Source organism: Chironomus tepperi, unplaced genomic scaffold (assembly GCF_022539635.2).
Source record: "Chironomus tepperi strain 1889 unplaced genomic scaffold, CSIRO-AGI_Ctep_v1 contig_451, whole genome shotgun sequence".
Lineage (NCBI taxonomy): Eukaryota > Metazoa > Arthropoda > Insecta > Diptera > Chironomidae > Chironomus > Chironomus tepperi.
This window is the reverse complement of record NW_027226573.1, coordinates 540717-829074: the sequence shown is the minus strand read 5'-3', so window position 1 is coordinate 829074 and position 288358 is coordinate 540717. Positions and strand designations below refer to the sequence as shown.

At 32.9% G+C, this 288358-nt stretch overlaps 14 protein-coding genes, 1 long non-coding RNA gene, 1 other non-coding gene and 1 pseudogene across 20 annotated transcripts in view; 6 read left to right on the top strand and 11 right to left on the bottom strand.

The window, feature by feature from the left end:
• The window catches only part of LOC139098701 (fork head domain transcription factor slp2-like), a 1657-nt gene extending 546 nt beyond the window's left edge, over positions 1–1111 (bottom strand). The window contains exons 1-2 of the mRNA XM_070650965.1: positions 410–1111; positions 1–291 (exon numbers count right to left, since the gene is read on the bottom strand). The exon at positions 1–291 is cut by the window's left edge and continues 546 nt beyond it. Coding sequence (XP_070507066.1) covers positions 1–291; positions 410–929 — 811 coding nt within the window. The 5' untranslated portion in view covers positions 930–1111. The remainder of the gene's footprint in view (positions 292–409) is intronic.
• A 6854-nt stretch (positions 1112–7965) lies between these two features.
• Positions 7966–9666, top strand: LOC139098699 (fork head domain transcription factor slp2-like). The gene is made up of 2 exons (XM_070650963.1): positions 7966–8673; positions 8794–9666. Exons 1-2 carry the CDS (start codon positions 8154–8156, stop codon positions 9450–9452), a joined length of 1179 nt encoding a protein of 392 aa, XP_070507064.1. The 5' UTR covers positions 7966–8153; the 3' UTR covers positions 9453–9666.
• A 66202-nt stretch (positions 9667–75868) lies between these two features.
• LOC139098720 (phosphatidylinositol phosphatase PTPRQ-like) lies at positions 75869–80855 on the top strand. Its single transcript, XM_070650985.1, has 4 exons — positions 75869–76032; positions 76544–78220; positions 79829–80122; positions 80182–80855. The coding sequence occupies exons 1-4, from the start codon at positions 75933–75935 to the stop codon at positions 80853–80855; spliced, it is 2745 nt and encodes a 914-aa protein (XP_070507086.1). The 5' UTR covers positions 75869–75932.
• A 3531-nt stretch (positions 80856–84386) lies between these two features.
• On the bottom strand, positions 84387–84458 carry TRNAG-UCC (transfer RNA glycine (anticodon UCC)). The gene has a single exon. It is a non-coding gene; the product is annotated as a tRNA-Gly (tRNA).
• A 5789-nt stretch (positions 84459–90247) lies between these two features.
• Reph (Regulator of eph expression) lies at positions 90248–146948 on the bottom strand. 2 transcript variants are annotated; one of them, XM_070650990.1, is made up of 6 exons: positions 146781–146948; positions 120960–121038; positions 95292–95581; positions 93226–93425; positions 92335–92596; positions 90248–91120 (listed from the first exon to the last, which is right to left on the bottom strand). In XM_070650990.1, the coding sequence occupies exons 2-6, from the start codon at positions 120967–120969 to the stop codon at positions 91067–91069; spliced, it is 816 nt and encodes a 271-aa protein (XP_070507091.1). In that variant the 5' UTR covers positions 120970–121038; positions 146781–146948; the 3' UTR covers positions 90248–91066. The 2 variants fall into 2 exon arrangements, with proteins under 2 accessions (XP_070507091.1, XP_070507089.1); XM_070650988.1 differs by lacking the exon at positions 146781–146948 and adding an exon at positions 143029–143202.
• LOC139098723 (uncharacterized) lies at positions 138529–146693 on the top strand. Its single transcript, XR_011545224.1, has 4 exons — positions 138529–138653; positions 144807–144877; positions 145810–146187; positions 146247–146693. It is a non-coding gene; the product is annotated as an uncharacterized lncRNA (long non-coding RNA).
• A 688-nt stretch (positions 146949–147636) lies between the features above and the next one.
• Positions 147637–151875, bottom strand: LOC139098719 (uncharacterized; annotated as a pseudogene).
• A 791-nt stretch (positions 151876–152666) lies between these two features.
• LOC139098718 (uncharacterized) lies at positions 152667–159457 on the bottom strand. The gene is made up of 9 exons (XM_070650984.1): positions 159113–159457; positions 157583–157896; positions 157295–157465; positions 157013–157237; positions 155408–155582; positions 154171–154616; positions 153806–154102; positions 153502–153726; positions 152667–152924 (listed from the first exon to the last, which is right to left on the bottom strand). The coding sequence occupies exons 1-9, from the start codon at positions 159414–159416 to the stop codon at positions 152766–152768; spliced, it is 2316 nt and encodes a 771-aa protein (XP_070507085.1). The 5' UTR covers positions 159417–159457; the 3' UTR covers positions 152667–152765.
• Positions 159458–161254: 1797 nt separating this feature from the next.
• LOC139098717 (uncharacterized) lies at positions 161255–167624 on the bottom strand. The gene is made up of 7 exons (XM_070650983.1): positions 166856–167624; positions 166626–166796; positions 166185–166293; positions 165155–165288; positions 164952–165096; positions 162757–163742; positions 161255–161642 (listed from the first exon to the last, which is right to left on the bottom strand). The coding sequence occupies exons 1-7, from the start codon at positions 167483–167485 to the stop codon at positions 161487–161489; spliced, it is 2331 nt and encodes a 776-aa protein (XP_070507084.1). The 5' UTR covers positions 167486–167624; the 3' UTR covers positions 161255–161486.
• A 360-nt stretch (positions 167625–167984) lies between these two features.
• On the bottom strand, positions 167985–169857 carry LOC139098716 (lipase 3-like). The gene is made up of 5 exons (XM_070650981.1): positions 169227–169857; positions 169190–169196; positions 168963–169142; positions 168489–168716; positions 167985–168428 (listed from the first exon to the last, which is right to left on the bottom strand). The coding sequence occupies exons 1-5, from the start codon at positions 169853–169855 to the stop codon at positions 168267–168269; spliced, it is 1206 nt and encodes a 401-aa protein (XP_070507082.1). The 5' UTR covers positions 169856–169857; the 3' UTR covers positions 167985–168266.
• Positions 169858–169934: 77 nt separating this feature from the next.
• LOC139098715 (uncharacterized) lies at positions 169935–176629 on the bottom strand. Its single transcript, XM_070650980.1, has 8 exons — positions 175988–176629; positions 175738–175917; positions 175317–175544; positions 174811–174996; positions 171586–172194; positions 171344–171526; positions 170635–170862; positions 169935–170575 (listed from the first exon to the last, which is right to left on the bottom strand). Exons 1-8 carry the CDS (start codon positions 176603–176605, stop codon positions 170399–170401), a joined length of 2409 nt encoding a protein of 802 aa, XP_070507081.1. The 5' UTR covers positions 176606–176629; the 3' UTR covers positions 169935–170398.
• A 1377-nt stretch (positions 176630–178006) lies between these two features.
• LOC139098714 (uncharacterized) lies at positions 178007–186068 on the bottom strand. Its single transcript, XM_070650979.1, has 11 exons — positions 185963–186068; positions 184985–185890; positions 184224–184404; positions 183154–183272; positions 182659–182857; positions 181983–182590; positions 181503–181646; positions 180831–180972; positions 179872–180515; positions 178531–178698; positions 178007–178417 (listed from the first exon to the last, which is right to left on the bottom strand). Exons 1-11 carry the CDS (start codon positions 186044–186046, stop codon positions 178052–178054), a joined length of 3561 nt encoding a protein of 1186 aa, XP_070507080.1. The 5' UTR covers positions 186047–186068; the 3' UTR covers positions 178007–178051.
• A 1573-nt stretch (positions 186069–187641) lies between these two features.
• Positions 187642–222737, bottom strand: bark (protein bark beetle). 2 transcript variants are annotated; one of them, XM_070650967.1, is made up of 12 exons: positions 222541–222737; positions 213809–214455; positions 198799–198977; positions 193475–198662; positions 192094–193138; positions 191514–191928; positions 191179–191457; positions 190387–190410; positions 190226–190323; positions 189816–190062; positions 189310–189658; positions 187642–189250 (listed from the first exon to the last, which is right to left on the bottom strand). In XM_070650967.1, exons 2-12 carry the CDS (start codon positions 214319–214321, stop codon positions 188285–188287), a joined length of 9303 nt encoding a protein of 3100 aa, XP_070507068.1. In that variant the 5' UTR covers positions 214322–214455; positions 222541–222737; the 3' UTR covers positions 187642–188284. The 2 variants fall into 2 exon arrangements, with proteins under 2 accessions (XP_070507068.1, XP_070507069.1); XM_070650968.1 differs by lacking the exon at positions 222541–222737 and adding an exon at positions 220519–220669.
• A 2418-nt stretch (positions 222738–225155) lies between these two features.
• LOC139098712 (uncharacterized) lies at positions 225156–226121 on the bottom strand. The gene has a single exon (XM_070650978.1). The coding sequence runs from the start codon at positions 226071–226073 to the stop codon at positions 225165–225167; it is 909 nt and encodes a 302-aa protein (XP_070507079.1). The 5' UTR covers positions 226074–226121; the 3' UTR covers positions 225156–225164.
• A 1977-nt stretch (positions 226122–228098) lies between these two features.
• On the top strand, positions 228099–232098 carry Rsf1 (Repressor splicing factor 1). Its single transcript, XM_070650969.1, has 2 exons — positions 228099–228235; positions 230733–232098. Exon 2 carries the CDS (start codon positions 230880–230882, stop codon positions 231456–231458), a length of 579 nt encoding a protein of 192 aa, XP_070507070.1. The 5' UTR covers positions 228099–228235; positions 230733–230879; the 3' UTR covers positions 231459–232098.
• Positions 232099–237920: 5822 nt separating this feature from the next.
• AstCC (Allatostatin double C) lies at positions 237921–245820 on the top strand. Of its 3 annotated transcripts, none has more exons than XM_070650976.1 (4): positions 237921–238212; positions 244097–244277; positions 245340–245428; positions 245493–245820. In XM_070650976.1, exons 1-4 carry the CDS (start codon positions 238039–238041, stop codon positions 245580–245582), a joined length of 534 nt encoding a protein of 177 aa, XP_070507077.1. In that variant the 5' UTR covers positions 237921–238038; the 3' UTR covers positions 245583–245820. The 3 variants fall into 3 exon arrangements, with proteins under 3 accessions (XP_070507077.1, XP_070507076.1, XP_070507075.1); XM_070650975.1 differs by having other exon boundaries at positions 244097–244331; positions 245352–245428; XM_070650974.1 differs by having other exon boundaries at positions 244097–244331.
• An 11562-nt stretch (positions 245821–257382) lies between these two features.
• AstC (Allatostatin C) lies at positions 257383–281575 on the top strand. The gene is made up of 4 exons (XM_070650971.1): positions 257383–257536; positions 278842–278961; positions 279073–279218; positions 280626–281575. Exons 2-4 carry the CDS (start codon positions 278860–278862, stop codon positions 280735–280737), a joined length of 360 nt encoding a protein of 119 aa, XP_070507072.1. The 5' UTR covers positions 257383–257536; positions 278842–278859; the 3' UTR covers positions 280738–281575.
• Positions 281576–288358: the final 6783 nt, after the last annotated feature.

Below are 288358 nucleotides of genomic sequence, written 5' to 3'. Positions count from 1 at the left end.
CATATCGGTACATTTGAGCGAGTGCAGCTGCTGGTGATGGATATAAAAATGGTGAGTAACCGAGTGATGGGAACATTGGACCGACAAGTGATCGTTTGAATGCTGCCAATCGTGATCTTGATGCAGCTGTTGAACGACGTCTTAATTTGCCTGTTGATCCACCAATAAATACATCTTCAGCTGATGGATCCAACATCCAATAATTTCCTTTGCCTGGATCATCATAATGTCTTGGTACTTTTACAAAGCATTTATTCAGACTCAGATTGTGACGAATTGAGTTTTGCCAGCCTAATTTGGACATAGAAAATATTTTATTAGTCAACTTGTAAAAATTATTTTAATTTTTTGGAAGTGCTTAAAAATTGCACAAAAAATTAAGGAAAAGTAATAAGGAAGTGCTACACACCTTGTTTGTTATTGCGGTAGTAAGGAAAGTTCTTCATGATATACTCGTAAATTCCATTAAGAGTCAGTCTTTTCTCAGGACTTTGTCGGATAGCAAGCATGATGAGTGCATTATATGAATAGCTTGGCTTCTCATTTGATTTCTTCTCGCCATCCTTCTTCTCTCCTTCATTGGTGCTACTAGTTTCACAGTCTTCTAATGATTTATCCTTATTGCTACATGTCTCGATACTATCATTTGTATTATTTCCACAACAATCATTCTCTTGTGGTGGCGGTGTTCCTGTCACATCTAAATCTGATTCTGTATCTGTAAGATCATCAGGTTCTGATCCAAGTGGTGTATGACATGGTGATGGTGATTGTGATGGAGATGTCTTCATTGTCTCCGGTAAAATGGAACTAATTGAGAAACTCGATTTGAGTGGAGTGCGAGCCGTAAGGGCAAACATTGTTTCACTATTTAAATTCATCATGTTCATATTTAATGTCGGATAATCAGCTTTAACCATATTTTTCATCCAAATTTCTTTTTTTTTATTTTTTCTTATTTTTCACTTTTCATTTATTTTTTTTAATCTTCTTATTTTTTTTATCACAAATTCACAAAAAGTTCTTTTTTTTCAAATAATTTTTTTAACTTTTTTTAATTTTATTTCCAAATAAATAAGGCAAGAGCAGTTCTTGTAGAGCGTGCAATCGTTTCGAAATCTAACTCACAACTGGTTTTCTCAATTCCCTCACACATTCGTTATAAGTAAAATATGAAGAACTCATTCATGCTACCTGCTTACTTGCCTGCCTCTCACATACAACAGACCAATCGTCGATTTGTTTATGTTTGCACCAATACATGAAATGTGTTTACTCACAAAACAATAAATAAACAAGAGTTGAGCTGTTGAGCATCGATGTTTACATTAAACACCACCACTTTGTAGCTCATTCCTCTTCTTCCTGTGTCGTTCTACTCGTTCTGCTCATTTGCGCAATTCACAAAACTTTTTCCACATTTTCACATCGCAAATTAAAATTTTTCCTCATTTTTCCTCAATTATTAAATGAAAATTGCATCACATTTATGAATTAATAGCACCAAGAGTAAGAGCAAGAGAGAGTGAGAGAGAATAAGACATGGAATATAAGCACCGCCTTCTTATGAGAATGTATAAGTATAAATGCTGTACTCACAACACAAAAAAGGCACGAAAAGAGAAGAAAAAAAAAGTTTTGTTGGTAAAATAAGATCGACGAAGTTTGTAAATGTTGATGAGGCAAGCGGAATGTTGATATACAATATTTTCATCCATAGTTGGAAACTTGGCAAAATAAATATTTTGTTGACAAATCCATTATCGATGTGATGTGTGCATGTCTGCGTATGTGACATTCTCAATCAAATCAGTCTTTTTTGATAATGAAATTCAATTCAATTCTCAATTAATATGAGATGCATATTCAGGTACAGCATCTTGTGGACATTCTCATTCTCGTTATTTATTTGTTAATCAATTTTCCTAGAAAGACATCCTTAACTCATCTCGATTGAGAAAAAATAAAATATGAATTTTAGTACCTAATTTAATTTTATTATCAGCAATAAAATAAAGTCACACGACGAAACAGGAGAAAAGTCAAAAACCATCGTCTATTGATTTATTTTTTTCACTCTTCAGGTAGGATGACTTTCCAAGAATTAATCGATTTTTTTGCATCGACTCCAAAATTATAGGATGCAATTAAACCACCCAAGAATTGATTCTTGTTTTCGTCCGAAGACGTCCTTTTTTGCTCTTTTTCTCCAAAACATCTACATTATTGATTTTTGGAGTTAAAATTGATTTTTTTGGTTAAAAAAAGAAGAAGAAATCGAATAGAAAATAATCATCATTCATTACCGTGAAAATCGCAATTTTCAACACGACTGAGACCTCCTAGAACGCTCGGCATACAAATGGAGACATGCTAAAAAGGATATCTTCTTTCAGAAATAGAAAAAAAAGAAATTGAAAGTCTTTTTCAGGTCCATGATTGAAGAAAGGGAGCGTAGAAAATTTCTTGTGAAGAAAAATTTGCTTTGAATCAATTTTTTGCTGTGGCATTTTGAATATTGCTACCTAAAACACAAAGAACTAAATATGTTGTGAATGGCAAATGAGCATGCATGCATGTGTTTACTGAGAAATTCAGTCAACTAAAACAAAAGACAATGATGAAGTCAACGAGGATTGGGATTGAGGGCGCATTTTTGGATATTAAGTTGATTGAGATTTAAGGCTCAATATTGAGTGTCTTGTTGCTGCTGTAGTTATCGAATCTAGTGTAAATTGCCAATTTCATAGCTTAATCTGTCTAAATTAAGTCAATGCAGTCAAATTTCATGAAATTAAGCAATAAAATCAAAATTATAAATTCTAGAACTTTTGCATTTTAAGACACAACCAATCAGCTATATCCAGAAGCACAAAGAGTCATCCAGACAAAGCAACTCCATCAAATACTCAACGTACACCAAAAAATTCAAGAAAATATTCTCAGAAATAAAAACATGAAGGAATTTATTTTTCAGTAGCACAATCACGTTAAAGCGTGCTGCATTTTATAGTCTTGAATCGTCTCAATTATGAAGTTTAAAACAGCATGAGAGCGAAAGGGTTAAGCTAGGAGCAAAATATCGGTTAGGCTCTCATTAATAGACCTGAGTAAGAATTTTTGCTATAAGAACAATAAAATATTTTGATTTTATTACAGGGATTATGATGGTCATAACTTTAAGGATATATCCACAATGAATGCTAATCCGTTCTCCACCCATCATCGCATCTACAGAAATATTTATCCTTTTAAGATCATTTTAGTTAAATTTGCTTTGGTTTTCATGGAAAATATTTGTCACTAATTGCATTTGCATTAACCCAATTTTAGCATTGATTCTGCCTTGTTTCTTTTTGTTTTTAATACATTATATGGGCATTTGTCGTTTTCGCCCCTTATAACATGATTGTTTCGCTTAAGGAATAAAGCAAAAGAATATTCCGAAATGTTAAGCCGATTGCCACAAATGTCCAAAATGAAATTATGAATGTTGAGCTTGATTTCCGAGAATGTTTTTACACACAGTAAATACATTGAAGAATAAAAGCCGATTAGAAGCTGTAAGGTGCGTGATAAATTCTATATTTAAAAGGATCAACGAATCTCGTCTCTCAAAACTGATGGAAATGGTCTTAAAAAGGTGCAAATCTTTATCATTTTACTGTTTGTCATTGTGCCTAAAATATCAATGTCATAAAGTTTATTTTTTGGTTAAATTTACACAATAGTCGACAAATAATAGCAAATGTATAATTTTCAATAGCTTTAAAGTCCCTGAGAATGAATTTATGAGACTTTTTCTTTTTTTTGGTCGATGGTTTCGCAATTTTCAGGTCAGAATTTTGAGTCCACTTAATGCATGCATACTTTAGAGATAATTTATGGATGAATATTTTAGTGGTCCATAACATGAACATTTGACCGAAAGATTTAAAAGAATTTCTTTGGTTTTTCCGAAATTCTCAGAAGTGAAGCTTCAATTTGTCTCAATTGAGATATTTAAATGAATTGAATTGAATGTCGTTTAAGTGATTGAAGATAATGTATTCAAAATTAGAATCATTTGTATTATTTTATAACAAATTTAACAAGTTTGTTCAATATTTCTATTGAAGCTACAAGCTGTATTATGTTTTATTTCCGGAAATTTCATTTTTTGTCATAAAATGATCCACAAACTGTCGTCAAGGATGACTTATGACCCGAATAGAACAAATAATTCCGAATAGATAATCGATTGGAAATTCGGCTCAGGTTGGTGCAACTCAATCTAACTAAATTCGATTTAAATACGGCACGATGTTAAATTAAAGCAGGAGCTGAATTTAGGATCGATTAGCCAACTTGTGCTATTTGGGTAACTTGCCGTCAATACGGTGATGCAACGGGACACTAGTTAATGACTGAATTGTGCTTCTCGGAATTATCGAAATATTGAATCGATATTGAAGTGTTTTTAGTAAAATTTTGTTCATTTGATTCATTATTTTAACTGCTTAATGTACAATATCAAGTCATAATTGGAACTTTGGGCAACGTTGAATTAATGAATAAGTCAGGAAATTGAAGTATAACACGAAAAATCGGAACAAGAGCTACAAAATTATCCTAAGAATGGAATATTGTCAGAACTGATCTAAATGTAGTTAATAAAAAGATTGAAATGAGGGACTATATTTATTCAAAATCTAGATCTAGAAAATTCTATGCTTGATTCTACATAAATATTGATTTATATGAATTCATATGTAAAATGTGAATTTTTATCGGATAGAATGCCGTCATTAAATGCAGCAAATTGCAATAAGTGTATAAAATTATGCACAATTTATCCAAATAGACAATGCGCGCCTAAATTAGCGTGCTGCTGAGTTTACTCAATCAATATAATGAAGCATGCTCAATTTTATGACCAACTCATAAACAAGCTTCTAGTTTGTTCCAGTTACAATTTATTAAAACTGTAAAAACTCCACATTTTCACCAAAAACCTAAATTTCAATTTCCATATGTCAAAAAATCTCCCAAAATCACATCTAAGGGAAATAAACACAAAACTTCAAAAAGCTAATAATAATAAATAGTCTTGCAAAAAATTAAAAACGATGCAATCGTCAACAACAAACAAAAAATTGAGAAGCTGCTTTCTATTTATTATAATAAGAAGCATAAAAGCAAAGAAAAAAAAATTTCATTTTCGGCTCTTTTAAAACGCAAAAAAAAAAAAATGTTAAGTAAACAACAACAATAAGATTTTGAGGATAAAAAAAAAATAAAGTCATCATCGATTCCTTTTCAACAGCATAGAAATTGTTTTCTCAAATAAATTGATTTTTTGTTGCCATTCTTCTTTGTTTTCTTTTCTTTCGGTTTCCATTGCTAAAAAAAAACTAAAAAGTCATTTTCGGAAATTTATTTATTTTTAAAAGAAATTAAAGAAATTTTTATTTCTAAATGCGGTAATCGTTTGATCAGTAAAAAGGGACGTTGTTGTGGCTGTTGACAGAAATTAACTTCATTTTATATGATGAGTATCCATTTATTATAAGTCAATCGATATCCATTTTGATAGAATATTTGATATAAATACATCATGTCTTGATAGACAGTTTCAGAAGCAATATTTGAATTTAGGACACAGCATGATACATGTTAAGTCAATTTACAAGACAAGCCAGGTGCAAATAAACTCAACGATTGATAAACAATAGCTCGTTATTTGTTAATATATCACTTTTTTTTTGGAAATTTACAGCATAAGCCAAAAGCTGAGGCTCCTAATGAATACATCAACAGTCTTCTGTGTCTGCTGCTATATGCTGCTTTTTTTCTGTTGAAAAGTCTTTTGTTATATCTTTGACTTAGCAGGAGGTGTGACTTTTATCAAATAGTACCGATATATGCATGCACATTTCCTCTTTATAAATAACAATGCCAAAAAAAAGAGTCTGTTGGACAATAGTTAATGTGACTAAATAGAAGGCAATTCTTGTCATCAGCTTCATGCAATTCTTGCTCTTTTTTTTGTTACTGCTAATTCCTATTTTTGCAAAAGTCAAAAGAGATGAATTTTTATTTTTGGATTATTTTCATCTTTTTGTATAATATATGTGTCAATTTGTGACTATTCACTGAGGTGTGCCTTTAAAAATCATCTAAATAAATTAGTATTTTTGAATATTTAAGATTTGCTTTCTTTAAAGCAGCTTGCTGGCTATTCTGTATTATTATGTGACTAAATCTATTAAATCTATTAGTTATTAAGGTATATCATAGAATTCATCTAGTCACAAATTGAGTTTGAAGGATATAGAAAGTCTATCTAGTGCCTAACCTTATTTTATGAAATATTGTTGGAATTCAGCTATTAAAGTTGCTATTAAATGATGAAATTAAGGCATCTTCTTGAGTGATTTTACTAAATAATACCAAAATTGAGACTTTACTTACTTTTGAGCATCAAAATCCCTTACTCTGTCTTGAGATCCTCTCCTATCATTTGGTATTGGTAATTGGCAGACGGAAACCGTCGATAGAACCAGTTATAGGCGACATCTGCGAGAGGCCATGGACCACAGTTGATCTGTACGGTCAGCGACATAAGTAAGTCTTGAGATCCTACCCGACATCCCCTGAATCACAACCTTTTAAAAGACTAGCTCAAAAAACATGCAAGCTACTGCCAATTTCAATAAATATATTCAAAATATTATAATTTTATCAACAATTGATACTTTACTAACTAGGAAATAAAGCTTCCAATAATACCAATTAATATTAATATAGACAATCATCATATAAATCTACTAATTGCACAAACCAAACAACCAGCATATATTTATTCATACAAATTCAAATAAACACTCAAGAATACAAATTTTCAGGCACAAAATCATCATCAAAATATTTGCTATCAATTTTCAACCCTTTCTTAAATTTTATTACCTCAGTTGCCAAAAAAATCGATTAATTCTTGGAAAGTCATCCTACCTGAGGAGTGAAAAAAATAAATCAATAGACGATGGTTTTTGACTTTTCTCCTGTTTCGTCGTGTGACTTTATTTTATTGCTGATAATAAAATTAAATTAGGTACTAAAATTCATATTTTATTTTTTCTCAATCGAGATGAGTTAAGGATGTCTTTCTAGGAAAATTGATTAACAAATAAATAACGAGAATGAGAATGTCCACAAGATGCTGTACCTGAATATGCATCTCATATTAATTGAGAATTGAATTGAATTTTCATTATCAAAAAAAGGACTGATTTGATTGAGAATGTCACATACGCAGACATGCACACATCACATCGATAATGGATTTGTCAACAAAATATTTATTTTGCCAAGTTTCCAACTATGGATGAAAATATTGTATATCAACATTCCGCTTGCCTCATCAACGTTTACAAACTTCGTCGATCTTATTTTACCAACAAAACTTTTTTTTCTTCTCTTTTCGTGCCTTTTTTGTGTTGTGAGTACAGCATGTATACTTATACATTCTCATAAAAAGGCGGTGCTTATAATCCATGTCTTATTCTCTCTCACTCTCTCTCGTGCTCTTACTCTTGGTGCTATTAATTCATAAATGTGATGCAATTTTCATTTAATAATTGAGGAAAAATGAGGAAAAATTTTAATTTGCGATGTGAAAATGTGGAAAAAGTTTTGTGAATTGCGCAAATGAGCAGAACGAGTAGAACGATACAGGAAGAAGAGGAATGAGCTACAAAGTGGTGGTGTTTAATGTAAACATCGATGCTCAACAGCTCAACTCTTGTTTATTTATTGTTTTGTGAGTAAACACATTTCATGTATTGGTGCAAACATAAACAAATCGACGATTGGTCTGTTGTATGTGAGAGGCAGGCAAGTAAGCAGGTAGCATGAATGAGTTCTTCATATTTTACTTATAACGAATGTGTGAGGGAATTGAGAAAACCAGTTGTGAGTTAGATTTCGAAACGATTGCACGCTCTACAAGAACTGCTCTTGCCTTATTTTTTTGGAAATAAAATTAAAAAAAGTTAAAAAATTATTTGAACTAAAAAAAAGAACTTTTTGTGAATTTGTGATAAAAAAATAAGAAGATTAAAAAAAATAAATGAAAAGTGAAAAATAAGAAAATAAAAAAAAAAGAAATTTGGATGAAAAATATGGTTAAAGCTGATTATCCGACATTAAATATGAACATGATGAATTTAAATAGTGAAACAATGTTTGCCCTTACGGCTCGCACTCCACTCAAATCGAGTTTCTCAATTAGTTCCATTTTACCGGAGACAATGAAGACATCTCCATCACAATCACCATCACCATGTCATACACCACTTGGATCAGAACCTGATGATCTTACAGATACAGAATCAGATTTAGATGTGACAGGAACACCGCCACCACAAGAGAATGATTGTTGTGGAAATAATACAAATGATAGTATCGAGACATGTAGCAATAAGGATAAATCATTAGAAGACTGTGAAACTAGTAGCACCAATGAAGGAGAGAAGAAGGATGGCGAGAAGAAATCAAATGAGAAGCCAAGCTATTCATATAATGCACTCATCATGCTTGCTATCCGACAAAGTCCTGAGAAAAGACTGACTCTTAATGGAATTTACGAGTATATCATGAAGAACTTTCCTTACTACCGCAATAACAAACAAGGTGTGTAGCACTTCCTAATTCCTATTCCTTAATTTTTTGTGCAATTTTTAAGCACTTCCAAAAAAAATTAAAATAATTTTTACAAGTTGACTAATAAAATATTTTCTATGTCCAAATTAGGCTGGCAAAACTCAATTCGTCACAATCTGAGTCTGAATAAATGCTTTGTAAAAGTACCAAGACATTATGATGATCCAGGCAAAGGAAATTATTGGATGTTGGATCCATCAGCTGAAGATGTATTTATTGGTGGATCAACAGGCAAATTAAGACGTCGTTCAACAGCTGCATCAAGATCACGATTGGCAGCATTCAAACGATCACTTGTCGGTCCAATGTTCCCATCACTCGGTTACTCACCATTTTTATATCCATCACCAGCAGCTGCACTCGCTCAAATGTACCGATATGGTCCATATGCACCACAAATGGCACCAAAACCTACTGCCTTACCACTAGGCCTTCCACTTGCTTCCGGCTTTGGAATGGAACGATTCCTTGGAGCATCAACAAACACACCAAATCCATCTGCCGAACTTTACCAAAGATTGCAATATCAACAAATTCTTCAACATCATGCAGCTGCCGTTCAACAACAACAACAACAAGTAGCTGCACATTTACATCACCAGCAACAACAACAGCAACATCAACAGCAGCAACAACGACTTAGTCCAAATCACGAAACCTCATCACCTCACCTTTCGCCTTCCGCACAACATTCACCAATCACGCCGACGGTATTCAAACCAATAACCGTTGTTTCACGACACAGTTAGTGTAAGCAGATGATGCTTATTTATGAACAATGTGAGGCTCTATTTAATACATCCAGTGACATTTTTGGGCGTAAACGTTCGATGAGAGAAAAAAAAATGTGTTTTGTTAAAATATTTTTTGTGATAATTTTATTGTCTTTGGTGCAACATTAATTTAAAATTCATTTACTAAATGAATCGACCCATCTGTATATGTAGATAACCTAAATGTATAGTTAATGAATGAAAATTCTTAGAATGTTTAATTTTTATTCAAAAAAAAATGCTTAAATTTTTATCAAATTTAATAAAAAATAAAAATAAATTTTATTTAAAATGAAAGTTAAAAAAATTTGAATTTTTTGATGGTTTTTGATGACTTTTCAGGCATTCCGTCCAGATAATTTGCGACATAAAACAAGAGTAAATATTTTTCAGTAATTTGTATGCCTTTATTGCTGACATAAACAACAAGAATGTCTAATCTTGATTATAAAAATTTATATATATTTTTTGGGAGTTCTAGTCACTGAATTATAGTCATAGTATATGAAGCTTGACACTATTTACAACAAATTTTTCTTACGTTAATCAAGCAAATTTATTTATACGCGTTGTAGGAAAATTATTCAATTGAAAATCGTCTTTCGTTCCTCAAAAAAATAATATTAAATTTGTGCTGACTGAGATGAAGTTTGGAACGGAGGGGAAAAGAAATGAACATTTTTGTGTACTGAGTAATATTTAATGCCTTTTTATGAGTGTGTCATTTTTAAGATGTAGTTAAGTTGGGTGTTTGAATTGGATGACTGGATGTCTGACTGAGTGGAAAATATGTTTTGAGTGATTATTATCATCGATGATTAAATGTGAAATTGGAGATATTTTGTAATTATTTACATCAATTTGTAGAATTGTTTCAAATGGACCAAACTTTAACAAGTAAAGAGACCGCTTTTAAGTTCCGTAGTTGTATTTTTGTACTTAGACGCTATTTGTCTGTTAGTTAGAATAACACAAATTGGTTAAACGGTTACAGGTCCAACCCCTGATCCAACCCCATCTGAAACTGGATACCAAAGTCTTACTTATTTCGAGAAGTACTCTAGCCGTACAGATCAATTCTCATCCATGATGTCTCATAGATTTCGACTAAAGCTAGCTCTATCGCTGACTATCGCTAGCTAATTCCCAATTCCAAGTGTAATATCCCTATCTACAGCTTCTTTTAATGAGTTCTTTCGATACCCACGTGATCTCTTCACAAGCTAATTTCTGGATCGATTAGCTGACTTGTGCTTTTCGGTTAAGTGGAAGAGTATGTTGTAAGCTATACTTACTATCCCGAATGGACAGAAATACGTTGTAAATAGTTGATGACAAGTTAATGTCCCTATTGATGATTAGTTGTAACGTATTTTTGTCCACTTGAGTATGCAATGGTTCTTAGTTGAATGAAATGGTCAACAGAATAAGGTACTAAGATAGGAACATGGTATTGTGAAATATCATGTTAAGCTAAATACACACTAACTTTACTTTGTGTAAAAGTGTGAAACACATTAGGTGCTTATATCAAAATACTGTACAGCAGCGCTTAAAAACTTCAAAGAATTTTGTATTAATTCGAGTCGACTTGAGCCAACTTTTCAATACAAAAGTTTGAGTTAACTTCAAACTCTCCAATTTAAAGACTTTAAGACCAAGACTCCATTCCGACCGAAAGGCATGACCATTCCGATCAAAGCCACAACTATTTTCAGACCAACAAATCAAATGTTCAGCATAAAATTACAAACCCATTTTTCTAAAATTTACAAATCATCAGCGACACAACATCCAATTTTAATAAAATTTAACACTTAATATTACAAAATTTTCACCAAACCCCTTCCTTTAAACTGCGCTACACCCATCATCAAATCATCAAAACTTCACACCAATAATAATTCCAAACCCTAAAAGAAACTTTCCACATCCAATTTTTTTTATGACATAAAAATTTATGTCACGACAATCATTATTATCATTTCATCCATATGTGGTACTTAAGACGATGTCAAATTTGAGACATATTACGTCTGACGATTCATAAACTTATGCTGAAAATCGCACATAAATCGCATTCAATTATATCCAACAATACAGGCCCTATACGGACTCACAATATCTCATATGATATATACTTTATTTCAATTCAATTTAATACGATGATGTATTATGATATTAAAAGAAATGTTTTTGTACACAATATAGTTCTCATCAATTGGATAATCGTTTGATTACATATCAACAGAATCAGCATAAAGTCATAAAAAAATAAAGTTTTTGAGATAAATTCCTTTTATATAATGATTTTAGCTTATTTTTTTAAGCAAATGTAAAGGAGATTGAATGTTGATGTTTTGTCTCTTTTGAGATCGAGATTGAAAATGATTTTAGAAGTCGAGTTAGAGTCGAGCCGAGCTTGTGTTAGCTGATGTCCTTTTCCTGCACGTAGATCTATATGTTGATCAATCAATTAGTTTGGTTGTCTTTAAATTTGTAAGTCTGTTGAGCTGTCCGTTTCCTGTGTGAATTACTTTCTTCCATTTGCTACTCAGTGCGCTGCAGTTTGTTTATCCACGAGTTCCTTAATTTGCCAATTCATCCAATTATCCATATTTCTCTGTGATGATCTGTATGTTTTGTGATTCCAATAGGACATTACAGTCTAGTTAATATTGAACCTATTTTGACTTGTTACATCTTTTCTGGAACTTGTAGGGTAAAATGTTAGATATTGACAGTCTGTCCATTCATATGACAACATATTCGTATTATATCAGTCTGTCTATTAATGCCTTTCTATTCGATTATCTATCTTCATGTTACATGTCAGTTTGCTCTTAGACCAACATATCTGTTTATTCGGCTGTCTAAAATTGCTTCTTTGTCTTAACATCATTTTGTCAGTCTGTCAGATTGTCCTGCTGTCAGCGAGTCCTTGAATCTGCCAATTCATCTCTCCGCTTATTCTTCTGTGCGTTTAGTTATTTATACTTACTTACTTACTTCACTGGCCATGCTGATCGATTGTGATCCATTTTGTCCATCTATTTGAATGATCATACTATGTTTGCCTTACTGCCTTTACATCCAACCAGAGCTCAAAATCGACTCAAATTTTTATTGAAAAATCGACTTTAGACTCTGAATTCAATTATATTTCATCGTCCTCTACTCAAGCTAATACAACATCTATAACAAATGCAAAAGTAGGGTTAGGTTCCTAAAAATACGCTCCAACCACACCCAAATGACCACGTCCTTACAACTATATTTTTTCGTGGAGTTTACAGGCGAAAAAGAAAAAAAAACTGTCAACGAATTTGCGTCTTGAATGCGATGATTTATCTCTTTAATGATAATTGACATGCTAGATGTGACACTTTGTTAGTCTTGAAAAATGAAAATAGATTGAAATGTAGAAGTCTTTAAATTTAAATTGTTTTCACTCTTTATCTCACTTCTCGTATTCAGTTCAGGTCTATATATAAATAAATATTCTTATTTCACTTCTACTTAGAGCTTCTTTTAACGAGTAATGAGATTAAATTAATGGAGTATTATGTGTCGCAAACATGTTAAAATTGTATGAAGTCATCGTCGAATGAAGTCTGTGCTTGCAATTTTCTTTTCACAAAAACTATTCACTTTAATCGTGTTTATGATAAATTTTTTTTATATTATGTATGCATTATTATGATGATGAAATTGATAAATGAGTGACTTAATTGAGAAAAATTTACTGTTTAAATAAGAAGAACGAATGTGATTTAAGTGGGAAAAAATGTGTGATAATAATGAGTTAGGAAATAGAATAGATGAATAAAGTTCATATTGGAGGCAGAATTAAGAGGCAAGGAAGTGTTCAGGAAAGGATGAGTTTGAAGGTCAACCCACTTTTTTGGTAAAAATTCTTAAATTTTGAAGACTTTCGTGAAAAATATACAAAACTTCCATGGACTGGTGATCCAGTTAATTAGCCGTCAAACCAAGTACTGCTACAAAGAGCTGGTCAGGAAGACATTAATCGGGAAGTCCTCAAACAAAAGTATGGCTGGTTAGGAAAATGTCGTAAATGGGATGGAAACACAATCTTGTTTCACCGCGCTTGGATGGAAGTCACAAGGTAAAAGACGCTCTTGTGCTGCAAAAGCAACTTTGCGTAGAACAGTAATGCGGAAATGCCAATTAGATGTAAATTCAAAGACTTGAGAACTTGTACATCTTGTAGCTTTGTGATACAGTCAGCAACAGAGTCATATGGTAGAGACTTTTGGTTTTTTGCAATCGATCCGTGAAATGGCAGTAACAGCATTTTGAATCAACCTAGAGCTGATTAGATTTTGCTCCAAGCATTGTATGAAAATTACGAAAAATATTTAAAGCGGAGCATGGTTCCAAGCTTGGCCTACCCGTAAGCTATCTCTCAAACATTTGCCAAGCGAAGCCTACCCGCTGGAGCTTGGTCCCTCAAATATTTGCCAAGCGTAGCTTGGCCTACCCGAGCCTGATTCCTCAAACATTTGCCAAGCGAAGCTACCCGGAGCTTGATCTCTCAAACATTTGCCAAGCGACACAGGCCATGACCATCACTGGGCTAGTTGATAATATGTCTTATGAGCATAGCCAGAACAAGCCCAAATCTATGCTATAATTAACGACATTTCTTAAACAACCCTCATAAAATCGATTATAAAAATTTTCCACAATACTTTTTTCACATCAATATTTCTGCAAACTTAACAGAAAATATTTTGCACAAAACTCTACAGTCAACATCATACCCAGCATGCGCAACATCACAAGTATCCTGAGAAATCGTTTTAAAAAATATTTATTTAAATCAATAAAAAAAGAAAAAAAGAGAGAGGAACTCAATTGGATTGAGCTGAAAACCCAATTATGGGTTAAAATAGGTAGTTTATAAATTGCACGTTCAATTACATGTGCAATTGTGAGAAGCTGACAAGGAATAAATAAATTTTTTGTGTGTTAAATCATGTGGAAGATAAATTTATCCCATGCCCTGTTCTAATTTGAAGGAGATTGTAAAGTACTCAAAGATTACTTCTGTCAATTGACAGACATTTGACTTCAAAATATTTTTTTTTATATTCCTCTTCTTTAAATTTAAATGCTGTTTATTCAAACACTCAAAAAATGTTTCAATTCCCATGTAAATCTCTTAATATTTTTTGTTGGATATATTGAATGGAAATGGAAATAAGATTTGTGCAAAATCGTGTAGTATTCTTAACAAATTTAAAGAAGATGTAATTTTTATTTCCAGTGGAACAATCGTGATTCAATAAGGCGTAAAAATGGATATTCAATTGATTCTTGATTTCAATTGTCAATATCGAGCATCATTTTCTTAATGTTCGATCAAGAGAACCAAAGCTATATTGTTCAATTTCCCATAATACAATTAATATGTTTAAGAAGAATATCCCACAAGATGAGATTGTGAGTTGGGGAGTTTTTGCAGTTGGAGAGCGGTTTGAGGCGCATTTTTTTGGGATTTTTGGGTCAATGGAATTTGTGGATTGGGAATTTTTGTTTAAGATTTAAGAGTTTTTTTGGATTTTTTAGAAATTTTTTAATATTTTTGAGAAATTTAGTTAAAAAATTAAAGTTTTGACAATTTCTCAACCAAAAAAATTCAGATTATTAAAAATTTGAAAATTCAAATCTTTTCAAATTTCAAATTTTATAAAATCAAGAATTTGAAAATTTCAAATTTTCCAAAATTGAAAATTTGAGAAATTTAGAATTTAAAAACTTAAAAATTTAAAGTTTTTAACAGTTGAAAATTTTAAAATTTTAAAAAATTAAAAGATGTAGAATTTTAAAATTGAAAAATTTAGGATTTAAAATTGAAGAATTTTGATTTTAAAAATTTAGAATTTAGATTTAAAATTGAAAAATTTAGAATTTAAAAATTTAAAATTTAGAACCTTAAAATTTGAAAAATTTAGAATTTAAAAATAGTAAAAATTTAGAATTTAAAAATTTAAAATTTAGAATTTAAAAATTGAAAAATTTAGAATTTAAAAATTGAAAAATTTAGAATTTCAAAAATTGAAAAGTTTAAAATTTAAGAACTTTTTGAGCAAATTGAACTTCAATTTCAAATTGTTTTAATTTTTTGTTTTTGATTTCAAATTTCAACTTTAAAGTTTTAAAAACTAATCAAATTTCAATTAAAATTTTATTTTTTTAATATAAATTCTTGATTCAATTTCAAACTAAAGAGAATTTTTTAATAAAAAATTCGAATTAGAAAATTTGAATTTAAATTTTCATTTATAAAATTTAGTTTTTAAGTTTTTCAACTTTTCACAATTTGAAATTCTTTTAATTTCTAAAAACCTAAATCTAAATAACATCTTCAAAACAGAAATCACTTGACGATCCTTAAATGTCAACATAAAATCAGAATTGAATCAGAAATAATCAAATCTCCCAAAAAACATCCACAACCAAATTCAGACCACCCGTCAAACCACGACCATCATCACCCAGAATCTAAATCATTTCACATCCCATAACACTAAGCTCATACATCTTCTCAAGTACATTATAAAATTCCACAAGAATCTTCTTTTTTAACCCCAGATTTTCATTCTTATTCTCAACTTATTCTAGATTAGATAGATTCCGGTATACGGAAAAGAGAGTCGAAAGAATTAAAAAATAAAAACTTTTCACCCAACACAGCTAATCTGTTAACAATAAATTTAATTCCATTTAAGACTCTTCCCATTATTTATTTTAATTTTTTTTTCTTTCTTTTCATAGTTCCAAAAAATTGTGTGTGCTGAGAAGATGAAAGCAAGAGAAGTTTATGAAACAGATTATGTGGATTGAGGAGCATATACATTCATTATACAATGTTATGTGACCGTGTGTAGCAAAAAAAAGGCAGAAGCAATAATTGAGTAGGGCGGCCATCTGCTGTATTTTTGCCGGGACGCTGCTGTACCCCGAAAAAGCCTCAAAATGTCCCGAAAACTCCATACAAATTTTGGAATTTTGGGTAAATTTTTAACATTTTCGTTTTGAAGGTCCGGGTTCAAGCCCAGGACTGAAAATATTTTTTTCGAAATTTCAATTATTTTTTGCACTTTTTTGCAAGTTTTTAACCTAATTTAAATAGTTATTCGAATATTAAGACTTAAAATGGTCCAAATGAACCCCAATAGTGCCAAACTTAGAAGTGTCCCGAAAATCCTCTGGCCACCCTATAATTGAGGCGTATAAATGTACTGTACAGTATAAAGAATGGGAGCAAATATGAGAGAGGTAATAACTTATGCTGTATCATACATCTTACCATACCTTCCACATATACATACATACATACATAAATAATTCCCTATAAGCTCTGGTAAGTGATACTTCTAGGGGTAAAAAGAATTCCAACAAAATCTCACTCAATTTAATTGTCTAATGCTGGCATGAAGCTACTTGTGACCCACTAAATGTGATAATTTAATTGTAATATGGTGAAAATTGTTACAATTCTTTATATCCTTTATATCCAGTTTATGTTGAAGTTTCTTCCTCGTATAAAGCCACTTGAAAATAATAATTTTTACTTCTTATTCTTACATACTGTCAACAGCAGGAGGCAATTAAGATCTCTCACTATTTTATGATTTCGTTTCTTGCTGTTTAATCGAAAATTTATATGCTTGGAGGGTCAGAGTTGGCATTATTGTGAGATTATGTTGATGTTTGAGGATTTTTTGTGGATTTAACGCTTAAATCCAATTTAAATCATTACAGTCAATTACGTTTTAGTCGACTATTTAAGGTAGTCTTGCTCAACTTGAGGTTCTGGCTTAGATCTAGTCATATTATGTGTTTATGACAGTACTAGTCGACTTAAATGTCTGAAGCAGTCTCAACCTACATAAACTCAACTTTTTGCACCATAAAAGTATGTTCCGGATAGGGTTAGATCCCATAAAGACCCTTGATATCAACTCTGTCCCATACAACTATAATGATGAAGCAAGCGAATCGATTATAAGGGTGCTGAATAAGTTCTTAACCGATATAATGAGATTATGAGAGGAACATTGCCTATGCTATACATATATTCTTGATTTCTTCCTCATTTATGAATGAAATCGCATGCAGTTAGTCGAGTGGACGATTTTAGTTAGTAACAATGCGAACGAAAAAATCTCATTTCGTGGCGGATTTATTGAATGTACTGCGTGTGTGAGAACAAAACAATTTAAATCTTCTCAGAAAGACATAAAAACACATTCAATTGAACTTTTTAGTGGCCTCCAAGTCAGCTCAAGTCTTTTTCGTCGACAAAATTCTTTTTTTTACTTCACTAAAAAGAGAAAGAAACAATTTTAAAGAAAAGAATTGAATTAAGAACTTCCCAATTGATCGCGACTGAAAACTTCCGCTTTCTACCCACAGTCAATTGACTTCAATCACACAAAAAAATCACTTATTGTTGTGTAGATATTTAGATGTTTTCATAATACATTAATTTAGCTTTGTATGAATTTATATATAATGTTTAAGATATAAGACACAGCTAATGATTGAAGTACTTGTGCGCATTTATATCATGTAAATGAACAGATTTTTGTATTTTAATGAATTTTTTAAATAATTTTGGCTTTTCTGGCTCAAATTATCGCTAAAAATTACCATGGAGTTTCCAGGAAGTGCTTTGGATGTTGGACTAAAATTCTATAAGGCGCCTTCGCTGTCATGCCTCCACAATGGAGTCCTAGTAACTTTGGTTACTTATTAAAAAGCCACTTAGCAAGCCTATAATCAATACAGTAAGGCAGCCATCTCATCATTCACAGAATCAGTTACTAAATTAGTAGATCATCTAACTAGTTGCCAAGCAGACTTGTCAGAAATCCAGTAACTTAGTCAACTTACCATCAAACTAGTCAGTTTGTCGGTTAGTCATCTTATCATCCCGGCAGTCATTCAAATTTACTGAATTTTGGTCAATAATTTATTTAGATCAATTGAGATCTTTAGCGATTTAAAAGAAATGCATACCAACTAGTACTAGACTATTGGTTAATAAATGAAATAGTCAGCTAAGTAAAGACTAAAAATGCCCTTTTTAGAACAGATATTGATAATAGATATGACTGACAATCCGGCCTCAAACCAGTTTTACTGCAGTCTAAAATCAGATTCGATGAAATTCGGCCTCAGGCCAGAGTTAAGTCAGCCTTGTTCCAAATTTTCAGCTCCTTCTGCTCCGTATGCATTTATCTCTTCAGGATCAGACATTAAGTTAGGTCTTCTAATTTCGACCCTACAGATCAGCCTTAATCTGTGGCTTCTCTCAGATGACGTCTAAAACTGGCTCTATCGTTGCTTGCCTTTTGTCAATTGCCAATACCAAGACAGCAACTCAGAAGGTCTTATTCGAACCTAATGATTTAATAACCCCAGAAGTTAACCAGATTGTAAATTAGTCTGTAATGTAACTACCCGTATAGTAGACCATCCAATCAGTCAACCAGATTCAGCCAAACTGCTAAATTGAAGCTCCAACTTTATTCAAAAACCACGTTAAATAATCTTTTTTTGAGGTGACACATAAAGAAAGTACAATTTTTTTTTTCATCATATTTATATGTATTTCAATGTCAAATTTATCTAATGATTTCATAATTGAAATTGAAGTGTTGCTATGGCATATATTATAATGGCTTTGATGCACTTAATATATTTAAATTATCTTTCTTTTTTCTGCCTTACAGCTTTCAATCACAATTTTTCTTACATTTAAGTCTTATTTGATGTGCGTAAAAATGTGTTATTTTTATTGGAATCGCTTAATCGACAAAAGAATCAAAGTTAAAGGTGAAATGTTTTCTTAAAAAATTGATTTGAAGTCGATTTGAAAGCATTTTTTGGAGATTTATTTTGCATCGTTAATAAATGTTGTTTAGATTTGTGTGTAATTTATTGATATGCTGGGTAATTTATTAATTTAATTTTCTTGTTTTCTGTATACAAATGCAAGGTTAGTCATTAATGAAATTAAGTGTGATGAGAAAGGAATTGCTCATTACTGGCTGCATTTTAGGGGGATAATGATAAATATCTTATTACCCACATAATACATTAGTTAGTGATAATATGATGAAATCTTCAAAATAAGCATACAATCTAGTATTTTTGGGTGTACTAAGGAATATGGCTAGAATTAAGAGTAAGACCCTGGGTAAGACAGTATCAGAAAAATTGCCTAAATTGCAAGAATTTTAAAAGTTTTTTAAAGTCTCAAATTTGACTATTATTTTGACTAATTGAGTCATATTCATCGTTGTTAGTTCCGTCTACTGATTGTTTGGATCCTTGCTTAGACATTACACTCTAAATATTAATCACGCACTCGGTGTTTGAGTCCATAACAAAATGAGTCTAGTACATGTCGGACGTCACGTCACGTCACGACAAAGTCACGTTGCTCGTTCAATTTCTCAAGGAGACCAATTTGATTTTTTACCCATTTATGTCCTATAGTGACTTGATAGACCGACCCCAGTTAGGTATCCGATCTAAAATACCATAGGTCGGTTAATCGATCTAAAATCTGACGCCAGGTCGGTGTGACTCTCATATGATGTCGTATTTTAATCTGATTTAAATTGGTACTGGCACGAATTTAGAGTCACGCCGAGTCCGACCTAGGGTATGTATTTTTTGAACGATTAACCGATTTGTGCTATTCAGTGATGATAAACCTAGTCATAAATTTAATAACACTAAAAAACTTTTTTTTTCTCTTAAAAACCAACAAGATTGTTAAGGAATTTCTCATTTATAAAAAAATAATATTTATGCCATAAAATTTTTATGATCAATCTTTTTTCTCGCTAATATTCAATTTTGACGAAATATTTCTTTTATGAAGACATTAGCGTTGATGAAACATTTTTTAAGCACATGTAATAATTTTTTTGGGCTGTTGTTTAATAATATTTATGCCATTTATTTTAAATGAGATTTGAAGAGATTTTTTTACGATATTTTAATTTGACAGGAGTTTTGAAATGATTTAGTTAAGGATTGAAGTGTAAAGGAAGAGAATGGAGGATGACTTGAGTTTGTTTAAAGGTATTTACAGGGTCGTACTCTAGGAAACTTTACTCCAGACCAGAGATCGAAGTCGACTTGAGTCGATATTTTCTGGTCGATTCGAGCTCTGCTCTAGACTATGCCTAAGGATAAGAAGATTTGATCAGAATTCAAGCTTACCCAAGAGGAATAAAATATGTTGAAACTAGTTGATGGCCAGTTAATGTCAAGTTAATGAATAATTCTAACGTATTTTTATCCTCTTTGGTTAGTTAATATCTTAAAAATACTCAATGAAGTCTTTCTAGATTATCATTAAGCTTTCAACCTGAAGGAGTGGATAACAAAATATATGAAATAAATGGAAGAATACTAGTAATGACAGTACTATCCTGAATAGCGCAAGATGGGTTAATTGATCCAAAATCTGGCATCAGGCCTGCGTGATTCATGGCAAAATGAATCTACATCACAATTTCAGCATCAAGTCAGATTAACGCCGTTCTAGGGTCGGATTTTTGATCAATTAATCGTTTTGTGCTATTCCCTTTATGCCATGTAACGTAGCTAGACATTGTGGATGAAGAGTTGGATATCGAATATTCAGCCACTTACACTGTAAAATACTTAATAGCAAAGCTAACAGTCGACTCGGATTTGTAAAGAAAAATCAACTCAAGCCGACTTCAAGTTCTGCTGAATAGGAATGCCTTCAAAAATTCGTTATTTCATTGACATTACTTATAATTTACCCCTATACACTGCCCTACTCTCCCAAAATTTTGCTAATCAACAGTCATGACTCATTCATGGCACTCGTGACTCACTCCAGTTGAAATTTTTGATGAATTGCTACTCATTTCTACATTATAATTTATAATGAATGGTCAATAATTTGAATTTTCTATTGCATATTTAACCAACCAATCATCTCAATTTCAAACGATTTATAAATTTCGCAACTATTCAGCAAAAAAAAAAAAAAAAACTTTAATTAATGAATTTGAAATAAAATTATTAAAAAAATTTCAACAAAACAACTCATCATAAATTTTCATCAAAAAGTCGTAGCTTAACTTTCCAAACTTGTCTCTATAAATTTTTTAATCCCCTTTAATATTGCAGAAATCTACAAGAAATAATAATTTAAATAAATTTTTTAAAGACTCTATAATATTAGCCATCATCATAGGCTATTGATAGACATAAATGTGATTGAGAACAATCAATTAATTCACAAATACATGAATGTAAATTTAAATCTATTAAAATTAATTTGAAGTCAATGAATACTTGGATATCTTTATTCAAATCAGTGATCAATAAAGGCCCAAAAAAGCCGCTCTATTACCTCTTAATTCAATTGGAAAACATATTCATCTATATCAAAAATCTTTGGTTTTTTTTTTGCTGTTGCTGACATAAAAGCACTGTATACATTGTTGTCGATTTAAACAAGTTCGTAGTCGGACCGCTTTGTGGATTAATAAAGAATCTTGAGGGTCTTGAGGATCTTGAGGGTCTTGAGGGTTTTGAGGGTCTTGAGGGTCTTGAGGGTCTTGAGGGTCTTGAGGGTCTTGAATATCTTGAGTATCTTAAATTAGGCTCAGGTTGAGCTGGATCAGGAGCTGGATTCAATGAGAATTCTTGGAATTACGGTAAATATACAAATTTTCAATCGGCAGTTGAATATGGATACACTCATCCTAACAGAATTAAGCTAGATTGATGTTCAATCGTACCTAGTATGATATAATAACGCTTAGCCGAACCATGCAAATATTTAGCTATACGAAGTTGGGTTTAAAAATGCTCAGCAGTACTGAAATTAATCCCGAAAAGCTCACGATGTAAAAATACCCGAAAATCCGAATCCAGACTAATTTTACTCTGGTCTACAGTCGGATTTCATTGAATCTTGCCTGAAGCTAGAATCACGCTATCCTGAAGCGGAATTTTCGGTTATTTATGCGACATGTGCATCCTGGTACTGTAATAACGCTCAATCGTTGTTAGTTTGGCATACTGACTTTGTAGTGACACTCAGCTACAATAAGCTGAATACAATACCATTCAGCTTTGCTGAACCGTACTAGATTGATGCTCTAGCTACTAGGCTCGTTAGATCAACACCGATAGAACTAAACTACACTAAAATAAAGTTTAGTTAAGATAAATCCAACCATATTAACGCTTAACCATTCCAATTTGTACAAAGTAGTCCGAGTGGATAAAACTACGTTATAACTAGTTAATGGCAAGTTAATGTCCAGTTGATGACTAGTTCATAGCGTTCGCATGTTTGTCCACTCGGGTAATACTCAATTTAGCCCAATTTCCAAAGAATACAACATATTACGTAGGGCACCGTAAGTCACTGTATTGACGGCAAGATATCAAGTTGCCTTAACGGCACTTTGTTGACTGATTTTGGCAAAAAAAATTGCGTTTGTTTGTTCCCAATTTTGTCCCAAATTTGTCTCATTTTGCCTCTCAGAATTGAAGATAAAATTGAAATCATCAGTGAAAAACTAACCTACAGAGGTGCGACTACACCTGCAAATCATCAACCTTCACCAGAAAAAAATTCTTCTTTATTTTTGTTGCTCCTTTAATTCTCTCGAATTAATTAATTATCTCCTCTGTTTGTTTTAGATTGAATCTCTTCATGCGTGTTCGTATTCAAATATTATTTCTATATTTAAAAGATTGACTAAGAATGAGGAGGAAGAGATGAATCAAGAAAGAAAAAAAAAATTCCTGCAGTCGGCTGGAATGAATAAATCTGATCATGATGAAAGATCTTTTTCATGATTTAATCGAAATCACACGTATTAGAAAAGGAGATTATGTCATATTGAATCTATGAACTGACTGTTTATTATTCACATTTACTTCTTTTTAAATAACTTAAGGCAAACATATCAAAATATTTTTCGACGATTGACACAAAAAATTGTCATTAATATGGTTTTATGGAACTGGTTTGCTGATAAAGAAATAAAAAAAATTTTTAATTTTTTTGTTTCTTCGAATTTTTTTTATTTAAATCAAAAGTAACATTTTAATCCAATTATACTCAGAAGTCTTGTGATATGTGATGATGTGACTTATATAGCGATGAAACCTGAACGTATATATCTTATAAAATGATAATAAATTTACTACTTAAAATTCGAGAAATTAATTTAAAAATTTTTCTTCTTTTCATAATTTTACATCCAAATTCTTTTACCTAAATTGGAAGAATTATCTGGCTGAATAAGTCCACAATATGTTACGTATATTATGATTTACACAGCTTTTAGGCAAATGTCAAATGAAATTTTTTTAAATCCTTTCAAATGAAGTGGAAAAACTTGATATAAGCATTTTAAATATTTTGATTTCCTTCAACCTAAAATAAGATAGTTTTGACGCTTTTTTTTGGCATTGCAGATGGTGATGGGAATTTGGAAGTGAGCAGTTTGGATGGCTGAGTGGTTTAGTGAGTCTGTTTTTAATGAAAATTAGTAGATAGCCCTAACAGACAATGAAAATATTCAACTTAATGAGCGTATTCATGAGTATACTCAATCAATATAGTTCAGAATGCTCAATTTTGAGAGCATACTTATGACCATGCTCATTGTTGGTCCGGGATAATGTCATTATATGCACGTCTTTCAATTATGGCAAGAAATGGCCAAAAATCTTGCTTCAGACAACCTAAACTCTAGCTTGAAACCGGAATTCATCGAATTTAAGCTGAATTTAGAGTCACGCTGGTCTAAGACAGGATTTTTGGTCTATATTATGTCGTGTTAGTAGTTTCCCGCGTAGATTATAACAGAATTGATGAAAAAAGTCCAAGAGTCTATCGAGAGGGACCAAAGTCATGTTGTACAAGACGCTTATCCGGGTCATTGCGCTATATGGTTCAGAAACCTGGAATTCAACACAAGCGGTTGAGGACGCATTAGGTGTCTAATAATGAAATTTATCTGTTATACCAGGATGCAGATATAGTGACAGTACTACGATATAGTTGCAAAATTTCATTTTTAGCCGATAAAATGGACCAAAATCTGTCGTCACCTAGCTGTGTAGGCACTCTAGAGTCTTGCTTTAATCTCAATGATTTCTAGGCACCTCAACGACTAAATTGGGGTTAGGTTCCTGAGGTGTCGGTTTTGGTGAATTACAGAGATCGAGATAGTTCTTAAGACGGATTCCGAGGTCGGTTTTAGGATCGGGATCAAGACTTAAATGGAATTCATCAAAGTCTGGGTCGCGAGAATCTTCAATTTTGCTGAGCTGTATATGGAGTATATATTGAAGTTCTAAGATTCTTTACATACCTTAGTATCTTAGGTACACTAGAGTATGAAGAAGTCAGAAAGTGAAGAAATCTATTGATCCGTCACGACAACTTTGCATCGAGAACTCGTGGTTAGCTCTGATTCAAATCGACTCAATGCTATACGAAATTCGAGTCGATTTTGAACTCTGTTTACGTCTATATCCGTCAATATCTTAACAAACTAACATGAAATTATCCTGACAACTTCATTATTCAGATTACAGATCAGAATTCACACAATAAAATATAAATCAAACTTAATTCATCCATGCGCTCCATCCATCAATCCCCAATATCCACTAATCTCTAACTCAACTTACCTCATTAATTCTGCCAGAAAACATTGTCATTCAATCAAAGAGATCAATGCCGCTGATTAAGTTTCTTTTATTATTTCATTTTGGCAAGGGATGCTACCGTATTTGTGTATAATGCGTAGGATATTAAAAACATGAAATTACATTTAAAATGTGTCCAAATGCGCATATTAAAGCCACAATCAAATATTATGGTGCGACATTCAAAATAAGAAAAAAATAATAAAAACAGTAAGACAGTCCCACAGCATCACAATAATAAGATAGTGGAGCCGAACATCACAATGGCCGTGTATCTTAACTAGCCACTCAGTCAGAGGCCTTTTTGTTGTTGTTGGAAATAAAAAATATTGTGTGACGTGCATTTGAATATTTTGAATATACTCAATTTAATGGATTCCATCCCACGCATCAATAAAGCGACTTGAGACACAATTTTACTTGCTCTGAAAACAAAACAGCAACAAAAAAAGTAGACAACAAGTAAATGAACAATTTCATCATATTACTTTTAATCAAATGTAATCATTTTGAGGTCAAAATATTTAATCATCAACGTGACCCACAGTTTTATTTTATTTCTTTGTAGCGCGCATGTCGAGTCGAGAAAAAAATGAATGAAAATAATTTAAGATCGCGTAGTAATTGATTTAATTAAGTGCCGACCGAATGACAGAATTAGTGTAGATTTATTGAGGTGGAGAAAGTATGGGAGCGCATTTTTATTTTCTCATTGAATCGGTTTTGTAATGAGATTGGCTGTGGTGTAGTTTAGTAGTCAGGAATGTCTGATTTATGGGAGAATATGGGAATTGTTCGTAAATGATGTCTGACTAGCTATTTGATTATACAACTCCTAGATATATAGTTAATGATGATTCAAAATAGTGATTTAGTGCAATGCAGTGTTGCAATCTGCCAGTTTTTCTGCAGAAGACAATTTCTTTATAAAGATTTTATCTGCGGAAGAAAGTTGTCTTCTTGCAGATAAATAAAATTGTCTTTCGGAAGATTGTGTCTTCCGGTAGATTTAATGACAACTGTCTTCCAGTAGACAAAAAAAAATCTACAGGAAGACAGAATCTGCAATTTATTCTGCCGCAGAAAAATCTACCAAAAATTTCATTTTTTGCAAAATCTTTATTTAGCAATATATTACCTATTAATTATGTGCTATTTATGTTCGAAAACATCAATATTAATGTTTCCAAGCTTTTAATATCAACTTACATGGAATTTTCATGCAAAATTGTGCGAAAACAAATGTAAACAAAGAATAACGGCATTTTGAAAATCAAAAGTTGTTTTTCTCGATTTACATGTGTTTTAATATGATCTACAATATTTTTAAAGCATTGAAACATTAATATTTATGTTTTCGAACACAAATATCACATAATTAATAGGTAATATATTGCTAAATAAAGGATTTTGTAAAAAAATGAAATTTTTGGTAGATTTTTCTGCGGCAGAATAAATCTACATGCAGATTCTGTCTTCCTGTAGACATTTTTTTTGTCTACTGGAAGACAGTTGTCTGCGGAAGATTAAATCTACCGGAAGACACAATCTTCCGAAAGACAATTTTATTTATCTGCAAGAAGACAACTTTCTTCCGCAGATAAAATCTTTTGAAAGACAAATTCTGTGGAAGAATCTGCTGTCTTTGTCTTCGGCAGACATCTTCCATTGCAACACTAGTGCAATGGAAGTAGCGTCAAGAAATTCAATTTTAATAACTTAGTATAAATTTATGCTTAAGTTTCGATATTCAATTGGAATATCGTGATTATTTTATGCCAGTTCTATCAATATTTTATACATAAGGTAATCTTCTCAAGCTTCACAAATTGATAAATCATATTTTTTGCCGCTTTACTTACTTACTTACTTCGCTGGACGTACAGATCAAGTGTGATCCATGGCCTCCCTCAGTCGGTTCCTGAAGCAGGCTCTATCGCTGGCTACCGCTTGCCAATTCCAAGTGTGACACTATCTCTATCGACAACTTCCTTCCATGAGTTCTTTGGCCTGCTACGCGATCTCTTTCCATCGAAAAAGTTGGATTTAAATACCTTTACCAATGGAGCATCCACTTTTGCCGCTTTAGTAGATAGAAATCAGTCGTAACGGTGACATTAGAGCAACTTGGTCCCTAGGGTGACGTAGCGGTGCCTTAGTGAATATTTTGTGCTGTTCGGATTAGATGTTGTCATTTCTGACCCGTTTAGTAATCCTCACGTATAGCACTAGTTGATTAATTTATCAAAAATCTAGTTCCAGGCTCACGTGACTATGCCATGATGAATGATTTAAACCAGAGTTGTCACCTATTGATTTGTAATGAACCTATCACAGACATAACCTTTCGAAAGACATAGCTAACTTATTGTAAGCTCGCCTAGCCATTGACAATACCTATGCAAAGGCAATGCCTACCCAAAGTTAATAGTTTTTGCATATTTAGTGCCTTTGCCTAGGTATTGTCTTTAGCTAGACAATCCTGCAAGAAGGCAGATTTGATGGCATTTCCATAGGTAATGCCTAGACAAAGTCAAAAGCTACCATGATACAGCTAGGCACTTATCTACAAGCATCTATTTGACAACTCTGATTTAAACTGAATTTGACACACTCACATATAAATCATGATTAGTACTATAAGAAGAACATATGCTTAGGAACTTTATTGGCATGAAAACAAAGTGACAGAGGCAAGTAGGACATTATATGTGCAGCAGTTCAAACTTTTTGAGAAGGACTCTATTGCTGTTTGGACAGTCTTATTTGGATATATGTCGAAAAATGCTGGAATATTTTTGGGATTTTCGGAAGTATCCACACCTTGATATATCATACGTATTAGTAAACTCTTTAGACAAACTGCCAAAACCCCAAAAAGCCACAACCCTAGAAAAGTCAGCACCAAACAAATAATTGCAATAGTACTAATTTAATTGTAACAGAAAATATTTAGCTCCGAATTCATTTTCACCAAGTATATAAAATTAACTTATTTTTTGTCGGCATCATCAACAGTCAACCAGTCAGTCAGTAGCATTAAGACAGTAAAATGATGATGACGATCATCATATAATTATCGTACATTTATTGTCAATGCGCTAAAACGTTTTGTTGATGACTTCAATCATCGTTTATTGCACTTTTTACCTCGTTTTTCTTAACTTGCTTTCTTATCTGTCTGTCTTTCTGTCTTTCTGTCTTTCTGTCTTTCTGTCTTTCTGTCTTGGTCAAATCTTGCGATTGAATTTTCGACCACTTCTACTACTCCAATCGAGCTGAAATTTTTCATGCATGTGTGTTCTCGATGACAATGCAATATTAAAGCATTAGTTAATCACAATATAGCTTAGTTATGCTATAATTAATTAATTTTTAAAACAAGCTTACGTTTTACGTACGTAATTTTTACGTAATCCTTAAAAAAGAAAATTTTTATAAAATTCCAAGCCTGTCAAGGGTTCAAGTCTCAAATTTTCCAACTTTTTTTGTCATACTTTTTTTTCAATTCTTTTTCATACTTTTTTGATAATTTATAATGTTTTAAAGAAGAATTTTCCATTTTCACACCTATCTAAGCTATTTTCCAATGTTTTCTTGGAGTTTAATATTTTTCATCACGCATTTTCACATAAAATTCTACGTTTTTGTCCTCATGATGGAAAGTATCGAAAAAAACTATTTCTTTATTATCAGAAATCAAATTTAAATTAAAGCTAATATATAAATTTCTTGATAATTATAATTATAATAATAATTTCAAACAAATAATTTTTATTAATATTACGAATTTAACCACTTGTTAAACATAAATAATATGTCGTGGTGGCGTAATGGTTAGAGTACAGGTTCTAATAAACATGAGGTCATGAGTTCAAGCCTAGGCATGAGCAAACTTTCTTTTTGGCGTTTTCTTCTTTTTTTGATAATTTTGTGTTCTTTCATAAAATTCAATGTTTTGATACTGTACAAGATTCTGTGCAGCCTATCGGTATAGATTAATCCTCCAAACTTATGCCAAGCGAAGCTTGGCCTATCGGTCTAGCTTAGTTCTTCAAACTTATGCCAAGCGAAGCTTGGCCTATCGGTCTAGCTTAGTTCTCCATACTTATGCCAAGCGAAGCTTGGCCTATCGGTCTAGCTTAGTTCTTCAAACTTATGCCAAGCGAAGCTTGGCCTATCGGTCTAGCTTAGTTCTTCAAACTTATGCCAAGCGAAGCTTGGCCTATCGGTCTAGCTTAGTTCTCCAAACTTATGCCAAGCGAAGCTTGGCCTATCGGTCTAGCTTAGTTCTTCAAACTTATGCCAAGCGAAGCTTGGCCTATCGGTCTAGCTTAGTTCTTCAAACTTATGCCAAGCGAAGCTTGGCCTATCGGTCTAGCTTAGTTCTTCAAACTTATGCCAAGCGAAGCTTGGCCTATCGGTCTAGCTTAGTTCTTCAAACTTATGCCAAGCGAAGCTTGGCCTATCGGTCTAGCTTAGTTCTTCAAACTTATGCCAAGCGAAGCTTGGCCTATCGGTCTAGCTTAGTTCTTCAAACTTATGCCAAGCGAAGCTTGGCCTATCGGTCTAGCTTAGTTCTCCAAACTTATGCCAAGCGAAACTTGGCCTATCGGTCTAGCTTAGTTCTTCAAACTTATGCCAAGCGAAGCTTGGCCTATCGGTCTAGCTTAGTTCTCCAAACTTATGCCAAGCGAAACTTGGCCTATCGGTCTAGCTTAGTTCTTCAAACTTATGCCAAGCGAAGCTTGGCCTATCGGTCTAGCTTAGTTCTCCAAACTTATGCCAAGCGAAGCTTGGCCTATCGGTCTAGCTTAGTTCTTCAAACTTATGCCAAGCGAAGCTTGGCCTATCGGTCTAGCTTAGTTCTTCAAACTTATGCCAAGCGAAGCTTGGCCTATCGGTCTAGCTTAGTTCTCCAAACTTATGCCAAGCGAAGCTTGGCCTATCGGTCTAGCTTAGTTCTTCAAACTTATGCCAAGCGAAGCTTGACCTATCGGTCTAGCTTAGTTCTTCAAACTTATGCCAAGCGAAGCTTGGCCTATCGGTCTAGCTTAGTTCTCCAAACTTATGCCAAGCGAAGCTTGGCCTATCGGTCTAGCTTAGTTCTTCAAACTTATGCCAAGCGAAGCTTGGCCTATCGGTCTAGCTTAGTTCTTCAAACTTATGCCAAGCGAAGCTTGGCCTATCGGTCTAGCTTAGTTCTTCAAACTTATGCCAAGCGAAGCTTGGCCTATCGGTCTAGCTTAGTTCTTCAAACTTATGCCAAGCGAAGCTTGGCCTATCGGTCTAGCTTAGTTCTTCAAACTTATGCCAAGCGAAGCTTGGCCTATCGGTCTAGCTTAGTTCTCCAAACTTATGCCAAGCGAAGCTTGGCCTATCGGTCTAGCTTAGTTCTTCAAACTTATGCCAAGCGAAGCTTGGCCTATCGGTCTAGCTTAGTTCTCCAAACTTATGCCAAGCGAAGCTTGGCCTATCGGTCTAGCTTAGTTCTTCAAACTTATGCCAAGCGAAGCTTGGCCTATCGGTCTAGCTTAGTTCTCCAAACTTATGCCAAGCGAAGCTTGGCCTATCGGTCTAGCTTAGTTCTTCAAACTTATGCCAAGCGAAGTTTGGCCTATCGGTCTAGCTTAGTTCTTCAAACTTATGCCAAGCGAAGCTTGGCCTATCGGTCTAGCTTAGTTCTTCAAACTTATGCCAAGCGAAGCTTGGCCTATCGGTCTAGCTTAGTTCTTCAAACTTATGCCAAGCGAAGCTTGACCTATCGGTCTAGCTTAGTTCTTCAAACTTATGCCAAGCGAAGCTTGGCCTATCGGTCTAGCTTAGTTCTCCAAACTTATGCCAAGCGAAGCTTGGCCTATCGGTCTAGCTTAGTTCTTCAAACTTATGCCAAGCGAAGCTTGGCCTATCGGTCTAGCTTAGTTCTCCAAACTTATGCCAAGCGAAGCTTGGCCTATCGGTCTAGCTTAGTTCTCCAAACTTATGCCAAGCGAAGCTTGGCCTATCGGTCTAGCTTAGTTCTTCAAACTTATGCCAAGCGAAGCTTGGCCTATCGGTCTAGCTTAGTTCTTCAAACTTATGCCAAGCGAAGCTTGGCCTATCGGTCTAGCTTAGTTCTTCAAACTTATGCCAAGCGAAGCTTGGCCTATCGGTCTAGCTTAGTTCTCCAAACTTATGCCAAGCGAAGCTTGGCCTATCGGTCTAGCTTAGTTCTTCAAACTTATGCCAAGCGAAGCTTGGCCTATCGGTCTAGCTTAGTTCTTCAAACTTATGCCAAGCGAAGCTTGGCCTATCGGTCTAGCTTAGTTCTTCAAACTTATGCCAAGCGAAGCTTGGCCTATCGGTCTAGCTTAGTTCTCCAAACTTATGCCAAGCGAAGCTTGGCCTATCGGTCTAGCTTAGTTCTTCAAACTTATGCCAAGCGAAGCTTGGCCTATCGGTCTAGCTTAGTTCTTCAAACTTATGCCAAGCGAAGCCTGGCCTATCGGTCTAGCTTAGTTCTTCAAACTTATGCCAAGCGAAGCTTGGCCTATCGGTCTAGCTTAGTTCTTCAAACTTATGCCAAGCGAAGCTTGGCCTATCGGTCTAGCTTAGTTCTTCAAACTTATGCCAAGCGAAGCTTGGCCTATCGGTCTAGCTTAGTTCTTCAAACTTATGCCAAGCGAAGCTTGGCCTATCGGTCTAGCTTAGTTCTTCAAACTTATGCCAAGCGAAGCTTGGCCTATCGGTCTAGCTTAGTTCTTCAAACTTATGCCAAGCGAAGCTTGGCCTATCGGTCTAGCTTAGTTCTTCAAACTTATGCCAAGCGAAGCTTGGCCTATCGGTCTAGCTTAGTTCTTCAAACTTATGCCAAGCGAAGCTTGGCCTATCGGTCTAGCTTAGTTCTCCAAACTTATGCCAAGCGAAGCTTGGCCTATCGGTCTAGCTTAGTTCTTCAAACTTATGCCAAGCGAAGCTTGGCCTATCGGTCTAGCTTAGTTCTTCAAACTTATGCCAAGCGAAGCTTGGCCTATCGGTCTAGCTTAGTTCTTCAAACTTATGCCAAGCGAAGCTTGGCCTATCGGTCTAGCTTAGTTCTTCAAACTTATGCCAAGCGAAGCTTGGCCTATCGGTCTAGCTTAGTTCTCCAAACTTATGCCAAGCGAAGCTTGGCCTATCGGTCTAGCTTAGTTCTTCAAACTTATGCCAAGCGAAGCTTGGCCTATCGGTCTAGCTTAGTTCTTCAAACTTATGCCAAGCGAAGCCTGGCCTATCGGTCTAGCTTAGTTCTTCAAACTTATGCCAAGCGAAGCTTGGCCTATCGGTCTAGCTTAGTTCTTCAAACTTATGCCAAGCGAAGCTTGGCCTATCGGGCTAGCTTAGTTCTCCAAACTTATGCCAAGCGAAGCTTGGCCTATCGGTCTAGCTTAGTTCTTCAAACTTATGCCAAGCGAAGCTTGGCCTATCGGTCTAGCTTAGTTCTTCAAACTTATGCCAAGCGAAGCTTGGCCTATCGGTCTAGCTTAGTTCTTCAAACTTATGCCAAGCGAAGCTTGGCCTATCGGTCTAGCTTAGTTCTTCAAACTTATGCCAAGCGAAGCTTGGCCTATCGGTCTAGCTTAGTTCTTCAAACTTATGCCAAGCGAAGCTTGGCCTATCGGTCTAGCTTAGTTCTCCAAACTTATGCCAAGCGAAGCTTGGCCTATCGGTCTAGCTTAGTTCTTCAAACTTATGCCAAGCGAAGCTTGGCCTATCGGTCTAGCTTAGTTCTCCAAACTTATGCCAAGCGAAGCTTGGCCTATCGGTCTAGCTTAGTTCTTCAAACTTATGCCAAGCGAAGCTTGGCCTATCGGTCTAGCTTAGTTCTCCAAACTTATGCCAAGCGAAGCTTGGCCTATCGGTCTAGCTTAGTTCTTCAAACGTATGCCAAGCGAAGCTTGGCCTATCGGTCTAGCTTAGTTCTTCAAACTTATGCCAAGCGAAGCCTGGCCTATCGGTCTAGCTTAGTTCTTCAAACTTATGCCAAGCGAAGCTTGGCCTATCGGTCTAGCTTAGTTCTCCAAACTTATGCCAAGCGAAGCTTGGCCTATCGGTCTAGCTTAGTTCTTCAAACTTATGCCAAGCGAAGCTTGGCCTATCGGTCTAGCTTAGTTCTTCAAACTTGATAAATTATATAATCTTTTGACTAAAAAGTTGAAAATAAAATACTTTATAAAAAAAAAACTTTTTAAAAAAACCTCGTTTTTCGCGTGGACTAAAAAGGAGAAAATAAATTTTATTTTGTATTTTAGAGAAATTGGTTTGAAAGTTGAGACGACACATGAATTACAAACATGCACCTTGACCTTATCGTAAAGTTCTACAACTTAAAACGAGGGCGCTTGTTAACAGAACTTCATCAAAGCTTTGCGCCCTCGTTTTAAGTTGTAGAACTTTACGATAAGGTCAAGGTGCATGTTTGTAATTCATGTGTCGTCTCAACTTTCAAACCAATTTCTCTAAAATACAAAATAAAATTTATTTTCTCCTTTTTAGTCCACGCGAAAAACGAGGTTTTTTTAAAAAGTTTTTTTTTTATAAAGTATTTTTTTATCTACTTATGCCACTGCAACTGTCCGTAACGGGACAATAAATTCTGATTTTTTATTACTTTATGCATCGCTTTTTTTCGGGAGGATATTGTATGTTTCACTGATTAACTGACTGGTTCTCTCTCTCTTTACGCTTTTTTTTTTTTGCCTTCATGCTCCTTCGTACGTTCCAATAAAAAAAAGGTATAAATATATACGATAATTAAGTTGTCTGTTGTGCAAATTTTTTACGCTTTTAATTTTTTGAGCTTATGTTGTCCAGTGTGTCGGGTATAAGGTGAAGATCTTGATGATATTAACAGAATTCAATTCCTTTATATTATTAATTGTATATTAACTGTGTATGTGTGTCGGTTTATTGCCAAAGCTTTCCCACGAAGAGAGACTGTCTCCTATTTATTGTTTAAGTTTTTGATAACAATAAGATAAAGTTATAAAAGATTTGGACCCGAAAAAAGGAATCGACATTTTTTTTTTTTTTTCGTCCTTTTTCTTGTACATTTTTGTTTAATGATTTTCTCATTTCACGCCGACAAAGATTGTTTATTTGCTCAATTCGGTAGCTCCTAGAATTGAAGTGTTTATTTTTTCTAAAATTTTTGTTTTTTTTTTTGCTGTCTTTTTTTGAAGTTACAGAATTTTGTGAAGTTTTTCTGCCTCGTAAATATTTTTTTTTTGGGATTTTTTGTGCTGTTTTTTGAGGGTTTAGGGGTTGTGGATGGTAGAAGTGATGAAAGGTTTTGAAAAAATTGTATTTGTTAAAGTTTGAAGCATTTCCGCATTCTGATTAATTTACTAAAAAAATGTCAGTAAATAATACAATTGACAATATTCCCTAACAAACAATGAGCATACTCACCTAAATTACTGTTGAGCGTTCTTAATACTTAAGTATACTTAATCAATATAATTGAGTATGCTCAATTTTGTGAGCTCATTTTTGTGAACATACTCTAAAACTTGCTCTATATCTGTTGGGAATTGACTGCAAGATACATTCTGAATTGGGAATTTCCAGAGATCGAAGCCGCTGACTTTTTAGTCGGCGGCGGCTAAAAATCGGCTTAGCTAAGCGAAAAGTTTAGCCGGCTAAAAAAATCGCTAAGCCGATTTTTAGTCGCCGACTTAAGTGACTTCGATCTCTGGGAAGTTCGATGGTCCTTCTTCAAGTCACATAGACAGGAAGTTAAGCTCACAATATCGTTTTTTAGGCTACAAAAAGTAATATCTTGAAACGGGTAGTTAGAATTCCACTATAAATTGCAGGTCGGAGGTTGAGTAAAAAGTATGATGAATCCTAACTTGCTTAACGAGTTCTATGTGCCTTGGCACAGTGGTGTGATGTGAAAATACTGAATTGTGTCTTAAAAATTATTCAAAAAATTCAAAAAAATCCTCCTAAACATTGAAAATAAAAGCTAAAATGTCAAGTTAAGATTTACTTTTTTGAGATTTTTGTAACTAAATGTTAGAGCTTTAGCTCACCAAATGTAATATTAGATAGGTTTATTACACTGGCTTCTCTGGGTGTGCCTTGGCACAAAAAAGGTTCTCTTCCTCTATATTAAACTTTTATTAGCAACGATTCACCTTTGGATCTTTATAATATGGACGATTCAAACCTTGCTTAGTTTGTTCCAATTTGTCCAGTAACTTAAAAAAATTCCAGAGTTACTGAATAAAATCCTTATTTTGTTCCTAGAAATATTTTCGGCTTTACTGAAGTCGGTCGATTTTATTTTGACTTTTCAACATATTTCTCTACAAAATCCAAACTCATAAACACCAGTAGCTGTAAAAAGCATTCCCGAATTCCTAATGCCCTACTCAACAAAAACAATAAATTAACAATTCCATTCCATTATCTATTTCACAAGATTCCTATTGCAATATTTTCGTTACAAAGTCATAAAAGTCGACCCGAACAGATGAATAGAACTAACCCGAAAATGCACCATGCACATGAGATATTTCTTCTTGTTCTTTTTTTTGCTGTAATATGGTCAATATTTTCTTCAAAAAATATAAAAAAAGGCATCTATTGACTCCCATTTCCAGTGAATTTTGTGTCGCATCATTTTTGTGTTGTTTCTTTATTTTTCTTTACTGATGACAGATTCATTAGTAAATATCTTTTAAGTCTTGCCGACATTTCTCGAGATAATTTATTACAATATGTTATTTTGCTTGTAACTTTACTCGAATGAGTGCATTCAACAGTGGCGAATTGGGTATATTACTGACTCTTTTTTTTGGCAATTTTTAACATTTATTTGTGTTGTTAAAAGAACAACGAAGTTGGTATGGATGTGGATATTTAGGGGATGGTGAAGGCGCATTTTGGTTTGTAACGTATATATTCAGGGTGTCCCGTAGAACTCGAAGTTGACTCACTGAATTTTGTGTGGAAAAGTCAACTCGAACTACAGCTGGAGTCTCGGTTTTGAAGAAATCTTGAGACCGCGACTTGGAAGTCATAATATGGGATCGAAAACCTTAAATAAAATTGCAACATTTTTGATACAATTAGGACTTTTGTGAGTAGACAAACAAAAATATCGATCATGGGAAACTAGCCTGAGTAGATAAAAATATGTTAGAACTGATCATCAGCAGTCTTTAGACATTACCTACGCGAGGCAAAGGCCCCTCGTGCTCCCCAGACAAGGAAGTAAGTAAGTAAGTCATCAGCTGGAGATTAACTAGCCATCAACTAGTTAAAACGTATTTTTGTCCACTAGGGTTGTATTGGGCATACTTGACAACAGGAATCCGAATCAATTAGTATTCATAAATAACCAACAAATCCAAATGATTCACGGTGAAATAAAGGCCTGACTTGTGACGTTGTCATGCAGACTTGGTACCAGTTGCAAGCCTGAGCCTTGCTTTATACTGATCTAACGTTGCTTTGGTACTGGATATATTGCATTTGTGCTATAAATTTGAGTTGGTTTAAATCTCAGTTCTTAATTATTGAAGTTTAGGGTTTAGTATAGTCAAATGTGCAGATATACCGATTGACAAGCTTGTTGAGACCTCAAATCGTCACGTGAATGTAAATCAATGATCAGATAGACAAATTTCTGAAGAGACAGATAAAAAGACCAGTTCTGAAAGATGGACAAGACTTCACTACAAACCCTAATGGACAAAAATTTAGTGTAGCTAGTTTATGGCTAGTTTATGATCAGTTGATGACTATCTCTGAAGTAATTTTGTCTACTTGGTAGAGAATCTATCAAATTCTAGATATAGTTGTTGTTTCAGGGGTTCTTGGTAAGCAAAAAGACCTACAAGTCTAGAAACAGATAGGGAAATATACGAAAGTATAAACAGATTGATTTACAAACAAAATTACAAACCTCCAAATCAACAAACAGACAATCAAGCTGATTTGCATACAATAAGACATTTAGACAGTCATACAAACAAATAACTCACACATCCCATGTCAAAACTTGCCATAAACAGCACAAATGTAAAAAAAAGTCAAAAATTGAGTCATCTCATCAGCACCCAACAGGGTCTTAAAAATAAGAATTAATGGTGACACAATGGGTTCCTTTACAACGCTCACCGAAAATTTGTCGGCAAATTTTCCTTTAACAGCAAAGCAAAGAATCGTTTTATAGAAAAATAGTCTTTTTGTAACTAAATAGATGTCTTCATCATGAGATTCTTTTTTGGTGTTGAATGCGACACAAAACACATCTTAAACATGCGGTCTTTTGGACGGCAGAAGTGAAAGAAGGAGACACACAAAAGAGAAGTCGCATTTGGTAATAATCAATAATACTGTTTGACTAATTGGTAAAATATTTTCATAAAAACAAGACGACAGCGATGCATGAACTGACAATAAGCTGCTTAAATGAAAACATTCAGTTATTATAACTTATATACTGGTATTGTACATGTTCGATATTTCCTACAAACATCCTGCCTTTTGTGTCCAAACGACAATTATTACGCTGATGCCAACAAAATTTTGTATTGTTTGTGGTTTTTTTTCAGATGTGCATCCCTAATAAATATCAAATCACTATGTTTCAATATCAATATTATTCAATCGAAGTAGATCTCATCAAAGAGGCAAAAATATGTTTGAGATGCTCTACGTGACTAATGACCAAATTTTATATCCATATCCTTGAATTTCTTGTATCCACTTTATTTCAATCGTCAGCAAACTGAAGAATTTTATGTATATTGCATAGATGAGATGAGTGAGGGGTGCTTGCAGTTACATCAAAAATCATCTACAATGTCTTGTTTATGCAACAATAGATGAATGTGGTAGGGAAGGCATTAATACGGAGTTATGTGGGTGAATAAAGTGCATGTTTTTTGGATGAGATTAGGGTTGGGTAAGATTAAGGTTGGATCCCGCAAAAAAAATGCTCGGAACACTATAGAAGAAAAATTAAAATCGTGGAACACAATTCTTAATTATTTGGATTTGAACCCACTCAACATAGCTAATAAATATTTTTAAAATCTTTTAATCAATTCTGTATACTGATCTCAATTCCAAATTTAGCAAATTTCCAATATAAATTGTTGCATCGTGGCTGACCCTAATCCTGTGGTGGGCAACCTTATATTTTTTGCAATCCACCTTGATGTTAAGTCTCGACCAAAACAGCATACGGTTCATTACATTTTCAAAATTTTTTGGCGGTGCAGAGATTGCCCACCACTACTATAATCACCTATTTTACTTCTAAAACATTCATTATCCAGAGACATAAAAATAGCTAGAGGTTCCCAGAAGGTCCAGACTTCCTTAAGATATAAAATACATTTAAGCTTTAAGCTTAGACTGTAAATTGGAGTCTAGAACAGACGATCTTTACTAGTTTGACTTATTTCTATGTAGTTGCACCAGAAATATATTGATTATCGCAGCAACTGATTAGTTTTTGGAGTCATATGATGATTATAAACTTATAAACTGTTAATTTTTTGCAAAATTATAGCCGATTATTGCAAAATAAGTGTCAAAAAGCGTGACTGGCTTCTAGATAGTTATTTCTTAATTCCTTGACAAAGGCGCATGTTGGCTAATCGCAGCACTGGGAGAGCCTTTAAAGTCGACTACATCCTTTGAAAAGTTCTGATTGTTGTTGATGATATGACCTCTGAATCCTTTTCTATTCATTTTAAGGTTTGTAATGACATGAAGCATGTTCATGAGCTAGGGTCAGATGGATGAGACACTCAATAATAATACATACCCTTTATTTATTGAATGAAATAATTCAGAACAGAAATGAGACAGAAACTCAAGCAATTACAGTAAGTACAGCAAGTCCAGTATTGCACTTTTAGAGTGTCTGACCCTTTTTCATGAGTATGCTCACAAATTTGAGGATGATCCATTAGATTGATTCAGTTTCCTCGTGAGAACGCTCAGTAAAGTGAGTATGCATGTCCATCATAGTCAACTGAATGTCTAGCTCCAAAAATGACAAATTGCAGACAAGACAACATTACCACTAGTTAAATTAAAAGCTGCATATTCGATACAGTCACCAAACCCGCATCAACAACTCAATTCCTCGCAGAAAAAAATCACAATCTTCATGCAACAATAGCAAAATATATAAAAAAAGAAAGATCTCGTTCACAACATTGTTAAGTGCTGAAGCGTGTCATCGATTTCCGAATTGAAACATCTCTGTTACTCAATGTTATTGTTATTTTTATGGAATCGCGCTGATGAAAGAGTTAAAAAATATAAATAAATTTTTATAATATGAGACATATAACATAAGAAAAATGCGAGGGTTTAGTGAGATGAATGATTTTTTTTTTCGGGTATTTAATACCCTTTTTTAAATACAAATAACAATAACATCAGCAGCAGCATGAAGGAGATGAAAAAAAAGTGAAAAATTGAATTTTAAAATAGCTTTTGATTTATGATTTTTAAATAGAAGTTTTGACGGAACCCAATTTTCAGTTATAGGAATGTTCTTTTTTGAGTTATTATGTGATATTAATGTAGATTAAAGATTATTTCATAAAAATTCCTTTTATATGAGTGACTCTATGGGAAATTTAATCCAAAGAAAAGAATTATTATTTTATTGACTTCTTATGTCTTGATAATGGCTAGACTAATTTGAAGTATTATGTAGATTTATTTTATGTTTTTTGAACGTTACTTGGTCGTTAGAATTAATGATTTTTCGTGACTGGGACATTTTTTGAGAGAAGTGAAATTTTTTGGGATTTTTTATAAAAATTATGATTATTATGTGGTTGGCATGGGAGATAACTGCAAGACAAATGTCAGTCTGTATCGTGAAAATTATCAAAATGACATTTTTACAATTTTTATGGATTCAAAAATCGTTAAAAATTGCAATTTTGAAAGAAAAAATTGTAAAGTCTTAAATAATCACAAGTGATCAGAAATTGTCTGTTAACAATCCTCAAGCTATTCAAGTCATTAAGATCCAGAACTGCGTTAGGGCGTTTTGTAGTTAAAGATTGTTTAACTAGTGATCCAGACACTTGCATAAGTGGACCTACAGTTTATAGTGGAATCAGAACAACTCCTTTGATGACGCTAATGATGTCTGATACTGATTCCAGAAACAAGGGGCTCTAGAGGGCTCAACTTACTTACTTACTTCCATGGCTGGGACGCACCGTCCACAAAATCTGCAAAGGTTACTCTATATACTTGAGCATCCTGTGGTCGTCTGTTCACATGACCTGCACACCTCAAGCGATTCATACGAAGAAAAGTGACACTATATATACTGATAAAGTTCAAAATTATGCTTATATCTGTATACTTCAACTTATTTTTCAGGTCAATCAATCGCTCGCAATATTCGTCTTTTAAAAACACCAAGTGCTTCTTCACCTGCTTGTGTAGAGTTAGAGGGCTCAAAAGTAACCAAACGATTCTAATTGCTTGAATAAAATATTGGCATTTATTATAATTTAAATATTTGTAAAGTAGTTAAAAATCTTAATTCTAATACAAGTTTCAATATTGAAGGAAGTTCTGAATATTTTCGACTCTGTGGACATGTTAATGTAAGATTACTGTCATTTTACAGAAAAGGTTGACTCAAGTCAACTCAACTTCAAATAAAATTTTAGTTGACTTCCCCGAATAGCACAATCCTGTAAATCAATCCAAAATCTGACATCAGTCGACGTAGCTCTGAGATGGTGTTGGATTTAAACCGAATCTGATACCAAATTAGACCTCTGGAGAAGTCGAAGTTGATTCAAGTTGACTCGAATTCATATAAACTCTGAGGCGACTTCGATCTCTATTAGACTCAGTGGCATACTGGCTTGCTGTCGAATCTAGGATCGATATACCAACTTGTGCTATTCGGAATTTTAGAGCAAAATAGATCCTGGTCGACTCATTTACAGCCTTATAATTTCAATCACAATTTCCATATTCTCAAATTTAGAACTAGTAATCAAGCTCCGATGACTCAAATTAAGTTAAATAGAGTCTATTTCAAATTATTCTATGAATAGAAATATAATAATCACAGAAATAGCCTCAACTATCCATGAAGATTCACCCACAGCATCTAGTCAAAACTTAGATCACATCTATGAGATATCTGTGGGTTGTGTAAATAATTACTTACGTAAATCATATTAAATATCCAATAAATACCATCTACATGCATGACCATGCATCCATCAGAATCAAAATCTATCTCCTTTCCCTACACACAAATATTTATAATAAATTGAATTTAATTTTTAGATGTAGAAAAAGGTCACACGTGGGTCATCATCATCTTTATTGTCGTCTCCCATATATCGTCAATAAATTTATCACATTTCATCAATTGTAACAATTTTTACTGCTGTTGTTGTTGGGTCTACTCATCCCTTAATGAACACACACCAAAAATATTCCTATTAAAATGCCATTAAAAAATATCGAATCAATTCCAAATAATTGTCTGTTAAGTGGACAACAAACAGTATAGATATAGATAGTGGATAGCGGATGAGACGTAAATTATGATGGATGAAGTGGAATTTCTGTTGGAATAAAACCCGTATTTTATACAATACTCGATATTGGTCTTTGATTTTGATCATTTATAAAAATATTATTGTTTTGTGGTTTCCGTATCGACCCTTTTTATATGATCGATGCAGTCTTAATGCAAAAAACACATTTTTTGTTCAATGATTTTCAATAAAAAAATATTTTTTTTCTTACTCAATAAAAATTGTTTTTTTTGAACAATAAAAATTAGTTGAATAAAAAAAAGTTTTCAGGCGTTTTGTTTTTTAAAAAAAGTCTTTTTTATTATTTTCGTTCATTTTTTGTGCACGAATATAATTGGAAAAATATTTTCAGTGCATTTGTGACCAATTCAATTGATGATAAAGTGTGCAATCATGAGTGAAAACTAATTGAGAGGTTTTGGGTAGATGTAGGGATGGTATTTAAAGTAGGTTTGAGCGCATTTTTGTGAATTTTAATTGCAAGCATTTTTCAGAGACTCATTGGAGTAGCAATTATAAATAAAACTCCGATTTTAAACATCTTAATTACAATTTATAAGGTGGATTAGATGAAGATTCTTGTGAACGTGTTTTCAGCTTATCCTTCTCTTAATACTATAAATTAGACAAAAAATAACACTGATTTAGAATTTAATATACTCTTCACTGCATCACTGCTACAATTTTCACTTTTAGCAATCAAAATGGGCAAAAAACAGGTATTATGATTCCATCAGGCTCCATCAAAGCATCACTATGTCATTTTGGTATTAAACCCAAAAACAGCGATAAAGCGTTGTCTTGAACACGTCTGACATATTGATGACATCCCAAATAATTTCTCATTGCATTAAATTTGTCGTAAATAGGTTCATTCCAGATGGGTTTGCTTCTAATTCACGAAGAATTGATGGAATTACAGGTTTCAATCCCGAAGTAGAATTATTAACAATCTTGAGAACAGTCCAGGTCTTCAGTATATTTTAACTCTGGGATTGAAACCCTTAATTAGGAAATATGCATTTATTTAGTCTTTGTGCTCCGAACGGCTGAAATTTGACAAATTCTTGAGGTCAAGATGAGATGTTATATCGCATTTAATACATGCTAATGATAGGGCGGCCATCTGCTGTATTTTTGCCACGCTGCTGTACTTTTCACCCTTGCTGTTGCGTCCCGACAAGGCCTCATAATGTCCCGATTTTCAACGAACCATACAAATTCTGGAATTTTCGACAAATTTTGAACAGTTTCCTTTTGAATGACATTCTATTTGATTTAAATACCCGATTTTTTCTAAAAATGTCCCGATTTTGCGAAAATCCTTCCACCCTAGCTAATGACCTTTTTGCCAGCAGAGCCTGAAGTCGAAGTAAAGTCAACTCCATGGAAAATACAACTCAATTTCGCTAAGAACTCTGCTTAGTCAGTCAAAATTCCCACAAACCCAGCTCACTTTCCTTCAATTCAACCCAAAAAAAAAAAAATCACAGCAGTTTAATTCCCTCAAAATTTCCTATAATTTTTTTGTGTTTGTTAACCTAAATGCTTTCTTTTATGTCTCATGTTCATTGATACGGGCATTAGTTTTCCCTCAAAAAAAAGGGCCAGACGAATAAAAAAACAAAATCAAAGAAATAAGGATAATTCACATGCATGCAGTTATGCCTCTGTTGGTCATTTATATTACTTCCATTACCACCAGTAGATTTTCTTTTGATTAATTCACCGTTATTAATGATTCAAATAATTGAGGAAAAATGTCTGCAGGGCATCTACAAAAAAATGTGGATGATATGATATATTTTCTGCGGAACTGCTTGATATGAAAATTGCTGTTTTATATTATACAAGATCTCCATCAAGTCATTGCACCATAATGCATTTTTGACGCAAACACGTCACTTTTTGTTAACAAATTTCAACACATAGCGGCACATGTAATTTGATATACAAATTTATGCTTGCATAGACATTATACAAAGCACCGGCACTTTACTGCAGAAAAAATCAGCAGCCAATCTTATTTTTATCTTGGCATTTAAGGGCAATCACATTTGAATATTTGATATTTACGTCTTTTTTGTTGCCATATAAAGCGAGGATTTTTTTCATGATGCGCTCGATTTAAGATGTGATGAAATGTGTCGGCAAAATATGGTATGGATTTTTGATGCTCATAAGGAAGAGATGGTTTGGTTGAAGATGAACATTTATTTGAGACTATAGAAGGTTTTAGAGTCGTGGGATTCAGATAATTGTGGAATTAAAGATTTTTAAGTCCTAGTTTAATAGATTGAGCTTCTTCAGTGCTTCAACTAGTGAACTAGTGACTCAAACTTGAGCAAGCAATTTATATATTAGAGTTTAGTTAGTAACGACTGACAACAGTTTCAGGGGTCAGTTGCTTGTTATATTGTTACATTTAAACCACCCAAGTTAAGTAGTATAACAACAATCAGCCTTAGAGAACACAAAGTAGAGGGAAGAATCCAAATGGACTGTGAAGTCTCTATGCCACATGGTGTACTGGTCCAAAGCATATGTAGCTTGATTTTGAATCTCCTAAATTTGATTCATTGAATAACTAGTTGACTTACACAAGTCGTCTTGATCTGATTTTAAGCTCTAGTCTCAAGTATTTACACGATGCTGTAACAATTTTTAAATTGAAGTTTTGATGATTTTTATGTTAGGCTGGATAAAAACCAACAAAATTCCAAAACGTCCCCTCAAAACTCCCAATTATTTCTCCCAAATATTATTCCTATTTCCACATTTATTTTGAATATCCGCAAAATCTAAGACGAACAACACAAAAATATTGTTTCAGCATTAAATAAAAATGTGTATGACTAAATGGAAGTTTATGTAGCACAAACAGTTATATTGACAGAACAAAGTTGTGATTTTGCTTCAAATTAATTCAATTGAAGAAAAAACACGAACAAAAAATATTTTTTTTTATGTTTCATGTTGAAATAAACGTGGTGCAAAATTTTTCAACTTAATCAACAGAAAAAAGAAAGAAAAGAAGTTAATGTGACTTAAAATAGAAGGGCGAACGTACCCAAAAAAAAATACCTTGGAAATTCTTCTTATTTTTGCCATTCACGTTAATCAGTCTGTATTGAAATAAAACAATTTTTTAACCATAAATAATAAAAAAATTTTGTACATGATTTCTTTTATATTTGATTAGTGTTGAATACAATATACTTATGTGGTTCAATCAAATGATTATTGTTTTATTTCACAAACTTTTTTTTTCTCCCGATTTCAATCAAAAGAGATGAAAAAAATTTGTAATCGTGAAAACACAAACTTTAAAGTGCTCATTCGTTTGAAAAAATACAAAAAACAACTTCAGATGAATATTTGAAATATAACAAAGCGAAGCGATTTTTCCTCGATTCACACAAGTGATTTTCAATATTTTTTTTTTTTTTTTTTGTGAAACATCTGCGAGAAATTGAGGGTTTGGGGGGTATTCTGTGAATATTTTACAATTTTTGTGCGTTGTATATTCATTTTCAATTTTTTTTCAATGTGAACAATACCGAGCTGTAAAGTTTTTTTGAGATGCTGAAGCTCTCTCTCAATTCTCTTACAATTCTCTCTTAATCTCTTTCAATTCTCTCTCAATCTCATTCAATTCTCTCTCAATCTCTTTCAATTCTCTCTTAATCTCTATTAATTCTCTCTCAATCTCTTTCAATTCTCTCTTAATCTCGCTCAATCTTCCTCAATCTTACTTAATCTCTCCAAATTTCTCTCATTATCTCAATCTCGGTCTCAATCACAGCCTCAGTCTAGGTCTCGGCTTCGGTCTCAGTCTTAATCTTATTCTCAAGTTCAATAACAAAGTCAATCTTAGTCTCAGTCTCACTCTAACTCTCACTCTCGGTGTCGGTCTGCGTCTCGGCTTCAATCTCTCTCACGGTCTAAATCTCGAACTAAATCTCGGTCATCTTCTCGGTCTCAGTCGCAGTATCAACCTCAGTACCAAACCCACAAAATCCTATCTTCATATACATCCCGGGTCACATCTTTCCTCACTAATTTTTTTCATCATCACACATAACCAAGTAACAACATTTTAAAGTTTAATTTGAAAAAAAGAAAAATAATTTTTTTTGTACTTGGCAATAAACATAAACACCCCGAATCTACAGCAAGACGAGTGAGAATTTGAGATGTTTACAATCATAAAGAAATAAATCATTTTAAATGAACCACTTTTGATGTTAATTACATAAAAGTGAATAAGGAAAATAATAAATATTTATTCAAACTAGTGTATCGGGTAGAAACCCAATCCGGATATATTCACACCGTCCATAAAAAGTCTCGCGGGTAGGCCAAGCTTCGCTTGGCAAATGTTTGAGGGATCAAGCTCCAGCGGGTAGGCTTTCGCTTGGCAAATTCAATCAAGCTCCAGCCGGTATCTTCGCTTGGCAAATATATTTCAGCGGGTAGGCCAAGCTTCGCTTGGCAAATGTTTGAGGGATCAAGCTCCAGCATAGGCCAAGCTTCAATCAAATGTTTGAGGTATCAAGCTCTCAATCTTTTGGCAATGTTTGTGGGATCAAGCTCCAGCGGGTAGGCCAAGCTTCGCTCAAATGTTTGAGGGATCAAGCTCCAGCGGGTAATTCGCTTGGCAAATGTTTGAGGATCAAGCTCCAGATGGGTAGGCCAAGCTTTTGGCAAATATATGAGGAATCAGGCTCCAATAGCGAAGCTTTTGGCAAATGTCCTCGGTTCAAGCTCAGCAAGTAGGCTTTCGCTTGGCAAATGTTTGTGGGATCAAGCTCCAGCGGGTAGGCCAAGCTTCGCTTGGCAATTGTTTGAGGGATCAAGCTCTCGGGTAGGCAATCTTCGCTTGGCAAATAATTCAGGCTCCAGCAGGTAGGCCAAGCTTCGCTTGGCAAATGTTTGTGGGATCAAGCTCCAGAACAATAGGCCAAGCTTCGCTTGGCAATGTTTTATCAATCTCTTTCAAATGTTTGAGGGATCAAGCTCCAGTGGGTAGGCCAAGCTCTGCTCAATGTCGAGGTATCAATCTCTGGGTAGGCAATCTCAAATATATCAATCTCTCTTAATCTCTTCGCTTGGCAAATTCTCTCTCAATCTCTTTCAATTCTCTTTCAATCTCTCTCAATCTCTTTTAATTCTCTCTCAATCTCTTTCAATTCTCTTTCAATCTCTTTCAATTCTCTCTCAATCTCTTTTAATTCTCTCTCAATCTCTCTCAGCACTAATTCTCTCGCTTGGCAAATGTTTGAGGAATCAATTCTCTCTCAATCTCTTTGAATCTCTCCAATCTCGCTCGCTTGGCAAATGTCAGGCTCTCAGCTTTCGCTTCCCTCAAATGTTTGAGGGATCTCCAATCTCTTTTAATCACTCAATCTTCGCTTGGCAAATGTTTGAATCTCGGTCTTGGCAAATGTTTGAATCTCCATTTAGGTCTCTTCGCTTGGCAAATGTTTGAGGGATCAGGCTCAGTCCAAGCTTCGCTTGGCAAATGTTTGAGGGGTCAGGCTCCAGCAGAAGCTTCGCTTGGCAAATGTTTGAGGGATCAAGCTCCAGTGGGTAGGCCAAGCTTCGCTTGGCAAATGTTTGAGGGATCAAGCTCCAGCGGGTAGGCCAAGCTTCGCTTGGCACATGTTTGATGATTTTCAATCAATGTTAAATGTTTCAAAAATCATAATAATCATTGAAATTGTTTTTGAAATTTTGTATGAAAACGAAGGTTTTTTGCTTTTTTTGAAGCAACGGCTGTTCCTGCCATGCCCAAAAACTAATCAGCTCTTCTATAGAGCAACACGGATCGTTTGTAAAAAACTAGAAGTCTCTACGATGTCTCGTTATTGAGATTTCTTGCTGATTAACTTGTTTGTTTGCTTGCTTACAGAAAGCGAATTTTTCGATTTTCTCAGCAATGCCTCCACCAAAGCCAAATCTGTTTTTTGATTATGATGTAAAATTCCAGGCACAAACTTTTTGCGATAGGACATAACTTGCAATTATGCTTAGTTTGGCTGAAAAATCCAAAAAACTGGTTTTTCAATCTGAACAAATTCAATACATTCACACGTGAAAACGGTGTGAATATAAAAAAAAAAAAGTATTTCCTTTGAACATGCTTTACATTTCACGCATCATTTGTCCACAAACGACTTAAATTCCATAAAATAATGTTTGATCTGAAAATTTGTTGATTGATAAAAAATTCTGTCGGATATCAGATTTGAACTTTAAAAATGTTTAAAATTAAATATTTATGCAATTTATTGCAGCTTTATAAATAAATTATTGATGTATCTTTTACTTTATTACTCAAATATTTACATACATAATCAGTTCGAAGAATAATATGAAGAAAAGATTAAATTTTGTCGATGATTAGATTTGACTTTATATGGGTAAGATTGAAAACTTTTTTTGTTGAAGGTTTGAGGAATTAGGCGCATTTTTAATTCATTTTTTTCTTATCAGACATGCAAATTTATGGATACATCGTGATGGTGTCATTTGATATTAAAAATTGTTTAATCAATTATGCATGATGATATTTATTTAAAGATTTAAGTCGGAGTCATCAAATGTGTGCAGTGATTTGTAATGACACATGCTTTGTCATTTAAAACTGTTGCATAATCCGAGCGACACAAGTGAAGGAGGCTCCGGCACGGAAGTCTTGAGGCTCAATCATCTAACATATAAGGCTCCACTAAAACTATTTTAATAACACCAAATGGAAGCCGCCTAAATTTAGTGTTCATATGACTCTGTAGCTTTTAATGGAAAGACAGTGTCGATAAAGATAGTAATACGATTGACATCTGAAATTGTCAAGCGGTTGTCAGCAATAGAGCCAGTTTTAGAAGTAAACTAAGGGAGGCTCTCTTAATCAAAGTCTCAGTCTCAGTCTCAGTCTCAGTCTCAGTCTCGTTCTCGGTATCAATCTCGGTCTCGATATTAATTATTTGAGATTGAGATGGACACCAAGAATTATTTGAGATAGAAATCGACACCGATTATGAGACCGAAACCGAGACTGCGACTGAGACCTAGACTGAGCCTGATTCTCGAATCAACTTAATCCACTCGCTATGCAGATCGATTGTGATCAGATGCATCCAAACCCTCTTCCCAAAAACACGCTATAAAATGCCTGAATCTTGGGTCGGTGTGAAGTCGTCGTCAGATCACGCAAGTTATTTGCCTTAATCACTTCGCTGGTTGTATTGATCACCTGTAATCTATGGCTTCTCTTAGTTCACGTCTAAAACGGACTCTATCGCTGTTATTTGCCTAATTTGGCTTTAAACGAGCTCGGATAGACTTGTTGCCGATATTTTTCTACTTAAACATTCTAGGACTCCAAGCAAACAGCCACAAAATATAACAAGTATCTTGATTAATAACTTCCACCACTAATTATCACCATTACAACATTTCCAGGATACAAGAGTTAGCAACCATGCAATTTATTGCCCATTTTTCCAACAAACATAAACAATAACATCCAAAATTTCCAAAAAATCATCATCATCAGATCGGAAGCATCAATCCGTAAATTCATTGGAAAAAGTGTGAAAACGATTGCCTCATTTCCAAGAAAATGTAGCCATAGCCGAAAAAAATATTTACAGAAAAAGAGATGAAGAAGAAGAAAAATTTAACCATGAACTTGAAGGCGATTAGAAAAATAAACAGACGATGATATTTCAAGCATAAGCCATAAAAATAAAGAGAAATGACAGCTAAAAAATTTATGTTCCTATTCATAGATGGTGTAGATAATTGAGATTTAATAATTATATTCAATAAAAATTGATTCTTTTGCTTAATTTTTCATAGGAAAAATATAAGGAAGTAAGGAGGATTTAAGGATGTGTGGGTCAAAAGCGCACTTTTTTATGAATCGAATCCCGAATGACTCAATTGAAGAAGGATCCGAAACGGAACTTAAAGGGCTCCGCTTAACATCTTATATTATGACCATATGACCGCTCATCCGTGTCGCTAGGGAATTAAAATGAGATTCTGTTGCAGAATTCTGGATCATTCTCGGACTCCTGAATCTTGTTTCTTGATTTTTGATCCTTTATATAGTTGTGAGGCTTAATATTCATAAATACTACATTCTCTTTGATTCCTCAAATTTCATTACTTAAAGCTTCAAACAAATGGACAATCATGCAGACAATGAGGGATAAATGCACACATGGACAAACTGATGGAAGGACAAATAGACAGACGAGTAGACGAATAGAAGGACGGACAGTCAAACAAGAGTTTCCTTCTGAAGTACACACAAAATCACGACAAACTAAAAGACATTCAAGCTAACTGAAACCAGATGGGCATCCATCCAAATAGACAAACATGTTGGATTTGTGCTGTTGTCAAATACAACGACAAGAGCTGAGCATTGACCATTTGAAAAAAGAGAATGGTTAATTGGGTTTTTTAGCTAGTTGTCCAGCAACCTCCAATAGCTCAGTAGGTAAGAGCACTTGATATGTAATTCAAAAGGGTGTGTGTTTGAGTCACACTCAGGAAATGTTTTATGGAAGTGTACTTTCTTCTCTAGAACCTTAGCCAAATGTCACAAATCGGTAAATCAATCAAAAATCCCAGCCAAGGTTCGATTTGACTTTGACTTGATGCCGGATTCAGTTCAAATCTGGAACTGTGCTAGAATCATGATGACCTTGCACTAGACTTGGAATCTATTATCTGACTTGTGCTACTCGAGTTAGAAATAGTTAGATTCTAAACAAGACAGACAAATTAAAGCAATCAGCATCATTTTCCCAGCAAAATTGCTTGCCCAAAAAAAAAATCAGAAAGTCATAAAAGTCTCTCTGTTGCTACAGAACAAAATTCTTGTCAGATATCTTTTGTTATTTCCGAAAAAAAAGAGAGATGTGAAACTGGCCATTTATGATATAATTCATAAATTTGATATCCATCTGGATCTAGTAATATCTGTATGGTGCAATAAAACCTTAAATACATGGTAAACAAGAATGATATGAGAAAATATATATAAAAAAAATCTTTATATTGCTTGTATGTTGTAAATTAATAAAAATATGAGAAAGAAAACAAGACAAAATAAGAACCAGATTTATTGCAGCCAAACGAGTGAGTGAAAAGGAGAGATTATTGTGTAAATGAACAAAAAAAAAATTATTATGACTTGATTATGCTTTAATTTGGGGATGAATTTATAAGTTCTGGCTGATATGTGTGATAATAGTCAATGAGGTGTTAGATCCATGGGATATTGGACATTGTTCATTGAACAATCCATGGCTATAATTCTGGAGAATTGATGAAAATTCCTTTTTTTATTGAATTTGTTTACTTCAACAAGCTCAAATTAATTTTTATGAATTTCTGTTTCTTTTCTACTTTGATGATGGGTTTTTGTGGGATTGATGGGAATTTTGAAGCATTTTGGGTTAATTTTTGAGCTTATCAAAGTCTCGGTTTTGATGAACTTTGAAGTCCGAGATCAAGACTGGAAATGAAATTGAAATCTGATAAACTGGGTACGCAATCAAGAATAAGATCACCGAGACTGAGACCGAAACCGAAATTGAGACTGAGATTGAGACCAAACCTTAGACCGAGGATAGGACAAAGACCGAGACCGAGACTGTAACCGAAAATGAGATAGAGTTTGAGATTGAGATTGGGACGGAAATCGAGACAGAATACTGAGACCGTCTCAGCCTGTCCCAATCTCGGTCTCGGTCTCAATCTCAGTCTCCATTTCGACTTCGGTCTCAGTCTCGGTTTTCGTCTCACTCTCGATTGCGAACCCAGTTTCGCTCTAGACTTCGATCTCAGTCCCAGTCTTAATCTCGGACTCCAAAGTTCATCAAAACCGAGACATTGACAAGCTCAAGAATTAACCTTGAGTCTTCGTTTCGGTCATGAGAGCTATTAGTGAATTCCTATAATTTTTATAAAAGTCGCTTGAATTGTCTTATAAAGAAACATAAGCAGAAGCGTCAGAATCTTATTTAGATCAATTCCTGTCTACTTATGCATGCAAGTTCAACTAATGTGCAAAAACTTATTCTAGCTTAATCAAATAGTTTGAAATTATGGTGTGTAAGAAGAATGAGATCTGGGATATCGAGTCATATATAGGCGAATCTGTTTGTGCAAGAGTAAGGCCTCTGAAGTCGAGTGGTTAGGCATCAGACAGGGTAAATGTCTAACTCTTTTATAAAAATGTGGGTATTGCTGGATATTAGTCAATCAATCTAAAATTGCGCTTTATTACTACTACTACTTTTTGCAACCATGTTCCTATGTGGAGCTTAGCTACAACATTCAAGACATTACATCTGGACTCTGGATGGAATCTGTCATAAGTTTGTACAGAATTCTCAGTCAATCACGTCTAAAATTGCGCTTTATGCCTTCAAAAATCTTCGTACATACTCTCTTGTCGATAAATATTTTCAATAATTTTCTATCAAAAAAGCTGTAAATTTCCTTTACATAAAATTCTCCAAAAAAAATAAGAAGAATAAATCAAATGGCTAGCCTAATATAAATTAAGGAAGGTGAATAGGGTGATAAAAATCACACACACAAAATAATAGAATTATGATATTATGACGCTTGTTATACAAATTGAATACTATTGTTCCCAACAAATAAACCGAACTCTTTTTCCTTCCTTTCAAATTCGTTGAGAACAGAATTATTAAATTTAGTTCTAGAAAACTAGGAACGAAAAAAAAAAATTAAAAATTTATAACTGCAACAAGTCTTAAGTCTTTGATCTCTTCTAATTTCTATTGAAGTTAGATTGTAAAGAAAGAAACATTTCAGATCTGAGATGTGTTCGTATTAGAATCTCTTCTTTCATTACGTTCTATCTGTCTCTCAAGTGATGATAAAGAAAAAGGGGAAAATATAGGCAAGTTGGAAATTTATTGCGTGATTGGGTAAAAGCGATTTTTGCTTTTATGGTCAAATGAAGCTGTACAGAGGTCGATAGAGACTTTTTAGGGTAATAGAAGTGTTGTGTAGTCAAATAAGAATTTGAGGCTAATAATGATGCATTCTAAGATTGATAAAGGTTTAATAGAATCTATCTACAATCGTCAGAGAGTCTTTAGATTCGAGGAAGATTCACAATGATTGAAATTGACTCTCTAAGGTCAATAGTTACTCCGTAGGATCAAAAGAGTCTCTCGATACCAGGTCGATCGAAAATCAAAGACTCTCTTGATTAGGTATAGCCAATCTAGCATTGAATAAGAGTCTATCAGGAATCAATAAAGACTCTCTTGAATCGATAAAACTCTTTTTTGTGTCATTAATGACTATTTAGAGTCGAATGAGAATCTCTAGAATCAGTTGAGACACTATAGAGTCTATAGAATCTAGAGTCTGTAATCTCTTTGGAGTCTGTAGATATAGAGAGACACTCTAGAGTCTGTAGAGAGTTTAGTCTATAGAGGTTTTCCAGAGTCTATAGAGGCTCTCTAGAGTCAAGTAATACTTTCTAAGGCTGAAAAAGTCTCTCTAGCTTCAAAAAAGACTTAATAGTTTCAATATAAACTCTTTCCAGGACAATAAAGACTATCAAGAGTTAAGGCTCTGAAAAATCTCTAGGGTCGAGAAAGCTCTCTAGTGCTGATAAAGACTTAGTAGCATCTCTAGCAATAACGACTCTGTAGGTTCAAAAAATATTTAGGGAAGTCTAGTCAATAGAGACTCTGCAGAATTAATAAAGCATCTCTGGTTTCAAAAAAGGCTATTTAGGGTCAAAATAATTATTCTGCAATCGATAGAGACTCTCATGAATTGAAAGAGCTCTTTTGGATCGATAGAGATTATTTTGAATTGGGAATGGCTTATAGGATCGTCAGTAACTTTCTAGACCTGCTTAAGTCTCTCTAGAATTAGTGCAAACCTTCTAAAGTAGCTAAAGCCTTTCAAATTTTAACAAAACATGTATAAATTCCATACATACTTATACCAGAAGATAATATTGATACTAGACAACCAAAATCACCAGACAAACAGAACACCAACCTCCCCTCATCTTCTAAGCAATCAGCTAAAAAAATCTAAATCATAACAAATTATCGAATTCATGAGAATTTTTCAAAAATAAAGCAAAGATTTCTTTAATGAATAAAGAAAAAATGTAAAGAAATGAGCCAAAAGAAGATGAAAATAATTCAAGATATGTGAATTTCCTCTCATGTCGTTGTGTATCAACAATTAACAAAAGCCAGCTTAATTGATTCAAAACAGAGCAATCGGAGTTGAATGAAATTTTCGGTATGGAATGAAAATAACAACAATTAACAAAATGCGTTAAGACTTTAATTGTTTCAGTACTCTTATTACTGCCGCACATTTTCAAACAGGGCCAATAAAAGGAAATTGAAGCATATACAAGCATGTGAGTAGCAGAAGTAGCATGTAAGAAGTGGAATTGATGGAGAGAGATCAATAATACAAAACAATTGACTTTCATTAATATTCGAAATGGACCGAAAAAAAAAGTTGTTTCTTTTATCTTAAAAAATCAATTTCTTTTTGGCTTCTTTACGATTAATTGAAAAAATATTAAATTTTTTTATGAATGAAACATTTTTTTTCGAGTTACAATGAAAGAAAATTTACAATTGTTTGGCACTTTATGATCCACCACTTCAATTATTCAATGATATTTGAGTGATGGTGGTCGAGAATGAACTTCCAGGTTTGGTTGGGAGATTTGTTAGGAATTATATGAATTTAGTAGATTTATAAGCAATTTTTGAACATTATTAGGAATGACTGTGCTCAGAATAGCACAACTTTCCTACTTAATGGAACCATGTTACGACTTGGAGCCCAGATTGCCACAAAATGCTTTCTATCTGACTTTATTGGCATTCCTTCGTTTCTGCAATAAGCTTTGCTCTTTTTGGAGAATAAAGACGCATATTCCTTTGTGGATTCCAACTAAAGGCTATATAACAAGATTGTGGCTCTGGCCCAGCTACAATACTATTCCGAATAGCGTACAAGTCGGTTAATTGATCAAAAATCTTGCACCAGGTTAGCATGACTCTTGCATGGTGACTCGCATGTTGACTAACAATGTGACTTATGCATGGTTTAAAACTAATCCAACAACAAGGATGAAACACTCCAACCTGGGTCAGATTTTTGATAGTTTAACAGATTTCATCAATTTAATCCATCAAAGTCTTGCCTATGCCCAGTAGTAGATGATAGAAGAACCCACAACATTCAATTACTTACTTGCTTCCTTGAAGCATGCTGTGAATTAGGAGCCTAAGTTATTACAAAATGCCTTCCATCTGACTCTATTGCTGACCACATCACAAAGCTTGGACAATATTCAATTAAACTGAGGTTTATTCAAGGGCTTATGTTCTGAGCTTGAATATCCAGAGCTTCTTATTATATACGTCTCAGGTCTAATGAGAGATCAAACCTCCGAATTCAAATCTAATCCTACAATTTTTAATGAGATTTGAACCGCTTCTTTGGGGACATTACTACCTGTAACCCTCAAAGAGATGCTATGAGTCGCGATTCCGTTGGATATGACAGCATATAATTCGAAAAAGGAACATGTGAATGATTTCCCATGGTGAGTTTCGAACCCATGAGTGCTGGGTCGGGAGTACAATAATTAAAACCCTAAGAACGATCCCACTACACCACCGAACCTCTTCTATTCACAACTAATGATTCACAAAACATCAATAAACATTCCAAAAAACATCAAAGTTAAACATAATGAAGACCATCCACCACTCCCAAAACACCTTCACTGCGTGGAAGTCACAAATTATCAATTTTTATCCCATAAACAATAACCGGGAAATGAGATGTAATGAACTCAGTTTCTATTCGCTTAATAGATTCTAACGAGCATACAAACACCATCTGCACGTGTCCTTAACAGTTATTCTCTTTTTTATTCATAAAGGCACCAGATTGTGATTGTTACATAATCCTCACATAATATGAATAATAAAAAATATTCACATCATTATGTTTTCATATGTTTATGGTGATGAAAAGGAAATATTTTCGCAGTTTTACAAAAGGCTGTCACGTGCATCACATCGATGTGATGTCGATATGGAACGTGACATTATTTACATAGATCGTCATTTATAACAAAACAGGAGAGACTTGTTTTGTTGGATAAAAAATCGACTAATGCAACCAGTGTCTTTAACCTTTCACTTGATCGCGTTAATCGTTGCGTTAACAAGAACATTTTTCAATTCTTTTTAGTTTATTTTTTTGTAGTCGCACCCTCGTTAGATGATGTTTTGGGTTGGGATTGATGACATGATGATTATTTGAGAATGTTTTGATGTGGTTGAGGCATATTTTGAACAGTATGGACATGATTTAAATTATTTGAGTCAAAAATTTGTATACTCCGACTTTTAAAAATGAATCAAGTAGAGCGGAGTGTGACTTAAGCTCCTAAAATCGAGCGTAGTGACTCTTGAGCTTCTCAAGTCAAGCGGAGTGAGTCTAGAGCTCCTCAAGTCGAGCATAGTGAGTCTAAAGCTCCTCAATTCGAGCGAAGTAAGTGTAAGGCTCTTGAAGTCGAGCGAAGTGAGTTTAGAGATCTTCAAATCGAGCGAATTGAGTCTAGAGCTCCTCAAGTCGAGCGAAGTGAGTCTAGAGCTCCTCAAGTCGAGCGAAATGAGTCTAGAGCTCCTCAAGTCGAGCGTAGTGAGTTTAGAGTCTCTTTAAGTTGAACGGAGTGGGTCTAGAGCTATTTAAGTTGAGCGAAGTGAGTCGTGAGCTCCATAAGTCGAGCAAAGTGAGTCAAGAGCTCCTCAAGTCGAGCGAAGTGAGTCTAGAGCTCCTTAAGTCAAGATTTTAAGGGTCTAGAGCTCCTCAAGTCAAGATTTGTGAGTCTAGAGCTTCTCAAGTCGAGCGAAGTAAGAGCTCTTGAGCTCCTCTTCAAGTCGAGCGGAGTGAGTATAGAGCTCCTAGAGCTAGTGAGTCTAGTGCTCCTCAAGACGAGCGTAGTGAGTCTAGAGCCCTTCAAGTCGAGCGAAGTGAGTCTAGAGCTCTTTACGTCGAGTGAAGTAAGTCTATCGCTCTTCAAGTCGAGCGGATTGAGTATAGAGCTCCTAAAGTCGAGCGTAGTGAGTCTAGTGCTCCTCAAGACGAGCGTAGTGAGTCTAGAGCCCTTCAAGTCGAGCGAAGTGAGTCTAGAGCTCTTTACGTCGAGTGAAGTAAGTCTATCGCTCTTCAAGTCGAATTGAGTCTAGAGCTCTTAAAGTCAAGCGGAGTGAGTCTAGAGCTCCTTAAGTCGAGCGAAGTGAGTCTAGAGCTCTTTACGTCGAGTGAAGTAAGTCTATCGCTCTTCAAGTCGAGCGGATTGAGTATAGAGCTCTTAAAGTCGAGCGAAGTGAGTCTAGAGCTCCTCAAGTCGAGCGAAGTGAGTCTAGAGCTCTTCAAGTCGAGCGAAGTGAGTCTAAAGTTCATCAAGTCGAGCGAAGTGAGTCTAGAGCTCCTTAAATCAAGAATAGTGAATCTAGAGCTCATCAAGTTGAGTCTAAAGCTCGTTAAGTCGAAATTATTGAGTCCAGAAACTCATCACGGTGTGACAATTTAATAAAGATTGACACCCCTTTATACAATAATAAGAACATTATTTTCATGTTTTTGTTTCTCGCTTTTAGATTCTTTTTCTCTCGCGCGCGAGTTGAGTGTTGGTGTCAAAAATAAAAAAAATATAAAAAAAGGGAATCGTAGGCGTTAATTAATCCCAATTAGTTTGTGTTACAACACATTAACAATATGTTATGAAACAATTTTTTTTTTCTTGATGAGTCTTTAGGAGAAGCCAATTTTGTAATAAATGAACTGTGAACGCATTTCACAGAAATTTTTACGAAATAAGTTGGAAAAAAGAATTCTTTTTAATTTATGTCCCGCATTTCTCTCGCTTTGTGAGTTTTTAACGAGATGATCAAAATGCACTTTTACATGCTGTAGAGGATGTAAGTGCTTCTCATTTCAGTTTTTTGGGGTATAATAGATGAAGGGAATGATGAAATATATGAAAAACAATAAAAATATTTATATTCATCTCATTAATTTTTTCGAAAAAACAATGAAATGACTTTGTAGAAATTTTGTTGGATCTTTAGGCTACAAGTAATTTAGTTAATAAAGAATTAAATGATACTTAACACCCTCATCAAAAACACTAATCATACTACGGCTTTTTTAATGACTTAACAAGAGCTCTAAGTTCTACTAATAAACATATGGTTTCAATGTTTAACGGCTGCTTTATGATTTAACATGAGTACATGCTTGTTGGAAAGATTATTGTTGATTATTAATAAAATAAAACATATTGCTGCAAAATAATAAAAATATTTTCTTACAGATGAAAGGCTTTATTCCTTTCTGGTATGAGAATGTCTTTGGTAAAAGACCTGACCGTCTTAACTTTTAATAAATAAGTAAGTGAGATATGCAGATGTGATGTGTTTATCTGTTTTGAATTTTGCTGCAGGCAAGGATGCTCTTGAAGTTTACTGTATTTAGTTTCTGAATTTTGTAACAGTCGTAAATTGAAATGTTTTGAAGATTGATGTTGATTTAAGATTTTGATGAATTTTCAAACATAGTAAACTTTTGAAGAAGTTGAAAATTTTAAGTAAATTTGAATTTTGAGTTTAATTTTTCTTAAGGTTACACATTGATCTAGCTTTACAGGTTTTTTTTTCAAATATTGGGTATTTTATTATGTTTCGCAAGGTAAAAATTTAGAAAAAACTTATTTTTTTAGCTCTTAACTAATCTAATTTCAAGATTGACAATTATTCAAGATTATTTAAGACATTCTATTATTGCTGTTGAAAAATCTAATTAGGTGAGTGCGATATCTGATTATCAGTCAGAGCTTCAATTCAATCAGTCAAAATTGATTCAATTTCAGTTGACTGGTATTTGCTTTGATAGCAATCCTTTGAGTAGGTCGCTGGAAATGGACCCGAATGACAAAAATGATGTAGTCTCCGCTACGGAGTTCCGTATTGCTGCTAGGGTTTCTGAGCTTTTCATTTTGCGGTTTTCCAAAATTTCAAAACCGCGGTTTTGTTTAAATACAAATGTATGAAATTTTTTAATTTCAGTTGAAATGTTTCTTTTTTCTTTTTAAGATTCAGATGCTTTGTTGATAAAATAGTCAAAAAAATGTTATAAAAACTTTTAGTTAAATCGTTCTGAAAATGGATTTTCAAGTTAATATTATTAATTTTCAATTTATCAAAAGGATTAACACTTAGATTTTAATGAATTTTTCCATACAAAGAAAACTCGATTGTGTAAATGGAAAGACATCATTTTAAGAAAATACTTTTGGAGTTTTCGGAAAACAGAAACCCTAATTGCTGCCAAATTTAGGTGGTTTTCATTTGGTGTTAACAAAATAAGATTAGCGAAGCTTTCAAAGTTCCATGTTTGCCTTTTTCATTTGAATTGCTCGGAAGACAGGATATTATCAACGAAAGCATTAACACTTAACAGATTGCCAAAAGTCGATTATGTAAACGGTAAGACATTTTGAAGCTTCCTGGGAATACTGTAATCTGGCATAGGGTTTCTGGATGCGGTTTTCCAAGAGTTTATTCTTCAAATAATTTATAATTGAAGATTTAAAAAATTCATAATTCATGATTTTGTGACAAATCCAGCACAGATTCTTCGTTGAAATGGACTTCTTCACTGCCATATTAACGGCAAGGGACTTTGTTCCTGGATTTTGTATCCGTTTTAAAAAATTTCATACATTTGGCTAAAAATGAAAACTGCGGTTTTTGAAATTCTGAAAAACCGCAAAACCGCGGTTTTGGAAAACGCGGTTTTTCAGAAACCCTAATCTGGCAGATGCAGCAGTTGAATTAAGACATTGTTGTGCTTAAGTCATGAAATTGAATATGTAAGAAAGCGAATTTGTTCTTCAAATTATTTAAAATTTAAGAATATATCAGGATTATGTGAAAGACGAATAGCGCAAGTTGTTAGATACGGCAAGATGCAATTTTGTACTGATGGCTGATTTTTACCCTGCAATAATTCAATTTATTGCATTGTGGGGAAATGAATAATTATAAATTGACAGTAATTTAGTTTTAGATGATAAAAAGTCATAAGGTTGACCAAAGAACTCATGAAACAGCTATGACCAACGATGCAAATGTTAAAATCATTAGAAATTCTAAATGACTAATTTTAAACAAATAATTCAGCAACTTCATAGTTCATTACATTATTTTAATAAAATTCAAATAAAATTGTCACAAAAAACTAAATTTAAAAATCCATGCATCAATAGATATATCCATAAACAGCAATAGACAAATTCATACCCTAATTCGTACCTTCCCAAAAAAAAACTTATACCTTTTTCGTGCACATCGTGCATGAAATGTATACATTTTCGGTTTATTTTGTTTTCATTGTCACACAGCATGATCATTTCACCAGAATGTTCACATACCTGTTTGGATAGATTTGTGATAGTTTGTAATCATCGTTATGAAAACAAACATGCAGAATATCGCATGATTCCAAAAATAAAATATTTTTTTTATATTTTGACATGTGAAATACAAATTAAAATCTACGCGATTTCATGTCATGCTGTGATGAAAATAAAATGTTACAATCGCTCATTCTAATAGGTCCACATGATGCTTCAATGAATATGAGAAAAAAAGAAATATGCTATACCGTCTCGATATGGCACGTTTGCTCATTATTTTCATAACCAAATCATTATTTTCATATGTACGGACATACAACACTGAGAAACTGTTTCCATTTCATTTAATTGAACTAATCCTTCGTGTATTTTATTTGTTGTTGCTGCTTCGGCATAAATGTTTGTTAAATTTAGCATTTTTTTTTCAACTCAACCGTACGTTAAAAAGGCTGGATGAGGAGCGAGAGTTGAAATGTATAAAATATGATAAGATGTCCTGCTGTGATCAAATATAAACACATAATTATGGCCATAACAATTTCATAAAAAAAACTTTTTTTTTCGTTGTTAAAAAACACTTTTTTTTTTGAGCGACACGTGATTTATGGGAATTTTATGCAGAACTGTCAACATCTACGAAATGAACCTTTCGAAACAAATGAATAGATATAACAAGTATGCTGTTATTATTGGTGTTGTTGCTGACTATTAAAAATTTATTTTATAAAATATGTAATAATGAGGAGTGGAAATAAGTCAGATGAGTCATGGAATGAAGGGTGACTTGGGTAGTTAAGGGGTTTAAAGCGCATAGAGCTAGGACTAGAGCTAGGACTAGAGCTAGGACTAGAGCTAGGACTAGAGCAAGGACTAGAGCTAGGACTAGAGCTAGGACTAGAGCTAGGACTAGAGCTAGGACTAGAGCTAGGACTAGAGCTAGGACTAGAGCTAGGACTAGAGCTAAATGTCCCAAAATCAGACAAAATGCCCACAAAAACCTCAAAATTTACCACAAAAATATGTCAAAATCATTATATTTATATGATGGTACATTATTACATCTACCAAGTAGCATAGCATGCATGAAATAACCACAACTACGGGTCTATGTCGACATCAACTATCCATACAACACACATAAGAAAATCAACTGAATTAAATAAGAAGAAAAAAAAATTGAAAGAAATAAATTAAATTAAATTCTTTGTTGGTCAATATTGACCTTTTGTTTGAAATAGTTTCGTTAAATCGTGATACATATGAGCGTATTTGTATGCTTATAAATTGAAAATTAGACTTCGGTCATCACACATGCGACACATACAGAATCACTGAAATTAAATTAAATTTAATGAAAAAATATTTTTGTCAATTAAAATGTTTATTCATTCAAGTTTTTTGTGTTTTTTTATTAGGCCGCATTGAATCGTATTACATTGTATGTGTTGGATATCATAAAAAATAATAATCATAATTCGAATGAAAATAGAGAGACATATTTGGAGGGTAAGTATGAAATGTCAAGGATTGGTAGTTTTTAAAATAAATGAAATGATATTTTTTTCTAATTTCAAAATTAAAACAATGAAATTTAAAAAATAATAAATCTCGAAATATCTAAATTAAATATTCACATTTTTTGGGTAAAAAAAAATTTAAAGAATTTATTTCAAAATTGCAATTTTTTTAATTTAAAATTTGAAAATTATAAATAGAAATTTGTAAAAAAAATTAATTTAGAAATTTGAAAATATTTTAAATATGTAAATATTATTTTTTGTGTATTAAATTTGAAAACATTTGCCTTAATTTGAAATTTTAAAAGTATAATTCAAACTTAAAAAAAAATTTTCAAAATTCAAAATTTGAAAATGTTCATAATTTAAATATAAAATTTGACGATTTCATGAAATCAAAATTAAATTTTGAAAGATTAATAATTTTAAAATTCTCGAAATAAGGATGTAAAGAAAACTTGAAACATTTCTATTCTTAAATTCAAAAATTATTAAAATTAAATTTGAAAAGATTTTGAAAATTTAAAAAAAAAATTAAAAATTTGTAAAAGATTTAAAGATTTAAAACATATTAAAATTTTGAAAAAAAAAATTTTGAAAAATTTAAAAAATTTAAAAATTTGAAAAAATTTGACAAATTTGAAAAAAAAAATTAAAAAAATTGAAAATTTAAAATTTCAAAAATTGTTAAAAAAAATCGAAATTCCAAAATGCATAAAATTCAATATTAAACGTAATTTTATTACCCCCCAAAACTATCCAACCCCTGCCAATAAAACTCCATAAAAATAATTGAAACAAAATAAAGTCACATTCATACGGTCAAATGCAAATTGGTCGCATTGGGACTGTAAATAAACATTCAATAATGATCAAACCACAACGAATTTCTTTTATGTGCCATGCATTCATAGAAAAAGGAATTATTTTTTTATAAATATGATTTGTGAAAGTTCACAAGCCGGGGGATATAAGGGAACTAGAGGATAATATTACATCATCAACACGTCATCTTCCTTAGATCCGATATAATAAAAAAATACACAAAATTTTTTATTTGATCAACTACATATGGCATCGACTCGTACCAAAAGAGATGAGAGATGTTGGGAAATAATGATGATTTGTGATATTTTAAAGGGATATGCTATGGTGCATATTACATTAATTTGTCCCTTAAAGAACGTTAACTGTGTTCTCAGAAGCAATAAATCGACTAATTACTTGTTAAGCCCCTCTAGAACCAGAAAATGTGGTTCCATACTTCGTAGAATTTCACCACAATATTTACACTTTTTTTTACTTATACCTCTTCCTTGTACAAGACATTCTCAGTGCTGTTTCTCAAGGTCTTTTTTGCATGTCATTATCGTCAATGCTGCATGTCTGTAATAATGTGAGGTTTCGTTCTCGAGAAAAAACATCCTTGAAGCTGTGGTCATGGATAGAAAATCAATTTTGTTCCATGTAAACTAGCATGTCCACAGACTTTTAATTCAATTATTGACTACAAGCAGCCACAACAATTTATAGGAAAAATTCTTCATCATCATCAGAAAACGATTAATCAAAATTTGATCTTGTTTATAGATTTAACTTATTTTTTTGAATTAAATATCTTTTTATTCAGTTTGACTAAATATGGAAGTCACTAACCAAACACATCCGTTAATTTCTACTAATTAGATGACCAATATTTGATAAACTTTTTTTTTTTTTTTGCTAATTTAAATTCCAGTTTGGCATGTTTATAATGCATAAATAATTTTAAAATTTGAATAGTTTGCTGATTATTGAAGTTATTATGTTATAAATTTATGGCTCATATTTTGACTTATTGGATGAATACCGAACAGCATCCATTCCTGAGCAGCATCCATTCCCGTACAGCACCCATTCCCGAACAGTTTTTAGGGCAACATTAATGATTCTCGAAGTCTCGGTCTCGACAAAATCTCGAGACCAAGACAGAGACCGAGATCGATCTTCTTCTCGGTCTCGGTCTCGGTCTTGGTCTCGGTCTTGGTCTCGGTCTTGGTCTCGGTCTTGGTCTCGGTCTTGGTCTCGGTCTTGGTCTCGGTCTTGGTCTCGGTCTATGTCTTGGACTTGGTCTTGTTCTTGGTCTTGGACTTGGTCTAGCTCTTGGTTTCGGTCTCAGTCTGGTCTCGGTCATGATCTCTATCTCGGTCTCAGTATCGGGAACCCTTAGCTACTTCATTGTCATATTAACAATAAGACGCAAAGTAGCTCTGACAGTACTTTGACGGCTGATTTTGACTCTTTTAATGTCAAAAAATGTAATTCACCACATTGTGCTGCTCGGGAATATTGATGCAAAAAAATTCCTATTGCCAAGATAAATATGAGTTTTATTGTGTTTCAAAAGAGATGGGTTATTAACGGATTAACAGGATTATACTGGATGTTTTTGTCAGTTCTTTGGTTTTATCCTCTTTATGACTAGTTCTAGGTGCAATAAAATTTAAATTTATTGGAATTTTTAAAGTTCAAATAATCTAGGGGACGGCTCGAAGTCGACTCGACTACATACGAAAATTGAATCAACTTCGAGTTCTGAATTAGTCAATTTATTCTGAAATTCTGATTTAGTTAATGAGGCTGTATTACCTCACCACGTTGAAGGCAAGACGTAAAGGTGCTCTGGCGGGTTCAAGTTATTTGTATCATGTTAATTCAATTGCTGATGGGTACGTAATGACGGGCAATGAATTTGCTCGGGAAATGAATTTGTTTCGGGATTCACTTTGGGATCAAAATGTGCATGAAAATTAGAGTCTATGGTCAATCATTTAGATTTAGATCCATTTTCTTATCTGTAATGTCGAAAAAATAAGTAAATTGCCTGTAAGGAGTCCAGGGTAGTGTTTCTCAGCTAATGAATATCTAAATCATTGTTAGATCATTCTAGGCATGCATCTATCCCCATCTATCATTGATTCTACTTACTTACTAGCTGGACGTTAATATCAATTGAACCTCAATCAATTCCATGAACTCTCTCAGATGGTGCTAAAAATTGGCTCTATCTCTGGCTCTGCCAATTTCCAATATCAATATCATCATTAGCTCTTTTACCATAAACCATTCATACCTACCTAAAAAATGCGCTTAATCACCTCAACACTAATCTCTTTCATACCTTCCAACCTTTCTCATAATACTCTCGATTAAGACATATTTTATGAAAAGTCATTTTCTCTAAACAAACACAAGACCCGGGTGAGCACACGGTAATCTCTCTATTACCTCTTTTTTTAATATTGATTAAGGCACCAAGTTTCAAGTTATTTGTATCATGTTAATTCAATTTAATAATCTAAAATTCATGTTCATAACAAGACATTTTGAGACCATTGTAATCGATCAGTTGGTGATCGTGATTGATGTTTTCTATCTCTTTATAGAAGTAGACAGACTATAAGAAATATGAGAAAAATGTGTGGTAATAGGACGAGTTATTTCTACTTTTTTAAATGGTGTCCGTAAATGCCATTAATGCCGCCGTTTTGCAAAAAAAAAAAAAAAGGAAAAATTTTTTCTACTTTCAAGATGTAAAAAGAAGTCGATAGGAAGCATTTTTCTGTCTACCATAGCTATGCATTATGAAACATTATTAACATGATTATGGGTCTGTTGTGAATTCGTTACACCCGAAGACATTTTTTCTTGCCTTTTTTTCAAGATTCTTTGTAAGCGTAAAAAAGTGATTTTTTTGGGAAATAATAGAAATTTTTACACCCTACACGAAGATGTGTGACTCTTTACATTTAAAGAAATAATTGTCGATAATTTGCATCACTTAATCTTATTATTGACTTCTTTTGTGCACCCAACAAAAAGGAGAGATTCTTTAGAAATTGTTAATTTAGCATAAATACGGAAATATTAAGCTTGTTGTAGTCAGGAGTGAATTTAGTAAATTTCAATTTGCAGAGGGAGCAATTGGTTGGATGCTATCTATTAGGAATATGTCATGGCACTGGTAAAGCATCTAGTAGGGTGTTTAATGTCTTATAATTGAGCCAGGAGTAGGCAACATAATTATTGTCATTTTTGCCACTTGTCATCTTAGTTCTCCAACCTCCCGCTACTCTTTCACCCCTCTCCCCACACACTAAGTCATCTACTCATCTAAAAGTGACAAACAATGCCTTTTATTGGAATCTATATACACATTTAGTATATTATATAATGAAGAGCTATACAATGCCTTGATAGCTCATCTAGTAAGATGGAGGTCTCCAAAGTTTGTGTTGAATTTGAACTCCGCGAGATCGAATCCCACTTTCCAGAACAGACAACGAGTATGCTCATTAGTATGTTTACACGAATGAATATGCTCAATCATATCGATTGCGTATCCTCATAAGCATGCTCATTTATGTGAGTATTTACATCATCAGTCTAGTGATTTTTAGGAAGTTTAGATACTTTGACTTCTTAAGTATAACAGTTTCAAGGGGTTTTATTGGAAGGGACATAAATACATTATTTAGCAATGAATATACGGAACAAGGATTGATATGAACACTGGTATCTTAGATTCTAAGAGTTTTCAATTGGCTCATACGGTACAATCACTAAATATAGATTATGCGCTGTATACCTGAGCTTATACATGCATAATAAATATTTAAGTGAATATTACTATAGTTTTAAACTATATTAGAGATCTTTACTATGATATAATACTAAAATACTACCCTAATATACTTTGGTAGTACGACATACTAGAATGCTCCACAAATGCTACCTCTAATCACCTAAACCTCCTCAAAATCCAAAATTCACCCCTGCATCCCAATTTCATCTGAAAATATTTTCATTTATTTGCCTACAATCATCACAATATTTTATCAACTTCTTTTTTTTTCTTCTTAAATACTAATAGAAATATTTAACTCACATCTGCCTATTTTTATATCCATCTAAATCTATATCGAGGGAAGATTGATTGTATTGAAATAGGAATGAAATCGGAGAGGAACTAAAGCAAGCAAGAAGGCGGGACCTAAAAATTACTCTTTTTTCTCACCCTTTTTATGCTGTATATTTGAGCTATAATAATAAATTCATACCTGCTCTCATTTATCATACGTAATCAATCAAATAATATATAGAATATTTCATCATGCTGATACATTTTAAATGCTTTATTAATTTGACTAGAATTAAAAATTAAAAGCAGAGAAAATTTCCATTGCAAAATTTTGTTGTTGTTCGTATCGCGCATAGTCATAGAAGTCATACTGCTTTTCATGATGAATATGGACATAGGGTGACTCATGGAATAGCACCAAACGGAAAAGATCAAAAGAATTTTTAAATTTATTCTCATACAGATTTTTTTACGTCGACAAATCTATTTAAACTGATATGAGTTTCATTAGCATACATCCATATTAGACCTCACTCAATCGTTCAATACACGTATCAGTAAGGGAGTTTGATAGATGAATTAGCGGTGTTTGGAGGTTTGAAGCGCATATTTTAGGTGATGAGAAAAACTTAAATTTTAGTTTTTTGTGATTTTTAAAAAATTGTTAAATTCTTTAATTATTTCTTAGATTTTTAAAATTAAATTAGATTGCAAATATTTTATCAATTTTAATAAAATTTGTTTTCAAAGTCAATTTTGAAAGTTTTAAAATAAATAACGATTTCTCATTTTATTTTAAATTTCGAAATGAATTTCAATTAAAAATGCTATAAAAACTGTTTAATTTTTTTTATGATGTAAAAATTCCTCAACTTTTTCAAAACTTTTAAATTTTCTAAAATTATTAATCTATTAACTTTTTAACATACAAATTTGTAGAAATCATAAATTTTCAAAACAAAAACATTTTAAATTATTGAAACTCTAAAAAATTTTAAGCCTATAAATTTTTAACTTATCAAATTCTTTGAGTTAAACAATATTCAGATTTTTCAATTTTTGTAATTTTCTTGTTTTAATTTTTGAATCTTTTGAATTTTCAATTTTTGTAAACTTAAAATTTTTCAATTTTAAAAACTTTAAAATTTTCAATTTTCAAAATGTTTAAATGTTTCAATTGTTGAAATTTTCCGTTTTTGAAAAGTACAAGTTTTCAATTTTTGAAATGTACAAATTTTCAATTTTTTAAATTTTCAAATTTTCAATTTTTGAAATTTACCAATTTTCAATTTTAGATTTTTAAATTTAAAATATTCTTTAAAATTTTAAAAATTTTAATTTTAGATTTTTATATTTTAAATTTTTGAAATTTTCAATTTTAAATTTTTAAATTTTGAAGTTTTAATATTGTTTTAAAAGTTCTAGAAAAAAATAAAATTGCTAACATTACATTCTTACAAATATTTTTAATATTTTAAAAAATTAAAAATTTCAAAAATTTACGGCCTGTTTCACTAAAGTGGATTATCCTCGATTTCGGATTATCCACTTCAGTTTTTTGGAAATATCTCAAACAATTTAAAAGTTGCAATATTTTTATTTTAAGTTTATAATATTGTGACCCAGACGTGATAATTCAATATATTTTGAATTTGGATGTTCCTTAAGATGTAATAATTATACAATTTTTCAGTCAAATCTAGGTGATTTACCGCAATCATTGCGACAAATTTTTCAACAATTTAAAACCCAAAATTCTAAATATACCGAAATATAGGTGTAAGTGTACTCTACAAGTATCACATAGTAAATTTTTGAAAACTCTCAAAATGTTTGAGATATTTTCAAAAAACTGAAGTGGATAATCCGAAATCGAGGATAATCCACTTTAGTGAAACAGGCCGTTTAAGTTTAAGTAAAATGCGGCTTAAAGTTTAAATCTTTCAAAATTGTTAAATTTTAATAATTTTTTAAATTTTTCATTTTTTTAAATTATTTCCAAACTAAATTAATTTGTTTATATTTAAAAATTTTCAAAATTTCCCAAAATATTAATCTCATTAAAAATTAGAATCCAATGCCCAAACTGCCTCACCCAACTCCAATCATCACCTATGTCCAAAATCCCAGCAATAACAAATTCATTGAAATTGATAATCGATTTCTTCTTTCGGTAAAAAAAAAAAATTTTGATATGTTTTCTCCATCTCCGTTTAATTCGTAAAAATATCATTTTTATCCATCTAAATGAAGTATCAATTAATAAATTGTTATCGCGCCCATCAAACTTAATCGAATTTTGAATGTTTCAATTCATTTCTTCTTCTTTTTTCACTTCTTCTCTCATATATTTTGCCTTCTCCTCTCTTTCCATACATCCATACGTTAGAAGTTAAGCCGAAAAAGCCTTCTCATGCTGTGATTTTTTGCTTTTGATCTTTTCTTTATGATGATGATTGTCATTTCAATTTTTTTTTTTTTTTGAAAAGCTTTAATATTTTTTCCAAAAAAATTTCTTCTTCTTTACTCGTGTGCTGTTTTTGTTTGATGGAATCATTAGTTAGTGAGGCACCGCGACTCCACTACGACTTAAGTGAAAATGTTTATGTTGCATTTAATAATCGTAATTCACATCAGCAATTTAAAGCCACACATGCAACGATGGAAAAATTACGTTTAGCTTTGATTTTGATGTTTTTATTATTTTTTTTTGAAGTTATGTTCAATTTGATATTTATTCGACGTGAATTTTATTTTAACAGCATTTTAAGAAATTGCAAAAATATTTTTGATTGCGATGGTAAAAATTGGAAAGGATGGAATTTTTAGTGTGTGGGGAATTTGATGATTGGTGCGATAAATATGGATTTAATGAGGTCAAGTGCAATTGACTTTGAATTTGTATTAAATATTCTGAATATTGGGGGTTTGGAGTTGGTTAATGTATGTTACATCTGGTGTATATCTGAGAGATGTTGCTGCAAAAGTAACTTTTGAGGAAACCTACGTGATATCCTAAGAGAATAGACTAAGAAATAGTCGAGTGGTACAATGAAAGTGTAACCAGGTGGATTTTTGAGCTTTTGAATTCCTTAAGTTATTAACAAGTCTGTATCTTTCCGATTAACACAGATCCATTAATTAATCAAAAAGCTAGCTTCCTGTCGGCGTGATCATAACTTGAAACTGAATCTGGTTCATATGACTGACGTGACTCTGATTTGCTGGCGAATATAAACTACCATTTAATCTACTGAATCTGGCACCAAATTAGAGTCACGTCGTACTGGTGTCGGATTATGCATAGATTAATCAACTTGTGATATTTGGGCTAGCTCTATTTTAAAAGAATATGTCATGAAAGATACGTTTAGAGCACTTATCGCACTGATTACGATCTTTTGTGCATCTATGATAAAATTCCTTTAACATTGATAAAGTCAACACTGTCTTTGACAAAAATGCGATAGAACTAATTAACAACTGGACATTAACTTGTCAATAACTATTTATACCGTATTTTTGTCCACTTGGTGGAACCACAGACTTTAAAATTCCTTTTGTGTTATTCCAAAGTCACAGTTCTTAGAAAAGACTAAAAATGGTGATTCCAGGTCTGCATGACGTGAAATTGGGCAATGTAAAATCTGGTTTTCCATCAACTCATTTAGTCTGGAGTTGGTCGGCAATCCTAACATAATTTAACTAATTTTTTGAATATTAAAACTCAAAATTGTCCATTAAGATCCGTTTATTGCCTTTCTTAAAGATGTTCCGATATGTTCCAAAATTTTAAGAAAATTAGATTGTCACCTTGGGTCAATCCCGGAGCCAAATAACCTGGAGACATTAGTTTTCACCTATTTCACATTCTGTACCATCCAGTATAATTCATAGTCTTAGAAAAACCAACCAATTAACCTTTAAACATCATCCAAACTTCCCTTGACTACGCTTTAAACCATCAACAAATAATAAATAATTATATAACCTTTAGTCTCAATTGTTTACACCTAACAATCTCAATTGTAATTTATTTTCAATTGCCAAAAAAAAATCTATTAACACTCAATAGCCAATAATTCATATAAAACTTAATCCTATTCAGTCCAATTCACACGATGATTCATTAAAATGTTAAACAATGTGATTATTTTTATAAGAAACCAAGCAAAAATACCCAAAAAACAAAACATTCTTAATGACTCTCAATTCTTTAAAGAAACACTTTTAAAAATCGCATTAATAATTTTTTTTTTTTCAATTTTTATATTTTTATATTTCAATAAAAGTCAAAAAATCTGAAGAAGTAAAAATTAATAATTCATTCTTATTCACAATAAAGAGAAGAGATCTTTAAAGATGTATAGATATAGATATCCACAAAATAAAAGTATAAATATATATATATTTTTCCCTCTGTTGTTTGAATCGGTTTCCCATGAAACATGATGAATGTGATTGCCATCATCTGAAACACTGTGAAGAGACTAAAGAAAAGGAACAGTTTGAAGAGAATATGTTATGATGCTAATTTAATATGTTGTTATTGAAATGAGTTGTTTATTAACAGCAAGAATGAAAAAAAAAATCTTAAGTGATACATCAACGATGATCTTTTAATACAATTCATTTCTCCATTAAAAAACGATGTTTTTCTTTACAATTTCATGTCGTGGTTGCTCTTTTGAGCATGATTTTTAAGGGTTATTGTGGTTTATATTGGCATTTTGGATTGACTTGAATTTTGTTCAAAAATCACTTATGTGGTTTTCTTATGTTTTCTGTCAGAAGACGTGGGTTCAAGTCTTAAAGAGGATTTCAAGTACTATTTTGGAGGGCAGAAGAACACAAAAACAGAAGAACATAGCTTCAAATCCAAGGACAAAGTGAACAGAAGCAACATAATTGACAGAAGAGGACAAGGGGACAGAAGATACACAAGAGACACCAGTGACACAAGAGACTGAAGAGACACAAGTGACACTAGAGACACCAGAGACACCAGAGATACAAGAGACACAAAAAACACCAGAGACACAAGAGACATAAGAGACACTAGAGACACTAGAGACACAAGAGACACTAGAGACACAAGAGACACTAGAGACACAAGAGACACTAGAGACATAAGAGACACTAGAGACACAAGAGACACAAGAGACACCAGTGACACAAGAGACTGAAGAGACACTAGAGACACAACAGACACAAGAAACATAAGAGACACAAGACACACAAGAGGCACAAGAGACACAAGATACACAAGATACACTAGAGACACTAAAGACACAAGAGACACAAGAGACACAAGAGACTCCAGAGATACCAAAGACACTAGAGACAAAAGACACACAAGAGACACAAGAGACACCAGAGATACCAAAGACACTAGAGACACAAGAGACACAAGAGACAGAAAGAACAGATTGGACAGAATGGACAGATTGAAAGAAGGGATGCTGGCTCAAATCCTAGGATAGAAACCCGAAATCAATAAATAGACAGTCAATTCAACCAACATATTCATCCAAAAAATGCGCCATAAATCCCATCCACTACCAATCTCAATTCCTCATCATACACATCGCCTTTATGTCTGCGCGGCTACGAACTGAGAGCAAAAAGAGAGAAAGAAAGAGTACAAAAATAAAAAATTGAAACTTTTTCATTCCATATGAATGGCAGAAATTGATTGATAAGCGATCTGAGTATAAAACATTAAGTACAGCATGTCAAAATCATTTCAAATGACTCATCCTTGCTAACAGATTTCTTTTTAAGTTCTATTTCCTTCTGAATAGATTTCCTCCATTCTGCCTTTTTTTAATCGTTTCTTCAATTTAACACCTTTGATTCTTTTTTTTGGATTTTAAGTGATAGGTTCTTAATACTTTTTATATGATATGATACCTGCTTATAATGGTCAGAGATCTTTCAAATGAGATTAGAGTTTTCGTGTTAATTAGCATAAAATATTTAAAAATATTTTCATTTCGTATTAATTAATGATTAATTTCATTCTGATTCATTTAACTTAAGTCGAATGTCGTTGACAAGGAATTGACAATTATTGAGGCTTTTGTTGAGCATTTGGATTTTGATATTTTTGATATTTATTTGTTGATTTGATGATTTAAAGGGAATTTAGGAATTGATAATAAATATTACAATTTTTAATCTGAGAGTATTAGGAATAAAGGTTTGTTTTTAGGGCGATTATCGCCTGAATATTGAGCAACGTCAAGGCTTTGAGGTACAGGATGATTGTGAATTATTTCCTATTCATATTGTGTATATTTGTAGTTAATACAACTGCCGGAACGATTGATTGTGAGTCGATTGATAGTAAAAAGGTTCAAAAGCATGTATTAAATCATATTAATCAGTTGATTAGAGCTAATTTGTATGACTCAAGGGTCAGACGATGTGGATTGATTAGGGATTTGGTGGATTTAGCCGAAATTAGACTAAGTGGAACTTGTGATTGTCTATGAAGAGCATTAGGTGACTGGTAGATGGACAGAGGTTCAAATTAACATATGGATGGACTAAGGGCCCTCCAGACCGAGTCCAGGACTTCCCATTCTTCGAAGAATTCCCTTGGAGTCTCGTTTCCGTTGTCGGTTTTGGTCTTGAAACCGAATTCATCAAAACAGAAACTTTGGTAGCCTCTAAGACGACCAAATAGACAGTCAGACAAACAAATAGACAATATGCCCAATAAATCACCCAAAATAATCATGACTCACCCGTCAAATCCATCAAATTCATCAAATCCCCTCAACATACACGTCTAAAGTGTCTGAACCTTGACTTAATTCAATGTAATTTAAATCTAATTATTTTGTAATTCCTTCTTATCACATTACAGAGTTATTTAAATTTGATTACGACGGTGGATCACTCGGATTGAAGCTAAACATTGGATTAATAGGAAATACAAATAAATTTCAAGTTCAGAACTGCAAATTTGAGTTGTCAAAAACTAGATCGGCTGTTTATGGAAGCAGGAGTGGGGGGCATCTGTTTAAATTTCCTAGCAATCTGCTGAACATCTTCAACTTCCTTATAACTCGTACAATTACAATATGAACATGTGCACCTCCACATGTACTTATTCACATGCTTTACATCATGTAAAAAGATCATTAATTTGTTAACCCTGAATATTGTGTCTATGAATCAACAATGGTAAAATATCCACAAAAAAAATATTGAAATTTTTAATAAAAAACGAAAAAAAAAAGAGTTGAATAACGAGCACATCCCGAATTTAAAATAATTAGTATGCACGCCACATTAATGATTCTGTCATCAATTAAGCTATAAAAATAACTGAGACATAAGACAAAAAAAGAAGCATATAATATATTATATAAAATTAACACATGGACGAAGTAACTGACATTTATTTTATCATAAATATTTTGTAATTCATGTCTGAATTAGTCAGATTGGGTTGATGACTGTATGATGAATATGTATTATTAATTGTTTATTCTACTGGATTACATTTGATGTTCTCATTTTTTACAAAATTATACTTGATCTAATTGTAAATTAGATGTTGATTAATATAGAATCTTTTAGAATTGAGTAATATCTCGCTGCTTGTATATTATTTATTGTAACAAACTTGATGTCTATTTTTAAAAAAAATTAAATAAATATCTAAATATTCATCATTATGTTCATATTCACACTCTACGCTGTATGCATACTGTCTTCAAATCAATGTTAAGTAAGGATTTGAGGTGGTCTACATCTCAATCAGAGGGTTCGAAATTATGGAAAAACTGGAATAATTGGAGATAACTAGGGTATTATGGCATACAGCACGATCTTAATCAGCAATCTTTCTTCTGGAATTGAATCATCATCCATGTGTAATGTAATCATATACTAGCTAAGAGCTCTAAATTTCAACTAAAGTCAATTAACTGAAGTTAGTCAACTTCATTAGAACTTAAAGTATGAAAACTTTGCTGGTCGCACAGATCAATGTGATTCAAGCCTCCCTCAGATGATAACTGAAGTTTGTGACGATGCCTCAAAAAATGTTAGAAGTACGATGAGCTGTATACTCTGTGCAATTATTCAAAGCTTAACACCAAGATGAAAAATTAAATGACCACTGGTTTAGACCAGCATACTTGGAAAACACACGATGTAGAAATGGATGAAAATCTAAGTCTGAGATCAAATTTGATCGAATTTGGCTTGATGTTAGACTCACACTGGACTTGAGACTTGATATCCATCCTTGATATTCATCCTTGATATTCATCCTTTTCTACATCGTTGTCTTGAGTGAGAATTTTTGAAAAAAAGGACTGATTCTTTCAACTTTAATTCGGTCTTCCATTAGATGACACCTTAAGCTATCTTTATCCCTGGTTACTGCTAACTAAGGGTTCTCGATTTCCAATTCCGAGATCTATTCAATTTCGGACATTGAGCTTTCTTGCTAACCACTCTGACTTAGCACAATGTCGTAAATCACGTTGTTTGTCGCGTTAATACGGCAACGTAGTTGTCTCACCGGGTTGCTTTTTTGTCACATGAAACTGTCTATATCGCTGGTTTTACCACTTGTCAATTACCATTATCCAGTGCAATAATGTCTTAATATCCCTCCTTCTATTAATTGCATGAACCACAAACAGATAATGCGCACTAGACTCCATAAATATGTTGACATTTAAATCCAACTTGAGCTCTGTAAGAGAGCGAGCAAAGCATATCACACACACATAATTTGAGTTGATGATAAGCATGTGCTGTTGTTGTTGTTGTTGTTATTATTGTTTTACAAAATAAAATAAGTATGATGAGCTCTTTGTTATTTTTTTTTTATATTTTTATTCATATTTGTTTGTTTATGTATTTATACATAATTTTTACGATTTATACATGAGAACACTTGTTGAATACAAAATTTTGCGTACATTTTCTCAACTTTATCATTATTTTTATATTTTTTTTTTATTTTTATTCTGCGAGCACTAAGAATGAAAGTTTGTTTTTTTGAGCGATTATCGTCAGTATAGTGAGCAACGTCAAAGCGTTGGGGTTTTTTTAGAAGGAAAAAAATAAAAAAAATTTTATTTATTTTAATGCAGGATGATTGTGAATTATTTTCTAGTCATATTGTGCATATTTGTAGTTGAAACAACTGCCGATACGATCGATTGTAAGACGATTGATAGTGAAAAGTTCAAAAGTGCGTAATAAATTATATTAATCAATTGATTTGAGCTAATTTGTATGACTCAAGGGTCATGACGATGTGGATTGATTAGGGGATTTGGTGGATTTAGCCGAAATTAGAGTAAATTCTACTTGTGATTGTCTATGGAGAGCATTAGGTGGACTGGTAGATGAACAAGAGTTCAAATTAACATACGGATGGACTAAGGGTCCTTGAGACCGAGTCCAGGACTTCCTAGTCTTCGAATAATTCCCTTGGAGTCTCGTTTCCGGTCACAGTGTCAATTTTGGTCTTAAAAATTCATCGAAACTATCACTAAACTCTTAGACCAACAATTAGACAGTCAGACAATCAAATAGACAAATATCCTCTATAAATCACCCAAAATAATCATGACTCACCCGTCAAATCCATCAAATTCATCAAATCCCCTCAACATACACGTCTAAAGTGTCTGAACCTTGACTTAATTCAATGTAATTTAAATCTAATTATTTTGTAATTCCTTCTTATCACATTACAGAGTTATTTAAATTTGATTACGACGGTGGATCGCTCGGATTGAAGCTAAACATCGGATTAATAGGAAATACAAATAAATTTCAAGTTCAGAACTGCAAATTTGAATTGTCAAAAACTAGAACGGCTGTTTATGGAAAAAGTAATTTTAGAAATCATCAAAAAGACAAATTGAGTGGATTGACGGCATGTACGAAATATAAAGTCATGTTTACGGTCAAGAATGTAGCGACAAGTAAGAGTTGGGAGTATGAGAATTATGTGTCTACAAAGCCAGACTCAAAAGTGACGAAAATTGAACTTTCGGTTTTGGAAGTGGATGAGGACTATGTGGACTTCCAATGGACAGCAAAAAATGCTGACTGCTTTGAAATTTATCATGCAATTCTCAAGGACAGTAATAATAGAGAAATCCAGAACATCAAATTACTACCGGACGTAAGAACTGTCTCATTTAATAATTTAGAGTCCCGAAAGTCATACACAGCAGTCATCATTGCGCAGCATGAAAAAGGCTCCACATTGTCATCAAATGAGCAAAAAATTAAAATGAAATCATCCGAGAACTACATTGACGATATCGAAGTCATACTTAATGTTCAAAATGTCACAACAAATACAGCCCAACTCATATGGAACTTGACGGATACGATTGACACACCCGTCACATATAATTTAGAAATTTTCGATCAAACTGGAACCAACAAAATATTTAATGAAGTTCTTACAAATAATTCAATAATTTTGAGGAATTTAAAGGCATGCATGGAATATAACGCAAAAGTCACAGTTGTAGAGTTCCAAAAATCATCAGAAAAGACATTTGCAACCGGCATGGCACCGCCTGGAAATGTCACACAAATTACTTATCAAGCAAATCAAACGCACTCGATAATCTCATGGAATCCACCAGAAGTCAATCCAACTTGTGTCACAAACTACACAATCAAGTTCGGATATTTAAAAGACGAGAACGCGACCGTCCAACATACAGTCCCAAAAGATCATCTATCAAAAGTATTTGACAGACTTAAATATTCAACAAAAATCTACATACACGTATATGCTAATTTGGACACGTCCGTAAACGCCACGAGGGCTTCGAATATTAAGGTATTTGAAAATTTTAATATTGACAATTTTGTGGTAAAAACGATACAAGAATTTCGATTGAGTGCTGCGGAAATGCAATTGTCATGGGGTTTCGATACATCATTCATTGATGGCGATGTTTTAGACTATTTTGAAGTATTTTTTGATGGAACTGCACATAAAACAAAGAAACGATTGCTAAATTTAAATATTATTGCATGTAGAACAAATTATACAATTGTAATCAGATGCGCATCAAAGGCCGGAACTGTTGGCCCAAATGTCACATATCATACAAACTTAAATGACAAAGAAGTGCAATTATCTATCATAAATGCAACAGATATTAATGTACAACAATATAATGAATCATTGTTGATCGAATGGACGCCAAATGTGTACGAGGCGTCATGTATTGACTATTATGAAATTAAATTTGCTGATGGAGTCTTCAAAACGAATGTGCCAAAAATGGAGATAAATAAATTTGATTCGTGTATGCTATATCAGGTATTAATAACACCTATATCAATTGAAAGTGGAACGAAAGGTGAAACGACGCAATATGAATTTGAGACTAGTGTTCTAGGTATGTGTTGAATTATTATTAAGGTGGAATTTGTTATTTGGATGGGTATGGGATTGTCTTGTATGGGAATGTTGTATTATTAGGCGAATTGTTAGAGTTTAGAGCAAGCTTAGGATTCCAACTAGAAGCTAAGTCAGTATCAAGCGATATTATGGCTTTCAAATGTTAATACCCAGTGCAGTACAACCTTTCTGACAGGTTAATAGATACACGATCTGAAATGCTTTGCTATCCACCTTTTGTGCACTTTACTTACTTACTTTGCTGACCGCACAGATCAATTGTGATCCATGGCTTCCCTCAGTGCACTTTAAGGTGCATAAAAATGAAGGAAAGTGTCCATAGCCTTCGATTTTGTCATGACCAATTAACAAACAGCTTTCTTACTTAGAAATCGTTACATGAACGGCTTTATTCGAAATTGCAGGCCTGCAGCTTTAATTAATTAGTTACCTTGCTGGTCGTACAAATCAATAGCGATCCATGACCTCTCACAAGTGTCGCCTAAAGCTGGTTATATTGCTAGCTCTTTCGGTGGCTTCCACTTGTCAATTTCACGGCAACCGTGCACGTCTACGCATCTAGTATGCAGTAAATGTAGCCATGTAATTCAAAGCCGAACTTTATTGCATAGACACAGAAGTTCATTCGAGTCCAAACACAAACAGTCTTTGTCACACCAAATAGCACTGTTTCCCTACTCCAACAAATTTCTCCATACATCAGTTGCCGGTGGCAACATGCCACCAGACAGTCTATATAAAGACAACCAATCGGAACCAGTCCCGTTTATAAAATTAATCGTAATGTCTGCAAAACTTATTGAGTGACATAAATTAATTTTATAGCATATTTAACCGTAATTAAATATTTTGTGATGCATTGTTATCCCCAAAAAGGGTGTGTGCTTTTGGCAAAAACCGTAATATTCAAAATAATTAAATCATGTCATGATTGTGGAATTGTCAAGCAGTTGCTAAAGTCCTTATTTTGTTGAAACATTTCCAATATAATTTTTAAAAAGAGCTGCATATTTTCAGAGCTTTAAATAGAGTTGAGACGAATTTTTCATACTGTAATGTCTGAGTAGAGTAGAATCTGAGGTATTAAGCTATATACCGGCAAATCTGTCTGAGCAAGAGTAAGTTCTCTATGGTCTAGAGGTTAAGCAACCGACCGTATTTCTGTATCACCCATTTATGAGTTCATGAATGCGATTCCTCATTATAGATCGATCTCTTAATCATCAATTAGAACGTAACCGATATGGCAATAATTGGGACAAAGCTCATTGCATCAAACCACAAGAATTCGAGTCGACTTCCAGATATTTCATTTGTTCAATATATGTTTTATATTTCACAGCCTTAATTAAGTGACACCTAACTGCTATGCCGTCAATAGCTTGGTTTTTAGCAAGTTTATAGTCGAAATTGAACTTACTTCTTTTTTTTCAAAAGCAATTTGTTCCCAAACATGTAAAACTCATTATTCCTTGACTGTTACCCAAAAATCATTAAAGCTCCAACATCACTAAACTAAAGACTTGAAGCTCAAAATACACTTAATCCTCAAAATTGATCTAATCTGCTTTAAAATCCATTCCAGCTCCCACAAAACCATCAAAGCCCCAACTCATCAATGCCGGAAATCGTGAGCTGATCATCTCATCCTCAATATCAGACAACGATAAGCGATGTGTCGGAATGACATCAACATTTATTGAGTTTACATGCAATAATATAGTCATCGAACAGGAAATCAATCGAAGTCAATCACAATATTCCGTAAAAATTCCAAATCTTCATCCAAACTCAAAATACGAATGCGTCGCAAAAGTCAAAAACTCCAACGGAACTTCCGAGAAAAGTGATGCAAATGAGTTCGAGACACTTCAAGATTGTAAGACATTTTTGTTTACATTTAATGACTTTATCATTTAGAATGATTTATTATTCCAGCGCCACAACCACCAGATGAAATTAGAGCATTAGTCGGCAGCGATAACAAGATTGAAGTGACATGGAAAGAAAATAATTCAACTGGATTTGCTGACTATTATCAAGTTCATGTGACATTTGAGAAGTTTTTGTATGAATTTGGCAAGAATTGTGATAAGAACATTAAAAATTTAATGATGGAAGCGACTGAGACAAAGGCAGAGTCTGCTGAACTTTTTCCATTTTCTCAGTACAAAGTTAAAGTTCAGGCATTTAATAGATATGGAAAGAGCAACTACAGTGAGAGCATTGAACTTAACACGAATCCATCTAGTCCAACAGAGCCAAGGAACGTCAGAGTTGAAATTAAAAATCAAGAAAATTCCTCAATTTCGGCTGTTCTTTCGTGGGACTCGCCATGCAGGATGAATGGAAAATTCTCACTCTACACGATCACTGTCAATGGACATAGGACAGGAGTTGATAGTGACAAAAGAACAGAAGCAAGTTCAACGACCTCAATTGAGTTATTTAATCTATCAGAAGGCTTTGAATATGACATTGAAATACAAGCTGTAAATCAAAATTCAGGAAGTTCACAGATTTATGGAAAGGTTGCAAAGTTTTCATTTGAAACACCATCAGGAAGTGAGTATGATTTTTGTAATATTATTGAATTTATGAAGGAATACTGAAATAGCTCAAGTCGTGAAATCGATCCTAAATCTGGAACTAAATCGGTGTGATCCTGACATGACTCCGACGTGAATCTGGCTTGACTCCGACGTGACTCTGACATGACTCTGAAGTGACTCTGGCATGATTCCGAATTGACTTTGGACGTTACTCTGTTCAACCGAATTCGGTACCAAGTCAGAGTCACACGCAAGCCAGCAACCGGATTTTTTCGATCAATTTACTCTGGCCACCATACTTACTTACTTCCTTGGCGAAGGGCCAAGAGGGGCGATTGCCGCATTTAGTTCCAGCCCAGTTTCTAATTCTAAGCAATCCCATGAGCTCTTTGGTCCACCTCGTGATATGTGCTCCTCAAAATAGACATTTTTAACTAATCCTAAATATTCACCATCTCATTTCAGTCCCACTTGAAAAAGACCTCAAAAGCTGGACCGAATTTGGAAGCCAACCAGACAAATATCCATCCAGCAACATCTACATCTATCTCAAACGACGAATGTTTGTCTCAAAAGTTGGTGACATCACAGACATCTCATTCTTAATATTTTTAAATGTAAGTTGGAATTGACGATAAAAAAATTTAAGAAATAATTTTTATTGCCTGTCGTTAAACTTTTTTTAGGACTGCGCCGACCTACCCCAACCGACATTTGGTTATCTTTCATCTCAAAATGACTCATTGCCACCAGCAAAGCAAAATTTAGAATGTTCGCAATTGTATCGACAGACAAAGAAGCTTCCTAATCCTGTCGTGTATGGGGACTGGATTAATAAGCCTGATGAATTGGAGCTGTATAAAGTCCAGTTTGTACTTGGCGATGAGGACTGCATTGAATCTGATGAAATCTGCAATGCGCCACTAAATTGCTTCAATTGTACTTATGGATTGATGGCTAGAGTCTATACCAATTCTGGATTTAGAGATACACAGCCTGTCTACTTCGAGACACGACCTAACAAGCCTTATTTTAGTCTACAAACAGTTCTTGTCGTTGGTGGATCATTTTTAGGAGTTCTGGTCCTGTCAATTACTGTCTGCATGATGTGCTTCCTTAATATAAGAAAAAATAAGCAGAAGCTCAAGAAGAAGAAGAAGCAGGCAGCAGAAGCTGATGATAATTTGCTGTCATTTACATCTTATTGTGTGATAGATAAGAATCCTACACCAAAAGTGTATGATCATTTGTTGTAGATTAAGGCAAGGAAGAATGTTCAGCATAGTTATGCTGGAATGGTGCGAATTAGTCAACGATACTCATAATTTAATTTTATTTGTGGATGCAAATATATTTAAATTTTTTTTTTATTTTGTAGAATTTAAGTTATTTTTAATGATTGAGATTTTTTGGGGGGATTTGGAGGGTCGTTCTTAGGGAGTAGGGGAGGGGTCTCGAGATTTTTTTAAGGTTTTAAACAATGAAAATGTTTTTCCTTAGTTATGGAGAGGGGACATAATGATTGGTAAATGTAGGGTAGTCAGGGCTTTCGACTAAAGTCGATCTGAATTTTAAATGGGATCAAGTTGAACTTGGACCAGAGCACTTGACACAATTGAAATCAACTCGATTCGATGCAAAACAAGTGGGATTTGAGTCGATTTAGACTCGACTTATAGCTCTGCTTTGGGGTCTGCTTTCATAAGTTTGAGGAATCTAGCTCAAAATCTAATTATAAAATTTACCGATAATTTGGATATAGCCCTAAAGGTTGCATGAATTTCAATTAGTTTGTTCAATTTTAATTAATAAATATGCAGCAAGATACTGTCCAGGGGATTAGTCAGAAAGGCTATAGAGGGGCCTCTCGGTTTGAAGAATAGGAATTTGACTCCCCACAACCAAAACTCAATGTCGACTCGAATTTAGTATGGAAAAGTCGACTCAAGGCGATTCGACTTCATACAAAATTCAAGTCGATATTTAGCTCTGCCCACAACTTAATATGACCCTGAAGTGACACCGCTACTGCATTTTTTGGTAACGAAAAGCAATCTTTTTGTTTATTTGCGGCAATTTTGGCCAACATTACTTAAAAATTTGAAAAATTCTGGAAAGATATGGCTCTTCACCTATGGAAAATTGTAAGTTTTTCACTTGATTTTCCTACTAAATTGAAAAATTCTCGTAAATAAGGAATACTCTAATTCAGTGGTTGACAACTACGGCCGGCAAAATAATGCCGATTTGTAAATACTATTCTAGAAATGTCATGGACCGTATGCCGTGTTCGGGATTTGTAAATCGCGAGGTGTACTCCAAAGTGTCGCGAAAAATAAAAGGTTGTCCACCACTGCTCTGCTTACTAGTTTAAGCTCATCTTTAATTATTTCATGACAATGTTTGAAGTTCAATCAAATTGAACTGATTGAAGCCTTATAGACTTAATTTAATATATCCCAAATCTTGAAGTTGGCTCAGATTTTGTATACAACAGTCCCTAACAGAAAAAAAGACCGTTTATAGATACCATGGCGGTATTTCTGTATCATGTCAGCATGTAAGGAATTAGACTTAAATTTATACAAAATCCGACTCTACTTCAAGATCTGATTAATCCCATACCAATAATTGCATTTGTTAATCCAAAAAAAAGGAATCAAAAGCTTGGACCAAACCAATAAAAAAACCAATAATTATACATGTAAGATAGACTAAAAAAAATCATAAATGACAAAAAAGCATTTAAATATGGCATAGTGACTGTAAGTGTATTAAGTACTTATTATAAAGAATAAAGAACTTCATTTTATAAATAGAAAATAAAAAGAACTGTTCGGCTGGATTTATTTGATATATTTGACACTTTCGTACATAAAAACGGAAGCTGCAAAAAAAAGGGGTTTAATTGAAGCAATAATAAAATGCCGACTTTTATTTATTCCTAATCCTTTTGATTTTCACCTCCGCGTACATCAAAATATTGTCTGAAAATATTTTTTATTCCTTTTTTGAATGCATTGTGTAAAGGTGGAAATAAGTAAATTTGATAAATAAAAGTATGCCGCTCAAGAAAAGGCGGAGACGGATAATTATTTATTTGATATGAATGAATGTGAGTTTTTTTATGATTAATTCAATATAAAGAATCCTTTCGGTTTAAAATAGTGTCAAATTTCATATTTATTGTTCCAAATTTGACAGTAAATTGTTGTAACGGTCGTTAAAAATTTGAATTTTGTTCTGCTTTATCGATGATTTATTGGAAATGATCATGGATTTGGATGGTAATGCAGACTTTGAATATCGAGTGTCTTTCATAAAAAAAATCAAAATTGATCATTAAATTGTCTATCCTTGCATATCCTCAAAGCAATTCTGATCAAAAAATTAGCCATAAATCATCAATTCATCAATATACACAACCTAACTGTCCAATTCGACAAATCTTCCATATCTTCCATATGATCACCTAACAACACATCCCCCCTCCACACAAAACAGCCCAAAAACCATCAAAATCCTCACTTCCGGTCACTAAAAATCACCAAAAAACATTCAAAACAAAAAAAAGAACAATTTATTTCTACTTGCATTGACCGGGAATCGAACCCGGATCTATTGCTTGGAAGGCAACAATGCTAACCTTTACACCATCAATGCTTAACACTTGATATTTGTCATTTGACAGAAAATGATTTTATCCCAAGGTCGGCAATGAAATTTAGAATTTATTTTGCTTTTTTTTGCGATCTTTATGAGTGATAGAAGAAGTTTGAAGGAGATGTTTTGGTTCTTGGAACAGATGTTAATGAGTGAATGTGTTTTTGTATGGTTTTTGTGAATAATCATTTGTTATTTTCAGAAGTATTTAATAATTGTGTGTGGATCATCATGTGTCGGTTAGAGATTTTAAACAAATTTTGGCTTAAAATACAGAAATGGAACTGTAAAGAAGGGGATCTTGACTTTGAGAGTCAAGTACAGTGAAGGAGCATCGACATATGAATCCCAATTTAAGTACAAAGCACAAAATAAAGAACAAACAACGTCGTTCTATTAATGGTTTCCTTAATATGGCATCGAAAGCTAGTTACTGTTTGCCTTTTCCAAAAACAAGTGCTATACTGTTTCTAGCAATAGTTACCGTTTATAAAACTACTCAAAAATGATCCGAACTTCCTTTAGAGATAACAAAATGCACTTTTTGACATTCAGCAAGCGACAATTTTTCCGCAATCTCAATGACTTAATCCTCAGTATCATCATCAAGGAAATGCAATGACATTCAGTTTATCTCTTTCCTTATTTTTCCTGTGATTTTTTCTCACATTTAAATGATTTCGCATTATATTCATGAATAATCTGTAAAAAATGTGAATTTTATGACTAAAAAGTTCACAACAAACTTTCATGACTAAACTTGCACTCAAATATTTCCTTGTTTACTAACAAAAATATATGTCGTGATTAATTTTTAATGAATAATAATAAAAATTTTGTAATTTTTAATGGGATTTAGGATTGAAATTTGGTATTGATTATGAGTGGACTAGGTGTTTGGGTCGACCAATGTTGTCGTGACACGGTTTGTACCCGTATGAACAAAAAAAGTTTAAGATTAGACATCAACTAGGCATTAACTTGTTCCAACGTACTTCTATACACTTAGGAAAGTCACTAAAGCTGGAAAATTATTATAAAGAAGGCAATTAATGATCGAGTGGTTAGAAAAGCGGCTTACAACCTGCATTTGGAGGCTACAGACAGTAATGTCCTAAATAATGAGGAAAACAATGATTTTTATGATTTAACTCAAGTGTTCGGCTTGTTAGCATCTTGTCTTAATGCCCAAACTAAACTTTAACAACGGAGGCAGCAGAAAAAGTTGATTAAAATGCTGAATAGCTCATTTATTCTCCTAATCTTGATTACAATAGCAACAACCTCATCTCATCTTAATTAAGCACAACCAGACACACTTCCAAATAGCACAAGTTGGTTAATCGATTCAAATTCATGTATTAATCCTGCATGACCTTGGTTTGAACCAAATCTGGAACTAGTTCAGAGTCAAGTAGACCTAAAATTGGATTTTCGATCGATTAACCGATTTAAGCTATTTGTGACTCTTTAGTCTCTATTATGTAGTTCCTGAAATGTATTAAAAATCAATTTTAAAAGTAATAATTCAAAACAACTTGATTTATATTTTTCGTTAACGCATTTTCTGCCGTTTATTTCAGTATTTAATCCATTCACAAAATTCTAAGAAATAACCTTTCGAATTCTTCTTCTTTTTTTGGAATTTCTGCATAAAATCACATGCAGGATAATTACAAATTTTCAAATACAGAGTATCTCTGTGTCGTAGATGAATTGCATGTGAACGTGATCTTCTTTTTCTTCAAATTTTTGTAAAAATATTACTTTTTAAAACTTATTTCATTTCTTTTTATAGATAATTTTTTATATAAATTTTTTTTTTATCATTTTTCTTCTCTCTTTTTGGAAAAATATTCAAAAGTTACATAATCAACTTTTTATTCCGTTTTGTTGAAAGCTTTTTGGGGAGATGTTCACTAATGATGCTCAGGTTACACTCCTAATTTGAAAGATAAAGCAAACAACAAATCCCAAAATTCAGTTTTTCGACACAAATCTTGTCCAAAAAGCACAAGTCGGTTAATTGATCCAAAATCTGACATCAGGCCGAGATAACTCTAACAAGAGGTCAGATTTAAACCGAATCCGGAACAAATTTAGAGTTACTTCAGTTTGAGGCCGTATTTTTGATGAATTAACAAATTTTTGCTGTTCGGATCTAGTTGTTCCTACCCAAAATGAGTTACCAGTGCTCAATGTCGACTCAAATTTTATATGAAGTCGATTTCACCTTTTCATACAAAATCTGACTCGACTTCGAGCTTTAAGTGCTAGCTCATTCCTATTTCTAATTCCAGACATCATTGATAAACATCCCTAAAATCAAAAATATTGAAAATGTCCCCATTTAAAAATTCAGCAAGATTGCCAGACAACAAAAAATGGTTCGATAACATTTTCAATTTAATTCCTTCCAAAAAGCTTTCAACTTCCTTGCTTCATTTTTGTCACAATCTCGAAAATAAAAAATTTCCATAAAGTTTAATTAACTTTCTAATTTTAACAAAAAAAAATCTTCTCTGTATTTAGTTCTTTTTTTGTCTCATTATAAAAATAACTTACAGATACTACAAAAATGTTTAAAGGATGAATTTGCACGAAGAAATGGAGCAAAATTTTTTATTATTTTTTTTATTTTTTCGTTTTTCATCAAAAAGCTTTTTTCATAATTTTTTCAATTTTTTTTTTAATTTTGTAAATTCGTTCAAAATAGTTTTTTTCAATTTTTTTTCACTTTTCTTGATTTTTTTCAAGAAGAACAAAATAATTTTTTTTAATTTTTTTAAAATCTCTCTTTTAAATTTGCCAATAAATAGAGAAAAACAAAGTATTTTTTAAAAAGAGTTTTAACTCATCCATTTGCATCATACTTTCGTGTCCCAAAAACTTTATAACCATCACAAATTCGCTTTTTTTATATCTCAATAATCAGTTTTGTTGCACATAATATAATAAGGTAATGTAAGTAATATAAGAATAATAATTATTTTTTAAAAAATATTAAAAATTGCAAATAAAATAGCAATTGGATCGTCTTTATAAAAGTCGAATAGTCGATGGAAGGGATGGAGATTTTTTGGTGGGATTTTTGGGAGTTGTTAAATTAATAGAAACGAATATTCTGAAGCTGTATTGGCAATTGTTGTGTATTCAGTATTATCTAACTTCCTCAGCATGCATCTAACAGTCTCAGCATGTATTTAACAGTCCAGAAGAGCACAATGCATAGCAAAAGCCAAAACTCCAATTTCAGGTCGACTTGACTGTCCTGAAACCAGATTACATTGAATTCTGAATTGAGGTAAAAGTCATGCTGATCTGGAGCTGGATTTTTGGCAACTACTAAGTCGTGTGCCTTTCGGGAGCACTGAGTTCTTCGTAGTACTTTCCTAGTCTTACAAACAACAATGACTTTCTAAGGTGATACATTCGTAGATATGAAAATTAATATATTGGCCCACCCTAAATTGTAGATTTACCATACATTCTTCTGGATGCCATTCGGCGTAGTAAATGACCAAAAATCTAGCTCCAGGTGATTTTGACTCTGAACTCTAACAAGAATTTCATGAAATTCATTACAGGTAGACTCGATTCTTGAATAAACCACAACATCTCAAAACAATTTCAAAATTCAAACTAAGTGAGAGGCGATAAGCGTCTGGATCTTTAATTTTCAAATTTATCATCGTGTACTTTTAGTTAAAAATTTAATGAATGATTTATTTAAGTTACCAGAGAAGTCATGTTTAGAACTCGACTTATTGACTCGAAGTCGGGTCGTTTCTTGTCGATAACCCGACTCGACTCCGAGCTCTGCCAGTTACAGGTAGATTTGACACTGGACTAAACCTGCATTTCATCTGAGCTCAGATTCGATGAAATCCGAACTCAGACCAGAGTAAAGTTAGTCTGGAGTCTGTATTTTCGGCCATTTCTACATCGTGTGGCTTTTAGTACTCTAATTAGTGATAATATAAGCAATTCTCTATAGAAAATGCATAAAGTATAGCTTCAGACCGCCGTGAGTCTGAATTGAAACCGAATTACTGAATCTGGTGTCAATACAGAACCATGACAGTGTTGCATCGTATGTTTTGCCATTTCTACAGTATGTGTCTTCTGGGAAGATATACGATTGATCAGAGCTCGGAGTCGACTTGAGTTTTGTATGGAGTCGAGTCCACTTAAGTCGATTTTTCAATACAAAATCCGAGTAGACTTCAAGCTCTTAGGCTTTGACTGGCCTGTTTCATTCCTAATAATGCCGATATCTTCATAACAATACTGTTGCTAAGTAAAATCCACAAGATTGGTCTAAATAAGCAACAATTTGTTTTCAGTCAATCTACAAACTGTCCAATACATCCAAAATTGTCATATAAATCCAAGAATCATATCCAAAAAACCTCCAAATCTCCATCGTCGAGTTATTAATTATAGATTTAAACAGGAAACAAAATAAAAATTTCATAATCAGTAATTTTTCTTTCATATTCTTATCAAAAGATCCAAATTATCATCGTCAAATGCTCATCACATCCTATCGCATGTGTTTATATCCATTCATCATCACTGAATTTTTTATTATTTATTTTCTTGTTGTTTGTTTTTTGTTTTTTTAATTGAAAAATTCTAAAATAATTCATATTTTTTTTTTCATCATATGATTATCTTATGTACTAATATTAAATTGTAATTTGTGTGTGTGTTGCAGCTTAAAAATTACAAATTGTCTCTTAAGAATTAAAAAAAATTTTCTCCTTCATTTTTTTCACATTTTTTTTTTTTTCATTAATTTCATCATCCATTGACTTCAGATGCCACTTTTTATACCTTTTTAAATTAATAGAAAAAATTGGATGAAAAAGTAGCACTTAATATGTTTTTTTTAATGTGCATTTTGCACTTCCTATTCTTCGATATCAAAATAACTGATTTTTTTTATATTTCTATTGATTAAGTTTCATTTTTTTCTGTTAATTATAATTTTTTTCATTATTTTCTTTTTTATTATTGAGATACAGTGACAAGATAGAAAAAAGTTTTTTTATTTTCTTTCCATTCTTTATTAAGTCTTGAAAAATATTAGTTTTTTGTTTGACGATTAAAATGAGAGAGAAAATCAATGGAAGAGGAAAAGATTTTTTGTTTTTAAATAAATTGTGTTATGTTAAGAACGAGGAATTTCGGATTGATTGGAAATTGTTATCAAATTAGGATTTATTGATGAATTTTTTGATTGCTCTACGTCAGGTAGAGGCCATTGGTCCTAAAAGACAATGAATTAACTAACTATAGTAATCATTATGATTGAGCTCGCTTAATTTCCTAAGCATACTCATAAGCATGATCCTTGTTTGTTCAGAAGCATGTACGTTTCAATATGCTTTGACACTGCTACAATGAGATTGAAATTTCAGAGAATCTTTTTAATATTTTTCATTCTGTTACTGAATCAAAACAGTGAAGCTAACCGCATTTTGCCTTAGCGACCACATTTTGCTGTTCGGGTTATGAACCACATATGGAGATCCTCCATTCTCATTGAAATTTTGAAACATCATGCTCTCAAGAGTTTGATCTACTTAAATATACTAGTATGCTAACTCACGAAGGCTGCTCTCAGCTTTTCTGCTTTTAAGAACACACTCTTTGTATGCTATAGATGTCTGATTCTAATGTATTCAGGTCTACTCGAGTAACTCTAGTAACTTTGAGCAATTAAACATCTTAAGGATTCATGGCACAAATTGTAATCAGTGCCACTGACTTAGATTCCAACTTCTGACTAAAATAACGATGAATTTTTCATACCCTTCATTATGTACTCTTAACAGTAACCAAAACCTATAACAATTAATTAAAAATTAGTCAAACGTTAACTGTGATTAGTTTTCAGTCTAAATCCGACATCATGCCAGAATTATTCTAGACCGGTCAGGATTTCGGATCAATTATCGATTTGTACTTCTGGAAGGAACATGGCGAAAAAAAGGCTGAAAATTCCTCACAAAACTGACTTGACTCTGGACTGAAGCCGGATTTTACATAATATGGCTTGAGGCAAGAGTAAAGTCGTTCCGGGGTTGGATTTTTGCTATTTCTACGCCGTGTGCTTTCCGGAGAAGCTATCTTTTAACAAAACAAGTCAAATTTGATAGGATTTGAAATCTCGAGGAAGCATATGCTTATAGTGAGGACCATGACTAATTTATCTACTAACTAAATTAATAACTCTTTATTTCAGTTCATGAAAGCAATTAAATATCAAATAAATTCCCAAAAAAATCCCCTAAAACAATCAATACCCTCTAATTTGATAACAATTTCCAAGCACACACCACAATAATGATGGTTAATAATTAAAAAAGGGAATAACAAATAAAATTTAATGATGTAAAAAAATTAACAAAGAGGAAAATTTTTCAATTTTTTTTTTTTTTAATTTTCACATAATGAAAAATAAAACAAGTTTTTCATATTAAAAATAATTTTCTTATTTCCAATTAATTTTCCTTTTTTCACAAACACAAAAAAAAAGGTTTTTTTTTTCTTCTGAGACGAATTTTATATCCACTTCCACACAAAAATGCCAATTTTTATCACCAGCAAAATACTGATAAGTCGCCATCATTGTTCCAATTGCGAGCTTTCAACTAAAAAAAGAATTGATTAAAAAAAAGATGTTGGATAAAAAAAATTATAAAAGATGTGTTAATTGAGGGGTTTGTTCATAAATGACGTCAAATTTTGTTGAGAATGTGGAATCTGAGCGAATTTTAATTTTGGACATGGAGTCAAATCTGCCAGTGTGATTTTAAGGATTCTGAAGCCGAGTGGTTAGACAACAGATCGAATATCTGAATAACTTTATTGTGAGTTTTGGAGATCGATTCCCTTCAGAGAATTCCATTAGAAAATCGATCCTTAAATCATTATCCAGACAAGGATTCTCCCAATGCTGAGAATATTAAAGGAAGCTAGGTTAAAAAATACCCAAATCGATTCTGGAATAATTGGATGCTCCAAACTTCAATCATCCTTCAAAATGTCTCAAACTTAATCAAATGGCCAACAAGTTTAAAGTAAATTAATGTCCAGTTAATGACTAAATCGAGCGTATTTTTGTCACTGGACTGGGTGTTTGGATAAGTCTGCAACCTTTTAAATTTAAAAAAGCTTTGAACCTTTCTGTATATCCGAACAGTCAAGGAGCATGCTCATGGTTATGGTCATGGTTATGGTCATTGTCTCTTAAATAAATTGGAATATATGAATTTAAGGATCCTTCTGCTTCCGAAAAAACACAAAGTAGGAAGAGATGCTTCCAAATAGAAAACGATAGAGTCAGCTTTAGACATCATCTGAGGAGACCACGGATCACAATTGATCTGTACGGCCCGCGAAGTAAGTAAAGTAAGATGCTTCCATGATATTGATTGATATGTGATATTTGAGTTCGGGAGTCCAGAAATCAAAAGTTCAAAAACAAATTTCTCTTTAGTCTTAACTGTGCTGACATATCCTTATATATTAAGCAGTTTAAGAGAGCATTAGATTGGTATTAGACGTCATTAATGAACAACCACAAGGAGGATATTTTTTCATCAATTTTTAATTATATTATGGACATTTAAAAAAAACAAGACAGGAATATGAGATTGAGTAAAAAGATGGTGTTAGAATGAGGGGACCAAAAAAAAAGTAGTTATTGCAGTCTTTATTCCATGTTGTTGCCATGTAAATTATATTATCGATAATATTATTATGTCATGAGAAAGATAAAAAGTTTTTTATTTTTTTTATATCATTTTTTTCAATGATTCTTTTTGGGTTACACGCCGGGACTTGATATCATACGATTACTCACTTGCATCTTATCAAAATCTAAGCAAGGACGACGTTGCAGCCTTTGCAATTGATGATTACGTGGAGTACGATTACGACGTGGTGAGATGGCAAAAACTTTTGTTGGTGGACTTATTGAACGTAAATCTAATGATGATGATGATGGTGTGGACGATGAGCCACTTGTTAATGGACTATCACACGATATTCGAATGTTTTCTATACCTCGTCCAGCTTCAACCAAAATTAGTGGAGTTGTCGAACGACTAAAATGGTTGAATGTTCTAAAAAATAAGAGGAATTTTTGTTAATTTTTGGATTTTTTAGATGGATGTTCGAGATTGTTGGCTTAGTCAGTTAATGTGAGGTCTACAAATCAATTGGGATTGTGGATGGGGTGTAGGGTGGGATGGGTGTGCATATATCGGAGGTTGGGACTAAAATCCAACTTAATTCTCCCAATAATCATCGAAAAAGGGTGTGAAACTAATCAAAATGGCCAAAAATCACCAAAACAGGAACAAATGTGTATTTGGTCAGTTCCTTATCCTTGTATTGACCCTAAATGACCTATCTTCGTCTCTGTATACTCTGTCCCAGTGTTCCTGTAGCCTAGCTAAGCATTAGACCCATTTCTGAACCTGATACTACCCTTAGACTACCCAAGACATGATCAGATAGTTTCAGCACCCTAACTAATCTCCCTCAACCTCCCTCAACCTCCCTCAACCTCCCTCACCCTCCCTCACCCTCCCTCACCCTCCCTCACCCTCCCTCACCCTCCCTCACCCTCCCTCACCCTCCCTCACCCTCCCTCACCCTCCCTCACCCTTTCACACCCTCCCTCACCCTTCCACCTCTCATAACATCCAACAATATTCCCTCAATCCCCCAAATTGCACACCATACTTACTTAAAATTAGGGGTTATGGAACGTTGCTGTTGTTCTTGTACTGATGGTGACTGTTGTGGACTATATCTATTCAAGTGCTGATTATTAAACAATAAATGGCCTCTATGTGGCTTCAAAGCTTCCAATGGAGGCGTTGTTCGAAAATTGACTGGCGCTAACATGTTATGATGATATGCTTGCGACTCTAAAAATTGTCTCACCTAAAATAAAAAATGCATAAAAGTATTAATAAGCATTAGCTACTATGTATGATGATTTAATTATAGAATTGAGAGAATTATTTAATTGAGTGTTAATCAGAGTTGTTGGCATGCTGATAAGTGAGTTCTGTGTTAACTGGATTTATTTAGATCGCATAGTGATGAAGTCAGGATTGTGACTTGATTTTAATATTGTTTGAAATAAATGCATTCAAACATGATGTAAAATAGAGTTGGAAATATTCTGAAAAATCTTTGGAAACCAAGGGTGATTCTAGGGTATCTTGGGTGTATCCAGGGTGTACCTGGGCTGTAATTAGGGTGTATTCGACTATGAGCAAGTTCCAGGAAAGCACAAGACGTAGGAATTGCCGAAAATCCGGCTTCAGATCGACTTGACTCTAGTTTGAGCTCAGATTCCATCGAACCTAGCCTAAAGTCACACTCAAACTACCCTAAAGTCACATTATCACCCATTCCCACGCCATGTGCCTATCCGAGGTTAATGACTAGTTCTAACTCATTTTTATCAACTCTAGAATTAGATAAAATTTCCTGTTTACATTAGCTCAACCAATCCTAATACAGCACAAAAAAAAACTCATTTTTTATTTTAGATTACGCAGGTCAGTTTTATACATTTTATGTATTCAAGCGAATTTTGTGATTGTCTAAACAAGTTTAATCTTGTTCTTCGCTTAATGGAAAAATTGTTTACAAAATATTATGAAATTTTTGCAAAGATTGCGAATTTGATTGTTTAATGGATTGAGGACGATTTAAAGGGTAAATATGAAGGAGTCACGAAGTGGTCGAGGATTGGTCTGGGATCGATTAAAATTGAGGAATAAATTTGAATTCAGAGCTGAGAATTGAACGTTTTTCGAATAAAATTGAAATCGATTCGACCAGGAACCTGAGAAAACCGCGAACTGTTCTTCTTGGATTTCTGGTCGAATTAGACAACCCTATGTCTAGTAATGTCAAGAGGAAGACCGAGAATGTCCTGGATTGGTTGTGTGGACGCTAGAATTCTCAATATCCCTAATTGGCAGAAGTTATTGAAAGATAGAGCTGTCTACAAACGTTCTTTAAACGCGGCAATGGGCCCCTGTGCGCCCCAGCCTTAGAAGTAAGTAGTGAGAATGTCTAGTAATAAGCTTGACATTCGTGAAACTTGACGATCATCGCAGTCTGGATTCTCCTCGAAATGAGTAGACAGGATAGTCATCAACTTCCACTTCGCTCAGTCTCCTCTTATCGAGTGACATTGAATTAAACATTTCATGACAAATTAGCTTGACTAAGTCAATTTGTTAGTCAGATTCTTATCAAATTATGATCTAATTCCGAGTAGCACAAATCAGTTAATCGATCAAAAACCCCAGAACGGCAAAACTTAGGAAAAACTCTAACTTAATGTCGGATATGGTTAGAATTTGATGATTCTGGGTTTGTGTCGGATACGGTTTGAAACTGCAGCTAAGCCAGAGTCACCCTATCCTATGATTCCATAATTTTTCATCAGACCAACATGACTCTGGCTTGGTGCCGATGAGATTTGAATCTGGTATCAAGACAGAGTCACGCCAGTCTAGAATTTCTTCATTTTTCAACAGATTAGGGTGACTCTAGCTTTGTACCGGATTCAAACCTTATCAAGCTCCAATTTAGAGTCACGACGGCCTTGTCCTGGATTCTGGACCGATTAACCTACTTATGCTATTTGGGATCATTAATTTGATGCAAGCCTTGTCACATTTTACACTCTAATCAAAAAAGAGAATCATGCCCTTGAACAGTCCCAGACGAAACACAGACAACAACTTAAATTATCACAAAAACAAAAATAAAGCACAAACTTACCTCATCATCCGAATTGTGAGCTAATGATCGTTTTCGTTTTTCTAAAAATGTTGAACTGCTACAGCGTTTCGGTGAAAATTCATCATCATTATTATGAATTTTAAGTTTTTGCTTCTGGTCCACATTCTCATTTGACATTTCAGTTAGATTATCTAACGGCTTTGTCATTATCACTTCCAATTCTTCTTCTGAACTATGTTGATCATATAATAAATTTGATTGTGGACTCAAAAATGCCGGCGATTCTGAGCACTCTTCAGGCGACGTTGTATCATGACGTGAGCTCATGCCTAGATGAAATTGAAATGAAAATGAACAGAAATTGTAAAAATGGAATCAGCTGTTTGTTGATTTTTAATATATTTTTTACTACTTCTTCTTCTTCTTGTTCTTCTTTTTTTTTGTAACCCGATAGTAGAAATGGAAAATGAAACTTATTTTTTTTTTTTTTGGTAAACAACGAGAGTCTTTCTTTATGACTAGGTCGGTTGTATGCATGCAATCAAATGTACACACAAGTGATAAGAGAGTAAAAAAGTTGTAGAAATGGATGGTGTCAGATAATGTGGAATATTCACACCGTTTTACTGAGTTTGTACATGCTCGTATGTATTTGTGATTGACTCAATTTCAGTCTAAACTTGCTAAAAAATACTTTGTTGACTCATTTGGGTCAAGTCAATTAAATTTGGTTCAATTTAACTCAAATTTCATTTAATTCGACTCATAATTGGTTCATTCTAAATCAAAATTGTCCAACACACCATTTTCAATCCAACTGTATTCACAATTGTCTCGTTTACTCAAATTTAGCTCAGTTTGATTCATAATTCCAATTTCTACCTTTCTTATAAACTTAAATTTGTATTAATTTTACTCAAATGTGTCTTATTATTTAAAATTTTGAATTCATTCTGACTCAAAGCTGGCTTAATTACTAAAATTAAGTTCAATTTCATTAAAGTTTTGTTTCATTTATCCAAATTTTCATGCAAGTAAAAATTTGAATAAATTTGACTTCAAACTGTCTCTTGGACTACAAGTTAGTTCCTTTCCTAATCTAAACTACCTTGATAACCTAGATTAGTCTCAATTCTACTCAATATTGTCTTACTAATCCAAATTTAATTATGTTTCTGTTTCAATATTGTCTAATTGACTCAAATTTGGTTCAGTTTGACTTCTTGTTGCCTTTTTGAGTTAAACTTCAGTCGAATTTGCTCAATTTCAGTAACTCGAATTTCATTGAGTCAGTGTGACTCAAATTTCGTTCTATATTGACTCAAAACTGTCTCGAATGAATCAAATTTAGCACTGTAAAACTCAAAGTTAATATATTAACTCACATTCGATCTAAATTGACGATAAACTGTCTTATTGAAATCAAACTTGGTTCTTTCCAACTCTAAACTGTCTGATTACTCGAACAACACAACATGTCCGCTATGACACTGTTACGTTGTCGTATTAACGTTAAGATGCGAAGTGACCTTGATGGTATCGCGAGAACTGATTTTGACAGCGAAAAATGCGGTTTGATGCAAGTTTGACGCATATGCGCTGCTCGAGTTAACTAAAATTTGATACAATTTGACTTCAAACTGAAGCTTCATATCTCTCATATCACTCAATCTAATCAAAAACTCATCATTCATGCCAAATTCATGTTTGAACAAGATCACGGTTCGACTATAGAAAAAAATATTTTTTTTCCTACAATCTTTTTCTTCTTCTTTTGATTCGGCGAGTAGTAATATATACACAAAATTAAAAGAAACGACAAGCTGACTCGGAACATGAATTTTATTATTATTATTCTTATTATAGGAATAAAAAAAAAAAAAAAACGGGTCGCATTTCTTACGTTATCAGTAAATATTTGCTATTCTCAAACAACTCAAAATAACGACTTTTGTGTGTGCATGACGTTACACTCGCTATATGTCGAACAGGCACAATATTAAAAGAGACATTATGATTTTTATTTATAATCCATTAGAGACAAATTTAGAACATTCTTTTTTTTATGTGTGTATGGACAATATGTTATTTCCATTCAGAATGCCCTTTTTTTGTGTCTTTGCCTTCAAACAAAACAATATTGTCAGTCAAATGAAAGAATGAACAACAGAAGGGAATCATTAAATGGAGCAATCACTATGAAAATGGCAGAAACTCTTTATTACAAAATAGCTTCTTACTCATTCATGTCTAACTCTTTTTAAATACACACAGAATATGTATGGTTCATCAAGCGCAACAATGACTTCATTAATGGACATTTCGTGTCATCTGTAACGATTCTTGGTATGAGGTCGCTATTGTTGGAGTTAAATTGAGGGTAATTAGGGGAGATATTTTGTCTTGTTGTCTTATGTTTGATTTGATTGAGACATAATGATTGGCAATTTAAGTCAAATCGGGCCTTCAAACTTACTTTTGAAGGAATATACAAAAATGTTGGGATTTTGACAATCAGTGGACAAGTGAAAATGGGCAATCGACACCATACACCCCCATCTGAATACGCCTCAATACACTAGGGCTCCTCTAATTGATGTTTTATCTGCTTCAGGACCGTTCCCTTAAACAATAGATTGATCAGAATGTCCATTGTTTGAATCCGAATTCAACCCCCTCCCGTTCATTTCCTGAATGTAATTAGTGAACGGCTCCTTTAAAAATTATTAGTCATGAACATCCAGAACTACAAATAGCTCAATTTTCTCAATTACCAAAGCATCAAACACTAGTAACTAATGCCTGTGGCTATTAGAAACGCTTTAGACCAGTGGTGGGTAATTCTCTACCAGAATTGAAAAACAGGCACCTGTGACAGACAAAAACCGTACAAATTCTTGACAATTTGTATAGTTTTTTTCGCGGTACTACTAGGTGGTTAGTCATGACAAAAATCGCACACAACATACAGTTCATGCTTTTTCCATAAATTTGATACGGCTTATTAGAAATTGCACGCGACACAAAGGTTGCTCACCAGTGCTTTTGATAGCTGGACCTGCTTACACATCCCCTAAAAGGCATTAAGGTACAGAAATACCACTACGATACCTAAAAGCTGTCTTTTTGTCTGTTATAGACTATTATTAGAACCAGTTTCATGAGTTGCTGCATCTCAGAATAAGAAATCCTATCAAACAAGCTTGTCATGACCAAACACGTCCACCATCCCTACAACTCATCATAAAATGCGCTCTAATACCACCCTCTTATTTCCCACATATCACCAAACTTTAACTCACATACTTAAAATCTATTATATATATTTTTGGGCAATGTCAAACGATATTTCCCATTCAATGAATGAGTGATAACAAACGAATGTCCATCCATTAATTAAATTGAATAGGAAGAAAAGAAGTAAAAAAAATATCAGAATACACAACGAATTAATTAATGATATCTGTAGTAGCTATTGTTCATCGCAATCCATTATACATGTTGTATTTTTTTTTTTCAAAGCAATCATAATATGCCGGCTTATGTTCATGTGTATATCATGAGTTATTCATTTATAGTACACAATATATATATAATGTGATTCATGCATTTCTTACACAAATATATTTTTACACATTTGGAGCAGAAATGAGTTATGTGATGTGTGTATTTTGTTGTGGATATTGGAAATGCTAAGGGGGTTGTGGCTGAGGTGAAAGGGGTTTTTGAAGATTCTAACCTCAAAATTGAGATTTAAATTACCTCAGAATTGTTTTTATTTGGAGTCTAAAATAAATTATTTAACCTCAAAATTTCTTGTTTAATTTGTAACACAAAATGACTTTTAACCAATATTTATGTCAAAACTCTAACCTCTAAAAATCAAAAATTTGGATTCTTAACTCAAAAAATCAAAATAAATGATTGGTATTTCAAAATTTTAATTCTAACCTCAAAAGATTCAAAATTGGAATTCTAACCTCAAAAAATCCAAAACCTGTGTTCACATCACAAAATTCAAAATTTTAGTTTCAACCTCAAAATTGATAAAATTTGAATTTTAACCTCAAATTTTCTTAAAATTCTAACCTCAAAAAAAAATCTAAAATCTCAATTGTAACCTCAAATTACCTCGCGTCTAGCTTGGAGCCGAGCCCTCTTCGAGTTCTAAGAAATTATAACCTCAAAAACACAAAATCTCAACTCTAACCTCAAAACACCCAAAATCATAAGTCTAAATTCAAATTATCTAAAATCTAGTTTGGAGTTGATTCGTTTTCGAGTTTTGGAAAATTCTAACCTCAAAAAATTAAAAATCTCAATTCTAACCTCAAAACACCTAAAACAATAATTCTAACCTCAAATTATATAAAATCTAGTTTGGAGTCGATTCGTCTTCGAGATTTGGGAAATTCTAACCTCAAAAAATCAAAAACCTCAATTCTAACCTCAAAAAATCTAAAATCTCAATTCTAACCTCAAAATCTCATCCCCAAGTTCCTAACCCCCTCCTCACAAATATCGATGAGACAAAAATAAAACAGTAATTATCGGTAAAAGCTTCATTGTTTTCAAATGTGACAAAACGATATTATCATAATGAAATGAAGATTGAATGTATGTACGTAAAGATAATTATTCGTACTCGAAAAAAAAATCCAAATTCATTTTACGTGCTTCTCTCAACAAAAAAAAAGAAGAAAAAAAGCTTGAAAATGCAAAATGCTATGCGCGTACCCGACCATATATCATTTGTTGTTCTTCATCACTATTTCAAACAAATAAATTATCATTGTGTGTGTACACACTGTTGCCAAACTATCAATAAATAATTCCATTTTTAAGTGTATGGAAAAATTACTCTCGATGGAGAAATTTACGCATGACACGCATCAAAAAGGCTCGACAAAACTTTGAAGGACATTTTTTTCAAGTTTCACTTGACCAATCATTATGACCAGTATTATGGAAAAATATTATTCCTTTTTTTTTGTGTGCCCTACTCTCTTTTATTTTCTTTTCAACACTGACCGACCAAAAAAAAAACCCTTTCATTTCCTTTCCATTCAGCGTGAAAAAATGTTACGAGTATGAAAAGTTGGGGAAAACTTTGTGTGATCTTTGGTTGTATTAAGCGAATATTTTTCAAATTTTTATGAAATTAAGAGGTGAAATGGCATCAGGAGCCTAAATGGTAGAGCGTTGGCGTTACGTGCCAAAGGTCCTAGGTTCAATCCCATTTCACCGTTCTAGTTATGAAGCTCGGTTCGTGTGTTGGGTGGAGTTTTGAGGTCTTTGGCACATAATGTGTCAGCACTGCTAGATATGCAAGGATATACTAGTATTTAGATGACTTTCGTTACGAAATCTTGCGCACACGAATTATAACTAGGTACATTGCAGTGTCCATCAGGTATTATGACGTACTCGTGTCTTTGAAATGTGGATAGCTTGCAAGGGGTTCAGATCTCAATTTGAACTGTAGGTCTAAAGGATGTGGTACAAGAGATTGTTAATCGCAGGGCCTCCAGGTCTATTTCAGCAGACAATGGAGCATTGAAGGACGTGACCAATCGAATCCAGAAATCAAGATTGGTTTTTGACTAGGCTTACTAACGTCTGGAAATCCGCCAGCATAACAAAACATTTAAAGACAAAAATTCTTAATGCGTGCGTCAAGTCAATCTCGAATGGACAAAAATTCGTTAGAACTGATTAGAACTAGTCATTAACTGGACTTGACTTCAATTAGTTATAACTTATTTTTGTCCACTGGTTGTAAGACATGGTTTATTGCCAATGAGTTCAGTCGTAAATTACAGGTTTACATTAATAGCTGCTCTAGATGAGTTCTTAGAATCTGGTGGACTGGGAATTTCGAAGATTGACCTTCATACAAGTTCTCCAATTAGCTGGCAAACAAGACATCAATAAGTAGATTCAAGAGAAGAAGTACAAATAGAGGATTAGTATAATTTAGGTGACAAATTCTGCGACAGAGCCAGATAAAGGGCCGTTTGTTGTAACCTAAGTTCCATATAAGTAGGAGCGTGATTACAGTAAAAAAGTAAGCAACTGTAATTGTTTTTCACCGGTAAACCATTGTCGGAAGAGCGACACAGGACGTATAATTTATGTAATGTACTTCGCTGGGGCCAGTCCTGGGCTTGAGCACGGACATTCAAAAGAAAAATTATCATAAATTATCCAAAATTTCCTAAATTGGTTTTGAGTTCTCGACTTCTTGAAAAATCGGGACATTTTGTGACTTTGTCGAAACACAATAGCAAGAGTGAACATTACAACAGCGTCTTGGCTGCTGACGTTGATTCGGGTTCCACTTAATATCTGTTATTATAATATATCCATTTCTTAGTGGTTGCTTTAATCAGATGGTGTTGCTCTCGGAATCAGAACTTGACAAGCAGTTGCTAGCGATTGAGCCAGTTTCAAAAGCAAAAAAGGGAGGTCATGGGATTCAATTGATCTGTACGGCTAGCAAAGTAAGTAAGTAAGCAGTGCTTTATTTATAAAATTCCCAGCCATCCAGTCAAAAAGGCATCAAATCCATCCAGAAATTATTATTCCAAAATATTTGCTCTAATTTGTTCCCTCTCGTTGGAAGTGATAATAAAATCACGTAATTGAAGTGTAAACATAAACCTATTTCGTTCAATTAAGTGGAAATAATTTTCCATCATTTTTTTCATTTTCATTTTCCTCTCTTCTCGTCCCAAACGCTTGTCAACTCATTAAAGCAGTGAGACGAAAATAGATGTTGTACGGCTAAATAGGAGTGAATGAGGAGACATAAAAAAAAAATTAATTTTCAAACATTTTGTTTCATTAAAAATTTGACAACAATGTTGATTTTTTATGAGGAAAGTTATTTATTTAAATAAAAATATTCATGTACTTTATAGCTGTTCTCTCTATCATCACATTCATTTAAATTTGTATATTTTTGTTTCGCTCTGCTTTTTCTCTTCATTTATTATTATTATATGAGAAAAATGAAAATGTTTCTACTCGATGAGAAAATCTAATAGACGAGAAGTCGCCTCACATATCATAAAAATAAAAATTAAAATGCGTTAAAAATGAAACAATCTACAAATGAATATAGCGCGATAGTAAAAAAACATTCAGGCTTGACGTAATTTAGAGAAGAAATTTTTTTTTGTTTTGGACGTTCACTTTGTTCTTTTAGAGTAGAGGGAATATTTTGTGAGTGCTTTATTAAGTGATGGCAGGGATTTGAGAGGTTTTGAAGTATGATTTTAGTAGTCAAGGCAGATTTTGTTGATAATTTAATATTTTGTGTCATTTACATGCTAATTGACTATACTGAATAGCACAATTCGGTTAATCGATCCTAATTCCTCCAAACAGGCAAAGCAGCATCATTTTATGGTACAGAAATACCACTAGTACCTTAGTGCCTTTAAACCTCGGTTGCCTTTAGACTACATTTGATTTTAGGCTATCTTTGCTTTTAGGCTACCTTTGCCTGTTAGAGTCCGATACCAAGACGTTGTATGATATTGGATTTAAAACGAGATCAAAAACAAGTCGTGGTCATCCCCGCCTGAGACCGGATTTTTAGCGGTTTACCGGTAGGTGATATGTAGAATTATTAAGGATTAAGAAACGTATCAGGGGAGATGTTTTAAAAATAATCAGAGATCGAAGTCACTTAATTAAGCGGCTAAAAATTGGATTAGCTTAGAAGTTTTTTAGCCTGCTAAAAAATCAGCTTATCTAAGCCGTTTTTAAAGCCAGCTAAACTTTTTCGCTTATCTTGGTCGAGTTTTAGTCGCCGCCGACTAGAAAATCAACGGCTTCGAATAATATGACCATGATTAGTATAAATACAGACACTTGGTCACTTAAGAGATAAATACACTCAAGAACTCAAATGAAGTTGTATCTAAACCTTTTCTATGCCACAGAACCACTTATATTAGCTTGATGCCATTTTTAAACCAGTTTTGAGTGTCACCAAGCTTAATAACACCAGCGTAAGTCTTAATTGCCCTGAATAAATTGGAAATTTGATATCAAAAAGCTCCAAAATGGCTCAGTGCTGAATTATTTGCCTGTTTGGCACAATATCCCTTGTGGAAGTAGGAATGTACTTAACCAACTGTTCTAACCGCTGTGAATTTTATTATCTGAAATTTGAAAGTTCAAAAGGGGTAGGATGCTGACTTCCAATTCAAATGATCTAAAGAAATGATCGAAGTCGCTTAAGTCAGCAGTAAAAATCAGGTTACAAAGCTAAGCTAATCCAATTTGATTGCTGGCTAAAAAATCGCATCGTAAGTCGACCTGTTAATCAGCATCGACTTGAAAATAAGCGATTTCAATGTCTTCTCTAAACAGGAACTTAGAGACTCTCCATTAATTATTAGCAGGGATGATAAGTGGCTCACATCCACTGCGAAGTCAATAATAGCCCCTCATCATCCCTGCTATTAATTAATAATATCAAAAAAATATTCTCGTATTACGTAAATTAAATACTTTTACTATATACTCATATTGTTTAACTTTTATTTATTGTATTGTACAAATTTAATCAATTCAGGTTATCAGCAATACGTATTAAATTAATGAAAAAAACAAACGTGCCTTATACTATATTATCTTTATTCTTATCGCAACTTGATAATTGTTTGCAAAAAAAAAAAAAAGAATAACAAAGAGCGACAAATTCCCAAAATGCTGTTAAAGCAAACTTAATGGATAAGACATTAGGACATACGTATGAGGCACAAAAAAAAAGTTGTTATCTTATCCATTCAATTTATTCTTTGTTCATGAAAATGGGAAGAAGGAAAAGAAGACCGTACGACAAACACACATTTTAGCTCATTTATTCCATTATATTTTTTTATTATTATTATTATGAAGTAACATCTGAATCAATATGAAGCGTCGAGCTCATCATATTGTATTAAGTTGCCGAAACTTTAGAATGCTTAATAAAAACTAATTTTTGTGTCAATCATGAATTTGGAAGGCACATGGAGAAGAAATGGTCGAAAATTTGGCATCAGGCATACTCGCACCAGAACTACAGGTTTGACTCTTGTCTGAGATCGGATTTCATAGAAGCTGACTTGGGGTCATGGTCAAGCTTTATCATAACAGGCAAAGAGCATGGTTTTATGGTGTAGATAGACCAGCTCAGCACCTAGTGTTAGTCACGCCGCTCTGGAACCAACTACCAGCTTTAACTATGTCATTCTTCAAGGGTTTGCCAAAATTAGATGCGCAGGCCTGCATAGATGCAAAATACTGTAGACCGACGCATCTGCATGCGCATCCAGATCAATAGAAAATGTAGGACTGCTGCAGGTCTACGTAAGTCTGCAGTTTTTCAACAATTCCTTCATTTTTCGAATTTACACGCACACAATTCCATTTCTAACTACAAAACCTCTCTACATCCTCCTAATTACCAAACATCTTAACTGAACTAAGCTTTCCCAGAATCCCAACCATCCGTTTTTCTCAATCAATGATCTCAGTTTTGTTAGACAAGCCAGTCTAATACTGTTACTGAATGTGAATAATTAATTGTTCCGCTTTACTAAGCCTTACAAAAAATAAAGGCTTTTAGCTCTTCTTGTTGACAAAATGTAAGCTTCTTTTAGGATTTTCTTGGAAAATGCGAAAGTTCGTGCTTAGTTTTGCTCTAATTTGTTACTTAATGAAGTCATTTATAACTAACGTCTGGTGATGAATGGGATTGTTGGATAATGGGACAGTTTTCTTGAGTGGACAGTCGAACTATGAGGTTAAGTCAATAATTGGAGGCTTGGGAATCTAAAACGGAGGAAATTCAGAATTGGATTTTGCTTAAATCACTACAAAAGACCCCCATCACCCCCTAAATTCCGAACAACCCCTAAATACTTTCTAAATATTTACACAGCTCTTTTAAATCACAAGAAATATGATACAAAGTTCATAGTCGATCCATCAACTTTTTGTAAATAATTAAATATCATTTTAACCTTGACCCAGTTTTCATGAAAATTTTCCATTGAGTTCTATGAATAGACGTTATCAGATTTGAGGTAAAATTTTGTATGAAAATGGCATCAAATTTCAAAAAATATTTCAAAGACAAATTTAATCGTGATAAGGTGGAATTGATTTGATAGAGTTGAGATTATCAGTTATATTTTAAATGACAGTCAAGGTTGGAATTTGCCTGTCAAGGTTAGTTTATAGAGTTATAATTACTTAAATCGAGTTATTTCCTGATTATTTAATTAAAAATATTAAAATTGTCCTTGTAATTGGTAATCTGATAGTGATAGTCAGTAATTAAGTCAGTTTCAGGTGTAACCTAGGGCAAGTCATGTGATCAGGGCGTATTCAGGATGGAGATTTGAGTGTCAAGTCTCTTCTCCCTAAATATTTGCACAGCTTTTTGAAGAAAATCTTCAAACCGGCCTTTAATTTCAATTTTTGAGTTTGAAACCTGCATCCACTCATCTGACTGTCATTCTGTCATGGATCACATGCCCTTCTGACAATAATCCTGCCATTGATTACATCCTCTTCAAACTGTGTCATTGCTCCTGTCAATTCTGGAGTTCCTGTCATAACATCCTCTTCTGACTTTGTTCCTATCAAGCGTCACATCTCCTTCTGAATTGTGATCCTGCCATGGATGTCAAATCCCCCTTCTGACTGTGTAACCTGCATGGGTCACATCCCTTGTGATTATGCCCCTGCCATGGGTCACACATTCCTTTTGACTGTGTCTCCTGATATGGGTTACACCCCTTCTGACTGTGCCCTACCATGGAAAATCTCCTTCTGACTATGCCCCTTACGACATGACGTCATACTTTTCTGACTGTGCCCCTGTCATGGATCACACCCTTCTGACTGGCCCTGCTCATGGATCACACCCTTCTGACTACCATGATGGATCACAATTCTGAATACTACCTGCGAAATAAGCAAGTAAGTAACAAATTATAATTGATTTACCAAAAAATCCTGCTAACTTCCCCCAAAACTTCACCCTGCCACTGGAAACTTTAAGAAAAAATTACAAAAAATATTCAACTTAATTTAGAATTACTGATTCAATATTATTTCAACAAATTAATTCCCCGAACTAAGAAGTAAATTTTTTTATTAAATTTCATTTAAATTAGTATCTCAAATATTCTTAAATAAATATTTTCCATCAAAAAATTTTACCCAAAAATTTCAAAATTTCTCAGAAATGATAGAAATCACAGCCTACAAGCTATTCATTATTAGAAAAAAAAATTTGTGACTTTTTGTATAATCAAGAAATTCATTCTTAATGAAAAATTATTCTTGGAAGACTTATTAAATAAAAATCATTCATGTGTAAATTAATTAATGTTAAGTACATACAGTAATTTGCATACTCAGTGTAAATGCTTTGTAAATTATTTGCTAGATGGTGAATTTGGGTGACTATGTGATGTATTTTAGGTTGGAAGAAGTGACAATTGTTTGATTTTTTGTCTTGAAATTCTTAATTATTTTACCGAGAGGAACACATGAGAAAGGCTGTACACGGAGCTTTTAAGGCTCAGTTATAGCGTTTTTACTCTCCGTGTGACATTCATATGGATGACAAATTTAGACGGTTTCAAATTTATTGAAAAAAGAATTTTAGCGGAGCTTTACGGAGGACATGAACTGAGAGGGGGACAGGGACGAAGAGACCAAGAGTAGAGACAGTAACAGAGAAATTGGACAGTGGCGAAGAGATGCGACAAGGACAGAGACAGGGGATAGGAACGGAGACAGAGGACAAGACCGCAGACAGAGAACAGAGACGGAAAGAGAGTACAGGAACGGAAAGATAGAACAAGGGAACAGAAATGGAGGGATGGGACAAGAACAGAGAGATGGGACAGTATCGGAGAGAAGGGACGGTGGCGAAGAAATGGGACAGGAACGAAGAGATGGGACAGGAACGAAGAGATGGGACAGGAACGAAGAGATGGGACAGATACGAAGAGATGGGACAGAGACCAAGAAGAGGACAGGAACAAAGAGATGGGACAGGAACCAAGAAATGAGACAGGAACGAAGAGATGGGACAGGAATCAAGAAATAGGACAGCTACGAAGAGTAGGACAGGAACAAGTTAAGATGCCTAAAATAATTTTTTATGGACGAAATGAGCAAAGGGAGTCAAATATTCAATTTATGCGTTACATAACTGCCAAACTTAAAAACTCAGAAATTCACATTTTTCCAACTATTTGTCACCCGAATCACGCCACAATCCCACACGTGTACCATAGTAACGTGAACTTACATATATTAATAAACACACATTCCCATATCTGATAAAGAAAAAAAAATCACCAAAATAAAGTCATAAAATTTTTAATTACTTTCTCATAGGTTTACCTTTACATTTCGATAAGGTGTAAAAGGCAGTCGAACGATAAGAATTGAGAGGTTTTAAACTTTCATGAATGAAAAAATAAAATATCGAAATTTAAATGTAAATTTTTTACTTTCTCGAGAAATGAGGAAAAAAAATTTATGGAAGAAGAAGTCGTTGAATGAATGAATGCTTACGATGATATTCACACGCTCGTGTACATACAGAACTTATTAAAAATCTGCTTTTTGTTTCACTCATACTCATTCAGCAAGTATTTTAAGTACGATAGCATAAATAAATGAAGAAAAATTTTTTTGCAGGGATGTTAATTTTGATATTTTTTAGCGTTTAAATGGAATACTTTTTGCTACTTATCTACCCGAGTATGTCTTTATATACACTTACATGTGCATCAACTCATACCCGAGTGAGCAAAAATGTGTTAAAATTAGTCATTAACTGGTCATTAATTTGCTTTTGACTGGTTATAACGTGTCTACTCAAGATGCATTCTTATATTACCCGAGCTGCAATATGTGGCAAAAAGCATTTTTTGGTACACAAAAATTGGATCAAAATCAGCCGTTAGAACCGCCTGGACAAAGTCGCGTTATTCAATTGACAAGGCGTCCTAGCTCATTCCCTAGCGAATACGTTATGTTGTTTGGGCTAATTTGTTCAAATTGGACAAAAAATTGTCACATGTTGTTAAGGAATCTTTCAATTGAATTCCAAAACACCTCATCTGAAGGGTAACAGGCCCACAATTAGGCAACGTTAGGTATTCTAAGGTTTACAATCAATCATTTCTAAAATCCCTTGGCATACAACCTTAGAGAAGGAACTAGAGCAACAACACAAGAAACTAACAGAAGTAGCAGTTTTTGGCCAGGAACAGAAACCTGTTCAACCGCCTTACTATCACTCTATAATTCACATAGGATCAATAAAGACTAATCATCATTTCTGAAATCAATTTGTACAAAAGGAAACTCGAAGTCGACTCGAATTTTATATGAAGTCAAGTCGAGTTGACAAGTGAATATACTCACCGATAAGAGCATGCACATATGAATACTCAATCATTATAATTGAGCATGCACAATTTTGTAAGTATACTCATGAGGATGTTCCTTGCCTGTTTGATTCTAAGTCGACTTCGAGCTCTGGTACAAAACAAGCAACACAAGGTAGACAGCAGACTAGACTAGACTAACAAGAAGAGACTCAATGAATAAGTGAATATTGTGAAAATACCGTTCATATTCAGTTCATATCCAGTTCATATCAACCTATCAAGCAAATCCTTGACTTCAGCCAGCCTTATAAAAATCGCCACAAAATATCAACTGTCCCTCCGTCCACAAAACATATTTTATTACTTGATAAAAAAAAATTTTATAATCAACAAATTTTTCATGTGTGGTCGTTACATGACAAAATTCACCCCCAAGCAACAGACTTCATTAATTTAAAGCATATAATTATCATAAATTAGAATATCCAAGCCAACAACTCTGATCAAATCGATAAATTTTTCATTGTCGTTTGCAAAAAAATTGGATTTTAATTAAGTAATTTGAGATGTGCTTAATCAACATTTATTCATATTTTTAGCAAATTTGTGCGAATTTAAATTCTCGAGTACGAGCACAAAAAAAGTAAAAATAAACTTCACTTTTTAAAGACTTTTACAGTACATGCTATATTTATAAATAAAGTAATTTTCAATCTTCGGTGGCATGTAAACATTATGACAGTTAATTTACACAAAAAAAAGTAAGTTTTAAATTGTCTGCCATTCATGAAACATAATAACATGCGTGATGAGATATCCGTTAACATATTTTTTGTTCCATAAGCTATCACATGTTGAGATAATAAGCAAGAACTGAAGAAGAAAAGAAAAAAAACTATTCACTTTCTCTGTCATGGTCTCTCACCATCCATGATCATAATCATCACATTTTTTTTTTTTTCGTTCAAGAAATTCTCTTTTTTTCTGTGTTTCTGGTACTTTGAAAATTGCGAAGATGAAGGCAATGAAAGAATTGTAAAAAAAAAACTTTATATTTTATTTTACACACATTAAGTATTTTTCTTGTTAAATGATTTTTTTTTTATCTTTCGCTTTTTTCTGGGAGCTGATTTTGTGAGAATAATGAGTTGAGAATGATGTCGGAATGTCTGGGGGTTTGAGTTGCTTAAGTAACAGGCTTAAAGGGTGCTTTTAAGGTACCGTAATAGTATTTTTGCATTTTACGGCTGTATCTTACCCTAGCACGCAGAGAAGATGCTCTCAAGAGCAGAATAAGGTCAGAGTCGCGCTCACAAGAATGCCTATCTACTATATTAAGGACGAGTAAGCTCATGAGACCATGTTCTTTGCCTGTCAGGCCATTTTGTAGTGGAATTTAAATCTGGACTAGAATTTAAATGGAGAGAAACTGTTGATAGAGATTTCATGGCATTTGGTATTGGTAATTTACAGACGGAAGCCAGCAATACCAAAAGCCAGCTTTAAGAAACGTCTAAGGTAGGTGTGAGCAACCTGTGAACCGCCAAAAATGAGTCCGGATCCACAAATTCCATAGGATCAACTAATTCTATAAATTAATCCATAGATTCTAGGGATTCTATGAAAAAATCCATAGAATCCATGCATTCCACGAATTAATCCATAATTTCCATGGAATCCATAGTTTCTGCCAGATGATCCACTCCCACCAAAAATGCCTATGAGCAGCCGTGTGCAATTTCAGTCAAGACTTACCATCAAGATGAACTATTTGACTTTATCAAGGACATAGCATGGCATTCGGACAAGGACAAGGACATAGGCATTTTGTAGAGAATTTGGGATGGTACAACAGATCATCGATTGCAGTGCCGTTGCTATAACCAAACCCTACATTATATTTTACTAGAGTATCGGGATTCGCCCGTAGAATCCATGCATTCCACGATCTTCAGAATTTTCAGCCTCACGTACCAAAAATGCTTAATGTAGCATCACATTACACCCCCGATTCTCCCAGATACCTCTCAATTTTCGGCTTTACATGGCTTCACAAAATGACTTCACATGGCTTCCGTTCTTGTATCAGCAAAGAATTGAGTGTATATAATATAGATTCTTCTATATTCTACCATCAAGATGTGCAAAAATGAAAGATTGCTCATCACTGCCTTAATCGTTACGTAACTTCCTTACATTCCCTAAATTGACTTATTTCAAGTCAAAACTTGTCAAATCTTTGTGTCAACACACATGTGTACAACACAGATAACGTCTACTCTTTACAACATTATGTACAACTCCAATTCAAATTTTTCAAACTCTTCGTAACTCTACACCCCAGTCATCTGATCATGTTTATTCAAGCATTGAAAAAAATTTATTGTTAAATTGTTTATACTCAAACAATTCACGGTTTTCTGTTTGTAGCAATTGATAGCAGGCAAAGTTAAAATATTTTTGAGATAGGGTAGGTCAAATTTCATGTAACTCTTTTTTTTAGATATTTTTAAAAATATTATCGCAAGAAATGTTATAAATATTTTTAAAAGTGTCAATTTAAAATTTGATAAAATTTTGTTGCATTTTGTTAGAGCAATGCAGTCTGTGGAGCTCCAAGTCGGAGCATGGTTCCAGTCAGTAAGTAAGTCAGTCTTTGGTGTGCAATTAGGTCGCCGTATGAAGGCCTCTTCTCTCTTATGAACTTAATAAGTGAACGATCCATAACTAAAATTCATGAAGTTGTTCTAACCGAACCGTGATGGCACTGTGATGGCTATCCATGGTGAAAATTGCAATTTAATGTGTTTTGTTGTTCAGGAGATTGGCCCGTCTAGATCAATTGTGATCCATGGTCTTCTTTTAAAGCAGACTCTCTATATATTGACAATTGTTCAATTACCAAGTTCAATACTGTCTCTATAAAAAGCATCTCCGAATAGCAAAAGTCTGTTAATCAATCCAAAATCAGGCATAAAACTGGGACAAAGTTGGCACTCTGACATGGTGCCGGAACGGTTGACATAACACTGGCATGATGCTGGAGAGGTTGACGTGGCTCTGATATGGTGTCGGAGAAGATTGCTGTGACTCTGACATGATGCCAGACAAGATCGGGGTGACTCTTAACATTTTATCGAAGAAACCAGAGTCATCCTGACCTGTATGTCAGAATTATTAACCGATTAACCGTTTTGTGCTCTTCAGAATCCATCCACAAATAACTTTTTATTCATGTAATTAAAAATTGGCTCATTTCGGTCTTTTTCATTAGTCATGCCATCACTTTAGCGAAAATATTTAAAACCAAATAGACCCTAGAGTCCACTAATAACAACTCACAAAGGCATACTTTAACGAAATTTACAACCTAACACATCATTTCGTTTAATCATTCATAAATTCTCTCTCGAAAAAAAAGTTTTAAATGATTCGTTTTTGTCAAATCTGTCACATGAATGAACAGTTTGACATAAAAAGCTTTAATTAATTATCTTGTTATGAAAAAATTTGTGCAGAAGCCACAAAAATCATTAAATCTAAATATACTTAAATATTTAAAGAGAAAAAAAGTAGTAATGCGGGAAAGGAAGAAACAAATATTTTGTTTATAGCTATTTATAGACTGTAAAATATTTAGCACATAATTTTTATACGTTTTGGCTAATTTAAAATGTTTTCAAGGTCAGGTTTTGGGTAAATGGGTGTGAGCGAGGTAGGAATAGTCGACGTATTCGAGTATTAAGTAGAAAGTAATCAGATAGGTCAATTTTGGGTTGAATTTTTGGTTTTTTTGGGTATTGTGTGAATGTAATCGAGGACGTAGATCCTGAAGACCATGCCAAGCTGTCAGTACACCCGAACAGCACAATGTAGTCGCTTGTACACCGTTACGTCGCCGTAAGACGCAAAGTTGCACTGACGGCACCAATACAGCTGATTTTAACCCATTTATGTGAAAAAACTGCAGTTTGCAGCATTGTGCTGCTCGTGATAGCTAAAATTTGATTTTGTTCCTAACTAAGCTCCGGTCCGAGCGACACTAAGCTCCTTTATTAACATTAAATGTATAGCACATTTAATTGGCAGCTATATGGGACTCAAAAGCTCCTAATTGGATCCCTCTCCATTTATATCCCTCAACTGTCCCTCCCCACACACCACCACAACCTACTCAATAAATCAAAATAAAATTCCCAAAAGAAACCTGAACAATTCAGCTCATCACATCAATAACACATTTTAATAACTCCAATAAAATTGTTTTCGAAACATTTTCATTTCCATCCATATTTACAAAATCATCAAATTTTAATCAAAACAAGAATTTTTCTTCGTTCAGCCTTTTAAATTATTGATAATAAATTCGTCATGAATGAATCGTATTGAATGAGGTCAGGTGAAATTTAATGATGTAATCAATTCACTTCCCGAATTGGGAATGGTTCGGATGTGATGGGTAGGTTTTTTTTTAATTTGTAGAAAAAAGGTGACAAAGTAAACAACAGAGTTAGATGGAAAGGCTTTTGTTGTGACTTAAGATGCACATAGTTGCATAAGGGGACATGGTTGCAGTTAAAAAGTAAGCCTAGGATCTTTGCAGAGAATATTGCCAAGGAAATATTAAGTGGTCAAAATCAAAACCCATCTTGAATTAAAATTCTGGAGTTAAGCGAGTGAGTCTAGAGCTGTGGGAGGGTATCTGGAGCTGAAGGAGTAAGCCAAGAGCTTAATGAATGTGTGTGGTGCTAAGGGAAGGTATCTGGAGCTGATGGATAGTGTCTGGAACTGAAGGAGTAAGACAAGAGCTAAGGGAGGGTGTCTTGAGCTGAGTAAGGGTGTCTGGAACTGAGGAAGGATGTCTGGATCTGATGGAGGGTGTCTGAAGCTCTGAAGGACTAATAGATGCTATTTGCTAACTCATTTCTTAAAAGATATGAAATATGATTTTTCTCGGAAGGCAAAAGACGTCAAAACGGTCTCAGGTTAGCGTATGTTTAGTCCCAGGTCAGATTTGATGAAATCCGGCTTTAAACCAGATTCAAGTCGGTCAGAATCAAGTCGACTTGAGGACAAAATTTCGATAATTTTTAAGCCGTTTACCTTTCAGGTTAAATGACGATGGACACAAGATGCTTCTCTGTGACTTTGAACGTCATTTTCTAACAAACCCCCATCAATATTCTGTTTACAAATTTTTTTTTGTAGAAATCTAGAATAATTTTTTAAGGAAATCATGTATGTAAATATTTAAAATCTGCGTAACCGCAACTCATTCACGCTGTAATTTCAAACTCATATTGATCTTCTTCTTTCGTTACGAAAGGAAAAAGAGAATACATAAAAAAAATGTTATGCATTTCTCGTTTCACATTAAAAGAAGAAGTGAAACAAAAAGGAAAAAATCTTCTCGTTTTTGTGTGCCTTATATACATACATATAAACATATAGAACCGGTAAATTGTACAACATTTTTTTTGATTATTCATCCAACATTTTTTTTCGCTGTCTTTTTTTTTACAATTCGTATAATGTTCTGGTCTCGTAGTAAACTACAATATTATACACATCGCATCTGAGTCAGTGTGCTTTGTGTCTCTCCTCTCACTCACTCACTATCTTTTATGTATTTATTTTTTTTTATAAATATACATTCTCTATCGCTCTTTATTCATCGCACATATTCTCTTTTATTCTCCATTCTGTGTGTGTTTATTGTATTTTATTTATTACAATTTATTATTTATACAACTTTTTTTTTCCACACAACTTCCAGGCGAGATTGGTCATTTGGATTTTTAATTGGGTTTTGAATGGAAATTTGTGATTGGTTTTGGTATTTTGGGAAATTATCGATGTTGAGTAGGTCAGGGATTGGTAATGTCAGTTCAATAAATGCAGAAGTCAATGAGCGTTTAATGTAAAAATTTGAATTTTTGTCAATTTTGGAATTTAAATACAGTTGTTGATATCTAACTGATTAGAACATGATCCCAATTGGCATATGTATATTGAAATAGTGCCACGAGTGCCACGAAGGGCGATCACTTATTACATTAGAGTAAATCTGATTTAAACACTTGAAATTTCACTAGGATGGACATATATCAAAATGCTCTCAGTATGAAGAGAAACTGTATCAGAATTTGTAAATGGCAAAAAATCACAAAAAAGGCTCAAAATTTTCAGTAAAGAAAAAATAACTACAGTCGTACAATATCCAGAATTAGTAAATGCTTCGAATTGGACATAGGACCAAAGTTTAGATATTCCATACGTTCGATAATGGACCCTCGTACTAATCATTCAAGTAAGCAATTAAGTTCAAATGGGAGTTAAAATGAATATTTAATCCTGTGATTCACATCCTAACAGTGAATGCTGCAAATTCAATATTTCGCCTTAAAAATGAGGAATTAGCCGTGATGAAGACGTCAGAATGAAGACGGTCACATGTGTTGCTCAGGATAAATTTTTAGTCATTTGTTTCTTGCCATGTCTTTGTCACAGAATTGCAATTTTTCAGCCATTACAAATTATTTTTAATCATACGATCTACTTAGTCATTTTTTGGACAACATATTTATATGGATTGATCTCAAAAAACGCCAAAATTCGACTTATACTTAACATGAATGAGCCTAGCAACTAACAAACTAGAGCTCTCAATATCCTGAACTGGCAGAATTTATCGAAAGAAAGAGCTGTCTTCAGATGTTCTCTAAACGCGGCAATACGACCCATGCGCCCCAGCTTAGGAAGTAAGTAAGCAAGCACTAACAAGCTACTAATTAGCACAGAAGTTCATCAATTACCCTCTTCATCACAAACTTTTTTTTTCATTCTTTGTTTTATTTAAATTTAAATAAGTTTGTACAGCATATGTATGTGAAATATCCACAAGAGATGGATATAGAATGGCAAAAAAAAGAATTGTATAGTAAATAATAATAATCATATGTACTATAGTAATTTTAATATTCTCGTGAGTTTTCCATTTCATACGTCTGTATGTATAATGCATAAAGTAACGAAAAATGACTCGCGGAGCTGTTGCCAATTTACAGCTCTTTATTATGAGTCAAACAGCACAAAAAAAAAAAGTATCGAGAAGTCAAATGCTGAGAGATTATTTTGTAAAGTCGTGTTTACGCATGAAATATCACGTTTTATGACACAAAAATGTTGCTGTATTCAGCAATGCCTCTAATGCGCGAATTAAATAGATATTTTTTTGAGTTCATAGCACTTTATGGCATTTTATTAAATTGTGCACATTTTTATTTGATCTTTTTTTATTTTACTGTCGCTACTTACTATGTGCATACAATGTGTACATTTACTATTCATTATTTGCAGTGCAATTCTTCTTCTTGCTCACTTACTTACTATTGCTTGTTGTTTATTGTAAAAGAACTGGTTTTTCTCGATTGTCTCGCCTTTCAGATTGTAAACTTGCCTTATATACCACACCAACTATATACTATATATAAATGAATGCTTGTAAATTAAATGAACTCGAAACAAGCAAATGCAAGTGAGGCATCTCAATGAGATTTAAATTCATTTTTTTCTTCCTTTAAATTTTTTTTTTTTTACATTATTTATTTCTTTTATAGCAGTGTTGTTAAATCAGGTGGATTGGGTCAGTTAATTGATACTTTTAGAGATCAGGTAGATGTCAATCATGGGAAAACAGTGGCTAGACTTGCATAATATGTGGTTGATCTAATAGATTATGTTGTCTGCGTATGCATATATAATGATCATATGTAGGTTAGTATAGATTGCCTTTATTACCTGGTCTGAATTTAATTTGGAAATTTTGGGCAATTATCCGACTTATCATCAACTGGACATTGACTTACCATCAACTAGTTATAACGTAGTTTTGTAAAATCGGTTTTGGATTAAAATCTGCATCTATGAGCATGATTATGAGTGTATTGAAACAATTGAGCATGACTCTCGTGAACAGACAGGAGCATGCTCCTCAAATAAACTAAGAACATGCTCATGAGTTGTCTGATAGATTTCAAATTTACAAATTAAGTATCTCTGCAGACAAGATCATTTAATCAAGCATACTCTTTGTAAATTGAGGAAATATTGTAATTTGATCACAAATATATTCAAGTCTAAAATTTATCTAATCAGCTATCATCGCCATACCAAGGAGAAAGAGGATAGAGGAATTAGCAAGCTTATAAATTTTACTCAGAAGCGTAGCCAGAGAGGTGTTTTTGAGGACTGGAGATTTCTAACTTTTTTCAAACACAGCATAACTGAGAGATCGCTTTTGGCTATCCATAACAGGTACATAGGATGCTTTTCTGTTACAGAATGACCACTGCGGTACCTAGAAGAAGTCTGTATGCTTGCTAGAGTATATGACCGTTCCTGGCTATATTAGCTAAAGTTACTTATTCAGGAGGAAGATGACTCAGTGCTCAATATTTACTCAAATTCATGCAATTGACAAGTAGAGCTGGATGCGATCAGTCGACTGAATAGAACAAAATTGAAAGTTCATGGTAAGTTCCACAAATGTCAAGGTTTGAACTAATCACAAGGTCGAAAAGTCGCAGACTGTACTTCTCGGGATAACGCTGAATATCCTACTCATTCGTAATCTTAGTCTATTTCAATCTCTGACCAACATCTTTATGACTCAAGATCTTTTCCCATCTTCCAACACTGCTTTATACCGTTTTTATATATATATATATAGATGAGTCGTGTGACGATATTAAGAATGAAAACAGAGAAGAGAGCAAAATTATGTAATTTCACTTGCATGTGAATAAATAAAATAAAAAAAAAGATGAAATATGTTTTCTACCTTGTTGATAAATTTTTGTTAATTATGGCGTGAAGGAGAAAACTCTCTTATTCGTGTGTTTTTACGTGTGATGCTCATTCTTTACATAAACGAAGATTAATTTTTTCAATTTAAAGGGAAAATTTATGGAAACTTTAATTAAATTTTTTTTGGGTTGGATTGAAGGTTTTAGATGGATTTAAGTTGTTGTACCAATGGAGTTGGGATTATTGAGTATTTTTCAAGTGGTAGCCAAGTGGTAGCCGGTGATAGAGCCAGGATCAAGTGCCATCAAAGAGAAGGTAAGAGCCACAATTGATCTGTACAGCTAGCGAAAAGTAAGAAGTCGTTGTAGATTTGATATTGAAATAAAAAGTTCCACTTTGCATCCTGTTCCTCATTGAAAACTGAGTGACATGAATGAACATATGATCCATTCATCCATAAACACTAATTAGCAGGCTAATAAGCTTCAATTCTAACATAAACCTAAATGCCTTAATTTGAAATTATGTCAAACTCGAAAAGACAGGCGTGACTCTGACTTGATGCTGGATTCGGTTAAAATGTCAGAGCTAAAAACGGGAATTTTCTCGGGAATTCCCGGGAACGGGAACGGGAGTTAAAACAAACTTTTTTTGAGTTAAAATTTTTAAATTTTAATTTTTTTTTTATTTAATTTCTGGAAACCCTAGTCTTGTGACGGATTTTAAATCTTAAGGTTTATGTGAAATTAGCCCAAAATAAAATTAGTAATCAAAATCTTCGATTAATAATCAAGATATGTACACAGGTTCAAATCCTTAATATATAGATTTAAATAAACTTTCAAGAACCTTTGGTTTAGAAAATTTTTTTTTTTTTGCTAAAACAATAAATTGCAGTCAAAAACTATCCGAATAACACAAATCGATTAATCGGTAAAACATCCGGCAATAGTCCGACATGACTCTTATTTAATGTCTGATTTCGTTTAAATCTGCCACCAAGTCAGAGTCCCGCCGGCGTGTTGTCGGATTTTGGATCGATCAACTGACTTTTGCTGGATTTTGGGTTGATTAACCGACTTGTGCTACCCAATTATCGATTTAATTCTTGAGAATGTGGGAGAATGTAAACCACCAAATATGCCATACTTCCCAGCCCATCTCAACAGCGCCAAACATTTTAATTAGCTATTTTAAAAGCAATCATAAAGTTCACTGTAAAGTTTTTTGCCTCTAATGAACTTTAATTTGAATAATTTTCATGTCTTCAAAACAAAAAAAAATATATATATATCTCGTGCATTTATGTTATTCATAATTCATAGCATTAAAGCATGAGAAAATGACATGTATGTAATTTAAGAACATACAATTTTGAGGCATATACATAGAAGCGATGTGGAAACGAGAAAAATAAGAATTATGAAAAATTCTTGAGATTTGCTGTGGCTTTTTTTCATTTTTTTCAACTACATACTTCTCTATTTTATGCTTGTTAAGCATTCCTTCACGATATTAATAATGAAAAAAAAATTTACGCTTCTTCTTAGTCATCATCTATTTTTGTTCCTCAACAACATTCACAAAAGAACGATACAATGAGAATATAATGAAACATACATCAAGTCAAATTATGTCGTTCTATTTGCGTGCATGTGTCGAGGAGTCAAATAAGATTGAGTAAAATTGTTGTTTATTTATTGTCTTGCTTGGACGTCTTCTTCTTAAAATTCTCTAAAATTGTCGTTTACTTTTTTTCTTTCATTATTTTAGTTTATAATGAAAATATGGAAATTGTAAAATAATTTCATCGTTTAAACTATTTTTCTTTTCGTCTTCATAAAGAACGTAAGTAATAATGAAAGAATAATAAAAGAATTTTTCACGAGCAGACATTAAATTGTTCTTTAATATGTTGGGTGACTATGACTTATACATAGACTCAAAGTCTTGATTTATGAATGAATTTTTGTCGACTTAAATCCCTTAGAGTAGACTAAAATACGTTAGAACAAGACAATAACTGGACATTGAGTTGTCAGTAACTAGTTGTAGCGTCTTTTTGTCCACTCGGGTTCGGAAAGTAGATTGCACAAAAATGGTTCGTTTGGCTGACTTAATTTTGATCTAAAGCTGTGTTTCATCGAATCTGGCTTGGAATTAGAGTCATGATAGACATTTCTATGCCATATTCCTTTCGAAAATTGACTTTACCAAATATAATCCGAATCGACTTTGAAATTGTGGTTCTTAGGTTTGTTGTGATGTATTATTGGAGAAAACAAGAAGTCCAATCAGATGTTGAATGAAAAAATCGACTCAATCCGACTTCGAGCTCAATACTTTTGAGTAATTTTCAAACCCTGAAGGCACACAGCGTAACTCTTGACTTCAGTCGGAAACGGGAATTTATCAAATCTTATCTGGAACTATAGTAATGTTGGCTTTTCTGGAGAAGGCTGGATTTTCTGCCATTTATAAGAGACACGGACATGTATCCTGTATAGTTTAGATTTGGTTGGAATCCGACACCAAGCCAGAGTCATGTCGGTCCTATGTCCGATTTTAGATCGAATAACTAACTTGAGAAGTTTTTGTCAAGTGAAACTTTTGGGAGTCTTAAGAAATCTTGGTAGAAGATCGATAGAGGGTAGCTTATCGATAGAGATAGTAATGCACTTGATACTAAGAACTGACATGTGTAAGCCAGCGATAGAGCTAGCTCCAGGTGATGTCTGTTGGAGATCATAAATCACAATTTATCTGTATGGCCAGCAAAGCAAGTTATTAAGTAACCAGGCAAAAATACGAATATTTGGTCATCAACTTTACATTGACTTGCCATCAACTAATTATAACATATTTTATTTTGTTCACTCGGTTAAGTTATCAAATGATAATGGCCATTATGCATCTTACATTCTTAGGAATCTCCAAATCTACTAGCCGGAATGTTCTTCATCCTATGAATCACTTCTATCGGCCTTTCATTATAAATATTGAGTTGCATTCAGTAATAAAACCCCCAAAAAATTCTTAACATTCCATCATAATCACTCTCAATTTCATTTCCACTAATTCTCATCTAGACAACCTCTCCACACACACACAATAACTCCACCATAAACAAATATTATCTAAAAGTAATTCTTTCCTAAAGTATTTTCTTTTTTCTTTTCAAAACGACTGACTGACTGGATGAACCATTAACAAAAAAATTTGTGCCGGCTTTTATTGTTCTTGATGGGACTCTCTCGTAATTACCGCATTCAGTCGTGTGATTATAAAAAAAAAAAAACGACAAAAGGAACAACAAAAAATATTTATTTTTATATTTCCCATTCAGACAAACATTAAAAAATGGCATTTTAATGATTTTTAACAGCGAGCCAAAAGAACCGACGACAAAGTAGAATAGAAAGAGTAAAAAAATATTATTTTAATATTATTTTGTGTGGAAAATTGTACTCACTTAATTCCATATCACGTTCATTAAGGTCTTCACTATCCAAATCACCATCTGATTCCGTTCCAGAATCGTGACAATCAATCTGTAAAAAAAAATAAAAATGAAAACAGACAGAATTATTTAAGTGTTGAAAAATGAAAATGTTTATGGTTAATTAAGAGCTTTTCTTGTTGTTGTTTCGGTGCTTTTTTTTTATAAATCGGAGATGTAAAAAAAAAATGCTTTTAAGCACGAGTGAGGATGAAAGGAAATATGAAAAGAGAAAATTAAGAGTGGGAGGTGAAACGAATGAGATGATTTAGATCAACTCTAATGTACTGATGCAAAATGATTGATGCTAAAGTATTTATCCTCATCTTAGTGACTTGTGAGAGAAGCAGTTAAAGAGTTATGGGGGAATGGGATTGGGGAGTAGAAATTGGTTGGCATTGAACGCATTTTTGAGAAGCTTTTAGGTAATTTTAGCGGATATTCTCAAAAGATAATGTCAACAGACAAAAAGCATGCTCTTGAGAGCTTGTACACCTTAAATATAGTAGATCAGCATGCTCGTGAGCATTGTTCTCAGCTTACTCTGCTTTTGAGACCACGCTCTTTGTCTGCTAAGGGTTTTTAATAAGCATAAGTAATAAAAGTGATTTTTTGTCTTTTCCGGAAGGCACAAGCCGTAGAAATGACCAAAAATCCTGTTCCAAGCCGTCTTGACTCTAGATTGAACCCGGATTTCGTCGAATCTGACCTAGGGCAAGAGTTACGTTGAACTGATCCCGGATTTTCGGTCATTTCTACGCTGTGTGCTTTTCGGGTCTGTTTTGACTAAAACAATACTTCAAATACAACTGAACTCCTTGAATCCACACAAAAAGACCAATTCCAAGAACACTCCACACTTTCGATCCAATTACCCCCACAAGTAACGTCAATGGTCAATACCCTAACCCTCCAAATCCCTCTCATTAAAGTATGAAAAACCTCTTCAAAATCAACCACCTTATAATCTGTCAAAATCAGAAATTTAATGCTTTTTTTTAAAACAAATCTGTAGGTTTAATCGTTCACCTGCTTCTTTGGCTATCCAGATAAAATAACAAGTCGCTTTCAATCACTCTTGAATTATTAATCTTATCATGGAATTTCACCTTGAAAAGTCAAAATATGAAAATAGAATAATCTAATTGAAATTAGATTAGGAAATGTTGGTTTATGATGGAAGGTGAAGAATTGACTATGTGAACTCCATCTGACCCCCTCAATGGATCCTACCCTCCCACTAAGAGGGTTGATTAATTTTGTTCCATTGAATTCAGGGTAACAAACTAAGGGTAACGCTTTGTACTTTTCATAAAAGGACAGTAAGTACATTAGGTACAGTACTTACTGTACAGTAGATACAGTACTGTACTTATTGTACTTTCATACAAGCACAGTAAGTATAATAAGTACAGTACTGTACTTTTGGAGTGTCTGACCCTTGAGCAAATCCTAAAAGGCAAAGAGACCGCTTTAAGGTACCGGAGTGGTATTTCTGTAGCGTGAAGGCATGTAATTTGCATGTTAGGGGACTTTGTTAAGTAAACGGACTGTTAAGAAACCTTTGGAAACTATGTAACGTTTAGGAGAGGGCATAGGTACACAACTTTGATACGTAGTCCTAACTTTGATTCAAGATTTTGTTACAAAGTGTTGTAACGAGAGTCAGGAGGTCTAAAAAAGCTATTTTTAACATTTTGTAATTTTTGAAGATTGACTCAAGACGTTCCAAATGATACTATGTGGGAGTTGATGATAGATGTTTACAAAAAATATTCCTCATGGCAATTAGAAGCTATTACTTTTCAATGAATTTTTTTCTTTTCACAGAATATTTGATAAATTTTCGAAGAATTAAGGCTCAAAAATTTGACTATTTTTAGAGACAAGATTTAAGAATTCATAATCTTTAGTGGACTTAGCAGAGCAGGGACGTAGTTAGGAATTTTTTTGAGGATCGAGAGTGGGGTATGTACGAATTGAGAAGGTTTTGAATTTTTGACTTGAAAAAGTCTAGTAAATCGATGAATATGACCTCTAGACTCAACTAGTTAATAAAATTTGCAACAAAAATTCACAAACAAGACGCTAATAGACGCTAATCCAAAATGCCAACAAATTCGCCAATCATTCCTACAAAAAACTAGCTCCAAACAAAAGAACATTAAAATAAAATAATGTTTATATATTTAAAATAACAAAATATAAAATAAAAAGCCATTTGAAAGTGTACAAAGCAGGCAATTTTAAATTTCAAACAAAACATCGATTGATGTATTGAAGTGTAAAAAAAAAAGAATTAAAGATCAATGATCTATCAAGTTGTCGAAAGTCAACATCATGACAGTATTTAACTCATTATTCTGCAAAAAAATATAATAATAAACATTTGAATTTAGATTTGAGGGTGGGGACTTAGTGTACACCTTGAGTATTGAGTGGATTATGACTTGCAGAGTTGTATTTAGAAGGTATTATAGGAAGCTTGTTCTTCCTGAATATTCTAACTACAAGACTGATCTTCAGGTTTGATTCTAGATCAGTAATGGGCAATCTGTGAGCCGCGACACAATAGTGTGATGCCAAAAATGCTTGGAAATGCCATGGACCGGGATAAGCGGTCAAGCCTTACCATCAAGGTGTACCACAGCACACAGGTTACCCACCACTGATCTAGACAAACAAAAAGTAAATATTTCACAATTTTTTTTTATTTATTTCCATTATTTTTTACACACATGTAACCATCAGAATTATACAGAACGCCACTCGAGCAAACAGGCTAAATGGGTAGGTGAAAAAAAAGAGTCGACGACGATGAAGGCAAACGAAACAAGTTCTAATGAAAATAATAAATATTTATGAATTCCCACATTGTTCATACTAATTAACATTATACAAATGCTTCTGCTCCATACAATCAACCCGGCAATCTTAAAATTGAAACCATAATTTCTTATTACAAGTCGAGCCACTTCAACTTATTTTCATTTACTATACAATATATGTATATCCACTTTTTTTTCTTTTCTTTTTGCTTCATTTTAGCACAATTCTATCGACAATTGGATATGATCATATATATTCCGGATTTTACTATATATACAATTCTAGTTTACTTTGTGAGAAATAAAAAAAAAGACAGTGGAGAAGTAAAATAAATAACAGCAGATTGAGCAGTAGTAAGCAAAAGGTTAATTATTGTTTAAACAAAATTGAACAGACAAGATGGTTAAAGAAGTACTTTTATTTTAAAACGATGTTTTGAGAATTGAGTGTGGATTTATCGAGTCTATTTGGGTGGATAGATGAGAAGATGGATGTTGATTTATACAATGTATGAAGCATCTACTTTGTTGATAGACAATTCCTTATAATTTGATACAGAATCGTGCGACCGTGATCTAGAAGATCGACTCAAGATAACCACAGGCTTAGGTCTTCGATAGTGGCTTTTTTAAAGCATGATTCATATTTACGATAATGATATTTCATCAAATGTTTTATTAAAATGATACGTGGAAGGCACACGACGTCGAAATGACTAAAACTCTGAACCCAGACTACCATATTCTTGATAACAGACTAAATTCGATGAAATTAGACCTCAAGATAGAGTCAAGTCAGTCTAGAATCCGATTTTCGGTCATTTCAACGCTATGTGGTTTCCGGGAAATATTTCAAGGTAGTCCAAGTCGGCTAATCGATGCAAAACTTGGCATCAGACCAGCGTGACTATGGCATGAAACATGATTTAATCCGAATTTGGGGTGTCGAACCCAAGTCCTAAAATAATTAGGGACCTACTTAATTTAGAAATAAATCTAATGATGTAGAACTGTTTGATAGGCCAAATCTCCCTAATCTTCGACACCCCTAGTCCGAATCCGTCAATAAATCAGAATCACGCCGGTCGAAGTGTGGATTTTTGACTGATTAACCAATTTGTCTAATTTTGGATATACTAACATTTGGGGAATCAAAGTTCCGAAAAGCTACTTGGCGAACAGTGATGAAAGAATGTCAGCTGAACGTGCGAATAGAGAATTTGTACAAACCAAAGGACCGAGCCAGTAACAGAGTCAGATTGTAAGCATTTTTTTGTAGCCTAAGTTCATCATAGGAGCATGGAAAAGGTTAGCATGGATACAGCCTAAGTAAAGGCAAGATGTAATTAAGATTCTAGAGAAAAAACACACTTGCCATTAACATTGCCCGAGTGGGACTCGAACCAATGCTCTTTTAATTACATATCTAGTGCTTTTATCAACTGAGCTACCGGGAGTTGCTCCAGAATGTGGCACAATGCTCACTTAAGCCTTCTTATCTAAACAATCAAGCTCATTGCACAGCTCTAGTCCTTGTATTGGACTAAGACACATAATCAAACTCCTTTGAATCTATATAGAGTCCCTAACAATCTGGGAGATATCCGACCCCAGATGTAACTAACACCACAAATTACAGTATGAACTTAATACTTCTATAAAATCAACACAATATAATCCCATTAAGCATATCGAATTATAAATCAATGAACTTTTAGATGAAGGAACTACAAATTGTAAACAAATGAAGCGCCTTAGTCACCCACATGAAGTCAAACTTTCAAACACAATTTTTTTCTTCTTGTCTATCTCTTATTCCTTCTCTCGTCTCGCTTTTTACTCCTTTCTTATATTTTTTCTTTTCTTTTTAAGAGATGTAATCATATGAAATGAATGATGCAATTCTCGATTTTATTCATGTCGCTTACGGCACTGAAGCAGCACAAAATCAGAGAATGAAAGAAAAATATCGTAAACGTTTTTTTTTTTTTTCATTTAGTTGTAAAGTCGAGCCCAACTTAACGTACACCGCATTGAAAATGAAATTAAAGTTTAAAATAATGCATTTGTATGGCTTGACTTGGCTAGCATGATTTTCATACATGAATAACTATTAGGTATCTAGTAAGTAGTAACACGTGGTATTATGTATTCAGCAGTTCAAGGTTGCTCCAATGTCATATTAATGAGATAATTAATCACATTTTTTTAATGCTTATTATGTCAAAAATTATTGTATGACATGTAATTAATTAATGGTTAAAAAATGCACTCAAAAATGTGAATTAAGGACGGAAATCAGACACAAAAGAAGCTCTTTGAATTTAATGATTGATTCTAGGATTAAGGATTGACTGGCTATATTCTATTATTTTTAAGGATTGGACAGTCGTTTCGTAAAAAGAATGTCAATGCTGGGACAGAAACACAAGCTTATTATACCGCCCTTGGTTAGAATCAGCAACGGAAGCGGCGACCAGGAGCTCCTTAATTTGAACTACGAAGAATAGTGATGGAAGAATGTCAACTCAATATGCGGACAAAGCAAACTAGGTGACAAAGCCAGCAACAGAGTCAAATGGAAAGCAATTTGTTGTAACCTAAGTTCCAGTTATTCTGGGAAGCTGAAATAGTGAAAATAATTAAGACGAACAGACTTCGTTAAGCGGGACATGATATTAGAAGACCTGTGGAAGCTCCATTAAATAAGGTCTCTTAGTCAAATTGTGTTGATTGCAAAAGAACGCGAGGAAAGCCTGAGAATTCATGGAGAGAAGTTGTTGATAAAGATGGTATGTCATTTGTTATCGGTAATTGACAAACGGAAGCCAGCGATTGAGCCAGCTTTAGGAGACGTCTAAGGGAAGTCATGGATCAGAATTGATCTGTATGACAAGCGAAGTAAGTAAGTTCCACATAGTAGCATAGTTACAGTAAGTAAGTATTCTAGTATTTTCACAAAACCTTACCCCTTTTAGAATAAGAAATTTTTTGTCTCCCTTTTTGCATAATTTACCATGTTTTTGCGTATTTTGTAATTCATTTAAGCAATGAATTTAGTAAAAAATTCATTCATCTACAAGATATTTATTCCTTGCTTTATTGACTTTTAATTGAAATTCTAATCAAATTATTTTATTAATATAATTTGGATCATTTGTCTTACTGTCTTGTCCCGGACAAGTTGTCCGTCTTAGCTACATATATTGTCCATCTTGTCTATTCATTGTGTCATTTCTGTCCCGAGTGGACAAAAAACTAGTTGATGGCAAATTAATACCCAGTTGTTGACTAGTCTTAACGTATTTTTGTCCAATCTTCCTGTCTTCCCCATCATGCTTGGTGGAGCATGATCTTATTCTAATTTATTAATAATTTTAAATTTTATGCAGAGACTTTATGAATAAAAATTTACTGATCTGAATAATTTTCATGAGAAAATGTGCCGATCGTGAATTTTGCTTTAAGAAATTGGAGACTATAACAAGTAAATGAAATCGTATAAAATAATAATTCTGAATGAAATATTAGTTTAGATAAGTCTCAAAAAAATAGCCTTGACACTTAAAATTTGAATTTTTGGGGATATTTTTTAAATTTTAAATTTTGCTATCAAAATTGAACGAGTTTGCCTTAACTTGAATCCTTTAAGTTATAATTCTATGGCATATCTGTCTCAGATATTAGCAAATGAAGCACAAAATCGCAAACTTTCCCTTGATCCTCTAAATAAATCGGGAAAAGCCAACTTGTCAATATTATAAGTGTTAATAACTAGACCTAATGTCCTATAATCCTCTAATGACTGTAACTAGCCAATCATGTCTAGTTGTTCCTACTCGGGAATGAATTGTTAATGATACAAAAGTGCCAGTGCTGTCACAGTTAAACCGTTACAGTTTTAGCAATGAGTCTTTTAACGACACAATCTGCTGAACCGCATTTTTCGTCATGAAAATTGGTCAAAATCAACAATTACGATTCCGTCAGAATGGTCATCAGCCAGACCAACTTCGCGTCTCACCGTTAATTCAGCAACATAACAGTGCCCTAGCGAACACGTTGTTCTGCTCCGTTCTTGAACATTCTTTCATAGAAAATTCCCTTCAAACGTGCCTGACACTTAACATTAAATAATTTCTAGAACTTAGTCACTCAAGTCACAAAAGAATTCCAAAAATATAAAAAACTAACAAATTATCTTCACTAACCATATGACAAGAAAAAATTAACCAGATGCTTTAATTCGCTTCTCTCCAAGGAAATTTCGAGCAACAAAATTTCGCATGTTTTTCTCACAAAACATTGTATGTACCAGAAAATTAGTCAGTTTAATTACGCAAACAAAAACAGATTTTTTTTTGTGCTGCATATTTCGTGAGAAATTTACAAAATAAAATAATTTGTCTGAGATACTTAAATTCCTTAATTCTTGAATACAACTTTGTTGTTGCTGAGACTAATTTTGAATTATTCGATGCAGATGTGATTAGTTTTTGTAACTTTTGAAGGATGAAAAAAAGTGAAAACTTTTGATTTTGTTGCAACTTTGTTTGATTGACTGTCACTTTCGATTAATTTTGAAGGTTTGTTGAGTTATGTCGGATGTAGGAATTGATATTTTCTATTTTTGGATGACCAACGATTAAGAAAAGTTCAGAAATAGTCAATGATTGCTGTGATTTTTGAAAAATTATTAATTTACTTCCTAAACTACGATTTTTGACTTCGGACGGATGTAAAAACTAAAAATTTCATTCAATTTAGATGACAAATTGCACATTGACCTTAGAATTCAATTATTCATCTCCTGAATAGCACTACGTGATCGCTAAGGCATCGCTACGTCGAGCTACTTCACGGTCTAGTAGCTGAATTACCAGCAAGACACAAAGTTGCTCTGATAGCTTCTTAAAGGCTGATTTTGATTCATTCAAGCATTGTACCGCTCGGAATCTATCAATGACTATTCAATAGCACCTAAACCTGCCATAAGACACAATATCATCAACTCTACAATCACAACTTCCTCAACTAATAAACAAAAACAAGCTACACCACCTAATATTCCCCATTGTAGTCTAGTCTACTAGTCATTACTAAAGCGCGTAACACATCCCCTTGTCTATAAGACATAATTGAAACGCAGCAATCAATGAATTGGCTGCTTCTGTTGGCGTTCCACATTTACGCTTCTTACCCATGCGAAGACGTAGATTGAGAGAGAAATAATAAAACAAAAAAGAATATCGACATTGTCTGCGATACATATGCATATAATAAAAGTTTTGTGAAAAACTTCTTGTTATTATTTCACTTTTTGGCAACAAAAGAATTTTTTTTAGTGAGTAAATACACAGCAGAATAATACAGTAGAATAGGAGGAGAAATAAAAAGATATTTTACAACTTTTGGGTTGTATTTTTCTTACAACAATTTAAGTCTTCTTTGTCTTTGAACTGGTTTTTTGATAGGAATGTGGTTCTATTCATCTGTCTGACTGTCTGCTCCATTGCATAAGCTAGTCTGGACAGTTACAACGGTACAAAGTGTTCGGTAAGGTACCACTAAGTCGCTGAATAAGCAATAAGACACGAAGTTTCCCTGATTTATGACAAAAATGCAGTTTACTAAATTGTGCCACTAGGGTAGCTTTCCGAGCAACACAAGTGAAGAAGGCTCTGATATACAACTTCAAAGGCGAATGTCCCGAGCAACACAATGCGGCGAAGTGCACTTTTTGACTTAAAAATGGTCTAAATCAGCCATCATGATCCTATCAGGGCAACTTCGCGTCTTATCGTTAATACAACGATTTAGCGATGCTTTAGCGAGCACTTCGTGTTGTTCAGGTGTGTGACATTCATAGGGTTGTCATTAAGACGGCAACCGTTCAATTTCGTGTTAATAAAAGAGCTCTGGCTGTTTCGAAGAATAGAGCTGTCTTCAGACATTCCCTACGCGCGGCAATGGGCCCTCGTGCGCCCCAGCCAAGAAAAAGTAAGAGTCTCTGGCACAAGATTAACAACTTCGTAGCTGACATCAAGGTTTTTTAATCTTCTTGAATTTTAGCGAACATAATGGATATCGTATCCATTAACGAATCGACACAGCTTTAAGAGCTACAGGCGGAACCTTCTTAATTTGTGTCACTCGGACTTATTTCACTTAATATGGCAAATAGAATACATTGAAGATCGATGAAACTTTGTCAATTCTACGCAACTAAATGCGCTTTCCATCTAGTCCACATCCAACACTAGACATTCTCTATGCTCAATTCTCACCCACAGTTATTAAATTTTCATGCTCTTCTTTTCACAATGAAAAGAATAAAACACAGAAAAAAAAGCATTTTCTTCTTCGTACTTCCACTTTTTTATTTTTTGTTCTTCTTGATCTTTCTCAAGACATTCCAATTTTCGTTCTGCTGGTTCTGCTGTGTTTTCATTCTCTTCACAATTTTTTTCTTTCTTATTCGTATACCACCATCTATCTTTATATCACAACAACATGAATGTCAGCAGAATAAATAGCAAATGAGAATGAAAAACAAGTTAATTTGTCAGTGAATGGTTTGGGATTTAAAGAGCATTTAAAATTAAGGATCGGGATGGAATGGTATTAGTGAGTATTCTTGGGGATCATCTGTTATGGAAAGAAGCTGTTGGAAGTGACAATTTGGCAATTATTTCTAATTAATCGGCGTTTTAGACAGCAACTTCAGGTGCCATTTATGGAAGGTTAATTGATCTGTGTGGCCGGCAATCTAAGTAATCAGCCTGGTAACTAGGTAAGGATCATTCTGGATTTGAAGTGACTTCAACTCAATTTTGACAATTTTCAAGAATTTCAGCTATATTTGACATTCTGAGAACCAGTAACTCAATATTAAATTCTTCTAGCAATTTTACAGCGCAGCACCGTCTTTAATACAGCAGTTCTCATCGTACCTTATTAAAATTAATTCAATAAACTCAAAATATTTTGAGAAAGATGATGAAAGAATTGTAAATTTTTTCAAAAATATCTTATCAATTTCAAAGGAAATTTCTACTTCAATAAGTGTTCAAGAAAAATTACGTGACTGATAACTTGAATGTATAACAGAGTTTGTTGATATTCCTATGACATCAGGTAATTAAGGAAAGAAATTCAATTAATATTTTTCAAATTTTTGTTGAAGGTCGATTGATGGAAATAATTTACTTTATTGAATGAAGGTTGAGAATTTCAAATTTTTGTTATACTTTAGAACTACTCTTGAATAGCAAAGTTCGGTTAATTGATCCAAAATCCAACATCAGCAGGCTAGCGCGACAATCAAAATCGCTTTATCATCGGAAGTGAACCAGGTGATGACTTTTTAACATAAAAGGATCATGATATTCTGCCAATTTCTTACTTATTAACTTCGCTTGCTTTACAGATCAATTGTGATCCATGACCTCCCTAAGATGGCTCTTGGAGCTAAATCTCTAGCTAATTACCACTTATCACTTTCTAGTAAAAAGTGCAATACTGTTTCCATCAACAGCCTCATTTCATGAGCACCAGAGCTCCAAGTCGACTCGAAATTCATAAGGAGTCCAGTCAACTTGAGTCGACTGCTTTATATAAAATTCGAGTCAATTTTGAGCTCTGATTAAGCTTTTTGGCTATGTAAGTGATCTTTTTACATCCAACTGTCCTTAAAATCACTAAATTGACATTTTAAGTCAGTACAATTTGACTTTGGTAAATTTATTTTAATTTCAATGAAAAATCAATGGAAATTCATTCATTTGAATTTAAATGGCTTCGGTCAAATATAGCAGTTGAATAATATTATGAAGCTATTAAGGAAAATAAATGTAATTTTGGATATCCTTATCGATTTTTCAGTCGCAAGTGGGAATTTCCAGAGTCTTTTTTGTTGTTGCTTGTTTAGAATTAGCTAAGACTTTCAAGATATGCTTATAAATAATCTGAATTTATTAAAATTGATAATATTCTAGCTTAATAATATTAATATTATGTAGCTGATCTTTGTTAATAATGACCAATGAATCTTCCCGAATGTCACAAGTCGGTTAACCAATCCAAAATTCGGAATAAGATTGACTTGACTCCGGATTTAATCCAGTCAAGGACCAAGACTAAGTCACGCCGCATGGGTCTGATTTTTTGATCGATTAACCGATTTGTGCTATTCGGGCTTGTAACTAACTTGGAATTAGGATGTCAAACCAAATTCCTGAAACTTTCCAGAAGGCAGCGCAGAAATGTTTTATAAAATTAGATGTTTAGGGATTGGGGTACGTTTCTGGAATTGGTTATTACATCCCTACTTGAAATGTGCATAGTCACGATACATTTGTTCTTGATGTCATGACAAAGTAATCCAGATTCTAGCTTATCATTTAACAGGAAGTAGTTTTTTCAGTATCAAAAACTGTAATCAATGCTCGAAATCGACTTAAATTTTTAATTACTGTCGATTTATTCATTCAGTATCCGAGTCGACTACAGCCTACTTGTCTATACCGTATCTGAGTCGACTTAGAGCTCTGACTCCTAAAGTTCAATATTGCCCAGCTTAGAATCCATCCAGTCAAATCAAAATTTTGCACATCAACACAACTTTCCATTCTAAAAATTACCAAGAAATAGAAGAAAAAAATAATAGTAAGAAGATTGGCAAGAAGCATGAATGGAGTAGAGCATAGGAAAGAGAAAATAAGTTTTGTAATAAATTCTATGTGTGCTTATGCTTCAAAAAAACAACAAGAAGAAGCAGTAAAAAAAAATATTACGTCTCTGCGATTGTATATTAAAGAGCTTTCGCCTTCTTCTTGATGCCCTTTACAAACGACGTGACTTGATAGTAAGAAATGTTTTTCATCTTTCTCGCTCTCGCATCTATCTCCGTCGTGGTAGCAAAAAATTCATTCTCGTTTCAATTTTAATACATTCTGAACACACACAGTCTTAAGAGGCCAGAACCAGTCTTCGAGAATGTGTACATAAAGAAGAAGAATAGTACATTTTGGAAGTAATGTGTGAAGGTGGGAAGAATAAAAATAGCAATAATATAAAAAAAAAAAATACGATATTCTCGACAAAAAAGAAAAGAATCAAGGTCATTTAGGACAATTTCGGAACGTTTCTCTCTTTCTATCTCACTTACTCATTGTTCTTTTACACTTGAAAGCTTCTTTTTCGATCGTATATTGGATACACACTTATGGGGGGCATGTTATGGATGTTAGGTAACAATTAGAAATGTCATTTAGACTGCTTTGTATTCAAAATTGCAGAATTCATAAAAAAAGGCCAAATTCACAAAATAACCTCACTGGATCTTTATTTAACTGTCTGTTACTGTCAATAGGTCACTCCTGTATGTTATAAATGTTAGGCGACAGTTAGAATTGTCATATTAAGCCACTTTGGATTCAAAATTGCAGAATTTATGATAAAAATCACTTTAAAATGTCAAATTCACAAAATAACCTCACTGGATCTTTAGTTAACGGTCTGTAAGTGTCAATAGGTCACTCCTGTATGTTATGGATGTTAGGTGACAATTACAATTGTCATTTAAGACTACTTTATATTCAAAATTGCAGAATTCATGTCAAAAATGACATTAAAGTTCAAAATTCACAAATTAACCTCACTGGATCTTTAGTTAACTGTCTATTACTGTCAATAGATCACTCCTGCATCTACAAATTGACTCTCCATACCTCATAAACCATTCCGCAACATTTAATCGACCCCAATATCATATGTACACTTAAATATTCGTTTAATGACCAGGAAACGTTTACGAAATCTTCTTATCATTTTTTTTTATTCTGCCTCTCTTGCTCCATAAATCGCATCCTGCAGTGCAAGCAAATAAAAATACTCTTTTTTGTTCACTCTGTGGCTGTTTTTTATATATATATTTATTTAGTATAAAATTGTACGTATGAACTAAATAATAATAAGAATGTTCTTGTGAGTGGCGATAGTGGAAGTGAAGGGAAAGAATGGTACGATATAAATCCTTAAATATCTTTAACGAAAAGTTCACTGTATATTTCAAAAGTCAGAATAATGAAATTTTTAGTAGAGAGGCAATTTAAAGAGGTTAAGTGAGGCGCATTTAATGGATGTGTGGGGGAGATTGGGAAAAGCAAAGTCTGGCTCAGAAGCTGACCAAATGTCAGGTGTATTCCTTCTCTGGGTATTCCCTTATTTGCTTACTTCTCTGGCCGGACAGATCAGCTGTGCGAAGTAAGTAAGGCCGTACTGATCTGCAAAAAATCCATGGCTTCTCTCAGTTGACGCATAAAACTGGCTTTATCGATGGCTGCTTTTTGCCAATTGTCAATATACAGTTCTACACTGTCTCTATGGGTTCCAAAGACTTAGCATTAAGCCGGCACGATACAATTACCAACCCACAATGTTTGTCCTTGTTGGTGCCACATACCATCCAAGAATAGCTCTGGATTAGCAAAGAACTAGCTTTTTCTGAGAATCAATCGAATCCAGAGTGGACAATTTGATATAATGTCTATGGCTTTAAGTAATATGAAGCTAGACCTACGATCCACAGGACAAAAGGCGTCCTGGTGCTCCAAAAACAACATCACGTAGGACGGTAATGAAGGAATGCCAGTTAGATGCAAAAACTGTGAATTTGTACAAGCTTTGTGACTCGGCCAGCTATAAAGTCAGATGAAAAGCCTTTTGTAGCAATCTAGACTCCAAGTCGGAGCCTGGTACCAGTAAGTTAACAAGAAAGAACAACGATCAACTGATGACATCCAGAACATTGCAAAAAATTTGTCAATAATCGACCATAAGTCTGGTTATTACCTAGACAGACATGATGTCAAGCTGCCTGTTCAGACCACAAAATTCAGACATCCAGACAAAACCACAACAACATCATCCTATTATCACCATAAAAAATGGCATACAAAAGCACAATCAAAGATATTGTGCAGCTACGGGTACTAAGAAGTGAATGGTTCAAAGCGAAAGAGGTTTAAAACCGATAAATTTTCATTGCAGTGAAATGAGCAAGCGTGGCAATATAATGATACATTGTTTCAATAATAAATAATAATTGTTTTTTTCTTTCTCACTCACTCACACTCTTTTCTATCTCCTTCTCCTTTGTGCTTTGTGCTTTTTTTTATATTTATCCTTCTTCTTGTTAAATCGTCTTATTTTTAAACTGTTCTGTACTTTTACAATAATTGTATCAAAGAATTCTTCTTTGGATGATGATGAAATATTATATCGGGGAAGAAAAAGGAGGGAAAATAATATTAAGTAGACTGTTAGTTAAGACGTAAAATTAATTTTGAAGCTTTTAGTAATGAAACTAGTGTTTAAGTCTTTATGATATGGCTTAATTGGATGGCAAAGAGATGGTTTGTCAGGTTTTTATATGGATTGAATACGATTTAGCTAAATTGGCTTTAGAATTGAGCTAAATTGAACCTGATTTAGCTGAATTAAATCCTATTTAGCTGATTTGAACCTTGTTGAGTTGAATTGAACCTTATTGAGCTAATTGAACTGATTTGAGCTGAATTGAACCTAATTGAACTGATTTGAGCTGAATTGAACCTAATTGAATTCAATGGAACCTGATTGAGCTGAGTTGAACTCAACTGAGTTGAATTGATCCTTATTGAGCTTAATTAAGCAGAAGTGAACCTTATTGAGTTGAATTGAACCTATTGAGCTGAATGAGCCTAATTGAGCTGAATTGAACCTAATTGAATTAATTGAACCTTATTGAGCTGAGTTGAACTCAATTGAGTTGAATTGAACCTTATTGAAATTGAGTGAATTGAACCTTTTGAGTTGAATTGAACCTAATTGAGCAAAATTGAACTCATCTGAACTGAATTAAACTCAACTGAGCTGAATTGAATCTTATTGGGCCGATTTGAACCTAACTGAGCTGAATTGAGCCTAACTGATCTGAATTGATACTTATTTAGCTAATATTCACTTAACTGAGCTGAATTTAGTCTAACAAAGTGTAAATAATACTTTGAAATCTAATATTCACCTAATTGGATAGAATCTAATCAAATTAATCTAAACAGGAACTAATTCAATCGAATTAAACACAATAAAACTCGATAGAACCAAATAAAACCAAAAATCCATTAAAAATGACTTCTAATTTCTGCAAAATCATCATTAAGTTATCAATTTACTCAATTAAAAAGGATTTCCCCGTTAAAAAACAACCGCATCCAGTATTATGTAACATCCAGAAATAACAATCAGGTTGAAAAGCACCTTTCAAAAACTAAACAAAATCTCGGAAATCCCGACAATGTATTGAATTTTGATAAAAATCATGAATTATTGAGACGCTCCTTAATTCTTTTTGTAGTATTTACGAGAGATCTACCGAATGTCAAATAAAAGTCAATTATTAAAGTCTAGAAATTATTACCCAAAATATGATTGCACCTGCTGTATAAATATTCTTAGTTGTAGATGACAAAAAGGTGATTTTGTCGTGAGTTTCTGAGAAGCTTTTATGTCTGTTATTGTTTTACATTAACCAAAAAAACCACAAAACGTTTCTAAAAGTGCATCAGTCAGAGATAGTCGAGTGAAATTCAATACAATTACTATGTTTAAATTACAGTTGAATGGAATTGATAGTTGTACTTAAAGAATGGAATCGTAAAAAAATATTGTAGGGGGTTATTGATGAGTGGTAAAAGTGTTGATTCTGAGAAATTTTTGATGGACATCAAAACAAAGGTTAAGAGTTATAAAAAAGCTGGAAAAAGTTTTTTTTACAGGTTAACTTCTATAAGTAACGTAAATAAATATTGAATTTTTATCTTTTTTTATGAAATTTGAATTTATAACGAACTTTAAAAATTTGAATTTTAGCGAATTTCAAAAATTTGAATTTCATTAGTTCAATTTTGAACCTAAGGTATAGGTTTGAATTTCAAACTTTGCTGATTTTGAATTCTGAATTTTGGCTTAAATTTCAAGATTTACTGGATTTTGGACTTGAATGATCATAATTTTTAATATCGACTGTACTATTTGAACCTTAAATAATTTCAATTTTGAACAAACCGGTCTGAATTTCAAACTTTGCTGGATTTGAATTTTGAACTTCAAGACTTTGAATTTTGAATTTTAACACTCAAGATTCAATTTTGTTTCGATTTTGAACATGACCACTTAACTGGTTTTTGAACTTCAATAATTTAAGTTTTGAACATCAACTGTTTTTATTGAACCTCAACTTTTCAATTTTTGAACCATATCTGATTTTTAATTTTGAATCTCAACGGTTTAAATTTCAAATTTTATTGAACTTCATTTGTTCAATTTTTGAACTTTTGGTTTAAAATTTGAGCCCTAACGGTAAAAATTTAAAATTTTTCTGGTTCAAAATTTTGAACTTTAACAATCTTGAAATTTTGAACTTTAACGTTACAAAATTCAAATTCCAACAGCTGAAACAAGCAATTTATTGGCAGTAAATCCATCAATTTCAACAACACTTAATCCCCCTTTAACAAACTTAAACCGCGATTTTAACAGCCGTGTGTATAAGTAGACATAAATCACCATTGTATTATTATAGACACCATTGAGTATTCTTAACGTATACCAATTGACTGGTCACTATATAAAAATTCTCAATAATTTGCTCATAATGTAGTATATATAGATATATTTTTACAATATTCTTAATACACTTATCGTGATCACGATTTTCGTATTAGGCGAAATAAAAATTATTTCTACGGTATAATTTTTTCCTCTCTTTTTTTTTTTTGTTGTTTCGATCTGAAAATACATTATTATTGTTATTATGGATACCGTGAAGTGTCTTACTATATGGGATGTAGTCAGTGGTATTTTGGATGATATGGTTAAGGAGTCTGACCCCACCTGATTACTCCCCGTCTTACTTACAGTGCGATAAATCTCAAAATTCTATATGCGGATTCTCTTGTGTTGGCTTCATAAACATTTCACTGTTTCCACACTGAAGCCATATACACTGATTGCTTTTTTTTCTGCAAAAAGCTTCATTCGCTTTTGCCTCTATTGTTCAACCGAGAAAATGTTCGAAATAATAAATGAAAATTTATTGCAAATTAAACTATAATGATTTGTTAGATATATTTCGCTATACACCAATCAGACAATAATTTTTATTTTTATATTGTATTGAATATACATCGTATTCTTCTTTTTGAAAATAACATCAATAATAGTGAATGGCTGCTCGAAAAAATGCAGCTAACTATGATAAACAACTATGAAAAGGTTCAATATGATTGAGAACTAGAGAATGCAGAATGAAAACATGAAAAATTCTTCCTTTTGATTGATTATGTGCCATAAATATCATGTCTTGATTGAGATATTTAATAAAAATTTTTAACGACTTTTTCAATTTTGAATTTTAACGGCTGTTCAATTTTTGAAAACATTTTGTCATCTCGGAATTGAACTTTATTGTTGATCATTAATTATCTCACTTTATAGACAGTTTTACAACAAACAAGACCATTATTTACATCAATATTTCATTAGTGATCACAGTAATCTACATAAAATTACACAACAAGCAACATAAATCATAAAAATTCTGAAAATTTCATTTTCATACAAAAAAAAAAGTTTCAGTCCCCTCAGTAATATTTAATTTCTCAAACATAAATAAGACAAAGTTTAATTAACAATTTCGTGATTTAAGTGTATTTTGACGATATTGCTGGACAACAAACTCATCATTATCAACCATAAGAGACGATAAACATAAAGGATCATAAAAATAACAACTGTAAGGTTTGTAAAATATCAAAAATTTATATTGTGGCTTGCGATGAAAAATTTTTACGACTAATTATGAATTATTAACGACTAAATTGGCATATGTCTCATAATTTAATGCTAACAAGAGCATTAACATGACATTGCTGACTAAAAAAATAAGATCCAGTGAGTTTTCAAAAAAATAAGATCCAGAATTGAAAAAATACTTGAAAGTCATCATTTCTTTTTAATGTAAATTTCATCACAATAACATTATTGAAAGCAAAAATCCATTCATCGTAGTCAACAAACAGCGCTTGATATCGATTTTATTATTATGTATTCCTTTTTATACGTAAAAAAAGAAATAACATGATTGTTATTAAAAAAGCTGTATATATTCATTTTTATTTAATTATTATTATAAGAAGACAATAGAATTTGTGGGTGTGCATATACTAGCTTATATTCTCGAGTGAACAAACACCGTATCTAATTGAATTTCAAACCACAAAAAAAAGTTTATATTTGCTTCGTAAACCTGCCGTACATTTCACAGATTGTATCTAAGATATTGCGGAATTTATCATTAATTTAAGTCAGTTGAATGGTGAATGTGTTGTGTCTTGTGGGGTTTTGAATGGATTTCTTGCGAAAAATGCGTGACAGAATTGAAATTTTAAGAATTTTGAACTGATTTGAGACTTGAAGGTGCTTGAAGGCTTTAGTTTCCTATTTGAAGTACTTTGAACTGTCTGTGTGCTATTAACAGGAGTATAGACTGGTATAACTTGGTAGGGATTCTGGATATCGTTCTTATAAGGGTGTAGACACCTGCTTGGCCGGTATTCCGCCCATCCCTAGCCAGAATTCCCTACCTAAACACTCTCTATCGAGTGAATTTTCTCACATATTAGAAAAAGATTAAAAACACATTAAAGATTACCCAAGTAACAATAATCCCACAAACAGTTCTAACCATTAAGCATCCAAGATTAATCACAATCTAACTTGATACATCTGCTGCTATTCAGACCTAACAAAATATCAACTTTTGGTGATATTTCACAATCAAATTTCGTTATTTTTGCAAAAATATTCCCTTGAAAAAACAAAAGCCTTGAACTTAACACAAAACGTAGACTAAGTGGAGTAATCTTATCTACTAAACGAGTTTAAATTTGTTTTAAAATTAAATTAATCGATCTGAAATGCTTTTTTTTTTGTTATGCCAAAGTGTGTGTAACTAGTGAAAACGAGTTTTTTTTGAATGATTTTTGAACACTTTGCAGTCAGTAAAGATTAGCGAAATTTTGTTTTAAATGGGTCTTGTTGCAATTCTGGTTGTTTTTGGTGTGTTTTGGACTTGGAAAAGGTCAGTCTACTTATTAAGCTACTCAAAAAATATAAAGATTCAAAATTTTCCCGTGTTAGAATAGAATAGAATAATAGTGTGGACTTGATTATCGCAAAGTAGCACTACGATCATCGATCTGTTGAAATATTTCCATTGCCTATACTTTAGAATTCCTATATCCTTGATGAAATCGACAATATCCCCCTTATTAAGAACAAGAAAACCTCTGATTCAGTTAGTTGAAGTCAACTCAAGTCAAATATAGCTGATAATGACTTCTGGGACAGGTTAAATGGGAGGCAGCGAAAAAGCAGCAGTGGTTTAAGTGTCGACCTAACATTCTAAAGACCCGGGTTCGATCCAAGGAAAGTCTATTCGGATTCGGGTGCTTTTTCGGTGTTTCTAGTCACACCAACTCAGTTTGTGTATTCGCGACACACAAATCGTTGCAAGGTATATTACATTGATATACTCTGGACCATGCAACTGTGCAGAGTTGGAAGTAAGCAAAAGGTCATTTTATGACAATATGACTTATTTAAATGAAGATTCTAAGTGATTCTAAGCATAATTGCCTACTAATGAATATCTAATGTTTTAGAATTTCGATCAGTAGATAAAAATTCGAATTAAGGATAAGTTGAAGTGGCTCGATGGCGGAACGGTTTTCTATTTCGGTATCTAATTGCAGCAACATCGATCTATTCTGCGATCGTGGACACAGGCTTCGACAGGAGAGTCAATTGTCCTTTTTCAAATAATTAATAGTGAAAATGTAGCTTTCAGCCTCTCTTTGAAGGCTTCAGACAGTAATGTCATCAAAGTAGTGGTTCTGATCTCATTTTAACAATTTTGTCTAAACTGTGTTACGTGGCATGTCATGAACCGCATGTCGTGTGCAGTTTCGGTTGTGACGTACTACCAAAATGTGTCCATAGCACAATACAGTTTGGACAATACTGCACTATAAACTACTGTCAATCTCACCCTATCACTTTACAAATTAGCCGACAATAACTCTCACCTACAACTCAATCCAATCCACATCACCATCACCCCTGTCATTTAAGCAACAATAAAAAAAAACCCGAAAGAAATTTTTCACCGACAAATCGCACCAATACAATAATAGACAATGAATTTATATCCAAAAATAAGATTATAGAGCATTCAAATTAGGAAGGAATTTGACAATAATCGTCAATTATTTATCAGCGATTAAAGCTAGAACTAGGAACGATTCACACGAAACACGAGACATATTGGAACGAAACAAAAAAAAAAAAAAGAATGTAAGTCAGTGAAAAAAAGTTGTAGTTTTTTTCTTTCTTTCTTTCTTTTATTTCATTTCCTTTACGCCATCGAACTTGCTCGCTTTCTTCCCTCGTCGTCGTTGTCGTCGTCGTCGTCGCATTTGTAACCTTCAAGCGTTTTCCATTGAGTAAAAGAAATTTTGCTCGAATGAATCGCTTCCCACCCCGACTCGAGATATTCGAGCAAAAAGGAGAATTTTTTTTTTTTTTCAAAGTCATGTTCGGGAAAACGTGCAAAATGGCAATTTTTCTTTTTTTTCTGGTTTGTTGTTGTTGTTGCCTTTTTTTATTACGAGAGAACTTTTTTTTTTCCGTACACAGAAATATTGTACATAAGAGTTGAGTCGATGCACAAATACATGCACATTTAAAAGTTATATGACATAATCATACAATCTCTCTTTCACTCATGTATTTTTTGCTTCTTCTCCAGAAATTTCACAATTTTTCACTAAACATGCATAAAAGCCGAGGAAGAAGGAAACTTTAAATGGCTGTGGTTGGTTGGGGTGTGGATGGAAAGCGCATTTTATTTTTTGGGGACATGTTCAGTTCAAATTAGAATTGCAAAACAGTTACCAGTGACAGGTAAAAACCTAACAATTTCTTGATAATTTGTATGGATTTGTAAGAAAAACCATACACATTATCGAGAATTTGTACGGTTTTTGTCTGTCACAAGTGCCTGTTTTGCAACTCTGGTTCAAATGCTTAGCTAATTCATCATTTAGTTCAAAAATCGAAAAACGACAGAAAAATATTTAAAAAAATAACGGCAGAAAAATATTTAAAAAGTAGCGCTTAAGAATAATTTGAATGATTGAACCGGTTCAATTATGTTTGAATTTTCTTCATATCGACAACAACGATTGAGAAAATTTTGAAATAATTTAAAGAATTGAACCGGTTCAAATTAGTTTAAATCATGATCGAACCCAAATTAAGTTCGTCACAGTTCGTTTAGAACCGATTGAAATTTGTATGAAATGTTATACTTCACAAGTGTCAACAGAAAAAAATCCATCCAAATTTTATTCGGTTTTCAAGAGCACCGTAGCGAATTCAAGTCGATTTCGACCTCTGGTTTGAATATTTTCTACTTCCACAACACATAACGACTAAAACAAATTTGAATTACTAATGAACGATTGAACCGGTTAAATTGATTTAAATTTATTTTGACCGATATTCTTCAAATTTTTTTTTGGCCGTTATTTTAAAATTCTTTTTGATCGCTATTTTGTTTAAAATTAAATTTGAATTGCTTTTGACCGTTATTTTCTTCATAACCAATTTTTAATTTCCTTTGATCTCTAACTCAATTTTGAGAGTACGGACACAATGACTAAGTGTCAATTAGTTCAATTTATCGACAGAAAATGTAGCAGTAGATTGATTTAATAAATTAATTCGTATTCAAATAGCCTAATTAACAATCGTATAATAAAAAGCTCTATATTCATAGTTAGTCATGCGAAAGACCGAAAGACATAAGGACAAAAATCACAAAAAGCCTCAAAATAGCAAAAAATCAGCTTAAAGTATGAAAATAAAAAAATGTCATTATGGCGGGGTTGGGAAATTTTTATGAGTGGTAATAATTTTTTTTTTCTCTCCAAGTCACTTTTTATTGCCCGTTTCATGCACCAGACATTTTATGGCCGATTTTTTGTGGTTTCTTTACTTTTTGTTGTTGTAGAATTTTATGAAAAAAAAAAAGTTTTTCTTTTTACCTTTTCAATTGAATTTTCCTCATTAATTGATTGAGTTTTTAATTTGTGCGTTAAATATTTTAACATTTTTTATTACAAATTCTTAAATAACTAATTCACTTTTATTTGTTGTTGCTTATTTTATCGATATTTGAGGATTTCTTATTTTTTATTTTTATTTTATTAAAATAACAAATTAAATGTCAAAAAGCAGATTTTTTTTCGCACAGACAAAAAAAAAGAATAACAAAAAAAAAATCAAGTTTTTCAATTGAAATTCACACTTGGAATTTTGTTGAGCCGCTCCAACATTTTTTCTTTTTTTTCCTTTAATGTCTCAATTATTGATTTTTCTCAAGTACTCAGATTTTTCCACTTTTTTTTCTTTTCCTCCCCACAAAAATTATGCATAAATTATCACACAATAAAAAATTTTTCCTTTTTTTTAAAATTTATTTTTGCAAATTTCGCAGTAAATTAAAAGTTTTTTAAGAATTAAATTTTTATATAAAAAAAATTGAAAAAGTTGCCTAGAAGTTCATTAATCAACTTTTTCCGGCTCTCTCTTTCTCTCTCGCTCATTTATTGAACAGCAAAAAAACTTTTTTTTCAATTACACAACTTGAAATTTGCATTAAACTTTTTAACTTTTGTGTTCCTTTAATTCACAACAAATTTATTTCACTTTTTTTTTCACTCAATTTTAAATTTTTTTATTATAATTTTGTGTCTACAAAAAAAAATTATTTTTTGTCCCCCGTCTAGCTGAGCTGTGCTCACTTCTGAACTATTTTCCACCAGTTCTTCGAGTCAAATAAAAAAAAAAAATTGTATAAAATAGTTGCTCATGTTCTCGCACAAAAATGCAAAAGAAACACACAAAATAATGAAAAAAAAAAAATATCGTCCATCCAGATGATGAATACAGACACAATTCTCTCACCGAAACTGAAAACTCTGATGTGTATGCGGTAGATTACTCTCGCTTGTTCTCAATTTTATAGAAACAGAGAAGTTGTTTTCTTTCCCTTTTTTTGCTCCGTGTGTTTCTACTTTATTATATCATACTTTTGTGTGACGATATTGGTGACTACGATACGATTGTGTGTACGACACATTATGTATATTGAGCGAAATATTATAAAAAAAAGGCAACAACAATAACAGAGAGTGAGTGAGACATGCTGCAACATGATAAAATAAAAAAAAAGTTAAATTATTGCAAATTGCTATATGTATGCAAGAGTAATCCCTATGTGAGATATATAATTGTAAAAAAATCTCTGAATACTCGTGATATATATATTTATGGAGAATTCTTGAGTCGTTTAGAGTTTGTGATAATTTTTGCTATAATTGTTCTGGGTTTAGAAGGGGATCCACTTGTTACGTAACGTGAAAAATCGGCATCTTCCGGAAACCTTTTTCTCCCAATTTTCGGAACCCAATTTTCATGAAATAAAAGTAGGTTGAAATTGGCCTTTATATTGTCGTCAGGGCAATTTAGCGTATTATCGTTGATACAGCAACGTTGCGTAGTGTGGTCCTGAACATGTTGTGTTGTTTGGGAATTTTGATCTAGATTTCATAATGTTCTATATAACTAAGTTCCTAGTTTGACAAAGCTTCATACTGAAACTTTAAATTAAACTGACATAGTCTAAGCAGACCTATGTAGGTTTTAGCATTTTAATTCATAATTATTTGATAAAATTAAGTCCAAACAGCCTTATTCCTATTATTAAATAGAATTATATTATTAAACTAATTTTTAACATTAAATTATTTTCTAATTTTAGGTAACATTTTGTCTTTTGACCAAGCTACCAGAGACAACCAATATTTGCCACGACGACAGCTATTTAGATAAGTGAGTCAACAGCCCTAAATATGATTTGACAATGGGAAATAGTTAGTAAATCGGACGATTCATTAAATTCATGAAATTGAAGTCGACTTGAAATTTTAATATTCACATCCGAGTAGACTATATGCAAAAAATTAGCGGACTTTGAGTTCTGAAGCTTCTTTAAACCTAGTTGAGTTACTACTTGACTAGCGCTAAACATTTTCCTAATTGACAAACAATAACCCAATAGACAAGTAGCATGTTCATGAGTATGCTCACAATATTGAAAATACTCAATTATATTGAGTGGGTATTTAGGGTTTTCAATCCAGGGATCAAAATTCATGTAATCCCGGGATTCATCCTCGTTCATGAATACTCAATCTAGGGTTTTCAATTTAGAGATTGCATTTAAATCAATCCCGGGATTGAAAACCCTAGATCGAGTATACTCATGAACGAGCTCATTTGTGTGAGGATTCTAATTGTTTATTAGGGATACGCTGTAACTAATTAAAGACAAGTTATTGAGTATTTTTGACAGTCTTTTCTCGGGTTTATATTTACTCAAATTGCTATCAATTAGATTTAAAATATTTTTTTCAAAATTAGCTAGCTGAGCTAAACGTAAAATAGCTAAAATGAAGCAATTTTTGATTCAATATAATTATTGAGTAAAATATACCTTAATAGTTCCTCAATAACTAGAATGTATACCTTAACAGTATACCTTAATAGTTTTTATACATTAATAGTTTCTCAATAAATTGTCCACCATCTACATATTTACTAAATACCGACACTATCAATACGTATAAACCCCAAATAAAAAAAGGCTTCATTTCTCTCTCTGAGTTGGTCTTTAATTCTCATTTTTTACACACCCACAACAACAATGCACACACGAAAATATGTACAAATAAAAAATATAACTCATTATTTACTCGTTATAGTAAATGTCAGATCTGGCAACGCAGAACAACACAACACCAAAACGACCTCGACAAATGTTAAACCCTGATCATGAAAAATCAACAGAATAATAAAATCAGTAAGAAACGACCGAAAGTGAAACGTAACAATTTAACATCAAGTGTCGATTTATGTCAGCGTTTCTCAAAAGCCATTGAGAATATTCTCATTATAACAAAGAATGAGAAATTTCGTTCGACATGCTTTCAACTTTTGGGTGTTGAGAATGGCTCGGATGCTGGTGCGAAGATAAAAGAACTGGCTGATGAGCTCAAGGGCAAGAAGCAGCATAAAGGTGATAAGATGAGGAGCAGAAAAAATCAATGAAAAAAAAAATCCCCAACCGAATAGACGGACACGTACGTAAAGATCCTCTTAATACTCTTACATATTATATATATGAAAGAATTCTTTACAGTCATAAGCAGCAGCAAGAGAGAAGTACACACGGAGAATGAAACAAAAAATATCCGTGAATGAAGTGTGGAAGTAGGACAGCAATACAATTTTTACTATTCAATCGGATTCGTGGAGAGAGTGAGTGAGAAAGAGACAGAAAAAAAATGTGTTGGAAGTTGTTGTAAAAAAAAAAAATTTTTTTATTTCTTTATTCTTTTTCATTGGAAAAATACTACGGCTTTATTGACATGCGTAGAAAAAAATAGTAATGAGATATTCTATGGGGATATATGCTTTAACTATTTATGGCTATTTTTTTTTTGTGTAGATTTTATGAAATTTTATATCCTTTAATTTGCTCTGGATTCATCAGAATTTAGATTATTAAGGCTGGTCTTAATTGTCATAAGTTTGACATTTTTTTGAATCACGTACAAGTTATTGATTAAACATTTTTTACATTGACTTCTCCCGACATATGATTTTCAATTATGACAACAACAAACTTTTTTTTTTTTTTTTATTTGTGTGACTTTGAGAATTTTAAACTTACCTGTTTTGTGGAACTACACGACTTAATTCACTTAAAATTTGGTGATTTTTGAATTTTTAAATACTTTATTGTACGGATTTTGATATTCTTAAATTGTATTTCCTCAAATTTCAACACTTTTCACGAGAAAATTTTCGGCAGACTATTTTTGTTGTTTGCTTTTATCGAAATATGTGCGTATTTTTTTTTTCACTTTCTACGTTCTTTCTGTATCGTGTGTTGGAATGTTGGAAAGCGGTTGTGTTGCACTGGAATGTGACATAAAATTTTATGAATGAGTTTTGTGTTGCGCCACGTGTTGCTCTTTTGTGTTACTTTTTATTTGAATGTTTGTGCTATAACGACTTTTTGAAGGTGTTTTTCTTAACTTGCTGTTATTGTTCAGGCAATGATTTTATTTTTAAAAGAAGGCCGCATAATATGCAGTATAGTTATCGGGTTATTCTTGAAAATTCGATCACTATTCCTAAAATTGTCGGAACCTGAATTTTGAGAAAGCATACCATACAGATCTATGGGATCCGTGGTCCTTATTCAGTTGTCGCCTTAATAATTTTTGGGTCTACTTACTTACTTTGCTGGCAGTACAATATGCTTTCTCGCTTTCTGGACATGGATTGAGTTATTCCTGGAAATTTAATACCGGATTCTATAATTATCGGGACCTGAATTTTGAGATAGCACACAAAGTACGGTAATCCATGGTAATAATCAGTTGGTGTCTTAAACTGGCTCTAAAGCTGGCTGCCCTTTTGTCAATTATCAATACCAAATGAATTAAAAATACTAATTTTTAAGTTTTAAATCTTTTATTAGTTAAATTTATCAATTATATAAATTTCTTTATTCACATAGTTTTATTTTATAAGTAATTTGAGTTAGTATCATTAGTCATTTTGCTCTGAATTTTAATGAAGTTCAATACATCATAGTATAAAATCTGTCGAGATTTGCTACCATAATTGAAGTCCACATGATTGTAGTTTGGAATTATTCGATTAAACACGACATTGGGCAGCAGTTTCATCAAGTGATCTATATCCTGTGAATTAAAAGTTATAGAATGTATTAATGCTTACATTTTCATTTAATTCAGTATTTTGTAGTAATTTATCCTAGCAACATTATGCAGTCGTCAAGGCCGTCACGTATATGTAATGCTTGAAGGGCCTAGCCCTATGAGCTGAAAGCACTGAAATTATTAATCTGTTATACCACACCGTTTAGACCAAGATGTTTGTAGTGGTCTCTGAACCACTTACAAGCTTTGCACATTGCAAAGACACGAGTACGTCATAAGACCAGATTGAACCCAGGACCTTTGGCACGTAAGGCCAACGCTATACCATTTAGGTCACTGATGTCATTGCACCGTTTTCGGATCGTCAGGACAAACTTACACATTAACGTCAAAGCGACGATCTTACAGTACTCTAGCAACTACATGTAGTTCTCCTAAATCTCACCTTTTTAGATGCTAATGCGTCCTCAGTTCCTCGATAAAAATAAGTTGGCATTTTCATATTTGATAAATTATACTCGGGAGGTTCTATAGTTCCATACATCTTCATGTTTTTTCGTCCATAATCATATTTCCTGAATTTTCCGCTGGCAAACAACTGCATATAGTGATGCATTTGGTGCACACTTAACAATGGAGATAAATGATCAGTTAAGTCTAACAGAAGGTCCTAAAATGATATAATAATTTAATTAAATTCAAAGTTTTAATGAATATGTTCAAACTTACCGAATCTATCTCCGTTTTATATTTATTTCTACCAGCAAATATGTACATTATATCCATACAGAGTCTGCTCCAAAAAGGATTAATTGTTACGTTACAAAGTTTTTTGGCTATAGGACTAACACTCGCAATAATTTCAGTAAAATTTAAATACGGAACATTATTTTTAACGCATATATCTAAGAATGGAAGAACTAATTTTTTTGCATATTGATTAGGAAGATATTTCATAAATGCTATAGGTGAAAAGAAGTGAGCTTGAATAATTTTCGAATTGTATTCGGGACGGTTTGATAGTAAAGATAGTAGACTTGATGTCCCCTGTGAAGAATAGATGAAATTTAGAAAGGTTTAAGGATATTTTAAAATATAAGAATTTTCACCTGTGAATGTCCAATGTAGAATAATTGAGATTTTCCTGTGCAATTTAATACATAATCGATCATTGCTGGCAAATCATAACTTCCAATTTCATTTAATGAAAATTTCCATAAATCTGTAGAGTTTGCTCTTGTTTGATTAATATATGCATGCCGACTACCTCGAGAATTTCCCATAAAAACATCGAAATTATTGTCAGCTAGAAAATATGCCAGAGCTTTATTCTTTCCTGTGATAACAAAATCCACAGAATTTGTCATAATGCCGTGCATAAGGAACACTGGCATTGTGTTTTCCATTCTTCGTTTTGGAAAGATTCTATGAATTTTTACAATCCAATTTCCGTCCTCAGTTGGTGTTTCATAAGCAACTCCACGATATCCAGCTTTTTCAATCAAATTCAGGACATTGTCATCTTCTTGTGACGATATTCCTTCTAAATTTGTAATTAAAATCACGAATATCACTTTTTTAAACATCTTTAACTTATTTGAATGAACTTTTTTGACTAAATCTCAAATAAATCTGATGATGGAATATGAAACCCGAGATTTTCGAATCTCTTAATTAATTTGTGAAGAAGATTCTTATTCCTATAAAGATGATCAATTCCAAAAAATTCACAATAAGAAATAGATTTGATTGTTGTCTCGTCGAATTATACTAAACTTCTGAAAAATTCTAAGCTTAAGCAAAAATCGCGGATTTTTTTATGCTCAAAAACCTGTCAAGTTTTTTTTATATCGCGCAAAAAACCAAGACGAGGAAGTTGAATACTAGATAAAAAGACGATAGATTCCATAAAATTTATATAATTTTTTGGAAATTTTACAATTTTGATTTGGGGAAAAATAAGAAATTCCCAAAAAATGGAAAATTGTAAAAATGTCATGTAATGCTGAGATGGCTCATCTTCATTTTCTTACAGAAGTTGTTCGGTATTTTTGTAATAATTTGGTCAATGACTTTTAAATATTAACTTGTTTTCATATAAAACGATGACTGCTCATAAAATTTTGGACTTTTACGTAAAATCCTTCGTCATATTCTGAAACTTCGAGAGCTTTTATGATTTTCCAACTAGTTTTGAAGAATTAAATCAATTAATGACATCCATCTGTTACGTAAAACCTGATTAGCTTCAGCTGTATAAAATCCTTAATCGCGCTAAAATGCATATTTATCAATGTTAAAAATACACAAATTTTTTATTAAAAATTCAGTTTCCTCATCCATAACCTATCACAAGCCATAATTGTACTAAATTTGCTTTATATAAGATTTTGTTTAGCTTTTTTAAATCGTGGTTCTCTTAGTACTGGAACCCCAGAAAAACGTTCCACCCTCCTAACACTTGTACAGTCCCTGACTGAGCTTTATTCATATTTTTAGGCTAATCCACAAACTTAATGTCTATTGTCGAGTTCCGATTGAAAGAATTTTAACATATCGTGATACAATATTTTGCGAGATCTGATTCCATAATTGAAGTCGGCATGATTATAGTTTGGTATTACTCGATTGTGCCTTACATTCGGTAATAACTCGATTAAATGATCTGAATCCTGTAAATTAGATTATAATTGTTAGTGAGATCGTGGATTTTGATAAATTGTTAATGATAAATATAATATGGATAGTTTCCAATTTTTAAAGCAGAGCTCAAAGTGGAATTGGATTTTGAATGGAGTCGAGCCGAGTCGAGTTGAGTCGAGTTGACTCTAGTCGACTTGATTTCATAAAAAATTCAATTTGACTTCGAGGTCTGCCTTAGCATATACTGTAATTCTAACTCTTACCCTTCGTGATGACAAAAGGTCTTCTGGAGCACGATAAGTGTAGATAGGTACAATAATATTAGAAATATTATATTCAGGAGGCTCTGTAGTTCCATAAATTCGCTTATTATACAATCCATAGTCATATTTTCTAAATTTCCCACTTCTATACGACTGTAAGTAATGATCGATTTGTTGCACGCTTAACGTGTAGGATACATGATCAACATAGTCTGGGAGAATATTCTGAATTAAAATAAGTTAAAATTTAATCAAACATTAAACATATTTTATGAAAAAAATCCACAATCAATTTAATTCTTACCGTATCAATCTCAGAATAAAACGTATTTCTTCCAGTAAAAGTAAAAATGAGATTTTTGCAAAATTCAGTAGAGACAGGATTAATGGCAACATTACAGAAAATCTTAGTCAAAGGACTTGCGAATGTCATAATGTCCGTTAAATTTATAAACTTCACATTTTCTTCTTTTGAAATATCAATCAGTGGTGATATGACTGTTTTTACAAATGGATTGGGAAAGTACTTCATAAAAGCTGTTGGTGCAAATAAGTGAGCTTGAATAATTTTCGAATTATATTCTGGGCGAGTTGAAAGCAGCGCTATTAAGCTTGTTGTACCCTGTGACATTGTGTATTGAAATCATATGTAATTTAGATAAATTAAAATAAATATTAACATTTTTAACCTGTGAATGACCCACGTAGAATAATTTAGATTTGCCTGTTAGACGTAGCACATAATCGATGCTTGCTGCAACATCGTAACTTCCAATTTCATTGAATGAAAAATTCCATAAATTTGAATAATTTGCTCTTTTATGATCAATAATGAATGTCGACTTCCGCGAGAATTTCCCAAAAAAACATCGAAATTATTATCAGCCAGAAAGTAAGCTAGAGCTTTATTGCGTCCAGTTATGATCCAGTCCATTCCATTCACAAATAATCCATGCATAAGGAATACCGGCATTGTGTTTGATGTGTTTTGTTTAGGGAAAATTCGATGAATTTTGATGATCCATCCATTATCATCCTCAGTTGTTGTTTCATAAGCAACTCCGCGATATCCAGCTTTTCGAATTAAATCAAGCACATCGTCATTTTCCTGAGACAATTTTCCTTGCGTACTCACAACTAAAATACCGAATATGAAAATTCTTAACATTTTTTTTCACGATCTTAACAATTTGAGTTCTAAAAGTCGACTGAATAAATTTCACGATCGCTCATAAAACTCAGAGTAGTTCAAACGTAATCATTAAAATTAATGTCGATTAAAAACTTTAATTAATACCTAAAACAAATATTACATTTTTCATATTTATAAATGTATTTATGGTGTATACATTCGAATTTAATTTTAAAGTATTCGAAGAATTGGTCGTAATTCAAGAGGATGTCAGTTAAACATTCGGACACTAAAATGATAATTTAATTTTGATAAGTAAAAACATTACAGTTGTCACTTTTAATAATTTTTATTAATGATGTAAACCACTTACAGACAAAGAGCATACGACAAGAGCATATGACACATGTTTTGAAGATTTTCATTAATGTAAGCATGTTCTTTGCATGCCAGGTAACAGTTGATTTAATAGAAAATTGCATTTCTTCTATAACTTGCATAAGAAGTTCAAAATCAGACAGAAAACCACCACAAATGCACTTTTCCATAAGATTCTTCTAAAAATGCTGATTTCCTCATATTTTCATTAAGTGACTTTCGGTGTCCATCAAGTAGAACGGTGACCGAATGAGATTATTGAAACACTTTAAATGGTTCTTTTGTGCTAATTTGTGAAAATTACTTGATTGTCTGTTCCATGATTTACGTTTTTTCAAAATGTAACTACTGACATTAACACAAGTTAAGTTGTAACTGAAACATAGCTAGATCAAAATTTTTGAACCTTCCTATCTTTCCATAATTAAAAACATTCATATTTAGCTGCATAATATTTACAAATTATTTATTAACATAAAATGTCTCCTTGCACTACCAATCACAAACGTCATGGATGCTTATAACTAATTATAGACTAAGTAACAATCTCAATGTTTATAATAGAACTCTGATTGCATATATTTCAAAACGTCGTAAAACAACACTTTGCGAGATCTGCTTCCATAATTAAAGTCGGCATGATTATAATTTGGTATTACTTGATTATGCTTCACATTCGGTAATAGCTCGATCAAATGTTCTGTATCCTGTGAATTAGTATTTAAAAGTTAGTGACTGGAATTTTAGGGGTATAGCTTTGATGTGTAAATAAATTGTGCGTAAAATGTGTGACTTTAGGATGATCTTAATCTAAAAGCTTTTGTAAAAAAATTGTCAGTTTCTGTAAATATCAGAGCTCGAAGTTGATTCGGAATTTGAATGAAAAAGTCGATTAAAGTCAATTTGAATCTATATCAAATTTGAGTCCATTTTGAGCACTAGTGACTACATCATAGAATAAAGATTAAAGTCATTCGCTGACGAAAGGACACTGTGATCTACGATCTGTTGTATACATCATAATATGCACTAAAACGCTAGAGTCACCTCAATTTTAATTGATAATTCAGACAATAAAGCAAATCCTATTGACGACAGCAATTTAAAATTCCCAAAAATCATCATACATCATATACGATCATCGCTAAATATTAAACACATTGAGGGTAAATACCAGAAAAACAAACTTTTTAAAAATGCTACTAAGCATTTCCAGTAACACAATAAACTTTATCCAGAAATACAGTTTGCCGAACCGTGAATCTCAAATAGGAAATTACTCACCCTTCTTGACGCCAAATAATCCTCTGCAGCACGATAAATATAGATTGGAGCAATAATATTAGAAATGTTATATTCAGGAGGTTCTGGAGTTCCATAAATTCTCTTATTATATAATCCATAGTCATATTTCCTAAACTTTCCACTTCGATAAGATTGCAAGTAATGGTCGACTTGTTGTACGCTTAATGTATAGGAAATGTGATCAACTAGGTCAGGAAGAATGTTCTGAAAATATTTTACAGTTAATTTAAAATTCAAAAATGATCATATAGCTTGTCTTACCGTATCTATCTCAGGATAATACGTATTTCTCCCAGCAAATGCGAAATACAACAGATTTGCAAAATTCAGTAGTGACAGGATTGATGGCAACATTGCAGAAAACCTTAGACAAAGGACTTGCAGCTGTCAAAATGTTTGTGAAATTTACGTACTTTTCATGTCTCTCCATTAAGACATCAATCAAAGGAACTATCACTGATTTCACCAATGGATTAGGAAGATATTTCATAAATGCTACAGGTGCAAATAGATGAACTTGAATAATTTTCGAATTATATTCTGGGCGGGTTGAAAGCAGTGCAAATAAACTTGTTGTACCCTGTGACATTGGATATTGAAAAGTATATGTGATTAAGTGAAATTAAAACAATTAATAGAGTTATTAACCTGTGAATGACCCACGTAGAATAATTTAGATTTGCCTGTTAGCTTCAGCACATAATCAATGCTTGCTGCAACATCGTAACTTCCAATTTCATTGAATGAAAAATTCCATAAATTTGAATAATTTGCTCTTTTATGATCAATAAGTGAATGTCGACTTCCGCGAGAATTTCCTAAAAAGACGTCAAAGTTGTTGTCAGCTAGGAGATACGCTAGCGCTTTATTACGTCCAGTAAGGACATAGTCCATTCCATTCACAAATAATCCATGCATAAGGAACACCGGCATTGTGTTTGGCATTTTTCTTTTTGGAAAAATTCTATGAATTTTCACAATCCATCCACTGTCCTCAGTTGGTGTTTGATAAGCAACTCCACGATATCCAGCATTTCGAATCAAATTCAGCACATTGTCGTTTTCATTACAAACAATTCCTTGCGTACTCACAACTAAAATCCCGAATATTAATAATCCTAACATTTTAGTTCCAATACGTTCTTTACAATTTGGGTTCTGAACTTCGACTGAATATAATTCTCGATCTCTCATTTCTGAGTACGCAGAGTAATTCAAATGTAATGATTGAAATTATTTTGATGATTAACGCCTGAAGCAAAAAAAATCATATTCATGACATTTTTCACATATATAAAATAGGAAGGTATACTTATGTACTAATATCAACGCATCATCATTCTTTTTTTAATTAATTTTTATTATTTTAGCTAATATGAGATCGCACCTTATTTTATAAATATTAATTACTTAATAACTTATGTATGACGATAAACGTTTTGCTAAAGAAGTCATTCACTCATGACATACAACATAATATATTTATAGGAAATGGAATTTAGGTGATGCTAAACTATTTTTGTGAGTAAAATTTAATGACAGAGAATTATGATGCGTAGCTGACTTAATTATTGACAAGAATATCACAAGTTGATTTATCGATCCAAAATGCGGCATCAGACCTTGGCATAATTTCGAATCCGGAACAAAATTAAAGTTTCAAGCGACCGATTATCTAATTTGTGATATTCTATCATATAAGTTAGAACTGGATTTATAGATAAGAAGATGAATATTGATGATACATCAGATCCTGTTGTCTATAACACACATTCGCATCCAAAAATCTTCTAATTCATAAAGAACATTAGATCATGGACAAATTGAACACAATTGAACTTTTATCGTTGTTCCAATACTCTCTGTCATTTGACTTTCAAAAATTAGGTATTGACGTCCTCAGCTCCTCTTTGATCTTCATGCATTTGTATCGATTTTAAAATATCTTTGTATAGAATATTGCGTGCATTTTTGGAATATACAAAATCTATATGATTCCAGTTATTTAACACTCGATAATCTCGTACATTTGGTAGCTGTGCCTTAAGATGGGCAGCTCCCTGTTAAAAAATAAACGATGATTTGCAGAAAAATATTGATTATTAGTTAAGCTTCTGTATATATATTTTCATAGGATTGTAATTATGAGACTAAACAGGATTTGAGATTTTGATTAATATTTCAACTATGGCTTCAGATTTCGAAAAATATTTTAAATAATTTAAAAGAATTCTCAAGTTAAATTGCTTTTAATTTGAGAAATCAACAATATTTTTACAAGAATTTGCCACTGAGCAAAACTATAAATATGTTTAAATCATTTGCTATTTATATCTGGGATTAATATTCAGAACATCCATAACCATCTTCTTTGTCTCACAGTTTAGTAAACAAAAAATTAGACAAATCATCATCAAATCTGATTTGATTCTTTAACTAGAATAATAACCCGTCAAGCATGTTTGAGTATATTCATGAGCACGCTCATTTAGGTGAGTTAAGACTCAATGTCTGTTAAGGCAGGCTTCTATGAGGATTTGTATACGACCAGAATACACCCGAGTGGACAAAAATACGTTATAACTAATTGATGGCAAGTAATTTCCAGTTGATGACAAACTGAACATCCTAGAATCTCAAATGACCAGAATTATATTCATAAAATTAAAAGTTTTGATCAACAAAATTAAAGATTCCCTCTCACGTCCTTGAGACGTTGAATGGCTTGAGACATCGAAATAAAACATCAAATCATTTTGCTATAAACAAACTCGCGAAAAACCGGAAAATAAAAATAATTTCCAGTTTTTTTTTTGCCTCCAAAAAAATTTCCATACCTGATCAGTTTATTGATCTGAGATAATTCATATTTGTTGACAAATGCCGGCTTCTGTATTGTCATTTATTAACTCGTGAACAATTGAACAAAAATTTTTATTTGCCGGTAATTATGAATTGTTTCCGCAAATTTATCTCTGATCAGCAAAATTTTTGAAGTGTTTGACAATGTTTGTCGATGCTTAATAAAAATTATTCCGGTTGCCACTTAAACTTGAAAATTATTGGCAAGTAAGACATGATTGGATTTAAAGATTATTAATGAATTATTTTGGAAGTACCAAAAATGGGGTCAAGGTCGAATCGAAATGATCATAGTTCATGTGTTTAGTAATACGTCAGGTAGATCTAAAGTCCAATAAACTCATTTCGAAGCTTAGAGACTGTTCATTAATTATGTTATGCTTTTTAGGGGGTACGGGAGGGAGGGATAGGATATAGTAAACAAATTTTGGAATTTAAACGACCCCATAACTTCCAATTTCATCGAATAAATTGATAAATACATTTAAATTTAGATAATTATCCAATCAACTAAGATCCACTCAGACCAAGCATCATTATTACCAAAATCATCGTATTCTGATCATCACATCTCAGCATGAATCAGCAATTTTCAATTCTAAATCTTAAAATCCACAATTTTCCTCACCTCTTCTGTAATAAAGTTATCAAAAGCAGCATGATACAAATAAATCGGAGCATCAATGTTCTTCAACTCATAATCCGGAGGTGCTGTTGAATTATAATATTTCATATTCTCACTTTTATAGTCAAATCTGCGAAACTTATTAGACATCATATTTTGAAAATAATGCGTGAATTGCTTGGTGCTAACACGTGGTGACATAAAATTGAGAAGCTTCGGTATAAGTTCCTAAAAAGGCAATAAAAATTAAGAACAAGTTTTTAGGAAAATTTGTAAATTTCTCACCAATTCTATCTCAAATATATTTAGAGTTTTTCCACCAAAAGCTGCTTTAATAACTTTCTTACACATTCTGAATACAAAGAGGTCAATGTCTCTACACACAGCTGTGGTAACAAATTCACCGATTCTAAACAAATGACGTAACTCCAAAAACCTGATTTCTTCGTGTTTGTCCTTGAAAGAAAAAAATAATAACAACAACAACGAAAAGAATCAAAGTTAGGTCAGCACTGTTTCGGTTGTAAAGATGTTAAATGTGTCAGAAAAATAAATCATATATCAAGTCATTACCAGAAATTTGAGTCCAAAGTAGACAAATAATGATTTTGGGATTTTCTTACGAAATGCCGGCGGTGCCATTAAATGTGCTTGTATAATTTTCTTATTATATTCTGGCCTTGAAGACATCAGGACTAAAAAACTTGTTGTGCCTTGCGAGTGTGCAATATAATGAATATTTGATGAGCACGTTTCGTTAAGAACATAGTCAATAATACTGGCAAGATCGTAATATCCCATCTCGTGCCAACTAAAAGTCCAATAATTTTTTGATAAGGATGAATAGACTCGATGATTTGGTGAATGTTTGCTTCCGCGCCAATTGCCTGGTGATGAATGGAGTTAAGATTAGGAATTGAATTTTAGATTGTGTGATTTTGTAAACAAAATTATAATATTGTTTAAATTGCCATATAGAAGCGCATAGAATGGATAGGATTGCATTGATATAAATCTTAGACTTCGTTTGGCATTTCTTATCGAAATCAGGTAAATTAATCAACATGAACTTTTTTGTCAATTTCGTATTCAATTTTTATCAAATTAATAAATTAACGTTATATTCTGTAGCTTTTTTCAGAACCCAGATGCTGCATTTCCTAAATCATCCTGCCACACCTAATTTAAGTAGCAAAAACCTCATTATACATTCTTTTTTTGTCTGCTATTTTTGAATATTTTAAGTCTAGATTCTAGATATTTAGAAAAAGTGATTCCCGGTTGAATATTATTGACTAGGTTAGTTATTGTTTATCTTTTCAAGGTTTTGGATTTTTCTTGGAATTTCCTTTAGATTTAACGTACTTTTTGCTGTTTTATATTTATGTTCGACAGCTAGGAGGATGTAGGGTGACCAGACGTTTATTGTAAAGTATCGGGTCATTTTTGTAATAATCGAGACATTTTTGAGTTAGGTTAGTGTTGGCCATCTTGTGTGTCGGCACACATGAACCGTATGCAGTGTGCTGGGGGTTGATCGAAACTTAAAGGATGTCCACCACTGAATTAGACAATAACGAGGTCCTTTCAGACTATTTTAAGTTTTAATGTACGAAGAATTAGTTAAATTACGTTAAGAATTTTGCAAATAGGTACCGAAAAAAATTGAAAAATAGACCAAAAAACGGGTCATTTTGAGGCCTTATCGGGACACAGATGCACTAGAGAAAAGTACAGCAACGTCCTGGCAAAAATACATCAGATTGCAACCCCATGTTTATGCCTTTCTAAAGTTCCATTTTAAGATGTTCAAAACAAGAATCCCCTGAATATTATTCAAATTAATTCTTAAAAAACATTCTAAAATTAAAAACATCAATGATTATTTTTAAAAGATTGGTGATTGTTGCTTGAAAAAACCAAGTTTAAAGATTTATTATCATAACAATCTCTGCTAATTAGCGGAAAAAAGGAATTGCTAGAATTTATTTATCTTGGATATTCATCTTCAAACATTGAAAAGTTCCATCACGTTCGCAAAATACACAATCGTTAAGTGTCTCACATGACTATAATTCCAAATTAATTTTTTATCTCACTTACCCAACCACACATCATATCCATGATCAGATAACAAATAAGCAAGTCCAACATCTTTGCCAGTGATAAGAAAATCAGCAGCTGTTGCCAATATTCCATGCATGATGAGAATTGGACTCTTTCCATTTGGATTTCTTGGAATTATTCTATGTAATTTTAAGATGTATCCATCCTCAGTTTCGACATTGTGTGTCTCGCCAATGTATCCAGCATCAACAATTAAATGAAGAACTTCATCACTTTCGTAAATTCGTTGACTATTGATGATACTTATGAATGAGATGAGGATGCAGAAATTTATTTTCATCGTTGACTTCTGGATCTGTGCTTACACTCCAAATTATTTGAACGGACTGACTGAACTGGTGAATTTTTTAAAAATTCTAATCTTCCTTTCAATTTATTTTAGAACAAAAATAAATTTCAAGTTTTTTTCCTCAATATTATCACGAACAGGGTTGTTAAAAACAGAATCTGGAGTGTTTTGAGGTGTGTACACAGTGAGAATCTGGTGTGTACACATTCTGTAAAACAGAATTTGTTTTAACAACCCTGATCACGAATATTAATATACGGAACATGACAATGTGATTTTAATATTCTGTAAAGATTCACGTGATGACATAAAGAATTCAATGTTTGGATAACTCATTGGTAATTTCTGAAGAGCGTCTTAAAAAAAAGCGAATGTGAGGAAATATCTTGTTTTATTATCAGTTCTTCAAATTGTCGTGGATATATTTGAGTGTGTCTGATGTATTCATAGAGATTATTGAAGATTTGATAGAAGAAGTCTTTGGCTTCTTAAACATATTGAACAGAAGTGGGCAACCTTTCATTTTTCATGGCATACCTTGGATGTAATCTTCGACTGGAATCGCACACAGCATACGGTGCATGGAACAACAATTTTTGACGGTGCATCAGTGTTCTGCGACGCACAGGTTACGCGCCAATGGTTTACAATTTGGTTTACTGTCGATTGAGTAACAAAACTGTTGAGTCATATAGTTCTAGAAAATGTAGAACAAACGTAAAATTCCTGTTTCAAAAGAAATTAACTTGATAGTCAAGATCTCTGGTGATTAATATAATCTTCATAGATATTTAGGTCAACAGCACTGACTATAATCATCAAAATCTGCGACTATGAAAGGAGATTTCGAATTTTTTATTATTAGTAGGGAAGTCAATTGAGGTGTCAATATAAATATCTGAATGTTTGGGTATTTGGGGTTTTTTTGAATTAATTGAGTGATATGAAGCCCAAAATGTCTTGTTGAGAATACTTTTATATCGCGCAAAACCGTTTTGGTGAGAATTTTTTGATTTTTTTTTATATCACGTGAATGGTTTTTACCATTTGGATATTTGGGTATTTCAATAATTAAAACCCAAATAATTGACTTCGCTAATATTTAGAAATTGAAACTTGAATTTTTAAAAAATGAGTCATAATTTTCATACACAGAGCTCGAAGTCAATTAGGATTTTGTATACAAAAATATACTTAAGTTGACTCATCTCCACATACAATTCAAGTCAACTTCAAACTCTGATCAAACAATTAATTCAGTTCACATTGATAAATAACAATTATTTTACGATTACATCAAGTTCAAAGTTAATTTATTAACTAAATTATGCGCAACCTCGACTCAACAAACAATAAATTTATTATCTCTCAATTATTCAGTTTGTAATATCTTCTAATCTTTTCAAATCATCGGACATTAAATCATAGTAGAAATTAACTGATAAATTGCAACTTAATAGAGCTTAAAGTTCAATAATTTTGATTGCATCGATTTGCTTAGATAAGTTGAACAGTTGCAACAATTTATCTCAATTATTAAATATGAAAAGCAGCGAATTTAAATCCTGAGTTTGACTGAATTAATGTCTACTCTAGTCGACATCACTCGACTCCCGTCAATTTCACTCTTCTTCGGACTATGACGAAAAGAATCTTCCACGGAAATCAAAATTTCATTTCAACCAATCGTTGACAGTTGTTTGCATAGCCCACATTATTACATCGTGCTAAAAATGTTTTCTTTTTCGATACATCAACAAACGAGTTTCCCTTTTCAAGACGGAATTTTTTTTTCGTATATTTGAATAAATTCCAGGTTGAGTAAACAATCAGTTCTTCAGACTGCGAATTGTTGCGATGTTGACGCCATAATAATAAGTTTTACTTTTTTTTCGGATGAGATTAAGATTTAGTTGGATGTCCTTGAGGTTTTTTTGATAAAGAAGTAAACATAAACAAGTCTTTTTGTTTTGGTATTTTTGCACTGGTTTATTTTTACATTCTAATTGGCTATTTACAAAACAAATGTAATCTTAATCTGATTTTTGACTCTTTGACTTCTTACACATCGTTATGTACGTTTTCGAAAAATCTTAAAATATCCTTGTATAATAATTTATGGGAATTTCGACCATAAATAAAATCAAAGTGGTTGTAGTTTGGTATCATTTTGTAGTAAGCTACGTTATTGAGTGACTTGGCCAGGAACTCCGAGTCCTAAAAATGAGATAAAAATTATGAATTACAAAAATTGTTTAAATAATTTGAGAAATCATTAATATTAATAGTAAAATCGATTAATAGGTCAAAATACCGGCTGTAGACTGGTGACTCTTGCATGGTGTCGAATTTAAATGGAATCAGACACCAAGTCAGAGCCACCTAGCTGATATAGTGCCGAATTTTGTATCGATCAAACGACTTGTGCTATTCGGGTTAATCAAAGAACAGAATCAAAATACCAATTGTATTTTTTGGGATATCTATTATGCCGGCTTAGTATAATCTATAGTCTAAAGTATTACGAGCACATTTGATATGACAAATATTATGATTATATCAAAATCTAATTCAAAATTATTAAACCTGAATTATGTATGAATTAAATTATAAACTCGAACAGTAACTGCCCAAGCGACACAAATGAAGAAGGCTCTGCTAAAGAGTTTTTAAAGCTTCGCAAAAATTTTTTTTAACACAAAATGATGCCGGCTCCGTATGATATTTATATGTCCGCTAAATGTGTCGCTAGGGATTATACTTAAAATTGTGATCAGCGACACAAGATCAATTTGTCGCAGATTTTTTAAATTCCCGAAAGGCAGACGACGTGAACGAGAGAAAGTAGATATAATTATGCATTCTCAAAATCCCGGTTCCGATAAATTTTCGGTTAACACTAATTAGAATTTTAGAATCGGGAAATCCCGACTCTGATAGCGGGAAAGCATAGATAAAATCTGTCTTCACTCCAGAGTCACGCCTGCCGAACAATATTATATTTCAATATTTCTACGTCGTGTGCCTTTCTGGATTGTTTGTTAAACACTTCTACAATTTATTAATTTTTTAGAATCACTGAATTCAACTTGTTTACTGTCTTTTTATCATTCCGGCACATTAATTAATTGTCATACGGTTTCCAATTTAATAGCTTGTCACATTTCAGTTCATATCACTATCCGTTCTTATTAATTTTTATTTCGAAACAAGTTCTTGGATTTGCTTCATCTTCGCGATTCTTTTTTTTGCACAAAATAATTTTTTAACTAAAAATCTGAATAATAGACAGCAGCACCATACAATTTGAAACATCCTTGGCTCAACTCACCTTTCTGTTAAAAATCGAATCTTCTTCACCGACATAAAAGTAGAGAGGAACATTGACATTCTCAAGATGATATTCAGGCGGTATTGTAGAATTATAAATTCGTAAATTCTTTTCAGCACCGTAATCGTACTGACGAAATTTTGATGACATAATTATTTGAGCAAAATGCAGAAGCTGTTTTACTCCAATTTTTGGCGATAAATACTTAAACATAGTAACATAAGTTGCTGGATTTATTTCCGTTGATCGACGATTACGTCCGACCATAAAAAATATAATATTTTTGCATAATTCAACTCTCAATGGCTTCACTGAATTACAAAGCATTTTAGCTAGTTCCATTTGAAGTGGAATTAACGATTCCATATTTATGTACATCAGCTCTCGATTATTCTGTGCGTAATTTATTATTACAGGACTTAAAAGTTGTCCTAACTCATGAACATTTGGAAGGGCAGTCGCACATGACATCATGTGCGCTTGAATTAATTTATTATTATATTCCGGACGTGATGATAAAAGCACTAACAGCTCTGTATTACCTTGCGAATATCCCACATAAAAACATTTTGATTTATTTGTTGTCACCAATATGAAGTCAATGATCGCTTTAAGATCATAAAATCCAATCTCGTGCCAATCAAAATTCCAATATTCTTTTGATTCTGTTGACAATTTTTTATGTTTTGTTGCGAATTTTGTGCCTCGCCGTGAGCCGAGGAATACATCATAATTATTATCAGCTAGTATAAATGGAAGTGAATTTTTCTTCCCGGTAATTAAAAAGCTCATCGGCGTTGTCATAAATCCATGCATTAAAAATACTGGAAATTTCTTCGACGTCGAATTTCTCGACCGTATTCTATGTACACCAATAATATAATCATCTTCTGTCTCAATTTCATGAAAACTACTAATATAGCCTGAACGCGTGACTAACTCGAGTATTTCATCTTTTGCATAACAATTTAAAATTTTTGATATCACTACTGCCAACAGTAATAGTTCCATTTATCTTTTTCTTTTGATTTTTGTTACACTAAATTAATTTTTTTTTGTTTTTCGTCAACAAAAACAAGACGAAAAAAAAATTTTTTTTTTGAACGTAAATGCTCAATGCTCTACTAGCTTCTGGTCAGCTCAAATGCTGCAATAAGACTGAACAACACAGCTGAGATTAAAATAATTAGTGAGAGAGAAAAACATTTCTAAATGTAATTGACTGTTGTGTGTCATACCAAACAAGTTGCTTGTTTTTCAGGGTCTTGGTTAATAGCCATGTATCTTGAGTAGAAAAGAAGAAAAAAAAAGATCAAACAACAACAAAATGATTAAGTTGATTATCCTTCTATTGCTGCTGTAATTTTTGTTTTTGTTTCTTCTCCGGGTTGTTGAGAGGATTTCGGTGAACTTGTAGGATTTTTATAGTTTGTCGTGTAATTTTCAAGTAATTTTAACACATTCTTGAGTAAACAGAGTGTTTATCTAGATGCACAGAGTGAGGTATTCACAGCTTGATATATGCCTTGTAGCTCAGATTCCTGTGAATCAACTTAGATGATAAGGAGTCGTTGACGATTTATAGATGTAATCCGAATAGCACATACCGGTGATCGATCTAAAAACCGGTCTAGACGGACGTTGTTCTTGCTAAGTATTGTCTTCGGAATTAAACCGAATTCGGCATCAATTCCAGAGTTGCAAAACAGGCACCTGTGACAGCCAAAAACCGTACAAATTATTGATAATTTGTATAGTTTTTTTTTACAAATCCATACAAATTATCAAGAATTTGTACGGTTTTTACCTGTCACAGGTGCCTGTTTTGCAACTCTGATCAATTCAGAATCACGCCGGTTTGACTCCGAATTTGGAATCGATTGACCGACTTGTGCTTTGTTGTTAAAATTGTCCATCTATCTCTGAACAACCTTTCTATAAATACCGATTATTATTTAAGCTAAATGAAATTAATGATGCTTTGTACGTTCATACATGATGCGGCTAGATCAGCATAACAATAACTTATAATTTCATTAACAACAAGAAAACTATGACGATGCCCTTTTATGTAAAAAAATGCATTAAAATTGCGACTTTATACGGAAATTCCTCTTTATTTTTAAATATTGACATTGAAATTTATTGTGCTTAAGTTCAAGGTAATTGTATTAGTGCAAACAATAGTTATTTTTAGTCATTATATCTCTCAAACTCGCGTAAGACGGGTTGGTATAGTTTCTCTCTTGCATCACGTGCATAGATATAATCGATATGATTCCAACCTTTAATTGGACGAAAATGTACGTTGCGGAGTCGTGGAATTAATGATTTTACATCCTATTCATATAATTTTAATCATAAGAGTTGGTCAGTAATGAAATATAATTTAATTTACCTCAATTGTATTAAGAAAATCATTTTCTGATGCCCAAAGGTAGACAGGTGATACAATATTTTGAAGTGGATACTCTGGCGGTGTAAATGACCCATAAACTCTCAAATTTTTCTCAAAGCCATACTCAATAGATGCTATAAAAATATATTTTCAAAGTTAAATTAATTATGAATCATTTTTGGACTACATACAAAGACATTCCATTGTGGATTCATCATAGAAGATGTTTTATTTTATTTGCAGACGGAAGTTGCGAATGAAAGTAACGCAAAAATGGAATTGGAAACTGTATATATTTTTAGATTGCTATAAAGAAATTCCAATGTAAAAGGAATTTATAATTTTGGAGAGGAGATTTTGAGAGTTTTGGCTATTTTATTTCTGAGGTTTATTAGACTCTGATGAGTTTGACTTGGTGTAGGATTCAAGTTTTGTTATGGATTCCTCAAAATCAAAAAACGAAATCATGTCATGAAATTTTGACAAGCTAATATTTTGCTGATTAGATTTTAGGCAGGTTAATTTCGTTTTCATACCAAGTCAGAAACAAGTCAAAAATTCATTTTTCCTCATTAACAGTTTAATAGCGAGCCTGATGCTGTTTAATATAATCAGTAATCTTATTTGCATCTATTATTTGCTACTCAAAACCAAATCTGATTCTAGAATTTATTCAAATTATTAACTGATTTCCCATAATTAATTTTAATTGCGTTTAATTGTTTTAAGATCCGGAATTCATATTTAAAGAACGTTTTCATGCTAATGATTTAACCAAGAAAATTTAAGTTTTCAATGCTTAAACACAATTCAATTAAATAAATCAATTAAGTGTCATTAGACTCGGTTTTAAAGACGAATTAAAAATTGGCAAATAATTTTTTTAGCTTCAATGTTGAATAAATTAGTGAAGTTTCCTTACTTTGTAAATTGAGTAGCTTTTAAGTTTTGCATATTTTTATGAAAATCTAAGAAAACTCAGTTATTTTTAGAAATTTTAAGGTCAATTTTAAGTCAATTTATGACTCACCGTAATCATACAATTCGAATTTCCCTGATATAATATTCTGTGCATAGTGCGTGACTTGTTGAATTGCAATTTCTGGCGATAAACTTGGAATTATTAATCTGTAAACTTCCTGTGATAAAACAATAATTAATTCATTATGTAACATGTTTAAAAATATTCTGATCAAGATTGTTGAATTGATCATGAAGCTAAGCTGATGAATAAATTTGAAAATTCTATTCTAGAAATCGGTTAATCGATCAAAAATCCGGTTCCAGATCGTTACTAAGTCTTAGTTACGGATTCGGTTTAAATCTAGCACCATAGAATCACTACGGCCTGGTTCAGAATTTTGAATCAATTAACCAACTTCTACTATTCTGGATCACTCAATGTCATCATATCCACAACTTTTCTAATCCAGTCTAAACTTAACTTTCCAAAAATCTGCATTTAACTCACCGGATCAGTCATTGCCTCAAACGGCAATCCACCAAGCATAAAATACTGCATTATTTGACAAATTACCAATCGAATGCCTTCAGTACATAAAAAGTCACTCAATTTAGTTCCAAAACCAAGAAATGGTGTTAAATTGACATGTGTGAAGTTTTTAAAATGATTAGTAAATGCCTGAAATTAAAAAATTATGCAATTTTCGAGAAAAAAACCTCAAAAATTTCATCACATACTAGAAAAATCGGAACCATCGCTTTAGCTGAAGGTCGAATGTGCATCATGTTTGCAACCGGTGCGAATAAATGACTTTGTGCAATTTTATTATTGTACTCTGGACGAAGTGATAAAAGTGCAAGAGCTTGTGGACACGATTGTGAATGACCAATATAGAAAATCTTTGGTGCACATGAGAGCTGCAATGCCAAGTCAATCATCGGCGGTAAATCATAGACGCCCATTTCATGAAAATCAAATCTCCAGTAGTCATCAGAATTTGTTGACAGCCATTTGTGTTCTGTTGCAAATTTTGATCCACGGACATTTCCTAGATACACATCATATCCATTGTCAGATAAAAATAAACCCAATGAGCTATGTTGACCAGAATTGAGGAAGTAAATTGGATTTGAAAAGGCAGAGTGCATCAGAAAAACTGGAAGTTTATTTCCATAACTGGTAATTCTTGGACGTAAATGATGCAATCTGATTATATATCCATCTTCCGTAATCACTTGATAAGCCTCTCCTTGATATCCTTTACTTTTTATAAAATTTATCACTTCATCGTCAGGCAATCTCTGCTGTGCACTTATTGCAATCACTTGAATAGTTATGACATATAAAATTGCTTTTAAATTAAGCATCTTAAAACGTCTTATTTTCAAGAGTAATTCACGATTACTGAATTTTTTGAGGAGATAAGCTGTAAGATTTAATTTGATAGTTAGTGAGACTTATTGTCAATACCGGAAGAGAATTGTAGAGAAGGTTTATAAGTTGACATTTTTTGGAGCGCATTTAATAAGAATTTTATCATTTCTTGCTGTCTTTGGGACCGTTATAGCGTTGAGGTATAACAAAGTCTTGATCCCACCCACGAGCTAACAGGGCCCCTTTACAAAAGCCCCTATTTGAGATATCTGACCTGCTCGAGTTACTGTGATCTAATTGTAAACTGCAGGTCAGCTCATAATTTCCCCAAAAGTCACCCATTCTGCAATGCATCTCATCAGCCTGTCCTTAAAATTCCGCTAAAACAAGTTTCATCGTCTTCATGCCAAAACCTTCAATGAAATTTAACCAACACTTAATAAGCAAAAGTAATTTGAACATGTTAAAATTTACACAAATCAATACACCAAAATCAATTATTTATTTTGTCGATTAGACTGTTTGGCTGCATATTTCACCTTTATTATAGAAAAAAAAACATATTTGATTCATGAACACATTAAAATTAAGAATTTAATTCGAAATTGGATATAAATTGGCAGTGTAATGATCATTACTTAATTTAAGTAAGAAGAGTGAATTAAGTAACAATACGTCCAAGAACGCACATTGACCATTTACCCACATTGAATGACTAACTCATTTCTGAGGCCATTAACTTAACCAGCTGATGTATACACAGCAATTGTTTGTTTACTTTAATCGTCGATTCTGATTCGCTTCCTCAAATCCATGAAGAATTATATTGTAAATTCTGTCACGTGCATCGCGAGCAAAAACAAAGTCTATATGATTGTAACTGGGTATTATCATGTAATGGACGTTTGGCAATTGTCTTGCAACAAGGTCAGTGTCCTAAAATTAAATATTCAAGTAAGCTTTTATTCTATGATTCATCAAGTAAATATTCCTCACCTCTTTTCTAAATATCAAGTCATATTGACCAACATATAGATAAACTGGTGACGTAATTTTATGTAATGGATAATCAGGCGGCACTTTTGCTCCATATAACTTTAAATTCTCTTCAGGTCCATAATCAAATGGTCGGAATCTACCTGAGATCATCGTTTGAGCATAATGTGTGACAACTTGTAGACTCGTACGTGGTGACAATGTTGGAAAGATTGTGCGATAAACGGCCTTGAAAGAAAACAAGAAGAATGAATGAGATATAATACAAGAATGAAGATTGACATCCATTTGACATTAAAAGTAAGAATAAAAACGTGTAAGGTGATTTGTCATTTACGATTGGGATTATTGAATATGTGGGCAGGGGCGGAATCAAGGTGATATTGAGTGTCTTGACAGGATTTTTCACAATTTTCATCCTCTTATGCCTTGGTTACGTCCCTGTACGTGGGCCAATGCAGAAATAATACTCACCGGATCTGTATGAGGCATAAATGGCATCATTGGATCTCCTCCCAAAACCAAATAGTTAAACAACTGACAAAACCTCAAAGGCAATCCTTTAGTACACAAAACATTGCTAGTTCTGGCTCCAAACTTATTTCCTGGCCCAAAATTAATATATGGAATTTTATTGAGCATTTTTGAAAACATCTAAAATATTAAAAATAGTTAAATTTGCATTTAATCACGTTCAGGACATAGAAACTAGAAACATTAGCATCTAGGAATTAAAACTTGTTTATTCTTACCAGATATAGAGGAGCAAACTGCTTCACGGGAAATCGTGGATTAGCAAAAGCACCAGCAGTTGACATTAAGTGTGACTGAATGATTTTGTCATTGTATTCTGGTCGCATTGATAAAAATATAAGATCCTGGGTTGTTGCTTGACTGTGACCGACATAATAGCACTTGTCACTTCCAGATAATTTCAATGTAAAATCAATCATTGCCGGTAGATCGTACACGCCCATTTCATGAAAACTGAACCTCCAATATTCAAGTGAATCAGTATTCAGCCATTTATGTGCTGTTGCATATTTACTTCCACGAACATTTCCAAGATACACGTCGTATCCTTTATCAGCTAAATAAAATCCAAGGGATATATTTGGTGTGTTTAGCCAATACAATGAATTTGAGAACGCTGAGTGCATCAAGAACACTGGCTTCTTCGGTCCCGTGTTAAATTTTGGCGGGATTCTATGAATTCTAAGAATATATCCGTCATCTGTTACAACCTCATGTGCTGTACACATATATCCACTATTTATAACAAAATCCACAACTTCATCATTTTTAAGATCACTTGATGATGTAAGGCTAAATGATGCACAAACTAAAATGACTAGGATGTAGTTCATCTTAGGTTAACGTCTCCAATTGTTAAGCTTCGACACCTGACTGAAATATTATCGAATGAGAATTTTTAGAAAACAAAACTTGTTTTTTTTTTTCATCATATCATCAAATTGCAAACTTGTTTTATTCTTTTCTACTCATTTGCAGAACGTGAATGTTTACATGTGCTGTGGTTATTGTCAAAATGCGAGATATCACGAGACTTTTTGGGATTCTTATTGTTGAAAAATTAATAATTGTCATTTGATTTTGTACAAAAAAATCGTTTTTGACTGTAGAAAGTAATCCGACCGGCACATATTGAAATGTTTCAATCACGGTGACGAGGCGGCAGTATACTTAGAACCAAGTGACAGCCTCTTGGAAAATTTGGTTTTTTTCGCCAAGTGGCTGCCCCTTGCTTCTAAGTATACTGTCTCCTCGTCGCTGTAATGGCATAATTTCAATATGTGCCGATCGGGTTAAGTGTTTTAGTTGAATCTAAAGTAAATTTATGTATAATTTTGGAAGAACTTTAAAAATTCACGGAAATTCCCAAAAAGTCATCAATATTTCTTGCATTTCTTCGACTTTCCACTTCTGCTGTATTCATCAGCTGATTGAACAATATATTTATAAAGTTTTTCACGCGCATCACGAGCAAATACATAATCAAGATGATTATATCCCGGTATAATATAGTATTTCTTATTTCGGAGCTTGACGGCAACAAGATCGGCGTCCTAAAATAAAATAAATCCTTAAAATATCAATTTTTATCTAATTTTATGAACCATTATACCTTTTTGCTGTACAAAGTATCAAATTGTCCTTCATAAATGTAAATTGGTGATGTAATCTTATGTAAAGGATATTCTGGTGGCTCTGCTGATCCATATATCTGCTTATTCTTTAAAGCTCCATAATCATATGGTCGAAATTTTCCGCTGAAAATTGTTTGAACCATGTGCGTTACCAGATGAACAGATGTGTGTGGTGATAATGCTGGTGCGATCGTACGGTAGATTTGCTGAATCATTCATTGAAAAATGTCAATAATTTATACGAGAATATTCAGAATTAGGAAAATAAATTGCTTTTTTTGGGAAACGGGTTTGATTCACCTTCCCGTTTGGTCAATGGCCGAGATAACTAAGTACCGAATCTAAGTTTTATTGCTGTTGCGGAGGACATGGTGAAAATAAATATTTAAATGCAAATTCATGTCCCTGACCATTTTTAACAACAAATTTAAGCTTATCATGCTAATTTGCATTTTAAGGAATATTATGAATATTTAATAAAGCGGTTGATTTGAAAATTCTGGATAGATTATTTCATAATTTAAGTTCTCTAAATTTGGCTTATATCCGACACCATGCCAGAATCATGCCAGCCTAGTGCAAAATTTTGGATCGATTAACTGACTTGTGCTATTTAGGCTCATTAAAATTCAATTTTCAAGGCAAAGTTATATCAACTTTTATGCAAATAAATCAAACCATTCTTACCGCATCCGTATTAGATTGAAAAACATTCTGGGGATTTCCACCCATCAACAAAAAGTGAACCATCTCACACATGTCCAAACGAATATTTTGTGTACAAAAAACATTGCTGATAGATGCTATGAATTGATTTGGCATTCTAAAATCTGCATACGGTAGATCTCTAGCTGCTGTTTTTGCAACTAACTGGAAAATGAAACGAAATCAAAAAAATACGAAATTTGAATATTATTGATGATATTTACCATGTATAGAGGTGCTAGCTGCTTTATTGCCGGTGGTGGATACGCAAAAGCGCCAGCTACTCCCATTAAATGACTTTGGGCAATTTTCTCATTATATTCAGGTCTTAAAGACAAAAATACAAGATCCGTTGTTGTAGCTTGACTGTGACCAATGTAAACACACTTGTCACTTCCAGATAGTTCCAATGTATAGTCAATCATTGCTGGTAGGTCATAGATTCCCATTTCATGATAGCCAAAATGCCAATACTTAATTGATTCTGGATCTAACCACTTGTGTGCTGATGAATATTTACTTCCACGTACATTACCCATAAATACTTCATATCCTTCATCAGCTAAGTAAAGTCCAAAAGCAACACCTGGCGTATTTACCCAATACATTGAGTTTGTAAATGCACAGTGCATTAAAAATACTGGAAGCTTGCATCCTTTATTAGTTCTAGGATAAATTCTATGCATTCTCAATATATATCCATCTTGTGTCACAACTTGATATGCTTTAGCTGAGTATCCTAGACTCTTTACATATCTCACGACTTCATCATCTCCAATTTGTTCGGAAAATATTAAATTAAATTTTAAACACAATAAAATGAATAAAATGATTTTCATTTTATTCAGTTAGAACGTCTCGCACTCTTGAAAGTTAATGCTCTACTGAGAATATTCTGTTTTCTGAAATGCAATATGACATTTAGAAGAAGTAAACAAATTTGGTTTTAAGATTCTAAACGAGTCCAGACAACAGATGGGTTATACAGTTTGATTCAAGGCATTGACACTTAAGATTGCCATATTTCTGTACCATGAGAGCATGCTCTTTGTCTGTTAGGGTTGCTCATTCTATACAAAGACATACTTTCATCCAGAACTATAGAATCTTTCATCCGACCAAAAAAATTAGGAAAAGAACCAAAGTGTCCATGCCTTGATTTGATTTAAATATTGTTTTTTTGCAATAAATTCCTTCTTTCAACTTTTTTTTGGGTTCCGGGACTTGATTTGGTTTCTTCTTCTCTAATTTGCATACATAATCCTTTCGGGAGAAAGATGAATGCCCCTGATAATGGTTGAATGCCTTATAAATATTTGAAAGTATTTCTATATCAACCTAATTAAAACTTGTCAATCTAGAACTTTATTTTGATATTCTATATATTCTAACATCTTTGTTGCATCATCGCATTCTCAAGAATTATGCAATATCGCCGATTCTCAGATTCTATTATTATCCTTTTAAACAAATGGTAAACAACTGCTTTTTGTGTCACTACACACTTTGGTGACAATCCACTAACGAAACCGCACATGGCATTTCCAAAAAATTGGCTTCACACGGGATACGCACAACTGTGGGTGCGTGTTAGACCACACCCTCGTCTTAATACGCCATAAATCGTCATAAATCGACAAATCTATCTGAAAAAAACCAAAAAAGATAAAAGAATGTGACAAAAATGACAAACTTTGTCATCTAACTTGTTATCTCCTAGATACTTACTTACTTCGTTGGTCGTACAGATCAACTGTGATCTACGGTCTCCCTAAGATGACTCTATCGCTGGCTAATGTTTGTCATTTGCCAATTACCAAATGCAATATTGTCTTTATCGACAGCATTCTTCCATGAGTTCTTTAGTCTACCATGAGCTCGTTTACCATTCACAAAGTCAGGTTATCTGCTAAATAGGCAATCCATAATAAAAAGTTTAAGAACTGGCAACTTTGATAGATTTTGAATGACTGACTCTTGAAGGATTATGAAATTAGGAAAAAAAATTAAAACCCAATTTAAAAGCGTTCTCATCGATATCCTCAAATGTATCTAAACTTTCTTTTTTTATCTTATTTTATTCTACTTCCTATAGCTTTTCACATTTTAATTTGTATTCTAGTTTGGATGTTTTTTGCAAATTCTTTTGTGTATTTTTGATATTTTGTAGAATGATAAATAGATATAATTAGGAAACTATATTTTATATGATGACTATTTGGCTATTACTGGAACATTTTTGAATGTGAAACAAACATATTTTGACTTTTTTTCGAGATAATATATGAAAATATATATCACTAGAGACTAGACACTGACAAGATAGCAACAAAATTATCGTTGCTAATTTGGACAGTTATAAAATAATTATTTGATCATTAAATTTTAGTTTAAAATTTAAAATTATTATTATTTGAGTCATCATAAAAGAAAATCCCCGACATTAAAAATTTGAAATTGAAAGCACGATTCAGGATCACATGATGTTTAAAATAATCAGGTTTGGTCACGTTCTTGAAAATCTGGATTCAAGTTCTGTGGGAAGAAGTTTTAATCAAGTTTTATGCAGTCTACTGTTGAAAGACATAATCTGAAAAGTGAAAGGATGTGAGCCGGTTAATTAATGAATTTATAAATATATTATTCTGGAATTTATAATCAATGAGTAAAAATAACAATGGGGGTCTAATGAATTGGGATTAATATAATGGTCTTTCAACGGTATGAGAATGCAGCAATAAGAAAAATAGATAGAGGAAAATCTACAATTTCTATATGGCACTTTGTCATATAATCGAGTTTTCTATACGGGAACTACTCTGATAGTTCAGGAGTAGGAGTTTGCAACCAGAAATCATAAGACGTGCATTCAAGCCCCAATCGGGATCCATTATTCCAAATTGTACGGTTTCTGCAAGATCAAGAGGAACAAATTTGGTTGATACTTTCTTATTTCCTTGGCTGGGGCGCACAAGGGCTCATTGCAGCGCTTAGATAATGTCTAAAGACAGTTCTATCCTTCAAAACCTTCGAATTCTCAGTTCGGAATATTAAGAACTTCAGCGTCCTATTCAACAAATCAAATCCAGGAAATATTCAATCATCCTCGCAATCTATTGCCATCCACAAAGTCTGCAGTTTTATGTGTTGTATTGACTTTGAAAACAACTGTTTAAATCAGTTTTTGAAAAAATATTCAAATTGATGATTCAATCTTATTTTTGGTCCAATAAAAACAAAAAATAGATGCAGAAAAACTTCATTTTTTGGTAAATAAATAAAACCTGAAAGTTTTTTCTGCATGGATACAAAATTCAACATTTATTTCCAACTTAATAATAATAATAAAAAATCCTAGAATTTTGTTTTTCAATATTTTTATTATCATTTTTTATGATGAACATATAACTTCAATTTATACTATAAAATTTGTCTAGTCATTAAAATCTTCTTCTGTTGATACATCTTTGATTAACTTCATTTTCATATTCTCTGTTGGCTTGCTCAAATGCTCGATGCATAACTTTATAAATCCTTTCCGGTGCATCTCTTGCAAATATGTAGTCAATATGATTATAACCATTCATTAGCATATAGTGGACATTCGGCAACTGTGATGCGAGAAGGTCAGCGTCCTAAATTTAAATAAATAAACATAAATTATAAGATTTATGTGATGAATAAGGAATAAGGATGCTTAATTGAAAACCTTGAGTTCGTTAACTTTTTCGATTCTTTTCTAATTTAAGACTGCATGGAACTAACTTGTTGACTTTTTTTTCTCCAAAACAGATTAGCATATAAAATTCAGATATAAATATAAAATCGTGATGATTCTTTCATTTCCTATATATAAATTTTGCTTTTTTAGAACTCATATAGGTTAACAACTCCATATGATTTGAATAATTTACTGTATTCCTGACTAGATTTTGAATTCTTGACGTTGACTCACCTTTTTAGAAAATACTCGATCATAATCACCAACATAAAGATAAATATCTGATGAAATATTATTCAATGGATAATCTGGTGGCTCTACAGCTCCATAAATTCTCAAATTTTCGGCTGGTCCATAATCGAATGGTCGGAATCTTCCACTAATTGCGGTTTGAACGAAGTGCAACATTTGTTGGACACCGGAACGACGTGAAAATGTTGGAACAATCGAACGATAGACGGCCTTAAATTGAATATGTAAAGAATTAGACAATGCTGTGATTTGGTTGGGTCAGAGGACATCTGAGCCTAGACTATTGCATGATATTGATATGGATGCTCTGTTTACATAGGTACTGGTATCTAGAGCTAGGTTGTAAAGCTCTAGCTCAGACACAGAATCCAAATCACTCTGAAAACCTAATTTTAAAACTTACCGGACTAATATTTGGCATGAAGATACTGTTTGGATCACCACCCAATGCGAAATAATGAGTAAGATGACAAAAAGCCAATGGAAAACTTGCTGTGCATGTTATTCTGTTTGTAACTGAAGCAAGTCTATTTCCTGGTCCGAAATTCACGTATGGAAGATGTGTTGCTATGTCCTTGATAAGCTGTAAGATGAAACAGAAGGAAAAATCGTTATTATTATGGATATTGTCGGAATTAATATTCAAATATTACAGGATAAGAAATAGCGAGCATCTTCGGGATCCTAGGCGGATTTGTGTAAGCTCCAATTGTTCCCAGCAAGTGACTTTGAATAATTTTCTTATTATATTCTGGTCTTGAAGACAGCAATGCCAATACTTCAGTTGTCGCTTGACTATGTCCTATGTAAAAGATCCGATCACTTCCAGACAGCCTTAATGAGTAGTCAACCATTGCAGAAATATCATATAAACCAATTTCATGATAGCTAAACTTCCAAAAGTCTGATGACTCTGTGTCGTATTTCTTATGATGTGTTGAGTATTTACTTCCACGTGAATTTCCCATAAACACTTCATATCCTGCGTCAGCAAAATAAAATGCAATGGATATGTTTGGCACATTCACATAATAAAATGAATTTGAGAATGCTGAGTGCTTTAAAAATATTGGAATTTTACATCCTCTGTTAAATCTTGGTGCTATTCTTTGTAATTTTAGGATATATCCATCTTCTGTCTCAACTTTATATGCCTCGGATTCATATCCATGTTGCTTAACCCATCTCACAACTTCATCATCTTTAACTCTTTTTGATGATAAAGTACTAAATTTTAAAAAAATAACAAAAATTATTAAGATGTAGTTCATCTTATCAATCACGTCTATCACTCTTAAAATTCAACGTTTGACTAAGTCTATTCAATCTGTTTCAGCGTGCATTTAGATTTTTTTTGGAAACGAAAATTTGGAATTTTGATAAGCTTTTTTTGCTGTACAGACAAGCTATTATAGACTGGTTCTATTTTTTTTACTACCTGTTGATTATATATTTTGTTTACGCATATTCAAATTTCTTATGTACAAGGATTTTTTTCAACGATTAACTAAATTTTAAAATTGGTTAATTTTATTGCCTTATCTGGTTGTAACTGGATAGCTGTTAAATGTTTACAGATATTTAATGATTTGTTTAACCAACTTTTTCAAATAAGGAAATTGAATGCAAAATAAGATCTAAAATGAGGGTTCAATAGAGTCAAGATCATGCCCCTGATCATCCTATCCTTGATAAGCCACTGCAAAAAAGCTGATATAGCCTTGCAAAATGTAAAATTATAGACAAGTTTACCTAAATCTGAATAAAACAACAAATTCACTAGAGCAACTCCATGTCGTCGTGTTAACGGCAAGATGCAATGTTACCCTGAGAATAATGCGACTTATTTCCTTGGATGCACGGGGGCCCATTGTCGCGTTTAGAGATCGTCAGTAGTCAGCTCTATCTTTCGATAACTTAAGTCAGTTTTGAATATTAAGGACTCTAGCGTTCTTATCAACACATCCGATTCAGGAACTTTTCAGTCTGTAATAATATGATAGAGACAGTATTGCATTTGGTATTTGCAATTGGAAGCCAGCTTGAGCCAGCAAGACTGAGGGAGGCCATGGATCTGGATGGCCAACGAAGTAAGTGATACTGTGATAGATGATTTAGGTCAAATTAAGTGACCAAAAATGCAATTTTCCACATTTGTCGCTCGGTAAAAGCATCAATGAATGTATAATATTTAAATAAGCTTGATTTTACAACTCCCGTCAACTAGAATATACTATAGACAACTTTTTTTGCTAGAATACGGAAGACAGATTTTAGATAAAAACGACTGTGATGACTCCTTTTTTGTAGAATTCTAATGACGTTCTTCTTTTGAAGGAGACATGCTGATTTAAATGTTGCAAATTACCTTGAAATTCATGATTTGCATTTTAAAAATTTAGTGTTTTTTGCTCAATATGGTTAATAAAATTTGAAAACATTTTGTTTTGTATATAATAGGGCTCAGGCGACATAATTCTGATTTAGTGACGGATTCATCTTGTATTATTCGAGTCATGTTCACGTATCACGCCAAAGCATCTGGATCATAAATTAAACTTTGAATCTACAGCTAAATAACTGAAATCAATATTTTTTGCTGTAAAAATTACATGCATAACACCTATAAAATTAAATTCATGTGTTCAAATGTTCACTCCAATATTGTCAAAATTGCACTTTTATTTCTGATTAAATATTCATAAATTAAAAATCGTCTATTTCATCATATATTGCAATATCATTTTGTACAAAAGTTCTCTCGCATTCTTTCCCAAAATCACATCAATGTGGTTAAAATCAGGTATAATTCTATAAGCTTGAAGATGAGGTAATTCTTGCGCCAATCTATCAATTCCTTTTTTGTCAGTCAAAATATCTTGTTCTCCATGATATAAATATGTTGGAACTGTGACGTTTGATAAAATATATTCCGGTGGTGTTGATGTGCCATAAATAATTTGATTTTGATCTTTGTAGTCGTATCGTTGGAATTTCCCGGTTTGATAGAGTTGATCGAAGTGCATTAACTGTTTTTTGCTGACCTTCGGCGACATAAGGTAGTTAAAGGCTTTGATAGCTTCCTGTGAATTTGCATAGAAATGTGCATTTTAAATTTTTTGTTGAATTTTTAATAATGTAATAAATCAAAATGTGAAGATTAAATTATAATTGGCAATTAGTCACATCTACTCACCAATGACAATTGCACTTCCTTCTTATTATGTCCTATAAACTTGCACGTGAATGATTTGTAAAGTTTGATTAATTTTTCTGGATTTTCTCCATTGCGCTCTGACAGTTTCTTGACCAATTGAAGAACTGGTGTGATATCGAATGTGTCTAGATATCTTGATAATAATTTCTGAAAATAAATTAGAAAATTTGCATAATTAGGCTGAAAAGAAAACCTTAAAATGATCTTGAGAACCGCTTTGATGATCTTGTGGCTGAGGCGAATTTGTCAGTTGAATTCGATAATTTATTGTGACATTGATATTGATTTTGACTTTGTAAATTTGCAAAAACACTGATCAAGGAAAATTTAAGAACTATTTCAATGATAAACCCGGCAAGCACATGCCGATAAAATGGCTAAAAATTTGCCCACAGACTAGTGAACATCTAACTAAAACCTGCTTCCAGATTAAATTTGATGAAATATGGCCTCTCTCAGAGACATGTCGGCTTGTCAGCTAATTTGTTTTCCTAAACGATACTTGAATAGCCCAAAGTGGTTTATCGATCCTCAATCCAACACCAGAGCGACATTACCCTGATTTGGTGCTGGATTCGGTTTAAATTCAGTAACATGCCAGAGTTACATTGATCTGATGCGATTGTTACTCACCGACACAACGGGAAATCCGCGGGAGTCTGCGGGAAAAAATCCGCGTGATTCTGCAGAAATCCGCGGATATTTGCAGGATTTTCCCGCGGGTTTCCCGTTGTGTCGGTGACAAACACCCATCTGATACCAGATTCACGTCGCCCTGGTGCCGGATTTTTGATCAATTAACCGACTTGTGCTATTCGGGTTCATCCAAGGTTCGTCCTTTACAGAAGCAACAATTCAGGATTTTTAATTAAAACAATTAAGTTCAGCCTGATTTTATAGTCGTAACCGGAAATTCGAATAAAATTATATTATAAATGCCGGCTATTATAAATGCTTTTTTTTTGGCTACATCAATTTTGCATAGCTTTCTGAATTAAATTAAAATAAAATTAATTATGCAAATAAAATTGACAAAAACTTCCAATTAATTTGATTTAGAAGACGATGGTTACAAGATGATGCCTCAATTTGAGAGTTCTTGAGACCGAGATTAAGACTTCCCGTATCAGTGTCGAGACAGAGACTGCAAGACAATTTTGAGACAAGAGCTACCCGAAATCTCGGTTTCGACGAATTTTTGAGACCAAGACCGAGACTACAAGGAATTTGTTTAAAGTTTCGTCTTGGTCTGGAATATTCGTTGAATTAGAAACTTCGAGAAGCCTAAGCCTCAAAGTTCAATCCCCCAATAATACTCACAAACAACATCCTATTCCAAAACGTAAAAGCAATTGAAGTCGATCCATCGATAAACACAGCCGGCGTCAAAAGATGCAATTGAGATATTAAATTATTATATTCAGGCCTTGATGCTAACAAAGCAACAGCAGTCGTACAACCTTGCGAATTACCAATGTAATTAACTTTCGATGAATTACTTTTGTCAATAGCAAATTCAATCATGGCTGGCAAGTCGTAAAGTCCAATTTCTTCCCATGAAAAATTCCAGAAATCTTTTGAGTTGTAAGGATGCTTAACATGTTCCTGACAATATTTTGATCCTCTCGCATTGCCCAAGAAGCAATCAAAGCCATGATCTGATAATAAATAAGGAAGAGCAACTTTTGGTCCAGTTGCAATATAATCAGCTGAATTTCTGAATAATCCATGCATTATAAAGACTGTTCCTTTATATTCGACATTCTTTTTTGGCTGAATTCGATGTACAGTCAGATAATATCCATCTTGTGTCTTGACCTGGTGTCTTTCACCTTTGTAGCCAGCCTGACTGATCAGTTTTGTAACTTCATCTGATTGTCGAAAAATGTTCGAGAAGAAATTCCTTGTATGGCAACTAAAAACGTTATTTGTACTTAAAAATTTCACTTTCATTTCTTTTTTTGCTTATTTTATTGACAAATAAATAAAAATGATTGAAAAAAAGTCAAAAACAAATAAAAACCTAAATATAAATTTCTCTGAGCACAAATGTGAGAAGATCAAGAAGCAATGTTTGAGCGTAAAAATGTAAAAATTTTGAGAATTACTTCCATTTCTCTCATCATATGTTTTACGAATGACCTTGTGATAAGTAACAAAAAAAAAAGAGTTTCAATGTGCCATAAAAAAATGTGAAAACGTGATCGAAAAAAGAGTTTATTGGCATTTTATTTAGTTTTCATTCATTCTTGTGCAGCTTGACATTCAAAAAGTTTATTCGTTTTGTTGCATAGACCTTATGATGTAGTTGAATACAATTTTACGAGAATGTAGTCCATAATTAAAATCACAGTGATTGTAGTTCCGTATTGTACGGTGTTTTTTTACATTCGGAAGTACTTCGGCGAGACGTGTGATGTCCTAATTGGGATTTTGAGAGGGAAATGAGAGGTTTTTATTAGGATTGTTTAATAGAAATTTAGGAAAAGTAAAATAATGAATTATTAACATTCTTATATTTAGCTTTAGGTCCTCAAAGGATAATCCCAGGCTATACCCTTATAGTAGGCATTAACAAGCCATATTCTAGGATAATCCTAATGTCCCCACGTCCCTTAAACACCGAAATTCTTTGGAACAAGAACAAGAACCAGTTTATAGATTCTCAGTCCAGACTGAAGGTCCTGAATAGCAGAAATCGATAAATCGATCAAAAATCCGATCACAAGTGTCAGCATGACTCTGACTTGACTTCAGATTTGGTGTAAATCTGACACCATGACAGAGCCACGCCGACATTATTCCGGATTTTGGATCGACTATTCTCCCTTGTACTACTCGGTGCAATAAGATTGTAACCCCCTCCTCTCTTCCTCCTAAGCATTACGTAATTCCCAAACCTTCCCAAAATCAACTTCACTTCCATAAAATTCAATAAATCAATTAAATACCTTTTCCGCCACAAGTGAATCGTCTTTTCCGCTATAAATGTAAATCGGTGCAATTACATTCTTCAGATTGTACTCAAGTGGAGATGATTGACGATAAATTACTTTGTTTAATGATTGATAATTGTACTGTTGAAATTTTCCGCTCTGAAATTAAGGAGTCACATTGAAAACGATTAGTAATCTGTTGCTGGGTAGAATGGAAGGGATGCTAACAATTATTTATGGGTTTAAATAGTTTAGAATATTAGAATAGTATGGAAAATTAAATGGTTACATGCTTAATGACTGATTGTAATTACTTAGTAACAAGATACCGAATTTTGACAGATCTGTAGTAAATCAGAGGTAAATGACACTCTATACCATTGACCTCTAATCAGATACTCATAAGCAAACTCAAGGTCATCTCCTTAAGTACAGCATGTGAAACATCAATCTCTAGTCGAACCCAAACACCAAAATTCCAACTAACATACTCACATGATATAACTGAAGAAAGTGATGTAACTGCTTTGTACTAACAGAATGTGCTAAATGCTTAATCAGTGTTGGCACGACTTTCGGATCATATTCAGTTCCATTACTATTGTAACCACACACCATTAAGAAAGCATTTGAACAAGCTCCAAAAAATAAAGAATTTTGTTGGCACAAAAGTCCGGCAATAAAGTCAACAAGTTTCATGATTTGGGTGGTCGATAGGAAGTCATATGCTTGATATCTCTCGACAAAACTGTTGAATTCACTGGACAAAAATCTTATGAATGGATTTGGAAGATTATTCATGAAAACAGCTGGCGCCAGTAAGTGTGCTTGAATTATTTTCGAATTATATTCAGGTCGAGTAGACAGCATGACCATCAACGATGTTGCACCTTGAGAATGTCCAACATAATATCCTTTTGATGTATTTGTGGTTTTCAACATGAAGTCAAACATAGCAGGCACATCATAATGTCCAATTTCATGAAATGAAAAGTTCCAATATTGTTTCGACTGCGAACTCAATGTTTTATGCCCCAAGCTATGATCGTTTCCTCTAGAATTTCCCAACCAACAATCATATCCATTGCTCGAGAGAAGAAATGCTTGTAAAATGAATGTAAAGATTGGTCAATGAAAACAAAAGGTGAACCCCAAATTGTTATAGACTTACGTAATGCTGTATTAGCTCCAGTCATGAGGTAATCAGCTGCAGTAGCAAATAAGCCGTGCATAAAAAATACTGGACCTAATGTTTCTTTTGGTTGTGAGCGACTTTTGGCTTTAATTCGATGGAGCTTGAGGCGATAGAAATCTTCTGTCTCGACTTCATAGGATGAACTTGAAAATCCAGCTGAGTTGATCAGGTCTTCCTGTAGATTTGGGGTGATTGTGTTGTTTAGGATTGAATTTTAGAGAATTTTAGATAATTAAATGATTTTAATTGAATTTGGAAGTGATTGATGTTGCTGGTAGCTCTTAAATGATGAATTGGGATTGTACATGCTCAATATGATCCGAGCATGACTCACGTCACTCGATAGCCAGCATTGCTAATCACCAGCCTCAAAGCTAATCAAAATCTCCTCAAAATTATTCAACTTAATATCAAAATAACCAAAAAACTTCCAAATTCTCACTTAATCATCACCAATCACTTCATACTCACAACATCATCTCTTTGCACTTTCCCATCGACAAACGACAAAAGTAAATAAATTTGAATAAATATAAAAACTTTAACACTCAATTTTTTCATTTCTGTCATATCGATGAGCTGAAGATGAACTGATGAATTCAGCTCAACTTACTCTCTGCAGTCGTCGACTATAAATGTATTCAAAAAAAATTTGGGCTTAATTCATGTTTAATTATTAGACTCATTATGCGCGATGATAATCTTTATTGCCTTTAGAGAATTTCGAAAAAAAAAAGTATTTTTTACTATTCGCTTTTGTAAGTTTATATGCTTTGTGATTGCTAAAATGAAATTAAATGCTGCTTAGTTCCACTTCATATAAAGAAATGTTTTGTGATCGGAGTAGTTTTTATGGGCTAACATTTACATGATGTTTTACATGGAGAGCAAATGAAGAGAAAGAATTGGTGAAAATTGAGAAATGAAGACATGAACATGCAATATTGATGAGTCATTCAAAATTTTTAAAGGGGGGCTGAAGTGGGTAAATATGGTTGGATAGATAAAACACTTCAAAAGTGGAAAAATGTTGATGGGGGAGAGACACAAGCTATACCGCTCTTGGATGGAATCCACAAGCCAAAATACGTCCTCTAGCTCCACAAGCAACATAGCTTAGGATTGTCAGCTTAACTTGTGAACAGAGAATTGGTACAAACTAGGTGACGCAGCCTGCAACAGAGTCAGATCCAAGGCTTTTTGTAGCAACCTAGGTTGTTAGTCGAAGCATTTTTTCATGCTCACTAAGGGATTGTCATAGGGATTGTCACTTTTGCCATGTTTTTATCACTTTTGTTACAGTTTTGTCACTAGTCATCTAAGTTTTCAGCCTTCCGCGTCATAGTTTCTGCATGAATCTAACAACTTCTTCTTGTTTTCTTTCAAACGCTTAAAACTTGTCACTTGTTTACTTTCAGTTTTTATTATCACATTATATCTACTCAATATGACAGTTTCTCTCTATTACAATTACACATCACATAAAAAATGATTCTAAGACAACAATTGAATAATTTCACACTTTACTCCTTCTTATATACCGAACACATTCGACACAAATCCAACAAAATCAAGTCCATCATTTGTCATTGCTCTGCTTATTTCATTGTATAATACTTCCTTTCCATTTCTACTTAACAATAAATCGTAATGATTAAAGTTTGGAATTAGTCTGTAGAATTTTACCACTGGTGCCAAAACGTTTCTCAGTCGTTCTACGTCCTAAAATAAAATTTTGAATGTTAGTATCGTGGAGTGCTCGAAGTCGATGTGTTTTAAGTTGAATTCGAGTCGACTTCGAGAAAAAAAGTCGACTTGAGTCAAATTCGGTTCTGATCAACTCAAGTCGACTCGACTTTGAGGTCTGGTATGGTGTTTATTATAGGTTGTTCACTAATGAAGTCAAACAGTTCGGATTTTTGAAGCAAAATGAAGATTTCCTTTCCAAAAAAGAAGGGGATGGGGTTAGGGCCGCCTAATTTACAAAGATCCGACTTGAATTTGATAATTTGGATAGTTACCAAGCACAAATCAAGTTCTTCGTAGTTTTGCTAGAACTGAATTCTAAACATGCCCGTTTTCAGGAGGAGGGTTGACAGGAACAACTAGATTTGAGCCTGATAACATCCAAAAGCATCAAACTCAAATCCAGATCTTTGTAGATTAGAAACTGTTGATTCATTAGTAAACAGCCACTGATAACATCTGTAACAGACAAAGAGAATGCTTTTATATAACAGAAAGCCACTTGGGTACCTAAAAGCGGTCTCTTTGCCTGTTAAAGTATCTCACAATTACTAACCAATCTAGAAACCATCAAATCCTCCTGAGCATGATAAATATAAACAGGAACTTGAACATTTGTAAGCACATATTCTCTCGCAATATTCCTTCCTTGAAAACTTTGAAACTTCCCTGACTGATAAATCTGCAAAAAATGCAAAAATTGTCGAACACTCGCAGTCGGTGACACAAAATTAGGAACATCCAGCAGAACTTTCGCGTCAATTTCCGTTTCCACTCGATTCCTTCCAAACAGAAATTCCCACAGTCTAACACAATACTTTAATCCACCCGGTATTGTATTCGCACAATAATTATCAACAACAAGCTTAGTAAAGTCAATCATCGATAGAAAATTATAGTTCCGTAAAATTTTAACCGACTCAATGTACTCATTTGCACCAAATGATAAAATCGGATGTGGATAATCCATGAAAGCAATTGGAGCAAGAAAATGTGCTTGAATAATTTTTTTGTTATAGCTTGGTCGCATTGATAATAAAGCCAAGAGTGCTGTTGCTCCTTGATTATGTCCCACGTAAAACAGCGCTGGTTTCTCTGTCAAAAAGAGAATGTAATTAATGAAGGCTGGTAAGTCCTGTTGTCCAATTTCATCGAAACTGAAGCGCCAAAATTCACGCGAAAGTGGATCGAGGACTTTGTGCTGCATTGAGAATTTACTTCCGCGTACATTTCCAAGAAATACGTGATAGCCTTGATTGGCAAGTTGATAAGCTAAGGCGATATTTGGTCCAGAAATTACAAAGTCGGCAGATGTGCCAAGGAAGCCATGAATCATCAACACTGGACCTCTCCTTTGTCGAGGCTGTTTTGGGAATATTCTATGCAATTTTAGGATATATCCATCATCAGTCTCAACTTTATGCAGCTCATTTTCATACCCGGCTAATGATATTAAATTAATCTGAATGTGATGAAATATTCAAATTAAAAAAATTCAGCGTGAAATTTTTATGAGCATTTTGCATAAACATACCACACTATCTTGACGACCAGTCATTAATCCAGATTGACAGTTTACAAGGTTTAAGGTCATTAAAATTATAAACAATTTCAACATTTTTTTATGGATATTGTTTTTATTTACTACTTTGCGGTTTGATGATGAATGAATCGAGTCCGATGAATATTCTAGAATAATATTTTAGCTGAAATTTTGGAAGTGATGCTTATCATTTGATTATTATTACCAAAATTTGGGTTAATTATGAGGAAATCCTAGGAAGGGGTCATAAGTAAATGAGGTCCATTATAAATTTGAATTTTCAAGCCAGGTGAGCACAAAGCGAAATGAAGCTTCTCGTGACACGTCTGAGTTTGGCATATCAATCATTTGTAGATAGTAAAACGTCACTTATGAACCACTGCTGTTGAGATTCAAATCGCTTTATATCAGTGGTGGATAGCCCTTTTAGTGTTACAGCACACCATATCAAATTTTGGCTGGAATCCACAAGGCAAAAGCAGACTTTGAGAGTCCAGATTCTAAAAGTACATTTGATTTTTGACTCCAAAAGGCCAAACTCCAGTGGAGGACCCCCCAGAGTCTGCCAACTTTGGGGAAAAGTCCGGACTCCAGTGGAGGACCTTCCACATTGGAGTCGTGTCAACTCTGGGGAAAAGGCGTTCTGGTGCTTCAAAAGCAGCATGGTGTAAGATGGTATTGAAGGAATGCCAGTTTGATGTCAAAACTGATAATTTGTACAAGCTTTGCGATTCGGCGAGCAACGGAGTCAAATGGATGGCATATTGCAGTAAGCTAGGCTTCAAGTCAGAGCATGGTTCCAATAAGTAAGTAAGTAATAACAAAGGTGGCACTATGTTTGAAATTTTGACTAGTTTCTTTCTTATTCAGTTGTTAAGAAATATTCGGAAATTACATCAAGCTTCGAAGGGCCTTCTTTTCGTGGTAGAACAATTTCGTTAAGAAGCGTTACTGACTATGACAAACTAGAAATTCCTCATAGCCACAATAAGCCGTTGCACATAAGTTGCCCATAACTGCTTTAAATCAATCCCATTTTAATGTTTGACGCAAACTTGACGTCAACAAAAAATTGCTTGAAAATTACAAAAATCAAAAACCATTTTTTTTTAAATATTTTGTCTTAATTTTTTATTTCATTTAAAAAAATTCACGTAAAAATTTCTCATATTAAAATTAATTTTGATTTTTTTTTCTTATTCTCATTTCTTATCAGTTTTCGTTTGACCTATCTAAAAATCTTAAGGCTTAATATACATTTACAAAGTCATTTTTATTTTTCTAAAAAATTCTCAAAAAGAAATTGATTTCTAAAAACTACTTAATATTTATTAACCTAATATATTTAATTTTAATACAGTTAAATTCAACATAATCTATCTAAACAATAGGCTAATCCGTTGTGGATAAGAAGTTGTGTGATTTGATATGTTTGTGGATTATTGTTTGGAAAAATTTGGATTTTAAAAATCTTTTAAAAATTCTTAAGTTTAAAAGAATTTAAATTTGAAAATTTTTTTAATTTTTAAAAACTAACTTTAAATTTAAATTTCAAAGTTTAATTCAAATTTTAATTTAAAATTAATAAATTTTCAAAATTTGAATTTAAATTTTCAAACTTTTAAATTTAAATCTTTGAAACTTTAAATTTAAATTTTTAAACTTTTAAATTTTTAAAATTTTATATTTAAATTTTTAAACTTTGAAACTTTTAAATTTGAATTTTTAAATTTTTTAACGTTTAAAAATTTAAAATTTTAAATCTCAAAAAATCACACCCCATTCCCACCCCCACATCACGGATACATAATGTCATTAATTGTCTTTTCTCATTTAAAAATGGAATGATTCTTTATTACAGAATAAAAGAAAAATGGAAAAATGAGAAGCACTTAAACTTTTTTAAAGCGCATTATTTAAAACATAAACTATGAACTATAAACGAAACATAAAAATTGTTTTCTTTTTTGTCATATCACATTTCTTGTTAATTCTTATAGTATTAAAAAATATTTAATTAAATTTTTTTGTGTTCTCCACAAAATTGGTGATAGTAAAATTTGGGTGATTTAGACTTTGGGGAGCTTTTTTGGAGTATTTTGGAGAGATCTTTAGACTTTTTAAATCAAAATGTTACTCAAAAATCGTTAAAAATACCCCATCGACCCCCAATGTCCAATAAAAGGCTTTTCGTTTCTTTAAAGGCATAATTTCCATGAACACATCTAATTTTTTTAAAGAAAAATCCTTCCTACATCCCTAACAAGCAATGAGCATACTCCAACCTAATTGAGCATGCTTCTTGACTGTTCCTTAAAATTCTGTCTCAAGCGGCTGACTATGACTCCTATTGTCAGCTGTTAATAAATTCATTGGTGGCGCGTCATCATCGAAATTAGTTTCAAGTAAAGCTTCAGATTTTGATCTGTGATAAGGTTGAGGTGGAGGTGGAACGGGCGGTCTTGGTGGCTCATTTGATGATTCATAAAGTGTCTTCGGTCGACCATATTCGCTCTTTGGAATTATTGACTCTCGTGGCTTAATAGCCTTCATATATGAATCAGGCCTTCGTATCTCAGGCGGTGGTACAATGAATGCATCTGGTCGTCTCACATTCGCACCTCCATTTCTCTCACGTGGTTTTGGTGGTGTAAATGTGAAATTATCGACTTTCTGGTCGTATGGTAATGTACTGGATGTTGATATATTCGAGGGTGGATCTGGACTTTGTGGTGTTAAGAAACTACTGTGCCCTGAGTTTATTCGTGGTGCTTCATATTCGGGTAATCGATGCTTAAGCTCAGTCAAAAATGATAGATTTTCACCTTTTGCTCTAATTGGTAATGTGCTGGCATTTCCATAATAATCGGAACCATACTCATCATTATCATTATCAACTTGATGTATTATTGGAGTATCTTCATTGATATTTGTGCTGACTGAATTGTTTCTGGTTGTATTTGTGTAAATTGTTGATGTATCTTTAAATCCATCATTTCTGTATGACAATTCAAAGGAATTAATAGCATCAATTGGTGGAGTTGGTGGAACTCCATATTTTGTTGTTGGCTTTTGAGCTGTTGGCGGTGAGTAGCGCTTTGTTGGCTGTGCTGAGTATTCATTGTATCGAGTTGGATTTGGATTTGTGTCATAATCTCCGTAACTTGTTTCTGAACTGAGTACACTCTTGTCCATTGAGTCAATTGATCCATTTGACATCATTTTCTTATAGTCAGCTCCAGTTGATTTTGAAAGACTCTCAACTGATCGTCCGTTCATCTAGAAGATTAAGTCAATAGTTAGGCAATGCTGTTCAAGTTTAAGTGCCAAATACTTACATATCCTCGTCTTCTCATCGATCCTTGTGGATCAATCATATTAAGACTCCTCAAACTCTGTCTAATGCTGTTTCGTCTCTGTAATCTTTGATTATGTCGTGCTTTTGATTTCGACCACCACAGATATCCAATGCAGCACATTAGGATGAAACCAATTATGAACAGTGAGATAACACTTATGGCAACAATATCAGCTGTGAAATTGAGTGGGTTGATGATGATTTTCGGATCAATTTCACAAATAAATGCATTTCGTTTGTCGCACTCTTCATACTCGACTGATCTGTATACGAATGCTGTACATCTGTCGAGGAAGTCGTAGTCTTGGACCCAAACGTGCTCAGCGTATCTAAAATGAGTTGGATAATATTAATTAAACTGTAGTTGACAGTTAATTATAGTTGATAGCTTAGAGAAGCTACTTAGGCTTAACTGCACATTCAAAGTTAATGCTACTGCATATGCAGCCTAGATATTACTTAAAACACCAAATAATATAAACCAACCTCAAATGCTGCATCTGATGCTGCAGATATATCATCAATTCAGCAGTATCATCTCGAACAAATGGAAGTGATGCATTATCAGATCGACAAAAGTCTTTAGCTTCATAGAAAGTCATGGGAGCACCAACATACATGTAGCATGTATCAAACACTAGAGTCCATCCTGGTGGGCACTTTCCACCATCCAAAATTGTCAAGTTGTTCATATGAAGTGGAAGGTATTGAACTTCGAGGAGGGTTGGGTCATCTAAAAAGGAATTAAAATCAAATGTTAAATCAAGTTCAATTTTGACTCAAAAAATTGAGGAAGTAACTCTCCATAACAGGCAAAGAGACCGGTTTTAGGTACAAAAGCTGTCTTGAGCTGTATCATGAAAGCATGCTCTTTGCCTAATCTTGCATAATCTTACCAGATCTATCTTTAATCCTAGAGCTGACAGCCAATGTCTCATTCCAATTCCAATAATTGTATGTCGCATCGATTTTAGTCTTATAGATATCTCGTGTGCTGTTTAAAAGATTTTTCATAATTAATTCAAGTTTTTAATTTTTTCTAATGTCTAATAAATACCTATTCCAAAATTGGACTTCAAATCTGATTAGCGATACGATATGATAATAATTTTATATTCATGCGGTAAATATATCATACGATGTTAAATTATTCAAATTTAATTAATTTGTTTTCGATCCAAATCGGGATTGATGACATGCAAAAATATATAAAATATTCAAATTTAGTTATTAACATACATATAATCATGATTATTAGCTACTGGACGACATTCACTCGGATACTAGTTTTTAATTAGACAATGTAAGGGTTTTTTAAAACAAAATCTACAGGATATAGGAATATCGAGCATATAAATATGGAGAATTTTAATCTCGAACAGCACAATGTGGAGAACCGCACTTTTAGTCATAAAAATGGATCAAAATCCACCATCACGGTGTTGTCTGGACAACTTTGCGTCTTATCGTTAATACGACGACGCTGGGGTGCCCTGGCAAGTACGTGGAGCTGCTCAAGACTGATTTTTAAAAACTTAATACTTTTTACAAATTAGGTTTAAGTTATAACCTTTGAAAGTTTGAATTGACTCAAATTTGACATGAATTTGAGCTCATTTAAGTAATTTTTCATACAAAATCTTAATTTAAGCTCTAAATTTCAATTTATATAATTGTCAAAATTAAAAAACGTTAAAATTCATCTAAATTTTCAAACTTCTACATTCATACACATTTGAACATTGAGTCCGTCCACTTATTACGTTACAGAACATTCCACCACCTTCTCCATCCTCCTGAACGTAATAAGTGACCGACCGCTTACTAAAATCATCCAAATTATACTCACAGAGATCGATTAACCGTTATCATTTCATAATCATTATCAGGATTAAAGAAAATATTATCCAAATAGCTTTGACCAGCTGTTCCAGCAACAACAGTTGTTCTTCCTCTCCAATCAGTAGCTACATTACTATAGAATCCATTATGAGTCGTTGTTTGATAAATCGGCAGTCGGACCTTATCAAAACCAGAAATTTCAATAATTCGTCCACCTCTATTGCTATGGACGTAATTGTAGCTGAAGTTGGACACAACTTGACGTAGTACAATGACATCGTCGTATCTAAAATATTTCATAATTATTAGGTATGTCCATTAAAATGCCATTATGTGACTTACCCGGCCATATTCTGTGTGAAATAATTTTTGTATATAATAAACTCTTGGTACGGCGATCCATGCCTTCCTTCAGCAAACAGTGACGGTCGATTCTTATTTTTCGTAAACAAATTATTGTTGATATTCGCCCGAATTGATGTTGCAGTTCCTCTCGAGTCTGACCTCACATAAATTCCACCTTGATTCTCTTGAACTAAATTATTTCTGAAGAAGAATGAATGCATATTTTGGACATCGATTCTAATAGCTGAATCACATGTTGAGAAGTTTCCATAGAGCTGGATGCAATTGCTAATGAATCGATTCCTTTCCATGGTCAGAATTGGTGACACTTCACCTGCTGATGTGTATGATACAGCTGAGCCGGTTGTCTTGTGGATTTCACAGTTTGAGATGTTGTGCTGTGCGTCTCGACCTAGAAATAGGAAGTTTATTGAATTAAATATCGCAAATTAGATGAATCATCCATAATTTGGACATTCTGAGTGTCGGTTGCCGTTCGGTCGTCGAGTGACCAACAATCAGACATGGTTCCCACAAAATCAGCTATAAATCCCACAATTTAAATCCCAATACTCACTAAATCCAATTGCTGATATCGGCAGTGTCACAACCTCAGCTATAAATCCATGTCTAGCAGGTGCACCACTAGCAATCAACCTCACACTTAATACAGACTCAAAAGTCTTGAAGAGATCACGTTCATTCTCAGAATTAGCAAGTACAGTTCCAACATGCTTAGCAGTCAAATTATAGATGTCACCATCGAATAAATGAATTGAATCAGGACGTCCATATTCCTTTGAGTGATTAAACAAGTTTGATTGAAGGAGACGGAAGCCAAGTGGCTTAACACTGAAAGCACTTTTGAAGATTTTGACACAATTGACAGGATTGTTGTCGTATTTGTAGTAAACAAGCACTCGTTCCTCAATTGTGATGACTTTTGAGACATCACAGATGTCAATCATTGAGAAAATATTGTATGGCAGATCCAAGTTCTTTAACGGTGTAAAACTTGACTCGTCACTTTCTCGTCCTTCACCAGTTAATGAAATTGCATTTATTCCTTGACCAAGACTCTTATCGATACTGATTAAATTCAAGTGCATTGATCCCCGAGGTGATACAAGATTTATTCCATGATATGCAGAGTCATCGATATTAACAGAACTGATTATTGGAGTTATTGAGATTGCTTGAATTGCTGGAGATTTCTCACCATGCAACAATCCAGCACGTTCAAGTGTAACAAATTCTAAGAAGCTTTCCTTCTTCCTCCTTGCATCAGGCTGTCTATGGTCTCGTAATCTATCTTCATAGCTTCTATCCTCAAAATCATAATTTGCAAATCGAATTCCACCCCAATATGGCTTTGGATCGATATCACCCAAACAGCTCACAAACACAAATGTATCATCCCAATGACATTCATGTCGTCGACCATAAAGCTGTCCATTTAATCTCTCTGGACATAATTCCATTCGTGATTCATCACCATGACATTCGAAGGGCTCTACCCATGACCATATTCGTGTTAATGAATTTGTGTGATATTCAATTCGTCGATCGTGACTGAAGTAAATGTTTAATGGATCAAATCCAAGTTCTCGGCATACGACTTGCTAAAATGAGAGATGGGAATTAGATTAATGAGGTCAATTATTGATTATTGGATTTGTTGAGCTGTTAAGAGCGATAGTCAACAGATTTTAATGGGAATGAGGCTTGTTTGCTATAGAAAACAGCTAGGCAGCTAGAAATCAATTCATCCCGAGCGGCACATAGCGACAAATCTCATTTTTGTCGTCAAAACAGATAAAAACATCAGTTATGTAGCCAATGAGGCACATCTACGACGTTTTGTCACAAATACGGCGACGAGGCATTGCCCCAAGAGACTATGTTGCTCCACTAAGCCATGCCAGCATCAACCCAACCCAATAATCCATAAAACTTACCGCATTTCTCTCTGTAAATCTCCGATCACAAATTGGAACCCACTGCAATGTTGTGTGATTGAAATATTCCAAAAAACCTTCACGAACTTCCATATTCTCAGGTCCCTCAACTGTACAGTTCCTATTTGTGCATAGCCTGACTGAATCTTGAATCACCATATTCTCAATTGACCTCTCAACTCGACTGTATTCCTCTGATGCCTTCATGATTGGCTTCATTGAGATTCTCGACACTTTTCCACCTCTGGCATTTAAGGTACCAAGCACAAGAATACCAACATTTGGTGCAAATTCCATTTCAACTCCACCGCCGATATTTAATGTCACATCAGGCATGATTGTCAAGTCTCGTTTGATGACATATGGAACTTCTCTTTTGAATAATGTCAAGTCTTGATATAATCGACCTCCAAGGTTGTTAATATCAGGTGTTCTGTCTTCAGCATACGATGCAGACAATGACCCATAAATATCATTGTCAATTAAGAATGGCTTCCAAATTGCCTCAGCATGATTATTCCAGTCATCAAAGTCGAATATTCGCTGATCAATGTATTTTGGATCACGTGAACCCCACCAGTTCTCAGTTGCCTCAAGGAAATTACCAAGTCGTGCTGATTTGACGCCAGCAACAAGATCATAATCTTGCTGATTTCCACTAATTAAGTTCCTGAAAATTTGAACTTTTTGAACGCCACCGAATCCAATGACGCATGTCGGATCGATTGGATTTGTTCGTGTGCCTCTAAAGAATGACCGACCACCTGGAGCGATTCGTCTCTCCTCATTCTTATTGTCTCTAAGCTCATTGTACCTAAAGACTGCAAAGACTTCACCAAGAATCTCACTCTGTGAATCGGAATTGAATTCCACCATAAAACGTCCAAGATTTTGTGAAATTTTATTTTCCTCAATTTTCAACTTCTTTTCCATTCCACGGAATGCAATTAGTCCATTTTGGCAGTGATTGTCGATGAATTTATTTCCAGTTATATTAATCTCAGCAAAATGACCGTCAATTACGATACCAAACTTATCATTACGACTCCATGTGTTATTACCAAAGAAGACTGAATGTGTGAAATTTTCATTATATTGCCAGACATACGGCAAGGTCACTTCCATTCCACCGGCTGTATTTCTCTCGACTGATGTATCTTGAAGGACATAATGGAAGAGATTGTTGGACGATCTCAAATCTTTTGAGAATTGTCTGATACCACGTCCATTATCAGCAATTGTTGATCGATTAATATGAAGTGTAATTTCAGATATGTTACTGACATGGACATCCCAGAATGGTGCATGAATGAAGACAGCTTCTTCCTTATTATAGCTAATTTCACATGATCGCATCAGCATTGACTCATTTGCTTTGCGGAGGAAGTGCTCACCCTTTTCGCCAAGGAATCTGTTGTAGTAAGTTGCTGTAAGTCCACGGTAGTTATTCTGGATCTTTGTTGAGGACATCAACAATGTTGGAACTGGACCACGAATAATTCTGTTATAAATTGTCTGAACTGGAGCTGGAATGGAGCTCAAAGTCAATACAGCACCGCCGAGAGCACTTTCACCACTTTTGTATTTCAAAATGATTCCATAGCTGGTCGTTGTCAATGGAAAGACTGACAAGTCCCTTTTGACTTGGAATACGTCACTCTTTAAATTTCCAGTATGTGAATCGTAAATCCAAATCTCTTCTGTTGATCGATTTTCAATTGGATTAAGAAGTTGAATACCAATGACGTAGCCAGGCTGACAACGAATTTTTATTGTCTGTTCCTCATCTTCCCCAATGACTCGTTTTGTGACTAAATATTTCATTTTAAATTGATCGACGTCAATGAATTCAGTCTTGCTGGGAATTTCCGTAAGTGGATATTCAAATTCTGTGGCAATAAAGTCAGGTGCTAATTTAAACCATCCAGCAAGTTCACGCTGTTCATAAGCACCAAAAACTGGATCATGACTTACGCCTGCACCGCGATTATTTTTGATAATACTTCCGTGAACTTGTAAGCCGAGTTGCTTTAAGCTGATTCCATTGCCATAATTATTTGAGAATTCAGAGTTTCGGACATTATTGATGGAATTGCCACCAAATATGTCTGAGTAAATGACACCAAGTCCATCATGTAAATTCTCAACGACTCGAATATTTTCAAAGTTATGTCTTGCAAAGTCCATTTGAATGGCTGGCTTGAACATATTTGTTGCATAGTCAACAAGTCCAGCCTTCTTGACTGTCACGTACTGAATGTCTGCACGATCAGCTAAAACACCAAATCTGATACCAGCCCATGCACCTTCATAGCATCGAACACCGACGTCCATTTCATGTGTACAGGAATTTTCAAATTCCTTTTTCTTCTCAAATCGGCACTTTGTGATGTCTGTGTCATGTTCTGTACAGCGGACATTGGAAAGTAGGATTTCCTCATGAGATCCAGCACCAGGAATTTCATTTCTTTCAAGTCTCCAATCATTTGGATTCAATGCTAATCCAAGTTGATGACAGACAAGAGCTGCATTGATGATATTCCAGTTATAGTCACAGACTGTTCCCCATTGTCCATCAATTTGGATCTGAAGACGTCCTTCATGCTCAGATTTACCACCAAGTAAACGAATTGGAACTGGCGGTGGTAAATTATTGTGGACATTTGCTTCCGTTTCAGTCTCGACATCACCTTCGTTTGTCAATGCTTCTGTTGTGTCGTTGATCATGACTGGCTCTCTTTTGAGGGTAAACAATATACCATCTGGTGATGCTCCTCTAGCTTCTAGCTTGCCAGCAACCATCATGCCGACACTCGGTGAGAAATTCAAAGTTGTTCCATGCAGTAAAATAAGTTTCCCGCCTGGTCGGATGTTGATGTCCTTTTCAACATCATAAGTTCCACTTGGCAGTATCTCCTGTCCATCCACTTCCCCGCCAATCTTATTTGAATTTTCAGTGTAGAATCGTGGAATATAAGTTGGAAATTGATTAATTAATGTCGTGCCTGGATTTGAATGATGTAATAAATATGGCAAATATTCAATTTTAGCCAAATCATATCGATCTTTACGATGAAACAGCCGCTCGAATACAACATCCTCGTCTTTCGATCCCAGCCAATTATAAGTCACGTTTAAAATTTGACTTTGATCCGAGACTTGGGAACCAACTTCATATTTTGAATCACGATTATAAATTACATTTCTAAAGATGTCTACATTACTCGATGATATAACAACTGGTGCAGCAACACGCGATCGTGGATTTAATCGTCCCTCGCCATTCATTCCTTCATTGACTGTCGGCTGTGATTCGCTATCAAAATGACCGAATGGTTCTTGAATTTTATTGTTCTGGACGAAATTTCTTGTGAATAGAATTGAATGGATTTCCTTGTCTGTGTAGGAATTCAAGCCGAGTGATGCAACATAGACGCCTTTGTTTCGTAGGAAGTAATTGTGCTGCACAAGGAATTTAGCAGGTAAAGTTCTAAAAAGATCATAAAATTCAACATATTGATCGTTCCTAATAAGTATGGCACCATATTGACCGAAATAGAAGTGATTATGCTCAATAATTCCATCAATATTTAATGCTGGACTAATTATGATTCCAATTTTTTTCATATGCTGAAATTCATTATGTCCAATCAATAATTTAAGCCTTTTTCCCTCCTGCTTGTCAAACCAGCACGTCTGTATGTCAATTCCATTCGATAAACTTTCATTAAAGAAATTTCCAGTCACATTGACATAAAAATCTCCACAATAATTGCCATGCAGGATGCCAGTTTCAAGATTACCAATAATTTGTGAATATTCAATTATTGTCGTCTGATTAATTGGCAGATATTCAGCTCTATCCTTTGTGGTTTGATTGAGCCACACCGCAAATCCAAAACCTTCATTCCGACTCAATGAGCTTCTCGATACATTCTTATGTCCACCATAATATGTAATATTAACGCCATCACCATGATTGAAAATGATTCGACTACTTGTGACGTTGACATCACCAGCACCGCTTGTTACATGCACACCAGCGACATGATTGTTATTGCTCACTTCACTGTGATGAACATGCAACATTGAGCGTAAATTATCGACAGCAACACCTCGTCCTCCATTGTCAGTAACAAAACTGTTTGTGACATTAAGGTCGTATGCTTTAAATGGACCGGCTGTTATGCGAAGAAATGCTAATACTTGACTTCTCGGATGTGCTTTAAATCGCACGAAAACTGTTTCCTTTGTACTGACGACACTTTGTACTCGCGTGTAGTTCCTCACAGACCAATTAATCAAGAGACGATCATGCTCAGTATGTCCATCAGTCACAAGAATCTCTGCTGTGTCATTGTTCTTAACAACAAAATTAACAAAATGCACAGTTAATACGTAACCCGGTTGTGTCGTGAACATTTGACTGCATTGCTTTCCCGATGACGCAAATTCACTTTGTTCCACCTGCAATTCAACTGGATATGTTTGACCTGCCGTTATGGCAAGTGTACAAAATTCTCGAACATCACTACGATCCGTACGTTCGTCGAATCTGAGATCATGTCCAACATAACGAATACCGTCGGCACCATTTTCAACAATATTTGAGTTCTCGATCATGGCTGAGCCATAACTGGAATTGACAAAAACACCAAATCCACGACTACGACGAACTGTAATTTCATTAAAATGAAATGATGATTGTGATCGTGTTATGTTGATTCCAGTAAATGCAGAATAATCAATATTGACATGACTGAGAATCGGTGGCACACCAATTGACTCAATTGCTGCTGTAACAATACGATTCCTTCCGGCACCAGCACGAACTATATTAACATGTCTCAATTCTGATTCCGATACATGATCATAGATTGTATTTCCATTTGACAATCCACGAGTTGATTCAGCATTTACGAATCTTATACCGCGCCAATGTGTCGATGCTGATTCAAGTAGTGGAAGACATTGCATGCCAAGATCATTGTGATAGTCACAGACACCGGAGCCAAGTTGATGACGATCCCATTGGCATTCGAAGATTGAATGCTCAGTTCCTCCGCAGTCTGGTTCTTCTAGTGACAGTCGAGGTTGGTAGTTTTGAAGTCTTTCTACCCAATTCCAGAATCGACCGCCTTGAAAGCCCATTTGACGACATACTGTCTCGTAGTCTGGGATTGTCCAGCTAGATTGGGGTGAAAAAGTGAGGAATGATTAGGGATTGGTTGATAATTAAGGATTATAGCTCTTAATGGACTTTGTGGATTCATATATCGGCTGTATAAGCTTCAAACTGTCTGTCCACAACCAAGTATACTTACTTCCTTGAATTACTGCACACTGATCGCCACTTTCCATTAACCATCAATTGCAGTCTACCCTCAAGTGGTGATGGACCGTCTACAAGTCTTGCTTTTAAGTCTTCTGGTGTTTTTGGCGCACTTTCTGGAAATCCAGTATTTTGCTGAGATGTGAATGTTATGGCATGTTCTGGTTGACCCTGCAATAATGCAATGAAAATATTTCATTAAATTTTATGCTTATTAATTGAGAAATTTCGTTAATTCCATTAATTATTATGAAAATTTGTCTGTGCTTTCACTATAATTAATTTTTTAAGCAAATTAATATCTGCTCATATCCATCGCGCATATCAAATCTACTTGCAAATAGCAATAAAGCAATTAAAACAAAAGTTGTTTTTTACAATGAATGAAACTAAAGTAAGATCGCGTAAATTCAATTAGTAATTCTTATTTCACTAAGCTTTATTGTTAATGAAAAGAGAAGCAAATTCCGTTTAATTGCTGGGCGACATGACATTACAATGCTAGTATGGAAATTACAGTAAGAATTAATGAAGACTTGGAGACGCATTTGTCGTCTGGATTGTGGAATCGGAAGTTAATTGAGTGTGGAGAATTGGTTGGGAAACTTTGGATTTGGATGTTTAGAAAGGGGAACAATGGAGGGATTTTGAAGGGATTTGTTGATATTTTGTTGGAATAGTTAACAAGTTAAGAGCTGTGAATTGGCATCAGTGGCTTAAATGGAAGAGTGATAGCTTTAAGAGACAAATTTTCATGGATCAATCCACGATAATGACCACTTATCGAATCTCTTTTTCCATTTCCTGTTCTAATTACAAAGCTTGTGTGTTGGGCAAGTGTTGGGTTTACTTTGGGTTCTTTAGTACCTAATGTGACTCCATTGCTAGGCTTTTCCACAAGTATATTCCAATATCTGAATGATTTTTTGGTGGAATCATGCCCACAAGAATTTTAATTAAGTTTATGGTAGGGTACACCAGGTCTTATGACGTTTTCGTGTTTCTGGAAAATGCAGAGCTTACAAGAGGTCTGGATACTACTATAGAATGGAGGTCTAAAGGTTGTAGTACAATAGATTAATAATCTCAGTTTCTCCGGCTCATAAGGCTCATTCTTAGCAGAGGTCGAAGACGATATGGTTAAAGTTAACTCGAGTCGAATGAAATGTAATCGACTCGAGTCAGTCCAGTTTTTTTTCAGACGTCTCAAGTTTACACGACTCGAGTTCGAGCTCTAATTCTTAGTGTCCGTAATTCATACCAAATAATCCCATTAAAGGGCAAAGCGACACTAAGTATAACCACCCAAGAACCCCAAAAAACCACTCAAACAACATCCAAAAAACATTCTTAAAAGTGAAACTTTTAATTAATTTAAACAAGCTATTAAGAATTGCATAAAACATCGTCAAGAGTCAATGTTTGCGTAATGTCGTTGTCGTTAATTATGGTCATATATATACATATTCAGAACAATGGAGATTACTGTAATCTTACTGACTAAATAAATTCAGAGAAAATGTTTAGCATTCATAATTGAAGTCAACACGTGCTGTGTTTACTATTTGTAGAAGTTATTACATAATTTGCAGGTTTACTAGATGTTTTGATAAAAGTCATGGCTGTATCGAGTATAAATTATCATGGAATAATTTAAAATTTAGCAGTTGATGATAGAAATTCGATAGAAAATGAAATCATTAAGCATAATACTGAGTATAATCAGTATAATCTGTATAATAGACAGTTGTTATGGTGAAAATAATCGGTATAGTAAATCATGCTTTGTCAGATATCTTCTACAGACCAATCAAATTGATGCAAAATACAAGAAATTTATCAACAATGCCGATGCATCACAAAGTCAATGTGAAAAGGCTGTAAACCAAACTCTCGATGCCATACGAACAGCGTCAAAAGAGCCGTGCATTGCTGACTTTTTGAAGAAAAAAGATGTTGCGGAAGTATTGTTGAGGAAATTTTTAATGCCACAGCTGAGCAATGGAAACAATGAAGTTGTAATATTTGACGATCAATTTACAGAATTCCGAAAAAAAGCTGTCGATATTTCAACAGTCGTCTGCAACAATCCAAGAATTTTCAAGCCAGACGTCGCCAAACTCATGCATGAAGCTAAAACCTACAAAGAATCCAAAGCACGCGAACTTAAATGCCTTGAAATTTACATTAAAAAGCCACCAAATCAAATTCTCACCGATGACTGCAAAAAAGTCGTCGATTATGTAAGAAATGACTTTTATGGTAAGATGGATAGAGACATGAAGTCATCATTTGCAGCACCAAACGATCAGCTGTTAAGCATGGAATGTGTCAAGGAGAAAGCAGAACAATTTAAAATGTTTGAACGAGTTTTCTTCTTCGTTGTGCTGTCAACATCTCGTAATATGAATGACAAGCAGATAAATGCAGTCGCAAAAAATGCTGACATTGCTATAAATAATTCTCAGAAGGTTATTTTTGAGTGTATGGTTTAATGTGATTTGGGGAGGTTGAGGATTTGAGGCATAGACACTAGTTTGATGTGGACTGGCTTTTAATTGACTAATTCTTGGGAATTAGACTTGCAATAAGTCAGATAGACACCTGTAAGGTCCCCTGAACAGCACAAGTCGTGTAATCGATCCAGAATCCGGCACTGGGCTGATGATACTCAGACTTGATGCCGGAATCGGTGAAGATTCGGATAAAATCGAATCGATCAACCAACTTGTGCTATTCAGGACATTCAAACCGTCTAAGCCTTGTTCAAATCCACGCATTAATTCCATCCAAGTTCAACGAACTTTTTGCACAACATTGTATTATTTCCATTAAACCTATTTATTACTTAACTGCGTAAACACAGAAATAAACGTATCAAATTATTGTTATTAAATTTCACGTGACGATAGATTTTTTATTCAGTACTTTATTAAGTCTCGCATGAGAATCAAATCTAGTGCCATTAAACTGTATAAAAACTCAAATAAAAAAATTAAGTCTCATTTTTCAATGAATGTTCTAATGAGCAAACATTTGCGTGTACAGACATATAAAGTTTTTTGCAACACCGATCTAGCGATCATGGGTTCGAGACTCGGCATGGGAAATTTTTCTGCATACTATAAAGTTCTAACCATACATCAAGCATGAAAATGTCTTCTTATTCTATGTGTACCTGCGTGTAATTACTTATATTTGACTGTATTTGTCGTTGCCATGTCTGCAAGTGGCACAAAAAACAGCTGATCCGAATGAAAACACATCGTCGTCATTAGTCAAACATACAAAGGTAATAAATCAATGGAAAATGCTTTTTTTGGAAGTCATTTCCAGTCATACATTGTTCTAGCTCATTGAATTTATTTTTTTTCGATGCGGCAACAACAATAAACAAAGGAGAAAAGTCGGTGAATGGAAAGGGGGTTGGTTGTAAGTGATGTGTGGTGAAGAATTGGATTTATTGGACCTTTCAGTTGGAAAATGTCTGAATAAATGGATAAATGATCAAAAATCTATCGGATATAAAGCAAATCAGTTATCAAGTCAGAGTCATCCCGGCCTGGAGTCGGATACAAATCGAATCTGGTACCAAGTCACAGTCATGTTGGTCTGGTATCGGATACAAAGCGAATCAGGTACCAAGTCACAGTCATGCTGACCTGGTGCCGGATATAAAGCGAATCCAGTACCAAGTCACAGTCATGTCGGCCTTCTGCCGGATTTTTGATCGATTCACCGAATTGTGCTATTTGAGCAGCATTGCTTGGATGATTAAAGAGTTCAGGAGCCCATTAGAGAAAGCCTCATCACTAGTTACTGCTCCAATACATTACAAGACGTCATTTACAACAAACCCCAAATGAAAATTGTCATAAAACGGAAATCTTTGCCTAAATTGCGTGTTGATTTGAATTTTTGGGCTGATTTTTCATTCGTACTCGATCCGTAAAGCTATGAAATTTCTTAATAATATTACAATGAATAGAAACCAAAACAAATTGATCAAAAAAAAAATATTCATGAATTGAATAAAGAGTAAAAATTTAACTGTACATTTCTCTTTTATTGATTCTGTCAAGTAAAACAATTTCTGTATATGAGTATTGTTGTTGGATCTTATAAGAAGACTATTGACATTTTAATGCACTTATTGTATGAAATTTGTTCTACATAAACTAATGAGGTTGAGGAAGATTAATACTTGATTGTTTTGTGGTTTTTGTGGTATTTGTGGTAGCGCATTTTATGACCTGAATTTATTGACTTGTCATTTCGATTTTATGGAATGGGAAATTTTAAAGATTTTTAATTTTTATGAGTCATTAAAATCCCGAGAAGCTCATGATATTGAGAAAATCGAAAAAGGGTGTTTAGGTCGGCGTGACTTTGGCTATGAGCTGAGCTCGGCAGAATCCGGCCGAAAACTAGATTCATAGTTGCCTACCCTAGCATACAAGCATATGCTCAATAAGCATGCTACGGCACCTATTGAGCATGCTCATTGGTTATATTAAGGTTAGGATCAATATTTTCCGATCATTTCCTAGATATAGCGAAACCTAGATATAAAAAGTTTATTAATTGATCCAAAATCCAGCACCAGGCCGGCGTTACTCTGTCTTGGTGCAGAATTCGGTTTAAATTCGCTACTAAGATGGATTTACGTTGGTCTGTAGCCAAGATTTTTGATCTATAATTTGATTTACGCTATTCAGGAATTCCGGAAGACACACGACGTTGAAATATTTACAAATCCGTCTCTGGGAAAGTGAAACTCTAGCGGCAAGTCAGATTCGACGAAATCCAGACTTAGTCTAGAGCCAAATCAGCATAAGACTAGTTTTTCGGCGATTTCTACCTCGTATGACTCTCGGGAATGTTAATTGTTGAATCAGTCATAATACAGCTCAATATAGCTAAATGCCAAGTGCCCACTTAGCTCATTATAGTATCATAAACTAATATAAATCAAGACAAACTGCCTAAATTCCCTTCAATATTAAATTTATTCCATAAAAACTCCCTAACAAATCAACTCAAAAGAGAAAAGGTCAAACATACAAAGAATACACATCTACTATTAATTCAATTAATGGATCTTTTATTTTCTCGAGCAGTCGCTTCGAGGCATTTTGAAACATTTTGGTGCTTAGCGTCGTGTAAAATTTTTACAATCGTTTCATTCATTTTAAAATGAGAATGAATAACTTAAAAGATGGTAATTTTAACAGTAAAATAAATTAGATAAAATCTATTTAAGTATCACTTTCACGAGTTGAAGCATTCTACAATGTTATGACTGACTGTAATTAATTTACTATCATAAATGTACAGGAACAAAAAATTCATAAATTATTTAATTTTTCCATCTTGAATTTCAATTTTCTAGTCACGATTTTTACTCATTTTCTTCCTAATCGATCTTCTTTTTCTAAACTAGCTTCAATGTAAGATAATCATGACTGAGAATCTCAACAATGGAATTTAATCCAAGTCAGATTCGTGTCATTGTCACAATTTCTTCTTTATAGGGGTTGTTTGAAAGTGATGTTAATGGAATAGTTGGAATTTTTAGGGCTTTAAACTGAATTTTTGTCTAAATGTTCATACAAAGTGATGTTTCATGCAGCTACAAAATGGGAGAAGGTGGACCTTCCTCAAACAAAGATACACTGGCTTCTAGTCGGATTCGGCAACATCCGTCCCCATGCTAGAGTCACCAGGGACACTATTTTGCGACATTTTTACGTCCTGAGCCTTTAAAATCAACCAATTCACTTTACTTCCTTCAAAAAATCCAATAAATCCACTTTACTCCACATCATTTTCCCAACAATCCCATCCATACCCAGATGAGAAATCTCTAACCGATCATGATCATGATGACTCATGATTTATGAGCATTACAGTTTTACTTTATACTGAATGTGTGTGAATTGTTGTGTTTACTATTTCTATGGTCGCTGCATAATAATGACTATTTATTTTACGTAATCACAAAGCACAGTAACGAGTGCGAGTGTTTCAGTTTTTTTCTATGTCAAAGCGAAATTGTTCATTCACTTTTCAATAGTTTGTAATAATAATGAGGAGTTGATGATGATATGTAGTGGAATGTGTGCTGGTGGGTGAGTGTTAATGTTTAGATAGACTCAGTTAGCCAAATAGCACTAATCGGTTAATTGATTCCAAATGAAACACTGGACCGGTCTCAAGCATGGTTTCAGATTTAAACCGAATAAGACACCAGGTCAGAGTCTATACTCAAGTTCCAAATTTTAAATCAGATTCTAAAACCAAGTTCTTCCCAAAAAAGCCCATTGGCACACTCCACATCCATACCCAACAATGTGTCTATGAATAAACATTTATTGTCAATAAACACACTTAAAATTCAGTCCGTAAAGAAATTAACATACTCAAAAGATTGCACACACATATTTTAACAACGTTCATTCATAAAAATTCACAATATTGTGCACAAAACGGAAATGAAAGAAGCAAAAAACTAAAATATAAATTGAAAGTGAAACTCAGTCAATTAATTCTAATTAATCGTAATTGTTGATCTGTCAAAAGGTCACAATGAGTCTTGAGATTAAGAAAAAATCAACATTTAGGCAGGCGTTGACATAAATTGAACGAAGATTTAAACGATTTCCAAATGCATTTAATGGAAATTATTGGATTGTGACATAGATTTACTTGACACTAATTTAATGCTTATTATGCACTTTTTGACATAATTTTTGTGGTTCTTTTAATCGTCTGGTGACACAAATTCTGGACTTTTTTATGGATTTTTAAGGGAAAGTTGTGAGTTAATGTGTCAAAAAATATAAAACGAAGAAAGAGAATTTTAAGAACAAAATCAGCTTAAAATGACTAGTCATTTTAGTCATTGGTGCTTAGAGGATTATTTGCAAATGACGTCAAATGAATGTTGAGTTGATCAATTGTGATCCAAGACCTCCCTCTGATGTCGTCTGACTCTATCGCTGACTACCGTCAGTATTTGTCAATTTCGAATCAAAATACAAAACTGTCCGGCATGAATGAAATATAGCTTAATTCGAGTTGACTTTGAATTACCCGAACAGCAAAATCGATTGATCGATCCAAAATCTGACACCAGACCAGCGTGATTCTGGGAATATGGTCAGATTTAAATCGAATACAGCTTCAACTTAGAGTCATGTAAAAGGCACATAGACCGCTTTTAGGTACCTATTTACTTACTTACTTCACTGGCCAAACAGATCAACTGTGATCCTTGGCCTCCCTCAGATGTCGCCTAAATCGCCTAAATGTCGGCTTTTAGGTACCGTAGAGGTATTTCTGACCAAAGAACTCCTGGAATGAAGCTGTCAATAGAGACAGAATTGTATTTGTTATTGGCAATTGGTAGGTGGTAGCCGGCGATAAAACCAGCTTTAGGCGACATCTGAGAGATGTTATGGATCACAGTTGTACTGTATGACCATCGAAGTAAGTAAGTAAGTTGTAGTTCTGTTCCCTGAAAGCATGATCTTGGCATGTTAGGGGACCTGGCAAAAAATGACTTTCAGCTTATTTTTTAAGAATCCAAAAATAAATTTCTTCAAATAACATCACTTATGATCATCCCTCTAAGCCGACTTAATATGCATAAAAAGCTTAAATCACTTTATTTTTTCCCATTTTTATGCAGCACAAAAAAACCAGTTTTCATATTTTCTTATTTACATTATTTCTATTTCTATTTCTCATTTTATTTGAACTAAACTGCTTAACTTTCCGTAAGAATCATTTCAGGGTCAATGTTCTTTCACCATTTCTCTTTCATATTTATGTTCTAACTTCCATAAATAGCGAGCATAATGAATTCTATTCATTCCGTGCCTCTCTTTCTTTGTTTGATTTGATCCATAAAGGTAATAAACTTTCATGTTTGTACCCGCAATTCAAATGTTGAATGAAATCACCTAAAGGCATTAAGGTAGACATTATTAAGAATGTAAGGTGGCTTCTCTCACTTCCTGTTTTTGAAGGTATTTTTTCACTTCACTACACATTGGCATGTATTGTCTTTAGAACATGATATGTGCTTAATTATTCAGTTTTTGTGCTGTACAGAGTTGGATATAAGAAGATAGAATTTTTATATTCACACCGTTTTCACGTGTGAATGTATTGAATTTGTTCAGATTGAAAAATCAGTTTTTTGGATTTTTCAGCAAAACTAAGCACAATGGCAAGTTTTGTTCTATCGCAAAAAGTTTGTGCCTGGAATTCCTCACCATAATCAAAAAACAGATATGAAATTCGTTGAGGCATTGCTGAGAAAATCGAAAAATTCGCTTTCTGTAAGCAAGCAAACAAACAAACAAGCAAACAAACAAACAAGCAAACAAACAAACAAGTTAATCAGCAAGAAATCTCAATAACAAGACATCGTAGAGACTTCTAGTTTTTTGCAATCGATCCGTACTGCTCTATAGAAGAGCTGATTAGATTTTGGGCATGGCAGGAACAGCCGTTGCTTCTAAAAAAGCAAAAAACTTTCGTTTTCATACAAAATTTCAAAATCAATGTTTTCTATGATTTTTTTGAATTTTGAACATTATATGAAAATTACGAAAAATATTTAAAGCCTGCTCGCTGGTGCCTGATCCCTCAAACATTAGCCAAGCGAAGCTTGGCCTATCCGCTGGAGCCTGATTCCTCAAGCATTTGCCAAGCGAAGCTTGGCCTACCCGCTGGAGCCTGATTCCTCAAGCATTTGCCAAGCGAAGCTTGGCCTACCCGATGGAGCCTGATACCTCAAACATTCGCCAAGCGAAGCTTGGCCTACCCACTGGAGCCTGAGTCCTCAAACATTCGCCAAGCGAAGCTTGGCCTACCCGCTGGAGCCTGAGTCCTCAAACATTCGCCAAGCGAAGCTTGGCCTACCCGCTGGAGCCTGAGTCCTCAAACATTCGCCAAGCGAAGCTTGGCCTACCCGATGGAGCCTGATTCCTCAAGCATTTGCCAAGCGAAGCTTGGCCTACCCGATGGAGCCTGATACCTCAAACATTCGCCAAGCGAAGCTCTTTGGAGCCTGATTCCTCAAGCATTTGCCAAGCAAGCACCCACTGGAGCCTGAGTCCTCAAACATTCGCCAAGCGAAGCTTGGCTTACCCGCTGGAGCCTGAGTCCTCAAACATTCGCCAAGCGAAGCTTGGCCTACCTGGAGCCTGATTCCTCAAACATTTGCCAAGCGAAGCTGCTTACCCACTGGAGCCTGAGTCCTCAAACATTCGCCAAGCGAAGCTTGGCACCCGCTGGAGCCTGAGTCCTCAAACATTCGCCAAGCGAAGCATTTCTGGAGCCTGATTCCTCAAGCATTTGCCAAGCGAAGCTTGGCCTACCTGGAGCCTGATACCTCAAACATTCGCCAAGCGAAGCATACCCACTGGAGCCTGAGTCCTCAAACATTCGCCAAGCGAAGCTTGGCCTACCCGCTGGAGCCTGAGTCCTCAAACATTCGCCAAGCGAAGCTTGCCTACCCACTGGAGCCTGAGTCCTCAAACATTCGCCAAGCGAAGCTTGACCCGCTGGAGCCTGAGTCCTCAAACATTCGCCAAGCGAAGCTTGCCTACCCGCTGGAGCCTGAGTCCTCAAACATTCGCCAAGCGAAGCTTCTACTCACTGGAGCCTGAGTCCTCAAACATTTGCCAAGCGAAGCTTGGCCTACCCACTGGAGCCTGAGTCCTCAAACATTTGCCAAGCGAAGCTTGGCCTACCCGATGGAGCCTGATTCCTCAAGCATTTGCCAAGCGAAGCTTGGCCTACCCGCGAGACTTTTTATGGGACGGTGTGAATATATCCGCATTGGGTTTCTACCCGATACACTAGTTTTGTTGAAATTTGACAATCATGTTTGGATGAAATTTAATCAACTTGTACGTTAAAATATATTCTTGTTTATTTTATAACTGTAGATGTGTTGTAATTGTTATTTTTATGAAATTCAATAGCTCATAAGGCTTCATAATTAAATGAATGGAATTTATTTTGAGAATTCTTTAGATTTATGTATTAAAATTGACAGGAAATAACTGTAAGATTGCTAAAATTGACATATGAGAGAGTATTTAGCGGAGGACGAAGCTATAAACCAATTTTGATAGTCTTGGCGGGATTAGTTACATCTAGTAACTATTTCAGAGTCTATAATCGCTAATCAACCGACTTGTTGATCAGTTTAAGCTGTACTTTGAGCTTGCTTTACCTCAAAATTTAGTCAAAAATTAAGCAAATTGGATATTTGGTCTAGTCACCAAGTAAAATGCCATAAAGCTACCAAAGCTTGATAATAATTTCATATTTTGGCATTAAATTCATTTTAATAAACTTAACACCATCTATAAGATCAGCAAATTCAATACTCAGCCATCATCCACACATACCATCCACAACGTCACATACCCAACTACTTTACATGCCCCAATAACTCATCTAACCTAAAAACTCATTGCATTCCCAACCCTGAAAACATTCAAATGAATAGAATAATCTTTCAAACTCATCAACATAATTTAAAGGAAATTGAAATGCACAATTTTTTATATATCCATTCTCCATGAACCGACAGTGCAATGTCAATTGTTTGCCGATAATAAAACAGAAAACAGGTTGAATGTATGCCGGCTTCCGGAATGTCATAAAATACATTTATGTGAAAATAACAAGTTTAATTACGTATATCTGATGTTCTGACGTATGTTATATGCAATGGTCATAAATAATGTAATGTATTATATGAAATTATGAATATGGACATTGTGGCAGGTTCGGAGCTAGGGGGGCACCCATACCCCCTTATAAGGTCACCGTCTCTGAGAATTGTAAAACCGTCAATTTTGGAGAATTATCTTGGATTCTCGAATTTAGTCCACGTGCTCCCAAGTAAAATTGCCTAGCTACGCTCCTGCATATTGTGGAATTCCATTACGACGAGACAAAAAAAAATGTGTTTTTTTGTGAAGAAATTTTTAGCAGACAAAGATTGAAATAACAATGGGAAATCTTTTTTTGGAAATTTGTAATGAATACGATAGGAGGTAAATGGAATTATTTTAGCACTTTTTAACAATGAAACAATGAATTTTAAATTTCTATAAGAGAACTTTTTTTTTCAACTTATTGACTGTCGATTTGTTGGAATTAAAGAAATGACTGTGGAGAAAATCAATGAACTTTTTTGGTGATTTCTTATTGTGTTTTCGGTTTTTTGGGTGTATTTGGAGGAATTTATGGGATTTTGAGCTTCAATTTGGCTGGAAATATGAATTTTGAAGATCGCTTAAACATAATTAGCTTTAAATTCCTAACTTAAATTGATTTTAACATTGTCACACCACCTTTGGTCGAAACCCGCAAAGGAAACGGAAGCCAGGAACTCCAAAAGTTAATTGACACAGAACAGTGATAAAAGAACTGCTCAAAACGAGGACAAACTAAGTGACAAATCCAGCAACAGAATTGGATGGAAAGCCTGTTGTAACCTAAGACCTCCACATAGGTACATGGTTACAGTAAGTCACATAAAATCTCAAAATTCATCAAACCTCCTACAAGTCTCTTCAAATTTGAGATTTCTTACCAAACAATTTTTCCGTCTATCTCCTCCTTCTCTATTTACTCTTCTCAATTGCCAGAAAAAGATTTAACGTGCAAAAATTTGTTTTATTTGTAATTCAACAAGTGCTCGGTCAACATTTATTGTTGAAAAGTCTCGTTCGCGTCTTGAATGTTAATGAACGATTACCTTTTATGTGAAATTATTGAATTATTACTTTTTTAAGAAAACGGTTATTTATGGGAGTGTTGATGTAATATTCTTGTGAAATTGGGAAGTGAGAAGGTTATTTACCAAAATTGAGTTAGTTTTAAAATTGTGTTATCTTGTAGGGATTGTAAAATTAATGGGGAATTTGGATTGCCGAAGTTTGACTCCAAAGGTGACCAAATATCAAGTCACGAGTATCTTATCCTGGTATTCCCAGAAATCGCTAGTGACCTAGTTAACTGCCGCGATAAGCTCATTAAAAGATTGGGTAAAAGCCTATCCAATTCACCCTGTCTGATGGGTGGCAGCCCAACAATCAAGCTAGGGGTGGTAAGGCTTACGATTGACCATTTCCGAAATCAATTTGCACAAAGTATGCAACTTAAGGTCAAAATATTGCAAAAATGAATAAAACAGAGAACTTTCAAGTCTGGAAAGAATCAACCACATTTTTCACATCATTAAAACCTTTGCAGTTCAAACCACATCCATAAAATATCGGATATCCACAAAAGATAATAACTTAACGACACAAAATTCCGTTACGAAGATTCTCAAGTTGTTTTAGCGAAGCAATTTTTATATTCAATTAAATTATAGCTTCCATCTTACTTAATCTTATTATGTACCTCTTTAAGAAATTACATAAATGCGTTAAATTGGTAATGGTCTGAATTTAATTTAATGCTAACATCATAATAAGCTACGTTTAGTGTGAGAGAGAAAAATTTTGTGAATGGAAATAACTTTTTGGCAATTCTTTTGCTTTAATTTTTGAATTTTTAGTGTGAGGGGTTTCTTTATGAGTTAGGTATCATGTAAACTAGAAACTAGAGCTCAAAATAGACTCAAGTTTTATACGAAAGAGTCTAAGTTTTATCAAGTTGAGTTGATTTCAGTCAATTTTTCCAAACAAAACCCAAGTTGGCTTTAAGTCCTGTAGGAAATCATTTCAAAATAGAAATGCAGCCAAGAATCTTGGTGATTTGAACAAGATTTCATCAAATCAGCGATAGCCTGCTTCAGGATCCATCTAACAGACCCAAACACGCAAAGAACATATTCTCGAGAGCTAACTTAACTTGTACTAGATGAGCATGCTCATGAGCGTTGTTCTCAGCTTACTCTGCTCTTTAGAGCAAGCTCTTTGCTTGCTAGGGAGAGTCATACATCACAATTCATCTGTGAGGCTTACACACTAAGTTAATAAGCTGCCTGAGCTACAAATTGCAGCAATCCGCATTTATCGCCTTAAAAATGGTTCGAAATCTGTCATCACGATGCCTTCAAGGCAATTTTGCGTATTGTCGTTAATACGACGACGTCGCAATTCTCTAGTGATTACATTATGCTGTTTGGGTAAGAATCCACAACTAATAGTCCAAAATTGAATCTAAATATTTTAATAATGACCAATTTCAACTCCCATCATTCCTATTATTTAAGTACCTAAGAACCTCACATGCGATTGATCCTCAAAATATTCAAAGAACCGCACCTACTCAAAAGAATCTTTCAAAAAACTCAAGAAGCTTCAAATAAAAATTCCACTGCGATTTCCTTTGTTAAAAGAATAGTTCACGTAATTAAGAAATTTAAATGCTTTGCAGCATAAAACAATCAGCAATTCCGGACACGAAAAAGAAAGAAGAAAGAAATAAATTCCATAATCATAAAAATTAACTCATTAAGCACAGCTCATTTTATACACTATGGATCTTAATTTCATGTGATGATGATTCCATCAGTAGCAAACATTTTTATGAATAGACGTGGATTACAGTATATTTAATAGGCAACAATGAGCATTATTTTGCGATCTGTAAGAATTTCTTTCTTTTTCTACTTGATGTGCACTACTTGGTTGGATTGAGGCACGATATGAAATTCTGATAAGCGTAAAAATATTGTGCAAGGTGTTTGAAATTTATTTGCTTTTTGGATAAAGTAAATAGTGAAGCACTTGCTGTGACAAAATATTTTTTGTCTGTTATCAAGTTTACTATGTTAAGGTAAGTAAATAAGGAGTTGAATGGAATTTTTGGGAACATGAGTTGATAAGAAATTGTTGAGCATTTTGTATTAGAATTGGATTGGGTTGTCGCGTACTTAATGGGAAGGTCTCTTAGAGCGTGACCGCGGGTACACGTTAGGGAAGTTAGTCAACCGAAACTGGAAAAACCGGGTTTACTTCCAGTCTCGGATCTTCCGAGATCCTCATTTTCAGGATCTTCCTAGTCTCGATCTCTAAATTTGTCGAATCCCTTATAACCTCTGTCTCGATTTAAGTCCCGGTTTCAAAAATTCGTCAATACCGAAGCTTCGGGAGAACCTTGCTTAATACAGATTACCAAAAATACACATGCAAAGCAGCAAATTATGTTATGACCTAGCAAGTGCCAAGTCATACGGCCTTCGTCATTCGACTAGTTTACTTTTGAGATCCGAACCAAGAAAATGAAGGGAAATTTAATATTCTGTTAGGTATCCATGCTATTTAGTTACCAGCCCTAACATACATGCATGTGCTCAACGAGCATCTTACGGTATCAATGTGCATGCTCACTTGGTACATTAAGATGCTCAGTGAACATATGTTAGGGCAGGTTACTTAAGGTATTATCTCAAAAGGCACACGTCGTAATAAAGTCATAAAAAGTGTCCTTATATCTGATAAAATCCAACTATTTGCTAGAATCAGACTGTGTTGAGGACACTATTTGTTGAAGTTATCTGGGATTTTGTATGGTAAAATCGACTCAAGTAGACTTGACTGAATATGGAATTCGAATCAACCCCAAGCTATGCTGATTATGAATGAGTTCTTAACCCATTTAACCGCAAATTAGTGGTTGATAATCTTTTATTTTTTGCAGCATATCTTGGTGGTTAGCCTCCACCATCTTTTACTTTTTGGCGATTCCAGACATTTTTTACCGACACACGGGTTGTCACCACTGCTCTGCATGATACCAAAAGTATTCTGGCATTTAATCGGCTTATTTGTGCAGCAATTGAACTAGTTTAGGCATACCTTTCAAAACCATAAAGACAAACCTAAATTATCCAGCACAACTTATCAAAAACCATCGCTAAACCTAATTCACTGATAAGATAACATCGCGTGGGTATGGCACATTCTTGTCGCATGTATGAATCATTAAAAAAAGACATTTATTCTACTTACGATAGCTTTTAATTGTCCATGAACTGTAATTCCAACCATCGGTGCAAAATGTATTGTTACACCAGGTTTGATTGTTAAAACGGCATTTTTAAGAATCTCTAAATCTTGTCGCAACAAATATGGACTTTCACTGAGATGTAACGTCTTCTGTCCCGTTACTTGTCTCTCATTAATTTCCGTAAATTTTGATGATGATTCATCACCATTTGTTGGTATATTCTCAACATCATGAATATTATTATTAACATTTAAATTAATATTTTTTCTTTCATCAAATTCACTATCGATGCTGAATTTATGTATAACATCAATTGGCTCATATACATAGTCACTATCACTATTATGATTTGTATTTATATCACTAACATCATTCTCATTATTTATATTCGATTGAGTTATAAATTCCACATCATTAAGTTGACATTTGTAAACTTTTATTGTGTTTAGAAAGTAATAAAATAGCCAAATTTGAAGTAATGTCTTGTAGACATTTTTTAACTTATATTTTGGCATTTTTTTAATAATTTTTTTCACTATTTTCACTCAATTTTTCTGTATTTTCTTTATTATTGCTTCACTGTGTATCTCTTTCACTTCTGTTAACAATTTCTAGTCATAATTATAATCGTTGTGCTTCACTTGGTTGCCTGTAGATAGATAGACATAAAGTTATTATTAGCTTGTGTATCGAATTATTGTTTTCAAGTCTGTAAGATGAATAAAAAGGTCTTTCACTACTGACTGGCTTATCTAAGAGGTCAAGGAAAATTGATTTTTATTAACTTGTGAACATTTCTCTCTTTATTGTTATTGTTGTGGATGAAATGGAGAGAGAGCTGTAATTTATTGTTTGTGGCTGTTTGTTGGTTTTGAAAAATGCTTGCTGAGATTCAATTTTGAGACTTTTCTTTCGAAGTTGACTTGAATTTAAAATTCAAATTGAGAGAAAATTGGTAATTGTTATGATTTTTGTTTAGTCTCCCTAAGCAAAAAACCGAGTCGAATTTTCCACACAAAATTCGACATCGAGCTCTGATCTGCAGCATTTCACAAATGAGGCTTAGCGGCACAAATGAAGAAGGTTCCGCCACGAAGCTTTTCGGTTTGGCTTCCATGAGATTGCCAAAAATTAGGCGGCTTCCATTTGGTATTAATAAAAGAGATTGATAAAGGCGCCTTAAAAGATCCGTGGAGCAGGTAAGGCTTCGTCACGAAGTTTCTAAGGCTTCACTAAAGATAAAGGACGTGGCTTCGATTTAGTGTTAATAAAAGAGCTTTTTCGTGATGGAGTCTTCTTCATTTGTGTCGTTCGGCAAGTAAGGTTTTGTCATGGAGCTCTTAAGGCTTCGCTAAAGATTCCGCAGAGGTGGATTCCATTTGGAATTAAAAAAAGTGCTCCTCTATGACGGAGAGAAGGAGGCAGATCAACACCACAAGAAACTAGCAGAATAAGCCTTTTAGGCTAGAAACAGAAACCTGTTCAACCACTTTATTAATGCCCTACGATTCACAGTGTATCAATAGGAACTAATCATCATCCGTGATATAATTTTCTTCATTTGTGTCACTCGGGAAAAAAGGCTTCGTCACTGAGCTTTTAAGACTCCACTAAAGACACCGAAGAGGGAGCTTCCATTTAGTGTTAATAAAAGTGCTTCTTCGTGACGGTGTCTTCTTCATTTGTGTCGCTCGAATAACAAAATCACCTTAAAATCTCACAAAATTCTAAAAACATATCAAATGTTATACATATTAACAGAATATGTGTTAAGAATTCCGGCTTACTCATACTTTTTTCTTTAAAAAACACTCAAATGGTTGACAGATATTAATTATTTAAATGAACTTCCGCTGAAATCACAACATTTTTTAATCTTCTTACTAGAGACTACATTTTTAAGCATACGCAGCAACACGTTTGTTTTAAGAGTTAATGTGAGAAATTGCTGATTTATGAAAACGATTTGAAATTGTCGGTAGAGGTTGAGTTGAGTCGGAGGCTATGCTTTCTCAAAATCGGGATTGGGTTTGAATTTCAATGACTTTTGAAACTTTCGTGATCCCGAGAAGGCATAGTGGGAGCTACTTAAGTAGACTCGGGTTTTTCAAAGATGGGTGCATCATACTAGAGTCAAGTGCTGACACTACAACTGTCATTTGAAATTTATAAGCAGTTGCTAGCGATAGAGACAACTGCCATCAAACAGAGCTCAAGTTCCTCAAATGATACTTTGGATCAGCTAGGTTAGTAGACATGTGGACATTACACGTCACTTAAACCTCTCGATTATTGTTGCATTTAATAATTTTCCCACAGTCGCTCCTCTAAAATTCATCATTTAACTAGCAATCATCCAGTAATAACAATATCCAATAGAAAGCATCTAAAATCCCATAATTTGCCCATAAATGCACATACATACATGATTAATACTAATCAAATAATTTACGTAGCAAATTGAAAACATTTGTCACGCTCTAGCTTAATTACACTTATCATGTACAACTGATGACTAATAGTAAGCATGTCGGCTATTATCGATTCGATAAGAGGAACTTAAACAATATTAGAAAATGAAATCGAGGTGTATGCGGAAGCCGTGGCATTTTTTTGCACTTCCACCTGTGTTTTGTTGTTCTAATTTACGTGATGTTCCATGTCATAAGCTTCCGTTCCTATTGAGTTGCATGTTGACTTCTATGAAGTGGAATTAGGGAGGGTATTTGGGGTCAGAATGTCATATGGATGGTCAGGCATGTAGACATGAGTCTGAATGCATAAAATTCAGGTTAGATGCCTCAATTGAGCTCAAATCCAGCTGGAATCTCAAACTTCCTCTGGTCTACAATTTTAATCACTTTTCCTTTCAATCGAGCATACATAAAAGTTGATTTTTTATGCAATAAACATCGGAACCGAGTGTTGATGACGACTAGTTTGTGATCATATGAAATAACAACTTACACACATGTTTTCCAAGAAATATCATTAAGATAACTTTCTTTATGTATCGTGTAAAGTCTTACTTTTGTGTACGGGGCAAAAATACGTGAATGAGTCAAGCTTTGTGCTTGTATTGGAAACTGGTTTTAAGCATTTAGATGTGAAAAATAATATGATTAATTATAAATATGGAAGTAATGTGCTGCAAAATTCTTCAATCTTTATGAGATACTGGAAATTGTGTCGATTGGAAGCGACGGGTGTGTGTAATGAGTTACAAAATATTTACAGATGTTGACGATTATTTTTATTGTTTTTGTGTACTCAAGGTTGTTATTAATATATTATTGTGCATATATTTATGCAATATTGTTGAATGTGGAGTTCCTAAATTGTGTATTGAGGTGATTAAATTCTCGTTATTATGGACGTGTGCAAATGCGATTTGATGGTTGAGTTTGGAGGGCTTGGGATGAAAATTATTTAAAAAATATTTTGCTTTGGATTTTAAAAGTTTGAAAATTTAAATTATCGATTTTTTTAAATTTTTACAAAATTTAATTATTTTTAACTTTTTTTTTGTGTTTCAAAGTTTTTAGTTTTTGAATTCTATAAATTTATCCACTTCTAATTTTGAAAATTAAAATTTTTATTTTTTTGAATTTCAAAACTTTAAAATGTTTGGTTTTGAATATAAAAGTCAAAATTTTTGCTTTGGATTTTAAAAGTTTGAAAATTTAAACTGTCAACTTTTGGAATTTTGTAAATTTCATTTTTAATTTTTTAAATTTTGGTTTTTTGATTTTCAAAATTTTCAGAATATTCTGTTTTTAAATTTTAAAAACGAAATTTTTGTATTTTGAATTTTAAGTTTTAAATTCTTTGATTCTAAAAACTTAAGTCTTTACTGCCTAAACTTTGAAAATTTAAATTTTAAAATTAAACTTCTGAAATTTTTGTTTCAATTTTAAATTGTGAATTTCAAATTTCAAATTTTAAATTTTACATTTTTTGAAATTTAGGTTTTAATATTTTGATTTTTAAATGTTGAAAGTTTTTGTTTTAAAATTCGAAATTTTTAAGATTTTAAAATTTTTAAATTTTGAAACTTTTTAATTTGAAATTTTTTTTCAGTTTTAAAATTTAACTTTTTTGAATTTTAAAAATTTGAAATTTGCTAAGATTTTAAATTTTAAATTTTTGAAATACCTAAAATTTTTTTAAATTTTTTGAAAGTTTTAATTTTGAATTTTAAAAAATTAAAATTTTGAATTTTTATTTGAATTTCAATTTTGATTTCAAGAATACTTTTTGTTTCCTTATTTTATAAATAATTTCAATGACTAATTTACACATCTTATCTTAATTTAATCCCTCTTAAATATCCAAGAAATTATCCACTAAATCCACTTAGTCTCCCTTTGTGTTCATTCCAATATCTCCAAAAATAATAAACATTAATTTTTGTCATACGTAGACATTGTAAATGAGATAAGCAAACACACAGAAATGAACGTTTAAATAATTCTTTTTATTTTTGTATACGTCAATAATTCCTATAAAAAGCTGATGACTCAGTCTACATGTATATTTAAAAACACAAAAAAAAATTTCACTCAGCTGTAACCTTGATGCATTTTTAATTCCACATATAGAAATTAAATTAACATTTTGTGCATTTTTAATGTCTTTTCTTTCCTCTCTGTGCATTATTCTTTGTATGGAAATGCATTGTAATTATTGTCGGAAGGATTCTTATTGGTTTCTAGTTGGTGGAACAAGAGGAATTTTTTGTGGATGGATTTTGCATGTTGGTAATGGGGATGAGTGCTTTTTTGGAGAGTTTCAATTAAATTTTGCAATTTTATGCCTAAATATTAGGGTTTAGGCAAGAATTGGATGATTGAATTTCCTGAGTTTTAGATGCACAGGCTTACAGATTTCGGATGTACCTTATAGCTCGTTTAAGGCATTATTTGCCTACAGACGTGAATTTTAGGACGAACCCTACGAAATATCCATGAAACTCACACTAACCCGAATAGCATAAAATGATAATTCATCAAAAATCCAACCCAAGCCTGAATGATTCTGCCTAGCTGCCTTATTCACTTCAATTCCATCACTAATTACCCAACTCATCACATAACACACACAAAACCCCATTTTAATCCACCAAAAATCTACCGTAATTCCAAACTCAAAACTTCATCTAATTCACATAATTTTCCATCCATACTTGAAAAGCATAAATATTCTTATTATGCACCAAGTCACACAAAGCGTAACAAAACATAAGAATTACGTGCACCGTATGTTGAGCATAGAAATTTTGGGAATCAAAGCGTGAAAAAATTATTAAGAACCATAAGGTTGTGTGGTGTTATTTCTTTTAAGGTCAAAGAACTTCTTCTTTACAAAATTTATTTAGAATATTATGAATGGGAGTGAATTGTTGTTGTGCACTGAATAAGGTGAAATTTTTGGGAATTATGGGTTATGTGGTCTGATTCTAGCAGATTCTAGAGATGTTTTTGGCAGGTTAAGTGAAGATGATTGAGATTGATTGAGGAATTTTGAAATTCAATTCAAATTCTGTTTTGAAATTTTGGATATTTCTGATTTTGGCAATTTTGTTGTGAATTTTGAGATGGAATTTTTGATATTTTAGTAATTTTTATATAATTTGTATAGTGCTTCTCAATGTGTATTGTAATAATGTTGCTCTAAATCAACTTTAAATTTTAGTTTAAATCAACTTTAAAGCTCAATTTTCCGATAACAATGTTGAATATATTTTTTTCTATACTAGAGACAATGACTATGAGGTCTTTATAATGTATAAATCTTAGAAAACGAAACTCATGATTTTTCTAAGATCGAACTCTCAATGATCGATCAGCACATATTGAAGTGTTGCTTAAACGGCGACGAAGAAGTACTAAGAACCAAGTGACATGACAGGCAAATTTGACTATTTCCTCTAATTGGCTGTCGTAGCAGGGTTTAAAGAATACTTAAAACGCTTCACCGTGGCTTTCTATACTTTACTGTTCTACAATACGTAAAGTCGCCGTGGTGTCAACAGTCCAATATGTGCTCAGAGGTTTGTAAATCAATCACAGCCTGTAGTAAAAAATTGAAGCCACACATGTCGTGTTCACTACAAAATTTTAGGGGTTCCCTGACGGCTCTGTGAAGTTAATTTTTATGGCAAAAAATGAAACGTGATGGTAGATCACAGCCGACATCAACAAGTCAAAAATTCAAAGAAGCTTGTTTGCAATTTTTTAAAATCTGAAACAATGTTTGGGATTATTACATTAAAAAATTAGTAAAATCACAATTTTGATGAAATAACTAGCAGTTCCAATCACTTTTCGCGTAAAAAATACCAAAACTTCTCTTATCAAAGCGATAACACGCCCAAGAATTTTAATTTTTGTGAATTTTCAAGACTAATTTCCAGCAAAGCTCGAAATAAATAATTTTGTATGAAAAAGTTAAATATTCGATGTTAAGAAAAAGGTTGGAAAATAGCATGATTTGACTCAAAAAACTCAGCATATCATATCCACAAAAAAATTCAAAAATTTCACAACAATTCTCTTCTCTTTAACAAAACGATCTCATGCCACACTAGTTTCACAATATCACTTTATTTAATTTACTTATTTAGCATTATAACTTGAATGAGTCACATCTGATGACTATTTTTTTATTGTTTCTTTTATTGAAATTTATCTCATTCAGATTTCTAACTTACAACTTTTTTATCCGCAATTTTATACGTTATTCTATAACAGCACAGCTTAATTAACATATTTTTTTGCTTCACACACTGCACGGAATCTGAATTTGTATAGAATTATAAAATTTATTTTCTCAACGACGTTAACTTAAGCGAGTCAGCTTACAAACTGGAATTTCTGTACTCAACTGACAATTTTTTTGTTATTTTCGACTCAAAAAGCACAAAATGGAATGAAGAAACCGACTTAACGACACACAAACGTTCTCAAATGTGTTCTTTATTATCTTCTTTTCTTTCTCTTATAAGAATGTCTTCGTAATTAACATTTTCTCTCTCTTCATTTAACCTGTGTGTGGTTAACATTAAGGGGCCTTGGCCGTAACGTATTTTTTTATATTTATTTTTCTCCAATTGATTTAAATGGGTTAAATTTTCTTTATTTTTGAAATTATTGATTTTTTTTTTGTTATATTGCGAGTAAATTTGACACAAGTAGGTAAACATTTATAATCAACACGGTAAAAAAAAATATAAATGTTCAATTTTATCGATTTTCAATATGTTGTAGTAATTGAGTGGCACTGTAAATGAGGCGGTTGATGTTGTCAATTCAATGGAAAGTAACTTTTGAGAGTGGAATTATTAATTTTTTAAATAATGAAAACAGCTCAATTTGTTGAAAAAATTATTAAATTTTCTAGAGTTTTAAAAAAAATCAAAATCCCACTAAATATTTGCAACTAGAGCTCAGTGTCGATTCAAATTGTTCAGGAAATTGAATAAACTTTTTCATTAAAAATCCGAGTCCTCTTAGAACTCTGATGAAAACTACAGTGAGGTCTTAGGAAGGTATTTTGAAGTCACTCTCTATTTTGTTGAAGCAATAATTAATTTAAGTTAGTAAATCGATTCGGAATTCGGTGCACGCTATTTTATGAACCTGATGGATTTAAACAGAATTCGGTAAAAGTCAGAGTCACCACCCTGTTGTCTGATTTATAATCGATTAAACGATTTGTGATATTCGTTGAGCATTATATAAATATTTAAATCAGAAATTCACTCAAATTGGAGATGGGTTCAACGATCGATGATGAGATTGAATCAATTAAACTCGACTTTATCATTCAAAATTCTTGTTAATTTCGTGCTTTTAGTTTTGAACAATTTTATGAATTTTCCACAATTTTTAAAATTTAGTTTGATTGTTTTTTATAGGTTTTTTTGAAGAATGTATTACTTTTAATTTTGTGCACTCTTAACGAAGGGTCAGAGATTATCGCAAAACTTGTATAAATTGTGTTTTTATTTCAATTTTTGAATTATTTGAAAGAATTATAAAAGTTCAGAATTATGACAAAATTTTCGATTTTTATGTCATTTAAAAAAAACACAACATTTTGACATTTTTTTACTATAAAAACTGACGCTTTTTTTAAACGTGTAACAATTTTCAATCACATTTAGTCAATTCTGCACAAATTTTGCATTTTATTTAAAATTTAACACAAAATTTTAATCAAATCATCAAAATTCACCACAAAAGTTCACTTCCCTTTCATCAAAACTCAATGTTTTTTTCTTTAATAATTCCATATTACTCACTGCAATTCACTTTAACAACAATAGAAACACAAATAATCGATAATTTGCGCATGCTGTTGTACTTTGTAAGTGCATACAAATTTCTATATCCACAATTTCTATGTGCAACACAATTTTTTCATGTCTAATAATTTTTTTGAATCGCACACCCAAAAAAAAAAACATAAAAAAGTCAACCTGTTCGTAATTAAAAAGCACATCGTAGTGCTGTGTATGTGATAAGCTATCGCACATACGATAAGAGCAAAAATTCTTTGTGATAAGTTTCACAACTTTTAGTTTCAATAAAGAATTTTATTTCTTTAAAAACTACAATTTTTTTCATTTCTTTTACTATGAAAATTCGTTGAACGAAGAAAAGAAGCAAGCCAGTCAGTCAGCGTCTTAAACAAAGGTGAATGTATACAAGATGAAGTCTTAAAAGCTTACAAAAAATATTCAAATTCAATTTAACACTAAAATTTCCAACTTTTAACATTCATGCCGCAATTTTTCGACATCCACGATCGATATTTAATCCAAATATGGAAAAACTTTACATTATTTTCCGGAAAATAGGGGAAAACTAGTTCACTATAAAAAATAATTACGACTATATCTTTTTTTTCGGTTGTTCGTCGGGCGCGGTTGAAACGTAACTAACCCAACTGTATATTAAAAGCGATTGGAAGTGGAGAGAAGAAATAAAAAAAAAAAGTTTTTCGTTACGGCTTGAGTGTAGAGTGAAAACTACAGACATAAAAAAACAAGTTTCAGTCACATGGCACGCTGTAAAATAATAGCAAAAAAAAGTCACTTTAATTCCCTCATACCACCTTAATATCCATCTCATCCCAACACCGTTGTGTATCAGTGCAAATAAAGTATAAAAATGCACAAGACACAGACACATGCTTACTTTTCACCTGACTTGTGTTTGTGGTCGACTGGACATAAAAAAATATATTTTTATTTTTATTTTACTACATTTTGTTTACTTGTAAGCTTAATGGAAGTCTTCAGTGGAAGGTAAACAAAATAAAAGCTTCCAGTTGCATGACCTTGCATGTCTCTCACATCTCGTCTAATAAGCCAAACTGATCGAATACTGGAAGTGTATTTTTAATGATATTTTGTACTTTTGGATTTTTGTATAATCGTCGCTTAAATTCAATTGCTTTTTCGGTACGTTGATGTGCATTCTCGAAGCATGCGTCAGGCTCTTCGGACTTCATAAGTGGCATGATGATCATTGTTGTTGGAAATGCTGTGGATGATGATTATGGGTGGAATAAATTTTTGATTATTGTGTTTTGTGATTTATTGAAGGGAATTTGAAGTTTGGGTTGAGAATTGTTGATGTTAATTGAATATTTTCAAGGTGTATGGATGTTAGTTGGGTATTGGTAATTGGTGGAAGATAGCCAGCGATAGAGCCAGCATCAAATGCCAACTAATAGAAGCTATTGATCATAGTTGATCTATCCGGACAATAAAGTGAGTTAGTTTGAATATTATGAAGCTTGAGGATCGTCTATGATGTGTTTAAAAATATCTATTAGGCCAGAAGCATGTCTGGGGCTAGGACCAACAGGAATCATCTCCTTTCGGATCGGGTCTTGCCATTTCTATAGTAAAATGATCATTTATTAGTTTTACAGAGTCTGAGCATCTTTAATTGTCAGTATATAGTGACAATTGGGTTAATAACCCTCAAAATACACCACATAAACATTCTATGACAGCTACTCGTCCATTTTGAACCTATTTTGAAGTTCATTAGTACTCATAAGCCTTTCTAAGACTTAGACGTCATACATAATCGACCCCAATTATGAATATTTTAAACAAAAGCTATTATGATCTATTACAGACAACAATATTAGTTCCCACAAATCTCAAATACAGGAGTGTCTTTTTAAAAACCATTTTCAAGGACAATTTCGTAGCTGCATGACTCCTTACAGACTATATTCCGTTACATTTAACACCTAAAGTACACACACCTTGAACTTTTTTCAATCAACAGCCACCAAAAAAATTATTCAAATTCAATTTACCATAAAAATATTTCTTCATGACCTGAACCTGAAAATCATGAAGCGATGGAAATGCCGATAAATTACAGTTCAATTTCACTAATATCTTTTTCAGCTCATAGTAGTAATATTGACAGAGATAAAATACTTTCGTCAAGCGAATCTCATCACATGCCGAAGAATAAAGGAAGTACATTATGTCGATTGCTGGATGTCCAACAGAACAGAACTGAAAGTCAAGCTGGGAATGAAAAGAAAAATTTTTGTAATGTCATGTTATTTATGGGTAATGTAGTATGAAGCCCGAGTGACATAAAATGGATGGAGTTGGGTATGTAAAAGGGTTCGAATGGGATTATATTGAGATTTGAGGTCAATTTACTTAATCCAGAGATTGATATTGGGATTACATACAATTCAATCCCGGATTTGATTTAAAACCGACGAGGTTAATATCAAGCAAGACTCATTCTTGTTCCGACTTATATCATGAATTAAATAAAATCAATCCTGAGATTGAAAACCCTAATAATTGACAAATGTTGGATAAGATCTTATGGACTATTAATAGGGTTAAGAAACGTTCGCAAGTTACGTAATGTGTGGTGTCCACTCATAGATGGCGTTCAGGAGAGGGAGTAGCGAGCTTAAATTGAGCAGCTACGTGAAGAACGAGTAGAATATGAAAGAATAACACGGTATAAATGTCGACCGCGCAAGCGGAAGAGAGCAGAGTTCATTTATCTCAGTTCCAGATCAGTTTCAACCGCCTGGTAGCTTCAATCGCTTAGAAGGAAGATACAAGTTTGTTACGGTGTCCAAATTATAATCCATGATTTTATTACAAAGGTATTACGATGTGTCGTCGATCTAAAAATGCTATTTTTAGTGCTACGTAATTTCTGGACGTCCCCTTATGGACTCTAAGTCACTCAGAAGTCATGAAGCAACCATTAAACAGCCAGAGAATGAGAAACATCAATAACAATCACATTACAGCCACACAACACTCATATACTACTCGGAAATGCAATGTCATGCATGAATATAGTGAGAACTTACAATGATCGCATCAACCGGTGACTTGTGCTTATCATATTTAAACATCAAATTATTTGTCCATAAATCACTATGAACTAAGACTTTTAAATCATTCGGATCATTATCAGAGCATCTGAATGCTTTCTCATACATGAAATTCTTCAGCTTATTCAATTTCTCACTGTACATCTCATAGCCTTCCCATGTGCTCACTTCTTCGATTAAAACGTCCATATTTGAGCTAAAGAAATCATGAAATGCAGACGTCTTGCGTGAGAACATGCCAATATCGTAATTTTTAAATATTTGTGGATTTTTATCCATGCAATACATTGAGGCTGCATGGAATCTTGCCAATTTTTCTAATGCAAGCTTTAAGTGCTTCATGTCGAGGCCATAAGTTCGGTCAGCCATAACGAAGCCTTTTACTGATAAATTTTCAAGTATTAATGCATCCCTAATGCGGTCAACGGCAATAGCTTTTGGGAAAATGTTCTTATCTTCCTCAATTGTCCTCAAAACTGCCTTAAATTCTGGAAATATTTTCTGAAAAATGTCCATTTCCTTCTCATGGACGTTGTAGTTATCCTTGCCTAATTTAGCACATGCTAGTTCTGATAATGGCATCATTTTGAGGATGTAATGTCCCTTCCTTAATGTCTCATCGTCTGTCTTAATCAGAGCATCAATGCTGTACATGGAACTAGCATAAGCATCACCAACTGACCCAAATGGCTTCACAGTTAGATTTTTGACTTTGAGTTTTGGATTATTGAGGAACTTTTGAAGCACATTTTCAAGATATGTGATGGACAGCCACTCTGGACCACGAAATTGTGTCAGATAAAATTCTTTCATTTCTGACTGTAAATTGCTTTCACTGTCGATTCGCACTTGTGACATTTTTGAGCACTTGATTAGAAGGAACTGACTGGGGTTGGGTGAGATTTTGCATTACTTATATTGTGAGGGTTAGGAGATTAGTAGATAAGGATGTCATGAAATGTCAGCAGAAGCTAAGCTCCTACAATTTGCTTATTAAAAACATTTTTATTGGAGAAACGTGAGTCGAGGTAAATATTGAGATAAACAAAAAATGCGGTGAAAATCAGATGATAACTGGTATGGAGACATGATAAAAGCCGATTAAAGTGATAAGAGATGTTCATCATTTAATTTTGAATGATTCAATAGAATAGAATATAATGTAAGGTTTGCTTATAGCAACGGCACTGCGATCGATGATCTGTTGTACCATCCCAAATTTTCTACAAAATGTCTATGTCCTTGATAAAACCAAAGGATTCATATTTATTGTGGAGTGCTTGATTTGACTTTATTTTGGACTGGATTAATGTTTTATGATTTCTTGCGTTCTTGAAGTCAATTTAGTGATATTAAGAAGCATAATGTCGTCTGGATCGAATTAAGATTGATCGTACATACTAACTTACTTCGTTGGCCGTACAGATCGATTGTACGACCTCAAGATTTACCCTGAAGTCCCAATACCACAAATTCTTGGTCTTAGCATCAGAAATCCTTAACCCAAGTGACACGAAGTGGAAAATTTAATATTTCGTCATGAAAATGGGTCATCAAAGATAGCATCAAGTGTATGAATAATCAATATTTTTATATGAAATGAAATTATCTGGACAGATTAGAATTTTTTGGCATTTTACAGTTAATATTAAAATCGAGATTTCATAGGAAAAATCGTAAATACTACGAAGAATTATGTGTCACAACATATCACTCATGTGAAAATTTTGATAAATATTAAAGATTCTTGAACGAAGAATTTTTTGGAAATAAAATTTAAATTATGCCGTAACCAAATTATTCGTTCTCGTTTAAATGAAAAATCCATGATTTGAAAAATGATTTCAAAATGTTTCAAATCAAAATGTTAAAAAAATTAATTTTTCAGAATTTCAATTTGATTCGTTAATATTTTAAAATAATTTCTCAAAAAAATTTTAAACTAATTTTTTAAATTAATTCTTTTAAAGTTTAATTTTAAACAACTAAATTGATAAATTAGACTGGTTCAATTAATAATTTTAGGTTTTTTGAATCATTTTATTTAAAAATATTAGCTTAATTTTAAAAAGTTAAAATCAAATAATATTTTAAATTAAAATTAAAATTTCTTTCTTTTCAATATTCAATTTTTAAAAAACTAATTTGATTAAGGATTTAGCTTGATGCATTTGAAAATTTTAAGTTTTCTCGAAGGGTAACATTTTACTTAAAATTCTTTGATTAATTTAGTTAGAAATCTAATAATATTTTAAAATTCAATTCAAATTTATTTGATATTGGTTCTTAATAATTTTAGGTTTTTTGATATTTTATTTAAAAATAAATTCTCCATTAATAATTTGATATTTTATTTTTATATTTAAATTCTTTGATTAATTTAGTTAGAAATCTAATTAATTTTAAAATTTTCTGTAATATCATGAAATACTTAAAATAATTTTCAAAATATTTTTCAAATTTATTTATTTTTAATTATAAAAATTTCTCAAGAATTCTTTAAAAATATCAAAATATATTCAAAAATTGAAGCATTTTTAATAAACGCATGCCTTAAAAATCTGAAATTTTAAAACGAAATTTCCATTTAAAACCCAATTAAATAACTTTTATATGACATAAAGTGAGGTAGATATTTAAAAAATAAATTAATAATTAACAATATCGCATAATTCTACCTAACTTAAGTATCTAAATGCCAAAATTTCATAAAATAAATTCAAGCATTTTAATTGTAAACAAAAATTTGTTCTAAAATCAGTTCTAAAAGGCCATATTACCCCTAAAATCTATGCAAACATGACGCCACGAACAGAAAATTGAGCGAAAAAAAAGTTTCTCTCCCGCTACCTAAGCATTTCTCTCATAAACCCCTGACAAACCGACTCATCATCTCATATCGCTTTGGTTTTTCAAACAGTGAAGACGTAAAAAAAAGTTATTTTAAAATTAATTAAAATTAATTAAGTGAACAAAAAAAGAGAGAAAAAAATTCGCCGGAATTAATTAACTTCGCTACGGTAAAAACACAACTCAAACACTTCCAATCGTTTATAAGCTTTCTTTGCCCAGCAAATTTTTGAAAAAAACATACTTAAATACTACAATATAAAAAAATTGTGCCTTGCTTGCTTCCAAAGAAAAAATATTTTGTTGTTGCTGTACTTCGGCCGCCATTTTGAAATTTTTTAATAGAAAATCGTCGATAAAACTATCAAGACGTAATTAAATCAGATTAATAACGATTATAAAGTCATCTATAAAGTAAAATACAATAGCTAACAGTACCAAAGTTTTCAATAATTTCGGTAAATTCGTATTCAACGCCGATGACCCGAAATGGGTATTAGCCTCGCCTATTTTTTTTTTCTCTTCTCAATACCGACGATTTTCGCCGTATATGAAAGAAATAAAAGTAATAAGAATACTGTGCATTAAATTCGCGACGCAATAACGTTTTTTAAAAATTTCAAGATAAGAAATAAAAATGGCTAACAAAATAGAATGAAAATGCTGAAGAAATCAAGACACAATATTCGTTTAGAAAATAATAATTTATTAAAAAAAAAGCCTGTATCAAGCCTGTAAAAATCCATTATTTTAGCATTTCACTATAATTTTTTTTTTATATTTTTATATACCAAAATATCAACATTAACTTCAAAATCCCTTCAAATACTTGCAATATACCTTACCGACTTTTCACATGGCTGTATTTAATTTTTTTTTATGAATGATTTCATGAATTTAAGAAATTTTCACATTTTGTTATTAATGTGTGCGTGAATGATGCCATCATGATGGTTTGAATGTATTAGTGTGTAAACATAAGAACTGAAAAAAAAATATCGACCGAATGAGAATGCGCGAGAGTGAAAGACTGAAAAAAAATTAATAATTGAGAGTCAGGTTGAGAATATATTTGCAAATTAAAGAACATTTCTGCATGCCTTTTTCTTTTTAAATATTGTGATCGTCTACGAGTTATTCACACCTATGCAAAAAATATATAAAATTAAACTATCTTCTATTTCAATAATTTTTAATTCATACATGAACAATTTTCTCTTCTTAATGTTGGTTTGAATAATTTGAGAGATTTTTGGGGGTTATTTTTTTGAGGATGTTAGTAGATGCTTAAAGAATTTGAGGTTATTTTTAGAAAATAATTCAAAAATGCTAGTTATTTTGGAATAGTTGAGGCTAGTTTTGTAAATTAGAAATGTTTTCCTTCAGAAATATTGAAGATTTTACCTGAATTTTACTAAGTTTTGATCCTTGTCCTATATTTTATCCTTTTTAGACTTCCATTTTGTACTAAAATAATGGTTTTTTTTCCTTTTCTTCTGAATTGTATATAAACATTCGATTTTTGTTATAATTCTTCATTAATTTTGAACAAAATACTTTGATATAATCAAAATATTCTTGTTAAAAATTAAGAAAAACATTGAAGTTTTCATTAAATTCCTTAAAAATATTGAAAATTTAACAAACAAAAATATTTTCTATTAAAACATTGAGAATTTACCCAAAATATTCAGAACTTCAATTAAAAATTCAATGATTTCCACGTCAATTCCATATAAATTCAAAAAATTCAGTTAAATATCTTCTTAAACATTGAAATTCATTTCGTAAACAATGAAAAACATTCAAAATACCGAATTGTTCTTCAAATAGTTAAAAAATTCTTTAAAAACATTCAATGATTCTTCAAAAAATTGAAAAGATCTTCACAACAACTACAATTCTTCAAAAACATTGAATAATTATTTGAGACATCTCAAAAATCTTCAAAAACATTGAATAAATATTCAAAACATTCAACGATTCTTCAAAAAGAATGAATATTTCTTCAAAACATTCAAAAGTTCTTACAAAAAATTCAATAAATTATCAAAAACATTGAATATTTCTTCAAAAACATTCAATAAATCTTCAAAAGCATTGAAAACATCCTCAAAAAGTAAAATATCCCCAACCATCCTTCCAAAACATGCACTAAACATCCTCAAAACATTCAAACCAATCCACTTAACAACATTTATTCTTATAATTTTCATTAAATGTCAACAGAAGTTTTAGTTTGGCTTTTATTTTATTTTTTATGATTTTTCTTACTTATCTTATTCTTATTATTATTATTTGTTGGATGCCTAGAAGTACTTATTTTTATATATTATCATATATACAACAATAACAAAAAAAAAAAAAATTCACCGACCGACGACTGTGAACTGAAAATGAATGATTTTCTTTGAAAATATAAAGTTTTAATGCAAAATGTTCAAAATGCACTAAGTAAAAATACCCAAAAAAAAAAAGAGCCTTCACTTCAGTCACATTCATCGATTGATAATTTATAAATAATTTTGTTGTTTTTATTAACTACGAAAGTTTCAACATTCAAATTTTATATATATATATATCTACGTATAAAACATTAAACAAAAAAACAATGAATCGTCCTAATCTCTACCATACAAAAAAATTTCGCTTTCTACAAATTCACAGTCCAAAAAACGACGTAACTCCGCATCGATCTACGGAAGCTTCCTACACGACGAAAGGCACTAAATATATATATTAAAATATATATATCAACTATCAAAATAAAAATATAAAAAAATATATATAAAAAAAATATAAATCAGCAACAACATGTCTAGCGAACGTGGCACAAGAGTTTATGTCGGCAACTTGACAGACAAAGTTAAGAAAGAACAATTGGAAGAAGAATTCACAAGATTTGGAAAATTGAATAGTGTTTGGCTTGCACATAATCCACCAGGATTTGCATTTATTGAATTTGCAAATAAAGATGAAGCTATATCTGCATGTGACTCCTTGAATGGGCAAGAATTATTGGGATCAAAATTGCGCGTTGAAATATCAAAGGGTAAGGGACGTAGTAATTCACGTGGTGGTCGCGGTGGTGGACGTTTTAATGATCGTCGCGGTGGTGGTGGATTCCGTCGTGATGGGGATCGTTTTAGTGATCGTTCAGGTGGATTCCGGGGACGCGGTCGAGGTTTTCGTTCAGGCGGTTCGGGTGATCGTTATGGTGGATCATCAGGAGGCGGTGGTGGTGGTCCACGTAGCGGTGGTGGTGGATATGATCGTGGTAATCGTGACAGTTTCAGTTCAGGCGGTGGTGGTGGCGGCGGATATCGTTCATCGGGTGGTGGATCATCAAATCGATTCCGTTCACGAAGCCCTCAAGGTGCACGCAGATTTTAAGCTTAAGAATAAAAAAAAATTTCTTTTGGAATGAAAAACCTTTAGATTGATAAGATTTTAATGCATTAATTTTTCTTTTTTTTCTCTCCACAAAAAAAAAAAAATGAAATGGAAAAAAAAATTCAAAGATTTAACAAAAAAAAAAAAAATATTATAAAGAACTTACTTCCCAAATAATAAAAAAATGATGATTTATAATAAAGAATTAAATTTGCATAAATGTACATCAAATTCACGATAGAAAATTATGCTACACAATTTAATAATAAAAAATTACAAGAAAAATGAAAAAAACCAGTAATAATTTTATGAAGAACTACTCTCACACCCCCCCCATACAAAAAAAAATTGTGAATTAATTTAAAAAATAAAGTAAAATCGCAAAATCGAGATTGTATTAACGAAAAAAAATCAATAAAGATGATGATATAAATTATGTCTTCGCTGCATTAATTTTAGAGTAAATACCACACATAGTGAGAAAAAGTCTAATCTTCGATTAAGTAAAAGAAAAATGAGAAAAAAAATACAAACAATATTTATAATAAATATTTATACGTTATTTTGATGTGAATTTCTATCTCAACCATACTCAGCGTTTGAAATAAAAATATACATATATGGATTTTCTGTGAAATTAGTTTATGTGTATCTTTTATTTGAATCGACACACACACAAAAATCATTTAGCCAAATTTGATAACAAACAAAAAAGAAATTCTTACGTTAAATAAAAAATTTTTCATTTACCATCAAAAGCTACACAAATGTTTGACTTTGAATTTGAATTTTTAAAGTTCGTTACAGATATTTTTTTGTGGTCTATTTTTGCAGAATATATTTACTTTTTTTTTCTTTGTAGGTGTGGATCAATATTTATTTTAGGCTAGAAAGGTTGAAAGAAGGTAAGGAACCATGAACAGGAATATGACTAAATTGAGACGATATTTAATAATTAACTGGTCTTAAATGAAGAAGCTTAACATAGAGGCGTCATACTCAATTTGTGGAACGTACCCCTATGCATAAAAAATGTGGGACTTTATTAATCTATAAATAAATTGAATGATGCTCTAAAATTCTACTTACTTCGCTGGCCGTACAGATCAAGTGTGATCCATGGCCTCCCTCAGTCGGTTCCTGAAGCTGGCTCTATTGCTGGCTACCGCTTGCTAATTACCAATTCCAAGTGTGACACTATCTCTATCGACAGCTTCTTTCCATGAGTTCTTTGCTCTAAAATTCACGTTCCTAAAATTATGTTGAATAAGGATTGAGATTTGGGTCAGGAATAGGGATTGACACCATTGGCTTACAATTACCATGGTATTGAGTAGATTATCCATAATTTGTAATAATAAAACATCATTGAAAATTGACAAAACTGCTTTTATTCGATACAGTTTTTAGAAAATTCTTTGGTCGATTTAATTTGATAATTCAGTTTTTAAAATGATTCTGGGATACTTGAACTATTTTTTCCAATTTGATGATTGATGAGTTTTTGACTTAAATAAGCCCAAGGAGTACGATTATTTACTTAATTCCTTGACAAAGGCGCATGGGGCCATCGATCAATAATTCGATCCCAGGCCGGTGTGACTCTGATTTGGTGCCATAATCGGTTTAAATCTGACATCATTCCATTGTCACGCTGGTCTATTGCCTGATTTTGGATTGACTTACCTATTTGTACTTATTGGGTAAGATTGATTTATGTCAGGTGATGATCTATGATCAAAGTACCGAGTTGACAAAATTCGTTATAACTAGTCAACGGTAATGACTACTTCTAACGGTTTTTTGTACGCTCGAAAGAATTTTAATTACACGATCAATAATTTCATACAATAAACTTATTTTTGAGGTGTAATGCTGTTAATTTATGATATAGCCTATAGTAAATAATAATAATAACGTGTAAATTGTCTTAATTTATTCTAAATTGCAAATAAAGTAAAGTATTATCTTGCTAATTACATACTTGCTTACTTATTTCGTTCGCGATTCAGATCAATTATGATACATGGTCGCTCTTGATTGAAGTCTATAGTTGACTTTATTGCTGGCTGCCTTTTGTAAGTTACTAATATTAAGCTCGACATTGCATGGACGTAGCCAGAAATTTATTGAGGACTTTAAGATTTTTTTTTTCATGAAAAATCCCAAAAAATTCTCCAAAAAAAGGATGTTCTCTCACATACTATTCCCGCCTGAATACGTTTCTGCTAGATTGCCTCATCTCATATCAATCAGTCTAAATGTCTAAAGACAGCTCTATCCTTCGAAACATCCTGCCAGTTCAGGATATTAAGGACTCCAGCGTCCTTTTCAACACATCCAATCCAGGAAATAATTGGTCTTTCTCGTGATCTATTGCCATCCTCAAAGTCTGAAGTAGTTACCTTAAGGACTGGGGCGTCATCTCATATCATACATATATTTGTATATATTAACCGGCATTTTATCGCAGACATCATAAGACAGCTTTTCATAACAATTCTAAGTCAATTCAACTGTATTATTTGCCAAATTCCTAGAAATTCATTCAATATATCAATTAGCAAATGACAAGACAACAATATTCGGCCATGATATTTCATATCATTTTTGTCAGTCGCAAAAGCTTTCAGACAACTGCCCACTAAATTATTTAGAAAAAAAAATTAGAAAAAGCTTTTCCCGAAAATGCGTTGGATGTGAATAAATAAACAGTTCCGTCATAATTTCGAATAAAAATAGTCAATAAATATTTGATATGCCCATGTATGTGTAAAAATATCCTACAGTTTTTTTCAGTTCCTTTTCCGATCGCTGAAAGTTGAATTGTGTTGTATCAGCATGAAGCACATAATTTTAATCCTAATCAAACGTATTTTGACCTATTATAATTATGAATATTTACATTAATGGATAATTAATTCGTACTAAGTCGGTAAATGAAACCAGCGATTGTAATTAATGAGCATGAATATTCGATTACTGGTCGATGGATCACTATGGTCAATAATTAACGCTGTTTTGTTAGAATTTGTTGAGAGATTATGCAGCTTTAAGGTTCAATGATGTTGAAATTGATGTAGAAATTTACGAAATTTTGCGATTATGACTAGAATGTTGGAAATTTTTGATGGGCTTCTAAAGCTCAGCTTTGAATTTTTAAGGTTAATTAGGTACATGCCATCCACTTTTTTGGATGGCACCTGAAGCTGGCTACCACTTATTAAATTCCAATGAGAGGTTCAAGACATCCAGTTCAATACAATTACTTACTTTACTGTAATCTTGTAAGTTTCTTTGCAGAGCTTAGGTTATTCTTAGGCGATTCTGTTCCTGGCTCTTTCATCTATATAGTTTGGACAAATTCTCTGTCATCACGTAAAGCTGACATTCATTTTCTTCACTGTTCGGTGTCATGTAAATTTTGGAAATCCAGATCGTCTTTGTCCTCACGGATTCCCACACCATCATTGGTGTAACAAACTTGTCGTTCGCTCCAGAATTGACGTTTACTCTAGCAAAGGATTCAGCTCAACAGAACCAGTAAATTATCATCCGTCTTACGATACGATCTTGATTGAATAGCTGATAGACGTCTGCATTGTTACCAAAATTGTATGAATTCTTCCTTCAATTATTAATCTAACAATAACTCAAAAAATCTTGGATAGCCCCGAACAATACTCCGTGTTTGCTAGGATACCGATGTGTCGCTATATTATGGCAAGACACGAAGCTGCTGATGACGCAATGACGATGAAATTCGACAAATTTATGCTTCGAAAAAATACGGTAAGCTGTATTGTGCCATTTGGGAGTCCTTTAGTGATTAAACTCTCTACACATCTTTCTCTCTACAATCTACACATCTTGATTTGTTGACCAGACATGGCCAACCGGTGCGTTACTCATAATATGCTCAAAAAGTAGCTGATATTTGCTAAGCGTTCATCGCTTGTTTTGAAGCAAAATTCCCTCTTTCGTACCTTGTTTAATCTACATTTTTCTTACGAAAACATCAGCGAATTTCAAATTTTTAACCCAAATATATCATAACGTGACCACTTCTTATCTAATCAATAGAAATTCATATGGCCAAAAATAATAAACAGTCCAGTAAGTCACATATTATGCAGTCCAATCTGTCATCTTTCATCAGCCTCTCCCATCCATTCAAGTAGAAATACTTCAAAATTCCTCATAAAATATTCAGATTGCACTTGGACGTCATAAAGTCTATAAAAATTTATTCAACACGCACATTTTCATCCTCAAACCTTAAAATAAAAACATCCAAAGCTCTTCAAATGTTTAGAGCTTTAAAAATGAAAAGCTCGTTAAAAGCTCAACATTTCCAACCCCTCTATCGTGTAAATATGTTAAAAGGTCCTTGCTCTGTTATCGTAATTTACTTTTCTTAATGATTAATATCAATCAGACATCAACATACGAATCATTATAATAGGTCAATATTCTTCTATAAATATGTCATGCTGCGGTAACATATTTATGCTTTTAATTCATGGATATACTCTGTAAATTACGATTGGACTGTGGTTCGTTTGAATTTATTTCGCCTACTGTCATTTTGTTAATCAAATATTTAATAAACATCCTAAAATTGGCAACACAGTAATGTCATTCATACTTATGACCATTCATAACACACAAAAATTGCGTTTCCTTTACGATTTTGTCCTAAATTTTACTCTATCGTGTTACACATTGTGTTATGTCATCATCAAAATGTAAAGCATTTTATCATCTAATGATCCAAATATGCATGATGCAAAACTGAAATTTGATGAATACTTCCTACTTTGAGGATGAGACTTTGCGTGGAAAAAAATAATGAGGCGTAAAAATAAAAGGCACTGAATAAGACTCTGACAGTTCTACTCAGTTATTGCTACAACTATTCATTTACATAAAATTTGATTCCATATGAATCAGCATTGTTATCGTGAGAGAGGGGGGTGAGTTCGTGTGATGGAAAATTGAGTTTTGTGATTGAATTTGTAATTTTTTGATGACTTTTTGTTTTCAGGTGTGATGAATTTTTAGATCAATTAAAAAAATTAATTGATAAGCGTTCTACTTACACATTTTGGTGGTCGTACAGATCAATTGTGATTCATGGTCTCCCATATGTGTCGTCGGAAGCTGACTCTATCGCCGGTTTTGATTTGCCAGTTAAGGATACCAAGGGCAATACTGTCTTTTTTGGCAGCTTCCTTCCACTAGTTATTTGGTCGTCCAAGAGCTCTTTTACCACCCAGAAAGTCGGAATTGATAACCTTAGAGCATTCAGTCAACCATTGAATAGATTTGAAATTGTTAAAATTTTAAATTAATTTAGTTTCTTCTAAATTTTCACCAAATTTGAATTTAAAATTTTTGATTTAAAAGTTTTTAAATTTTCTAAATTTTAATTTTTTGATTTTTTTAATTTATGAACTTTGTAAATTTGAATTTTCTAGCTTTTCAAAATTTGAATTTTTGAAAATTTTTAACTTTTGAAGTTTTAAAAATTTTTAACTTTTGAAATTTTTAAACTTTTTAAAATTTTGTTTTTGACATTTTCAAAATTTAATTTTTTTTTTTTCAAATTTCATTTTTAAAATTTTCTAAATTTTATTTTTTTTTAAATTTTCTAAATTTCAATTTTTGAAATTTTTGAACTTTTTGAAATTTGAATTTTCGGAATTTTCAAAATTTTAAAATTTGAAATTCTTCTAAACTTTATTTCATTTTTGATATATTCCAAATTTCAATTTTCAAATTTTAATTTCATAAATTTTCGAAACCTTCTTATTAATTAAAAATTTTTGAAGTTTTTAAAATTTTAATTTTTGAATTTTTTAAATTATTATTTTCTAGTTTTTGAAATTTTAAATTTTGAAGTTTTTAAAATTTTAAATTTTGAATTAGGTATTTTAAATTTTTTAATTTTTAATTTTTAAAGTTTTATAAATTTTCAAAAATCAAATTTTCAAATTTTGATTTTAAAGTTTAAAAAAAATATAATTTTCATAATTTTGTGTCAAAAACCTTATTTTAAAAATTCCAAATTATTAATTACCAAATTTTTAAAAAATCCACTTCCTTCTTCCACCCACTCATCATCACATCATCCCCCTGTGTCATCATCCAAAAACCATTCTGTTTCTTTTTCATTCTCACAATCACAATCTCAATCATCTTGCGCATCTCTTAAAAAATATAATACACACAGTAATATTTTAATGGTAACAGAAATCCGAAAAGTATGTAGTATGAAGCAACAGTGTGTCGCCTAAATATTTTTTCCTGTTCACGCTATATGAGACCGCTTTTTTTTCCTTTTTTTTCCTTTCAGCCAAAGTCTGTCTTTTTTTTCTCCACATCCGAACACATTCAACAGTCTATAAAAGAAAATGTGCTCTAACGTTTCTGTTTCAGAACTCTTTCAACCAGTTGAAGCGTAAGGTGCGATCGCATAAAAGTCAAAATAAAAAAGTGAAATAATTGCAAAAAAGTTAATTTTTTCGTTAATTATTTTAATTTAATTTTTTGTGACAAAAAAAAATAATTCATTTGAATGACAAAAAGTATAGAAAATATGGTGAATTTTGATATTTTAATGATCGTCCTTATCATTGGATTAACAAATGTCCATTGCATGTCAATAATAAAGCGTAGTGATGAGCGCACTGATAATAATCTTGAGAAAGTCGATGAGTCAATATATAAAGTTGATTATGACGTATATCCGGTAAGTTGAGTGGTGATTTATGTGAAATGTGCTCTTAAATTTGTTGTTGTTGTTGTGCGTATCCTCCACATAAATATTCAATTTATTTTTCTATTGCTATGAAAAAATTGATAAGGGAGAGAAAATTAAATTTTTTTTATATGTAAATAAATTTTCACATATGTCATGTCGTGATGCTAAAGCAATAAATCACATAATTGGACATGCAAGGTTTTGAAATTCAACGTAAAAGGTGTAATTTCATCTGCTGTCTTTCACGGTTCTTGTTCCACGCATAAAAAAAAGCACGCGTTTTTGTGATAATAAAGTGTTGAGTTCTTTTACCTGTTGCGCTTGTTGTGGGTGGCATTTAGCTTTTTTGTTGAGAGATTTTTGAGATTTTTGGGATAAATCTTGTGGAAATTGTAGTTGAAGATCAGACTTTATTGTTGATTAAGTGGTAATTGGAGGACTTGGGATGTTTTCCACGGTTTTCCACTTACATGAAGCATATATTAGGCATATTAAAGGTGATAATGTTGCTTGTTGACCGTAAAAGTGGCTGTATGCCTATAATGAATAGGATATACTGCAGTTAAAGAGTTTAAAGCTCTCCGATACCTCAAAATTGATCCTCAAATGCGAATTTTAGTTTCATATTAAATATGATTATGCCATAAATCCTAATAAGTAAAGAACATGCTATCGAGAGCTTGTACACCTTAAGTATACTAGATGAGCATGCTAGTAAGCGTTGCTTTCAGCTTACTCTGCTCATGAGATCATAATCTTTGCTTGTTAAGGAAAACTGTTTTAAATTGATGCAATTTTGAGATTTACAGAATTGATTAAATTTAAAGACTGCAAAATAATTATCAAGTTTAAAGAATTCATAAAATTTGAGCTTTTTATTGCTTCGATAATTCAAATAAAGGTATTTAATTGCAAGGATAATAAGTTTCAAGCAATTGTATTTCCAAACATAGATCTTGCTTGAATAAAACTATTAAAAGGAGCAAAATGATGACCTTGATGCTGAGTAACTTAAAACTTTAGATAATGTTTAATCTTTTACATAGTTCTAGAAGCCCACAACTCAGTCAAAACATAGAAAGTTAGTAAATTCTATTTATTAAGTAAATAACTTTACATAAAACTACTATTATTTTTACAGGCTAGAGTATTTATTTTCTCACGACCTATTAATACAAGCCTTGATAGTACAGATTTTTTTAATGTTTGCAGACAGTTGCAAATTATTATTTCTTTTTTTTGAAAAATCCTAATTAAATATTAATATTTTATGAGTTGATATGATGAAGGCTTGATAGATGATTTGATATAAATTATTTCCAGTAAAATCTTCTAACATTTATTTAATTTATTTAAAGTAGAGCTTGAGATTTTAAGTTTCTGGTACTCTCTCAAGTGGACAAAAATACTTTAAAACTAGTCATCTACTGGACATCAGCTTGCCATCAAATAGTTATAACGTATTTTGTCCACTCGGGTTTACTAATACTCAACTGGCCATTCAGATCAATCGTGGTCAATTGCGTATCTAAGATGAACCCTAAAACTGGCTTTATCGCTGACTTTCGTTTGTCAATTATCCAAAATTATTAATACCAATTGCAATAATGTCTCTATCGACAGTTTCTTTTTAAGAGGTCTTTTGTCGTCCACGAGCTCTTTTACCATCTATAAAGTCAAATTTAAAGACCTTATTTAATGGAGCTTTGAAAATTTAATTGATTTTTGTGAATAAAATTTTAAGTTCAATTTTTTAGCTCAATTGAAGCTTAATTGAAGCTAACTTTCGTTAAAAAATTCGAACCACTGGATTACTTCTTTCAAATTACAGATCACGACTGATCCGTAGCTTGAATTACCAAAACTTTTACCTTTTCTATTTTTACTTACTTATTTTATCTTTTCCGTGAGTTTAAGAATGAACCAATTTTAGAATTCACTCAAAAATTCTAGGTCTACATTCCCTTATTTCATAAATGAAACAGCCTGCAGTTCATTTGCGAAACCACTACAAATTTAAATTAATTTCATTTTAAGGAGTGTTGGGAATACAAACCCTTAACAACTAATATTCATTGTAAAAAATCATATTAACTTAAGCTTTATAGCTTCATAGCAACAACATGATGGTGAAATTACACAGCAACTACTCACTAATTATTTGAGATGACATTGACTTTTATATCCATTTAATTGCCAAATAAAAATGACAATAAAAATTTCTTTGATAATTACAACCATGCAATTGCTGCCAAAAAAACCCAAAAACCCACAAAACTTTTGCCAAAATGTACAGCCATCAATAATAAATACAAATGGGGAATTTTTATTGCTAATCTTCAATTTTTCCAAATCTAATGGATCAATCAATTATTAATAACAATTTGCCGGTTTATGACAAACATATCAATAGCTACATAATGGATGGACATTCACACATTTTCACAATTGTGTTAATCGTGCCGGTAGAAAAACTTTTTACAATCGACCGATTTTCCAACGAAAAATTTATGAATATTTTCCTGTTAAATAGCGTGACTTTTCACTTTTCCGTAATTTTCACATGAATTTTTACGCATTTTGTGGGAAAATTTTCGCGGTGATTCAATTTTTTACGTAGAATAATGTAAAATAAATTAGATCAAGAGGTCCTCGTCAAGTATATATAGCAGCAAGACGCAACAAGTGATGGAATGTGATCATGAATAATTCATTCAGATTATTTTTGACACATATCGGAATGCGTTCTTTCTGACCGCACGAAAGTTCAATGTTCTAATTTTGGATTATGGAAATTCTTTCATTCAACTGCTGTGCTTCAAAACAAGTCAAATCCTTTCAAGCCGATTGATGTTATTTGTTTGTAACAAAAGGACATGAAGTATTTGTAGTAGGTGGAAAAGTTTGTCTCGAGTTTTGACAGTCAAGGTGTGGTCAACGATGTATTGTGTTGGTTTAGTCTAGTTTTGGATAATTCAGGATAGTTTCTTGAAAATTTGAGATTATCATGGAATTAAGAATTCTTTAAGGGCTTATCCGAGTGAAAAAGACTGCCATTAGACGACCTTATGTGAAATAATAGTCATGACTCATGACATTTGTGGAATTTGCATTACAATGTCAAGAATATAACTAGACGAACTGTCGACTAAACGCAGTCTGTTACACTCTGGCTACAAGGGTCTGCATTCGAATAGACACAGATACAGTGGTTGTAGCGTCATTACAATTACACGCTCAACAACAATTTAAATGTAAAATAGTAATATAAACTGGCTTAAAGCTTCCAGAATAATCAGAGCTAGAATTTAGCTCAAAATTTAAATCAAAATGAATTGATTCCTGTTGAATTGTCCATACGAAGTTCGAAGTCGTCTCGGATTTTATATGAAGTTTAGTAGACTCAAGTCGACTTTTTCATATGAAATCTGAGTTGACTTCGAGGTCTGCTCCATGCATTTTATCGAATCTGTCCTGAGATCAGAATCACGTCTAGCCTGAAGTCTGCTCTTCAGCCTTTTCTACACAATGTGCTTTCGGGGCTCAAGCTCTGAGATAAAGATCCTCGTATGTCGTAGCAGAGGCTTATAGTCATAGCAGACTGATAATTTTGAGTTTTTAACCACTAAATGCACGGTTGACAACCGACTTCTATGTCAGGATGTATATACTTGAAAGACAATATTTAAATCCTATTCAAACAGCCATGCCTGAAGGATTTCAACCTCAAAATTAGGTCAGGAATGGTAAATCATACCACCTACCATCCCAAGATGTACACCTTCAAACCCAAGAAGCACAAATAAAGCAACAGAATGCAAACAATTGTAAATGTCATCTTTGGGCAGTCTTCTCTTGCATCTTACATCCTTCAAGGAAAAGTTTTACATGAATTTAAATTTATTTTCACACATTCACCTAAGAATAATTTCTAAATGTAAAAGGTTAACAGCCTAATGATGTGTTATCCTGATTCAGACGTAAACAAACTCTGTATTGCTATTATTTTGAATAACAATACATATTCATTCATTTACATGAAGCATATTTGGGAAAATTTGGTAGTAAATGAGGCATGATCGAGAAGATGCGTGGGAGGACTGAGTCTATGTTTGGATTGAGGGAAAATTTTAAACACAAAGATCTGCTGAATGATGAGTAAGACAATTAAGAATTGTTTAAAGATTTTATGGAATTTTTAATGAAAATTCATGTGGAAAGACACGTGGAAGAAAAATTCATATTCATATGAATTGATAGCTTTAAAATGTCAAATTAGAAGAAAAAGAATTTTGAAATAAGAATATCTTGCTTAATGAAATTTAAGAGAATTGTTTGGAAGGAGTTGAATTAGAAAATTCTATAGACGGTGCAGTATTTTCTGATGAATTTGTTTATTTCCTGTTTGTTGATTTTTAATGCAAATTATATTTGAGGTACTTTAACCTTTAATTCTTGTCAAATTTATAAAGTGAAGCCATCCCGGGAAGCACAAAGAATAGAAAATGCCGAAAAACGGGTCCCAAGCCAACTTTAATCTGGCCTCAAGCCGGATTTTAATGAATCTGCTTTGAAACTAGAGCCAAACAGAGCTGGCTTTAAATTTTCGGATATTTCTGTTGATTAACCGACTTATGCTATTCAGGGCATACCTCAGAAGGCATACGACGTTAAAATGACTGAAAATCGGGCCCCAAGTCGACTAAATTTGGACCTCAAACCAGATTTCATTAATTCTGGGCTGGGACTAGAGTCACGTTGACTCGGGATCGTATTGTCGGTCATTTCTACCACGTAAGCTGTAATGATTTCAACTTTTTTCCGGATTTCAGATTAAATTCGGTTCAAATCGGGCAATATGTCTGAGTAATTCTGGCTTGAAGCCGGATTTTGGATTAATTAGCCGAATTGTGCTTTTCGGAACAAAAGTTAAATTTTGATTGATAATGGTTCTACAATTGATAATAAGTGGTCAAAATCAAGCGAAATTGAGTTTAAAATAAGATTTCCTCACAACTCTATCAATAGCTGCATTATAAAGTTGATAAAAGTCAAGATCGAAAGACAGATTTATCCTTCAATATGGTCAAGGTTTCTATTCCTTTTAGATATCATGACATTTGCAGTAAATGGAAGACATTGAAAATATTTTTCTATATATTATCCAACAAATATCTCTGATCATATAAAAATCATGACGCTAAATGACGTTCTACAGAAATATCTGAAATCATTACGTCAGATAAGCAGCAAAACAACCCAAAATCCATCACAAATTCTTCAATAATAAATATATGAAATGAATGTCAACAAAGGTGGTGATGAAAGTTTTAGTGAATTAAGGCAGAAGATTGAAAATTTGATTGAAATTTATTTGAACTTTTTGTTAAGATATTCGTCAATTGTAGTGGAATTTCTTGTAAGTTCTGCGGTTTTGAGTAGAAACTTGAATTGATAAACAATTCGCTGTAAAATTCACCTTTTTGATTAGCAAATTGAAGGAGTTTAAGACACAAAAAGCTTACATAATGAAGGGTTTTCGATGTCTCAACTCCGACAGATTCTCGAGACAGTCTTGAGAGCCATAACTAGTCTTTGAGTATGACATTAAATGACATAAATCTGAATATTTACTTGATTGGCACAATACAGTGTTTTTGGACACAAGATTCAATCAAAATCAGTCGTCACGGTGCCGTTAGTATCGGTCTTACTGGTAACACAACGTAACGGTGCCCTAGCGATCACGTTGTGATGTTCAGGTCAATTATAAACGAAAGAAAATATCCAAAAATTCAACATTTTCATGAAATTGATTATAATTTATTAAATCAACCCAAAATTTAATTAATATCTACTTGATCATCTCCAGATAGTCTTTCCGAAGCGCGCCGCCATGCTTCTAGATCGTCTTATGGTCGCCCTTCATCACGCTTTAGAGGATGACGATCCAAAGCAACTTCAAAAAATTAATGAATTGTATCGACATGGTCAATTGCCACAAATAACTCCAACAGCATTAAAACCAAATCTACAGCCAAAGTATTATAAAGGTAAAACAGACTCTGATGCTTATTATGGATATAAATTGGTAAATGGACAAGCAGGTGATTTAACATACTACTAATTCTAATTTGATTTTGTATTGGTGTTTATCGTGATATCGTTTTCGTTGATTTAAATATATATATCACTCACTTTTATTGAAAAAAATTCAAAATGACATCAAAATTTACTTTTTGTATCAATACACGAGACACTACTTAGAAATAGACAATTAATACACTTATCATCCACTTTCCATTTTATTATAGACTTCGAGGGATCGCATTTTTGTGAGCTGAACAGATAAAAAAAAGCTTTGTTAAATGATATTCCTGAAGTTGATGTTTTTTCGATGGTTTTATTAAAGTTGAAATTTTTTAAAAATTTGGGTTTTGTAGTGAGCTACTCTTTTAAGGGATTTGAGGAAGATTTTTGGGAATTTCAAATGAAATTGAATAAATTTGTACTTAGTAATTTACAAAATATGACACAGAATTTTAGGTTTTTGAGTAAATGAACAGATTTAATAGTACAAATGCTATTTAGATGCCTTTATTCCGCCATTTGGACTCAACTCGACTCAAACTCGACTCAACTTGACTTAATTCGACTTAATTTGACTCAACTAGACTTAATTTGACTCAACTCGGATTCAATCGGCTTAATTTGACTCAACTAGACTTAATTTGACTCAACTTGACTTGATTTGACTCAACTAAGACTTGATTTGACTCAATTCAACTTGATTTGACTCAAAACTTAATTCGACTCAACTCGACTTTCTCTTATTTCGACTTAATTTGACTTGATATCAACATCAAACTGACTTTTCAACCAAGTTCATACACTGACACAAAATCTGCAATTCCCACAATATTTGTTTATCGTTTATCTTATCAAAAATCCCTTAATAAACCCTTAATCATCATAATTCCAAAACCACCCAAAAGCTCATTACAGAACACTTTTTTTTTAAAATATTTCAACAAGATCCTTGACCCCCACTCATCCCAATGTTAATAAATATTAAAATGTTTTATCTTTCCATTCGCCTGAATCTTAAAACAAAGATGAATCAGAAGATATGGAAGGAAGATCAATGGAATTAGGCCTCCGAAGTGGTGACTACGACAGCGATTTTCCACTAAACGATGACTCTGTAATTATTAATGCATAAATATCCTCAATAGCTCATTAACTTTTTGTATATTCTTTTCATAAAGATGGACTTACAGCGAAGAGGCAACTCAGCGGGTCCGAATCAAGGTCACGTCTATTGGCGATGTTATTTCAACGCAGTGACTTGCTTCTAAATTGAGTCACATGCACAAAAAAATTTTAACAAAAAAAGTCTCTTTTTAAAAAAATTATACTCAATCCTCCCATTTTCTATTTGAATTTATCATAAAATGACATTAATATCCATTTAGATGAAAATTAACAAGTTAAGAACCTGACAAAAAAATGAATAAAAATTTTCAATGCATTAATATACTCGATTATGATGGTTGTAACTAGTTAATGCAGTTAATAATAAAAATGACTATTAAAATTGTGGAAATAAAAAAATCTAAAAATTTGTGCAAAATCATTTGGGGCCGTTCACTTATTACGTTACGCAAAAAAACGAATTTCTAGACCCCCCCCCCCCCCCCCTCCTTCGCTACAAAATGTCCATGCAAAAAAAAAAATTTTGTTTATGCTGTTACAAAATCCTAGATCCCCCCTCCCCCCTAAAAAGCGAACGTAATAAGTGAACGGCCCCTTTTCTAATTCATTTTAAAAATAGAACCGACGTGGGACTTAAATCCAACCATGACAAGATAAATTTCAAATAAAAAGCACATCAATAAGCTTTCAATTCATCGCAACGACATCTACAGAAGCTTTACGTCTCGATTCGAGTCCTTGATAGGCCGCAACATGTCACGGATACATCCGCGCAACAGATACACACGCTATGACGTCATCATGTCAATAATTTTGCGAGCCTTTTTTTGTGTGGAGTAAAAAATCAACGAATGGGAATTTTTGTTCTGAATGAATGACGTCGCTGGGTCTTTTGAGATCGAGGAGGAAGAAGAAGACAAATTTTAACCTATTTTTTATGCTTAGTTAAATTTGATGAATTACGACGCATAACACTAGTTCTAAGAATATTTGTAAAATTTATTACTAAAAATTGTTTGATGTCTGTTTATGTTTGATATTTGACGTAAGTTCAGTCAAATATGTAAATGCGCTGGAGTGGATCAATGAAAGGATATTTATCATATCTTAAAAAGGATGATGAAATGTTTGAGAATTTTCTTGATGATTTTTGGTTCCATTTTAATTGTTTTAACTGTTGATTTTATTATCGTGTATTTTTTTTCTAATTTTATAAATAACTTTTAATTACGTTTCACAACATGCGTGGGGATGAAAAAAAAAAATTTTAAAAAGGTTAATGACCAATTTTATATGATGGAATTAGTGGGAAAAAATAATTAAATTTTGAGTTAATAGCTTTTATTGCTTAATTATCAACTAACACAATTTGAGTTAGTTTTCCTTAATATCTAACCCAGTGTTGGAAAAAATTTTATTTTTCGCGGCACATTTTGGTGAAAATTCTCGACCATAATACTGTTCCTGGCATAATGACAAGAATTTTCGTGGCAGGATCCGATTCACAGACCTACATATACTGAATTTTATATTGGCATGCCTAAAGTTTTCATCTGTACTTTCCCGAGCGACACAGACACAGATGAAGAAAACTCCAAAACGGACATTTAAAAGCTAAGTTAAACCTCTTTTGTTACTACAAAATGGAAGCCGCCTATTTTTCGCAGTCATGTGGATGACAGCCATATGGATTGATCCAAATGGAAGTCAAATGGATGCCAAACAGAGGCGACTTTCATGTGGTGTTAATAAAAGAGGTTTAACAGTGTATTTTTTATTTGTGTTGGTCGACCTTATAGTTCGTTCATGGGAACAGGCTTCCATTTTTGGTCTGCAAGGCTACATTTTTAGATGAGCTTCAGATATTTCGTATTAAAAATCCTAGAAAATTGATACCAATATACCCTAACAGGCAAAGAAACCAATTTTAGATTCTGTATTGATCTTTCTGTAATATATAAGCATTCTCTTTGTCTGTTAGGGATATACGAAAGTTTGAGCTCCCAAAACCCATTCCTGAATACACCCCTAACATTACACGTCACATTCCAGTTCACAACAAAACAAAATGGCTTCACAAAATTCATATTCAATGAATAACAAAATTATTATTTTTCTAGGAGCCTTAAAAAAACTTATAATTTGTTTATAAAGTTAAAAAGCATCTTTTTTTGTCGAACCTTCTCCTGAATCCTTTTCTTGGCATTTAATTCAAAAGACGTAGATTCACCCCGCTGCTCATCTCAAAAAAAAAAAAAAATTGTTATAACATGTCAATATTTACTTTACAATTTTCTTTAAATAAATATCAAGCAAGGTTGGATATTGTCCTTCAAATGTTATAAAAAAAATTTTAATAATAGAATTTTTGCATTTTAAAGTTTTCTGATGAACGTTTTTATGAATTTTGTTAAATAATTTGTAAATGAGGTTGTAATTGTTCTTAGGGGTTGGGGGTGTTGAGATTTTGTTACGCTTAAATGCAATGTTTTCTATGGAGATTTGGTTACGGAAGAGGAATTAGAGAAGGTAAGGGGAGGGAGTTGTCAAAAAGTCAGTTTATCACGTTATGTAACACGTAGTAACGGCTCCAATGCAGTACAAAGTTCGTATTATTCAAATATAAAACCATATTTAATCCACACTATGACTAATTGACACCAAATTAGTGTCCATATGGTATCTAATGCCTAGCGTAATTTTGCCCACAAGACCAAAAATTCAAAATTCTTACAAAATTCACGTGAAAATCACCAAAAATACTAAAGATTCAGTGAAAAAAATGTGTAAAGGCATAAATTTTGCTTACGTAATCATGTAATGATAATAGAAGAAAATGCGTAGGTGGGGTAGAATTTGTAAAAAAGAAAGTGAGTAACACGTTATTTCCATTTATTTGTCTTGGGTTTAAATTTATTTGCTATAATTAATTTGAATGTATTTAAATGCGTTGTGCTAACTTAAAATAGAAAAATTTTATTTTTTTAGACATAAATTACAATTTTTGATAAGAAGGCACATAAGAAGGCGTAATACATACTTGCTTACTGGAACCATGCTCCGACTTGGAGCCTAGGTTGTAACAAAATGCTTTCCATCTGACTCTATTGCTGGCCGAATCACAAAGCTTGTACAAATTCTCAGTTTTGACATCTAACTGGCATTTCTTCATTACCATTACGCCATGCTGCTTGGAGCACCAGGACTCCCTTTTTTTTGGGAATTCCTACCTAGGACAGTATAGCAAGCATGTGTCTCTCCCCCAGCTACAACACAAAAGGAGTAATAATGGTCGAAAATCCGACCGGGTTTCAGACCAGCGTGACTCTTCAACCAGACCAGATTCATTGAAATCAAGCCTGTGTCTAAAGTCAAGTCACCCTAGAATCGGGGTGTACAATATTTAGTCTTAAATTTTAAAGAACTACCTAGACTACTAAAAAAGTGCAAAAAATAATTGAAATTCCAAAAAGGAAAGGATTTCCAAAAGAAAAATGTTCAAAATTTCCGACTTTTTGAAAAATCGGGACATTTTGGGGCTTTGTCGGGACACAGCAGCAAGGATGCCTACCCAAGAATCGAATTTTCAGCTATTTTTCCGCCATGTGCTTCCTTGGATGACTGTTGAAGTCACTGAATTTCAACCAGTCATCCAAAAAAATTTATAATTCAAAAATAACCTAAAATCATATTAAGAATCACGAGGTCACATGCAAATATGTTCAAACTATTTCGTCATTAATCAAACTTTATTAATAAATTTTCAATGAAAAAGAAAAAAGAAAATTCTAATCTTACACATGCGAAATGAGCTTTGATGCTGAAAGTTTCTAATCTATTGCGGTTAATTTTGTCAATTTATATTTACACTAGTTTATTTTTCTCAAAGCTCAATTTCAAACCAGTGTTGATACCTGGGACCTGCCTTTAAAAAGAAACATCTAGGTGCAGGCAATTTTAAGTCAAAGGCAAAGACATGTTGCCTTCGCACAGGCAAATTTTTTTGCCTTTGCCTTTGCTTTGACTTTGCAAAGGCAAATCTTTGCTAGATCATAGGCAAGTTTTTTTTAAAGGCACCTTTGTATCAACACTGTTTCAAACCACAAACTTTCTAAATTAAGCGATTATAATTTTACATTTGTTTTCTACTTTTCTGTTTGTTGACTTATTATATCACAAAATAATAAGAAATTAAAATTTGTCTAGGAAAATAAGCCAAATTTAGCGGTTGTATGACATCATCTCAGTTAGTATCTGAGTGGATACCTTAACATAATCCTTAACAGAAAAAGAGCATGCTCGTGAGAGTTAGGCTCTCATATTACTCTGATATTGAGAGCACGTTCTTTGAATGCTAGGGAATGTCTAGTTAATAACTAGACCAACTATACTCACCCAATCACATTTCCTGGTAAATTAATCCATAAGTCATACAATCTAGCTGTCACCTGTTGTCAAACAAAAGCTATCCAATAGATATTGCATAAAGGCATTGATTTTATGGAATAAAGCCACCTTTCTTTCCTTTATAAATGCATGTCTAGGCATTCGCATCTTGCTAACGAAAGGTCCTGCTTATGAATAGGTATTCATGTACGCTGATTTTGCTTGGATTAAGGCAAAACCTATTATGTTACTGTCAAATACCTTATCAACTGCACCTTTTTGAAAACTCTGCCAAAAATTATGTCATTTGTCGACCGTAGGTCTAGTTATTGACTGAACTTTATGTCCAGAAGTCCATTCACTTAGTAATGTAATCAGGAAAATAAGAAAGTTCTTAGGTCCCCTAACAAGAGTTTTTCAACCTCAAAATTCAGACATTTATACTTTTTCGTTCAACTTCCAACTTTTAATTCCACAGGTTCTCACTTTACCACTAATCCCTTCAAAATTCATAAAAACTTCAAAAGTTTCATAAAAATTCTTCTCACTTTTTCCTAACAGACTTCTTCCAAGAAAATATGTCATAAACTTTAAACTTTACTCACATCATGACTGTATAGGATTTAAATGAAAAAATAAATAAAGTAAAAAAAAATCCCTTTTATAAAGCTATAAACACCTTAACTGAAAGTAGTAAGAAAAGTCAATTAAAGTTTTTTATTGAAAAATTTACATTTCATTCATGCATATATGAAAGTTTTCATAGCTAGCTTTCATTTTCCTTTACATGACACATTATGAGTGAATAAAAATGTGGGAAATTTTTTTTTTGCAAAGTTAAGGATGGAAAAAATTAGTGTGGAAGATTAGAAGTGAGTGGGGCATAAAGCGCATTTTATTAAGGATTAGAAACCAGCAACTGACGTCTATCCAGACAGGAGTTAAGACAGGAGAAATATTGGAAGTTGTACAAGCTTTCCGATTCGACCTGCAATTGAGTAAGATGGAAGGCATTTTGTAGCAAACCAATCTTAAATCGGAGCATAGTTCCAGCAAGCATGAAATTAATTGTTGGAAGGTAAATGGAAACAGATATACCGCGGACATACCAAGAGAGCCAAGCTAGTTTCAACTTGAAATTATGAAATTTATGGTTTCTTTGCTTTCTTTGTACATATGGATTTCAGACATGGTCAGCTGCAAACCTTGCCATCCGTAGACTAAGTGCGGAGCTTTTACCTTTCGGACGAAATAGCTTTCAGTCCGTCTTTTAAAGTGATTATCTCGAGTGGACAAAAATACGTTAGAGCTATTCAGTAAGTTGTCTTTAATGTCGAATTAAGCCTTCCTGACTCTGGTATGGTGCCAGATTATAACCAAGTACTGCTTAAAATTGACGCATTAAAGTGAATAGACTTAGGTGGGCTGGACACGTTATCAGAAGGCCTGTTGATGCTCTATTAGTAAAGGTATTTAAATCCAACATTTTAGATGGCAAGAGATCGCGTGGCAGGCCAAAGAACTCATGGAAGGAAGCTGTCGATCCTGTCACACTTGTAATAGAAACCGCGGTAGCCAGCGATAGAGCCAGCTTCAGGAACCGACTGAGGGAGGCCATGGATCACACTTGATCTGTACGGCCAGCGAAGTAAGTAAGTAAGTACTGCTTAAAATTAATCAAGCCTGAGGGCAAATTTTCAGTCGATTAACCATTTTGTACTCTTCAAGAATGTGTTTCTATCCACTCAAGATAGCTCGGTCACCAGAGACTTATTAAGCGTTACCAGAGGAAGCCTATAGAGGGAATACATTCAGCATTTAGTCAACTTCTGAGTTACACAACGTTTTCTTAAATTTCCCCAAAAAAGGAAGCTAATTGAATGAACTTTCCGTTAAGATGACGACAAACCTTCCCTAGATTTGTCTTTATGCCTTATAGATGGCAACAAAAGCATCTAGACAAAGCGCCAAAGCACAAAACATTAAATTTTAAATTTCCCCACACAAAATGCACTGAAAATTTTGATAAAGAGAAAAATTGCATCATTTATTATTACATGCACGTGACTTTCTGCCTTATGATGCATAACAGAATGTGTGAACTAAGGAATAAAAAAACAAGAAATCATTTTCTGGGGGTGGCATTAAAATTGTTGACATGAATCAAATTTCAATAAACGTCACACTTCGTATTATTTTGTGTTGTGTGTATTTTTCTTATCGTAACCTCAAAAATTTCCTTTTTCTTCTCCTACTATGTGCTGTTTGTAAAAAATTGGAAGAGATTCATCATGTTCCGGATCATTGGAGATCAAAATACAATGGCGGGAATATCCTGACTTTCTTCTTATTCCGGGCGGATCTGATGATTTGCATTTTTAATTTTACTTAACAAGAATAAGATGCTTACGGTTAACCTCGGAATATTTTTTGTGGTGATGAATTACAAATTATTCATCCTGATGACATGAGAAATTCATCACGAAATCTCTTTTAATTTCAAAGGCTTTGAGGGTGATTTTATGGATAAAAATATTTTCATATTTATGGATAAATTTTGGGACATAATTCTGAGAAAAATGGTTGTTGGGTCGAATTTTTGGAGTTTCTGCTTCTTTAGAAAGGCAAATTCTGGGGAAATGTTGAAGCAGGGATAGCGAAAAGCCAGCTTGACTGTGTTAAAGGATCAAAATGAGCATTAATCATTTGTGAAGATAGAAACAGTGCAAGTTTATGTATGGAATGCAGAATATTTGGAGTGAGTGGGAGAATTTTGTCCAAAACATGTTCACCATACTTTGGATATGCATGTTTCTATTGATTTAATACTTCCTTACTTACTTACTTCGCTGGTCGTATATATCAATTGTGATCCATGACCTCCCACAGGAGTCACCTGAATCTGGCTCGATTGCTTTCTTCCACTTGCCAATTTTCCGATACGAAGTGCAATACTGTCTCTATCGACAGCTTCTTTACAAGAGTTCTTTGGGCGTCCACGGGCTCTTTCATCGTCCAGAAAGTCAGATTTGAAGACCTTAATTAATTGATCTAATAAGAAAAGCATAATTCTGAATGACGAATTTTGAGTGGGATTTGAACCCACGTCATACGATTTTTGGTCGCATACTTCTTCCATTAAGCTATTGGTGGGGCTATTTAACTGTATGACAAAGTGCCATTTGAGAATTAATTATATATTTTTCTGCATCCTTACATTATACTAATTATACATCCTTACTACTACACACTTATTGATATACATTTGTTAGGCTTTTATAAAAATCTTCTTTGAACAATGCCTCCATGATAGTGGTGGGATTTCTGTGTGTAGTGACACACTAGTGTGGTGCCAGAAATATTTGGAAATACCATGAATCGTATGTCGTGTGCGGTTTCAGTGGAGGCCTACCACCAGAGTGTACCATGAAAAAAAAGGTTGTTCATCACTGCTTAATGGTATGTTTATTAAAGTGTATGGCTTACATGAGGAACTAGCCTGGAAACTGGTCTAAAGGATATGTTTATAGATTCAATATCAATTTCGAATTCTTGAACAGGATCATCAAGAACAACAACTTATTTTAAGGCACTATCAGGACATCATGGTGTTGCTGATATGACTAACATGCTTCATGCAGCATCTGTAACAACATGAAGGCATCATCAACACACTGTAAATCTATTTCTGTTTCTAATACCATTCAACCATCAAAATGATGTCTAAAAACAGAATTTTAAATCTTCAATTTCTTTCAGTTCCTCACAAAATGTTCAATCAATACCTAGAGAATAAAACATATACAAAAGAAAAGACATAAAACTTTTTTATTTTTGTGACTTTTTGCCTTCGATTCTCCCACAACCCATTAAAAATGCAAAATGAGACGACATTTTTTTAAAGACAAATTTCCATTTCATTAATTCACAAACAAACAATTTCCAAAAAAAAATTTATCATTTTAGGTATTTCTCAATTATTGAAAGGTAAGGCATGAATAATTTAAGTCAAAGGAGATTTTAATTAATGAATTTTGGATTTTTGGTTGTTGATGGGGGAATGATGAATGTTAGGTGGGACATGAGGGAGGGAATTTGGGGGTCTGGAGTTTTGGTGTGTTGCTTTAAAGGCTGTTGAGTTGTTGGAATGGTCTATCAACGGCGAATCATTAGGAGAGCAGCAGTAAAGGGGAATATAGGTGATTTATATGACAACTTATCATGTAGTCGAATAGCTTCCGGTTTCTCAGGGATAGAAGCATGCAAACAGGAAATTATATGACGTGTGATCGAGTCCCACTCACAATCCGTTATTCAAAATTACAATTTTTTGCTAGATCAACAAGAATCAGCCAATTTTGTTGTGGATAAGAAGCATTAGTCATCAATGATCACTTTCCAATGCTCCATAACATCCAAACAACCCCTACTCGAACCCCAACTAATTTACTACCCTTTCTGTATTTAGTCATACATATCTTTTGATTTCTATCAAATTTCACAACATCCAACTTGACTACAGCCATAATTATCTCGTCATAATCATCCGTGACTGAATCCACACTTTTTTTTTGTTTATTTCAATCAATGACATTAAAAATAACAATGAAATTTCATCATTGACGTATTTTTTTACCGCGTAACAGAAAGTGATAACTGAAAATTAATTAAATAGTTTTTTTTTCCAGGATTTAATGAGTATTAAAAGGTGATTAGTGCCAACTGGATTTAATGAATGTTTTCTTAATTCCGCAGCGTATTTCTTCCGTGTGACACTAAACAGATGTAATGATTTTTCGTGTATGTGATGTGATGTTCTTGGTGATGTTGGTGGTTTCGTGTCGGCTTTGGAATGAATGTATGTAGATTTTAATAATTTGGAGCATTTTTAGGGTTGAGTTTGGGGAACTTTTAACTTTTATGGATTAGTTTGATGTTTAATCTTCTAAAAGGCAATGAGTATACTCATCTATATAAGCGTGCTTATGAGTATACTCAAACAAAATAACTGTTTGATGTATAAAATTAAGAAATTTATTGAAAATGCATCAATTTAATTGAAGAAGTCACGGAAAAGCTATGAATTGTCAGAAAGGCAACAACGTGTTCTGGACCGAGCGGCATAATGCGGCGAACTGCATTTATCATCGTAAACATGGATCAAAATCAGCTGACACGATACCAAAAAAGCAACTCCTAATCTTACTGTTACAGCGACGTAACGGCACCTTAGCAAACACGTTGTAGGACATTCTTGCTCACAAAATTCAGATTATTGTGAATTTGAGTTCGCCGCATTATGCCGCTCGGTCCAGAACACGTTGTTGCCTTCCAGACAATTCTTAACATTTTCGTAACTTCTTCAAAGAAATTGATGCATTTTCAATCAATTTTTTAAATTTTTCCATCAATCAGATGAATACACGGCATTTTCCTGTAAATTTGATCCAAAAACAGCCATCACGGTGTCGACAGAGCATGTTTACATCTTGCTGTCAATACACCGAGTAGTGACGCTTTAGCAACTTCACTATCCTTCTCAGAATTTCACCAAAAATCACCAAATGAACCATGAAGATCCTCGCTTTCATCGGAATGTTCAACCGCAATAACTTTCAATAAAAATCCGTTTGAGTTAGTCCTCCGTTAAAATTACTCATTTGGGTTGATTTTGTGAAAAAAACAAATTTTCTTTTTATTACAGCAACAGTTTTCCCATATCGCTCATTATCGTTTAATTTTTTTTTTCTTTTCTGGCCTTTCTTTATTCATTCACTTTTATGACTTTTTACGATATGATGCAAAGTTCCTTCTAACTTTTCTTAAGGAATTGACTACAAAACAGCAAGTTTTCTCAATGTCAGTCGTAAGATATTAAATAACACACGTGATTTTCAAGCATATGTAATGAAAGATTATTGTGACTGATGTAGTTTAATCACACGATAAATATCAATTATATGAAAATAATAACAATGCTGTATGCTGAAAAAGGAAAAAAAAAATTCAATTAATAAACATATTAAATGTGTGTCTCGGAAGGTAGGTGAGAGAATTTTTATGACGCCGTAGTAAATGATATCAAATTTAAGGGATGATTGGATGTTATGTAGCCTTGAGAGTGATCTCAGAATAGCCTCGAAAGGCGTAGAACTCAGCGTAGAAATGGACAAAAATGATCACAGATCGACTTGGCTCTGATCTGAGGCCAGATTTTATCGAAGCTATCCTTGGACCAGAACCGAATTTTCGGAAATTTCAACGCTATGTCCCTGTTGGGAGCACCAGTCAGTTGATCGATCAAGCAAAAATAAGGAATTAAGACGATGTGACTCTGACTTGGATTTAAATCAAATCCGGCATCATGACAGAAACAGCTGGCATGATACCTGATACTGGACAGATTACCCGATTTGTGCTATTTCAGATCATTTTAGACTGCTTTTTGCTACTTTCGATGAATATAATGTGAAGAATTTGTCAATGTTTTGTGGGATTTATTGAATATTTTACAAATTCTTGAGAATCGAAAGCCATTACATTTGATCATTATTTTCTCCTAAATCCAGTGTTTTAGGACGATTGGATATTGAGAAACGCTAAAAGGAAGACTGTAATCCGTTAATAATGGCTAAAAGCAACTTTGACGCATATAATTGTCCCGACCAGAACATTTCGACAAATCAATCAATATTCAGCACCGAAACGGCATGATTCTTGTATATTTAGTCTTACTTACTTCTTTCGTTTGCCGTATACATCAATTGTGATCCATGACCTCAGTTAGATACTACCTCAGTTAGCGAATGCTCTTTCGCTTGCTTCCGCCTGAAAATTACCTATTACCAAATACCATGCTACCTCTATCAACAGGTTCTCCATGAATTCTTAAGCCTAGTCTGATCTAGATTTTTGATCAAATTTCCGATTTGTGTTATTCAGGTAATCAAGAGAAATATCAAAGCATATGGAAAATAATTCAAAAATGAAGGAAATCGCAGAAAGATGAATGTCAGAGCTTCTCTAAAATATTCACAAAATTTAATAAATTTTCTTCAATTTTCCACACAATTTTACAATAAAAACCAAAAAGGACACAAAAACCAACTCAAAGCATCCCAAAACATCCAAACAACCCCCATATGACGACTGTATAAAAATTCACATGTTTCGATGACGTCAGAAATACAAACACGAAAAAGAATAAATCAGCGAAATGTCTAAGCATGATTAATAATTTTACTAATTCTACGATAATCCACTCAAATGATAAGTTAAGAACTAAATGCAACAAAACGTAATTCACCGAACATCGATTCATGTGTATGGTATGTTATGTGACGAGACGATACGACATGACGCGAGAGAGAGAGAAGCAACATGAACAAAAAAAAATGTAACGAAAGTCACGCGCAACAGATGCTTTTTATTCCGAGTAAGAATTGAGGAAAAAAAAGAAAATTTTATATTTTTTTGTTCTGTCGCACAACGAAAAGCGCTCGAAGCGTAACTGTATAAAAACGTTAGGCTCTGCAGTGTATCGAGTAAGTTGTTAACCAACTGTTGAAGTGTTAAGTTGTGAAGAGAAAATTATTATTCGAAAAAACACCGACAACAGTTCTATAAATCCTAGTCACAAAGTGATAACAAGTTAACTTAGTGAGAACCAAAATTTTTAATTCCAAGTCAGTTATCAGATATAAATTATTATGTGAGTAATGATAAATCGACTTTTTTTTTTGTTGTTTTGTATTTTTTCGGGGTTTTTCACAAACACTTGATTTACTGATAAAGTTACGATGAGTTTTGTGAATTTTTCTGGGAAAATGAGTTGATTTATTTTATTTTCTGAATAAGTTAGTAATTTTTGTTGTGTTTGGATAATTAGAAATATTTTCGACATTAATCATGTCAAGTTTTGGTTTTGGGTGACAAACTAGTGAAGTTTTGGCGGTTAAATTGAGGAATTTTAGGATAAAACCACAAATGTTTAAAGACATAAATTAAATAATTTAAATATTCGCTTTTTTGAGTCAAAATTTCTGCAAAAGTTCCTTCATATTTAAACTTTTTAGTGCTTCTATCTACAAATATTCAGTATATGAGACTCTATCCCGAACAGCACAACGTGTATGTTAAGTAAGACACAGCTTTGTAGCTGTTTTAACGGAAAAAAGCAAAAAGAATCCTGACTGTTGATTTCAATACATTTTTATGGCAAAAATGGGTTTCGCCGCATTTTGCTGCTCGGGTATCTAACAAATTTATTCCTTCACATTCCTTCATTTAGTCAAATCTTTTAGAAATAAAGCTCATAGCTTCTATTCAATGAAAAATTATTTTAAAAATCCATAAAAATGTTGCAAATTCTACTTTAGGCTAGAAATCTCAGTATGAGCATCTCACATAACATAAATCGGTTATTCTATCATAAATCCAGCATTAGGCCAACATAACTCTAATTTAGTGCCAGATTTGGTTTGAATCCGTCGCCATGCAAGAGTCACGCCAACCTGTTGCTGAATTTTGGATTGAATAACCAAGTTGTGATATTCGGATATGAAATCTAATGAATTCCTTCTTGTAAAGTTAATATAAGGATCAGATTGAAAAATCAGTTTAGTTACATCAACTTCTTTAAAAACTAATAAATTTTCACAACTTTTCAAATAAAAATGTGCATTCATCAATAAGAATTTCTGACGAAATCGATTTGATTGAGTTTATAAAAGTTCATTCAAAATGAGCACATGTTTCATATTAAAGCGAATTCTTTAGAAACATGAATGCCACACGACTTAAAAAAGCCTTAAAACAGTGCTCTCGAACTAACATGACTCTAGCATATTCTCAGATTTTGCCGAGTCTAATTCCAAGCCAGAATCACGCCTGAGACACTTTTCACGATTTCTTCAACCCATAAATGACTTTAGTATATTCAAATTGACTCATTTTGATGTCCTAAAGTAAATAAATTAATAAACTTTACTCAATTCAACCTAAAATTCCAAAAGTCTCCCTAGCCACCCACCAAACCCACTCTCACAACCCAAAATTCCATTGCTTGCCTATCAAACTCCATAAAATATTTATTAAAACCACGACTAAAAAAAGGATCTTTTCTTATAATCTTTGACATTTATATCAAATCTAACTTTTTTCATGGTGATGTAAAATTAAAATTAATTTCAAGTCATTAGTATGAATACAAAGGACTTCTTTTTTGTTAGATAAAAATTAAATGAAATTGTCTTAACGCAAAACACTGTCAACATGTGATTAATTAGATTAAATAATCAAAATTGTAGCGTAAGACAATGTGATAATGACATTTTTTTATATCAAGTCATGCTCATGTGATTACGGGAGGTTCATCTGCATAGTTAATTAAATTTTTTTTTTCTCATGTTTTCTTTTCACCTTTTGAAAAATTCATTAACATTAGATAAATTTCAACTTTTTTTTATTGTTGTTGTAATGTTGATCTTGGGTGCATGAGGTGGTATCTTGGGGAGGATAAGTCATGCTGGGATTATGAGGGATTAATGTGGTTTTGTAGAGATTGGGAAGCTTTGGGCTGTTTGAAATGTGTTAAAAAATGTTAGTTCGTCAGTTTTAAAGATGATTGAGTTAAGAGTAATTTTTAAGGCTTATGAGAATTGAAATCTTTTGAGAATTCTTAAAGAGAGAGGAATAGAAAGGGATAGAAGCCATTTTCTTAATTCTGGTTGTATTTCCAATTTGCAGAATTGACTATCTTAACAAACAAAGATCATGTTTTCTTGGTATCTTAACTTTTCTAAGGTGATATTGTTAATTAGAGTCAAAGAAGCTTTAAAACTAATGAACACTGTTCAAATCGTGCTTATTTACTTATTATACATTAATTAGCTTCAATTTCAAATGTCCATAGTGATAAGTTTGTAATTATTATCATCTTATGGATCAGCAGAAGGGATATTCAGATTAGATAACATACTGCATAACAGAAAATTATTAATTAGGTTCCGAATAGCACAGCATGTTCACTAGGGTTCTTGCTGTTGCACTGACGGCTACTACATGTGATGACTGATTTTCATCATGATTTCTAAACATTTTATGGCGAAATATACAATTTGAATTTATGCTGAACTAGTGATAAACTGGGCATTAACTTGACATTAAGTAGCCATCAACTAGTTATAACGTATTTTTGTCCACTCGGGGACTTGGCTAGAGAACAGCTACGTCTCTGTATTAAAGGACAGACCACAATGGCACCGTGAAAGGTGATTTTGCTACATTATTACGGTGTAAAATGCAATTCATTGCATTGATTCACTCGGGAGCTCACCTAGTCATATCATATATCAAATCCAACAAATCAGCTCATTCAATCCATCGTCAATATTCACAAATCTATTCATTAATACCTAATTATTAAGATTTCATTATCTATGCCTCAAATCAAATCAAATCTCAATATCAACAAATTGAAAACTTTATAATTGATGAGATTACATGCTGTCGATGCCTCATTCAAATTTCAAGCCTTAAGTTCCTCATTATATCTTATAATAATCTATCCAATTATGAACTGCACCTCATCATAAATTCAAAAATTTCAAAAACTTTTTCACCTTTTAACATCCACAATTGTTAAAATATAAGTTCATTCAGGTTAAAAATGTCATAAATTTTTGATAATATTTAACCTGTAACAAGTTATTCATCAATTAACTTCTTTAACTATCTCACTGCTTCTAGATATTTATCTAAACTTCAATATTTGAATTAACATTTTTGAACATTTTCTAAAATTATGAAAATAAAAAAACTTTTCTTTCAATCCACGTGCTTAAAAAAAAGTTAATGATAAAAGTTTTTGATTAAAGTTTCCTTTTCGATTGTTGTTGATAAAGCAACAATTATGAGAGATGAAAATAAACTATCAAATCTATTGAGAAAGTTAAAAGGCTGAGAGGTTGTTTGATGAGATGATGAAGTCACATGGTAGGGGTATGAGATGATATGGATGTAGTAGTACTAACAGGCATTGAACAAATTCATCTATACGAGGATATTCATGTATACTCACCCGGAAAGCACATGACGTATAAATGACTGACAAATCCAGCCACAGACTTAGTTGATAATAGCCGGAGGCCGGATTTAATGAATCTGGCTTCGAGCCATGGTCACGCTGGACAGATTCCGGATTTTTACTTAATTTTAGGCCATGTTCTTTCCGAATCAATGAATATTATTGAGTATACTCAGATTTTTGAGCATAATCTTGAGCCAACTAACTGTCTGTTTAAGCAGGATGGTTAGTTAGGATGATTAGATCAGCGATAGGCAAGTTTTGTGGAATGATTCACTGTATGCCTCGACAAATCTTAGTTTGACCGAGAAAGACTCTCAAAAAACCTAAAAAAAGATGATTGTTCAAAATTCAAGAGCATAGGAGTGCCTTGACATGAAAAAGGTTGCCTGCCACCGAATTAGAGACTATCTAAACTCCTTATAAAGAACATCACTGATTGCATTACATAACAAGCGAAGAGCAGACTCTCAAGAGCTTGTAATACTTAAATATACTAGATGAGAATGTTCACGAGCGTTATTCTCAGCTTACTATTCTCTTAAGAGCATGTCTCTTAGTCAACTATAGTACTATAACTGCATACTATCATATTGACTAAATAACGTGCCTTAAATGCATAAAAAAGCATGCTTATCTGATTTATTCAATGATAAACTCAATAAACTTCCAATTTACTCATTAATCAACACAAATGCACTTACTGTACTTCCGAAAAACCTCCAAAAAATCCCCCGTCCCCCAATTCATCATCAATAAACTTTGACACAATTGCTTTATCGATTTGCAAAATTTATTGCAACCTTCCAACCAGATGGCATATATTCGTATGTACTTGTATTGTTCGGCATACAGCACAGCACAATTCTTAATGTATTTCAATCCCTCAAGTGAAACTGACTCACTGAGCTTTACGGCCTAATTTTGTGTGTAAATACATTGTATCATACAAAAAAAATTCCCTTTTCTTGTAATATTCGATTACTGCCTTCTTTCCTTATACTTAATAAAATTATTATTATTAAAATATTAGGCCAAGGAACGACCTTCATAAGATATTATGTATTGTTACATTTAAAGAAGCTTTTTTAAAGGCTTTTTATGAATCCATATGGATGCTATAGTCTGCTTTTAGCAGATGTTGTTATCATGTTCATTTGAAAATTTTGTTTATTACTTTCCCTTTTCTAGTTTGTGTTTTAGTGGCCATGTGGAATAAATTATTTTTTATTATCGGATGTTTTTGGTGGTTTTGAGAGATGTTTGGGAGATTTTTGGAATTTCTTAATGAAATTTCAAGGTTGAATTGAAGTTTGGAACTGAAATTGTAGCAAATAAGTGCAAGATGTTTGGATTAACTTAACATTTCTTTGCGGGCAATCTGAAAAGCACTTGACGTATAAACCACTGAAAATCCAGGGCAAGGTAAACTTGCCTCTGATCAGATTTAGTCGAATCTGGCCTGAGGCCCTAACAGACATTCAGCATTCAATATAATTGAGAATGCTCAATTTTGAGTGCATACTCGTGGGCTTGCTCCTTGTATGTTTGAGTAGATTTGCGCTGATCTGGAAATAGATTTATGACCATTTCTTAGATAACGAACATCCTATCAAGAACAGAGTATGCTGAAAGTAACCCTCGTGAACATGCTTTACTTTTATATTTAAGTAGAAGTAGTTTAGAGATAGACTTAATCGATAACTAACTTGGTTATCTTAGTGTGTTGAATTTGATCTAAATCCAACATCATTCCTGATTAATGTCAGTTTTCTGTCAGATTTTCGAAAGATTTATCGAGTTGTGCTTTTTGGCAAATGTTGCTTATAATAATAAACTTTTTGAATTAAATGTAAAACAATGACGATCCTTCTGTCTTAAGAATAGTTCTGACAACTCCAATCACTAGTTTAATGTCAACATGAAGTCATCTTACCCCAACACTTCACATTCATCAACTCTGTGGTCGATTGGACAAAAATCCGCTAGAACTAGACATCTACCAGTAATAACGTAATTTAGTCCACTCGGAGTTAGTATCCATACTCTATTTTGCTATAAATACAATAAAGTTTCCAATAATCATTCTTTGAGTCATCCAAATAATTCAAATTCCTATGGATAATTGAAATTCTTCCGGACAGTCCCAAAATTCCATTGACACATTTCACATCCATAAATTAATGTCAAGCTTTTATATAAAAACAAAAATATTGTAAGATTATATCCTAAATAATTAAGCACTGCAACCGAATACCAAAAAAAGCTTTAACAATTTTTTATGACGGTAAATGTTCCCTTTTTCTTTAAGGCACATTGTTCATAAAATCCGACAGTATTGGGTATGCTGTATAGAATTTAAAAATACATAACAATTTATGTGAAATGAAAATTCAACCAAAGCACATGCAAATGATAGAAAGAAAGCTTAAAAGGGTTGAAAATAAAAATTAAGCAAACATGATGTGCGGTGGATATATCCATGTTAATTGAATTGACTTTATAGTTCAGAAAAATGTTAGATTCACAATACATGAATAATTGATAGAAAAGTACGTGAAGGTTGTGCCATAAAAATTCCTCATTAATTCCATTTCGATTATTTAAAATTAATTAATTTTCATCGATTCGAGCATAAAAATTTTTATTATTTTTGAGCCCTTTTTGACGACTGTAAACTTTTTCTTGACATTAAATAATTGGCACAAAGAAATTTATTCATTTAATTAATCAGCACAAAAAAAGATCTAAAAATGCCTATCAACAATGAATTTTTCATCATATATCATTTGTTGTAATTTAATTAACAATATCATCATCATGCAACAATATAACGCGATGACTAAGGAAGAATCTTCTATGAAATAAAAGATTAGAACATGAATGAGAAACTTTGTTGCTTGCTTTGAGAGAAATGAGAGTGAGGAAAATGCTGTGATAATTGTGTTACAGCGTGCGTAGACTTGTTGATATCATATGACGTTTATGTGACGAAGGAAGCAGTTTTAAGAAATTGTAATTAGAATTTTTAAGGGAGTTTCCTTCTTGGAAATTAGCATAGATTTAAGTCTTCATGCTCAAGTATCTAGACTTGAATTTTATGGTGGTAAGGTCCAGCATGATGACTATTTAAATTAAAAAAAAATTGTCAAATTATTTAATCTTCACCTTTATTTACTATCTTTCTTTGCTGGCCATCACGTCAATTTTGATACAATGCCTTTTTCAGATAATGTCTAAAGCTGGCTCTATTGCTAATTTCCGTCTGTTAATTTACAATATCAAGATCAATACTTGCTCCATCAATAGCCTTATTACTGCAGTATCAATATAATTGAGCATGTTCAATCAACAATGTGAGCATATTCATGTGTAAACTCTTAGTTTACAGGCCTTCTTGTCTTGTCAGTCTCCGCAGATCTTCTAAAAACATGAGTTGCTCATCTCTATCTGCTCATTTTGACTCGTCTAATGATATCAGCCTCTCTATAAAGCTGATACCATTCTGTGTTGCTCCTAAACTCCATAATAAGCAAATACCATCCTTTCAAGAGCTTGTTCCAGTTAAATTCACTACTTGAGACTGGTCGCGAGCAGTTATGGTTCTGCTAATAATATATCTAAAGAATAACTGCTTACCTGCAGCTATTCATAACTTGAGATTTCGATCCCAAGCCAAATCTCAATCTTGGAATTGGGTGACCAAAAACACGTGCTGGATCCCGGGAGATCGAGGTACAGGATCTCAAGATTGAAAATCCCATTCATAACTTTTTATCAACCGCCTTTTCATTTTGTAAATTCCTTTAAAACACACAATGACAGCCAATTTAAAACAAAATATCCCACTTAACAAAAAAGAAAGGTCTACACGCCTTTATGTAAAATGTCATGCTAACAATAGAACTTTTTTTGGTTATATTTATTCTGTAATTTGAAGTCCATTAATAGTATAAGAATACCGTTGAGTGATTTGTTAATGAGTTTGTTTAGTCTGTTGCTTTGCAATGGAACTGATCGTAATTACTACCAAATTTACTCTGTAGTATTTTTAAAATTGTAGTAAAAATGTTAATCAGCATAATGAAAATGTTGACGATAAATTGTAATTTTATATGCTATTACGTCAAATTAATGTCGTCAAATTGAAAAAGACAGAAAATCGTCATCAATTGAGTTTAACATTTTTAACTCAAAATTACAAGTAAATTTGAATTTAAACAAAAATTGCAAATTCAAATTCTGAATCTTTTTAAATTTTTAATCACAAAGCTTTTAAAAGTCGTGACTGACATATGTAAATAATTTTCTTTTTCTTCATTTTATTCATGACGTAACCTCAAATACACTTAAGTTTTGTTAGAGATTTGAAGGAAAGCTTTTAGGGATTTGTATGGGAGTTAAGGGAATTGTTAAGGGAATTTGGAAGAGGGCTGTTGATAGAGACAGTGTAATACTTGATATTGGCAATTGGCAAAGGGCAGGCAGTGATAGAGCCAGTTTTAGACGTCAACTGAGAGAGGCCATGGATCAAAGCTGATCTGTGTGGTCAGAGAAGTAAAAAAAAAAATTGTCAGCGGAATTGAGAGGACTTCGCGGGGGTATGGATTTCAATGGGGACACCTCCACTTTGGAGTTGTGCCTACTCTGGTACATTCATTACCAGAGAAGAAAACCCATATTTTTTTATGGATTTATTGAATTTTTTTCAATAAATTTTAAATTCTTGAAATTTTTTAAAAATATTTTCCGAAAATTTATCCACCAAAAATCCGTTTCATCACATACCACAGCCATATTATTTAACACGCAATATCAAGTCATAGTCACTATCAAAGAAGTTTTTGATGTGGTTTTAAATAAAGTTTATTATTTTCATCAAATAAAGCTGTAAATCTATATTTAAACTATTCTAGAACTTCTCATAAATTGCGATATTGTCAGATACTGCTGATGATGAATTTGATGCTTTTATTACATTATATTAGGCTACCTTTTTTTGTCAATTCAATATATATCAATATCATCACAAAAGCAACGTCATGAATCCTACATTAAATGCAAGAAAACTAAGTTAGTCAATGAAATTGTGTCCTTATTTTTGTAGGCATAAAGAGAATGTTTCAGAAAAAAATCTGATGTAATTCATGTAAAAGGAACACATTGTACATGTATAAAATTACAAATGCGACTTTTGGAACCAAAAAATAAATATCCCTTACTTTGAATTTTATATTTGTGTTCATCCCATGTTTAAATATTTATGATCAGATTCGCTCGCAGATGTAATTTTAAAAGGTTTTTTTATAATGTTTTAAATATTTGAGGAAGCAATTGATGTTTTAACTCTTATTTTAAATACTGTGGGTGATTTCTTGGGCATATCCGGGATATACCTTAGAGACACTTCCTTGAATAGCACAAGTTGGTTAGATAGAATATAGATTAGGGTCCGTCGATGACGAAAGGGCACTGCAATCTACGATCTGTTGTACAAGTTGGTTAATCAATACAAAACCAAGCTCCAGGTCGGCATAACTGTGACATGTGGTCGAGTTTTAAATGAATTCGGCATCATATCAGTGTCATGTCAGACTGGAGTTGGATTCTTGGTCGATTAGTCAATGTTGCTTGACTAGAGCATTAAGCAAATGGCATGGAAACAGACACTATCGTAAAATTTGCCATTTTTTATGGTTTTTACAATTTGCTCTACACCTAGGGCAAGGCACCCCAAAAAATTGGAAAAATCTCATAATTTCTAGAATATACCTTAAAATCGATTAAACCTTAATTCTCTTCTTGGATATATCCCTGTCGTACAGATCAGCATGACTAGATGTATCCCAGAAATCAATCCGTGAATTCGAAAGTCAATTGAAGTTTTATTTTCAATACCAATTGTAATTGTATGTAAAAAATAGTGGTTTTACAGCAATGTAAAATCTAGAATGATTCTTGATTGTCCAACAATCAAACAATCTACATATGTGCATCAATCTGAAAACATGGACGTGATTCTCATCTTCTTATCAAATACTAATTTGATTGCAATTCCAAAAAACTACGAATAACATAACTTCTATTTTTAAAACAAATGACTATACACTCAACAGAGTCTTAAATATCAAGAATAACTTCACCCATATTCAATTAACTTACAATCATCTTATGCATCTCATCAAATATTCCAATATCTCCTAGATAATGAGCCTATATGCCTAAAAATAGTTTCAAAATCTACAACATCACTTACTACGTAAAATTTCATTACACTTGACTCGCATGTACTAACATAATTATAAAAATTGTAGCTTAATCCATGTCCTAGGACATTCCATTGAAATATCAAATGCCAGAGACTAACAAAAGAGAAATTTTTTGGACAACATGAAATGATTTGAGTTAATGAATAATATATGTTTATTGATAAAGTAATGAGGTCACATTTTGGCAAGCACAAAATAAAGTAACTGAATTTCTGAGCTTCTTATAATTGAAAATCTCAATAAAGGAACGATTGGAAGTCATGTAACGCTAAAAATAGCTTTTTTGACCCCATTTGCATCACCTTAATGGTTTTTAGCACAATCTAGATCGGATATTTGGACTCCGGAACAAAATTGTGAACCCCCAACGCCCCTGTTGGGGGTAGCCCTGTTAGCATTACCTAACTTCCAAACAATCCCCAAGGAACAAAAAAAAAGAATTTCTTACATTGTATCACATTTGTGTACGCACATACGAGTGGTGAATAAATTATATATGAATCAAAAATCAGCTGCCAATAGCATTTTCCTACATGTGGATTCTTTTTATTATTTTGTAAAAAAAAAATAATATGAAATTCTTTTCACATTCAGTGCTGGTTTTTGGTCCTTAAAAAACAATTTCTAATCATTTTTTGCTTCCTTCAAGCTTCCTTTGTTTTTCTGAGTAGTACGAATTGGCTAATCGATCAAGAATTCGACTACAGTTTGGTGTGACTCTGACATAATCTTTGATTCAAATCTGACAATATACCAGAGTCATGCCGGGCTAATATCGGACCCCTAACAGTCAAAGAGCATGCTGTCAAGAGCTTACTCTACTTAAATATACTAGTTAAGCATGTTCACGAGCGTGCTCTTAGCTTACTCTGCTCTTAAGAGCATGCTATTTTCCTGCTAGTCGACCTTTGGATCAATCAACCAACTTGTGCTATTCAGGTTTGTTTTTATAGACAAAAAGGTTTTAAATTGATAGTATCTTTTGTGATTTTTTCTATAAAAATAGAGAATATTCTATCAAAATATGGAAAACATCTTCGATAACATTCCTTTTCCAAGAAAAAGGTCAATACTTCTTTGTAGTCTATAACCTTAAATAACAATCATGTCAGTTTTGCCACCACGCACAACAGTTTTGCAAACTTGTTATGCAATTCGATATATAGATTATTAATTGATTTGGTATGTCATATTGAATTAGATGTGAAGGAATACAAAGCAATCAATTTCTAAAGTTATTAAATAATAATTGATTTTAATGAATTGGAATTATTTTACATCCCGAGCAGCACAATCGTGAACAAACAACTTGACAAAATGCCTAGTTAATTGAATAATTTAACACGATTGACACTTTCTCTGGAAAGTTTCATGAAATACATCATTAATCGACTAAAGGTCAAATTATTAACTAGATTTTATGAACAAATTCAAGTTGAAGAATGCGAATTGCCAGGTTTTTCAGCTGATTAACGGTGCCGTTCCTTAACAGACATAGAGCTCAAGAGCTTGCTCTACTAAAATATACTACATAGTTGAGCATGTTCATGAGCGTTGCTCTCAGTTCACTTTCCTCTTTAGAACACGCTCATTGCCTCCTAGGGGTCAGGACAGTTTCTCGTCTTACAGTTACTACAGCGACGTAGTGATGCCTAGCAAATACCTTGTGCTGTTCGGGCCAAGAAGTCAAAATCCAATGAACAAGAATTTGTGGAATTTTCCAATAAATATTTATCATGGTGACCTTTCACCCAGTCTTTCACCTTCTCTCATGTAGGCCATTGTTTGACTATTATTCAAAGGTGAGAGTTTTTGCCAATCAAAAGAAAATTCTTAAACCCACGCTGAAACTTATTATTCAGTATTATGAAAAATCAGCCTGAAGTAGAAGCCAAGTATTGAGCACATGGTAGAAGCCTACTTGTGGGAACTTGTTACAATTTTTGCGTAACTTTGTTATTACCTCTATTTCCGCAGTTCTTAAGAATTTGAAAATGTTATTGTAAAGTTAGAACAATGTGTTGATTAAGTAAGGATGTTAAAAATAGGCATGAAGTTCTTTATGTTTAGAATTTGAATGTCGACAGTTATGAGAGGCTGTTACAGCATTTGGATGTTAATGAATTTGAATTTACTAATTTTGATGCGTAATTTTTGGAATTTACATAAATTTCTGGGAATTTGAATAAGCTTTTGATTCTTAGAAGAACTATAACTGGCACATTGAGTAATAAGTTCAAGCAACTCCCATTCACAGTCTCCATACTAACATCAACATCATCCATCCATGCAAAATTCATGAAATAAACAATTCTATCGCAATAGCATAAAATCAAATTACAGCACATTCACATCAATATCGCAAGTGTTGACTCATTAATTCTTAACATCATAAAAAACATTAATTACAATGTCTAAACAGTTCATGTCACTTATGAGGATGATGATGATAATGCAAGAGTTGTGAATTAATTTGCATTAAGGATAATATCACTGCATATGGTGTTTAAAATGAATTTAAATTTAATCAAGTGTAAATAGTGTCGTTGATATGATGCTTTTTTTTGTCATTAACTTGATGCGATGTTTGAGGGATGTTGTAGTTTGGATTAATCTGAGTGAGAGGGCCCATTGAGTATGTTGTACTTTGGATTAATCTGAGTGGGTTGAGGGTCTTTAGGATTGGATTTACTTGAATAGCACAAGTCGGTGAAACGATCATAATCAGGCATCAGACTGGCGTATCTCTACAATTCTAAAAACTCTCTATCTGTGTTTTCCGGCTAGCGTGACTCTGACTTAGCGTCGGATTTGGTTTAAATCCAGCATCAAGTTACAGCAACGCCGATCTGGGACTAATTTCTCGGCATACACCTACTCCTACTCCTCTAATTACACTTAGCAGATACACTATAGGATAAACATTACGGTAGGGACAAGGGCCCGTATGTATGTAGAGCTATTTCAATGAACTGGTCGCTGGGGCCGGATTTATGATCCATTAATTGATTAGAAACAGGACAGAATTACTTTCTCAGCAACATAAATCACTTTCCAGGCATTTTTGCAATTATTATTCAATTTCATATGAATATTCTGACACATGGTGTATCCAAGTGATCTGCTGAGTCTTACTGCCCAAAATAGATCATATCCTAAACTTAGAACACTCTATGCCATTCCTCACTACTCAATCTCTTACATAACCTTCTAAAATTTATAAAAATCCTTCAACTCAACATGTTCCTCTACTCTTCTGTCCAGATTGTTCATGGGAATTTTGACATACATTAGATAAACTTGGAGTTCCATAAAATAACTTTATCCATCCTTTCTCATCGCCATAGGACATATAAATGAGTGTGATTTTACAGATAATAAAAGAATTGAATAAAAGGAAATTGTTGGAATTGAAATTATCATATCAAAATATGAAATATAGGAACTCCATTGGAGAGATATGACATGCATGAGACATATTACGTCTGATAATAGTCTCAAGGATATGTATATCAATATTCACAATAGATCATGTAGGTATGATATGAATGAGATCATTCAAAATAAGCAACAGCATGCATGAACAAATGCGTAGCATACATTTTATTAAATTTAATAATCGTGAAGTATTACATTCATGTCGGTAACTCCGTAAAGGAACAGAAAATTCAATTTTCTTTCGATCTGACGCAATTTTTTTGCCTTCTTTGTTCAATTGCTTAAGGCTGTCGTCGTCATCTACTTTTGAATGACGACAAGGACTATTGGTCTATTGTATAGCATAGATTATGTACATCGGAAGGGATAAACTAAATTTTCGATTATTCAATTGCCACACTGTCCCACTTATGGACTAACTTTTATATTATTGTGGCATCAATTTGAATCCCTTGCGGACATGAGTAATTTCATTATCCCTGAATTTTTTTTTTTGGCTGATAATCGGCAATATATTATGAAATTTATTTTTTGACTGACTCTAGGGTAGGGCAATAGTTGAATGATATTGAATTGTATTATATTTTTGGGCATTTTAGATGATTTGTTATCAAATTCAGGATACAAATGGGATCAATAAATAAAGTTGTTGATGGTTTGAGGAATTTGAATTTACATTGAGCTTTGGCATACTTAAAGAGGGGGATTGAAGTCAAAACACTAAGTTTGATGTTGAATTTGTAGATTCGGATCTGAAGTTTGAGAATTATGCGATTTAAACAGTTCAATTTATTGGTTTTACACAAGTTCTACAATTTTAGGGGCTACTCACATGTTACTTACTTACTTCCTTGGCAAGGGCGCACGGAGGCCCATTACCGCATTTAGAATTCGTCGAAAGCTGGATCTGTCTTTACATAACCTCTACCAGTTTTTAATTCCTAGCACTTTTGCATCGTTGCTCACGCAGCAATCCCATAAGCTTCACATATTACACAACGCTCTAAATGAAAGGCTAGTCATATGCGACTCCATAGAGTTCATTTAAGGCTTATAGATAATAATGTTCCAAAAGTCACCATCCCTTGTCATTAACATTAATTTTCACTCAATTAAACTAGTCCAACGCCAACGTTAAACAACAATTTCGACTATTAGTTTTAAATTAATTAAAAATCAATTTCATTATGATTTCAACATTTGTTTAATTGAATTTGTCATATAAATCTCGTTATTAGTCTGTAGGGTTTTTAGAAGTTCGGTATTAAAAAATTTTTGAAAATGAGAGCAGTGTTGATATGGATTGCCTTTGAAAAAGGCATTGCCTTTGCCTTTGCAAAGATTTTGCCTTTTCTAAAGGCACAAAAAAGGCAAAGGCAATTTTTTCTGCCTTTGCAAGGCAAGGTCAAAGGCAAAGGCAAATCTTTGAAAAGGCAAAAAATATTGCCTTTGCCTTTTTTGTGCCTTTAGAAAAGGCAATATTTTTTGTCTTTGCCTTAAACATGCCTATCAAAGACAAAAGATGGTTTCTTTAAATATTGCTTTGACTATAATTAATTTTTTTTTTTTTTTTTGACAACTTAATAAAAAAAGATTCATTTCTTTAACATAATTATTTTTATTGCTATTAGTTCCAAAAAGGTCATTCAAAATTCCACCATTTTACAAATCTTATGAAAATGGGGTGTGGCTTAATGCGGAATGACAGAAATAAAGAATTATTAATGTTTTTATAGTTAAATAATTGAATCTTAATTAAACGAATTTAATTCGATCAATCAGTTCTAAATTATCTCTTACGACAATTATCGAGTTCAACGACTCATTAGATAATTTCGTTCTAAGGTGAGATAAAACAAGAGCGAATATTGAAAATGTACGTTCTATTTTAACTTGTGAAAATGGTGCACTAAACACAACTTGACTTATTTCATACAGTGGCTTAAATTTTTTGTCGAACCTCTTTTGGTACCAGAAATTAAGAATGCTAAAATTTTCAGATGGAACTGAAATTCTGGGTTCCCTATATGCGAAGTCATATACCAAATCGCTGATGCGAACTCTGTTTTCCTCATCCGCTGTCATCCTTCGTCGCCCTGCACCAAGCAATTCCTCCAACAACAAGTTATCAGGTGTAGGAGGATTTACAGTTTCCCGTTCCTCTGAAGTGGTTTGTTCTGGACTCCTCGATACTTTTTGATGAACTTTTACGATATTAATCTGGAAAAAAAAGTTGTTTTAAATGCAATTTAAAGAATACTACGAAATTTAATCATACCACTGCCTTTTCCAGCAATTCAGCATTGTAAATTGAGTCTGTGTGTTGCCAACCAATTCGTGGGTCCAATGCAAGAGCTGCAATCATCGCATCGCATTCAAAAAATTTATCAGATTGGAGTTTCAATTCGTTAAGCATTAAAGTCTTAATCTTAAGTCTACCCTCAATGATACAAGTAATTTTACTTTGCATTACTTTCCATGCTACATAGAAATCACCTAAAAATACAAATCAAAATTTTAAGTTTTTAATTAGTCAATACTAGAATTAATCAATTTACTCATGGTGAATTCTTGTTTTTGAAACAGCATCATTGCTGTGTTAACATGACTGAATATACTAATGTATTCTTCGAGGAAAGTCCAAAATTCAGGAAGAATAAAGAAGGTGGGATTTTCTATCGATTTATAGTCGTCCTTAAACATATGAATATGATTGAGCATGTTATAAGTGGAACACCATCTGGTGATGACGTCGAGCTTTGGCTTCTTTCCTAGAGCTTTAAAAATGTTCACGTATCGAGCTTTTGATGAATTCCTGACGAAATTTCTGAAAATTCCTATTTGATGATCGAAATGATCACTGACATGGTTTGAAGCCAGTTGTAATGAGTGCGCTCCACAACGCATTATGGACGCAAGCGGTCCGTCCATTTGTTCATTTATGTTTACAATACTCTCGCCCATATTCACTTCATTATTCTCATCACTTGATTCATTTAACTCATTGTCATCATCAGATAAATTTTCGTATTCTCGTTCCAGTTCCTCACCCGTCACATCATCAATTTCGTCTTTAAACATATAATTAAACATTAAAATATGCCTTTACATATGCAAAAGAATCTTACCGTCATTATTGAATAAATTGACAATTGGAAGTTGTTGTTGAGAATCAATCAATATCTGCGACGCCTTCAACATATTGCTACCATTATCACTACAAGTTGCGTAGATATCGTCTACACTTTTACCGACTTTTTCCAACATTTGAGTTAATTGTGTTGCTAAAATTGTCCCAAACTGCCTTTCCGTTTGGGTAAAAATCCCAATCACCCTCTCATGAATTACTGTATCCTTAACATAACGAATTGATGCTGAGAATACATTTCGTCCATAGCGGGAAGCCGAATCAAAAGAAATGCACACTATTTTTCCTGAGACATCCTTTTTAATTATTTCGTTCATTTTTAAATGACATTCATGAATGAATTTTCGTATATTCTGGCGAGTTAAAGAAATATTAAAATGCTCTATAATCTGCCCAAGAAGGTGTTGTCCACCAAGCTTTTCAGCGGCCATATAAGAAATATTTTTTGTTAAAACAAACTTAACAACCTCTTGTATTGTCTGCAATAAAAATTAAAAAAAGTGTCAGAGAGAACATTGCAAAGAACCGAAAATAAATATTTCTACCTTATTGATATCTATATTTAATTTAATTTTCTTGAAACTCGGAATATACTCAGTTACTTCATCATCGTCATTTGTAGTTCGACTAGATCGAGACCGTTTTGTCAAATTTAATTCCCTCGCTATGTCTAAATGCCTGCTGGCTAAATGATCCTTTAAATTTCCTTTTGAACCAATTATATTTTTTTCAATTTCATTGGCTTCACATGATAAACATTTCCAACGTTTTCCATCTAACTTCTCGAAATATGAATAAACATTTTGATCGCCACTATTTGATTCCATTTCAACATATAATACACAGTATAACTTTCCAAAAACTCACAAAAATTTAATTTTTAAATTTATAAACTTCAACATGAAAAAATGTAAACAACGAACTAATGTGAACTTTATCCCAAAATTAAAGCTCTAATATTAAAATTATTATTATTTATTATTATATTAAAAACATTATTGTCTGTTAAGTTTATTATTGATTACTAGCAAATTGGTGTCGAATTCATGTTTCAATACTTTCAGAATTTACTATCTTGTGAAGTATATAAAATGAAGAAAAATAAAAACTTATATAATAAATTTATAAAAATGCAAAAGTATTATCGCAAACATCTTTATCTTTTCACTTTTCAAATTAGGAAAATAATTATATTCGGGTCATTAGATCATGTAATTGGTGTTTTAGTATACTTCCCAAATTCTCATTAGTAATTAAAAAATAAGGGCCAAGTTCATATTAGTAAAGAATAATCCCTAATCAATTATGGATCCCCGAAAGATTTTCTACAAAGCAAAATTTCCTTTACTCGAAACTCCTAAATTTTTATCTTTTCAGGATATCCACGTTTAATTATATACATCTAATTAAAGAAATTTTTGCCAAAAACATCATTTCACAGCTTATATTACAACTCATTATTGCGAAACACTTTTCATTTGTTTACAAAATTCAATTACAATTTTAAAGGAAACTAGCTGTTTTGATCACTAAATACAGATAGCAACACGTTAATTATAAAAATCTTGATCATATTGATGGTTCATAATATGCATACTTAAAGGAAAAAGATTAAGAAAAAACGACCAAAAATTTTTTTTATACTGTTAAAAATTTTTGTGACAAAAAATTCCAGTTGTAATTTTTTTATGGATTGGATCAGAGTAATTCCAGGGTAATTTCACAGATTGGTTGAATTTTGAAAATGTTTACTTGAATAATCCTCGTTCTTTAAAATTTAATCATTTACAAAATGACATTTAATGTAGTTAACACTTCAAGAATTCCAAATAAACATCTTATATTACATTATTTTATATATTAGAACTTTAATTAAAAACAGTAACTCATTTCATAATAACGACAAAATATATTTAGGAAAAACAATTTTGATATTGAAATTAAAGGCATTGCCTTTGCCTTTGCAAAGATTTTGCCTTTTTCAAAGGCAAAAAAAAGGCAAAGACAATTTTTTCTGCCTTTACAAAGATTTGCCTTTGCCTTTAACTTTGCCTTGAAAAGGCAGAAAAAATTGCCTTTGCCTTTAACCTTGCCTTTGAAAAGGCAAAAAATATTGCCTTTGCCTTTTTGTGCCTTTGAAATATTCTTTTTTGAGAAACTTTGCCTTTGCATTGCCTTTGCAAAGTTTGCCTTTTTTAAAGTCAAAGGCAAGATATCAACACTGAATGAGACCGAAACTGAGATCGAGACTCAGACCGAGTTTTCAAGTCAATTCATTAATGCATCGGTCTCAACAAATCTAGAGACTTTGTTGTTGGTATCGAGACTCATTAATGGACGAGCCATTACATTGAATTCAATAAATCAATGAGCCATATGATTTTTAAATGCACAGACTGTCCAGCATCAAAATCATTCTTGACTTTTTCAACAATTTTATTTCAATATTAATTGTTCTGATTTGAATTTCAAGGGACAAAATATAAAGTTTGTACAGTTGCTTATTAATTGTTAGGCATTATGTTACAGATGTTACGACAGGGAATTAAGAATGGCAATTACATTAAGAGCCTTGTTAAACAGTTGTGGCTTCACTTTTCCTTATTGTTTTGTGAATCAACAAATAAGTTGGCGAATAATATTGTTATTTAAAAGATTGTGCCAGCAACAAGATGTTTGAAGAACATTTGGAAATTGTGTTAAATTATTTTTAAATTTCTCTTTCCCGATCAAAAAGCTTGGTAATTTAGTAACAATCCGTAACCCACTTTTTTAAGCGTTATTACTTACTTACTTGCTGCAACCATATTCCTATGTGGAGCTAAGGTTACAACAGAAGGTTCTTAAGCATTATGTAAATTCCTAACGATTCCTTAGGATTTTGGAAAATAAATTCCTACAAATTAAGAATTTGGACATAAATTCTGATGACAAACTTACCTATCAATTTTTGATAAACTTAAATGCTTCATCCTTAAAGTCAAAGATATCTAAGACAAAATCACTAATTTTCCCCAACTGAATTTAAAATACTTAAAGAAAAATCATTTAAAATATTTTTTAAAGCTTTTTATGATTGGAATTAAAATTCAAAGTTTATTTGTGCTCAAATTGTTTGCTTTTTCTCATTTTTATTTGATTATTACTTACAATAGTAAACATATTTTAAATGAAAGAGGTTGTAAAATGACGCTGCGAATCTTTTCTTCATTTGATTCCTTTTGAAACATGAAATGACGTCATACTGCGAAGGAAATAATTTCAATATTTGCCAATTCAGTCTTTTCTTTTAAGAATGTTTAATCAGCTTATTTTCTTGATAAAAAATTCGAATTTTCATTCATTTAATTTAATATTTAATGACCTAAATATGTATTTTTGGTCCGAAAATTCATTCACACCTTACTAAAGCTCTAAGAAAATTTTCTCATGAAACCCAAAAAGTTTACCATCAACAAAATGTTATTGATAATTTATCACCAATAAATTGACCTCAAATTCCCAAAGAATACATAAAAATTAATTGAAAGTCATTGAAATTCAAAACCTTTTTAATCCATATTGTTATGTCCTTTTTTGTAATCAAAATTCTTGAGATTTATTTGAAATTTTACCTTAAAATTATATCAGGTTTTAATATTGGGGAATATTTGGAAATGATGTTTAGGATTCATCTCTTAAATAGCGTATTTTATAATGGTTTAAGCTCAACTCTTGACAGAAATATCCTTTCAATATTCCAAACAGCACAACGTATTAACACAACGTTAAGGTACTACATCGTCGTCGTATCAACGATAAGTCGCATAGTTGCCTCAACGGCTACATTACAGCTGATTTCCATTCATATTTACGACGAAAAATGCAGTCCTTTGCTTAATTCCTCTTGTATATGAAAGGATACTTAAGATAAAATCTTATTCTTCTCCGAATTATTCCAATTCATACTAAAAAACTTCAAATCATCTCCGAAATTCTTGTTCATCTTCTCCCTCTACCTCTCCTCATTCTCTATGTACATGAGTCCATAGTCATCATAAGCGATTGACTCCTTAAGAAAACCTAAAATATCAAAATTCAAAATTTCCAATCACGTCTTTATTGACAAATATTGAAACTTTCCTACCTTTTTCAGTGGTTTTTATGATTATTACTTGATATTGGGATGATCATTGGCCATCGTCAAACTTGAATTTGATATTTTGGGATGTCTTTCATTTACCATTAAAATATTGGAAGTGCATACTTTCCTGAATTTTGAAGATATTGGTTGAAAAATCATATCATATTCATATCTATTCATAGAATCATGAAAATTTAATTTTTCCAGTTTCTCCTCATTTAAAAGTTTGTCTAAAAGAATTTTAAATTAAAAGTTACTGCTTCAGTATATAAATACAGTTCATGATTCACCATTTGACATGTCAAAAGTTACATTGAAGGTGTGTTCGCGTAGGCGCGTATGTAAACACATATGTGGATGTATCTGGTGTCTGTAAAGACAATCAGAACGTCGTGGTTGATATTTATTAGAATGTGGAGTGGGAGGGATGGGATTTTCTATATGAGAGACATGACTTTTGGAGTCTTAAATTCCAAAATATCAATAAAAATTGATTTTGATGACTTTAAGGCAGTGTTGTTCAAATTCTGTGCTGCAACACATTATTATGCGTCTGAAATTTTCTGGAAATGCTTTGAACCGCATGTCGTGTGTGGTTTCAGTCATGGATTACCACTATAGTGTGCCGTGACACAATAAGTTTGGATAACACAGCTTTAAGGCATAACCAGAGCTCGAAGTCGATATGGTTGAAGTCGACTTGACTCAAATGTCGACTCGACTCGACTCGAGTCGATTCGACTCGACTTCGAGCTCTGGGCATAACCAGCTGATTTTAAGCCAAATCTAGCATTATTTCTCAATTTTTCCATTTCTACTATTCAAAACACATCAATCTTGTTAACAACATACTCAATTTTCCCAGAAAACATCCATAAATTCTCAGTATCCACCACATTTTCCATTCATAAAGCATTATTTTAACATAAAACATCCTTTCTTCCCATTTCAGACAAAAAAACAATTTACAATGGCAGTCATTTTATCATCACGAGTTCTTTTCAACGTCTTCGCCTGCTTATGTTTAATCATGGCAGTTGCCTGTCGTCCTCAGAGTTCACTCGATAATCAAGTAAGTTGACATTTTAATATATTTTTATTACTCAATTAATTACATTACATATGCATGCTAGTGACTGCATCGATAAAATTTTATGACACATATTTATTGTTATTTTGTTAGGATTCATCGGATCAGGATAGTAGTGTCGATATCAGACGATTATATAATGCATACAACAATTATCCTGGTAACAATATGATTTCACCTGAGGAACGAATGGCTCTTAATCGACTTCAATATGAGATGATGGCTAACTATGTTCAAAAGTGAGTTTTTTTTTCGTTTCTTTTCTTCTGCGTACCTTTGGGAAACATTTTCGTTTATGAGTTGGATGGGAGGGAAGTGAAGGAAGTTAAGGAGATGATGTTCAAGTTATGGATAAATGTGATTTTCATGTAGTTTGTTTTAGGCTTGCTTTTAAAGGGGAAGTGAGTAATAAAAAAAAAGTATGTTAAAGACTTTAAGGTAGAGGTGGCTTCAAGAAATGCTGAGGGAATGTATGGAAATTATGAGATGCTTAATGAAGGGAGAGATTACTTCTGTTACTGAATAGAATTTTTGTTATGGCGGCCATCTGCTGTACAGGTTTTACCCTTTGCTGTGAGACAAAGCCTCAAAATAGTCCCGATTTTTAAGTAGAAAACTGGATGCAATGCAGGAATTTTGAGCTTTTGAACTTTTCTTTTCCAAGGTTTGAAGAGAACTGAAAATAGTTTTTACAACGCCTTAGAATTATTTTCAGCAAAAGTTTCTAACGTAATTCAATTAGTTATTTGCATATTAAAACTCAAAATAGTCAAAAAGCATCCCAGTAGTGTCAAACTCAGAAGTGTCCTAATTTTTTTCCAAAAGTGTCCCGTTTTTTAGCGAAAATCCTCTAGCCACCCTAATTTTTGTTCAGGATTTTGTTTCAAAGAGTCAGGATATGGGGGATTGGAGCATGATTCCGATCTTTTATGCTTCAAACTGTTTCAAAGAGTGTTATTGACCAAGAATGATAGCTCTTTTTATGGTCCTCTGTTTGGAATCTTACTACTTCTAAGGTTCAGCAACAGGTCGGTGTAACTCTGTCATTTACTGGAATTCAGTCCGAATCCAGCAACAAGTCAGATTTCCACACAACCTCTCCAGACGGGTTATTGCTCAATTACTTACTTACTTCCTTGGCGAAGGCGCACGGAGGCCTATTGCCGCATTTAGAATTCGTCGAAAGCTGGATCTGTCTTTAGATAACTTCTGCCAGTTTCTAATTCCAAGCACTTTTGCATCGTTGCTCACACAGCAATCCCATGATCAATTAACTGATGTTATTCGAAAAAGCTCGTCTAAGACTTGAACTCATGCCCTCTTAATTACATGTCAAGTGCTCTTACCTACTGAGCTACTGGGGGTTGTTAGTGAGTTTGACACAATGCTCAATTAAACCTTATTCTCTATACTGTCCTCATTGGACAGCACTTATCGTTGTATTGGATCAAAGCACAAATCCAACATCCTCATTAATATTTTAAAGCATCACTACAGTAAAGAGGAACCTGAAAGCTACAATCTTAATCAAAACATCATCTTCCTTAACAATTTTTATTAATTCTATTAAATTTAACAATATCTCCTACAATATCCATAATTACTCAATATCCATAATATTTAATGTTCAATTTCCTCTTTTATAGTATGCCAAATGCTGCTGGATGGTCACCGGAACTCTATCGTTCACCTGAAATTAAAAGACAAGTCCGCTACCGACAATGCTACTTCAATCCAATTTCCTGCTTCAGAAAGTAAATCAATTAAAACAAGTTCCTGAAACGATTATATGATTTTTGGTCCTCAACACAGCATCACTAAATGAACTGAAAAAATGTTTTTCGCTCAAATCTTTCAATTTTTTTTTGTGAAAAATATAAAAAAAAATATAAATATATAAAAAAAAAAAATCATACCTCAAACTTTATATTTTTATCTATAGACATGACTAGAACTTTTTTATTCTTTTTGTCTCTTTTTGGAATTACGAAATGAGCATGAACAGGGCAGCTTAATATCTAAAATTTTAATTTTCTCTTTATTCACATGCATAATCTAATTAATAATATTTATGTATTAAGGCATATAATTGTTATGAATTTTTGAAGAGAGCATTGTCATTATTGCTGAGAGAAATGAAGCCATATTAATTCTTAAATGAAATTTGATAAAAAATATTAATATTGATGTGTGATTCTTTCAGATAAAAATTGAAAAATTCAAAAATCATTTTTTATCAAATTTCAAAAAAACATTTTAAAAGAGCAAAAAAAACTAAAGTCTTTAAATCTAATTGTTCTATTAATATATTTATCAATAAAATAAATCTACATCTAATGATGATTTGTCTCATTTTTTTGGAAAGTTAAAATAAACCATCACTTCAACCTTTTTTGTGGAATGTCAAGATTGTACAAAAAAAAAAAATTAAAAATCCGATCAAGCATCTTCTTGTTATGGCATTACGAGTGGGGGATCTTTTTAAATATATATATTAATATTATAATGTTTAAACAGCCTTTAACGACATCATTAAATGATTTAATTTTAAAATATATAAAATTATTCATTAGTCGCCAAATCAAACAACTTAAAAGAGAGAAAATAGATGTTGAGAAGGAATGTAAAATAATAATAAAAAAAATAAACTTTTCATGTCTCTTGTAAGAACTTATTCAGATGAAAAAATAAAATTATAAAAAATAATAATAATAAAGAAGAAAAAGAAGAATTTTTTTTTTGTTTTTTTTTTTTTTTATTTACAATTTTTTACAGTTTTGAAGAACATTTGAAGGATAGAATAGTAAGGAATGCCACATTGGAAGCTCTTTTGTCGTGCTTAATTTCAGCTAATCTTTGGAATCATACTTAATTTTCAAATTACAATACATAATTTTCTGTAATTTTACATTTTAATTTGATTCTTTAAAATTTTTGATTGTTTAAGAATTTTTAGAGATTTTTTAAATTTTTTTATGAATATTTTAAATTTTTTAAATTTCATAAATATTTTTTTGAATTTTTAAAATTGTTTTTTGAATTTTTAAAAAATTTTGAATTTTTTTTTAATTTTTTTGAATCTTTTCTTTTAGTTTTTATGAATTTTTCTAATTTTCATATTTTTAGATTTTCAAATTTTTTCAACGTTTTTAAATATTACCAATTTTTTAATAAGGAACAAAATTTTAATAAGGAACAATTTTTCATAAGGAACAAATTTTCATAAGGAACAAGTTTTAACATTTTGAAGATTAGTTTTTCTTTAATTTTCTACTTTTATAAATTTTTTGATTTTTTTAAATTTTTTAATCTCTTTTTTTTAGTTCTAATTTTTTAAAATTTTTGGATTTTGTTTTGAATCCTAACAAGTTTTTTTAATTTTTATCAAATTTTATATTTGATGAAAGGAAAACCCTTTTTAAATTTTTTTAACTTTTTTAACTAATATTTTTTGAATTTTTCATAAGGAACAAATTTTACCACTGTGAAGATTTGTTTTTTTAAATTTATCTAAAGTTTTTAAAATTTTTGATTTTTTTTGGATTTTCTCAAATTTTTTAATTTCTTTTTTTTGAATTTTTTAATTTCTTTTTTAATTTTTCATAGTTCGCTTTCAGTTTGTTTTTAAATTTTTAAGGTTTAAAAACTAATTTAAATTTATAAATTTTTTGTTTCTCTAAAATTTTAAAGTTTTTTTCTATTTTATAATTTTTTTTTAAATTTTTGAAATTTTTTAAATTTTTTTTTGGATTTTATGGAATTTTTTTATTTCTTTTTTTGTATTTTTTTAATTTTTGTTTTTATTTTGCGTAGTTCGATTTTAGTTTGAATTTAAATTTTTAAGGTTTAAAAATTAATTAAACTTTATATATCTTTTGTATCAGTACTTTCTTCTAGTACTTTTTTGATTTTTAATTTTTTTAAAATTTTAAATTTTTTAAAATTGAAATTTCAAATTTTTAAATTTTAAAATTTTTAAATTTTTAAATTTTTAAATTTTTAAATTTTTAAAATTGTTAAATTTTTAAATTTTTAAATTTTTAAAATTTTTTAATTTTTAATTTTTTTTTTAAATTTTTTAATTAATTTATTTAATTTTTAAGATTATTAAGAACAACTCACAGACTATTCCTTTGATTCCTTAGCAATGCTCAAGTCTTTTGCTTTAGCTTCCATTATTTCAACCAACATGAGTGGTGGCATTCCTTCAACAAACCATCCTTGTGGCAAGTCCTTCACAAAATTAATCACTTTCTCCTTCAAACTTGGAATCTTCAACTCATGACCGACTTCCCAAATTTGACTGAAGTTAGACATGTTCATCTGTGCAAATAATGCATCCGAACAGTTGTCAATGAGTTGCTTGTTATTGCTCTGTGAAATAAAAGAAAGGAACTCCAATAAATAACAATACTAATAAAAATTGATTAAATTACATACCTGTACAGCATTAACAAGAAGTGAGGCAGATGCATCAGCTACCTTCTTCATATTATCAAGATATATTTTGGAAATATGACTCAATAAATCAATGTTGGCATTTGGCATCATCCGTTTGCCAATGTTTGGCACTTCCAAGACTTTATTGTCGTTGCTTCCTTCATTTTCCTGGCAGTTTCCATCTTGACAGCGTGGCTTAGTGACTTCAGAGACATAAACATGCTTGTTTGGGTAGTCATCGATTTGGACTTTCTTGAGCTGGCTGATACTGTTCCTGGTCTTAATTTCATCCTTTAAATTGCTTTGAGCAATTCTTTCTAATTGAGCATCAGACAATACTGTTGTGTCTTCATATTCAACACTTGGTTTGTAACGGAAAGAACCTAGAACTTCAAAATAATCGCTTTGAAATTTATAGAGATTTCTTCTAAGATATTCGATATCGGTTGGAGCTGCATTGCTAGTACTTGGAACTGCATGGCTAGTACTTGGAACTGCATGGCTAGTACTTGGAACTGCATGGCTAGTACTTGGAACTGCATGGCTAGTACTTGGAACTGCATAGTCAGAACTTTGAGCTTCTTCGATAACGGCTTGAACTTCTTTGGCAACGCTTTGAACTTCTTCGGCAGCACTTTGAACTTCATAGTCAGCACTCTGAAATTCTTCGACAGCGCTTTGATCATCATAGTCGTCTGGACCAGCTTCATCGTCATCTAAATCGGAATCACTTAGATATCCTGCGTACGTACGTTTATTTTCTTCGGTAAAGCTTTGATCTATTTCGGCATTACTTTGAACTTCATAGTTAGCAGTTTGAAATTCTTCGACAACGCTTTGATCTTCACAGTCGTCGGAGCCACCTTCATCGGCAGCGCCTTGATCTTCATAGTCGTCTGTACAAACTTCATCGTCAAATAAATCGGAATCGCTTAGAAATCCATAGTACGTACATGTAACTTCGTCGTCAAAGCTTTGAACTTCTGTGGAAATACTTTGAACTTCTGTGGCAACACTTTGAACTTTTTGGGTACTAAAGTTGCTCTCAATATCTGAACAGTTGTCAAAATCACTATCGGAGACTTTTTGATCTTCATTATCAGAGCTTTGGACTTCTTCGGCTTTATTTTGAGCTTCTGAAGCTTCTTCGGCATTGTTTCATCACAGGCAGGAATAACTTCATCGGCATTGTTTTCTTCTTCAGCTTTATTTTGATCATCACAGGCAGGAATAACTTCATCGGCATTGTTTTGAGCTTCTTCAGCTTTATTTTGATCATCACAGGCAGGAATAACTTCATTGGCATTGTTTTGAGCTTCTTCAGCTTTATTTTGATCATCACAGGCAGGAATAACTTCACCGGCATCGCTTTGACCTTCATTGATAATTTTTTGATATTCATGGTCAGGACTAAGTTTTCCAGCAGCTTGTTCTGCAGCAGATTGAAGTCTTTGGTTCTTAAAATAGTTCTCAATATCTGTACAATAGTCGAAAGAATATTCGGACAAGTCATCCTGTGACATATGATCAAACTCATCATCAGTATTGTGTTCAGCATCGTTGCATTGATCGTAATCGTCCAAATCATCCTTTGGTGCTTCTATGACTTTCATTTCAACACTTTTAACAATATCAACATATTGTCTAGCTTTTACAGCATCACAAGCCAGTTGTTCAGTTACTGTTGGATTTTCTAATGCTTCCTTGACATTTTTAAATGCATTGACTGAGCTAATGTGGTCCTTAGCATTGATCATGTCCTGTAAAGCATCATCGAGATTCTTAAACGCTTCCTTAACTTCCATACTTTCATTAATTCGAGCTACTTCAGCATCCAGTTCATCATCATCGACAAGTTGATCAACTTGGGCTCTATAGTAAGCATCTTGTTTACTGTATGAATCATCTGCAGCAACATATTGGACTTTCTGAACCTTTTTAACAGACATTGATTCAACTGCTTCTCTCAATGCCTTAAATGCACGCCTTTCTGCTTCCGATTGCTTATCAACCACAATCGTATTTTGCATGTCTTGCAAGGCTTTATTCAAGCCGTCACGAGCAATTTGTGGAAGACCCTTGATGGTTTTAACTGTGTGGAATACAACCCTTGGTGTAATTTCAAGCGTATCTCCTTCTGGGATTGCAATGAACTGCTGCACTTCGTACTCAAATGATGTATCGATGATGTCGAATAATGGTGAGGACACAACGTTACCGTCTGTGTGGGTAGATGGAATGAAATGAAATTTTAGAATAATTCAGGTCAGGTAGTTATGAAGAGTCATAAAGGCAGGTAGAAGTGAGAATTTTAATTTTAGTAAGTTAATCAGGTCTAAAAATAGCAAAATTAATCCCCAAAAAAAATAAGTAAAATAAAAAATAGGAATTGCCATAAAATTGAAAATTCAACTCAAAATACCCCAAAAAGTCACTTAAATCAAAACCCCACAAAAACCCCACTACCCCTTATACTCACTTTTAAACTTGATCTCAAACTGGAACTTATCATTTGTATCGTGACCGTACTTATAAAAGCAGAACTTAATAACCACAAAGATGCTGTCGGTGCCCCAGACAAATTGCGACAATTGCATATGCCAATCAGCATTAGCTTCCTTAAAATGGACGCTATCAGATACGATGAAGTTTTTGGTCAAGCTGCGTTCTGTCAAGATTTTCCAGTCAAATTCCGATACGAATGTGCACTTCTTCGATCCTATCGGTTGATTCATGATGAATTGATGAGTTGAGGTTTAATTAACTTTGTAAGTTGTTGTAACTTCAGTTATTGGAACTGAATGATTATCGATAAGTTGAAAGGTCGGCCTTTTATACCAAGGATGTACGAAGTTAGTGATAAAAACAAAAACAATAATAAAAATAAGTTTTTAACTTTGTTTTGGTAAAAGTTTCTTAAATTTTAATTCAAAATTAAAATAACGGTTATTTAAAATTCAAATGTAAGCTTTTACTGTGAGGTTTTGTAAACAAACATTCAAATTTTAAAAAACCGTTAACATTATTTGAGACTTAAAAAGCTTTTTTTGATAATAAAATAAAATAACAGTTTCTGAAATCGTAAAAAATGCAGATTTTATATTCAAATATTTGCTATTAAAATTCTTTAAAAATAAAATAAACAATAAATCATTTTAATAATTATAAATTTTTTTACATTTTATTTTGCCACTTATTTTCATATAACATTAGCATAAATACTGATTTTAAATGAAGAAAATTTTACTTGTTTCTTATCAAATTTCTTATGTATGACTTTCAATATTAAATATAATAAAAATTAAGAGAAAAATTATGAAGAAGATTTGAGCCGAGCAGCACAGAAATGATGTTGATGACGTCGTATGTTTTGTTGTTTCGTTGATTTAGTAAGCGAATAGCATGAATTTGGATTGAATCTGGTGCAGAACCAGAGTCATGCTGGTATGGTGCAGGATTTTGGATCTATTAGCCAACCTGTGCTATTCGAAATTCATTGAATTCATTGAATTTATTGCATTTTAGTGTTTATAATAATTGAGGAATTTCAATTGATTTGTGAGCTATAGTAATTCTGTAGTTGGTGGAAAGGAGGTCAACTCTCATCGATAAGAGAATTCTTTCAATTTGCTGGGTTTTTGGGCATAAAGATCATACGTTTCTTGCTTTAAATACGACATCAGGTCAGTGTAAAGTCATAATTGACATAGAACAGACACCAAATTGGTGAAACGATGTCAACAAGCGGCATATTATGCATCTTAGTTGACATGTTCTAGAGTCTTTTCTAATGGGGTCAAAATTCTTCAATTTCTTAATTTTTCGAGAAAATTCTTAAAAATTCTTCATTTTTGAGACAAAAACTCCAAAATTCCTTCCAAAATCTTTGCATTTCATACAAAACATTTCATAACCCAACATTGACTACACACTATTATGTGGTTTACATCTAAGCTGTTTTCGTATGTGCCCCTTAACCACAAAGCTACAATGAACCTTTTCAAAAGTCATTTTGTCAAGCTCAAATGATGACAATTATATAAATTATTGAAATTAAACTCAATTTTTGAAATCAAATTATTTTAATTTGAATTATTTTTCATCATTTCGTGTCAATTGTGTTGCATTTTTCTGGATAAAAATTGATTCAAAGCTCATTTTTATTTTTAAAAAATTTATTTCAAAATCATTTTTTTTTTTTTCAATCAAATTGAAAATTTGGGGTGAATATGAAATTGATATCATTTTTCAAAATAAATTTAGAACAATTTCATATTATTTTCATCGTTTTTTGCTGTCAATATGTTCAAAATATTTTTAACTTTTTTAAATAAATTAAAATTATTTATTTTGTAGATTTTATGAATAATTTTCATAATTTCATCATTTTTCATATTCTCAACATTTTATATATTTTCATCATTTTACGTTGTCCTCATATTGAAAGTTCTTTAAGCAGAACTCAAAATCGACTCGAATTTTTTATGGAAAAGTCAACTCAAATTGATTTCAAACTTTCATTTTAAAATTAATGAATTTCATGTGCTGCTAGGTAAAGTTTGAGCAAAAAAAATATTCAAATGGATGGAAAATGCAATTATTTTGGGAAAATATTGACAATTTTCATTTTCAAAATTTCTAAAAATTATTAAAAATAATAAAAATTTCAAAAAGTCATAAATTTTTATTAATTTTCTTTAAATTTAGTTTTAAAACAAAATTTTCATTAAATCTGCTTCAGGTCAATTTTTTAGAAATTTAAAATTTTTTTGACCTGTTGAAAATATTTCTTAAAATTAAAAAAAAAAAATAATAAAAGCATTTTTCATCCACCTGACATTATATTGATGTTAAATTCCTTTTCTTTAAATTTTTTGAAAAAGGCACTATATTGCATAAATTATTTGTCTTTTTATATAAATTTCCTAAATATATTCAT

Coding starts and splice junctions, on each gene's coding strand:
- LOC139098699 (XM_070650963.1), top strand. CDS start 8,154: ATGAAAAATATGGTTAAAGCTGATTATCCGACATTAAATATGAACATG. Junction 8,674..8,793: donor CTACCGCAATAACAAACAAG/GTGTGTAGCACT, acceptor TGTCCAAATTAG/GCTGGCAAAACTCAATTCGT.
- LOC139098720 (XM_070650985.1), top strand. CDS start 75,933: ATGATTGTGAATTATTTTCTAGTCATATTGTGCATATTTGTAGTTGAA. Junction 78,221..79,828: donor ATTTGAGACTAGTGTTCTAG/GTATGTGTTGAA, acceptor AATCCATTCCAG/CTCCCACAAAACCATCAAAG. Junction 80,123..80,181: donor GTTCGAGACACTTCAAGATT/GTAAGACATTTT, acceptor TTATTATTCCAG/CGCCACAACCACCAGATGAA.
- Reph (XM_070650988.1), bottom strand. CDS start 143,094: ATGTTAAAATATTTAACGCACAAATTAAAAACTCAATCAATTAATGAG. Junction 121,039..143,028: donor AGGAAAATTCAATTGAAAAG/GTAAAAAGAAAA, acceptor TTTTTTTTACAG/ATTGATTGTCACGATTCTGG. Junction 91,121..92,334: donor TAGATTTTGATAAGATGCAA/GTGAGTAATCGT, acceptor TTCTTTTTTTAG/TTGAAAGCTCGCAATTGGAA.
- LOC139098718 (XM_070650984.1), bottom strand. CDS start 159,416: ATGAAAATAAATTTCTGCATCCTCATCTCATTCATAAGTATCATCAAT. Junction 157,466..157,582: donor ACTTTGGACTCAAATTTCTG/GTAATGACTTGA, acceptor TTTTCTTTCAAG/GACAAACACGAAGAAATCAG. Junction 152,925..153,501: donor ATTATTTGGCGTCAAGAAGG/GTGAGTAATTTC, acceptor ACTAATTCACAG/GATACAGAACATTTGATCGA.
- LOC139098717 (XM_070650983.1), bottom strand. CDS start 167,485: ATGCTTAATTTAAAAGCAATTTTATATGTCATAACTATTCAAGTGATT. Junction 166,294..166,625: donor TTGAGGCAATGACTGATCCG/GTGAGTTAAATG, acceptor GTTTTATCACAG/GAAGTTTACAGATTAATAAT. Junction 165,289..166,184: donor ATTCGAATTGTATGATTACG/GTGAGTCATAAA, acceptor ATATTTTTATAG/CATCTATTGAGTATGGCTTT.
- LOC139098716 (XM_070650981.1), bottom strand. CDS start 169,855: ATGAACTACATCCTAGTCATTTTAGTTTGTGCATCATTTAGCCTTACA. Junction 168,717..168,962: donor TTATGCCTCATACAGATCCG/GTGAGTATTATT, acceptor TTTTCTTTCAAG/GCCGTTTATCGCACAATCTT. Junction 168,429..168,488: donor ACTTGATATTTAGAAAAGAG/GTGAGGAATATT, acceptor ATTTAATTTTAG/GACACTGACCTTGTTGCAAG.
- LOC139098715 (XM_070650980.1), bottom strand. CDS start 176,605: ATGAACTACATCTTAATAATTTTTGTTATTTTTTTAAAATTTAGTACT. Junction 174,997..175,316: donor ATCGAGTATTTTCTAAAAAG/GTGAGTCAACGT, acceptor ATTTAAATTTAG/GACGCTGACCTTCTCGCATC. Junction 172,195..174,810: donor AAAGATGTATCAACAGAAGA/AGATTTTAATGA, acceptor AATAAAATGAAA/ATCATTTTATTCATTTTATT.
- LOC139098714 (XM_070650979.1), bottom strand. CDS start 186,046: ATGTTGAAATTGTTTATAATTTTAATGACCTTAAACCTTGTAAACTGT. Junction 180,973..181,502: donor ATTCACTTGTGGCGGAAAAG/GTATTTAATTGA, acceptor AATCCCAATTAG/GACATCACACGTCTCGCCGA. Junction 178,418..178,530: donor AGGAAGTGCAATTGTCATTG/GTGAGTAGATGT, acceptor GCAAATTCACAG/GAAGCTATCAAAGCCTTTAA.
- bark (XM_070650967.1), bottom strand. CDS start 214,321: ATGCCAAAATATAAGTTAAAAAATGTCTACAAGACATTACTTCAAATT. Junction 190,063..190,225: donor TAGGATTAAAGATAGATCTG/GTAAGATTATGC, acceptor ATTCCTTTTTAG/ATGACCCAACCCTCCTCGAA. Junction 189,251..189,309: donor CGATGAGAAGACGAGGATAT/GTAAGTATTTGG, acceptor TTAATCTTCTAG/ATGAACGGACGATCAGTTGA.
- LOC139098712 (XM_070650978.1), bottom strand. CDS start 226,073: ATGTCACAAGTGCGAATCGACAGTGAAAGCAATTTACAGTCAGAAATG.
- Rsf1 (XM_070650969.1), top strand. CDS start 230,880: ATGTCTAGCGAACGTGGCACAAGAGTTTATGTCGGCAACTTGACAGAC.
- AstCC (XM_070650974.1), top strand. CDS start 238,039: ATGACAAAAAGTATAGAAAATATGGTGAATTTTGATATTTTAATGATC. Junction 238,213..244,096: donor TTGATTATGACGTATATCCG/GTAAGTTGAGTG, acceptor GATCATCTCCAG/ATAGTCTTTCCGAAGCGCGC. Junction 245,429..245,492: donor TTCCACTAAACGATGACTCT/GTAATTATTAAT, acceptor CTTTTCATAAAG/ATGGACTTACAGCGAAGAGG.
- AstC (XM_070650971.1), top strand. CDS start 278,860: ATGGCAGTCATTTTATCATCACGAGTTCTTTTCAACGTCTTCGCCTGC. Junction 278,962..279,072: donor AGAGTTCACTCGATAATCAA/GTAAGTTGACAT, acceptor TTATTTTGTTAG/GATTCATCGGATCAGGATAG. Junction 279,219..280,625: donor ATGGCTAACTATGTTCAAAA/GTGAGTTTTTTT, acceptor CCTCTTTTATAG/TATGCCAAATGCTGCTGGAT.